This window comes from Dromiciops gliroides, chromosome 2, assembly GCF_019393635.1.
Source record: "Dromiciops gliroides isolate mDroGli1 chromosome 2, mDroGli1.pri, whole genome shotgun sequence".
Classification (NCBI taxonomy): Eukaryota; Metazoa; Chordata; class Mammalia; order Microbiotheria; family Microbiotheriidae; genus Dromiciops; species Dromiciops gliroides.
In genome coordinates this window covers 111,361,811-111,650,168 of record NC_057862.1, presented here as the reverse complement: position 1 = coordinate 111,650,168, position 288,358 = coordinate 111,361,811, and the positions used below count along the sequence as shown (strand labels likewise).

At 39.2% G+C, this 288,358-nt stretch overlaps 1 protein-coding gene across 1 annotated transcript; it reads left to right on the top strand.

The window, feature by feature from the left end:
* The first annotated feature begins 70,118 nt into the window (after positions 1-70,118).
* BTRC (beta-transducin repeat containing E3 ubiquitin protein ligase) lies at positions 70,119-265,305 on the top strand. Its single transcript, XM_043983934.1, is given in 15 exon segments — positions 70,119-70,291; positions 141,149-141,256; positions 183,501-183,578; positions 193,144-193,233; positions 233,782-234,013; positions 243,168-243,354; positions 248,544-248,640; positions 249,237-249,371; positions 249,879-249,997; positions 251,300-251,549; positions 252,137-252,255; positions 255,539-255,649; positions 257,085-257,163; positions 260,608-260,800; positions 264,969-265,305. Coding segments are annotated over 14 exon segments (1,815 nt in total). The 5' UTR covers positions 70,119-70,243; the 3' UTR covers positions 260,770-260,800; positions 264,969-265,305.
* Positions 265,306-288,358: the final 23,053 nt, after the last annotated feature.

Genomic DNA, 288,358 nt, shown 5'->3' with positions numbered 1-288,358 from the left:
TTCCGCCTCCTCCCACATCGTCGCCAACCCTCCTATTGTCTAGTTCAGGGCTTCTTGAACTTTTCCCATGCATGACCCTTTTTTACCCAAGAAATTTTTATGCAACCCCGGGTATCTAGCTATATAAAAAAAGGTATACATAACCTTTTATTGTTGCCAAATTTTTCACAGTCCTCACACTCATGACCCACCATTTAAGAAGCCAAGGTCTAGTTCACAATTGAAATTCTTCCCTGTAAGGGAAAGGTCTCTTTACTCAGCTCTAAATCCCTTCTCCCCTGTTATCTCTCATTCTTTGCATCTCTCATCCTCAGTCCCATTCCACATTGTCCTTGTACCTCTTTGCAATCCCACCCTACCTGGTTCATTCCTTCACTATATTCCCTCCCCAAACCTATTCCCCTATTGACCTCTCCTCAATATTTCTATGGCAAATACCTCCCCAGTATTACCTTCTCCACTGGCCTTCCATTATCATTCTCACTCAGCCCTAATCTTTCTACTCACCCTTTCCCTATACTATTCTTTCTCTCTAGCTCCAGCTTCTCACTGATAGCACACAATCAAATCTCTGAGTTTGAAGGGACTAATTCTGCCTTCGAAAATGCTTATCTAGCCTTCCCTTGAAGAGTCTTGTGAGGAGGACCCATTGCCTCCAAAAGGAAGCTCATCCCAAGTCTAGATGGCTCTAATTATAAGTAAGTTTCCACATTTTTCAAGCCAATATCTACCTTTGAAACTTTCCTACACTGCACCCATTTGAACTCCTGGGACCAAACTCAAGAAGTCCAATCCTTCTGTAAAGTACCTTTTTTTTAAATCTCAAGTTTTATTTAACATGAGGGTAGAATGAGGAAACTCTGGGGAAACAGGAAGTAGGTTACTATATATCAATCTTTTTTTTTTACAAAACACCTGTCAAAGGCATTGCTGGCTCAGACTCAAGGCCGCTGGCTAACTTCCAACCTTCCATTTTGCCTGTCTTCATAAGGGTAGCGGCAGCGACCATGTACATACATGCTGCTGCCCTGGTGATATAGTTGTGCATTTGGGATCCGAGGGTCAGGCCTGCAGCACAGCCACCAAAGAAGTAGTTCAAGGGGTCATCTGATTTTTCTCAAAGTTGAGCACTGACACAGGAACTAATCCCAAATATGGCACCTACCGCAGCCATGGAGAATGTAAATTTCCCAGCCCTTAACATTCCCTCAGCAACCGATTCAGGTGGAAAAAACACAAGGTAGTAGGCCACCAAGCCAACAGCAGTACCCATCTTGGTGGTGACATAGGTCTTGCGGAGGCATTCAGTGCCATTGGGGACATCCCAGTATTCCTTCACCAGTATAGACCCCATGATCACCCTTTGTCCTGCCCCAAAGGCAGCCACTCCAAGTCCTGGGAGAGCCACACACATGCACTGACATCGGGCATGGGGAAGGAAGGGGTAAAGTACCTTTTAAAATTTTTTTTTAATTTTCGATTAATTAATTAATTAATTATTTTTTGGTGAGGCAATTGGGGTTAAGTGACTTGCCCAGGGTCACACAGCTAGTACGTGTCAAGGGTCTGAGGTCGGATCTGAACTCAGGTCCTCCTGAATCCAGGGCCGGTGCTCTATTCACTGCGCCACCTAGCTGCCCCTAAAGTACCTTTAAAAAAAAAACTTGAAGGGCTATAAAAATATCCATTATCATCATCTTCTTCATCTTCATCCTCATTCCTTGAAGAAGGCTATCATATTCCCCTCCCCCCCAGAGAGGCTAAACACCCCAGTTCTTTCAAATCCATCCTCTTATGTCATGGTTTCCAGGCCTCTCCTCTGAGCTCTCCAGTCTGGGAAACCTTTCCCTACAATTCCCTTTTATTTCTCTCACTCAGTCCTCTCCCCTCTAACCCCACTGATCTTTGCTAGTTAGCCAAGGACAAAGATTAGGGGGGAAACCTTTAGGGACAACTTTTCCCTTCTTGCTCAGCTGCCTAGCAAAGGAGAAAGAAAGCCCCTCTGTGCATCCGTGCCCAAAGGGGAAGATGGGGGGCCAGGGCAAGGCTGGCACTCCACACCTCTGGTACCCTCTTACTGCCTCTTCCTTTACTAACACATGGAATCCAGAAACTGAAGTAATGCTCCAAACCAGGTCAGATCAGCTTTGGTCCCGGCTGTGATTAGTTCTGCAGTTTGACCCTTGATGGGTGGTTGGGGAGACTGTAGTCAGGGGACGGTGTGAGGGTGGGGGGTGGGGGGAGGAGGGGAAAGAGGAGCTGAATTGTTCATGATCCCCAGAGCACCTGGTGTCGGGCTAAATTTTTGTTGTGGCCTCAGGTGCCTTGGACTGAATGAGAGGTTAAACTCTGGGTAAGGTGACACTGGAGGAGGGATGTGAAGGGATCATAGAGGGTTCATTTACTTGAGTCCCCTCCATTAACCCAGTCCGGTGGGGCCCAAAAGGCAAAATAAATACTCAGGGCCCTGACTCCTCGAGAAAGTCACAAACCACTTTTTGAGGAGGAGAAGCGGAGTGAAGGTGGGAGTGTTTCGTGGCACTCCTCGAGTTCGTTTGATGTCTGTGCAGAGCCCTGGGGTGGAGGGTAGATCTGAAGGGCAGGTAGAAAGAGGAGAAAAGATACAAGCTCCCAGTAGTGCCTAGGATGAATGGAGGAAAAGACAGGTCTCTGCCCTTGGGGAGTTTATGGTCACTCTAGTATGAGTGTGAGAACATCAAATAAAAACTTTCTGAATTATTTGTCCATTTACTTTTTATTTGTTTGTTTGTTTGTTTATGTGGGACAATGAGGATTAAGTGACTTGCCCAGGGTCACACAGCTAGTGAGTGTCAAGTGTCTGAGGCCGGATTTGAACTCGGGTCCTCCTGAATCCAGGGTTGGTGCTCTATCCACTGCACCACCTAGCTGCCCCAATAGGGATAGAACACCAACCCTGGATTCAGGAGGACCCGAGTTCAAATCCGGCCTCAGACACTTGACACTCACTAGCTGTGTGACCCTGGGCAAGTCACTTAATCCCAATTGCCTCACCACCCCCCAAAAAAAGTAAGTTTATAAAGGAATATAGAAGAAAGCATAGTGACAGATAGCTCCAAGAAGCAGAGAAAGATTTCCACAGTCTTAGGAGTAGCGGATGTGGGGTGTGGTTCCTGGAAAGGATGGAAGACTGGGAGATCCCATTTACCTACACCTAGATTCTTGAGAGAAGGGTCATCCTGGCAGGCACTGAAGAATGCTTTCTTGGATCCTTTTAGGGATCAGATAAGTGCAACCAACCTCACTCCAATAATAAAGGTGGGCCTGGGAGCAATGCAAGTCTGCCCCCATGGAGAAGTAGAAAAACTGGGAAGGTAATAAGTGGGCAGGCTAGGAGTAGATCTTTGGGGAGAGCCTAGGGTGGGGTTCCAACTGGGGAAGGAAGGCTACAGGCTTTTCTATGTCCTTTCAGTGAGATGGGAGGGAGTACAGAAACACTACAATGGCCCCCAGTGACCAGTCCCTCCATCCCTCAGCCCAAAATGCTGTCTCTGAATGGCTGTCACAGTATATCATATGCAAGGAGCACACAAGGGTAATCCAAAGGTGTGAGCCAACAAAAATGAAGGCAGTGACCTAGTTTTGCCTGAACATTATACTTCCAGCCTTGGCATAGTGCTATGTACACAATATGCATTTGATAAATGTGTATTGTTGAATGAAGGGCTGGACTGCCCATGATCACACTTCTAGCTTTCCACAGTAATCAGGATCAGGGGCAAAGCTCTGCAGAGATCACACACAATGGTCACCAATGGATCAGTTTGCTCTAACTTACGTTCCCTGACCTTGTGTTTAACCAACCAGGCCTACACTAACCTTTTCTAACAATCCCCCAGCCCTCCTAGTCAGGTGCACTGTGGGGGTAACCAAACCTCCAATTTTGAACCTAGAATCAGAAAGGAATAGGGACAGAACAGAAGCCAGTGCTCACATCTAGGGATGGGGCATGAGTCATCCCAGGAAAAGGCTCTGAGGTGATATTCCATCTATCCACCTAGTCACTCCATGGCTGAGATTTAGTACCTCATAATAATTCTTAACATGGGAGCCATAGATTCTTCATTCTTCTTCTCCTGGATTGGAAGGCATGATGAGGTAAAGTATTTATGAAGGGGGTGGGGTGGGGTTGTGTGTCTTGTAAGCCCAGTCCAAGGGGATATCTCAAAGTCTTGGGTGTTTGTCTTGCTTTAAATAACCAAAATGGCTAGAAATGAGTCGAGAAGTTGGGAGGCCAGAAAGGGCAGCCTGAGATGTCCTGATCTGAGATATGAGTGTGGATGCAAATGGGGATGGAGGGATGAGAATGGGTTTGGAGGGATAGGAAGGGGATGAGGAGGATATGAGCATGGGAATGAGGGTAGGGATGACTTTCTCTGGAATTTGTAAAGATTGAGGGAATTTTAGAGATCTGGATTAAGAAATTAAATTGAGATTGAATAAATAAGAACTTTAATAATAATGGCTAGCCTTTATATGAGGTAGGTGGTGCAGTAGATAGAGCAATGGACTTGGAATCAGGAAGATTCATCTTCATCTTCCTGAGTTCAAATCTGGCCTCAGACACTTACTAGCTGTGCGACCCTGGGCAAGTCACTTAACCCTGTTTCTTCAGTTTCCTTATCTATAAAATGAGCTGGAAAAGGAAATGGCAAACGACTCCAGTATCTTTGACAAGACAATCTCAAATGGGGTTTTCTCAACAATAACAAAAGCATTTATATAGTCCTTTAAGGGGAGGGGCAGCTAGGTGGCACAGTGGATAAAGCACTGGCCCTGGATTCAGGAGGACCTGAGTTCAAATTTGACCTCAGACACTTGACACTTACTAGCTGTGTGTGACCCTGGGCAAGTCACTTAACCCTCATTGCCCTACCCAAAATAAATAAATAGATATAGAGCCCTTTAAGGTTTTAAAAGCATTTTTCATTTATCATCTAATTTAATCCTCACAACAACCTTGTAAGGTAGATAGTATTATTATCCCCATTTTATAGATAAGAAAACAGAGGCTGAGAGCTATTAATTGACTTATCCAGGATCACATAGCTAGTAAGTGTTTGAGGCAGTTTTAAGAACCTAATGTTTATCCTCTGTTCCACTGCCTCCTAGTGGGAGGGGGGAAGGGCTGACCACAGGAACTTCTTTTGGATAGTGGTTCTGGAATGTGCATGGAAAAAAGAATTAGTTCAAGGGACATAACACCTCAGATTTCTGTAACGCTTAAACACTTTCCTCACAACATTTTGACAGATTAGATTGTGAGAATAGGGATTATTTTTTGCCTTTCTTTGTATCCCCAGTACTTAACACAGGGCCTGCTATACAGTAGGTGTCTAATAAATGTTTGTTGCCTTGCCTTGCTAAGTAGGTAGTTCACATATCATCATTTCCTTTTTACAGATAAGGGAAATCTGGGCTTGCAAAAGTTAAATGACTTGCCTGTAGCCACAGGGCTCATGGTACAACCCAGTTAATATCTAACTCAGTCTAGCATGTTTTCGCCTAGATCACTGACTTTTCAGGTAGATTGAGTTTGGGTGATTTCAAGGACAATATTTTTTACTTAGAACTGAAGTAGGTGGAACTGGGACTCGGGCAAAAGGAGTCCCAGAAGAGCTTAAAGGGAAGGAGAGTAGGTAAGGGAAGGAGTGGGTAATGGTGATGAGAAGGAAAGAAGGAATGGGAGGAACGGAAGTGATTGTCTCCCTACCCCCTTTATCCTTTTTAACCCTAGGAGGTGGTCCATTTAATCTCTATTCAGAGGTTCAACCCTGTCCCAGATTCTAAGACCAAACTTGACTCTTGGCAGATGGGATATAATGAGAATTTCTCTGCCACAACATTGAATCAGTCTCATGACTGTTTTCATTCAGTCCTTGGTGACACCAAACCTCCCAAGGAGTTAGGTTCCTGCCCCAGCGTCCCAGACACTTATATGGGAGAAGGAGACTGGGGTCTCTAATCTCATGCTCTGGAGTCTAGGTCATGACCCCTCCTCCACTTCAGTTTCCCTGCCTAATCTTTACACTGTTCCCCATCCCAAACCCCTAGGTTGCATATTCCAACTTGGCATTCCTTTTTTCTCTTCCTATTTCCAAATCCTTTCTCTACATGATTGGGATATTCCCATAAAGACATTTTCCTCTTATCTCCTCCGCCTCTATTTCTTTCCTCCCTTCCTCCAGCTCCCCATTTAAAAAAATCTATTTTCCCCTCTGTGTGTATCTCTCTCTCTCTCTCTCTCTCTCTCTCTCTCTCTCTCTCTCTTCTTCCCTCTCCTCCCCATCCCCCAATCCAATCCTCGGGGAAGTAGTGTATATGAGTATTTGATCCAAATTTTTCCCTTTATTGCATTTTTTTTCCAAGACGCAGATCACAGCCTCTGCCTAGTGGAACCACAAATCACAAATCTTGTCCCTTTTGGGATGAGAATGGGAGGAATTGAAGGAACCCAGACAAGACCACATACTTACATACTCTGAGATATACTGAAACATGGGGAGAGGGAAGAGATCCCATCTGGAGGGGGTGAGAGCACACCTTGGGGAGAGAGAGTCAATCTGTGCGCAGAAAGAGGACTTCTGGGGGCACAAGGAGGAACATTTTGGGGACGGGGGTCAGAAGGCTGAAGGAATGAAATGACGATGGCCCAGGAATAGCAGAGCCGGGGTGGGGAAGAACTGTAACCGCCCGGGGTGTGTAAACGTTGAAATATGGCCCCCTTCCAGCCCACGATGGGGTGGGCTCCTGCCTGCCCTCATGCACATTCATAACATTCAAATTTATGCCGTAATCTCCTCTCCGCCGCTCCATATGGATGAGCCTTTGATGGGTGTTTCAGTTTATGGGACGCACCCAGCCCGCCGCCAGCCCGCCCGCCCATCGCCCCCAACCACCGCAAAGACGGCTCCACATAATTGACATCGGCAGATTCTTTCATTATACAAGATTTAGCATCTGCTCCGGATCGCTCGCTCCCCGCTCCCTCCCTCCCTGGCTCGCTCCCTCGCTCCTCGCTATAGATGACTTTTCCCTGCGCTTCCTATTATCAATTCAAATTAGTCCCATTCCCCAGCCAGCCGGGTGACAGTGAGGGAGCGGCAGGCCCGTAATGGCCTCCTCAATTATTCAGGTCCAGTTAGGCCAGGCCAGGCTGGGAGAGCTGGGGTGAGGGCGTGGGGGGCAGTCCTGGAATTCCCCACCCCCTCCACCTTTGGCCTGGGTCTGTTGTAGGGCATAATGTGGGGGTAATTGGTTAGGGCATCCCAGGGCTATGGGAAAAAGGTAGGAATGGGCTAGTGAAAATAGAGGAGAATATCGTTGCTGACCTAGAGTCCCAGGCCTTTCTTCCCCCCTTGTCCTGGGCCCATTCACCTGGGTGTCCCAGTAGTTACTGACCCATTGGGAGCACAACTCTCCATCCCTCTCCTCCCAGAGAAATTCAGAGTTTTCTGGTCACTTCCTCCACCACCACAGTCCCTGTGGCCTGGCAGAAATAGACATCCCTCAACCTATGGTTTGGCTTCTGAGAGTTCCAGACATACATCAAGACAGTGAATGACAGAGAGAGAAGTGAGGGAGACAGACAAGACAAACAGAGTCAATGAGAGAGAAGCTGAGGAAGATGGAGAGAGATGTTGCAGTGATTTAGGAAAGAACCTAAGGACCTCATATACCCTTATCTGGGACTAATAATACTGGAAATAGGGGATTGGGGGTTAGAATTTCATTTAGATCAGGGCCACCCACCTGTGCACTCTTGTGATCTGCTTGACTTTGAGTATTAACAACTAGCCTTCAGCAGCTGTCCGGGGACCTCTCCACTCTTCAGACTATTGATGGGTTGGTGGCCTGAGCTTACTGGAAGTTAGCAACATCCACTAAATAATTCTTCATCCTTCCTTCATCTCCCCCTCCCATGCTTCCCAGCTATTTCAAACTATATAACACACACACACACACACACACACACACACACACACACACACAAACACCCACTTACCTCTCTCTCTCTCTCTCTCACACACACCTCCTACTTTGCCTGCCTTACTCCCTTGCCCTTGAAAAGGGCCTCAGAAAAACCAAACTGCAGACATAAGGTTTGCCATCACAAGAGGCAGTGTGAGACAGAGCAAAGAAAGGTAGACTTGAAGCCAGAATATATAGGTCCAGGGCCTGACTCTTGCATTTTACAGCTAAGTTATTATGTTATTCCTGTGGGGGTCCAGTGGGTGAGATCCCAAAGAGCTCCTCTTGCCACTCCTGCTCAGGTGGAGGCCTCATGGCAGAGGGGAGAGGACAATGAATCTTGAGTGATTATCTCATTATTCAAGTCGATCTTCTATTGCTTACTACCTATGAGATGTTACCCACCCCTCCCCCCCTTTTGAGCCTTGGTTTCTTCATATGTAAAATGGGAGAGAGGTCGATGAAATGATCTCAAAGGTCTCTTCCAGTTCTAAATCCTATGGTGCTTGGATCCTGGGAGGTTGTGCCCAGAGAGCCTCAGACAGAAGGAGGACATCTGACCAGAGCCCATGTTTCATTTTCTCCAGGCTCTCTTTCTTCTGGCCTCAGGGGATGGGGAGGGCAGAACAGTGGAACAGCCAAGAAGGGCAGCACATGGAAGGAGTAGCCCGGAATGAGTCTCACCTTTCCAGAGATTGTTTCTTGAGGGAGGGGGATAAAAATATTTGTACTCTGGAGAGGAGATCAAACACCTGTGTTCTGGTATAGCCGAGTGCCCCTCCCCCTCCACTCCTCTTGGAACCTCACACTTTGTACAGCTGGCCCGGCATCCAATCTCTCTCCCTCTGTCCCACATTCCTACCCTCAACCTGGCTCCCCACCCCCAAATTCCTGTTTGGTCACCCTATGTCCCCCAACCCCACCCTTCACCAGACCACTCCCCCTAGACTCTCATAAAGCCCCCCTTCCTATACTCAGAGGCGCCGGCCCCAGACTTTGCCTTGCCCAGATCAGTTACCCAGGCGGTAATCCCTAGCATTCAGGGGGAGGAGGCGGGCAGGGATCAGAGCTGGCATAGGGGCCAACATGTTCCCGCCCAGCGGTGATGGATTACCAGGCGCCTCTCCCACGCTTGGTTTCTCTAGAATCAAAGGATTCCTGCATCTGATCAGATTTACCCAAAGTCACAGACGTGTGGGGCTTTCCTTCCCAAGGCAACAGCTGGAAACAGCCCTAAATATGATTAATTAACACTGTAAAATCTCGGACACAATTAAGATTTATGTCTGGGAGAGTGGGGGTTGGGGATGGATTATAGTTAATGTGACTGGGGCCCAGAAGTGTGAGCAGGGTCCCAGGGCAGATTCTGACCATCAGGGGTTATGGGGCAGTAATCACAGTGTGCCTTTATCTCAAGACCATAACTCCCACATCTAGCCTGGAGGTTATCCCATTCATTATTCTACCCCTGAGGCCAGATGTCTTATTGCCCTACCCCGTAGATAGGTGGTTTTCTGTGTTTACCCCCAATCTTTTAAGAGACTTAGGCTTGGCTCTTCACCCCATAGCACCACAGGTGTCCTAGGACTCACTGAAAATATTGAGACTCCTTAAGATTTTCAATTAAAAATTCCAGATGTCTCTGAATTTATGAATTCTCTTGAATCCTTCAAGCCAATTCTGGATCATACCTAAATCAAAGGTCTGAAATGTATGGAAAAATCAGAGACAATCTAGGATTTATAGTGGATGAATTTACAAGGGATGATTCCCACCCTTGGGACATCTCTTCTTGCTCCTCAAAGATGGTTCCTCTCTTCTGTAGCTCTTTCTCATTAGCAGGGAAGCCAGCCTGTCCTTGGGCCTCTTGGATCCCAAGATCATTGGCCCCGTGCCTTCCCCAGGTACTAATTCCTAATGGCTGAGGGGTGGGGTGGGGGAAAGTGGAGAGAAAAGGCAAACAATTTCAGGAAGCCCTTTTGTAAATATGTCCAAAGGTCTTCAACTATTCATGATGCTGGAGCAGAGCAAGATAGATAATACAAAAAAAGCAGATAATGCAGATGTAGAGGATTAAATGCATTCTTCTAGAAAGAAAAGGGAGTACCAGCCCTAGGATTGCCTCTCCAGCAACCCTAAGAGCAAGAGTTGGGGGTGGGAAAAGAGAGAGTCCCTAGACACTACTATTTGCTTGGACAGAAGATAATTCCAGAATCCAGTCTCCTATTAAAAAAAAAAAAGTGATAGCTCTTGGGGTTTGCTTGATGTGTCAACCATTCTTTGACCTTCCACTATTCTGGTCTCCCCATCCCCTGAAGCCAGAAGAAAGGGAGCCCTGAGAAAGTGAAACTTGGGTTCTGGTCAGATGTTCTCTTCCCCTTTCAGGCTTTCTGAGCACAGCCTCCCAGGACCCCAGGGGCACTATGAGTGTACCAATGCATTCTTCGCTCCAGTGAGAGCCCTAGTATAAAACTTAAAACACAAACAAGAAAAACCGAGTTTCCTCCCAAAAGAAAAAACACTCAAAGTTGCCTGGGAGAGGTGGGAAGATCCTGGATGAACCCTCTAGATGCAGCTCTTGGCCTAAAATCCTAAATTCTGGACAAAGTTCAATGTTCGTGGTAGTCCGTCAAAGGACCTTTCTCTGCATCCTTTTACCTCCACCTAGGATTCCTCAAAGGATTACAGAATAGAATTTGTGTCTAGGTCTCCACACTGATGTAGGTAAAAGGGATTCTAATTCCTTCAAGGTAGCAATGCCTATTGGCTACAACGCAGCCTTTATTTTGTCCCACAGAAATTGCAGATGATACATAGAGGATTCACTATAACCCATAATCTAGACAACTCTCCTCCTTCATTGAATCCCAAATACCCCTTAAAAAGTCCTCTAGATTCTCAGTGCTATTCTGTGGTTTGAACTCCCCTCATGTAGTGACCAATTCCCTTGCTGTTGTTCTGGCCCTAGGGGCTACTCAATCAACTAACAAGCAGTTATTAAGTAATTCTTAAATATAAGGCACTGTGAAAATTACTAGTGATATGAAGCTAGGTATAGTCCTGCCGTTGAGGAGCTTACATTCAAGTGCAATTCTTTTCTCCCACAAGAATTTAGGGTTCCTCAGGAATATCCCTTTCTCTTGTCTAGAAGGCTAGGTCTCAGAACTCTTGCACTTGGAATCACTAGAGAGGCAAACCTATGTCTAGTGCTGCTTAAGAAATCATGGGGGGGGGGGCAGGCAGCTAGGTGGCGAAGTGGATAAAGCACCAGCCCTGGATTTGGGAGGACCTGAGTTCAAATCCGACTTCAGACACTTGACACTTACTAGCTGTGTGACCCTGGGCAAGTCACTTAACCCCCATTGCCCCGCCCCCCCAAAAAAAAGAAGATGAAGAAGAAGAAAAAAGAAAGTTCAAAAGAAAAGAAAAGAAAAGAAATCATCCTCTTCCCCCATCCACCCTACTTTCTCTCTCTAGAAGACTGAATTCTAGGATCTTCTGTCCAAAAGACTGGTGCTGCCCGGAAACTATCACTTCTCTTCTTAGGAAGCTGGGTCCAAGAACTCTCCAATCCAAAGTTGTTCGAGGGACAGCCCTGAGGCTGGTATTGCCAAGGATCCCTCCCCCCAAAACTTGGCATCATCCAGAACGTCTCCTACTCCTGGAGGCTGGAGTCTTGACACCACCTCTTCATGTCTGGATTCAACAACTCAGAGGCCAGGAATTCTCCTCTTCAGACACATGGTTGATAACATGATATGCCATGTGTCTCTGCTATAAGGGGGGAAGAGCTAACTCTGTACATATGTAGGTTTCCCACCATCCCACCCTAGCCCAATCCCAACTCAGCTTTACTCTTAGCTCCTCCGATGAATGGACTGCTCTTCAAAATGGGGAGAAAGAGCCAAAATGGGCCCAAAAGGCTCAGAATTGCAACTGGTCCGTTTTATAGGCTCAGTACAAAGAGGTGTCTCAGATCCACAGTGGCCCAAGCCAAACATTTACTCCAGTTGTAGGCTCAGCACCCTGTAAGCTCAACGAGGTGATGGAGAAACTCCTTGGTTCCTACACACTCACATCCACCCGCACCTACACCTAAACATATACAGGCTTCACCTTTTGGAAAACAGGGCTTTCCCCCACACACACCTTTTACACTGAATCTTTGTATCTTATACTCCGTGTAGGTATCAGATGGGGGTAGGATGAGGCGGTGTAGGACTGATATTACAGAGTTCACTTGCCCCACATATAAGCTATGGTACAGAGGGATGGGGGCAAAGGATGAAGCAACCCCACAGAGCAGAATCTGAGAGTCAGTGATCCAAACCCTGGACTTTCAACCTAATGGGCCAGCCCTCTGAGGAGGGGCCTTATGGACTGGGGATATCTGAGTGGTCTTGAGGGGATAAGGTTCTCCAGATGATTCTATCTGTATCAAGGAAAATATGTGAAGGGCATAAATTGCAACATATGGAAATTCAGTAAAGTTCAGAGAAGCTACAGCATCTTTATATGCCTTGTGATTTTGAAAAACCAAAGTCCCTTCTCTCCTTACCTACCTTGTCTTCTATGAAGGCAGGAGCATAGGCAAGATGACCTCTCAAGGACCTTTCCCAGGATTTGATGCTTCTGGGAACAATCACCATGAACAAGCTAGGATTCCTATTGATAATCGATTGATTAAATGACTACTTTGTGCCAGGCACTGAGAAATAGCAAAGAGAAAATGGGCCCTTGTGGCTTGACCATCCTCCAGCCCTGTTTCACTGGAGGGGAGAGTCCTGGCCTCCCAGGAGATGCCAATGTGGTTATCTGTTCTCATTTTTACTATATGCCTTTTCCTCTCTCTGCCCCTCCTGATCCATCACATACCTATATACAACATAGCAAGGAGCCAGGAGAGAGACTGTGTAAAGAGGCAGAAAGTGGGAAGATTGGTGCATTAAGATGGATTGAGAATAGGTATCAGCAGGTGACAGAAGCTGCAGGTGCTGGTTAAAATAGGAGAAACAGATTTGAAGATTTTAGGAAGAAACACAAAGAAAATAAAGACACTCTCTTAGTTTCATCACAACCTGTGCATAAGTACAAATGCATGCATATATGTGTGTATGCTTAAAAATGTTTTGGATGGATCATGAGGTCTCCATGTGTTCAGTGTCTTTATATGTGTTGGTATGTCACCACATGTGTTAGCATGCCGTCTTCTATTATCATGCCTCGGAGTATGTCTGCATGACCCTACTAAGTGTGTTGATATATCCTTAATATTTTTTGATATCTCTGTTCAGGCCTTGTGCTTAGCTCCTTGAGTGACCCGGACTATGAGTGTCACAAGGAAAGAATAGAACATGAAAGGGAAATCCTAGAGTATTAAGGAATGACAATATTTGCATTAGATGTGCATGAATTAAGCCCTAGGGCAGGATTGTAGAGTGGTAGAGCCTTCTGGGATGAATCTATTCACAGGTAAAAGTGAGAGGCACAGTAGCCACAAGATCCTGGGGTCAAGAAATGGGTCACAGGCTACTCTTCTTGAGAAACATCAGGGACCTCTTTGGGAGCATCCCTCATCCAAGGAGGGAGACAAGTTCCTTTTCTCTTCCTCCTCTCAGTCTTCCTTCTCCATTTCTAAACATGAGGCCCCAGAGTGTCTTCCCTCCCCTCACCCTAAGGAACTCACATGGACAACAAGATGCAGACCCCCATTTTATTTTTGGATTGGGACCTGGATGAAAAATCCAAGGTGTGGGGAATAATGGCCCTTTCCCCAAACCACCTCCTGGGATCTAGCTTCTGTGAGCCTGGGAAGTGATAAACCCTGGGAGCCACATGCCCATGTTCCTGAGTCCTTCCCAGGTGGGGCCCCTCTACCTCATTCTCCTCCATCAGCATCCGTATGTGGTGGGGAGGTTATTGGCTCAGGGATGCTCAACCCCTGCCCAAGCCAGCTGTCGAGGCTGCCCTTGATCCTTCTGTTTTTACCCCTCATCTGGCATCTGCACAGGCTCCTTCTCCTGGGCCTGGGCCTTGTCTTGAGGTCTGCTGGTGTTCTCACCCTCCCCTTTCACTCTTCTTCCCTTCTTTTTTCTTGCTCTATCTCTGGTTTGGTCTCAGGCTCAGCCTCCTGCTCTCTCTGTCTGCTGTGCCTTCCTCTGACCTGTCTCCTGATCTTCCGTCTCCTGACCTGTCTGCCTCTGCCTCCAGCTCCAGCTTCTGCTCCATCTCCTGCTTGGTCCCTAGCTCCAGCTCTGGCTCCCTGCTCTGCTTGCTCCAGGGTTCTCCCTACTGAAGAATTATGTAGCATGAAGCAGCCGCCACCATCTTGAACTGGCAGTGAACTTTGCTTTCTACATATAAATACAGATAGCAATCACACCCCAATCAGCGCAGAGGCTTCGGGGCATCATCTCAGCAACTCTAACTTTCCCATTACGATAATGTGATTTTCACTCAGTCTATAATATCACCAGCCATGAATAAAGCAACTGGCTCCTTCTCTGTCTCTTTCCCTCCCTCTTTCTCTTCCTCCCTCCCTTTTTTCATTCCTCCCTCCTTCCCTCCCTCCTCCTCCTATGCTGTCTTTCTCCTTATCTCTCTCTCTCTCTCTCACTCCCTCCTTTTCTCTATTTCTTTCCCTTTCTCTTGGAGTCAGACTCCATCTCTCCAATCTCTCCATCTCTCTGTCTCTCCATCTCTGCCTCTGTCTCTCCCTCTGGGGCTCACACTCCCTGAATACTAATGAAAGGGGCTTTGCTGCCCCCCACAGCTCCACTCCTCAGCTCGGCTCTGCTATCATCTGCCTTTGCCTGAAGGTGAGGGAATCCAAGGGGGTGGGGGGAGGCTGGGAGTTCTCTACTCTTCCCTTTCCCTCTCTCTTTTCCCCTCTGCCTCAGCAGGTTGAGTGGGATAAGTCATGCAGGTAGGGCTCTGAAAGTATGTCTCTGAAAGATGAGGTTGTCACCAAGGGCCAGGCCTGAATTTCTCTCTTCCCCTGGTGGAGTGTGTGTGTGTGTGTGTGTGTGTGTGTGTGTGTGGGTGGTTTTTTGGTGGAGGAGGGGGAGGAAATGGGAATCTCTATTGTGGGATCATGGAGTGAGGAAGAAAGGTGGCAAGGGGAGCAAGGCCTTGGAGAGCCTCATCCCATGGACCTTCCAGGCTAGACTATCATTACAACTTCAAGTCTAGACTCCTCAATCACTCAGTCATCAAATCCTTATTAAGTGGCTGGCCCTGTTCATCACATACTTTGGAGAACATAGAGGAAGAAGAGGAATATAGACAATCTCTGCTCTCAGGGATCTCACAATAGGGCTGAGGAGACTACTCTGCCCCCCCCCCTTCCAAAGCACCCTCATCCTCAATTTTCCTTTTGCTCCCTTGAACACCACCCCACAGTGCTGACCTTGGAAAGCATATACAGGAGAAGGAGGCTGGGGTCTCTAACCTCATGCTCTGCAAAATAGTGAGAGGCCACCTGAAGAGTTGAAATGGGGGAGGGGTGTGTGTGTGTGTGTGTGTGTGTGTGTGTGTGTGTGTGTACATGGCTGTGTGTTTTTAAAAACATAATAAATAGGGCATATCTCTTACTCTTAGGGTAAATTTTTCTCTTCTGGGTAAGGGAAAGTGGTTATGTGATTTTTTTAGTCTCTTATAGGTTTTAGTATTGGAAAGGACTTTAGAAATTATTTAGCCCAAACCCATCATTTTACAGATAAGAAAACTGAAACCCCAAGAGGTTATAGGATTGGCCCCAGGTCATACAGGTAGTAAACTGAGAGAGGTCCCTTAATTGGGTAAATAATTCAATTAACTCACTGCTACCTGGGGATGTGTGGGTGGAAACCAAATCTTAACCAGGCTTGTCGTGGAACCTCCAAATTGTCCAAAGACTTTGGTGTAGATTATAAAATCGACCAAGAGATTGTCCACAGCTGTCCAGGTAGGAGTGGAGGTCCAATCCAGTGTGGAGGGAATTTGGGGGGGCTGAAATTAAGGGGAGGTTTGTATGGTGAGGATGATCACTGAGAAAAAAAATTATAAGCCTACCATGTGGTTCAGGGGTCAAATCCTATGGGTAGATTCAATAGAATCCCTAAAGCCCGGGAAGTTAGGCACATCACTTGGGGCTGATCCTCCTTACTTACCTCCACCTCCATAATAATATTTCTATGATTTACTCTTTTCCTTATAAATAAATGCTAGGAAAAGCAAACTAGGTCCTTTAGTAAGTGGCACAGGTTGGAGAAGTTCAGAGAGACTGAATATTGCAGTCAGATTCCTACAGATTCATACACAAGATGAGAACATGGATGAATCCAGAGGTGTTGTTGGTTCAGAGGTTAAATGAGCAGGAGATTCAGACTACTAAGCCTGAGATTCAGATATGTATAGGTTTTAGAGCTTGTTGAGAAGAACCTAGAACAGCTTTTTTCCTTGGGATAAATGCAATTCTAGCAACATTTATTATTTTTTGTAATTGCACATAACTTTATTTTTTTTTAATTTTTTTTTTTTTGCAGTGCAATGAGGGTTAAATGACTTGCCCAGGGTCACACAGCTAGTAAGTGTCAAGTGTCTGAGTCTGAATTTGAACTCTGGTCCTCCTGAATCCAGGGCCAGTGCTTTATTTACTGCGCCACCTTGCTGTCCTGTCCACCAACATTTATTAAAGAACTGTGCTGGACACTGGATGTTCTGCAAAGATGAAGAATGACCCAGTTCCCACCTGCATGGAGCATATATTTTACCAGGTAGCATATGACATGTATGCAGATATGTAACGATTGGAATAACGCCACCTGCTGGAGACTTACTGTAGAAGAGTTCCACCCATGAAGTGAAGGTCTTTGAGGGCAAGACCAGGAGTCTTTTCTTGGGCGTCAGGAAGTGACGCAGGCTAGTGGGAGGAGGAAGGAAGAGACTGGCGCTCGGTCTCACTCTCTTTCCTTTGGACTCTGGTGGAGAGTGGAGCTAGAAATGTGCTCTCCCTTTAATAGATAGGAATCTATGCCTTTCTCTCTCTTTACCAAATTCTTATTCTCCTTTATTCTCCTTAATAAATGCTTAAAAGTCTAACTCTTGCTAAAGCTTATAATTTATTGGCGACCACTCATTAAATAGTTTAGACAGTTTAGCTAGAATTTTAGCCCTTAACAGATACAAATATAATACAAGGTAGAGAGTGAGGCCCTTCTGTTTATTCATCTGTACAGTGGGGGGAATCACTGAAGCTCTTCCTTGAATACTACCCCCTTCTCTCCCCTCACAAAAATGAAGATGAGCATTCAATAAAAGCTCAAATGACCTGACCTGTAACCAGCACTGTCATCATACACAGGAATATGCTTAAATAGAATCCAGTAAGGCTTACTTGCATACTGTGACAGAATGAGTTGTTAGTCAATAAACAGTTATTAAGTACCTACTATGTGCCAGGCCCTATGCTAAGTGCTGAAGATACAAAGAAAGACACAAGACAGTCTTTGCTCTCAATCCCCAATTGCCTCACACAAAAAAAAAAAGCATCAAGAAAGGCTTCCTGTGGAAGGTGGGATTTTGGCTGGGACTTAAAGGAAGCCAGGGAAGTCCAAGGGGTGCAATGGTCGGGAGTAAGGAAGAGGAGGAGGAGGAGGAGGAAGTAGACATAGCTGCAGATGTATAGGAACAGTTTTCTTCTGGGATTAAATATAAGAAAAACCTCCCATCTTATTTAAGTGCTAAGTAAGTCCAAACTTTATCTTTTTTTTTTTTAAGTGAGGCAATTGGGGTTAAGTGACTTGCCCAGGGTCACACAGCTAGTAAGTGTTAAGTGTCTGAGGCCAGATTTGAACTCAGGTACTCCTGACTCCAGGGCCGGTGCTCTATCCACTGCGCCACCTAGCTGCCCCTAAGTCCAAACTTTAAAAAAAATATTTTATTTTTCCCAATTACCTGTAAAACAATTTTAACCTTTTTTTGGGCACAAATTTCAAGTTCCATATTCTCTCCCATCCTTCCTCCCCTCCCCATCACTGAAAAGGCATGCAATTTGATAAAGTTGTACATGTGCAGTCATGCAAAATATATTTCCACAGTGGTCATGTTGGGAAAGAAAACACAGACAAAAAAGACCAAGAAAAATAAGGAAAGTAAAATAACAGTATATTTTGATCTGCATTCAGATTTGATCAGTTCTTTCTCTGGAGGTGGATTGCATTTTTCATCATAAGTCCTTTGGAATTGTCTTGGATCATCGTAGTTTCTGAGAATAGTTAAGTCATTCACAGATGATCATTGCACAATATTACTGTTACTGTGTACAATTATCTCCTGGTTCTACTCAATTCACTTTGCATCAGTTCATGTAAGCCTTTTCAGTTTTTTCTGAAAGCATCCTGCTCATCATTTTTTATAGCATAACAGTATTCCATCACAATCATATTCCACAACTTGTTCAGCTGTTCCTCAATTGATGAGCATCCCCTCAATTTCCAACTATTTGCCCACCACAAAAAGAACTGCTAGAAATATTTTTGTACATATAGATCCTTTCCCTTTTTTAGGAAAAATATCTTTGAGATACAGACCTCATAATGGTATTGCTGGGTCAAAGGGTAAACACAGTTTTATAGCCTTTTGTAGCCTAAACTTTTCTACAGGGCCCTTTATGCCATGGTAACTTGGGGAGGATTGACATCTAAAATGGGAGACAAAGGAGGCAGCAGGCAGAGGCATCTCTCTGGCTCTGATACTTGTTTGGCTTCCCTTTCCTAGAGGCAACACTGAATAGAGTATGGGACTTGAGTTCAAATCTGCCCTCAGACACTAGCTGAGTGACCTTTGGCAAGTCACTTAACTTCACTTTGCCCCAGTTTCCTCACCAAATAAGGGTAATTAGAGCACCCACCTCTCATGATTGTTGTGAGGATCGAGTGAGAAAATTTTTGTAAAGCATTTAGCTTCACGCCTGGCATGTAGTGGGTGCCATATAAATAAATGATTTATGCCCTTTTCCAAGTAGTCTAGTGCCCAGAACAAGCAAAATCTCTGTTCCTTGGTTTTTGGAGCCAGCTATCCATCTGGAGAGTTTTCTTATTACATATAAGAAGCTGGGTTAGATCAGGATTTGGAGTCAGAAGAACTGGGTAGCTCTGTTACTACTTTTGTGACCTTGGACAAGTTACTTCACCTTTATTTGGGCCTCAATTTCCTCATTTTGAAAACGAAAGGGTTATTTTAGACTTCTAAAGCCCTTTCCTGCCTTAAATATATGAATCTATGATCTTGAGATACTTGATGTGCCTGTATGTCAGCAAGAGCCATTTTTATCAGCCCAATCCTTGCCCTTAAGGGCATTTTTGGGTCAGTTTCTTGGACCACTCAGCTCCTATGCCCCTAAGCCTGTCTCTACATAGGAATTAAGGTGGGGTTTGTAGATGCTGCTGTTTGGGGCAGCATTTCTTTCTGGTGCATTTTCTTTCTTTCTTTCTTTTTTTTTTGTGGGGCAATGGGGGTTAAGTGACTTGCCCAGGGTCATGCAGCTAGTAAGTGTCAAGTGTCTGAGGCTGGTTTTGAACTCAGGTACTCCTGAATCCAGGGCCGGTGCTTTATCCATTGCACCACCTAGCTGCCCACTCTGGTGCATTTTCAAAATCTACTGCTGAGCCTCATCAGGACCTTGGACTGACAGGCATAGCAGATGAAGGTCTATCTTTAAATGAAATATGCAGAGGACCCCAGGCATCCTAGCCAGTAGTTATTGCTGTGTTCTGTGTCAGCTTCTTGGTCAGGTTACCATTGGCAAGGAGCTTTGTCCTCCTGGCTGGATGTTTTTAAACTTGGTGGAATGAGGCCCATCTATGCATTTGATCCTCTATTGCCTAGAGTGGGGCATCTTGAATTTTTTCCACTGGCAACCCCTTTTCACCTGAGAAATTTTAACATGATCCCAGATATATAAGTATATAAAACAGGTATACAAATCAAAAATGTACTGTCAAATTTTTCTAGACACCCACATTCAGTTATGTGACCCCATAAGGGGTCAAGACCCACGGTTTAAGAAGCTTTGGCCTAATGTAAGGAGAATTAGGAAATTAACCCTTTGCTTTTCACAATTCTGCCATTGTGGGTCAGTGAGTGAGCTTGGTTCTTTGATGTTTGAGTTGATATTTGTCACATACACCAAAGGAAGTAAAATAATTTATTTCTGCAATAGGTAGTCAACTTATTATTGTCATTGTTATTATTTTTAAAATGATAACTTATCTTTATGTAACATTTTATGTCTATTATCCCCTTGTTAGTTTGCTTTACCTCCTGAAATCACCTTATACATACTTGCCTGTGCATCTGTTGTACCCCTTTCTCCCATCAGAATAATGTAAACTCCTTGAGGGCAGGAACTGCCACGCTTTTTTTTTTTCTTGTATCCCCAATGTTTTACAACACAGCAGGTGCTAATGAATCTTTGTTGAATCACATTGAATTTGATCTTTCAGATGGCCTTAAGAGATAGCAAGGGAAATCGGAAGGAAGAAATTCCCAAAGTCTTATAAGGAGTGTTGACTGGTTGAATTCCCTAGACAGTGTTGAGTTGATGTGAAGGAGCTGGAGCCTCGGTCCCATGGACTGTTGTTACCAGACATTCCAATCTTAGACTAAAGAGTAGTTAGAATCAGAAGCAGAAATCTGCTCTTTGTAAATGTCTCTCTTTGCTTTAGGCAGGGGGTTTTAACTTTTTTTGTGTGTCAGGAGCCCCTTTAACAGTCTGGGAAACCTATGGACCTCTTCTTAGAAATATGTTTTCAATAGCATAAAATATATGAGCTTGCAAAAGAAACAAATCACATTAAAATACAATGATCAAAATTAAAAAAAAAAAACCAAGTTCACAGACCCCTGGTTTAGAGTTTGTTTTTGTTCTCTTAGTTTCACAATAAAAATTCTGTTTGAAAAGTCAAGTTAATATGCATTTGTTAAACACCAATGCAAATTTATTAAACATCTATTAAATTGAGGGGCAGCTAGGTGGCACAGTGGATAAAGCACCAGTCCTAGATTCTGGAGGACCTGAGTTCAAATGCAGCCTCAGACACTTGATACTCACTAGCTGTGTCACCCTGAGCAAGTCACTTAACCCTCATTGCCTCGCCCCTCCCCCCAAAATTTATTAAATCTAGCTTTTATGCGCCAGGCACTGGGCTAAGCAATAAGTATACCAAAAAAGGCAAAAAACAGGCCCAACTGAATGAAAGGGAAAAGCAGTTCTTTGGTGCTATGATAGTAGCAATAGAACTGGGGCAGGGAACCTATTCCATCTCACAACTCTGGGCATTTTCACTGACTGTTCCTCATGCCTGGAGCTCTCACCCCTCTTATCTCTACCTCCTAGTTTCCCTGACTTCCTCTAGGTCCCAGCTAAAGTGTTAAGTGTCTGAGGCTGGATTTGAACCCAGGTACTCCTGACTCCAGGGCCGGTGCTCTATCCACTGTGCCACCTAGCTGCCCCCCCTATGATGCTCTCTTGACCAAGAGTATTAACTGACAAGAAGTCTCCTCTTGGTCCCAGAGTAGTATGATGGCTTTGTTTCCATCATGACCCAGGGTTTTTTCTCCCTATCCTCCCTTCACAATCAACCCTATTGATCTATTGGTCCAATTGCAGCCAATAAAGAAGCTGTCTGGTGACTTATGGTTTTCTTTCCATATTTTCCTATTTCAATGAATCCATGATCTCCTTCCATCAGGACACGTTGTAACTCATCCATGGCCTTTCATCCTATTCAATTCTTGTCCACGGAGAAGTCCTCCAGAGAACTCACCCATCTCAATGGATGTTTTCCTCTCTTTCTTTCGTGGGCACCAGTGCAAAACTCAGGCTGTCCATCCATCATCCCTGACTCTCATTACCCAACTATCCCTCCTCCTTTTCTACACATACATGAAAGGAAGAACAAGCATTTGTTAAGTGCCTACTCTGTGCCAGACAATAGTCTAAGCTCTTTATGAATATAATTTCATTTACTTCTCACAACAACCCTGTGAGATAAGTGCTGTTATCATTCCCTTTTCATAGTCGAGGAAAATGAAGCAGAGGTTAAATGACTAGTAAGTGTCTGAGACCAGATATTAACTCATGTCTTCTTGACTCCAGGCCCAGCACTCTATCCACTGAGCTACCTAGCTGTCATTGTCCTTGACAATGTCTTTTATATTTCCTGAATACAAGTTATCATGGGTAAGATGATGCAACCTGCTTACACTCACCACACATCTTTTCATTGCCCTTTGGGTCACCTGCAATTTTGAGACCAGTCTTTTGAGACTGTGGTATTCTGTGATTCAGAACCATAGAGCATCGCTGGTAAACTATTATTGCTTTAAGAAAAAAAAGATGGGTTTTTGTGGCAGGGAGCAATCTGGAATCATTGGATACATTCTGTCATTTCCCAAATGTGATCCAGCCTCCTCTTCAATTTTGGGCTTAGGTCATTGTCCTGTCTGAGATACATATACTGGTGGATTAACTTAAGCAGCCTTCTATCCACTGGCATACCATAATCTGGGTAATATGGCCTATCATTAATTTAGTTCTAAATTTCAGATTTCCCTCCACACTAATTTTAATGATGGGGTCTTTTAATAATGTACAAAGTATTGACAAAATACTTACCTAAAAGGAGGCACCTGCTTCCATCTCCTCACCATCCTTGGGTCCCTGTCTTGTGCTGATTCTGGGAAATGAAACTGAACCCATATTGAACAAATTCATGTTAAATATAAGAATGCATGAGTAAATGGCAACCCAGGAAATTGGTTCTACGCAGATCTTTAAGCAAGTGGGGGTCTGTGCTGCTTTACGGAGCTAGACAAAGGACAGCTAGGTGGTACAGTGGATAGAATGTGGACCTGGAGTCAGGAGTTTGTGAGTTCAAATATAGCCCCATATTACTTATTAGCTATGTGACCCTGGGCAAGTGACTTAACTCTGTTTGCCTCAGTTTCCTCATCTGTAAAATGAACTGGAGAAGGAAATGGCAAGCCACTCCAATATCTTTGCCAAGAACATTCCAAGTTTCCATGTCCAGAGTCACATAGCTAGTAATTATCTGAAGTTGGACTTGAATTCACAAAGATGAGTCTTTTTGACTTCAGTCCCAGTACTCTATCCATTGCACCACCTTAGTAGTAGACACTTAATAAATGCTAGTTAACTGACTTAGTGACTAAATAGAGCAGTCTTTTCACTCCACTATGAAAGAGAGAGGTTCTCAGAAGGCACTATGGAAAGGGAAGACAGAAGAAGGTAAAGACCTGGGAAAAAATAAAGCTAAATTTTCTCTGGGGGGCAGCAGTGGCTGGTGCAGGGAAAATATCGAGCCGCCTTGGCATGATCCAATCTGGAACCCTGTCATGAATCCCCAGGCTGGGGAGGTGAGAGAGAGGTGAGTGCAGGTCAACTCCCTCACATTCCATAGGAAGGCCCTCCAGGAGAGAGGCATGATGGTCACAACAGGACCCTGGGGTTGGGTGGGTGGTAACAGGGCCAGGTGATAGAGTTGGCTGGTCAGGCCCTGAGAACTGGGAGGGTACCTGGAGTTAGAGAAGCCTGCCCCTCTGGGATGAGAAATCAGGCCCCTAAAATACCAGCATCTGGAGCAGAGTCCTGGTTGCCCCATGCTTGTTTTTTGTTTGTTTGTTTGTTTTTTAGTGAGGCAATTGGGGTTAAATGACTTGCCCAGGGTCACACAGCTAGTAAGTGTTAAGTGTCTGAGGCTGGATTTGAACTCAGGTACTCCTGACTCCAGGGCCTGTGCTCTATCTAATTTGTTCTTTTTCTAACTTTTTAAGTTGCATGCCCAATTCATTAATCTCCTCTTTCTCTTTTTTATTCATGTAAGCATTTAGAGCTATAAATTTTTCTCCTTTAATTTTCAGGATCTCTAATTTAGTGTCTAATTGGGGATTTCTAATTTGTTCTTTTTCTAACTTTTTAAGTCCCTGTGCTCTATCCACTGCGCCACCTAGCTGCCCCCCCCCATGCTCGTTTTAACATTGTCCTCCTGGTTCTTTAGTTAAGTCTCGTAGGTGAATGAGACCCTCCACCCACTGAAATTAAGCCCCTCTTGCTTCACTGGCTCCATCTCCACATGCTTGGTCTGGTCCTATCCTTCTCCAGTCTCACTGGGATCCGTGACATGGCCTGTGTGTTCAAGCATGTCCTGTGCTTAACACAGGGCCTGGCACGTAGTAGTGGGCACTTAATAAATGCTGACTTACTGACTAAATGCAGCAGTGAGATCAACCAGGTTAGTCAAACTCTAAGTTTTTAGCACCACCTGACACTATAGCTTCTCCATCAGATCTGCAGTCTGCCTGGGCTCCCCAGATGAGGCAGGAAGACTCAATCTTTGCCTTGGAGAAGGGCTTTCAGTCTAGTTAAAAGACAATCTACAAACAGATATGATGCATATTGGTGTACTTCCAGGCAAAGGGGATGTGTGGTGGAAACTGCCTTGGCCCGAGGGGCAGAAGACCTGGATTCTAGTCCTGCTTCTACCCCTAATGTCCTTGGGTAAGTCATTTGCCTTTTGGGGAACTCATTTTCTCCTCTGTAATACAAGGGGTTTGGACTGGACCAGGAATCCTTAAGATTTTTTGTGTTGTAGGTCAGGGCGAAGGTTATGGACTCCTTCTTGGGATAATGTTTTTAAGTGCGTAAGATAAAATATATGGAATTATAAAGAATGTCAATTAAATTAAAATACAAATATATGTATACATGTGTATATATGTGTGTATGTATATATGTAAATATATATAAATATATATGTATATGTGTGTGTGTATAAAAGGTCATGGTGTCTAAGCTAAGAACCCCTGGTGGATGGGCTCTAATCTTCTAGCTCTGACAGTCTATGATTAGCATCAGGATTGGGGAGGGTTAATTACAGGAAATCTTCCTGAGAGAAAAGAATCTGGAGCCAGCTTTTGACAGAAGCGGGAGGGAAGCATGGAGCGCTCATATACAGGCAAATCACACACACACACACACAAGACACACATGCACACACAACCCAGGAAGCTCCTGTTTTTAGAAAGCAATACTGCGGCTTTCTAGGCAGGGGACTTTATCTTTCTTTAGCCTTCAGAATATGCCATTAAAAGATGAGGAGATGATCAGTTGTGTGTGTGTGTGTGTGTGTGTGTGTGTGTGTTTTTAAATGATTGCTAAAGTGCAGCATCATTTGAGTTGGCCTGTCAGACTATCAGAAACGTCATCTATAACCTTCACTGTTTGCAGTTTAATCTCCCCTGCCTCCCTACGGGCACTGCTCTGACATTTTAAACCCCGTAAATGACAGCACTGCTTTAAGCCATTTTGAAAAAAGCCAAGCATTTGGAAATACACACACACACACACACACACACACACACACACAGATATGTCCCCAAACCCTCCCTATTCCCATAGGTCCCCTAACCTAATAAAGGCACACATGTGCCCAGGAGCAGAAACACTAGGGAAGATTGGGGGCCATGCATGCACACACACACACACACACACACACACAGAGCTGCAGGCAGGCGGTTATGCAGAACACGTCATACTATGATCATAGCTCAGAGGCCACTGAGCCTACTCCCTCATTTTACAGATCAGGAAATGGAAGTCCAGTAATGTGAAGTGACTTGCCCAAGGTCACAAAGGTAGCAGGCATCAGAGGTGGGATTTGAACCAAGGTCTTCTGAATTCAGAACCAGTGTATCATGCCTGTACTGCAGTGTCTCCCATGCATGCATACATGTGTATACATACATGGGCCCCAAAGTCAGGAAAAATATAGCAGATGCAGCTCCTTTCCTCTTATCTATTTTCCTGGCATTCCCGTAGGACCAAGCCCAGTGCATCTGAGAGCCCAGGGAGGGCTTCTGACTCTCCTATATTTGTGAATTGAAGGGAAAGTGGTCCCAGATTTCAGACACTTTGGAAGGTTGCTGCATCATTCATTCATTCATTCGTCAATCAGTCGGTCAGTCAAACAAGCATTTATTAAGAATATACTATGTACCAGTCCTTGTACTATGAGCTGATGATACAAAGAATGGCAAAAATAGTCCCTGCCCTCAAGGAGCTCACTTTCTAATGGAAGTCATCATGTAAATAACCAGGAACATGCAAGATAAATATAGAGAAGATGGAAGGTGATCTCAGAGGCAAAGCAGTAACAGCTGGAGGGTCAGAGAAAGGACTCCAGGAGAAGGTGGGATTGAAAGCTGAGTCTTTAAGGAAGCCAGGGAAACTCAGAGGCATAGGTGAGGAAGGAGAGCATTGTAGGCATGAGGACAAGTCCCAAGGCATAGAGATGGAAGATGGAGGAGTGTTGAATGTGAGGAACAACAAATAAGGTGAGTGTATCTGGATCAGAGAGTATGAGAAGGGGAGTAAAATAGAAAGACTGGAAAGATAGAAAGGGGACAATGTTGGGAAGAGCTTTAAATGAAAAATGAGACTATATTTGATCCTGGTGGTAATGGGAGGCCACTGGAGTTTGTTGAATAAGGGAGTGACATGGTCAGTCCACTATTTTAGGAAAATCATTGTGACAGCTTAGTGGAGAATGGGTTGGGGTGGGGAGACAGTTAAGGCAGGGAGAAGAATTAGAAGGTTATTATGGGGGCAGCTAGGTGGCTCAGTGGATAAAGCACTGGCCCTGGATTGTCAGGAGGACCTGAGTTTAAATCCAGCCTCAGACCCTTGACACTTATTAGCTGTGTGACCCTGGGAAAGTCACTTAATCCTCATTGTTCTGCAAAAAAAGAAGAAGAAGAAGGTTATTATACTAGTAAAATCAAAGAGTGATAGCTGTATAAGTGGAGATAAGGGACATAGACCAGAGATAATTTTTTTTGTTTGTTTTTTGTTTTTTTCTCTTTGCAACAAACATTTATTTTATTTTTTCTAGTTACATGTAAGGGTAGTTTTCAACATTCATTTTCATAAGATTTAGAATTCCAAATTTTTCTCCCTCCCCCCCTTTCTTCCCCCCTCCACAAGACAGCAACCGGGTTATATATATACAATCCATAAGTGCTCTTTTTATCAGTTCTTTCTATGGGGGTGGATAGTATGCTTCATCATCAGTCCCTTGGGATTGTCTTGGGTCATTGTATTACTGAGAGTAGTTAAATCATTCACAATTGCTCATTGAACAATACTGCTGTCACTATGCACAATGTCCTCCCAGTTCTGCTCACTTCACTATACATCAGTTCATGAGTCTTTCCAGGTTTTTCTGGGATCATCCTGTTTGTTATTTCCTATAGCACAATACCATTCTACTACAATCATATACCATAGCTTCTTCAGTCATTCCTCTATTGATGAACATTCCCTTGATTCTCAATTCTTAGCCACCACAAAGAGTTGCTATAAATATTTTTTCGTATAATTTCCCCCCTTTTTTCTTTTCCATGATTACTATTGTTAACTGTTTCCCTTCCATCCTATTCTCTTACCCATGATATTTATTCTATTATCCATCTTCTTTCATCCTATCCTGACCGGAGATATTTGAAAGATATAAATGAGAAGATTTTTACAATTGACAGGCGTGAGTCATGGTGAGGAATCAAAGATGTAGAATTGTGAATCTATGTGACAGGGTGACAGGGAGGCTGAATGTGCCCTCAGTAGAAACAAGGAAGCTAGAAAGAGGGGAGAGTGTAGGGGGAAAGATGAGGTCTCTTTTGGACATTTTGAGTTCAAGATGCTTACAGGAAATCCAATTCAAGCTATACAAAAAGCAAGTGATAATTCAGGACTATGGCTCAGTGGAGATTAAAGCTGGATAAATATATCTCATGTGCATAGAGGTGATAATTGAACCCATGGGAACTGATGAGATGACCAAGTGAGATGATAAGGAAGAGAAGAAGGCCCAAGATATATACTCACCTTGGGGATACCCAACATTAGTGGGCATGACATCAATGAAGATCTAGCAAAAGAGTCTGAGGAGCAATCAGATAAATAGGAGAGAACCAAGAGGGAGCAGTGTCATGAAAATCCAGAGAGTAAAGAATAACCAAGAATTGATGATCAGCAGTGTCAAATGGTCAAGAGGATCCAAGAAGGATGAGGGTTGAGAAAAGGCCATTAGACTTGACAATTAAGAGATCACTGGCAACTTTGGAGAAGGCCATTTCAGTTGAATGATGATGTCAATAATCATATTTCAAAGGGTTTAGAAGAAAGTTAGAGAAGAGGAGACACCGAGTACAGGAGACTTTCTTAAGGAGTTTAACTGCACAAGCAAGTCAGTACATCACCCATGATGTCATTGGTCCATTTCAAGAATGAAGGATGAATAACAACAACAGATGAGAAGAGGGGTAAAGATTTGGGACAATTGCTAATGGGGATGGTCAGATCGAATGAGGTTGTTTTGTTGTTTAAAGGATGTCTGTTGGCAGTAGGGAAGGAGCTGAAGCCTGGACTGACCCTAACTCCAAAGTCAAGGACATCTATTAACAAATCTAGCTACGGGGGGCAACTAGGTGGCACAGTGGATAAAGCACTGGCCCTAGATTCAGAAGGACCTGAGTTCAAATCTGGCCTCAGACACTTGACACTTACTAGCTGTATGACCCTGGGCAAGTCACTTAACCCTTATTGCTTTGCAATAATAATAATAATAATAAACCTAGCTATGGGACTTCTCTCAGGGGAAAGAATATTGAAGGGATCCTAAGGCACCAGTTAGTGAAGGCCAGTCTATAAACATATATTAAGAAGTACTGTGTGTTGAATATGAGGGGATGGGGAGAGTACAGAAGGAGGAAGAAACTTGACTGGGTACTCTCGGAGATGATTCCCACCCCACCTACACCCCCAGTTTGAGGTAGAAGTCAGAGAACCTTCAGTGATACATTTTGAACTGAGGTTGGAAGGAGAGGAAGAAAATACTCCTGAACATTTGTATGTTCTGGGCAAATCATTTAACTTGTTTGCACATTAGACTATGCCACAGCTTTGCAACAAGCTACTTTCACCTACTCTAGGGTCAGGAACATCTACAGCAGAGTGAGCTTTAAATGCATATATGTGTGTGTGTGTGTGTGTGTGTGTATACAAATCAACAAACATTTATTAAGTGCTTACTATGTGCCAGGCACTGTGTTAAGTACTGTGATGGTAGTAGTAGTTAGGGTAATTTCCAGCATATTCTTTTATTCAGTCTTGGTTGGGAAGCCAGGAGCTGGGACATTTTCCTGGGCTGGTAAGTTTTCTCCTTACTTGCAAAGTCAGTTTAAATGGCAGTGGGACTCTTGATCATCCTTGCTATAACTAATAGTTGGCACCATTCATGATCAGTAAAAGGGCTTAGAGATTCTTAAGCAGCACCCATTCCAGTCACCTGAAGTCACCATCCCAGGTTATGAAACTTGTGCCTACATAGCCACCAAGTAGTATGAGAAAATGACCACAAAGGCTCTGATATCAGTCAGGAAAGGGATGAGGAATAACAACCCTCATCTCTCTATTTCTTAGCTCCATGGACCTGGTCTTGGAAGAAAGGAAGACAAATTAGAGAAAAGGGCATCCCTGAGCAGCATGAATTTCTGGGGCTGTGGGGAAGGGGGAGAGATGTTTCACACTATAGATAGAGCCCTATAGGACCCAACATGCTCTGTTGCTTTGCCCAGGGACATGAGAATGTGCACCCAGAAGGGATACACGAATCTGGTTCTTGGCTCTATGTACCATGCAGTGTGGGAAAGGAGATTCTAGGTGAAGCAAATGGCCATGTTCCTTTCTCTGTGGGTCTTTACTTTTTTTCTCTGTGGGTCTTTAAACAAGATTTAAAGGGGAAAGATGTCAGAGTAGAGGAGTGGGAGACCAGGGATGACCTTATTACTTGTATTAAAGTCTAACTGGAATCCTCTCTGCTCCATACATCAGGGATGGAAACCTTTACAGAAGGAAAATACATTATTTACAAGGGAGAGTTTGGGGAGGTGGAGAGGAAAGTCAGAACAGTGACAGAACAACAGGTATGTCTTTTGAGATCCTGATGGTGTTAACCTAAAGAATTGGTTCCATTGGCCCTTTCACCTCCATCTCTAGCATCTAGCAGGGTACCTTACCGTATGGCATCATAGACAAAGGTATGTTAGAGCCAATATGAACATTTATACCTTGGAAATGGGTAAATGTTACATAACAGGGCTTGATTTATTATTTTTTGATTGTTTAGACTTATGAAAGTGATGGAGAAAATGTTGATTAAGCAGATTAAGCTTAAAAGTATGTGTCCAGGGGCAACTAGATGGCGCAGTGGATAGAGCACCGGCCCTGGAGTTAGGAGGACCTGAGTTCAAATCTGACCTCAGACACTTAACACTTACTAGCTGTGTGACCCTAGGCAAGTCACTTAACCCCAATTGCCTCACCCAAAAAACAAACAAACAAAACAAAAAAAACCCAACAAAAAAGTATGTGTTCAGCAGATATTTCTTAATTTTCAGAAAGCTGGATGTTAAATATTTACTAACATATCTCTCATCATACTTCTAGAGACCATCTAGTCCAATCACTTCATTTTACCAGATGAGTATCAGGAAGGTTTAGTGACTTGTCTAAAGTCACCTAGGCAGTATCAGAGGTAGAATTCCTCTGTCTTCTGAGCCAGCAATCTTTCTACCATACCAAGTAGATGAGTGTTTGTTGAGTTGAATTGAACCCCAGGACACTGGGCTAAGGAGGGAACATCTAAGGCTTGAGTCTCTGGGTGTCAGTCCAATGCCCTGTTCCTGTCTCTCAGAAGAAAGCTTTACTAATCAGAAAATACATGCACAGGTTACAGGCACAACTCACACAATCTCGGAACTGAAAAGGACTACCTACCATCTAATCCAGCTCATGACCTGAACAAGACCCCTCTACGACATACCAAGCAAGAGTTTGTTTCCGAAGTTTCTGAAAAATGTTAGTGCAGGAGACACCACAAATCCAGAGGCTGCCCATTTTACTTTCTTTCCATCAAGCCTAAATCTACCTCTTTGCAAAACGGTCCCCTGCCCTTGGGAAGTGAGGGGTTGAGGTGGGGCAGGGCATACTGGAAGGCTTTGGAGAACCCGCTGTTATCTCAGTGTGAGCATTTACTCCTTGGAAATAAACAAACAGGAACAATCAGGACTCAGTTTAATGTTTTATAGGCTTAAGAAAGTGATAGAGAAAATGCTAAAAATGTAGATTAAACTAAAAAGTGTATCTAGGCAGGCCTTTTCCAATTAAAAAAAAACAAAAACCGAAAAACCTCGGAGCCTATCATGGGGGTTTTTTGGGTTTGTTTGTTTGTTTGTTTGAATTTAATTTAATTTTAGGTGAGGCAATTGGGGTTAAGTGACTTGTCCAGGGTCACATAACTAGTGAGTGTTAAGTGTCTGAGGCCGCATTTGAACTCAGGTCCTCCTGAATTCAGGGTCAGTGCTCTATCCACTGTGCCACCTAGCTGCCCCAAGCCTATTGTTAAATGTCCAGCATACTCCTGGTCTGGGAAACAGTGAACAACAGATTTCTGTTTGCTAAATGTGTCCCAACATAATATTTACCTCATCACAGTAGCCAAACGGCTGACACATTTGTATCATCTCATTTGAGCCTCACTACATTTCACCTATGAAGTAGGCAGGGTAGGTATTATTTCTGTTTTACCGATGGGAAAAGTGAGGCTCAGACGTTATTTCTCCAAGGTCACATAGCTGAAGAGTGCTAGAGTTGGGCAAGGCTTACTTCAAGACAAGTTTTTCATTTGTTTTCCTGTTTGCTGAGCACAGAGAAGGTGGTGAGTGGAAATCTTTTGGCCATTTTAGATCCGGGACATTGAAATCCAGTGACTTTTCCTTCTCAGGCTGCCTTTCACAACCTTTGTTAGTGATGGAGGGATAGTAGTGGGGAGGACAAGCACAATAAGAATAAACTAAGAAATACCCTATTTGAAGCTGGGGAAGGACTCTGATCAGCTTCCTCCCACTGGTGGTGTGTTGGGGTTTTTTCTCTGAAAAAAAATATACACACTCCACACTTTTAAGTGCTTTCTGCATTATTAAGCATTTTTCTCCATCACTTTCTTAAGCCTAGAAAATTGACAAAACAATAAATCAAGCCCGATTTGTAGCACTTGCCAGCTTCTGAGGTATGAATGTTCACATTGTAAATTTAATAATCGGCTCTCATTGAGATAAGAGCAAGCTCCTGCACACCCATGTCTCTAATCCACAGTGCTACCCTAAGAACAGTGGAGGGAGTCACAGCTACATTTCATGGGCTATCTTCCCAACATTGCCTGGGCTTCTCTAGGTGGCTTTGGGTCCCTCCCTCCTTCCCCTGGAAAGCAGAGAAAGTGACTGTAATCCTCCTCAGTATAGAGGGCAAGAGGGAGTGATCCAGGCCTGGAAAGGAACCATTAATGACAGATGTGTCGGATTGTCCAAAAGACAAGGGGCTTCTCAGGGATTACTATGTCTGCTCAGCTTGTCCCCCCAGCCACCTAGGAATGGAATCTATGTATATCTCTTCCATGGCTCCAAGGAGGGGGCAGAGATGTCAGGAGGCCTCCAAGGTCAGCAGGAGCCCTACAGCAGCCAGCCCACCCCCAGCCATCCTCAGGGGCCTCCAGCTGCCTGAGGAAAGCCTTGTGTTTGAGGAAGGATTAATTGAGGGTGAGGAAAGGAAAGCTAAAGTGTCTATTGGGAAGTGGGTTAGGGCAAGAGCTGAATGAAGAAGAGCCTAGCTTCTCTCCTAGTAAAAGAGGCCCAGGCAAGCACTAGACCTTTGAGGAAAGGGGGGTGGGGTGGGGCAGGAGACCAGCATACACCAGTCCAGGTACCTGGGCTGGCCTCAATCTCCACATTCACCTCACTCCACAGCTTATGTCAAGTTGGGACCCATGGTTTTCTCTTTCACTTGGCCTTGACAGGAGAACCAGAAGGAGTAGGGGGTGGGGGGTGGGGGAGAGGTGAGAATGACACTTGCCAGATTCTCTCTATAACACCAGTCACAGAACTGTGGTAGGTAGCCCAGAGCTGAAGGATACCAGAAACTGACATGAACAAAAGAAGGCAGATCTCTTGTCTAGGACCAGAAATTGAGTTTTGATAGGCCCTTTAATCAGCTTCTCTGTTACCATGTCCTGGCACATAGTAAGTACTTAATAAATGTATAGTGATTGACTGTCATTGCATGAATAGTGGATAGAGGGAGGGACTTAGAGCCAGGAAGTCTTGGATTCAAATTCCACCTTGGACACTTAACTGGCTATATGACCCTTAGCAAGTCACTTAATTTCTCTTGGATTATCAGTTCCTCCTCTGTCAAAGGAAGGGGTTGGAATAGATGGCTTCTATCTACCCTTCCTTCCAATTCATTTTTTTTTTTTAGTGAGGCAAGTGGGGTTAAGTGACTTGCCCAGGGTCACACAGCTAGTAAGTGTTAAGTGTCTGAGGCTGGATTTGAACTCAGGTACTCCTGACTCCAGGGCCGGTGCTCTATCCACTGCACCATCTAGCTGCCCCTCCTTCCAATTCTTAATCTGTGATCCTGTGAATCCACAGAAGAAAATGAAGTTATGTGCCTGCGTTGGGTGTGTGTTTTGGGGGTAGGGGTACCTTATCCTGTCTGTGCTTTCTGAATTGAGGCTGATGGGAAGCAGGGGAAAGAAAGGGAGTTAACTGTCTGAGCACCTAGTCACTTTGCGGAGGCACTCGGCCTCTGGGGGCTAGACCCAGCTGGCTCCAGGAGGGTTGGCTCACCCACCTCCCACCTACTCTTTTTCATAACCTTGTGACCTGCACTGCCAGGACCCCTTTCGTCTTGCTTCAAGCCAAAGCCAGGAGGGGAGAGTTGGAGACCGAGTGGTGGGGGCAAAGGGGGGGGCGGTAGGAGGAGGGGAGGGGAAGGAAAAGCAGCAAAGTCAATTGCAGTGTCTGCAAGGTGCGAGGCAATCATCGGAGCGGCTGGTGAGCTGGGGTCACTCAGTAGTGTTCACATCAGGGTGAAATCCTTTCAGCTCTTCTCCAAACCCCTAGTGAAAGACAATCAGGCTCGCTGTCACCGAGCTAATTCTGTCTATATAAAAGCAGTAATGAAATTCACGGCAGGATTACCCTCTCCATCCAATGGGCCATCGCTGTGCTGACATATCTCTCTTATTGCCCGAATGTAACACACCATCTAATTTACGTCGTGTAGCGAGCAGGAATGAAATGTTCATAAAGAATTGCTGCATCTCGTCACCTTAACTGCGGCCCGGGGCTCTGAGGCATCTGTCAGGGAGAGGAGTACGAGGAGGGGAGGGGGTGCGGGGGTGCAGAGCTGAGGCCGGGGGCGTGGCGTTCCGTCGGGTGGTTGTTTCTTAATAGAGCAGGATGGCGGAGGCAGAGGGGGGAAGGGGAGCGGACGGGGCAGGAGAGGGAGAGGAGAGGATGGGGGGGGGGGAGGGAGGGATTGAGCCGGGACGAGATTGGATGGGGGCGGGGCGGGGCGGGGCGGGGGGAGAAGGAGGCTCAGAGGGCAAATCAATACCGGACAAGGTGAGTCCCTAGGGGATCTTGGTATAAGGGTGAATGTACAAGAGAGTCTGTGGGGCAATGGGGGTTTGGTCAAAGGATTGAACTACTCGTCAGTCTCTTGACAAATATTGCAAGGTTCTTTGTTGGTTTCCTCTTCACCCATTCTACCCCTGGGGGAAAAAACCCCAAGCTTTAATAGGTTTATGCTACCCTCTCTGCTCCTTCTAACTGAACTATTTATACAAGGGAACTGGGAACCAAGAGAGGGGCGCTACGTCGCTCATGGGGGAATGGTGTAAGGAAGGACTACTCTCACTACCTGAGCTTACCAGTCTGGTGGTCAGTTTTTATTCGTTGCTGGAAGGGAGGAACGAAGAAACGAAATGCTATGTCCAACGGTAGACCCCTCCCCGTTTGCTGAACCCACTCAGAATGCTCCAAAGGGAAGTGTCTGATTCTTCCAGGGCCATGGATCCTGAAATTCCCCCCAATAAAACTCAACCACCTTGGGAATTTGACTTTAATCTCAGGAAACTTCTGTTTTCTGCTGAATACTAATCTTTCCTAGGCTCTGGTCTACATTTGGGGAAGTCAGTCATTAGACATCAAGTGCCTACTAGTCACTAGGCTAAGCACTGGGGCTACAAATATGAAAAAGAAAGACATCCTTGGCCTCAAGGAGCTTACAATCAAATAGGAGAAGCCAAGAGCAAAAGGAAGATAAAAAGTATTGGGGGAAGGGGGGGAGGGAACACAAGTGTAAGGCATAATAAAATAATCTTAGGATGAACCTGGACCTAGAAGAGAATTCATAAAACCCCCATACCCCCCTCTCAAGGTTCTGGTAATTTTTAGCCCAGAATAGTTTTTGGAGGAGCTACCTAGTCTGCTAAGATGAATGTAGGGGCATAGCTATTATTGGTTATTGGCCTAAAGAGGACCAAGTCCTTGACTTATTCTGGTAAGGGCCTTTAAGGTACAATAAACTTTCCCCAAGCCCCTTCAAGTTTCAAGGTATCTCAGAGATACCTCTGAGTTGTTTTATGATAAGAGGTGGAGAGGGTGAGTAGGGAAGAATATACATATATGGAGAAAAGCTACCATGTGTCTTCACTGTATAAGCTGTGCCATGTTCCTGTGTTCCTTGTGCCCTTTCCTCATAGTTATGCATAGATATGTGTGTATGTGTATATACTTGGGTACAAACTTTTGCACATATATTTGCATATGTTCACTTCCAATTTGCAATTTTAGTACATGGATGTGTCACATGTACATGCTTTTATGTGTCTGTATTCGTTTGTTTCTAGCCCTCCACCAGCACATATGTTAGTATATATGTGTATCTCTATAGATGGAGTTCTTAACCTTTTTTTTTTTTTTTTTTAGTGAGGCAGTTGGGATTAAGTGACTTGCCAAGGGTCACACAGCTAGTAAGTGTTAAGTGTCTGAGTCTGGATTTGAACTCAGGAACTCCTGACTCCAGGTCCGGTGCTCTATCCACTGCGCCACCTAGCTGCCCTGTTCTTAACCTTTTTTATGTCATGGACCCCCTTGGCAGTCTGGTAAAATCTGTAGATCCCTTCTCAGAATTATGCTTTTAAATGTATCAAACAAAATGCATAGGGTTACAAAAGAATCCAATTCAATTGAAATACAATTATCCTGGGGGCAGCTAGGTGGCGCAGTGGATAGAGCACCGGCCCTGGAGTCAGGAGTACCTGAGTTCAAATCCAGACTCAGACACTTAACATTTACTAGCTGTGTGACCCTGGGCAAGTCACTTAACCCCAATTGCCTCACTAAAAAAAAAAAAGAAAGAAAGAAATACAATTATCCAAACATTTTTATAGAACAAATTCAGAGACTCCAGGCTTAAAACATTGTAAATAGGTATAAGTATATGTGTTTGGGTCCATTTGTGTGTGCCCATGGAGATACACATGAATGGGTCTATTATTACCACCTTTTTCTCTTGCTTTGTATTTCTCTTCTTCCCTTTCTCTTCTTTGCCCACCACCCCCAAGACCCAAGAAGGAAGGTTCCATCCTCTAAAGTTGGCTATCTACTAGTGCTTTCTCTATCTTGACCACTTTTTTCCAAAAAGTCTATGGCCTAAAGCCAAATGGTTCTTTTTTCCTTATTAAACACTCAATATATCCCCTCTCTAGCTCCCCTTCACTCACCAACAGACTTTCACTGGGCTAGAAAGACAAATTCCACCCCCCTCTTTCCTGATTGGTAGCTGGATAAGCAGAGTTTGGGGGTCCCATCAGGATCCCAGGAGGGCACCAGGCTATCCAATGATAGGTGACTTGGGGTGAATGTGTTCATCATGAAGTCATTGTGCCATTCCCACTCTCTCCAGGTAGAAGGAACATCATGCCTATCATAGCCACGGAGGACTTGCCACTATTTTGAACATCTCTTGGGAAGAGGCTACCAAAGTCCCTTTCTTCCACTCTCTCAGGTGTTTCTCTTTAAACCCACTATGAGTGCAGTAGACGATGTCTCTCCAGCCATCTCTGAGGGAATCTAGAGACTGTCAATGTTTCTCCCATGTATTTAGTCCCTGCACTCAATCAGCCTTCTCTTCTCCTGACCCCTAAATCCTAACTCCTTCAACATGATTCCAGATGGCTAACCCTCCAAGGTGCTAATAATTTCTGTGGCTCTGCCAGGAGCTGACATTCTAAACCTGACTCCACTGGGGTAGATGCCGTGGGTAAAGTGAGATGTCATCCAAGCTGTACACTGAACATGCTGTGTATCTGTACCTGCACATGCACGTGAACAGGAGAACAAGAGAGGAAAAAGCCACAACTTCATGAAATTCAGGTCCTCTGGAATCAGTCTTAGCTCGAGGCCCAGGCTTTTATGATGCCATGTACCTATGGGACTGGGATTAGTGCTTTCTTCGAGTTTAGTTTTATGTTTTGTTGTTTCTGAATGTGACCTGGAGAGGATCATGTGGAAAATGGCAAAGTTCCTTCCAGTGGAGTGAGGCAAATATGAATCAGGCTTGTGTGCGGAGTTGCCTCACTTTCCCCACCAAAGTCAAAATGCTTCTAGATGGTTCTTTTATCTATTACTACAAACCTGACAAAGCAGACCCTCAAGTAGGCAGGTGAGGTTAGAGTCCTCGGGGACAGTAGATTCCATAGTGCTCATTTGAATTCCAATGTTAACTACCTATTATGTGACCTTGGATGGAGAACTTCTCTGTGCCTCTATTCCTTCATTTGCTAAATGGGGATAATAACTTTTGCTGTGTCCCAGGGGTATTCATCTGTACATACTGACAGACTTACTTGGAAAACATGTTACAGAAGCAAATCCAAATTGTGGCTGTTCCCATTCTGCTTATGAATTAGAACACAGCGCTAAAATAGGCTAGTTAAATTCCTGGGTGGGGCAGTAAATTCTGTTCTGGTCCCTGGCTCTGATCTGTACCTGTAGTCCTTGCCAACTAGTTTGCAGATCTGGGCTATTGGCAATTTCCATTTAAAGGGCTGTTTGAGAGTATGAGTGTGGATCAGCACAACTGGAAAGAACACTAGATTTGGAGTCAGAAGAACTTGGTTCAGAAATTCCCCTTTGCTACTGATGACCAGTATGATCTCAGGTAAATCATTTAGCCTCATTAGGACTCCATTTCCCTAGTTATAAAAGGAAGAAGTTGGATTAGATGACCTTGAAGGTCCCTTCTAGATGTTGTGTTTTAGGATTCTTATATATGTGTGTGTATATGTATATATGTATATATACACACATTTATACATATATACATATACATACATGTGTATACATACACACATATATTAGAATCTCAAGATGTAATATACGTATATAGATGATATGTGTATGTATATATACATACTATATATATATATATATATATATATTGTGTGTGTGTGTGTGTATACCACAGGGTACCTGTCCCTTTGGTATTGCCATTGTAATTATTATTAGCTGGATCCTTCTGGCTTCTTCAGAAAAGTTTGATTTATACATACATTTGCCCTGTGGTTTAAAACTACATTAGCTTATGACACCATAAAATATCTAATTTGTTTGGTCTGTGTGATGAGGAAGTAGTATCTGGCATTTAGACTGGACTGAGATATCCTCGAAAATAGGAATCAGGTGAATGAATGTTCAGGCAGCTAGGTGGCACAGTAGATAGAGCTGTAAGCCTGAAGTCAGGAAGATAAGACTTGAGTTCAAATTCAGAATCAGCTACTTACCAGCTGCGTGACTGGGCAAATCAATTAGCCTCTTTCTGCCTCAATTTACTCATCTGTGAAATGGGGATAACAATATCCCCTACCTCCCAGGGTTGCGGGGATTGAATGAGGCAATATTTTCGAAATTTAATGCACTAGTTATTAATTTATTTAAAGAAAAAGACACAGACTCCTATAAAATATAAATCATTTCTACAACTCACCAGGTATTTTAAAGCCAAGGTTTCTATCTGGTGGTCATTTTATTAGGATCAGATCAGGGACATTCTCTGGTAGATCAGGTTACATTCTCTGGTAATTTGCAGAGATGTGTAATTATTCTGTAGTTAGTAATTGTTCACTAAGTAAACCCTTGGTGTAGTTACCATGTAAGTCAACGGTATTTACAGGATATTTTTTCTGCCTGTAACTCAAAGCCTTACCGAAACAAATTGGAATTGCCTTCTGGAGGCCGTTGTTATAAATTACAGACCCAACATCTGTCCACATCTGCAATGTCTAGACAGCCTGTCTCAGATACAAGCAAGAGGGAGAGAGACACACACACAGAGAAGGAGAGAGAGAGAGAGAGAGAAGTGAAGAGTAGCAGAGGGAATCTAAGATTGACAGATTTTTCTCTATAGGTGTTTACACAAATAGATCCCACATTGACCTCTGAAAGTCGTTCAAACCTTCCACAAGCCAAAGTCAAGTCCTGATGAGCTCAGCCCCGGTATGATCGCCTTCTGGACGAGCGTGGGAGTGCAGGTGCTCCACTGTGGGTATCGTCTAGGTTCTGAGGGGTCCTCACAGGCCTCTAGTGAGTCCTGGGGAACCGCCTTCCCAGAAGATATCCCCTTCTTGCTCAGCCCTATAGAAACGCGAGTGTGGTGATAGATTGTGGCCAGGTTCAAGGAGAGTTTGACACACAGCAAAAGCAGCTCTCATCCTCTCTCGGGCTCTCTCCCAGTCACCCCCTCTAGCTAACCTTCCTCCACCTTGCTCAGCTTTTCTGGGGAAGGCACTCTGATGTCTCCCCTTCCCGTAGTCCCTCTCCTGTACCCAGGATAAGGAGCCCTGCCCGTCAGCTGAGTGATTGTATTTTTTTACAGTTCCTAGCACAAACCTTCTCATTTATATGTAAAGCAGCCATTAGTCATAGCTCCGTTCCCACACACTGCCTGATGTACAATCACATTTTGCAGCGGATGAATCTTTCCACACAGCTGCTCTGCTATGAATAATCCGTCCTCGTGCCCATAAATCAGAAAAAAATCATGCACCTCGTTCGCCTGATCCTTACACAAAGTCATATATTTTACATGAGGACGAGCTAAATATTCATGAGTCTTTAAAAGGCTTTTTTTTTCTTTCCGAGGCACTTGTTGGGGTTGTTTTCTGCTCTTGGGGAGATTGGGAGGTTGTATTTGGGAAAGTGAGGGATTTTTTTTTCTATGTGGGGAAAAAAAGAGAAAAAGCTCCAGACCATTTGTTTCATGGATAGTCCATAAATGGTTTGTCCATTAAAAAATGATTTTTAAAGTGAAAAAAGGAGGATTAAAAATACCAGGACTTTAAAAATAAGACAAATATTCAATTGTTTGGGCTGGCTTACGTACAGTTTGTGGACTAGATAACCTCACAAGGTCATTTAATGATGCTTTCTTAGCCCAGTGATTTGTAGAAGGACTGAGTCTGAATACCTCCTTCTCCCCCTTTCTTGTGGGCCATATGTGCATTAGGTCACTGAGAGCCTAAGCGTGGAAGTACCCAGGGAAGGCGTAGCCCGATACTCAGAGTGCAGGCACTAAAAGCAGGGCTCCTAGTCAGGAGGGAGGCATAGAAATGAGTGGAGGGAGAAGGTAAGATGGCTTGAGTGAAGGAAAGGAGAGAACCAAAAGTAGGATGGGTAGAGACAAGACTTGACATTGATGCTGTCACAGTGGCTTCTAAGTACTCTAGTACAGAGCTTCTTGTTTGGTTTTTGTTTGTTTGTTTATTTTTGCGGGGCAATGGGGGTTAAGTGACTTGCCCAGGGTCACACAGCTAGTAAGTGTCAAGTGTCTGAGGCCAGATTTGAACTCAGTTTCTAGTACAGAGCTTCTTAAACTTTTCCCACTTGAGACCCCTTTTTGCCTGAGAAATTTTTATGTGACCCCTGGTATACAGGTATATAAAATAGGTATATATAACCTTTTACTGTTGCCAATTTTTTTCTCAACTCCCACATTCAGTTACTGAACCTCATATGGGGTCTGGACCCACAGTTTAAGAAGCTAGATGACTTACTCCCATCACCCTCTGTCCCTTCTGGTTCCTCCCCCCCCATCCACCCATCTTCAGCTCCTTTCAGGCCCATTTTCTCCCAACTAATTGCCCTCCCCAAATCCAAAGCACTCTCCAACACTATGAGAAGCAGAATGGTATGGTGGGAAATACCTTGGAATCATAGAATTTAGTCCATCCTTCATGAGGAGATTAGCTTAGACCTTCAGGAGGTAACTTGAGTTTCAGAGAAGTTAAAAGACTTGCCCAAAGTAAAAAAGATTGTAAATTAACACACCCAGGACTCAAGACTGCACACAGGTCATTCATATCCAGCTTTGCTCAGCCCTGGAAGTGCAACATAGCCTGGTGTGAAATCAAAAGTGTCTGGTTCTTTTTATGATAATAAAGATGTCTTGGATTCAGGAAACTTTGCTTGAATGAACTCAAAACACTTTTTTTTTTTTTAGTGAGGCAATTGGGGTTAAGTGACTTGCCCAGGGCCACACAGCTAGTAAGTGTTAAGTGTCTGAGGCTGGATTTGAACTCAGGTCCCCCTGAATCCAGGGCTGGTGCTCTATCCACTGCACCACCTAGCTGCCCCAAAACACTTCATTTTCATAACTGTCCACTAATGAGATGGGGAAAGACGACTTTTATTTTCTCCATTCAACAAATAGAGAAACTGAGGGAAAATCATGATAAATTACTTCCCTGATGTCAGATCAATTCAACAAGCACCTATTAAAAACCTATCACCTGCAAGGTACTATGCTAGCACTGGAAACAGACCAAAAAATAAAGAAACAATTTGTCCTTATAAAGTTCATGTTCACCTGGAAAGTTTGCCAAATGATTTTGATGGGGGACCATGGGGAAGGAGGTCAGAGGATTATAGATTTAGAGCTGAAAGGAACCTTAGAGGTTACCTAGACCAATCCTCTCATTTTATAAATGAGAAAACAGACTTAGAAGGTTAAAGTGACTTGCCCTATGCCCACACTGATAGATTACCTCAGCTGAAATTTAATACACTGTGAGGCAAGTATTATCATTCCATTTTATGGATGATGAATTTTGGCTGCGTAATTAGGTGACTTTCCTTTGGGCACATAGATATTAGGTGTCATAGCAGGATTTGAACCCAAAACTTGACGCTCTCTTTGCTGCTCTGAAAAACATTGCCCCTTTGGGATCTGGGTGGTAGCTATAATTCACCCTCAGCTACTAATTCTGATTTTGTGTGCTAAACTCTTACTACCAGACCTCTGAGCATGGCCTGGGGCTCAGGACCCAGTTTTCTTTTCCTGCCTCTCACTAGAGATACTGGAGTGGCCTCTTCCTTCCCCCTCTCCTGTTCCCCCTATTCCTTTTTTGTTAACATTCAGACAGAATTAATCAAAGAACTGCCAGATAGGAGGGAAAAGTCCAAACACTTCCAGATGGCAGATCCGCAAATTTAATTTAAAATCATTCTTTATTATCCAAAATATTAAAATTAAAGCAATAATGCCCAAAGGAATGCACAGATTAAAACCCCCAATGTTTCACAGCCTCTTCCTCAGGGGGTCCCCGAAACACTGAGTGAGAAAGCTTTGAAAGAGAAGGCAAGAGTGCACAAGGAAAGCAGCAGCTGTAGATCATGGAGCCAAACGCTCAGTGACTGACCCAATCAGCTTCATTTAAAGCCAAACACCAACTGTTTCATTTGCAATTAATGATTGCCCCAGCAAATTAAAGTGCATAAAGTCGTCACACAGAATCATCATATTAGAAGACACACAGCAGTCACAGGTATCTCTTCCCTGGCATCCATATAATGTGATTACCTGGTTGATTCAGGCCCAAAGATTTAATTCTGCAAAACATCTTGTACCAAATTTTTATATTCATAAAAATGCAAAGAACCCCTTCCCTTCCCACACACACACACACACACACACACACACACACACACACACACACACACGTCTCTCTTCTCTCTCTTTATTGCCGCCAGGCGGCAGGCTCATCTGACACAGATACCGTGTTTGGAGACAAAGTGCATCTGTCAGCATATGAGTCACAGTCTTGTGCAATCCCCGGTTCTGCTCCTCAGGTAGCCTTCCTTCCTGGGGTGGTTATTACTCTTTCTGCATCTTTGGTACAATTAGCCAGGATCTTCCTTTGCCTAGAATTCCTGAAGTAGAGAAGGGAGCTTCATCCATTGCAGGGTGTTCTCCCCTGAGGTAGGATGGCTATCTTGCCTACTTTTCAGTCCAAAAAGAAGTAACAAACAATTCAAAGTGCTGTTACTGCTATTATTGTTTTAACTGGTCGATCATAGGGTCATAGATTTAAAGTTGAAATGGACATTAGAGGCCATCTAGTCCAACCCCCTTGCTTTACATATGAGGAAACTGAGGTACAGAAAGGTTAAATGACATCCAAAGTCATAGCAGTAGTAAGTGACAGAGCTGGGATTTGAACTGAAATCGGCAGGTTCCAAATCCAGCCCTTTCCCCACTATACCTCACTGCCTGAGTCATCAACTCAGTGATCAGCACCTTGATCAACCAGATGGCTGAATTTATCATTTCAAGTTTGGGGAATCTTTAAAAATGTTAAGTAAATTGGGTGATGTTAATTAAATTATTTAAATAATGGTGAGCAAATTATTTTAAAATATTTTTTATCTTTTATTTTTTACATCACCTACATTTCTCAATATATCTCTCTCTTCTTCCCCTCCAAGGGAGCTGCTCCTCATAACAAAAAATAAAAGAAGGGGGAGGAATCAAACAAAACTAATCAAGAGGTCGAAAAAGTATGACATTATATGTAATATTCCACACCCATAATCCCATACCTTGAAAAGAAGGTAGGTTTGGTGCCTTCTCACATTACTTCTTTTTTTAAAAAATTAATTAATTAATTGATTTTTTCCATTACATGTAAAGATAGTTCTCAACTTTTGTCTATACAAGCTTTCCAATTTCAGATCTTTCTCCCTCCCTCCCTCCCCTCCCTTTCCCCTCCCCTCCCCCTCCCCTAGACAGCAGGTAATCTGATATAGGTTATATATATATATATAAACATTAATCCTATTTCTGCATTAGTCATGTTATAAGAGAAAAATCAGAGCAATGATGAAAATCCTCAAAATAGAAAAAACAACAGCACCAAAAACAAAAGAAATAGTATGGTTCATTCAGCATCTATACTCCACAGTTCTTTTTTTTTTTTTTTTTTTGGATTTGGAGATCCTCTTCTATCATGAGTTCCCTGGAACTCTTCTGTACCATTGTACCATTGGTGAGAAGAATCTAGTCCATCACAGTAGATCAACACTCAATGCTGATGATACTGTGTACAATGTTCTTCTGGTTCTGCTCATCTCATTCATCATCAGCCCATGAAAGACCCTCCAGGTTTCTCTGAACTCCTCCTGCTCATCGTTTCTTACAGCACAATAGTATTCCATTGTATTCATATACCACAACTTGTCCAGCCATTCCCCAATTGATGGGCATCCCCTCAACTTCTAATTCCTTGCCACCACATAAAAAGCAGCTATAAATATTTTTGTACATGTGGGTCCCTTTCCCCTTTCCATGATTTCTTTGGGAAAAAGACCCAAAAGTGGTATTGCTGGGTCAAAGGGTATGGACAGCTTTATTGCCCTTTGGGCATAATTCCAAATTGCTCTCCAGAATGGTTGGATCAGTTCACAGCTCCACCAACAATGCATTAGTGTTCCAATTTTCCCACAGCTTCTCCAACATTTATTATTTTCCTTTTTTGTCATTTTAGCCAATCTGATAGGTGTCAGGTGGTACCTCAGAGTTGTTTTAATTTGCATCTCTCTAATCAATAGTGATTTAGAGCATTTTTTCATATGGGAATAGATAGCTTTGGTTTCTTCATCAGAAAATTGCCTGCTCATATCCTTTCTCAATTGGGGAATGACTTGGATTCTTATAAATTTGATTTAGTTCCCTATATATTTTAGAGATGAGGCCTTTATCAGAAGTACTGGCCACAAAAATTGTTTCCCAGCTTTCTGCCTCCCTTCTAATTTTGGATGCATTGCTTCTGTTTGTACAAAAAATTTTTAATTTAATGTAATCAAAATCATCCATTTTGCATTTTATAATTTCCTCTATCTCTTGTTTGGTCATAAACTGTTTTCCTTTCCAAAGATCTGATAGGTAGATTATACCTTTCTCTCCTAATTTACCTACTCACATTACTTCTTTGGGGTCTAGTTTGGTCATTATAATTCCACAACACTGAGTTTTAGGTTTGTTGGTTTTTTTTAATTGACATTGTTGCATTTTGTTTCCTTGTGTCTGCTTAGTTCACTTTGCATCAGTTCATATGTCTTCCCATGTGAAGCCTAAATTTCTGACTCAAATGAGCTTTCAACATGAAACTAAATCTCAAGACATTTTTAAAAATCACAATCCAGTCCTTGATAATGCAATAACAATATATTTACTTATTTGCTTATTTATTTTGCTTTTTCTGGGTCCTAAATTTTAATGTCTTACTCAGAGCTTAAATCCCTACCATCAACAGCATCATTACTTGTGCAGTGCTGAGCACCTCTAAAAGACTAGTTGCTGAGTTCATTAATGGTGTCAGCCTGAAGCCACTCTGACTTTTCTATTGGCATTTATTTCAGACCCTTACCTTTCCATTCAGTCCCTTCTGATTTCAGGAAGAGGAGGTGATTGGGTGCTGCTGCATATGCCCTGATTTGGAGCCTTCAGGCTCCCAACCTCCCTCCCCTTTTTTTTTTTTTCCAGGGCTCTGCTCAATCAAAATAGGCCTGGCTAATAAAAATCACATTGGCCACCAGATTAACCAGCCTTAAGGGCTTTGCAGCGATGTGTTACACTTTTCAATTTTCCTACAATTAAGCTAATATTGACAAATAAACCATCGGATGCAGAGCCTTGAAGCCCTGCTTGGGGCTGGGAAAAGCTTTCTCCCTGCCTGTCTGTAGAGTCCAGTCTTCAGCCTAGTGTGCAGTAACACCTTCTGGGGCCAGGGCTATTTGAGCTGTAGGGAGGATTTAAGTGTCCTAGGGAGGGGAATTGGCATCTCAGAAAAAAGTATGGAGACCCTTATCTTCTGTCAGCTCTACAGAATTGAAGTATCATAGAAAAATGTTAGGACCAGAAGCAGAAGCAGTTTGGGAGACCTAGTCCAATTCCCTCATCTTACAAATGAAGAAACTGAGACAGAGAGAGAGAGAGAGAGAGAGAGAGAGAGAGAGAGAGAGAGAGAGAGAGAGAGAGAGAGAGAGAGAGAGAGAGAGAATGAGATTGAATGAGAAAGATTTGGCAAAGACACATATCATGTTAGTAGCAAAGTTAGGAATTTCCGGCTTTCATTTATTGAGTAAATGCAAGAAAAGGCCCAAGGCAATAAGGACTACCTTTTCATTTTGGACAAGCATATCGACTCAGTGAGACCCTGTGATTCCGTGAAATTAGCCCTGGCTTGAAAGAAACCAGAGTGGAAGCGAGTCTAAAAATTGCAGTGGAAATCCTCCCTCAGAACTGGTCCTATGTTAGAGGTGACTTGCAGGTACCCAGGATCAGACACAGGGCTGCCAGTGCACAGGGCGTGTAAGCCTAGTAGAATTGTTTTACAAGCAGATTAAAATGTTAACAGCCTCATAGATGCTTTTAGCTCTGACTGCCCAGCAGAGGCCTACTTAGGTAGAAGCAATTGAGGAAAGGGTCAGACAGAGGGGGAGAGTTAAAAAGGGAGAAGCCCTACAGGACAATAGCAGCATAAAAACTGCTTACCTATATTAAGATTCAAATTTAGTGCCAAGGTTAAAAATCAGGAATTACAGCCTTAGTGTCTTATGTTTTAATCCTGAAACATTATTGTTATTATTTCTTCTCTCCTCTTTCCTCCTCCTCCTCCTCCTCCTCCTCTTCTTCTTCCTCCTTCTTCTTTTGGAAGAATGCTATACAACCAAGATTCATGTTCCACCTTTTCAAATTCCTAGCAACTCAATTGTTCACTCTGGGTCTTTGTTTCTTCATCTACAATGGAGAATTTAGACTAGATGACCTCAAAACTGGCTTCCAGTTTTAACTACCAGGTGGTGATGATATTGATTTTAAAAAAGTGCAGGGGGGCTGGGGAAGGTGGAATCTGGGTCCTGGAGAGTCCCACATTAACCTTGAATGTTTGTGTATATCCAATTTGTTGGAAGTGTTGAAAATGTTCTATGCTCTCTATGGTCTCAGAAAGTCAGTGACCTTCTTTCCCTCAGCTCTGTCCCTCTTTAGAGGGTAGCACCCAATCATAAGGAGTATGTGGATTTGTGAATTTACCCAATCAGAAATCATTTCTTCCCTGTTCACTGGCAAACCTTGCTTTCTTCCACAACTTTCAGGGAGACTTGGTAACATGACCTCAACATAATGGAATTGGTTATTTACAGAAGCAAACCAAAAACAATTGGATAATACATATGTTATTTTTACTCAGCATGGAACTGATAAGCAAATAAGAATGACTAGAGATTGAATCTACATTTTATTGGCATAATACTCAAGTGAGTAAACTCCCTCTGCCAATATGGGTCAGTGCCTTCTCTGCAACTTAGAGTATATTACAAAATTGACTGAGCAATGAGAGGTTGCCTAGTAACACAGTCAGAAGTGAGTCTTGAATCCAGGTCTTCCTGACTTTGAGGGCCTCTCTCTATCCACTACATCATGCTGACTCTCAAGCAAATGAACAGTATATTATAATAATAAAACAATGCATAATAAATATCTACCAAGTAGCTATAAACCCAATGATTTCCTAGAGTCTTGGGGACCCCCAGACAGCACAAAAACTGCTTCAAACCCAGGAAGTCTGGGAAATGCACAGTTGGGTTTGTTTATGTAGCATCTGGGGACACTCCCCAACTCAGTGTGTGGGTCTCCCAGAGAATGCTATAGGGTGCAGCTCATCCGGGCCATCCATCATGGAAGCCATAGTATTGAAAGGCTATATGGGAGACAAATTAACTTTTTTTTTTCTCTCTTGTTGCCAGGCTATTCTTAGATAGCTTGTTTTGTTGATATGTTTGGTTTATTAAGATAAGTAAACAACTATGTAAGAATTAGGTACTGATATCCGTTTTATTGCTCTGTCCATTAAGAATGGGGGAAGTGATATAAACAGCAGGGATGTTGAATATTTAGAGCACTGGTATGTAGCAATGTACCTGGAGCCAAATAGAGGACTGCTTGTTAAAGGAATTCCTCGTGATTTAAGCAAGAAGGATATTGAGAGTGTTCTGTGTAATGCTGTAGATATGTTGGGGAGATATGAAACACTCATTTAATGCTATGAAGAAATGGACAAAACCTATTACCTAAATAAATATATCTGGAAATATAGTATCTTCAGAAAATATTTGGAAACTCAACACTGGGCCTTTTACTGAGGATAAGAGAATTCTACTTAGAGTCAAAACTCTTTTCTTTAAAAAATGAATTTTTATTGCTATCTTTTCTTTTACATTGCCTAAATTTCCCCTATAGCTATTTCCTGTACCTTCCATAGAGACATCCTTTATGATAGAATTTGGTTTTTTTGTTTGTTTGTCTGGTTTTTTTTTAAGTGAGGCAATTGGGTTTAAGTGACTTGCCCAGGGTCACACAGCTAGTAAGTGTTAAGTGTCTGAGGCTGGATTTGAACTCAGGTACTCCTGACTCCAGGGCCAGTGCTCTATCCACTGCACCACCTAGCTGCCCCTATGATAGAATTTGGGGGGTGGGGCAGGGCAATGAGAGTTAAGTGACTTGCCCAGGGTCACACAGCTATTAAGTGTCAAGTGTCTGAGGCCAGATTTGAACTCAGATCCTCCTGAATCCAGGGCCCGTATGATAGAATTTTAAAAAGAGAAATAAGAGGAATGAAAACTGCTCAATGCACTGAAAAAAAAGTCTGAAAGCATATGCAATGTTACACACCCATGGTGCCCTACTCCCACCTCTGCAAAGGAGTGTGGAGGCATTTTCTCATATCTCCTCTTTAAAGCCAAGCTTGTTCTTTCTTATTTTACAACATTCATTTTCAATTGTTGTGTTCTTTTCATTTATACTGTCAAAACTCTCTTAATAAGAGAGGGATTATCCATAGGCAGATTTTCAATACCAACCCTGGAGAAAGATATTTGTGGAATAGTTAAAGATACTGAGAATTCTCTATACTTCCAAATTCATGGTGTGATTTAAATATCCCTCACCATAGGACAGTTTGGAATCTTCTTAGGAAGGTGCCCATGTCTCCCTGGGGAAGAGACAGGGGGAGTCTGGATCAGTCATGTGACTAGATTACTACAGCACAAGGCATAATAATATGAGTTTTTTTTTTTTTTAAAGTGGGGCAAACTCCTGCACTTAATGGAACAGTTTTTAGAATTATAGGACTCTTAGGGGCAGCTAGGTGGCGCAATGGATAAAGCACTGGCCCTGGATTCGGGAGGACCTGAGTTCAAATCCAGCCTCAGACACTTGATACTTACTAGCTGTGTGACCTTGGGCAAGTCACTTAACCCTCATTGCCCCGAACCAAAAAAATAAATAAATAAAAAAGGAAAGAATTACAGGCCTCTGAGCTCCTGGAAAGACTAGGTCAGGGTACCTTTCCCCCTCACCAGGATGCAAGCCACAGGCACATGACTACTTATCTCCCTAATGCTGGTTCTTTCCCGATCTTAGGCAAGAGTATTCTGACAGAGAGCAGTCTCATGAAGAGATGCTACCAGCAACCAGAGAAGTTAACAGAGCAGTAGGGTCTAACACCACTGGAAGTGGCTATGGCTGGAGAGCAGACAATAACTTAAGGATGGCAGCAGCTTCCCTTGATGATGAAGAGAAGATGTGGACTGATCAGAGGCATGAACCATCAGGACCTAGCTGGCTCATCCACCACGTAGGGAGCTACACATAAAGGGAACTTGGTGAACACTCCAGGAAGGGAGAAAAGAACTCGGAGGCTAAGGAGTTCAGAGGTTTGGTTGTTGTTGTTCAGTCAATACAATTGTGTCTGACTCTTCATGACCCCATTTGGAGTTTTCATGGCAAAGACACTGGAGTGTTTTGCAATTTCTTTCTCCAGTTCATTTTACAGATGTGAAAACTGAGGCAAACAAGGTTAAGTGGCTTGCTCAGGGTCACACAGCTAGTAAGTGTCTGAGGTAGAATATAAACTCAAGAAGATGAATCTTCCCAACTTCAACCCCAATGCAGAGGGACCCCTTTGCCAAATGTGTTCTCTACACTTGGGTTTCACTAGCCTTGTATTTTAAATTTGAGCCCACTCTCTCCAGGGATTTTGTATGTATACCTCCAGCTTTGGGGGGAAATGTCTTGTCCCAACTGTCCTTGCCATCCTTTTTCAATAATTTTTTTTTTCTATAAGCTAATGGAGTTCAACTGGATTGTTTTTAATGGGAAGCACACTGGTATAAGATCAGGAGCAACAGTATAAAAATCTCCAGATCCTCAGAACACTAAGAATAGGAGCAGTTGCTTTCTGAGGAGCCCAATGTAACATCATGAGTACCCATTTGGTGGAGTGGCCCCAAAGAAGGTGCTACATAGAGAAAAGATAAGAGGGCTCAGGAAAGGGCCTTGGGATACATTTATAGCTAGTTGATATGACACAGGCGAGTATATAGCAAAATTGATTAAGGAGTGAAGATGGTGGAGAAAAATAGAAGAGCTAAGAGAGAGCTATGTCATGAAAGCCCAGAGAGATGAGAATGGCCAGGAATGTGCTCAGGAGTGTCAAATCCAATGGAGAAATCAAAGAGGGTAAGGAATTAGAAAAGGCCATTAGATTTTGTGATTAAGAAATCATTAGTAAAAAAAATCATTAATAACTTTGGAGAGAAAAGTTTCAGTTAAAAATGAGGTAGGGGGGCAGCTAGGTGGCGCAGTGGATAGAGTGCCGGCCCTGGAGTCGGGAGTACCTGAGTTCAAATCCAGACTCAGACATTTAACACTTACTAGCTGTGTGACCCTGGGCAAGTCACTTAACCCCAATTGCCTCACAAAAAAACAAAACAAACAAAAAAATGAGGTAGGAAATTGCAGAGGATTAGAGAGATGAGGGGAAGTGGAGACATTGAGCTCATTCACCTTTTTTCCTTTTCTCTTTTTTCTATATCATTTTTTAAAATTTTCTTTAAAATTTTTTCCAATTACATGTAAAGATATTTTTTGAGTTCTGAATTTTTTCTCCCACCCTTCCTTCCCTCCCCCATCCTGAGGCCAGCAAGAATCTGATATAGGTTATACATTACAATAATGTTAAACATATTTCCACATTAGTCAAGTTGTAAGAGAAGGATCAGAACAAAAAGAAAAAAAATGCGAGAAAGAATAAACAAGAACAATAACAAAAAAGCAACAACAAAAGTGAAAATAGTATGCTTCAATCTGCATTCAGATTCCACAGTTCTTTTTCTGAATGTGGAGGGCATTTTCCACTATAAGTCTTTTGGCATTGTCTTGGATCCTTGTATTGCTGAGAAGAGTTAAGTCTATCACAGTTGATTATCCTACAGTGTTGTTGATGCTGTCATACACCTTTTTTCCAAGAAGTTTAGTTGAAAAGGGGAAGAGAGATATAGGATAATACTTAGCAGGGATACAAGGATCTAGTTAAGGTTTTATAAGGATGAGTGAGACTTGGGCATTTATAGTAACCAGAGAAAGACAAATGACAGTCAGAAACAGAGAGGGAAAGAAAAGGAATGAGAGTGGGAGCAATCTTCTGGAGAATATGGGAAGGGATGAAATTAAGAGTATATGTCTCTAACAGGGTTGGCTTTGGCAAACAAAAAGGTTACCTTTTTATCAGAGAGTAGAGTAAGTAGGAGATAGGGCATAATGTCAGGGAGATTTAAGATAAGAAGGGGGAAAAACAGCTTATGGTGAATGGAAAAGTTTTGGGGGGTTTTTCAGTGAAGTATGAAGTGAGATCTTCAGCTGAAAGAATGGGGAGAAGGGGTGCTGTAGGGGGATTTTCAAGAGTAAAGAAGGTTTTGAACAATCTTTGTGGTTAGTGGAATAAACAATCAAGTAAGAAAGTAGGATTGTCGTGCTACAATGAGAACTTGGTTGAGGTTAAATGACTTAAATTTATAGAGGACCAAGTCAGTTCAGTTTGTTTTTGTTTTTGTTTTTGTTTTTTGGTGAGGCAATTGGGGTTAAGTGACTTGCCCAGGGTCACACAGCTAGTAAGTGTTAAGTGTCTGAGGCCAGATTTGAACTCAGGTACTCCTGACTCCAGGGCCGGTGCTCTATCCACTGTGCCACCTAGCTGCCCCTCCACCTAGCTGCCCCTGTCAGTGCAGTTTTATAATTTCCTCTAGCTTTTTCAACAGTACATAATTAAGAACAAAGGGGGAAGATAGTGAGAATAATCCAGAGTTGGGCTTTGGCAAGGTAGAACTGGAAATAGGCAGAGTGAGCAAGGGATTTGAGGGTAAAAGATAGTATAGAACTGAATGGGTTAGCCAGTCAAGATGGAGAAAGGAGAGTGTGCCCAGAAGACCTGGGAAATTATTGAGGAGTGGAGGGATTTGAGGTAATTGTAAGGACAAAAAATAGACATAGGAATTTAATAAAGGATAAGGAGAGATGAAAGGATAAAAAATTATGATCAGATGATCAGATAAGAAATGTTGGGGTTCTTGCACATGGAAGCAGAACACTTGAGGATGATGACAAGGTCAAGAAAATGATTATCTTTTTGTGTAGCTGAGGTGGAGTTAAGGAGTAGGTCATGAGAATTGAGTAGATTGAAGAATTGGGGAGTTAGGGTATTTGAGGGAATATCAACATGTATATTTAAATCCCTAGTATGAATTTGAGAGTTTGGGTTGTAGAGGGTGACTGTGAACCAGGCACAAAGGAGAGAAAATGTCCTGGGGATTGGTAGATAACCACCACTGAGATCTGAGTTGAGTTGGATATCTCAGACTCCAAAGGAGAGGTTGCTGAGTGATTTTGGTAAAGGAAGTATCTGGAAATGACAACGGGAAGCAAGAAGTATTTTGACTCCTCCAATTGGACAACTGAGGTGGGGGGGGGGGGAAGTGTTCAAGAAGGTACAATCAGTATTAGAAATGATGGCCAGAGAAGTGCTAATCTAGTGGAGCCAAGTGAGTACTAGAAGATAGAAGGAATAAGAGAGGAAGAGGTCTAAAATGAAAGGACATATGTTAATTATAGTAAGGGCATTACAGAGGTCATTGCAGAAGGGATAGATGATTTGCAGTGGGAGGTTGGTAGAGTATGGTTGAGGAAGATGGAAAATAGGGCATATAACAAAAGAAGTTGAGAAGTAAAAAGCTGAGGATTGAAATTTTACCTTGAGGATTTCACCTCATTGGAGAGGGGAAAAAAAGGATGAGAATTGAAAAAAGATTTGACAACTGTGAGATCACTGGTAATAAGACAATATGATAAAATATGAGAGATTAAACTTTTCTGACACATATTAACAAAATATAGAAAGAAAACCAATTACTTGAGCATAGTTTTAAAAACCTAGAAAATGAGCAAATTAGTAATTGCCAAATGAATACTGAAATTCTAAAAATCAAGGGAGAGATAAAAAGAATTGAAAATAAAAATAAAATAGAAATGATAAATAGATTTTTTTTATAAAAACCAATAAAGTAGATAAACCATTAGCTAAAAGATAAAAGAGATAGGGAAATGAAGAGAGACATAAAGTGAGAGAGGAAACCAAATTATTGATATAAAAAACAAAAAGGGGAAATTCATGATGAATGTAGAATAAAGAAAATTAACAGAAACTATTATATTCAGTTAAAACTTGAATGAACTGGATGAATTTATTTACAAAAATGTCTTTTACCCAGATTAACAGAACAGGATAGAGAGAATTTAAACAAGGAAATCTCAGAAAGGGAAACTGAACAAGTCATAAATATGAATTTCCAAAGGGGGAAAAACTGGTACAAATGTATTGAAATGTTTTATCAAATATCTGAAGAACAAATAATGCCTATGCCACATAACCTGTTCAGAAAAACAACAGGCACCATACCAAACTCTTTCTATGAGGCAGATATTAACCTGATATACCATCCAAATAGAGTAAAGAAGAAAAAAACCACAGAAAACTAGAGGCCAAGAGCACTAATAAATATTGATGTAAAAATATGAAGTGAAATATTAGCAAAGATGTGGCAGCAATTTATTTTTAAAATGATTCTCTATTACCAGATTCCATTTATACTACAAATGCAAGAATGGTGCAACATTAGGAAAATTATAAACATAATAAATCATATTAATAAAAATAATGTTATGTGATTATATAAGTAGCTACAGAAAAAACCTTTGACAAAATACAGCACTCATGTTAAAATGATCAAAAATAAAAATAAATAAAATTTATGGAAATGAAGACTTTTCTTTAATATGAACAAAAGTACCTTTCTCTTTGAAAAACTAGTTTTTATTGATTTTTTTTTCCATTTCCTACATCAACATAGTATCCCATGTATCCCTCTTCCTTGTCTTTCCAGAGAGTTATCCCATATGATAAATAGCATTTTTTTTAGAAAGGAAAAAAAGTTCAGCACAACTGATTGATACTTTTAAAAAGTCTAAGACCATATATAATATATAATACCTGTGGACCTTCTACCTCCAAGAACAGGTAGGTTGAGAATATCTTCTCTTATCTCTTCATTTGATCTATTTGATTTTTATAGTTTTGTTATATTTGCTTTGTGCATGTCATTCTTTCCATTTACATTGTTGTAGTTATTGGGTATATTGCCTTTTTTTTTTTTTTGGCGGGGTAATGAGCATTAAGTGACTTGCCCAGGGTCACACAGCTAGTTAAGTGTCAAGTGTCTGAGTCTGGACTTGAACTCAGGTCCTCCTGAATCCAGGGCCAGTGCTTTATCCACTGTGCCACCTAGCTGTCTCTAGTATATTGCTCTCTTGACTCTGCTAACATCACTCTGCATCAGTTGAAATAGATCTTTCATAGTTCTTTATATTTATCTCCTACACAATTTCTTATGGCACAGTAATATTCCCATAACACAATTTGTTTAGCTATTCCCTAGTCAACAGATAACTACTTTGATTCCAATTCTTAACTATCACAAAAATTGCTACTATAAATATTTTGGAATATATGGGGACTGTTTCCTTATCAGTGACTTCCTTGGGAAATAAGACTAGTAAAAGATTTTCTGGTTCGAAGGGTTTTAGAATCTTAATTTTTAGTATCTTAATTTCCATAATTTTAAATTACTTTCCAAAATAGTTGCAGCATTTCATAACTCCACCCACTATGTACTAGTGTGCCTATCTTTCCCTAATCCCTCCAAGATTGACTGTTGATGTTTGTCATTTTTGCCAATTTGTAAGGTGTGAGATGAAACCTCAAGGTTGTCTTCATTAGCATTTCTCTTATTATTAGTGACATGGATCATTTTTTCATATGGCTTTAAATTCTTTGCAATTGTTTTGAAAATTGTTCACATACTTTGACTATTTATCTATTGGGAAATGGCTATTAATCTTATGTATTCCTAGTAAGTGTTTATACGCCTTGGATGCCAAACCCTCCTCAGAGAAATTTCATGCAAAGATTTTTCCCCATTTGGCCACTTTCCTTCTTATCCCAGATGTTATCTGTACAAAAGCTTTTCAGTTTCAAGTAATCAAAGTTACCTACTGTCTTTTGTAATTGCCTCTATCTTTTGTTTGGTTAAGATTATATCTTCTACCTGTAGCTGTGAGAGGTATATGATTTATTTCCCTTCTAAATTTTAAATTGTTGTTGTTCATCCTTCATTTTTTTTTTCTTGGTAAGGCAATTGGGGTTAAGTGACTTGCCCAGGGTCACACAGGTAGTAAGTGTCAAGGGTCTGAAGCCAGATTTGAACTCAGGTACTCCTGAATCCAAGGCCGGTGCTCTATCCACTTTGCCACCTAGCTGCCCCCATTCATCCTTCTTTTGAAGAGGACCAATGACATCATGGGATGCCTTGATTTTCATGTGAATTGGATTTATGTGAGGCCAAATTGCTCAAAGTCATGTAAAAAATATTTTAACTAATTTGGGCCCTAATCTGTGGACTTTTGGCTGGCTATCTGACTGCTTTTAGCTGGTAAAGCTGTAGCTGGCTATTAGCTGCCTAAGCCAATCTGCAAGGGCCATTTGAAAATTCCCCCACTGCTTAGACCACAAGAAACAGCCTCTTTCAATTAAAGCCAAAAGGGTTTATTTATGAGAATAAATGTAAGAGATAAGGGTAAAGAAATGCAAAGCATAGGACCTGAAACCTTGGCCAAAACGGACTCACTCTCTCTTTTAACTTTCTCTCCTGCTGCCATGGCAGCCACGCCTCACTCTGATGGGTTCGCCTTCAGTCCTCTGCAACTTTCTCAGCGTCCCCCTGTGTCTCCTTTCTCCATAGCATCTCCCTCTTCTAACTTCTTTTCTGTAGCGACCCCCACTTCACCGGAGCAACTCCTCCTTCTAACTCAAAACCACCTTCTTTTTTTGTACCCTTTTCATGGCATCTCTTCTCCCCTGGCTATATATCCCTTCTCTGTCCTCTTGAAACTGGAGCTGACTACACTTACACACACCAAGCTAATTCACTGGTGCAGCCAGGGCTGGCAGATCCCCATGTCTCAAGCTCTGGGAGGTGGGGGCTGGGCAAAGGAAGCTCCAGCATCCCTCAGGCCTCCTGTGTGCTTCCCTGCTGCCTGGGGGCCTCCGCATGGGCCTCACCTCTCAACACCCTGCTTAGCCCAGCTCAGAGGCCCCTGCAGCTGAAATGGAGGGGCCTCTGTTCAGGGAGCCTGAAGCTAATTTTAACGCTTACAGTCATCCGCTTCACTCTCTCTTCCAGGGTCATCAAAGTCCAGTGGCAAGACAAGAATCAAGACACTTAATATTAAGGTCACACATCCTTTTAGATTATGTTAAGGGATGTGTTGTAAGATGTTGGTCTAAACCTAGTTTCTGCCAAATTGCCTTCTAGTTTCCCAAGAAGTTTTTTTATTTTTTTATCAAATAGAGAGTTTTTCTTTAGGTAATTTATGTTCTACTTTATTAAGGACTGGGTTATTGAGTTCTGTTGTTTCTGAATCTCCTTCATCTATTCTGTTCCATTAAGCCATTTCTCTATTTAACCAGTATTAGTGATTTGGATGGTTTTGATGACAAGTGCTCTGTAATATCATTTGAGTTCTGAAAGTGCTATTTCCTCTTCATCCTTACTTCTTTTCATCATTTCCCTTGATATTCTAAATCTGTTATTTTTCCAATGAATATTATTATTATTTTATCAAGTTCTGTAATGTATCCCCTTGATAATTTGATTGGTATAGCATTAAAAGTTTATATTGATTTTGGTAGTATTATCATTTTTATCATATTTGAATAGCCCAGGCAGGAGCATTGAATATTTCTCCAGCTATTTAAATTGTCCTTTATTTCTTTAAGGAGCACTTTGTAATTGAATCCATACAAGTCTTTTGTGTGCTTTGAGAGGTTGATCCCCAGATATTTTATGCATTTTGTAGTTATTTGGAATGGGATTTCCCTTTCTATTATTGTCTCTTGTGTTTGTTATTATTACAGACATACCTCATTTTACTGTACTTCATTTTATTGTGCTTCACAGATATTATGGTTTGTTTGTTTTTTTTAGAAATTGAAGGGTTGTGGCAACCAATCCTGTATCAAGGAAGTCTATTGGCATAATTTTTCCAATAGCAGGTGCTCACATTATGTCTCTGTGTCTCATTTTGGCAATTCTCACAATATCTCATGCTTTTTCATTATCATTATATCTGTTACAGTAACCTGTGATCAGTGATCTTTGATGGTACTATTGTCATTGTTTTGGGGCACCATGAGCCATGCCCATATAAGACAGCAAACTTAATGGATAAATGTTATGTGTATTCTGTCTATTACACTGACTGATCTTTCTCCCATCTCTCTCCCTTTCCTTGGGCTCACCTATTCCTGGAGACACAAGAATATTAAAAATAGGTAAATTAATAACTCTACAATGGTCTCTATGTATTTAAGTGAAAGTAAAAGTCAATCCATGCAGCAAACTTCATTGTTGTCTCATTTTAAGAAATAGCCACAGTCTGAGGGGCAGCTAGATGGCGCAGTGGATAAAGCACTGGCCTTGGATTCAGGAGGACCTGAGTTCAAATCCAGCCTCAGACACTTGACACTTAACTAGCTGTGTGACTCTGGGCAAGTCACTTAACCCTCATTGCCCTGCAAAAACAAAACAAAACAAAAACTAAACTAAGAAAAAGAAATAGCCACAGTCCCCTCAACCTTCAGCAGCCCCGAACATAATCGGACAACAGTCATCAACATCAAGGCAAGATCCTCAACCAGCAGAAATATTACTATTTGCTGAAGGCTCAGATGATGTTTAGCATTTTTATGAATAAAGTATTTTTAAGTAAGGAATATACATTTCTGAAAGTCACAATACTATGGAATACTATTGTGCTGTAAGAAATGATGAGCAGGCAGATTTTAGAGAAATCTGGAAGGACTTACATGAACTGATGCTGAGTGAGATGAGTAGAACCAGGAGAACATTGTACACTGTATCAACAACATTGGGTGTTGATCAACTATGATAGACTTGACTCTTCTCAGAAATACAGTGGTCCAAGATAGTTCCAAAGGACTCATGATGGAAAATGCTCTTCAAATCCAGAAAAAGAGAACTGTGGAATCTCAATGCAGATTGAACCATACTATTTCTATTTTTTTTTCTGTTTTGAGGTTTTTCCTTTTTGCTCTGATTCTTCTTTCATAGCGTGACTAATGCAGAAATATGTTTAATTTGAAATTAGAAATCTTATAAAAACAAATGTTGAAAACTATATATGTAACTAGAAAATAATAAAATACTTTTATGATAAAAAAGAAAGTCACAATTCTATTGCACATTGATACTAGTCACAATACTATTGCACATATAAACATAATTTTTATATTCACTGGGAAACCAAAAAACTTATGACTCACTTTATTGTGATGTTCACTTTAATGTGTTGGTCTGGAGCCAAACCCACAATATCCCTGAGGTATGCCTGTATATAGAAATTCTATTGATTTGGGGGGGGGCAATTGGGGTTAAGTGACTTGCCCAGGGTCACACAGCTAGTATGTGTGAAGTGTCTGATGCTGGATTTGAACTCAAGTCCTCCTGAATCCAGGGCCGATGCTCTATCCACTGCACCACCTAGCTGCCCCTGTTATTGATTTTTTAGAATTTATTTTGTAGTCTGCAATTTTGCTGAAGCTTTGTTTCAGTATCTTTGCTGACTCCCTAGGGTTTTCCAAGTAAACCATCATTTTGTGAGCAAACAGGAATAGTTTTTATCTCCTCTTTACCTAGTTTTATTCTATTAATTCTTCATCTTGTCTTATTGCTATTGCTAGAATTTTCAAAACTATATCAAATATTAGTGGGAACAGTAGACTTCCTTGCTTCCCTCCCACAATGGTCCAAGCATATCATCATTCCTTGCATTTCATTTTAGATGCTTTTTTATATTAAAAAAGTCCCTCTATGCCTATCTTTTATAGGGCTTTTAGCATAAAAGAGTTGTACTTTGTCAAAGACTTTTTTGCATTTCTTGAGATGATCATGTGGTTTTGGATGTTTTGGTTTTTAAATATGATTACGTTGACTGTTATCCTCATGTTGAACCATCCTTGCATCACTGTTATAACCCATTTAATCATAATGAATAATTTCTTGGATAAATCACTGTAATTTGTTTGACAGGACTTTATTTATAATTTTTGAGTCAATTCATTAATGATATTAGCCTATAATTTTCTTTCTGTGTTTTATCTTTCCTGATTTAGGTATTAGAGCTATATTTATTTAATAAAAGGATTCTCAATGTTTGAGAATAATATGTGAAGTATGGGTACTAACTATTCTTTGAATTTTAATAGAATTTCCCTCTGAATCTATCACTATCAGGAGTTCACCCCCTACCCCTGACCCCCACACCTTTGGTAGTTCCTTTATAGATATATCTATTTCTTTTTTCTGAAATCAGGTTATTTAAGATCTCTAGATGGTCTTCTGGTGTATTTTATATTTTATGGAGTTATGCCTCTATTTCTATTGTGTTTTTAGATTTATTAGCATATACTAAATGTGTATAATATGCTCTGATTTTTCTTTTTATTTCTTCTCCTTTTGCTATGATTTCACCTTGATCATTGGCTATTTTTATTTGATCTTCTGACCTCTTCCTTTTAATTAGGTTAGCTAAAAATGTATCAGTTTTATTAGTCTTTTCAAAGAACCAGCTTTTAGTTTTATCATTTCTATGGGATTTTTTCCAATTTATCTATTTGCCCCTCTAATTTTTAATATCTTCTCTTTTATGTTTAATTTGGTTTTTGTTTATGATTGACTTTCTAATTTTTAAAAATGCATATTCAGTTTATTAGTCCTCTCTTTTTCTATCTTTTTAATGTATGATTGTAAGGATATTACTCTCTCACCCTCACCAAAAGACTGCTTCAATTGCATCCCAGAAGTTTTGGGATATTCTATCATTTTTTATATAATTATTAACTTTATCTTATTTTTTTACATACTCATTATTTAAGATTTCATTGTTAAGTCTCTATTTGGGTCTGCATCTTTTGTTTGTGGTCCCTGAACCAATTTCTGTTTTTATTTATTTATTTGTTTGTTTGTTTGTTTATTTATTTATATTTTTTGTGGGGCAGTGAGGGTTAAGTGACTTGCCCAGGGTCACACAGCTAGTAAGTGTCAAGTGGCTGAAGCCAGATTTGAACTCAGGTCCTCCTGAATCCAGGGCTGGTGCTTTATCCACTGTGCCACCTACCTACCCCTAAATTTCTGTTTTTATTGTTGTATAGTCTATAAAGTATGTACTAACTATTTCTGCCTTTTTACATTTTTTGCAATATCTCTCTTTTCTAGTACATGGTTAATTTTTTTAAAAGTTCCATGTGGTACAGAGAAATATGTATATTCTTTTATGTCCAATTTAGAAGATGCCATAAATATCTTTCTCCAGAAATTTGTTCAACTCTTATTTTCACTTTTGTTTATATGTCTGTTAGACTCACCCAAATCTGATAGAGGGATATTGAAGCATCCTGTCACAAAATCATCTTTCTAAAACCAAGAGCTAGCATCATTTATTTATTTGTTTGTTTATTTATTAGTGAGGCAATTGGGGTTAAGTGAGTTGCCCAGGGTCACAGAGCTAGTAAGTGTCAAGTGTCCGAGGCCAGATTTGAACTTAGGTCCTCCTGACTCCAGAGCCAGTGCTCTATCCACTGTGCCACCTAGCTGCTCCACTAGCATTATTTATAATGGACAAACACTGAAAGTTTTTCCAATTAAATCAGGATAAAGCAAGGATGCCCATTGTCTTTATTTTTATTCAATACAATGCTAAAAATGCAACTATAATCATACAATAAAAAGAAATTAAAGGCATAAGCATAAACAAAAAGGAGATAGAATTAAATCTATTTATTTGGAGAATTCTTCTGAATTAATATAATATTGAGACACTGGATAGCTTAAAAAAAGTAGCAGCATACAAAAGAAATCCACAAAATTATATATAGTGCTAACAAAACCCAGGAAAAAGAAATGTGAATAGAATTCACATCTAAGATAATTAAAAATGTATCAAATGTCTGGTATTTCACTTGTTAAGACACACATAGAAGTTATATATAACTATAAAACATTTTTTCCCAGTAATAAAAACCTAATTAGGTATAAAACAGTTGGCTATTCAATTTCCCCCCAGACTTACAATATCATCATTCTAGGGAGAGTTGCAGATTTGCAACTATTCTACACCTTATCTTGGAGAGTTTCTTGCCTGGCATGTGAGAAGTTAAATGACTTGCCAAAGATCACGTGACCAGTATGTGTTAGAGGCTGAACCTGATCCCAGGTCTTCCTGACTCCAACTCTAGCTCTCAGTTCACTATATTATGTTGCCATGACTCCATAGATTTAGTGTTATAGCTATCAAATTACCAAAGGGATATTTTCTATAATTAGTAATAATAAACAAATAACAAAAATTATTTAGAAGAATAAAAGGAAAAGAACACCAAGGGATATAATGGGTGAAAAATGTAAATAGATGGGAAGAGAAGTTTAACACTACCATATCTCAAAACTAGATTATGAGGGGCAGCTAGATGGTGCAGTGGATAGAGCACCAGCCCTGGAGTCAGGAGTACCTGAGTTCAAATCCAGCCTCAGACACTTGATACTTAACTAGCTGTGTGACCCTGGGCAAGTCACTTAACCCCAATTGCCTCACTAAAAAACTAAACAAAAAACAAAACAAAAAAGCCCCCTAGATTATGAATCAATAATTATCAAAACTCTCTGAGGCGCCAAATAAAAAATAGAAAAGTAGATAGCTAAAATAATGTAAATAAGTAAGACCTGGAACAAAATATGCAAAACAGCCTAGTTTTTTTTCAATAAACTCAGGAATATAACCTACAGGAGAAGAGACTCAATTTCACAAGAACTACTGGGAAAGCTGAAAACAAATTTAGGAAAAGAATAAGTTTAGAACAGTACCTTACTCTATAAACCTTATTCCATAATAAATTCCAAATGGATAAAATTATATCAAATAAAAAGTCATTTCACATAAATAGTAAATAAGTTATATGTTTTGCAATTATATATGGGAGAAAATTTATACCCAGAACCCAAAACAGACAGAATTATATCAGTCAATGAAAAAGCATTTAAGTGTTTACTGTGTGTGTGGTTGACATTGTACTAAGAGTTGGGGGTGTAAAGAAAGGCAGTACCTGCTCTCAAGGAGCTTATATTTTAATGAAGAAGAGAACATGTCAATATCTAGGTCAATACATTGTAGGGGGAGTGAAGGAGAGAGAGAGAGAGAGAGAGAGAGAGAGAGAGAGAGAGAGAGAGAGAGAGAGAATGAGAATAAAGGTAATTTGAAAAGATAAATCACCAGGATCTAGGGGGACCAAGATAAGTTTCCTGTAGAAGGCCATACTTGGGAGGGGAAAAAAGTGATATTTGAAGGGATCCAGGAATCCTCCAAGGGAAAAGTTAGGAGAGTATTCCAAGCATGGGAGACATTCAGTGCCAAGGCATGGAGGCAGGAAATAAAAGCGTAAGAAAGGGAAAGAAGGGCACTTTGATTGGACCATAATATGTATGGAGAGGAAAATGTTTAGAAGACTAGAAAAACAGGATGGGGCCAGAATGTGAAGTTTTAAATGTCAGAAGACTTTACATTTTAGTAGTAACCTTAGAAGTAATAGGAAGCCACTGGAGTTTATCAAGTAGGCAGGTGACATAATTAGACCTACATTTTAGAAAAATAACTTTGACAGCTATGTGGAGGATGAATTGGAATGAGAGACTTGAGGCAATTAGAAAGGTATTGCAATGTTGCAATAGTTCAATCAAGAAATAATGAAGGTTTGAACTTGCGTCATGGCTATGTGACTGAAGAAAAGGGGATTCATATGAAAGATGCAGAGAAAGGAATGACAAGATGTGGTAAGTGATTGTTTACATGGGATCAGTAAGAGAGAAGATATCAGTCACTAAAGTGGGAAAATGAGTGACTAGGAGAATGGTAGTACCCCCTGGATAATAATAGGAAAATCTGGAAAAGGGGAGGGTTTGGAGGTAAAAGTAATGAGTTCTGTTTTGGACATGCTTAATTTCAAATACCTATGGAGTATCCAATTTGTGTTTAGTAGGCAGTTGATGATGTAAAGTCTAGAAAAAAAGATGAGGGAAAAGTACACAAATTTCATAATCAAGTGACCACCAAGTAAAAAGTATAGAGAGAAAAGAGAAAAGGGCCCAGCAAAGAATCTTGGGGAAAACCTTCAGTTAATGTGTATGACATGAACGAAAATTCAACAAAGGACACTGAGGAATATGAGGTATATAGGAGAAGGACCAAGAGAGAGCAGAGTCATAAAACCTCATAGAAATGAGACTATCCAGGGTGGAGAAAGTGATCAACAGTGTCATGTGCTGCAGAGAAATCTAGAAGAAGGATAAGTAAGTATTCTCTGGATAATATTTTTTTTTTGGCGGGGCAATGGGGGTTAAGTGACTTGCCCAGGGTCACACAGCTACTAAGTGTCAAGTGTCTGAGGCCAGATTTGAACTCAGATTCTCCTGAATCCAGGGCCAGTGCTTTATCCACTGTGCCACCTAGCCACCCCTCAGGATAACTAAGTATTGATAAAAAGACCTCTTAATGTGGAAAAAAATGTAACTGGGACCTGGTCAATAAAGGGTCCACTCCTGGGAGCATTCATTAGGGGCTCTGCCTGATGCTGAAGGTGCCTATAGGTGCAAGTGTATGTGTGTGTGTGTGTGTGTGTGTGTGTGTGTGTGTGTGTGTGTGTGTATGTCCACAGTGTTCCCACTTTTGGAAGTACATAATGATGTGGAATGAAAGGGCCTAGCTCATGTTCTCTCCACTTCAGAACATACACAGGTTTTCTGAAATTGCTTCCTGTCCACTTACTGAGTGGTGATGGAAAGCCTTTTTATTGGCTGCTGAGCTGGAAGTAAGTGCACACATGGTAAAACTAACTGGCCAAATTACTTTCTCTTTCCTGGTGATGATTAAGGCAAAGGCTGCTCTAAGCTCCTGGGTTAGGAGACAGAGAGTAGCTTACTTACTCTGTCTACCCTGGCTAGTGTGAAGTCATGACCACATGGCCCAGTTGTTTTGCTGTTCCTCTACTCTTAGGTGAGTGAGTGTCGGAGATGGAATGGACTAGGCTATGCCCTTGTAGTTTACAAAAGTAAGAAGAGTCATTAGATCCCCAGCGGCCAAACTTCAGTAGGAGCTAGCCCTGAGGAGCAACTTGGTTGACCCAGATCATTAGTGAATCTTACTCATCTCTGTAAGCACAAAAGCAATTCACTCATTAGTTCAGCACTTAGCACAGTGCCTGGCACAGGTAGATGTTTAATAAATGTTTATTCATTGATTGGTTGATCATGTGTGTATGTGGGGGGAGGCTTGTAGAAATAAGTGTGGAAGCTATGATTCTATTGAAATTATTGGTAACTTTGGAGAGAACAGTTTCTTCTTTTCCTTTTATTTTAATAAACATTTTTATTTAAAGTTTTGGGTCCCAGACTCTATCTCTCCCTCTTTCCCTCTACCCTACCCTCTCTGAGATGGTAAGAAATTAGAAATAGGTTATACATATTCAATTATGTAAAACACGACCACATTAATCATTTTGTATAAGAACACCTGAACAAAAGAAAAAAATGAAAGAAAGTAAAAAAATAGCATGCTTCAGTCTGTGTTCAATCAATATCAGTTCTTTCTCTGGAGGTGGACAGTATGCTTCATCATTAGTCCTTTGGGATTGTCTTGGATCATTGTATTGCTGAGAATAATTAAGTCATTCACAGTTCTTCATATTGCTGTCATTGTGCACAATCTTTTCTTGCTTCTGTTTACTTCACTCTACATTAGTTCATACAAGTCTTTCCAGGCCTTTCTGAAATCATCCTGTTTGTCATTTCTTATAGCACAATAATATTCCATTATAATCATATACCAGAGCTTGTTTATCCATTTCCCAATGGATGGGCGTTCCTTTGATTTCCCATTCTTAGCCACCACAAAAAGAGCTGTTGTATATATTTTTTGTACAAGTAGGTCTTTTGAGAGAACAGTTTCAATAGAATAATGAAGTAGAAAAGCTAGTTTGCAAAAGGGTTAGAAGAGAGGAGAGTAAGTGGAGTTACTGAATATAGTCAATTTTATTGAGGAGTTTGTCTAAGAAGAAGAGGAGCTATATAGATGTATAGGATTATATAATCTAGTGAGGTTTTTTAAGGATGGGTAAGACTTGGTTGTGTTTGTAGGCAGTAGAGAAGGAATCAGTAGATAGGGAGATATTGAAAATTAGGGAGTGTGGATGATGGTGGGACATTTTGTTGAAGAGAATAGGAGAGGATGGGATCAAGGATATGTATAGAGAAGGTTTGGGTTTGGCAAGAAGTGCCAGCTAATCATCAAGGATTGGGTAAAAGAGATAGTGTGAGATGATATCAGAGATGATATCAGAGATATGGAAGATAGGGAAGGTCTTGTCGAATGGCCTCAATTTTTTCAGTGAAGTATGAGACGAAGAACTCTGCTGAGAAGGTATAAGAAGGGCATAGTTTGGGAAGAATCGTGGGATTGCCTTGCTGCAGTGAGGGCCCATTTGAGATTAACTGGAATAAATTTATAGTGGACCCAGTCGGCTTTTACATAAAAGAAAATTGATGTAGCCAATCTCAGAGAAAAAAAGATATAGATTTGAACAAGTTTTTGTACTTAATATCACTGATAAAAAGTACATCCAAAATCTATAGGGAATTGACACAAATATGTGAAAAGAGTCAAATGATGTATTTATTTATTTATTTATGCAGGGCAATGAGGGTTAAGTGACTTGCCCAGGGTCACACAGCTAGTAAGTGTCAAGTGTCTGAGGCCACATTTGAACTCAGGTCCTCCTAACTCCAGGGCTGGTGCTTTATCTACTGTGCCCCTTCAAATGAATAATTTTCATAAAAATAGGCTAGCAATAATCACCTAAAATGCTTAAAATCACCAAATAATTAATTGGATAAATACAAATTAAAAGAACTATGAAACATCACCTCATCTCTAAACTAGAAAAGTTGTTAAAGATCTAAAAATTCATTGTAAAAGGATATGTAAGAAAACAGACATGCTAATTTACTACTGGTGCAGTTGTAAGCTGGTTTTACTATTCTGGAAACAATTTGGAATTAGACATAGAAGGTTAAAATTGTTCAAACTCTGGCCCTGAGATTTCACTGCTCAGACTGTCCCAAAGAGGCTACTGACAACAAGACACATACTAAAATGTTCATAGAAGCATTATTTATGATAACAAATAGCTGGAAACAAAATAAAATACCAACAATTGGGGAATGAATAAACAAATTATGTTCTATAAGTGTAATGGATATTACTGAGCTGTAAGGAATGGCAAAGCACCAGCCTAAAACATATCACCACTTTTCTGTATTTATATTTCAACTTCTTTGGGACAGAAGTAGTAAAAGGGAAGAAGGATGGCATATTTTGTTCAATCTAAATTGTGTCAATTATTTTAAAAACTCCAAAACAAGATTTGAAAGTTAGATGCTCTGTAGTGTAGAATCAATACAGCCTTCAGGTGTTTCTCAAAAATTCTTTTTACTTTTAAATAAATGGATAAAGCAAAAGTTCAGGGGCCCAGAAGTAAACTGTATAGAATAGATTTGAGTTATTGTTTATCTGTATTTTTATGTAAGCTGTAAATGCTACCAAAACTTTTCCATTATCAAGTACAATAATGCATCACTTCTCTGGAACTCTGGCTTAGACCATACACAATATATCTTTGAACCTGTAAATAAAAAAAAACAAGCTTTTGAGCAGGAAATAGCAACCACAAAGGACTTCCAACTCAGTTTGCAGGAGAAGCAGAATGAAATTCACCACCTCAGGCTAAAATCTTGTCAGTTTCTTATTTGCTTTCTAGTCAGCCAGCTTGACTTAGCCCTGGTCCCCTAGTGAAGAGGAAGCCCCATCTAGTACCATCTACCATATCTCTCTCTATTCCAGGGCATACTGTTGTTTGACATCTCTCTGGAAGAAAATATACTTTGGGGGCTGCTAAACAAGCAATGTCTTTTCCACCAGCCCTGCACAGTACAAATAACTCATTGGTTTTGCTCTTCAAGTAGTTTGCTACTCGGGAATTAAATGGGCGATACTTTTTTTTTTGTCTCTAAGAGTACCGTGTTTTAGGAAATGCCCTAAGCACTGATCCCTAAACTAAAACTTATGGGCTCACATTCTTTGACTAGATGGCTAGATTTTGAGATTACATAGTCAGCCTGGAGAATTCTCATCCACTCCCTTCCACCTTCACTTGCCCCACAGGGATCTGGGGTTGATGATCATTGTCTATGAATTGCACTTCTGGTCTGAGTAAGCACACAAGTTTGCCATGTGCTTCTACAGGAAATCTATCAGGAAACTGGTTGCTAGCACCCTAGGTTGAGAATGTCACTTTTTAGGATTTCTTCTTTCCAGCTGCCTGCAAGAATATTCAACTTGTCTCTTTCCCAAGATAGCCATTTCTAGTTCCCGGGTACAGAGAATAGTTTTCCTTCCCTCTAGAACCATGCCTGCTCTTCTGTGCACTAACCTATCTTCTGGATGGGAGAATGCAAAAAGGATGCCTGAAAGAGTGAGCTGTTGGGTCTATCAGCTCTTTTTTTATTATTGCTGTTGTTGTTATTTGTCCTTCATTTCCAAAGAGGACCAAAGACATCATGAGAGGATGTCATGATTTATGCTTGAATTGGATTTAAATGAGCAGAGTTGATAGACAACAGAGAGCAGGGACTCCTTCTACAAGAATCATTCTTCTTGAATTCCAGGTAGCCAATCATCTTGGCAGAAGCTTCAGGTACTGGGTACAGTTCTGTGTCCTTTAAGTAAGGTACTAGTGGGTATGCCCATACTCTTCATGGAAAGGTTCTACTAAGATTCCTATAAAGGCTTGTCAGCTGGGTGGAACTGACCTCTAACCTGTGGATGGCTGGACCAGAACAGAGCAGACTAGAGACAGGAGAGTCAGGAATCAAACAGAAGTTCAATTTCGAAGTGAGGGAAATTGCTTGCAAGCAAAGAGGGAAATTAGACATATGTTGCCCCTATTTTCCCCCTTACCTCCCCCCTCCCCCCAAGGGGGGAACCCAGTAGACAAATCTCAATACTTATACCAACGGTGATGCAGTGAGCTATAGCTCTGACAATGAAGGGGTAACAGCAACAATGAGACAAGTTTGATTCATAGCAGGGCTTCATGACCAGAACTTGAGTACAGCAGGTGCTTGTCCAGGCTCACAGAACACCTGGTGCTGGTCAAAGCAATATAATAATTATATGAAACAATTCTGGGATTTTGCTGTGGCTGAAATAATTTCATTCAAAATTCCATAATTTTAAATATCAGTATATGTATAAATATATATATCTATATAAATTTTGGGTTTGGGTTTCCTTATGCTTAACCTTTTAAGCAGGGTTATTTTGTCTTAGGGTAGAACTGAATTCCAAAATGAAGCCTTCCCAGAATTTAAAATCACATTCAACACCAAAAATCAAAATCAAAACAAAACAAAACAGAAACCCAAACCCTGGAATTCTGACTTACTGTAGCCCCACCAATTTCCACCACATAAAGACATTTCCCAAGAAGCAGTTTGGCTTTTGGCTGTATTTTGGCTGGTCATGGGAAAGGTATGGTTTCCCAGAACTAGAAAGCTAGTTTCAGTGGCAAGATCTGGCCTTATTTGGGGAATAGAGGCCTGAATTTCTCCAAGGAGTGAGGAAGTCTTTAGGGTGGTAAACCTAGTGATGTCAAAGCACCCAGCTGCCTGCTCACAAGCTTAGTCTCCACAGGACAGACATGAGTTTTGGGAGGGGTATCCAGCTCCCTGAACCTGAGATCACAGGACTATATTAAAATCTGTTTCTGTGTCTGCTACTAGGTAAAAGTGACCTGTTCGCCATCTTGTGATCTCGTCCCAAGTCAGACTCCCCAAGCTTCTCCCAGTAACCAAGGTGACACATGTACTTCCGCTAGCCAGAGACTACAAAACTACATTTCCCATGAGCCCCCTTTCCAACACGAAGTAGGCGGGCCTCCTTGGACCCGTTTTCGTAGGGAAACAGCAGAGTTGGCCTAGCGCAGGGATTGGCGGGTGTCCCAGTTCCCCTCGTTGCCCCGCCCTCTACCGCGATCAAGCTGAGAACTACCTATCCCGTGAGCCCTCGGGCCCGCGCCTGCGCGCGGCTGAGCCGGTTCTCCCTTGCCCCCCTGCCGGTGCCTGGAGAGGTAGGGAGAGGGCGGGGGGAAGGAAGAGGAGGCGGGATCCGGGAGCTGCGCTGGCTGCGGCCTGGCACGAAGGGGGCGGCCCTGGCGGAGCTGAGACCCAGCGGCCCCCGGTGACTATGGACCCGGCCGAGGCGGTGCTGCAGGAGAAGGCGCTCAAGTTTATGGTGAGGAGAAGGCGCGGGCCGGGGAACAGCGGCGTTGGCGGCGGCGGTGGGACTAGCAACCGCGTCGTTCTCGACTGCGGCTTGGGCCTGGGCCGCTCGCCTGGCGAGGGGGGCAACGAGTCCGGGGTCCGGGGGCGGCGGCGGCGGGGGCGGCGATGGCCGGACGGGTCTGGACAGGCCGGGAGCTGGGGGTCTGGGCCCGGGGGGTCGGGAGTAGCAGCTCCGCCATCTTGTGGAGGAGAGTCCCAGTGACAGCGGGGTCCCGACGGAGGGGGGCTGCCAGCGGCGCGCGGGGCGACGGAGGGGAAGGGGAGAGCGGGCCAGTTCCTGGGGAAATGGAAGGTCGCGGAGGCGGAGGCGGGGGCGGGCAGGGGCCGTTGTCGGTCCCGCCGCGCCGGCGGCTCTCGGCCGCTGCGGGGGAGAACAGGTATTTAGGGACCGAATGCGGGGCGGAGCGGGAAGGGCCGGACGCCAACGGCCGCGGGGCTGTGGAGAGAAAGCCGGGCTCCCCGGGCTGGGGCGGGGGGCCGCTAGAGACTAGGGCCCTGGGGCTGGGGAGGCCTGAGCCAGGGAAAGAGGAGACTAGGGGACTAGCTGCTCTCCTTCTTTGGAACGGACTGGGGGCGGGGGTTAATATTGTAACGGAACAAGTTGATGATCTCTCAGTATTGAGACGGTATTGACCAGAACAAGGTCAGGGGCGGGGGAAGGAGGAGAGTTTAGAGGCTACTAAGGTTAGGGACAAATGTCTGTTTTGTGGGAGGAAGGCAGGGAAGGTTAGAATAATCTCAGGAAAGACTGGGTCGTGGAGTCTCCCTAAGTGTTGCAGAGTGAATTAGTGAGATGGGAGTGCGGGAATGGAGAGGGTGGGAGATGCTGAAGAAAAAGGAATAGGAGGTGGAATGGGAAAAGTGATATTAGATCTCTTTACCCATTAGAGAGTATGGGATATGGGTTTCTTCTTTGTTACATATTTCTTTAACTTTGTGTCATGTTATACTTGTGCTTTGCTCGTGTTTGGTCAATTTTGAGTTAAATTTAGCATTTGAGGCTTTTAATCTGTTCACCCCTTGGCTATCCCATGTACAAAACTTCAGATGCTGACATCAGACTTTGTAGTTATTGCTGGCAAGTGATAATGAAAAATAATACTCATAGACTTTATCTGAGTTAACCAGTTGGTCTTTAGGAAATCAATACTATTTACATAAGTTTCTAATTTCCCCAGAGTTGAGTTTGGAATAATGTCATTCCCTAACCTCATTCTTTGAATGAATGGTTGCTGTTGTTACCTGGAATACAGTAACGACTACAAACTAAAATAAACACTAACTTAGTTAATTTTAGGCCAAAACAATCTAACTGTTTTGTTTCCAAGAATGCACTCTAAGTCCTTTGTAACATTTGATGAAAGTTCATTTGACGGGAATTAATGCTTTTACTTATCAGGATTAAAAATGTATTAAGAACATAGAAATAAATTGTTTAAAGTGTGTCTTTGAATTAATACCCAAAGTTTAAATTCTATAGCAGGTATAAAAGTCTTTTATTTAGGAGACAGCATAAAGAACATAGTATTTACAGTTAGAGGATGTGGAAGTCCTGGCTCTTTTAATTACTACCTATTTGACCTTGGGCAATCTCGGCCTCAGTTTTCCCTTTTTACAGAGAAAGGGTTAGACTAAATGAACTCTTAGTCCTCTTTCTATTCTAAATCTATGAGCCTATCCTATGATCCATTTTATTTTTACTTTACAAGGCAGGAATTATTCATATACACATATGGCCAGCTTCTAGTTTTTAAAGTTGGTAGTGACTTAGTCTATTTTCTCCTTAGAGGATAGAATCTTTCTATCAACTTAAGGCATTTTTACCAGATTTATGGAATAATATAATTTACAGATCACAAAAGCATATTATGAGATCATTTACTTCAGCCAGCAGTGCAAGAACATTCTCTACTGCTTGGTCTCAGTTGTACACCAAGGAGTTAGTCATGTGTGAGTTGTGCCACCTGTGTTAAGGTAAACTTATAAATCTGAATTAGAGCTGACCATATTTACTTTGTACCTGTTAGAATCCCTTATAATATTAAAATCAAGTCACTTTCTTTAGGGATAATGAACCCTATGGATAAGTTTTCCACTTCTGATACTTTTCTTTTGGGACTGCCAGCCATAGCTTTTGTCTGAAAGGAAGCCCAAGTGTCACCAAGAGAGATGATAGAGACATATTTTAAATGCTAGCAGAGGACTGAGAGCTAGACACTGAGTGATCCAGTTGAGGTCTATAGCAGTCTTTTACATGAATCTGGGTAAGTCAACTTCTCTTTACCTCATTTTCATATTTATGAGGGCTTTGTTTACTTTGGTTAACTTTTGAGCATTCTTAATGACTTTTGTGTTTACAAAATCTTGAAAAATAGTAGTATACTAGATATGAACTTAATCACCAATGTTCTGCATACTAGAATTAGAGGGAGCTTTCCATAGAAGAGTCAAAAGACTGGACTTCAAGTTCTTTCTCTGTTATCTGCTGTGGAACTTTGGGCAGGAAGTCACTCTTTGAGCCTCAGTGTCTTTATGTGTAAAGTAGAAAGCATTAGACTAAATTTCTAAGACTCTAGGTGTTAGATTCCAAGGTGTCTCCAGCTATGAAATGGTAGAGTTTCTATGGTGTTACTTTAATTTTGAGTGATACACAGTGCTTACTTAGCACAAAGTAGGTGCCTAATAAATACTTGTTGATAAAAGACAGTTTCACACTCTCTTAGCAAAGAAATGTGTTACTCCAAAGAACTAAAATACAAATAGATTCAAGAAATGTTTAGATAAATGTATGGGTGATAGATCAATAATGTGTTATTTAGAATGTATTAATAAATGTTTGGAGGACATCTGTAACTTTGTGAAGTTAAGGCCCCAAACAAGAACCACACTATTCCACAAAACATCTCTGATGGCACCATCAAAATATTGGTTTGGGTATAATTTAGGCATAATTTAAATTCTGTAAGTGTCTTATTTTTCCTTGTTATCTACTGCGTGGTGCTTATGTCAATCCACAAGACTGTTTGAAGAATGTTTATAGACATTGATAACAAAAATAGCTAGCATTTATATAGCACTTTTTGCCAAGGGTTTTACAAATATCTTAATCATCACAACAATCTGGGAGGGAGAGGCTATTATTATTCCCATTTTACAGATAGAGATACAGAAGTTGACTGTGGTTAAGTGCCTTGTCTAGGACTTCAAGGATCTAGTTAGGATCTGAAGTTGGATTTGAATTTGAGTCTTCCTGCCTCCAGGTTCAGCATTCTATCCACTGGTCTACCTAGCAGCCTTGAATACCCTTCACTGGGTAATCAGCACATAAAAGGAACCTTCTTTTAACTAAAGTTTATTTACAATATCTAGATTTGTTTTCTCCTTCCCCATTCCTTTCCCAAAATTAGCAATTATTTCAGACCATAGTTGCACAGATTTTGTAGTTTCCAAATATTAATGGTTAAAGTTTTGCCCCCAAAGGTAAAAACAAAATTGGTAATTTTACACAAATGTTAAACTATGACATATTTTAGAGAAGATTAATTACAATAACACTTTATCTGTACTCCTGATTTTGAATTGGTTGTAATTTGTCTGAGATCTAGGCTGAAGTTTAACTTTGCTTCCTTTGTGAAAGGTTTGTCTGAGATGAATAGTATAAAGAAGTTTATAGTACACATTTTTAACCTACTTAAGGAAACTTTGTTTTAAAGCACATTAGAAGTACTAGTTTATAACAAACTAATAATGGTTTTATTAGGAATCATTATGTTATTAATTGTAGCCCACAATTTGTTGGGGGGGAAGATCACTTCAAGAAATATACAACAGAGGGGCAGCTAGGTGGCACAGTAGATAAAGCACTGGCCCTGGATTCAGGAGGACCTGAGTTCAAATATGGCCTCAGACACCTGACACTTACTAGCTGTGTGGTCCTGGGCAAGTCACTTAACCCTCTTTGCCCCACCAAAACAAACAAACAAACAAACAATAAACATTTTGGGAGCAGCTAGGTGGTGCAGTGGATAAAGCACTTGCCCTGGATTCGGGAGGACCTGAGTTCAAATCCTGCCTCAGATACTTAGTAGCTGTGTGACCCTGGGCAAGTCACTTAACCCTCATTGCCCTAATAAAAAAAAAAAAAAGAAATATACAACAGGGGGCAGGTAGGTGGCACAGTGGATAGATCACCAGTCCTGGAGTCAGGAGGACCTGAGTTACAATTTGGCCTCGGGCACTTAACTCTTACTAGCTGTGTGACCCTAGGCAAGTCACTTAACCCCAATAGCCCCACCAAAAACAAAACAAACAAAAAAGAAATATACAACAGGGCTGGAAAAGCTATAGAGAAGGACAGTTGACAGAGGAGTGTTCAATCTTTGACTTAGAGCTGGAAGGGATGTTGCAGTTCAGAGAATCTAGCTTTGTGGCCTCCCACCGGCTTTATTTTACAAATGAGGAAATTGAGTAGACCTTAGTGTTTAAGGGACTTGGGTTATACAGTTAGTATGTATACCTGAGGTAGGATTTGAAAATGATCAAAGAAGAAGAGGCAGTGTTTGATGTTAGGTCTGGAAAGGCCTGGTTTTTTGTTTGTTTTTTTAAAGTTAGGCCTGGAAAGACATAGGCTAAGAAAAGGTAAGATTGACTTTTAAAAAATTGGTCAGATTATGAATAGAGTGAATGTAAAGAAATTCCCTAAATCCCCAAACATTGAACTAGAAATACTGCTTGGAAGTTGAATGATTTCATTTTTGGACAAGAAGAACATGACTTTATATGTTGTATATAATTAGGACGCTTATCACTCTAAGAGGCAATAAAGACTGAAAATATAAAGAAATTCAAGAAAAATTTAGATACATTTGGGCTTAACTAAACTCTGGTGGCTTATTAAGGAATTTATAAATATTTGTTAACTTTGTAGGTTGAGGCCCTGAAAAGCAATCATACTTTCCTGTATAATATCTTTAGTTCCATTATCAAAGAGAATACTAAGACTGGTGGATTTCTGCTGTGATGTCAATTCTTTGAGGATAGGGGACCATTTTATAGGCACCTTTGTATTCTTATTGAACAGTAATTTGCACATACTGGGTTTAAATTACTTAAGAAAAAGCAATGATGGTTACATTTTGTGACAGTAGTAGTCCTTCGAATGTGCTTTTACTGACACCAACCTGACTCAGAAGCCTGACCATAAGTAGATGAAACTAGATTGAGCTCATTTCCCCAATTTAAGTTATTTTTCTGTTAAGTGCTGGATTCCATTCCATACACACAGCATTTCATTTCTTTCTTTTGTTATAGTTTTAATTCTGTGTTTTTTAAGAATAAATATTAGTCCAAGAAGACATGTAAAAGTTGTAGCTTTTTTTTTTAAAGTGAGGCAATTGGGGTTAAGTGACTTGTCCAGGGTCACGCAGCTAGTAAGTGTTAAGTGTCTGAGGTCGGATTTGAACTCAGGTACTCCTGAATCCAAGGTTGGTGCCCTATCCACTGCGCCACCTAGCTGCCCCGAAAGTTGTAGCTTTTAAAGAGCACACTTCAATGACTATTGGAGATACTACAGCTGCTATTGGTGTGGGTAATTAAATCCTTTCAGGGATTAGTCACATCCACAGTGAAACAGGATCAGTTGCCTGAGATTGTTTTTCATTTTCTGCAGTGCTTTCCTTTACAGTGTCAAGAACTCAAACTGTTGTTTTGAACAGCCTAATTAATCCTCAGAAAATAAGTCACGACCTTCTAAGGGACTTGACAGCTGGAAGGATTGTTATTGATTCCTCTACCATACTCTAGGTTTTGTACTGCCATGATCAGTTTTTTTTCTTCATGGAAGTGGTTAGCTTTTTGTTTCTAGAACTTTTTCTGATCTTCCAACTTCAGGACTGGCAAAAGGCAATTTTTACATATGAAACTTGCTTTTTCAATCAAAGTTGTGCCAAAATCGAAGGTAAGCCTATAACATGTGGACACCTTCTTAGACTAAAATACCACCCCTCCCCCCATACCAAATATTTTGGGTATTATTTACTTCCAGTAGTCTGGAACCCATGTCCCTGTTGAAGGAAGGATGAATTCAGTTATGCTGAAAAGCAGAAATAGTCTAGAAATTCCCAAAGGGAGTTCCATATAGCATCATGACCTTGCACTATACTACATGTAATGAAATGTTAAGAAATTTAACCAATAAGTGGAGATAAATGTGCTTCAGTGACTAGAGAATTCACCTCTTTTAAACTCTGAAAACCTATATCTATAATCAAGGCTAGATTTGGAAAAATGGATTTCATCAGAAGTACACTTAATATCCAATTTGGTAAGTGTGGTTTTATGATGAAGAATGAAAGAATATATCAAAATCTTGTGAACCTTCTAATATCTCTTCAATTCCCTACTCCCCAAATTGGGGAGGGGGGCTTGTGAAGCAAAGCAAAGCAAATATGCATGGTCCAGCAAATGCTAATTCACTGTTCTACTCTTCTACATGGTCTTTCTCATTCCCTCAGAAATTGTCTTCTCTCTTAATCTACCTTGTATTTAAATACTTTGTTTTAATTTTATTTATACTTATTCTGTATAAACTTGTATATGACCTTGTTTTCTTCCCTTGTAGGATGTAAGCTTTTTGTAGCACAGTACCTGGCATACGTAGTAGGTGCTTAATTAATATTTGCCGATTGATCATCAAAAATCATGAAGATTGTCATCCTTGCTGATTGCCTTCTTTATTTATTTGCTTGATTTATGTTCACTGCTTACTGTCTCTCTTAAATAAACTTGACAAATATCATTGAGAAATTGAATCACACTTTTACTACTTTTTATAGTTATTTTCATTTAATATCCAGATTTTTTTAATTACTACATGGAAAAACATATAGCAGAAACAATCAATATAGTCTTTCATAAACACATATCCTCCAAAATGTTTTTAAAAAGACTTCTGCATTACTTTTAAATGTTTAGTTATGTCCAGAAATGTGGGAAGTAGAAGAAAAGATTATTTTCCTTGTTAAAAAAGCCATAAGATCACTAAGGGTTTTATTCATATGAATTCAATCTTCCTATAACAAAGAGAAGTTGTCATTTTCACAAATCTTTTTTGTAAAACAAAAGGATTTCCAAATTCCAGTTATTTGCAAAGTATATGATACCTAGCCCTTCAGTGTTGTTTACCAAAATTTCCACTTTTGTAGATGAAGACCTGAAAAGTATAGGTATGAGTTAAGGTTTGACAACTTGGTCTTCACTCTAACTTTTGAAGTGGTCATAATTACTGTCATGACCATCAAGAATAACAGCTCTCAGGACTTCTTGCCATCCATACCTTCTTTTTTTGGGGGGGCGGGGCAGGGCAGTGAGGGTTAAATGACTCTCCCAGGGTCACACAGCTAGTAAATGTCAAGTTTCTGAGTCTGGATTTGAACTCAGGTCCTCCTGAATCCAGGGCCAGTGCTGTAACCACTGAGACATGTAGCTGTCTTCCCTCCCCAATCCGTACCTTCTTAGCCAGTCAGGGAAGAAATATTTTTTTCCTTAGATAGCTGTATAAATTTTTCCAATATTTGAAGAACCCAGGACACAGTGCACATTTTTAAAGATACCACTGTTATCCACTCAAAAAACAAAATGGAAAAGTTGACTATAGCAACTGTTTGGGCCTTTTAAATTTGTCTTCCATTGCTGGTGTGAACCTCATTAGAATTTTTTTTTTTTAGCGGACATCGCCTTAGGTGCTTTCAGAATCAGACAGTACAGCAATATCTAGAAGGCCGAGACCTTATTTTACTGATCTTTGTATCTTCCCTAGAGCCAAGTAATGTAGAGTGCTTTGTACATTGTGGGTTCTTCAGTTCAATTCCATAAATATCTTAAGTGTCCACTGTTTGCAAGGCACTGTGCTTGCTCTTGATGAGTTTACATTCTCCATGCACACAAATAGGTGAAAAGGTCATTTTAGTGTGTGTATATGTATATGCATATATGAGGAGGTCTCTCTATGTTGTGTATATATGTGTAGACCCGCAGTATATACTAAAAAGTAATTTGAGGAGGGAAGAAAGCACTAACAATGGAGGGTAGAGGATGGGTAAGAGGTTCATGGAGTGGTACCTGAACTGAGCCTTGAAGAAATGAACTCTGAAAGACAGAGACAAGAGAAGTGCATTGTAGGCATAGCCTACACTTGTGAGAATGCCCACAGGTAAACACAGCATGAGTAGGGGAGCCACATAGGATGGTAACATCATCGAGTGAGAGCTGGCAGAGTCATTGGTCCACCCCACTCCCTTCAGGCTTAGAGAGGCTCAGTGACTTGTCCAAGGCAGTGTCTAAACTGGAATTTTAACCCAAGTCCTCTATCTTCAAATCTAAGATTATTTTGACAGCTCTGTAGAGGATGAATAGGTGAGAAAAGATATTAAATATGGGGAGACTGGTTGGCTATTGATCTAGTCCAAGAGGTTATAAGGGCATATGAATGAAAAAAGGCAAGATGTTGAGGTAGAATGGACAGAAATTAGCAATAGGGTGGATGAGACAGAGGGCAGGGTTGGGGATGGTACCAGCATTATTAACCTGGCTGACTAGGAGGAGGAGGATACCTTCAACAGGAATAGGGAAGGTTAGGGGTAAAGCAAGGATTTAAGGGAATATGAGTTCCATTATGGACATTTTTGAGATGCCAGTGAGACATTGAGGTGGAAGTGTTCAAAAGGCAGCTCAGTATGTTGCACAATCATTTATGTAGAAATAATTGAGCAAATGAGATCACCAAAGGATATCATCAGCACAAAGCCTATGGGGGAATAAGCTTACTTAGAGAACCTAGAGGATCTAGCAAGGGTACTGGAGTAGGCAGGGTCATACAGCTAGAAGGGCATTGAATTGAATCTGTTTTATATCAGATACTCATGCTTTTTCAGCATCTTAAAGCTATTCTATGATGATATATGATTGGTGAGATTAGAGTAGATGGTATATGGATAGAGTAATTGCTTGTAATTTTGGGAATGAAGACCAGGTATAAGGTAGGTTTTATCCTATTAAAACCTCTATTCAGTTATGATTAAAAGTGTTAAAAAGGGTGAAAATACTGGTTTTCAGTTGTCTGTGAAACTTTCATCTCAGTGCATTGTGTGTGTCATTAGAAGTTCTAGAAACAGGCATCCAGGGATTGCAGTGTATGGATGAATAGGTTGTTGAAGCATCCCAGAATGTCTGGGTGCTTGAGCACACACAGCCACACCCACACCAGATATGACCTTGAATTACGCTGCATAGTTGGCAGGTAACCTCTCTCGTGGGGATTCTTAATCTTTTTTTTGTGTGTCAAGGACCCCTTTGGCAGTCTTGTGAAGTTTATATTTTTAAATACATTAAATAAAATTCATAGGGTTATGTTATTTTTTGAATAGTTAAACTATATTTTAAAGAAAGCACAAGTTCAAATACCCCATTAGCACCTCACACAAGTCCTATTGATCATCAGTTGGCCCAGTAGCACATCACTGACAGAAGAAACTCGGAATGTAGTCACTTTATCAACAGTGAAGCCTTTGGGGGGTAGATGGGCGGTGGAATATGAAAACTATGTTTTTCCTTTGACTACTTCACAAATAGGAAAAGTTAAAAAGCTCAAAGTACTATCAGCATTCCTTGGATTAGATATCAGTTGGATGGCAGAAAAATGACCAGAGCGTGCTGATTGATGGTCCAGGAAGGTAGGTGAACAAGGCTGTCCTTTTTGAGTAGAGACTTTGTTGTAGGAGGTGAAAAAGGATTTCATCCTATATCAATTTTAGGCAGATTTCAAGTCCACATTGGAATAGCAGATAGCAGCAGGATAGTGACCGCAGAGGTATGGCAAGCCCTATTTCAACATACTTTTAGAACTAGTCATAATTTTCTAAAATAGAGCCCAAAACACTTGGCACAAAGAAATGAGACAAATACCCAAGTTCTTTGCAAATTATGAGGTACACTCGTAATTATTGTGAAGTTATAATATGACAGAAGGATTGGTGTAGTCTCCTGAAGTTCTTTTATAGCCAGTACTGAACTTTTGCTTTTACTGCTCTGCATAATCCCATTTGGTTATAAACTCCCCTCCCAAATTGTAAATTCCATGATAACAGGGATCTAATTGTAATTCTTTGGGGAAATGGGCAGCCCCTTATTGAGTTCCTACTATGTACATAACAATATTCTAGGAATTGGGGGAGGTGGCATGGAGGATGCAGAAAGAATTACAATTAGATCCATTTAGGATACTGTTGTAGCAGTTCTGTGAGAGAGATTTTGAAGGCTCTTTGAACAAGTCTATGCTAGTGACCTGATAATTTTGTTTGTGGCTTTCTTTTGAAGTGTTCTGAGAGCTTATCAGCAAAATATGAAGTAGACCATGTGGCAGTGAAAGATGGAAAAGAGTGACTTAACAACATTTATATGGTCCTGGTGACCTTGATTTTGTTTGATATTGAGCCTTGAGACTTTAGATAAAAGAAGCAAGAGAGTAGGAAGATGGGGAATAGGTTATATATTACTTTTAAAAAATGTGTTTTCAAAGGGGTACAACACCACCCTCATCAAGAGTAATTAATTGTCTAATTACTACAGTATTTTGATCTTAGCTTTAAGATCATTGAAGTGATTTTGAGTCTTGTTACAGAAAAGCTTATCTAGAGAAAAAGACAGAGTTCACATTTCTTCAGAAAGCTTTATTAACCCTACCAAAGACATCCTAAATTGTAAGGAGACAAATTTATCATTGATTTAAGGTTTAACATGCTAACTATTATAAACATTAGTTTTAGGCCAAATATATGAAAGAGATTTGTTTTTTATGTTCTAAATATACCCTCTGGCCCCTTTTATGTTTTGTTTTTTGCTGGGCAATGAGGGTTAAGTGACTTGCCCAGGGTCACACAGCTAGTAAGTGTCAAGTGTCTGAGGCCAGATTTGAACTCAGATCCTCCTGAATCCAGGGCTGGTGCTTTATCTATTTCGACACCTAGCTGCTCCCCACCCCCTGCCCCTTTTAAAATCAATGTATATAGTATATTCATGCTCATCTTATAAAATAATTTTTATTTTAGATGACTATGGAGGTTTATAGTTGTATGTTTGTGTTCATGACATATTTGTTGACTGACACTCCAATATTTTAAGGATCTATACCTTCATCAGTATGGGTATTCTTTGGGTACCTCTTAGAGATTTAGTTGATTGTATTAGAAAAAGCTGTCATTTCTGAAAAAACTCCTGTCCCATAGCCAGCATGGTGATAGTCCTCTCCAAACTTAGCTAGGCTGGTCCTTAAGATAATTATTGTCAACCCACAGACCTATACTGGAAACTTTTCCAGCTTATTAAGACCTAGACAGCTCTTGCTCTGCTAGGTTCCAGTTCCAGTTCCAGCGCCATTCTTTTGAATAAGTCCTTAAAGGAAGTAGAACTTGGGAAGAGAAGTATTGGTCATAGCTGTGATTTATTTGATGTTGAGACATTGGTCAAGAATATTGCCCTAAACTAAAATAGCATGGGTAATGTTCTTTATGAATTAGGAAAGCTAGAGTTCTAATCATCATCATTTTTCACTTATAACTGTATATGACTATGGGCAAAACAATGTCTCTGGGCCTCAGTTTTCTCATCTGTAAAATGAGGGAGTTAGACTTGACCTTTAAGGTCCCCTCGAGTTCTAAACTTATGATCCTGTATTAATCCCGTGGGAAAATATGAATTGTTTTATGATAATACAATTTAAAATAGTTTCTAGGAATAGGTGTGGGGTAGTGGGGGTAAAAACTACCTATAGGTGGTTTCCCCAGTGTTGGAATAAATTATTGGCTGCTGACTCTAATTACGTTCCAGTTACTTTCATTTGATTCCTAGTAGTAATTGCATTATGAAATGAGACTAAGTTTCCTCAAACCCTAGCCCATTAATTTAGTCTGATTCACTCCAGTATCGTTTGGAAAAGATAATTTTTAGTCAGAAAAAAAATTATGTATTACTAGAAAGCATTTAAACAAATTACAGATAATTAGGTATAATAACAACAATAAATACTCTCATTCTTTTTTTTGACCATTCTCTAGCCATTAAGTTTATGATCATTTCCACGATACCCTTTTTTTGCATGTTGGCAGATAGAAAAGGGGTTTTTCTTTTTCTTTTCTTTCTTTCTTTCTTTTTTTTTTTAGTAAAAAAAGTTCTCTTCCTTATTGGCATATGTTTCTTTACAAAACCAGATCTGGAGGGGTTGTGGAATCAGCACCACTGGCTGTGCTAGGAGCCCAGGGCTAGATCAGATATCAGACCAGACCAGGCCTCAGTCCCCAGAGAGGGGAGTGCTTCCTGCACAGTCTCTATATGTAGCAGGGGTCCAGGAGACCCTACTCCTTGGCAATGGTGAAAGGCTTCTCCACTTCAATTGTGCCACAGTCAGCTATTGTCACATCCTTCAGGGGCTTGTCTTGCCCATCTGTCTTGGTGTTTTCCACCTTTTTTACCACATCCATTCCTTCTAGAACTTTGCCAAACACCACATGTTTGCCATCCAGCCATGGCATCTTGACAGTGGTAATGAAGAACTGTGAGCCATTGGTATCCTTGCCAGCATTGGCCATGCTCACCCAGCCTGGCCCATAGTGCTTCAGCTTAAAGTTCTCATCAGGGAGTGGGGCAGCTAGGTGGCACAGTGGATGGAGCGCCGGCCCTGGATTCAGGAGTGCCTGAATTTGGATCCGGCCTCAGACACTTGACACTTACTGGCTGTGTGACCAAGACAAAGGCAGCCACAATTTAATTCTTTAGTTTTTTAGTTTTTAAAACAATTTTTTTTAATTAATAAAGTATTTTATTTTTTTCCTGTTACATGTAAAGATAGTTCTCAACTTTTGTTTATACAAGCTTTCTAATTTCAGATTTTTCTCCTTCCCTTCCCCCCTCCCCTAGAAAGCAGGTAATCTGACATAGGATATATATAAAAGAAGTAGAAAAAGAAGACAGTTTGGTAAAACTGGCCAACTCATCAGCTTCCACTGATAGTTAATGCGCTATTCCATACCCGTAGTCTACCACTTCTCCCAGGGAAAGGGAGGTAATTAAACCAATCAAATGACTTAGAAAAAACTGACTGTGGGGCAGCTAGGTGGTAAAGTGAATAGAGCACCAGCCCTGGAGTCAGGGGGACCTGGGTTCAAATCCAGCCTCAGACACTCGATACTTACTAGTTGTGTGACCCTGGGCAAGTCACTTAACCCTCATTGCCCTTTAAAAGAAAAGAAAAGAAAAAACTGACTGTGTCTTTAAGGGCTCCTCATACCTACCCATATTCATACATTAGAGTTTGAAAATCAAAGTGGTTAACTAGAATTTTGTTAATGATTAGAGAATGGAAACTCTTTTCCTTGGGATTCCACTCTTGATTATAAGCTGTCATCTAAATCTGATGCTTACTTATGATGTCTAACATTCCCATGCACACATGCTATTGGATATTAAAAAACTAGGGGAGGGACAGCTAGGTGGCAAAGTAGATAAAGCACTGGCCCTGGATTCAGGAGGACCTGAGATCAAATCCGGCCTCAGACACTTGACACTTACTAGCTGTGTGACCCTGGGCAAGTCACTTAACCCTCATTGCCCTGCCCCCCCAAAAAACTAGGGGAGTTTTATGTTATAGCTGTCCTTGGCCAGCTTTTAAAATCTTTTATCACATTCCGAAGTTCCTAAGTGTTTTAAAATAAAACCTTGTGAATTAAAAACAATGTACATAGTTACCACCAAACATTAATCACTTATTAAAAAATTGTGCAGATTGTCCATTTCCTCATTTGGACCCTCATTTCTTAAAATGTGTTTTGAAAATGTAGCTACCCATTACCATGTTGGTTGGTTTTGCTTAACTGTTTTTCTTTGTTGAAAAGGAGGTTTCTTTTGGGGAGGGAGTGGTATGGATAGAAAAGGGGTATATTGGTAAATGTTTGTGAAAAGAATAAAAAGCACCAACAAAACTTTTTTAAATGTAGCTACAGTATGTGACTACATGTTGTATGATCAACTGAGACTTTGATTAAATGTCTTATAAATTATACTATATAAGCTTGCATAGGATAGTAGATATTTTTTTTTCCAAAGAAGCTGCTTCAAATGGTTCTGTTAAGCGTACGAATGTTTCTGATGATTATCTTTTTAATTAAAATGAGAAATCTTTGTTTAAAGTGGCATTCGTTTTTTACGGCCTGTTACAGTCTCCGTAACAATCATTTCTTAAGTCTGAACGTTTTATTTCCAGGAATCCATTTATATAAAACTATGTTTAGACTTAATTAAGGAACGATTCTTACAAAGCTTGTAAATAGCCAGGAAAAAAGGGACCGAAAATAAAACTGACATTCACACTTAACAAAATGATTGTTACAAGGTATGTAATATGCTATAAAAATACAATAAAGCCCTTTTTATAAGAGTTCATATTTTTTGATCCTCGTTTTCAAAGGTATTTAAGAAAAATATCAAAGCTCTACAAAGTGACATCTGTTTTGCTGAATGGACTAGTGATAAGTTCAGTTGTCTTTAATTGACAACACAAAGAGCTATACCTGTTGTGTTCGTCTGGATTGTGTTTAAAGTATTTTACATTCAGTTTATGTTGAATTTAGTCTTTATGCTGTTGTATCATGAGGAAAAAACTATACTAGGAATCAGAAGAACTGGGTTTTAATTCTGACTCTTCCAAGAACACCAGCCATGTGACCTTTGGCAATAGTACTTGTCTTTAAAAGCTTTAATTTCCTCTATTACAGACTACAGATAATAAGACATGTTGATTCTGTGACAAATTATAATTCAATACAATGAACATTTATTATGGGTTATTTAACATATAAAATTTATTAGAGAAACAATAAGCATTTATTATTACATGAAAAATACTGGGAAAATACGGAGTAAAAATAGTCTCCTTGAGGAATTTCATTTTACTGGAACGCTACAACATATCCATAGATAAGTAAATATAAAGTAATTTGGGGGGGCATTTACTAACACTAACAAAGCAAGGAGATGGCTTGGGAAAGGCCACAATAGAAGTTAGGATATTAAAGGGAGCTGGGGATTCCAAAAAGCTGAAGGAAAAAATATGTTCCTGATGTGGGGGGATAGATGCTCTGTGCCAGAATGGTGGAGTTGGGTGATGGAGCCATAGGATTTAGAACTGGAAAGAACCTTAAAGATCATCTAGTCTAATCCCCTCATTTTGCAGATGAGGAAATTGAGATCCGGAGAGGAGAAATAATTTGGCTAAGGTCATACAGGTAGTAAACAGGAGAGCCAAGTACCCTGATTCCAAATCCGTTGTTCTCTATAACATTATGCCTATCCATTTCCCTGTTAAGTGTTCCATTGGTATGTAACTTGTACATCTCATATTTCAAGTATTTTATCTCGTTCACAAATCAGGAAAATACTATATCATTTGTCCTGATATTTGTTTCAAGAATCATGGTAACTACACATGGGCCAACTTCAGGAGGGGTGGGGAAGAAATAAGAAGGAAATAGATCCCCTTTGACTCTCATATTTTTGTTTCCAGCCTTGCCTCATCTCAGTCATTCTACTGTAGTGTGAATAAACAATTTTAGTGGGCGATGATGGGCCATGGAGGCTGACTGTTGTTAAGGGCTAAAATTCTAGTTAAACTGTCTAAAATATCTAATGAGTGGTCGCCAATAAATTATAAGCTTTAGCAAGAGTTAGACTTTTAAGCATTTATTAAGGAGAATAAGAATTTGGTAAAGAGAGAGAAAAAGGCCTAGATTCCTATCTATTAAAGGGAGAGCACATTTCTAGCTCCGCTCTCCACCAGCGTCCTCAGGAAAAAGCCCGAGACTGAGCGCCAGTCTCTTCCTTCCTCCTCCCACTAGTTCGCGTCACTTCCTGACTCCTGGTCTTGCCCTCAAAGACCTTCCCTTCATGGGCAGAACTCTTCTACAGTAAGTATCCAGCAGGTGGCATTATTCCAATCGTTACAGTCCCCCCTGTTGTTCCTCAAGAAACAAAATGTTTCCTTGACGGAACAGTAAAAAGAATATAATAACTATTGCTAACTAATAATATGTGAACAACAATATAGAAAAGGAAGAGAGGAAAGTTTTGTCCAGAGGGGCGATTTTTTTGTCTTCATGAACCGACGCTTTGACATTAGTCTTGCAAAGGGAGGGCCTCTGCAGAGAATACATGTTACAGATGGTGTATATTATAACAGAAAGAGAAAAAAAAAACAAAAACAACAAATCAAAACTGTTCATTTAAAGTCTCTGAAAGTCTTTTCTCAGATGTCCTCTAGGTGTAGTCGTGGAATGGAAGTCTTTTCAGGGGTTGATGTGTGGATGCTGGTAATCAGCCAGGAAAATTTCCTACAAAATTGAGCTTAATACAACTTTAAAATAGCTTTGTCAATAATCAAATCAAACAATGAAAGTTCTCAAAAACATGTCTAAGGGAATTCAGAATCTTAGTTGTTACACATGAAACATATAATAAAACAAAAATTGAAACATTCTTTAAAATTATAATATTACTATAGTCCCCCCTTATGGAGGGTAATTGAGAAGACAATTGCTGTGATATTAATTTTTTTAAATAATTTTTATCTTTGTTTCATCATTTTTTGCATCATCTGCCTAATTATCCTCATGCCATTATGAGAAATTTAAAAATCTAATATAATTGGTAACAGGTGTCAAGGCCAAATTCAACACTGTATTTATCATGACACCTGAGATAATTATGGGGGTTACCATAAAAAAACAGAGAAATGATGGGATATGAGCATTCCCACACTTGAGCAATATGTACTGCCCATGCAGTATGTCAGGCTTAAAATAGGTGGATGGAATATATGTCCATGCCACTGAACATATTGGAGGAAACTGAGTCAGACTTAATCAGATGCATGGGATTGAGATGTCCATGGCATCAGGCATATAGGAGGGAGCATAGAAGCCAGGTGTAGAAGTGAGATGGGTGGGATCAATACTTCCAGCCATCCGTACAATATTGTGGGGAAAAATAAAATAAAATATTAAACCAAGAGAATCCAACCTCAACATTTGTCAAAAGCCGTTCCCTTGGCCATACCTTGACTTCATGCATGTCTCCCCTCATGTGACAGTTCAGTGTCTGCTCTTGCGTGTATTCCTCTTGTGATTGGATGGCATCTTGGCCAACTGGCATCTGATAACTCAGAATAAAGGCAATTAATGTCTTAAATGATAAGTTCCCATAATCCAAGTCTCATATGGATTTAAAAATTGAGGATAATAAATGATTGCAAAAAATGTGAATACATCTTGACTCAGAATATAATATATAATTATGCAACAATTTCAAATAATACCTTTTTTTTTACTTAGTATACAATTACTTTTGTGAAAAATCAGAACATATTTAAATACAAGTTAAAGCACAACAGAATCTCAAAGAAAACTTTTTTTTTTAAAAAGAAAACTTTTACAAATGTTCCCCTCTTTTTTTTTTTTTTTGGAATATGCTTATCAAAAATAATACTTATAGAATCAATTTACACTTGCCATGGCAACCAATTTGCCAGGGAAATGCTTTAAAGAGTTTGATCAAATAATCAGTTGAGAAAAAATAACAAAAACAAACAACTCAGAATATGGGAGCACAATACTCCTAGAATTAACATTGTATAATAAAATCAAAACCATCTTGCAATGTTTCAAAATTAGATAGACAAATGAATAGAAGAAAATACACATGGAACAATAAAAGACAGTGAAATTCAAACTAAGGAAATCTAAATGAATATGAACTTAATATCAATAAGAGTATTATAAAATATAAACTTGATCACATGACTATAAAAAGCTTTTACAAATATTCTCTTTGTTTTAGAAACTAGGTATAAGACACAATCTCAAAAGCATGAAAATCTCTATGAAAATAAACCCATACCATTAATTTCAAAATGTATATGTAATAGCATAGAAATCCTATGTAATCTCTGAACTGATACTATTAATAATCTGAGTGAATTTAGAACACTTTTGATTCCGATATCTAAAATCCCCAATACTCATATCAATACCTTGCTGCTTACTTCTACATTTCTGTAAAATATATACCCTTCCATGGCAAAAGAAGCGGAGTCTTGAACTATGGTGATTGTCATTCTTATTCAGCTTAAGTTTTTCTTCTTTAACCCCTCTATATTGTCTGTCAGTCTTTTCACCATACAAATGCTTTATAAGATTACTAATTAAAGACAAAAGCAGGTTAGCAAAATTATGAACAAAACGGGCATATGTGGAATTTAAAGGGCTTTCTAAGCTTCTCTCAGAAGCACATCCAGGCTGGGGAAGGGCTGAGCCTGAAGCTGCAAATGTAGTTAGAGAAAGTTGAGCATGCGCATCAGATCTCTGGACTTCCCAGGCAGGGGAAGCTATGGACTTGGCCATGGGAGGAGTAGAGGGTGGGGTCTGGAGAGGAGGGGAGGGACCAGAGCAATTTGAATCAGACTGGATTTTGAACTCAGGCCTGGATTCCTCTTCCCCCACTTTGCCTCCAGGTGCTAGGGGATTAAAAGCTTCTAGAGGGTGGGTCATTGCCTCCAGGCATGCAAAATTAGAACAACAATTAGTGTTAGAAGTGGGAAAAGCTGCAGGAATCTCTTCAGGTTTCTCTGAAAAAGCATGTTTGGGAGAGGGGGAGATATTTCTTTGTGGGAGTACATTGCTGGCTCTTCTAACAAAAATAAAAAGAAAAATAGAAAATCCACAAAAACAAAGCATTAACATGATCTTATCTCCCATTCGTCTGGTTAAACAGACTAAAATCAAAAATAGGGTAATTAGGGAGTTTAAAAGGTCCATTGGAAAAAATTTAAAGGAAAACACAGCCAGCAGTTAAAGGGAGAGGGAGGGGAAATTTCTTACCCAACCAGAAGATCAGAAGAAGACTGAGGGTTAGCTTTCCTCTTCGTGGTCAGCCATCTGTTAAGGGCTAAAATTCTAGTTAAACTGTCTAAAATATCTAATGAGTGGTCGCCAATAAATTATAAGCTTTAGCAAGAGTTAGACTTTTAAGCATTTATTAAGGAGAATAAGAATTTGGTAAAGAGAGAGAAAAAGGCCTAGATTCCTATCTATTAAAGGGAGAGCACATTTCTAGCTCCGCTCTCCACCAGCGTCCTCAGGAAAAAGCCCGAGACTGAGCGCCAGTCTCTTCCTTCCTCCTCCCACTAGTCCGTGTCACTTCCTGACTCCTGGTCTTGCCCTCAAAGACCTTCCCTTCATGGGCAGAACTCTTCTACAGTAAGTATCCAGCAGGTGGCATTATTCCAATCGTTACACTGTGCAGCTTCCACATACCTACCCCAGCAAAATTGTGAAATTTACATCATACTGAATAATGATCAAGAAATCCAGTGAGAAACTACTGTGACTATTTCTGCCCCAGAACTGTGCAAAAAGTCAGACAGAAGCCCATGGGTAATAGAAAAGATGACTCAACAAAACCAGCATCATTGTAAGCAAACAAACCTGTATCTTTAAAGCACAGAGACCATCCAGAAAACTTGTAGTCAACAAGGCAATATCTGGAGGTAGAAAGAATGGAGGACTCCCTGAAGAAAACCCTAGAGTTGTTAGTCCCAGGGTTGCTGGAAACCCACAAGGGAGATCTTGGAAGCCCTGGGAAGTGTCAGAGCTCAAATGATGACAACTTTGACTCAGATGTCCTTCATACTCTTTCCTGAGATGCTACCGAGGGCTCTAAAGACCCAGGGCTCTGAGCCTCAAAGATCCAGGGGTATCTAAGCCGGGGAAGTAGAGGTCAACACAGGAGCCCAAGTGCCCCAGGTGAGACCAAGTAGGGCCAACCACTCACCCAAAAGCAAAGAAGGGGGCAGAGCCTAACTAGCACAAAAAGCCTCAATTCAGAAACTAAAGCTAGAGAGATGATTAAACCAAAGAAAATACCAACAGGTATAAAAAATTATTGTAGCTCTAGAGATGCTCAAAAATCCAGTCTAGGAGTAAATAACTCTTTAATTACCATAAGCAGAGACTCAAAGGGAGAAATGGGTTTTCCACAACAACTACATGGATGGAAAGCAAGAGATGTTTTTTTTTTAAAAAAAGAAATGAAAAGCTCTTGAAGAAAGAATTTGAAGGAGAATAAATAGCTTAGAAGAAAAGATGACCTTACTCAAATAATAGACTACCTGAAAATTAGAATAGATAGAAATCATTGACTTCACAAAACAGTAAGAAATGTTAGAATAAAATCAGAAGATTGAAAAAAAAAAGCAAGAAAATTTAAGATCTGATATTTTTTAAAAAACTGAATTGGAGGGGCGGCCAGGTGGCACAGTAGATAAAGCACAGGCCCTGGATTCAGGAGTACCTGAGTTCAAATCTGGCCTCAGACACTTGACACTTACTAGCTGTGTGACCCTGGGCAAGTCACTTAACCCCCATTGCCCCGCAAAAAAAACAAAAACAAAAAACAAAAAAAAACCCAAACAACTGAATTGGAAAACAGATCAAGGAAAGATGAAAATTGTGATAAAAAAGTCTTTGAATGCTATAATTCGAGAGAGACAGAGACAGAGAGAGATATGGCTGGACATTGTATTTCAAAAAACCGTAAATAAGAACTTCTCATCTATTAGAACCAAAGGGCAAAGTGAAGATAAAATCCATGAATTACTCCTTGAAAGACACTCCAAAAGAAAAAGTCCTGGGAATGTCAGTCAAAATACAGAGCTCCAAAGTTAAATTTTTAAAAATACTGTAAGTGGGGCAGCTAGGTGGCGCAGTGGATAGAGCACCAGCCCTGGAGTCAGGAGTACCTGAGTTCAAATCTGGCCTCAGACACTTAACACTTACTAGCTGTGTGACCCTGGGCAAGTCACTTAACCCCAATTGCTTCACTAAAAAAACAAACAAAAAAAACCCCCAAAGCAATAAAAATACTGTAAGTATTCAAGGAAGGGGAGAAGTTCAAATACCAAGGAGCAACAGTTGGAATCATACAAGAATTGACAGCTTCTACAGTAAAGGAAAGGAGAGTTTGTAATGCTGTATTGGACAAGACAAGTCTTAAAACCAAAAAAAATTTACCCTGCAAACAACTCTGAGATATCATCTCATACCTATCAGAGTGACAAATATAACAAAAATGGAAAATATTGGATGTTGGAGGAGATACGGGAAAGCTGGGATGCTAATCCACTGTGGGTAGAGTTGTGAAAAGATCCAACCCTTCTGGAGAGCAATTTGGAATTATGTCCAAAGGGATATAGAACTGTGCATACCCTTTGATCCAGCAATATCACTGCTAGGTTTATATCCCAAAGACATCCCCCAAAAGAGAAAAAAGACCTATTTGTACAAAAATATTTATAACTGCTCTTTTTTGGTGGCTAAGAATTGGAAATAAAAAGAATGCCAATCAATTGGGGAATGACTAAACAAGCTGTGGTATATGATGTTGATGGAATATTACTGTGCTATAAGAAATGACAAGCAAGATGATTTCAGAAAGACCTGGTAAGACTTGTGTGAACTGATGTATAGTGAAGTGAGCAGAACCAAGAGAACAATGTGCACAGAGACAGTAATATTGTTTGATGAAGAACTGTGAACGACTTGACTATTTCCAACAATACAATGATCCAAGACAATCCCAAAGGACTGTTGATAAAACATACTATCCACCTCCAAAGAAAGAACTGATATTGATGGAACACAAACTGAAGCATGCTATTTTTCACTTTCTTTCATTTTTTTCTTTTATTCAAGTTTTCTTATACAAAATGACTACTATGGTAATGTTTTACATAATCACACATGTATAACCCATATCTGATTGCTTACTGCCCTGGAGTGGGGGGGGGGGAGGTGAGGGAGGGAAGGAGGGATGAAAAAATGGAACCCAAAACTATAAATAAAAATGTTTATTACTGGGGCAGCTAGGTGGTTCAGTGGATAAAGCACCGGCCCTGGATTCAGGAGAACCTGAGTTCAAATTCGGCCTCAGACACTTGACACTTACTGGCTGTGTGACCCTGGGCAAGTCACTTAACCCCCATTGCCCCACAAAAAAAAATGTAAATAACTTCAAAAATGTTTATTACTTTTAAAAAACCTTTAATCTTACTAGCAGTGTGACCCTGGGAAAGTCACTTAATCCTCATTGCCCTGAAAAAACAAAACAAACAAACAAACCTTTAATTTCTTTAAGGGGTGCCAAAGGAGTTAAGTAAGAAAAATAGAGGATTTCGGGGTGGATTGGTTCTATTTAGCAGATTTGAAGAGAAGAAAAGGAAGTAGATATACTCATATAGAAAGGAGGAAGAACAAGATGGAAACTACTATTTCTCATAATTGGGTATATGAGAAGAATATTCCAAAATGGAGGAGGATATGAGGGGAGGGAACATCAGATAATCTTCACTTTTATTTGAGCTGGGCAAAGGAAGGTTGAAAGCTCATGTTTGCATGTGTGCCACATACAAAGAGACTGGTATAGAAATAATCAAACTCAGAGAATCAGAAGGATGTAGGGAGACGTGCAATTAGCAGGGTGGGTAATACCAAGGAGGGAATAGTCAAAAGCAAAATAAATTTCCTGATATTCTGGAGCAGATATTAAAAGTGTAGAAAAAAGTCAAGAAGCAGAAACTAAAAGAGATACCCATCAATTGGGGTAATGCTAAACAAACTGTAATAAGGTTATCCCTTCCACATTGTTGGGGTTAGGGGCATGGCTCCTCTTCATGATCTGGAAAATCCACATAAAATGTTTTGGCCCTCCCTTCATACCATAGAAGTCTGAATTATCATGGGATTAAAAGATAAAATATGTTGATATTATATAATACTATACATATATTTTATTCATTCCCAAGTTTCTAAACTTTTTCTGTCTCATCTGCTGGCCTTCACGTGTCATCTGTGGCTTCCACAAAACTCCCCCCAAATTCCCCATTTAATTTCTTATGTCAACTTGTGATATATGGAAACCAAGATGGGGAAAGTCATAATGTAGAAGGGATAACTGTAGACGAATGTAATGAAACATTATTCTCTATTTATAATCATAAAAGCATTTTATTATTTTCTAGTTACTTGTAAAAATAGTTTTCAACATTTGTTTTCATAAGATTTTTAGTTCCAAATTTCTCCCCACCCTTCCCCAAGACATAAAGCAATCTGATATAGGCTATATATGTACAACCACATTAAACACATTTCTGCATTAGTCATGTTGTGAAAGAAGAATCAGAACAAAAAGGGAAAACCTCAAAAAAGAGGAAAAAAAAACCCAAAGGTAGAAACAGTATGGTTCATTCTGCATTCAAAATCCACAGTTCTTTTTGGATGTGGAGAACATTTCTCATCATGAGTTCTTTGGAATTGTCTTGGGTCATTGCACTGTTGAAAAGAGCCAAGTCTATCACAGTTGGTCATCACACAGTGTTGCTGTCACTGTGTACAATGTTCTCCTGGTTCTCACTTCACTCAGCATCAGTCCACTTAAGTCTTTCCAGTGAAACATTATTCTCTGAGAAACTACGAAAGAGACAAATTCACAGAGTTCTGGGTAGTATGAATTGATTTGAATGAAATAAGCAAAACCAGGAGAATAATTTATAAAACAACAAAACCATTGTAAAAACAAAAAAGCAATTTTGAAAGACTTAAGAATTCTGATCAAATTAATGACCAACAACCACTTCTCCAGAAGTTCTATAATAAATAAAGTATGTTACTTATTTCCTGGCAGATAAGAGATGGATTCAAGGTACAGAAGATGACATACATTTTTGGACATGACCATGATATGAATTTATTTTGCTTTATTATACTTATTTGGTTGTGTTGTGGTTGAGTTTTTTTGTTTGTTTTACAAGGATTGTTCTCTGCTTTAGTGGGAGAAATTGGGACTTTAACAATAGTGGTGCCACTCTTGGTGGAGCTGTAAACTGACAACCATTTTAGAGTGTAATTTGGAACTCTTTTTATCCAGCAATACCACTAATAGGTCTGTATCCCAAAGAGATTTAAGGAGGAGGAAATAAAGAAAAAGATCTGTTTGTATGAAAATAATTAGAATAGCTCCTTTTGTGGTGGCAAAGAATTGGAAATTGAGGGGACATCCATCAATTGGGGAATGGTTGAACAAGTTGTGGTATATATTGTAATGGAGTACTGCTGTGCTGTAAGAAACAATGAGCAGAATGATTTCAGAAAAACCTGGAAAGACTTACATGAACTGATATAATGTGAAGTGAGCAGAACCAAGAGAACATTGTACACAGTAAAAACAATATTGTACAATGAACAACTGTGAATGATTTAGCTAGTCTCAGCAATGCAGTGATCCAAGACAATCATAAAAGGCTTATGATGAAAAATGCTATCCATAGCCAGAAGAAAAACTGATTGAATCTGAATGCAGACCAAAGCATACTCTTTTTTACTTTCTTTTTTTGTTTGTTTAAGTTTTCTTCCACAAAATGACTAATATGGAAATATGTTTCACATGATTGCACTTGCATAAACTTTTATCAGATTGCTTACTGTCTCAGGAAGGGGAGGGAGCAAGGGAGAGAATTTGGAGTTTAAAAAAAACTGTTACTATTGTTTTTACATGTAATGGGGGGGAGGAATAAAATATTTTTTAAAAATCAAAAGTGATGCCAAAAAAGGGTCATTAAACCTTTTTTTAAAAATGCACACAGAGGGGGCAGCTAGGTGGTGCAGTGGATAAAGCACTGGCCCTGAATTCAGGAGGACCTGAGTTCAAATCCAGCCTCAGACACTTGACACATACTAGCTGTGTGACCCTCAGCAAGTCACTTAACCCTCATTGCCCTGCCAAAAAAAAAATGCACACAGAGGGGCAGCTAGGTGGCACAGTGGATAGAGCACTGGCTCTGGAGTCCGGAGGACCTGAGTTCAAATCTGGCCTCAGACACTTAACACTTACTAGCTGTGTGACCCTGGGCAAGTCACTTAACCCCAGTTGCCTCACCAAAAACAAAAAAATGCACACAGAGTCTTTGTGGCAGCTAAGAATTGGGAATCAAGGGAATGCCCATCAATTGAGGAATGACTGAAGAAACTGTGGTATATTATTGTAATGGAATGGTATTATGCTATAGGAAATGACAAGCAGGATGATCCCAGAAAAACCTGGAAAGACTCATATGAACTGATGTATAGTGAAGTGAGCAGAACTGGGAGGACACTGTGCATAGTGACAGCAGTATTGTTCAATGAGCAATTGTGAATGACTTAACTACTCTCAGCAATACAATGATCCAAGACAATCCCAAGAGATTAATGATGAAGCATATTATCCACTCCCATAGAAAGAACTGATAAAAAGAACACTTGTGGATTGTACATATATAACCTGGTTGCTGTCTTGTGGAGGGGGGAGGAAAGGAAGGGAGGGAGAAAAATTTGGAATTCTAAATCTTATGAAAATGAATGTTGAAAACTACTACTGGAAAAAATTAATGTTGCAAAAAAAAAATGCACACAGCGGCAGCTAGGTGGCACAGTGGATAAAGCACTGGCCCTGGATTCAGGAAGACCTGAGTTCAAATCCAGCTTCTGACACAACACTCACTAGCTGTGTGACCCTGGGCAAGTCACTTAACCCTCATTGCTCCACCCAAAAAAATGTACAGAAGAGAACAGAAGGAAATTCAAAGGAACAGACAAGCAGAACAGTTTTGAAAGAAATGTACAATTTATTACATACTTAAAAAACCCAAGCAGTATGAAATGGAGATTCTTTTTGTGTTCTACATACATAGAAATCCCCCCTCCCCCAACCAGTTTGAGCTAGCATTTATGGGACATTGGAATTCCATAGAACAGAGGTTGGAAAATTCTGACTTAAATAGTTTAGAATCTATACTCTAACTTTTCATCTGGAGCTGAGCCACTTTGGGTGAGTACAGATTTAACTTACCCTCCATCTAGCTGGCCCTAGGGACCAGACTATGTCCTTACAGGCCATCTGCTTTGCTGCCCCATTTTTCTCCCCACTGGACTAGCACCCTATGTACTGGACATCCTGACCTATCTGACCTGGGGGTGAGCCAACTCTAGTGCATACAAACCTGCCTAGCTATATGATAATCCATATTGAGTGGCCCCAAAGCAGACTGTATTTTATATCCCCATCCATAAAAATCATCTTGCTTTTGGAAAGGGCATCAGTACATTCTCCTCTGAATAAACTCACCATCCCTGTGACTACAGACCAAAATTCCCTGCCCAGACCTTCATTCCCCTATGTGTTATCTTCCTTTACTGGAATATAAATGCCTCGAGGCCAGATCCTGTCTCACTTCTTTTATTTGTATCCCCAATGCTTAGCAGAATGCTTTTTCATTCATATGTCTATTGTTTGATATTTTGAAGTAAGCCTTGTGGTTCTGTCCATGATTGGTCTGTGGGTTAACTGGCTTTGCTTTATGTTTGAATTAGTGTTTGAGGTGAGGTAGAGTTGGATTTGAAAAAGAGGGGAAAGCACTTACTCAAGGTCATACAAGTAGTGTGTGACACATTATCATAGGACCATAGAGTTAGAAGGGACCTCAGATGGCATCTGGTTCATTCTCCTACCTTCATAGGTAAGAAAGTTGGGGTCCAGGGAAAGTAAATGACTTGCCCACAAGTCACACAGATAGTTAATGGTTAGTTAAATAGTTAATGGCATTTGAATTCAGATCTTTTGATTCCAAATCCAATCTTTTTTTTCATGGCACCAGTGTGTTTAACATTGACTTCATTATTATGGCCCTCGGCTTTTTTTTTTTTTTTTTGGTGGGGCAATGAGGTTTAAGTGACTTGCCCAGGGTCACATAGCTAGTAAGTGTCAAGTGTCTGAGGCTGGATTTGAACTCAGGTCCTCCTGAATCCAAAGCCAGTGCTCTATCCACTGCACCACCTAGCTGCCCCCTGGCCCTCAGCTTTTAGGATGGACCTGGGCTCACTTTGCCTAGCATCTTCCTAGGATTTCCCCTGAGTGCTTCTGTGCCTCTATGCAATACCTAGAAAGGCACAGAAACAGCCCTAGTCCAATGCAGTAGGAGATTGAGTATCAGCAGTCAGGTCCATTTCCCCAGGGTAAGACTTTACATGCAAATTTTGTGCTCTTGGTAAAGGTCTGGCTACACTATAGAAGAGTAATTAGATATTTTCTGCCTGACCCTACAGAGTAGGACGAGCAGCAGTGGTTCTGGGGAGGGAAAATAGGGAGATACAAAGGGGCACGTTCTGGCTAGGTGTCCCCCAAAACATCCCAGTTATCAGAGCTGTCCAAAAGTGGAATGGGCTATATTAAGGTAGTGAGTTGCCTGTCACTGTAGATCTTTGCATGGATGCTAGATTACCTGCCAGTGAGTGGTGGACTTCTGTTTATGTATAGGTTGGATTGCACGACCACTGAGTCTAGCTTTTCTAGTTCTGAGAGTTTCTGAAACCATCCTACTTCCCTTTGATTTTCCTCTAATTTTAGATGATAACTGAGTCCTGTTTTTGTCCATAGTAGATAAATAGAATTAGCTTCCCATGCTTCAGTTCGAATACTACCTTTCGCAATAGGCCTTCTCCTGGTCACTTCCTACCCTCATCCCCCAAGTGTCTTCTCTCTGAGATTACATCCCATTGATGCTATATACATATCATATGTACATATATATTTACATGTTGTTTCTCCTTCATTAGGATGTGAGTTCCTCATGAGGCAGGGACTGTTTGTGCTTTTTTTTGTATCCTTAGCACTTAACACAGCGCCGACCTTATTATGGTAAACCCTTAAATGATTGAAGACTAATTGATCTTAAATTCTTTATAAGTGTTATGAATACTTTGAATGCTACATGAATAATCATTGTGGAACGTTTAAGGTTTTGCAAACATTTTAATGTACGTTATCTCATCTAATCTTCACTACAGCCCTATGAGTTGGACTACAGGTATTGCATTCCCTGTTTTACAGATAAGGAAGCTGAGGTATACAGAGGTGTGATGATTTGGCTACTCAGGCTGTAAATCTTGGAAGATCAGACTTGAACCCAAGTTGCTTTTGACTCCCAAGCCCAGCACATTTTTCATTCTCAAGTGTAGGTATTAACAGTTATCATTAGAGTTTTATCTTTGTTTTGTTTTTTTCCTTAATTTAACTACTTAAAATCTGATTCTTTATTTACATGACCTAAGGCATGTGTCTCATATTTTTATCATTAATAGAAAATATATTTAAAATACTGTTTAAAGAATTGGGTTTAATTCTATAAGATAAACTGTGGTAATAAAGAGTCCCAGCCCGTAACAGATGGGCCCCTCCTCTCTAATGGAAAGCATGGAGATTAGAAATCAGCGAACTCCTCCTAAACCCTCTATTTAAGGAGGGGCCCAGAGCAGATACCACATCATCTTCCACCTGTCTGCTCACCTCGACTTTTCTAGAAATTCATCTTTCTGAAAGATTAAGTCAGCTTTGAAATTCATTCCTCTTCAGTACACCCTTGGGCCCTTCCCTCCCTGGCTATAGGACTTCATCATGCCCCAGCACTGGGTCCCTGATCTCTCCTTCCTGCCCCCTCCCTTTTCATCTTTTTTATGTGTTGTCTTCCCCTGTTAGATTGTAAGCTTCTTAAGAGCAGAAACTACCGTTTGCCTATCTTTGTATTTCCAGCACTTAGCACAGTTCATGGCACTTGTAAAGGAGTTGCTTAATGACTGTTTATTGACTGACCAACAAATGCTTATTAAATTAAATTGAATAACAAATTAGTTACCAAATATTTACACTTTTATCTATTTTATATATGACTTTAATATTTGCTTCTCATACCAAAATCACAGCCTTGCGCACTTTGTAGGTTTTGTCTGTCTTATTTTGCCAACCAAGCTAATATTTTCTTTTTATATCTTGTTTTTATTGATGTCCTTTATTTTAAAATCAACTTCATTTCTGAATATCTCTCCCCAGTATCCTACCCAATGAGCCATCTCTTGTAAAAATTTAAAAAGACAAAAAAAAATTAAGCAAAACAAACCAACACACTAACCATATCTGACATATGATATTCCACACCCTTAGTCCCCTACCTCTTTAAAAAAGGGAGAGAGATGAATTTTCATGACTCTTCTTGGCCAAACTTGGTCCTTAGTCAATTAGACAGCAGGCATTTATTAAGCACCACTGATATGGGGCCCTGAAGAAACAAAAGAAAGTCAAACAATGTCCCTGGTTTCAAGGAGCTCACAGTTTATGGGAGAGAAAACAAACTATGCACGAAGTAAGTATATACTTTGTAATATATAAATTGGAGGTAATCTCAGAGGGAAGACACTAAGATTAAGGACTGGGAAAGGTAAGACTTTAACTGAGACTTGAAGGAATCCAGGGAAGTCAGAAGGGAGAGAGTTCCAGGCATTAGGATTGTAGGTGGATTGTCATGTTTGAGAACGGAGAAGCCAGTGTCTGTATCACCAGATATATGGAGGAGAGTAAGACACAAAAACACCAGAAAGGTTGGAAGAGACCAGGCTATGAAAGTCTCTAAAAGCCAAACAGAATTTTATATTTGATCCTGTAAGCAATAAGGAGCCACTGAAGCTTATTGAACAGGGTGTAACATTTGTCAGATGTATAATTAAGGAAGCTAAGTTTGTCAGCTGAATGGAAGAGAGCCTGGAGAGACTTGTGGCAGGGAGACCAACCAGTGGGCTTTTGCAGTGGTCCAGGCTTGAATGATAAGGACCTGTACTGGGGTGGTTGTCAGAAGAGAGAAGGGGGCATATATGAGAGAGGTTAGAAATGACAGGACTTGGCAACTGATTGGCTGTGGGGAATAAGAGAGAGACAGAGAGGGGATGAGGATGGGCATCTTGATGGTTAGACTGGATTATCAGGAAGATTGGTGGTACCTTCAGCTCTGAGAGGGATCTTAGAAAGAAGGAAGTGTTTGGGGTGAAGATGAAAAGTTCAGTTTTGCACATGCTGAATTTAAGATGTCTATAAGATATCCAGTTTGAGAGGTCCAAAAGGCAGTTGGAGAGGTGACGAATGTTCAGCTTCTGGGGTTTTTTTTTGGTTTTATCTATAACATTATTGTAATCACTATATATATTCTTTTTCCTGATTCTACTTACGTCAGTCTGTATTAGTTCATATTAATCTCCCCATGCTTCTTGGAATTTTTCACATTTATCATTTCTTATATCATAATAATTGTTCATTACATTCATATATCATAGTGTATTTAGTCATTTTCCAAGCATTTGGCATTTCCTTTGTTTCAAGTTCTTTGCTAATACAGAAAGTGCTGCTTTGACTATTTTGGTGCATATATTTTCTTTTCTGTCTTTGATATCGTTGGGGTATTTGCCTAGCAATGGGATCCCTAGGACAAAGGATATAGACATTTTTTAGACTGTAAGTGTAGGCACTTCTTTTTAAGGAACTTTATCCCAGCTCTGACTTTTGTATAGTAATTAATAAATACTAGAGGGGCAGTATTGTATAGTGTGGAAAGAATAGTTTATTTGGTATCTGTGTTTAAGTTCCAGCTTTGCATTTACTAACAGTTTTGTGAGATACTGTTTTATAAAATCTAAAAACATTATTTAAGTGTTGGATGCCATTATGATGGTGATTATTTGAATTGAATTGGGTTAGTTTGTTTAATTTTTGGATTTGCCAGGCCTTCTCTATCTTTCGTATCATTTCAGTGTTCTTTTGCTACCTCCAGATAGCTAGAGTGTACACAAAATTATAGAGAGGAAAGATGAAATTCATATTAGTTATTTTTCATAACATTTAATAAATACTATTGTGAAAGAAAGTAATTGAGACAGTTGACTAATCTTTAGAGGTCACTACTATATTTTCCTTTCTCTGGTATCTTGGTCCTTGATTACTATGGATAATTAAGAATTGACTGTATGGAGGTAAAAAATCATAAAGATAGTCAATTTTGAAAAATCCCATTTATACATTTGGCTCTTGAATTTGCTCTACTTAGCTAAATGTACATAAAGAAATATAATATAGATCTCAATTTAGTGGTCAGTATGGATTTAAGTACTTAAGTAACAACTCCCTTCAAATACCACATTTTCAGCAACTTGGCTCCATTAAGCATGTGCAATTAAGAAAGCAAATGGCAAATTTGCTAATACATCAATGAAATATTTTCATTCTTAGACTTAGAAAGCAAAATTTGACTGTTCTTTGGCCTCTCCCTCCCCTATTAGAAATACTATAAACACTAGAGAGAATAGGATGACCTTAATATTTGCTTCCCAGACTAAATCACAGCCTTGAAGCAGTTATTTCCCACTGAATAAAAAGTTTAATTTCACGCCCTGATTAGTGCTAGTACGTGCAGGTGGATATTTATTTTATGCAGCTTAACTGATCTGCTTTTGCAAATTACTTGCCAGTCAGCAGGGCTATAATTTCTTATGAGTAGTTGGTGGTAAATTATAGTTCTCATTAGTAAAGTATAAAAAAAAATGTGTGAGGAGGTGGGGGTTGAAATTAGCCATCAAGCTTTGACCAGACCAGAATTTTTCTTAACAACATTCATAAGAAATGTACAATTTTATTGTAAATCACCACCACAAAACAGTACATGAAACAGTTTAAAAAAGAAGAAAAGATTATTTTCAGGTGATTTGAAAATCCACTCAGAATAAAATGTTTAAAGATCAGATGGTTGAAATGTTCAGAAAAGGTTTTTCTAGTAGTAGTGAAACTGGAGATATTACGGTAAATATAAACTAGGAATAGGACTAAAGCATAAATAGGTCTAGGATATAATTTAGAAATGAAACTGAAGATTTTGATAATAGAGGATTGAGTTAATAATACTTCTTGAACTAGAGGTAATGAAGTTGTTTTTCTTGAAACAATCTACATACATTGAAAATAAGTCTATGAAATGGAACAGCTACTGGAAATAAAAAGCTAACCTCATAGAAGATAAGTAGGCCATTTATCCTACTTTTCTTTCCCTCACCAGTAGTTGAGGGAAGTGTACTCTAATAGAAGTGTAGCAAACACACTCTGGTCTTACCCTGAGGCCTCTTCATCTTTCCCACAGGGTGAAGGGGGAACTTCGGAAGAATAAAGAGGGTGGGAAGATTGGAAAGGGTCTCTTCTCCTGCCATTAGCTTGAGCCCCCACCAGTTGTGTTCCTTCCACCATTGGGTGCCAATGATTAGTATTCTAATTTTTTTAACCACTTAGCATCAATTAGCTTTGGGGGAGGGGAGGGGGAAGGGCAATGAGAGTTAAGTGACTTGCCCAGGGTCACACAGTTAGTGTTAAGTGTCTGAGGCTGGACTTGAACTCAGGTCCTCCTGAATCCAGGGCCAGTGCTTTATCTATTGTACCACCTAGCATCAATTAGCTTTTACAGAGGAATATTGAATTCAAAGATAGTAACAACAAAAGTATATATATTTCTTGGCATTTCCCAGGCATATTCTTCCTTATGATGCCACATTATCTAGGGAGATTGGGCTTATTCTTAGTGTCTACATAACACTGGTCCCACCAAATTTATGTTGTAACATGTTGTAGCATGACTGCCCGAAAAATATCTTAGCTCTCTAGGCCTCTGAGTCTGGAAAGTCACACCTTGCCCCTCAGGGCATCAGTGCTGGGCTGGCTACATAACCCAGCATGAACTGCTGGAGGATTGCTTTCCTGACCCTTTGAATTCACCAGGTTGGAGCCTCCAAATTAATCTCCTTTACCTAAAAAAGAGAAGAACAAACGGCAATGCAAAAAGAGTGAGGCCCATTTCATGTTGCTACAGGTTGGTCTTAGCAGGGAGAAGGCCCAAGGCCTCTTATAACATTCTCTCTTTCCAGACAACCTCAACAAATGAGTCAAACCAAGAGCTAACAGTTGTACAGAATGAGGCTAAGGTCCTTAAGGCCTTTCTGAATTTAACCCCAGGTTTTGGTTTCTTAATTGTAGCCAAAGAGGCTGTCCGTCACATGGTTATCAAACCAGAACCATTTATAGAATGTCTACCCATGCTATAAAGTCTTTCCAATGCACTTCCATTGCATGTCATCACAATTCTCCCTGAAGCTGGTTTTCCATCTTCACCCATATAGGGAGATGCCATCTGAAGTGCTCTGTGCATTTTCCAAGCCCAATTACAGACATGAAGGGGTAGTGATTAGAGGGCTGGCCTTAGAGTCAGGAAGGCCTGAAATCAAGTCCTATCTGTGCCACTGTCTTTGTAACCTTGCAAGTCAGTGAATGGCTCTTAGAACCACTAACTCTGTACTATTTTGAGATTCAGCTCAAGTGCAACCTCCTATGAGAAAGTTTTTCTCATAGTAAATGCCCCCGGGGCAGCTAGGTGGCAGTGGATAGAGCACTGGCCCTGGAGTCAGGAGGACCTGAGTTAAAATCTGGCCTCAGACACTTAACACTTACTAGCTGTGTGACCCTGGGCAAGTCACTTAACCCCAATTGCCCTGCAAACAAACAAACAAACATACATAGTAAATGCCCCCTTCTGTGTTACTGTATTTATGTTTATATTTGTTTGTGCATGTATACATAGCTCTTATTCCCTTAATGTTGTTTTTCCCCAGTATAAGGAACAGTGGTAGAGTTGTTTTGATCATACTTCTACACCTGGAGGCAGTTAAGGATAGAGGGTATACTCACTTGACAAGTAAGGATGCTGGTGAGACTGTGAAGGAGATAGCTTAGAAGGAGGGAGTGCTCATGGGGTTCAGAATAAGTGAGCTATTCACTTGTCAGTCATTCATGGCATGATTTTTATAATTTACAAAAGGGGGCATATCTTTTGGCAATAGGGAATTATAGGCTCATTGTACTCTGTTCTTGTCAGATCTCTTCTGAAGTACTATGTTCAGTTCTGGGCACCATGGTTGATGGACAGTGATACACTGGAGAATGTCCTGAGGAGGACAGTCAGGATGGTGAAGGGCCTAGAGTCCATGGCATATGGAATTGTTGTTGTTGTTGTTTGTTTGTTTGTTTGAAGGGCGATGAGGGTTAAATGACTTGCCCAAGGTCATACAGTTAGTAAGTGTCAAGTGTCTGAGACCAGATTTGAACTCAGGTCCTCTTGAATCCAGGATGGTGCTTTATCCACTGTACCACCTCACTGTCCCTGAAAATGGGACTATTATCCTGGAGAAAAGATAAGACTCAGAAGGAACAGTTTAGCTCTAGGCATGACTTTAGCAGGACTAAAGGGCCAAAGTTCTGGAGGTCACAGAATCTCAGAATTTAAGAATTGGAAAGGACCTCAGCAGCAGTTCTGTAAGAACTACCAAATAGTTGAAGACCTCCAAGGAGGAGAACCTGACTCCTTTTCATGTCTGGACAACTTGAACTATTAGGAAGTTTTTCCTGATAACAAGCTTAAATTGGCCTCTTTGAAGCTTCTACCCATTGCTCCTGGTTCTGCCCTGTGGGGCCAAACCAAACAAATTTATCACTCTTCCACATGACAATCCTTTAAATTCTTGAAGACAGCTATTAATGTGTCCTCTGAGTCTTTTCTTTTCTCCAGGATAAATGGTCCCATTTTCTTTACCTAATACTCATGTCATGGATTCTAGGCCCCTTATCATCCTGATTATTTTTTCTCAGGACAGTCTCCAGCTTATCACTGTCCTCCAAATATGGTGTCTATAACTGAATATAGTACTTCAGATGAGCTCTGATGTCCTATAATTTTCTATTGCTAAAAGCTGTGTCTCCTCTTTTAAGTTATAAAGCTATAATTGCTGTCTATCCATAGTCCCCATCTTATACTTGTAAAGTTGATTTTTTTTGTACCCAAGTTCAAGACTTTACATTATTCCTACTCAATTTCACTTTATTAGAATCTGTGACTGTCATCTATTATGTTCACTATACTTCCCAATTCTGGATCATCTCCAGTTTTTGTTGTTGTTTTCAGGGCAATGAGAGCTAAGTGATTTGCCCAGGGTCACACAGCAAGTAAGTGTCAGGTGTCTAAGGCCAAATTTGAACTCAAGTCTTCTTGGATCCAGAGCCAGTGCTTTATCCACTGTGTCACCTAGCTGCCCCTAGCTGCAATTTTTGGTTTTTGTTTTAAATAAATGTCCCACATTGGGTTTTTTGTTTTGTTTTGTTTTTTTAGTGAGGCAATTGGGGTTAAGTGACTTGCCCAGGGTCACACAACTAGTAAGGGTCAAGTTTCTGATCCGTATTTGAACTCAGGTCCTCCTGAATGCAAAGCTGGTGTTTTATCCGCTGCCCACCTATGCTTTTTTCCAGGTCATTGATGAAAATGCCAAATAGCACAAGGCTAGCACAGATCCCTAGAGTACTCCACTGGCAATTTCTTGCCACTTGGACAATGAAACATTACTAATTTTTTTTTTTGTCCAACCATCCAACCAGTTCTGAATACAGCTGCTTGTATTAACATCTAGTCCACCTGGTGGTATAGTGGATAGAGTACTGACTGGGCTTGGAGTCAGGACGACCTGAGTTCATATCTAGCCTCAGATACTTAATAGCTGTGTGACCCTAGTCAAGTCATTTAACCTCTCTCTGTCTCAGTTTCCTGAACTATAAAATAACAGCACTCACTTCCCAGGGTAGTTGTAAGGATCAAATGAGATAATATTTGTTAAGCGCCTAGCATAGTGCCTCACATTTGCCAGCACCAGTAGGTACTTAATACTTTTTTCTTTTTTCTATATCTCTCCATTTTCTTCACAAGAATAGTAGAAGATGCTTTGCCAAAGCCTAGGTAAACTGCTGGGCATAGTGGCACAAACATGTAATCTCCAGGAAAGGTAAGGCTCTTAAGCCTGGTAGTTCTAAGCTATAATGAGCTAAGCCAGTGGGGTGTCTGCACTGTCTGGCACCAGGATGGTAAACCCCTGGAGGGGAGGAAGTACCAGGCTACCTGAGGAGAGGCAAACAGGCCCGGTCAGAAATGGAGCAGGTCAAAGTTCCCAGGCCAATCAGTAATGGTAACTGGACTAGAAGTAGTACTTCCAGCCTGGATGAGAGGAGGAGGCTCAGCCTTTTTTTTTTTAAATCTAGACCCATAGTTTTCCCTGTATGCTCTAGTTTAGTAGTCCTGTCCACTTCTTCCCCCCCCCCCCCAAAAAAAAAGGGGGGAATGAGGTTATTCCGGCATGACTTGTTCAGTGAAGTCCTACTGGCTCTTAGTAATCATTGCTTTACTTTTTAGATGTTTACTATCTTTTTCCTTAATAATTGTTTTAGAATTTTCCCTGGAATCATAGTTCAACCTACTGGCCTATAGATTGTGGATTTTATTCTCTTTGCCTTCTTTTTGGGGAGGGGGGGAGGAGTCAGATTTGCCCTTCTCCAATCTTTTAGTATCTCTCCGATTTGCCATGCTTTTTTGGATACCACTGACAGTGACTGAACAGTCATGTACCTTAGTTCTTTCAGGACTTGAATTCATCAAGGGCAGCTAGGTACTCTCTTCTTACCATGAACATCTATTCCCTGTTAGTCATTTTTGAAAGATGAAAGGGTTAAAAGAGTTCAAATCTCCAAGGCATGTTTCTGGTGAGGTTGTCTAAAAGATGTCAGTGTAAGTGAAGAAAGAACACTGACTTAAGAATCATGGCTTTGGAGTCAGAGGGAGAAGCTCCTTTCAGATCCTTCCTCTGATACTACATGTAGGACCTTGGGCAATCATTTTTTTTTTGAGGATTAGAATTTTTATTTATTTTAGTTTTCAATGTTTGTTTAGATAAAATTTCCAATTTCCAATTTTTCTCCCTCTTCCCTCCCCTAGACAGCAGGTCATCTGATATAGATTTTATATATAGATATATATAAAACAACATTAAACATATTTCTGCATTAGTCATGTTATAAGAGAAGAATCAGTAAAAAGGAAAAACCTCAAAAAAGAAAAACAGCAGCACCAAAACCAAAAGAAATACTATGGTCCAATCAGCATCCATATTCCACAGTTCCTTTTTTTTCCTAGATTTGGAGAGCCTTTTCCATCATGAGTCCTTTGGAACTTTCTTGTACCATTGGATTGGTGAGAAGAATCTTGTCTATCACAGTTGATCATGTGGGGACCAATTTTTAATTGGGGAGTGTTAGTTAAGCGACTCGATGCAATATTGGGGCAAGGAAGGAGACTGGCAGCCTCCCTCAAAACAGAACAGGATTTATTTTAACAAGAGCGAACTTAAAAACACACACACACACACATACACACACAAACAGGATCAGTAGGATCAAGGGAAAGGGAAATTATACAACCTGAAAAAATACCACCGCCCAGGAATCAGCTAAGAATACGCAGCAGAACTCCTGTCACCTTCCAGCCTCCAGCTATAATGCCCAATTCTCCTCCCCCAATCCCAGAAAAACCCCACACAGCCCCAGCTAATGGGATGGCTGTTCTGACAGTCACATGACTGCCCTCACTAGGCTTCCAATCATTATAATTTTGCCAGGCCCATGTAGGCATTGGTAAGTGGTAATGACGTGAGGTGCCAGTGCCATGGCAACGGCTACAACCAGTGGATGGAGCACTGTGCAGTTTGTGGAGCCCCAGGCCAGTGCATGCTGAGGCATAAAAACCTCAAATAACAATTAATTCTTTACAATCAACACATGATGTTGATGATACTGTGTACAATGTTCTTCTGGTTCTGCTCATCTCACTCATCATCAGTTCATGCAAGTCCTTCCAGGTTTCCCTGAACTCCTGCTCATCGTTTCTTACAGCACAATAGAATTCCATTACATTCATATACCACAATTGTTCAGCCATTCCCCAATTGATGGGCATCCCCTCAATTTCCTATTCCTTGCCACCACAAAAAGAGCAGCTATAAATATTTTTGTACATGTGGGTCCTTTTCCCTTTTTTATGATCTCTTTGGGAAAAAGATCCAAAAGTAGTAGTCCTGGGTCAAAGGGTATATATACGCACAGCTTTATAGCCATTTGGGCATAATTCCAAATTGCTCTTCAGAATGGTTTGATCATTTCACAGCTCCACCAATAATGCATTAGTGTTCCAATTTTTCCACAGCTTCTCCAACATTTATTATTTTCCTTTTTTGTCATATTAGCCAATCCGATAGGTGTCAGGTCGTACCTCAGAGTTGTTTTAATTTGCATCTCTCTAATCAATAGTGATTTAGAGCATTTTTTCATATGGCAATAGATAGCTTTGATTTCTTCACCAGAAAACTTCCTGTTCATATCCTTTGACCATTTCTCAATTGGGGAATGGGCAATCACTTTTAACATCTTTGGGCCCCCAGTTTTCTCAACTATAAAATGAGGAGGTTAGACTAGTTGGCCTCTGGCCTTCTTTCTAGTTTTGGATTGATAATCTTCAAAAAAAGAGTAGTGGATTTTAGGGGAAAGATAATTGTGATTTGTGATGCAGATTGCAACCCATCCCATACCTGCTCATCCTGTGACTCCATCCCATCCAAAAAAGAGTTTTTGTATGGGGCTACTTTTATTCACTGGCCAGCTAAACACAGATACTTTCCCCAACCCCTACCACAGCCATAAGGGTAATCTTGATGACAGGGTTTGGGTACGATTAGAATGGGGGGGGGGGGTTTACCAGTCCATCTATTACTGATTTGGGTGCTTGGGTAAGGCTTAGGCTATAACTGTCCTGAGGATCCTACACTAGGTGGAAAAGGAATTTGCATAGCCATTAGAGGCCATAGGTGGAAGGGGTGATAATGGATGAAAGAGGTGGTGCAATTGACTAGTGTTTGGATCTGGTGGGCAATCTAGTATCAGCCAGATTGATTGACCATGCACCTTTTGGGGTAATGCATTCCATGGCTCCCCAGGGAATCAGAGCCTCTTAATTTTGTAGATTACTGCTCTAAGATACTATACAATAGAGTTTCCCACACTGATGAAATCACAGGTCAGTAACAAAAATTAAAATAACACAAAGTAACAAATTACTATGTGTTAAATGTAGACCAGTAGCAATGAATTGTAGTGGAAAGAGCACTGGACTTGGATTCAGAAGAGGCATATGAATGAATTCTGCCTTGCACATTACCTTGATGTGAAACCATGAGCAAATCACTTGATTCCTCTCAGCCTGTTTTCTCACGTCTAAAATGGCTAGAATGATGCCTATACTACTTACATATAGAGATGATATGGGGCACTAGAGAGAGTCTGAAAGACCTGAGTTCAAATTTTGTTTCTGACACATACTGTTTGTGACCTCAGAGGCAGCTCTCTAAGTTCTGAGTTGGTTAAAAAACAAACAAACAAATTCCTCACTGGGAACTTCCTTTACTGAGGAAGTCAGAGATCTGGTCAAAAAATGTAAAAAGCATCCACCCATCTTTTTTCAGGATTGTTGAGAAGTAACCTAAAGTTAGGTATAAAGTATTCTGCAAACCCCAAAAAAGATCTATCCAGATGTTGTGCACAGGTGTTGTTATATGTTAAAATAGAATAGAAAGTCTTGGTCATTTAAAATTTAACATCCCCTAGGGTGACTATATTTTTAAAGGATATATTTGCAAGACCTGTGAATCTTCATAAATCATTATTTTGAGAAGCCAACAAAATGCTGAATGTGCCTGTTTGATAGTGTCAGGAAAAAATGGTGCAGAGATGACTTGGCTGGTGGTTATCAAAGTCCTACTGGAACATCTTGTTCTTAATTATCTCATTCCCCTTATTCACTCAGGCACGCAGCCATAATCTATCCCTGTCTAGAATGATGGAATTTTACTTGTCAGAAGTGTAAGGATGGATATATTTAACTGCTCTAGCTGCTACCACCCTTTGGGTGTTTCTGGGAACCTTTCTGCTTTGATCAGTTGTATTCAAAGAACAGCGTGATAAAGCCAGTGGCCAGTAAGGGCAACCTAAATCAGTCGATGTGTTGTACATTTGGGATAGTTTGACTTCTGTTTCATATCAATTAAAGATAGGATTCAATCATTCATATTTTGTAATTCTGGGAGACCTGGGCTGTTTGTCTTCCCTTCATCTCTGCCTTTTCTTTCCTCAAGATTTTGGTCTGGACATGCAGTTCAGTCTCATAGTCATAGTCGAGAACAGTGGGCCTGGATTATTTGGGGGCAGTAAATCATCTTGGCTGCTCCAGTCTACTTCTTTGCAGTAGGATCCTAGAAAAACAAAATCAGCCTTCACCAGAAGTAATGTAAAAACTAGCCCACTTTTTGTTGATAATAGCTTTTATATAGTGCTTTATAGTTTACAAAGCATTTTACACATATTCCAAGTTAGATGGAATAGACGGCATTACATGGATCTGCATTTTACAGAAGGAGGAACTAGATGCTTATAGTGAGGTGATTGGTGCAAGGCCACCCATCTAGAACGTGGTAGAGACACTTGATGAAATTATCAGTTAAGAATTTTACATTGAAGATTATCTCAATCCTCATTCTCCTCAACCTCCCAAAAGTGTTTAACACAGTTGATCACCCTTTCCTCCTTCTTGTTCTCCTTCTGCCTATCTGACTGACTGTTCCTTCTACTTCTTTTGTGGGGGGGAGGGGGGAGGACAGGGCAATGAGGGTTAAGTGACTTGCCCAAGGTCACACAGCTAGTGTCAAGTGTTTGAAGCTAGATTTGAACTCTGGTCCTCCTGAATCCAGGGCCAGTGCTTTATCCACTGCGCCACCTAGCTGCCCCTCTTCCGCTTCTTTTTGCTGGATCCTCATCCAGATCACATCCTCTAAATATAGGCATTCCACAAGGGTCTGCCTATCCTGTCTTCTCTTCTCCCTCCATACTATTTCACTTGATAATCTCATCAGTTACCATGAATTTAGTTACTATCTTTATGCTGATGATTCTCAAGTCCTAGCCTTCCCTAACCTCTCTGCTGGCCTCTAGTCTCACATCTCCAACTTCCTTTCAGACATCTTGAACTGGATGTCTAGTAGACATCTTTTTTTGGGGGGCGGGGGGTGAGGCAATTGGGGTTAAGTGACTTGCCCAAGGTCACACAGCTAGTAAATGTTAAGTGTCTGAGGCCGGATTTGAACTCAGGTCCTCCTGAATCCAGGGCCGATGCTTTATCCACTGCGCCACCTAGCCGCCCCCCTCACTATCTTTTACCACCCATATTCAATCTGTTGCCAAGGCTTTTCAGTTTCACCTTTGCAACATTTCTTGAATGTGCCCTATCTTTACTGTGACACTGCCACTACCCTGGTACAGGCCCTTATCACCTCATGCCTGGTCTATTGTAATAGCTGCTTATGGGTCTGCCTGCCTCAGGTCTTTTCACCACTCCAGTCCATGCTCCATGCAGCCACTAGTGAATTTTCCTAAAACGCAGGTCTGACCATGTCACCCTCCCTCTGTCCCCAAGTAAACTTCAGTGACTCTTTATTGCCTCTAGGATCAAATACAAAATTCCCTGACGTTCAGAGCCCTTCATAGCCTAGCCCTCTACCCTCTACCCCTACCTATCCAGTCTTCTTACCCCTTACTTCTCAACTCGTACTCTTTGATCCAGTGACACTGGCTTCCTGACTGTTCCATGAACAAAATACTTTATCATTCTGCTCGGGACATTTTCTCTGGATGACCCCCATGCCTGGAATGCTCTCCTTCCTCTTCTCCACCTATCAGCTTCCTTTAAATCCCAACTAAAATCCCATCTTCTGTAGCCTTTCCCAACATCTCTCAGTTCTAGTACCTTCCCTCATTTAATTATTTCCTATTCATCCTATTTACAATTTCTTTGTACATATTTGCTTGTCTCCCCCATTAGGTTGTGGATTCCTTGAGGGTAAAGACTGTCTTTGACCTCTTTTGTATCCTCTGTGTCCAGCACACAGTAGGTGCTAAATAATTATTTATCGACTGACTGTATATCATGATTTAGAATTATTGAAAGTCATAACTGGAAGGAATTAGTTAATCTGTCCACCTAACTTTATAGATCACTAAACTGAGATTCAGAGATACCAAATGATTTGCTTAAAGTCTTATAGCTCCTTAGAGGGAAAGCCAGATCACGAAAAATGTTATCTACCATATTGCTTCATTCCTCAAAGGGTCCATGATTTCATGGATGTTGGGTGTTCCCTCTACTAATGTAGATTATAGTCACACCATACCTTTAGTAGACAGTGTTCTTGAATAGCTGTAGCTAAAAAAGATTCTCACTTGGTGATGAGGTCTGTAGCATATTGCCTCAAAATTAATTCTTGACAGAAACCAAAATATAGATTTCATTATAAAGAGCATCCTATAGTAGGGCAACTCTGGGACCTATCTGGAAGACTCCTGAAGACCACCAGATAGTTGGAAGATCACACTTTGAGCATCTTTGGTTCGGGTAAAGCTTTGCTTTATATATCACAATCGAAATTGGACAATAAAGGAATTGAAAAACATTCAACTATTTTTTCATACCCTCTTTTCACTTTTCCTTCTCTGCAACCTTAACACAATTCAAGTAGTTATAGCAGTAAGAACAATTGCATTTCAAAATTCTATTAATAGCCTTTGGTCATAATTTAATGTGTTTTCTTAGTTTTTTTAATGGAAAAATGCAAATTGAAATGACTAATAAAAACATTGATCTCTACATGATGTTTTTGGGTTATAGTTTTGAAAGTTGAATAGTAGTTTTAGTAAGAGTATTGCCCTAAAAATATTCCCAAACCTACATTTTATTAGTTAACATTTCTTATTGTGTCTAATTTGATTTTTTAAACAACTTATACAGTAAAAAGGTTGGTATTTATCCTATATTACAACCATAGTTGCAACTGTACCTCAAATATTGTGAGCATTGGGAGCTTGTATTAGGTTTGGAAAAAAATGAAAACTATGTTCTATAATTTGAAGTGCTTTAAAAATTAGATTTGGGTTGGAAAAAAAGATAACAGAGTTCTTAAAAATAAATATGCTTAAGTGAGAGAAGTGACTACTTTCTTTAGACTTGATTACTTTGAGACAAATTGATAATTGATTCTTTCTTTGGTACTAAACATTACATTAGTTCTCTTCCCACTTGCAGAGGACCCACCGGTAGAGGACAAAGACATTCCTGCCTGCCTGCAGAGTACAGAGACATTCCTTCTTGCTCCTGTTGCCTGTCTTATACTCTGAGAGGACACCATCTTGAGGCCCTATCCCTAGTAATACTAATAATTGTCCTGTACTTGTTTGACAGTGATTAACAAACTCCCACCAGGTCATACCCTGTCTATTCCACTGAGCCAGAATTCTTAGCGGTTGTTCATTATACAAACTTCATTTTCTATCCCCCTCTACTTGTTCTCCTAATACTGCCCTGAAAAGCTGCCCACTTCTTCTGGTGTGCTCTGTGGTATACATATTCATACACCAGAGAAGATAGCAAACTTACTTTCCTCGTAAATCTTTTCCTTTTCCACTTATTTCATCTTCTGGCTCTTACTGAGACCTGGCTCCCTCCTGATGGGCATAACCTCCCTGGTCACTCATTCCAGCGTTGGTTGCACCTTCTTTCATTTCTGCTAACTTACCAGATGAGATAGGGATGTGGGAATACTCCTTGCTCCCCATTACTACTTCTAGGCTCTCCCTCTATCTTCTTTACTCAGTGACCTCTCCTCCTTTGAGGTTCACTCAGTCCATATTTACTAACTCATAAAAATTTTGGTTGCTGTTCTTTACCAAGCTCCAGAACATTGCTCTTCTTGCTTCAATTATTTCAGTGCCTAGCTCACAATCTTTTTCTCCTCATACTCAGGGATTTCAGCATATATATTGATACTTTCTCAAATATCCTTATCTCACAATTCTTCAATTTACTCATTTCCCATGACCTATTCCTTCATCTCACTTCAGCTACACAGGGAAATTGATCATACTCTTGATCTTACCATCACTCACAAATGGTCCACTTCTATGTTTATGAACAATGAAATTCTTTTATCTGATGACCATCTGTTATCATTCCATTTCTCCATCCACCTTGCAATCCCAGATCCTATTTTTTGTCCTCACCATGATCTCCAGTCACTCGACCCTTAGTTCTTCCTCTGGCCAACAGTCTTCTACTGGTTATATTCTCTTCCCTTTCCCCATCTTGATCCCTTAGTGAACCGTCTCAACTCTACATTGTCCTCTTAACTTGAATCTTATTTCTCTTTATATAACTGATCTCATCCCATCAATCTTTAGCCCTTCAGCTCAGTGGATAGAGCACTGGCCCTGGAATCAGGAGGACCTGAGTTAAAACTGGCTTCAGATACTTGACATTTACTAGCTGTTTGACCCTGGGTAAGTCACTTAACCCCAATTGCCTCAAATATCCAGGGCCATCTCCAATTGTCCTGATCTATATCTTGCCACTGGACCCAGATGTCTCTGGAGGAGGAGAGAGAGGGAGACTGGTGACTTTGCACAGCCATCCCTCACTGAAATCCAATTCAGTGCAAGTCATGACATCACCCTGATGCCATGTTCCTCTTCAAGAATGAAGGACAAACCACATCTGCCACCATCAGATGCTATTGAATGAAGCTAGATGAAATCATAAAATTGTGTTGTCTGGATCTACTACAGATTTATGTTACCTGATCTCAACTAGGTCCTCATTGCAGCAAGGCAATCCTTTTATACCAATTGACTCACTTTCCTATTCATCCCCAAGGCTTTTCCAAACCTTTTAATTTCTCCTCAAACATCCTGTGGCTCCCTTCTCATCCCTCCCCACTCCCTCAAACTGAGAACCTTGCCTCATGTTTTACCAAAAAAGTTGAGATCATTCATGGAGAACTTCCTCTTTTCCCTTCCTCCTCAACTTATATCTCACAGTTGCCTTCTGCCACTGTCTCCCTAAATCTATTCCATCTTCTTTAATAGATTTTCCCTCTGTCATCACTAATATCTCATTTATCTTCCATCTCTCCCTAACTACTGGCTGCTTCCCTACCTTCAAATATGCACATCTTTCTCCCATCTTTAAAAAAACCATCACTTGACCTATACGTCCCTGCTAGCTGTTGTTTCATAATTCTCTCTTTCCTGGCTAATTACTTGAGAAGACCATCTGCAATAGTTGTCTTCACTTCCTCTCTTTTCACTTTCTTTTTGTTTGTTTGTTTGTTTTGTTTTGTTTGTTTTTGCAGGCAGTGGGGGTTGTGACTTGCCCAGGGTCACACAGCTAGTAAGTGTCAAGTGTCTGAGGCCGGACTTGAACTCAGGCACTCCTGAATCCAGGGCCGGTGCTTTAACCACTGCGCCATCTAGCTGCCCTCTTTTCACTTTCTTAATTTTCTACAGTCTGGCTTCCAACCTCATCACCCAACTGAAACCACTCCAAAGCTACTAATGATCTTTAAAATGCCAAATCTAATAGTCTTTTCTTAGTCCTCATGCTTCTTGACCTTTCTGTAGACCGTGACACTATCTCTCATCCTCTTTTCCTATTTACTCTCTCTTCTCTAGGTTTTTGGGGCACCACCCTCTCCTGGTTCTACTGATCTGATCTCTCCTCAGTTTTTCTGGATTTTCATCTAGGTCATTCACACTTACTCTGGGTGTTTTATAGGGTTCTTCTCTGGGCTTGCTTATCTTTTTCCTCTATAGTATTTCACTTGGTGATCTAATCAGCTTCCATGGATTCAATTATCATCTCTATGCTACTGATGATTCTCCAATTTATCTAACCCTAACCTCCCTGCTGACCTCCAGTCTCACGTCTCCAGCTGATTTTTTTTTTTTTTTAGTGAGGCAATTGGGGTTAAGTGACTTGCCCAGGGTCACACAGCTAGTAAGTGTTAAGTGTCTGAGGCCAGATTTGAACTCAGGTACTCCTGACTCCAGGGCCCATGTTCTATCTACTGTGCCACCTAGCTGTCCGGTCCAGCTGACCTTTTTTTGTTTGTTTGTTTGTTTTGTTTTTGTTTTTGGTGAGGCAATTGGGGGTTAAGTGACTTGCCCAGGATCACACAGCTAGTGAGTGTGTAAAGTGTCTGAGGCTGGATTTGAACTCAGGTCCTCCTGACCAGGGCCAATGCTCTATCCACTGTACCACCTAGCTGCCCCCCCCCCAGCTGACTTTTAAACATATTGAATTGGATGTTTTGGAGACATGTTAAACTCAACATGTCTAAAACTGAACTCATTATCTTTCCCCCCACCCAAAACCCTCTCTTCTTTCTAAATTCCCTATAATTGTCAAGAATACTATCATCAATCAAAGCTATTATAGTCATATGAAAAAGTGATGTAGATCACAATTGATCAGAGAAATGCAAATTAACTCTGAAGTATCATTTCTCACCTATCAGAGTGGCAACTATAACAAAAAAGGAAAATATTGGATGTTGGAGGGGATATGGGAAAACTGGGATGCTAATCTACTGTTAGTGGAGTTATGAATGAATCCAGCCATTCTGGAGAGCAGTTTGGAATTATGCCCCAAGGGATATAAAATTGTACATACCATTTGATCCAGCAATACCACTGCTATATTTATATCCCAAAGACACCCCCAAAAAGGGGAAAAGACCTATTTGTACAAAAATATTTATAGCAGTTCTTTTTTTGTGGTGGCTAAGAATTGGAAATCAAAGGAATGCCCATCAATTGGAAAATGGCCAAACAAGCTGTGGTATAGGGTCATGATGGAATATTATTGTGCTATAAGAAATGACAAGTAGGATGATTTCAGAAAGGCCTGGGAAGACTTATATGAACTGATGTTTAGTGAAGTGAGCAGAACCAGGAGAACATTGTGCACCATGAGTGACAACAATATTGTTAGATGAAGAACTGTGAAATGACAACTATTCTCAACACAACGATCCAAGACAATCCTATTTTTCACTTTCATTTTTTCTTTTATTCACGTTTTCTTATACAAAATGACTAATATGGTAATGTTTTACATAATTTCATATGCATTACCTATATCTGATCGCTTACCACCTTAGGGAGGGAAGGAGGGATAGAATTTGGAACTCAGAACTTTAAATAAAAATGTTTATTATTATTTTTAAAAAGAATATATTATACTAATTTTATGTACCATAAAAACAATATTATTGGCACACTTAAATTTTTCTTTTCATAACTTTAAAAATTTTTATTTTTTAAAATTCTGAACTTAAACACTAAAAAAGAGAATTTCCATATTCATAGCAAAACACAAAAAGAGTATACTCTATGAAACCATGAATCTCCATTTCATAAAGTTTGCTTTAAACAAGGCATATTAAAAAAAAGAATACCATCATCCTTCCAGTCACACAAGCTTGCAACAAGTCTCAGCTGAAGTCTACATGAGGGCAGCTAGGTGGTGCAGTGGATAAAGCACCGGCCCTGGATTCAGGAAGACCTGAGTTAAAATCCAGCCTCAGACACTTGACACTAGCTGTGTGACCCTGGGCAAGTCACTTAACCCCCGTTGCCCTGCCCAAAAAAACCCATTCCTTTAAAGTTTACAGGAAGACTTTGCTGTTCCCCTTTAATTTTAGTACCTTCTCTCTGCTGAATATCTCCCAATTTATACTGTATATAGTATCTTTGTACATAGTTGTTTGCTTGTTGTTTCCTCCATTAGACTATGAGCTCCTTGAAAGCAGGTACTGTCATCTTTGTATCACCAGGTGCCTGGAACATAGTAGATACTAAATAAATGTTTATTGACTATGTCAAATTTATTCACAAAAAGAGTAGAAAGTAATATATTACAATATATTTTCAGCCTTCAATTTCCTAGGGTAAGACATTGTCATTTTGAATCAATCTAAACAAGAAATGCCAAGTGAAAATTGTACTACTCTATTGCAATTTCAGCATTGCGTTCATGTCTTAGTATATTTTCACAGTGTTCATCCTATCTTTGATTAGGTGTGAATCAGTGTTGGATCAAAGGTTTGCACTTGAAAATGCTATAGACTAATGGCATGCTTCTTTAATCTATGCTTTAGAAAATCATATCTGTCCAGAAAGTAAAAAAAATGATAATGATTTTGTGGTAGAATAAACTCCTTTGCTTATTTTTGATTTTTAAGATTTCATATGCATTTTGAAAAATGGAAATCTAAGAGGAAAAAATGAATTATCCATACATAGGTTAGCATGCATTTAACTTTCTGTTGCACAGTATACCATCATTTTGAATTTGTTTCAGTATCTAGGGTTTCATTTGTTCCACAGGCTTAACAGGGATGTTAATTATACTTTTTATTTAATATTGACATGTGTTCAGTTGGAAATGGAGTAAGACATCTATGTCATCTCAACTTGGATAAAGATATTTTTTCTTTAAGTATCTGGGGTAGAGCTTAGTAGAGATAAAACTATTTCTTTTTCCTCAGACTCCAAACCTATTTTGGTCAATTTCCATTATTTTGGGACTCAGACTTTCTTTATGAGAAGTTTGTCTTTCAGTTGAAAAAAAAAACTAGGGAAGTTCAAAGGGTATCTAGTAATTATTTCAAAGCCAGGTTTTTGGGTTTTTTACATTGTATTGTAACATTTCCTAAAAATGTACACAGTGGGCTTCCGTGTTTACATTAATGTTGAACCTTTTTTTCGAATATCAGATTTCTTAGGTCTCTAATATACAGAGTTCATACATGCAAAAACGGGGAATAAAGTCTTTCATTAATTTAACACACTTAAAATAACTATCAGCTCTTGGTGCATGTAATTTAATTCTCTTCTTCCAGGATTCTCATTCTGTCTGAAGAAGGCAAGCATTTGGGTAATTATCAGCTGAGTCCTTAACAAAGTCCAGAAAATTGCAGACTAGACCTGCAAAAGGATGGGCTCTTGTACTATTAAAGCCCAAGTAGACAGGTAGACTTAATGTCAGGGATCAGGCTAGCCAGAGCCCATTTCTCTCTTGTCTCATTTTCCTCATCCTTTCTCCCCGTTGGTTAGAATCATATACCAAAGATTGATGACAGACCTGCTGTCCCTTGCTCTGAGTATCAAACACTGGTGAGGCTGTTTCTTTTTCCAACTTCTGTTGTCTCAAGTTTCCCTCACTGATCTTGACTTATAATTGCTTATATTTCTGAGTTGTAGAGAGACTCCCAAGAAAAACGTGCTGCTCCAGTGGCTTTATAATTTCCTAGCATTTGCAACATCTCTTATTCATAGTCTCAGGAAATGCATAGTCTCAGGGGTTTTTTTGAAATTTAGAAAAGTGGCAGATTTCATTTTACTTTTTTGATTCTTGTAGAATTTTTAAAAATGTTTAGTGCTGAGGAAGTTCCATAGTTTATGCTTTGATTGAAATTAACATCATATGTATCATTAATGCATAGACTAATGATGTCTAAAAATATCCTAAGTTAAAAATAATTTTCACATCCCTTTAGGATATACATTGTAATTTTAGAGGTATCACCATTTTGACACCTCTGTCCTTAACCATTAGTTGATCAGAGCATTGACCTACTATAGTTTAAACTATTGAATCAAAAAAGCCCTTTGTAGATACAATAGAATAAGTATAGGGTATATCAGTATATCAGTATAGTACAGTTTTAAGCTGTACAAAGACTTTTGGAATACCCTGTATAAAACAAAGCTATTTCCATATTCCAGCACGAGCTGTAACAGAAATTGGTTTGGGGTGACCCTAGTTGGTTTCCTCAGGTTCCATGAAACATTCTTTCTAGGTACCTACTTTATGGAGTCACTATGATATTCTGCTTTTCTTCTCTCCCCCCTCCCCCCTTCTTCACCAAAAACAGAGGTATAGTGTCCAGGCATGGTCCTCTGATATAGTTTGGTAGAGGGATGATGAAGGGATGATGAAGGGGAAAGGGAGGGAGTGAAAGTGGTAGAAAATAACCTGGCAATCCAGTGGAGTATTTTTTAATAGAATTTGACCTGTCTTAGAGTTTAAATACCATGAATTCTGAGGATTCCTAATCAGTTACTTTAGATTATTGTAGTAAAGTATCTGGTTTAGAGAGGAACACATCTTTGATTATTTACTTATGAAGTACACTTAATGGACATTTACCAACAATTCATAATCAGTATGCATATTGCAGTGTATTGTTTTGGGGACTAGGCACAAAATAGGTCCAGTATTAATGGTAGATCTTACTGGTTTTGGTAGGTGTTATCAGCTTTTCAGTTTTAGCATAATGAAAGTCCCTGCCAAAGGGCCCTTTCCCAAAAGGGCTTTATTTCTATTAGACATTGCATGATATTTTTTTCAAAATCCTAATAAAATTTTATTATTTGCCTTCTTTATGGGGGAATCCAGTGTCCTTGAGAACACAGACCTAAAATAAAGTTGTTACATATTGTAGAAGGCCAGAATGATTGTGTTGTTATGGCAACTAAAATGGGAAAAATGAAAGCAGCACAGAATAGCTGCATCCTGTTGTCATAGCAACCATAGTTGTGAAAATGATTAAAGCTAGTCCTGAAAGGATATATTACACTTTTAGACCATTGGAAGTAAATAGAGTAAGACAAGACAAGGGATTAGTTTTAGAGGAAAGTTAGACCACTCAGGTACCACATAAGTTTCAGCAGAAAATTATGCATTTATTACCTCTCAGACCATGATAATGTAAAAAAAGCTAAAAGTTATCACCGTATATAAACTTGTGGTAAATATTTTTTTCTCCTAAAGCAAATTTAGAAATAAAGGTTTAAAAACAAACTCTCTGCCAATGAAAATTCTTTTTTAAAAAACCAGTAATATATATTCTTTTTCCACTGCACCTCCCAGAGCACGTGTATGTGGATACATGCAACACTTCATTTTCATTCCTTTCCTGTCCCCCTCCCTGGCATCATTTTATTCAAGTGCTGAACTGCAACATCAAAATCTAATATCATGGCATTTGTAATGCACCATTATGATTACATAGGAACATATTGGTACAATGATAAATGATATATACTCTTTAGGTTAAAAGGAATTCATTTTAACTGAATATCTTACAATTTCATTGTAAAGTTTCTTAATTCTTATTTTACATTCCATTATTTTCTCCCTACCTTTTCTTGCCCATCAAACCAAAATATTTATCCCTGAGGAGTGGAGACATGTTAGAAATAAACCTGATGAAAGCCTTGCTCTTTGTTCAGCATCTGGCTGCCTTGAACAGGTTTTCATGGTAATGAAATTCCTTACTGTATTAAGAGTATTGATCTGCTTCTTGGTTGGTACTGTTAGAGAAAAGTATCCCAGTAACAATGTATTAATGTGGTTTAAAAGCCATTTATATTACAGATGAGGTGGCAGAAGATGGAGTTCTGCAAGACTGGACACATACTATAAATAGCCATAAAACTGACAATTTTAGCTAAAAATTGTGGAGCCTAAATTTGCATACTTTCAGCTTCCTTAAACTGCAGGTAATAGTTGAACAGTATCTGAGCATGAGTCGCCCACACTAATGCCATTACCCTTTGCCCCATAATAGCAGGTTTTTGTATTTAATGTGCTTGTGTTGTATATAGTACACATAAATAGAGGGAGATACAACTGACAGGAAACATTGACTTTAAAATTTAATTTTAGCATAAAATCTTCTTTGAAGAAGATTTTCATTCAAGATCCAAATATTTTGTTATTTGGAAAAGGAGATAGGTACATACATTTTGTTAAGACACAGAAGTTATTCTGTACGTGTACCCAGATCTTTTAAGAGGCAGCAATTGTTTTGATATTGACCAACAATGTTTTTTCTTTTATATTCAGAAAAATAGCCACTTTTATTTTTAAAGGATGGGAGCTAAAGGGTGGGGGTAGGGGCGGCTGCTAAAGTCAATTTGAGAAAAAAGCAATTTAGAAATAGAACAGTATAGATGTGTGTTTTTGCTCTCCTCTCTTATTTATTAACTAATGCCAGTAGTAGTAAGGTGACTTGCATCAAGAAACAGTCAGACAAATTAAACTGTTAGACAACCGAAATACCTAACAAACATTTCAAGGATTCCATTTATGAACTAACATTTATTGAGAAAATGAAAAAGTTAGAGCTAATTCTCAAGTCCTTATGTTTCTAGGTATTTTAGTGCACAAAGGATATAATATATAGACTAGAATCTCCCTGCCTCCTACTTTGCATAGGAACAGAATTGTTAAACCAGAGTCATAAACCTGTACAAATGTTTTACATTGAGAATTAGGATGTGCTGATTTCTAAATTAGTGCCTAAAAATAGGTTAATGTGCTTGAAGTAGTAATAGGCTACAACTTATCACATGGAAAACTGGATTAAATAATTAACTACTTTAAGAAAATATAAAGAAAAAATCTCACTCTTTATTTCATTACTTGTCACATTTTGTTTTTTTCAGAAACATTCATTTTGGATGTTGTAGTGAATATATAATTTCAATACTAGTATCCTGAGAGAAAGATAAGAATTTTTCATCTATCCTCAGCAATAACCACATCATCTCACAAAATGTCTTCACAACATTTCAAGCTAGCAAATTGACAATAAATTACTCTCAAGTTAAATTTCACAAAGTAGGAGAAGCTAACATTCATTTCCGTTGGTTACTGGTTGGTCTTTTGGAAAAGAAATTTATTTCTTATTTTTTAGCTGACATTCATTTGACATTTTGCAAATATGCACGCACACACACCTGAATCAAGTCTCTTCCCCTTATTACTCTACTATATCAAGGAAAACTACAGTATGGATAGTGTTTATTTATATAGACTTTTACTTTTTTATTGAGCAAAATAATAAATGTATGTTGAATGTTAAACAAGTCATTTAATTGCTACAAAAGTAATATTGCATTCCACAGAATGTTAGGGTCATTGTAGTGTCTGAAATTATCTGATATTAAGGGTTCTTTTAATGAGAAGGATTTTTTGATAGAGTTGTTTTCCTTAATATTTCTCATGATGCCTTGTTGAATGAGATTGCCATGTTCTCCCATTCTACTTCATCTGCAAGGAGTAGTATGCATCCAAAACCTAATAGTTAAGTCTGTTTCTTTATCCTTAAAGGAATTTACCACGTGGGCTCTTTCTGCCTGGGAAATGAGTGCATCTGGGAAGTAAATGTTAAGAGTTCTGATCCCTCACATGGCAAACAAGCCTAATTTTTTTACTATGTAGATTATTGACATAAAATTGGACTTCATGTTTTATAGCATCTGCTATAAACATTCAAATCCTATATGGAGAAAAAAATACATTGTGTAATCCTTTTGTAAAATGGAAACTTATTTTTTGCTTCTTGCTTCCCTGTTGGTTCTCATGTATTATAATATTGTATTGAATTTGACAAAATTCCAGTGCAACTAAGAATTTGAAAGGTCGTCTCAGAGGATGTTGAGGAGAAATAGTAGACAAAACTTACCCTGGCATCATTACCTTTATACTCTTGTTAACTAGCAAAAAAGCTTTTTTAAATGGGGGGAGGGTGTATTGTGGATAAATTTCCATTATGTTTTGAATTTGTGTTAGAATTAAGCATTTGGAAATCAGGGATGTAGAAATTGACTTAACTTTTAAGAAAGGTTAGCATTTTTTGGAAGTGTTTAGAAACTGGTAAATGAAAAAAATTTTCTCATACTGCAGTGGATTGCAAAAATACCTTCACTAAGTTTTAAACTATTGTGTTTATGTTGATGTTTCTGATTTTGTAAACTAAGGTTGATTTTGAAGTTATTTTTCTTTAGCATCATACAATAAATAGTACCTAGGTTTAGTGTTATTATAACAAATTATCAGCTAACAGTGAATATCATTTTTAAAATTTGACTTTTGTTTTAGCTCATTAAAAAGCTAAAGACGGGGGCAGCTAGGTGGCACAGTGGATTAAGCACCGGCCCTGGATTCAGGAGTACCTGAGTTCAAATCTGGCCTCAGACACTTGACACTTACTAGCTGTGTGACCCTGGGCAAGTCACTTAACCCCCATTGCCCCGGAAAAAATTAAAAAAATAAAAAATAAAAAAGCTAAAGACAAATACTTTAAAACTAGTAACTGACAGCATATCTTTCAGTTTTAGTACAACCAAATAAAAGAAACAATCAGAATCTAAGCATTCGCAAATATGAAGGAAATAGTAACCTCATATCATTATCAAATTGTATCACAAAGATAATTATCCTTTATAGTGTATTTATCTTTTGTCAGTGACTTCTGAAATCTTTTGTTTTCAGGACTGAAGTTTAATACCAAAAAACACATTGATGGAAAATTATAGAAAGATCTGTGTATTAATTTGCTTTGGGTCATTTTAGTCTCTTTGGTAAATTTATAATTAGAAAGGCCTTTCAAGACTCTGTTCTGGTCTCACAGGTACACAACTACTCCATATCTGGTAAATCAAGATTCAGATGTAAGCATAGGGTTTTTTTTTTAAAGCATATTATTTACACAATTCACTGGAATGGCTCCTTTGGAAGTTGGGTGGCTCTCTTATGTAATTATGTACTTAGTTACTTTTGCTATACCAAGCAGTAGAAATTCAAGGAAGAATAATTTACTGCTTACGCATAGTTATTAGAATTTTAAAGCACTTGTTTGTTCAAAATTCCAGTTTATTCAGAATATTGTTTGAGTAACTACATATTTAATAAACAATAATGAATAAAATTTATTTTTATTGGTGGCCAAGTTAGAATTTTAACAATTCTAAATAAGCATTGGTGACTACTCGGTATTAAAAGGTTTCCTTTCTTTGTTTTGTGGGAATATTGCAGTTTATGGAGGAGGGGGGAAGCCACAATTTTAAAAACCATTTTGAACAATCATATTTTTTACTTATAGCATCCCTAGATGACTTATTTGAAGAGTATTATTTATGATACATAAATTCTAGTGTGTATATTTTTAAATTTTATGTTGCAGCCCTAGCTTCAATACATATACTAAAATTAATTTTGTATATTTAGTGATCATATACTTTGTCCTAATCAAGGCTGGTTAAATAAAGGTGTTTTGGGTTTTTTTAAATCTATTCTTCTTCTCCTCCTAACTCCCCTCAACCCAAATTGCCTTGTCCCAAGGCCAAGTTGGAGTCTGAGATGACTGCCTCCTGGCCCAGGGCAGATTCTGAATGCTAAGGGCAAGGAGAGTGGATAAAACAGATGGTGTTTAGCCTTTGACCTTCTCTGCCTTTAAGGGACTGAGAATAATAAGAAATGTCTACTAGAGTAGATTTCAGAGCTCTTGGAGGGAAAATTAAGGAGATGAGAAAAAGTACCATGGATGATATGCCAGAAGTATAAAGAAATTAAAGCCTTCTAAAAAACTAATTCACCATTCTCCCTTATTTCACTTACTTTATATGGCATGTCTCTTGAATGGCTGGGCAGTAGTATATTTTTTCTGTTTCTTACAGTATTTAAGCCATATTTTTCTTTGCTCAAACTGACCCAATTATTGCAGCTATTTTACCATAAACTACCATGCAGTTTTCTTTGTCCTTTAAATGACAATCTCCTTTATTTTTTCCTTAACCTAAACTCATTGAATTTATTGTGTAAATAACCTCAAAGACCTTTTCTGTGATTTTGCTCACAAATCAGGGTTATTTGCAGTAATTTATTTGGACATACCCTTATCTTGGTTTCCATAACAACTGCTCATAAAACTATTTGTTTGCATTAAGGAGTCTAGTTTTTGGCCTAGTTAAGGAATAAGTAAGTAGCATTTGTTCTCCAGTTTTATGTCCTAAAAGCCAGCTCTAGGGATTTACAAAGCAAGAATTCTACAGCCAAATAATTCCTCTAAGACTGACCTTTCAAGGCTCAAATTAGGTCTGTGAGCAAGAGTTATTTGCCTTCATTCAGATGCTTTGCTACTTATTTTATCTTTAGGTCTTTTCTAAGGTTCTTAGGATTAAAAATCTAGAGTTGGGGGGCAGCTAGGTGGCGCAGTAGATAGAGCACCAGCCCTGGAGTCAGGAGGACCTGAGTTCAAATCTGACCTCAGACACTTAACACTTACTAGCTGTGTGACCCTGGGCAAGTCACTTAACCTCAATTGCCTTGCCAAAAAAAAAAAGAAAAAGAAATCTAGAGTTAGAAAAGACCTTAGAGGTCATTTAGCCCAGCCTTTTAATTTTATAAATGAAGGTTGATGTTAAAATTTTGTTTTTACATATATTTTGGAAAATAAATTTCTCTGGAAAAAAAACAAACCAACAAATGAAGGGACCTGTGGCCCAGAGATGTCAGGCAAATATTAGTGGCAGAGGAAGAATTTAACTTAGGTCCTTGGGCTCCCATGTTCAGCACCTTTTCCTTGTACCATGCTGTCTTTTTCCTTAAGATCTTACCTTCAATAGGTACTGTACAATCAAAGATTCTGCATGATGAGCACTTAATTCAATTCAGCCTACATTTATTAAGTGCCTTGATTGGTTCAGTATACAAAAACTAGATGTTGGGTAAGTAAAGTTGAAAAATTACATAGTTGCTGCCCTCAAGAAGCTTAGTGTAATATAGCCAAGATGGCAGAGTAGCAAGAAGCAGTGCAGCTGAGCTCCCATCCACAGCTCCTCCAAACTGATCTAGGAAATGTATCAAACCACATTTTGCTGGGGAAATCCAGAAAAAGACACAGTGAGTCCTTCCTCCATTCCAGATTGGCATAGGGAGGCCGAGAGGTCTGTTGACATTGGGGACTGGGTTGGGGCAAGAGCAGAGAATTTGAAAAATATTTCAGAAGGAAAAGGATATAGGCTTACAGTCAAGAATAACATACCTAGAAAAACTGGGGAGAAAGTGGATCTTTAATGAAAAAGAGGATTTCCAAACATTTTTTCTGATAAAAGTATTTTTTTTCCAGTTACATATAAAAATAGTTCTCAACATTTGTTTATACAAGCTTTCCAGTTTCAGATTTTTCTCCCTCCCTCCTCCCTCCCCTAGACAGGTAATCTGATATAGGTGTGTGTGTATATATATATATATATATATATATATATATATATATATATATATATATATATATAACATTAAACATATTTCTGCATTAGTCATGTTATAAGAGAAGAATCAGAGCGATGAGGAAAAACCTCAAAATAGAAAAACAACAGCACCAAAAGCAAAAGAAATAGTATGGTTCAATCAGCATCTCTACTCCACAGTTCTTTTTTTAATTTCTAGATTTAGAGATCCCCTTCCATCATGGGTCCCCTGGAACTCTTCTGTACCATTGCATTGGTGAGAAGAATCTAGTACATCACAGTAGATCAACACACAATTTTGATGATACTGTGTATAATGTTCTTCTGGTTCTTCTCATCTCACTTATCATCAGTTCATGCAAGTCCTTCCAGGTTTCTCTGAACTCCTCTTGCTCATTATTTCTTACAGCACAATAAAATTTCATTACATTCATATACCACAACTTGTTCAGCCATTCCCCAACTGATGGGCAACCCCTCAATTTCCAATTCCTTGCCACCACAAAAAGAGCAGCTATAAATATTTTTGTACATGTGGGTCCCCTTCCCTTTTTTATGATCTCTTTGGGGAAAAGACCCAAAAGTGGTATTACTGGGTCAAAGGGTATGCACAGCTTTATACCCCTTTGGGCATAATTCCAGATTACTCTCCAGAATGGCTGGATCAGTTCAGAGCTCCACCAACAATGCATTAGTGTTCCAATTTTTCCACAGCTTCTCCAACATTTATTATTTTCCTTTTTTGTCATATAGCCAATCTGATAGGTATTAGGTGGTACTTCAGAGTTGTTTTAATTTGCATTTAATTTGCATTTCTCTAATCAATAGTGATTTAGAGCATTTTTTTATATGGGAATAGATAGCTTTGATTTCTTCATCAGAAAACTGCCTGTTCATATCCTTTGACCATTTCTCAATCGGGGAATGACTTGGATTCTTATAAATTTCATTTAGTTCCCTATATATTTTAGAAATGAGACCTTTATCAGAAGTACTGGCCATAAAAATTGTTTCCCAGCTTTTTGCATCCCTTCTAATTTTGGATGCATTGCTTCTGTTTGTACAAAAACTTTTAAATTTAATGTAATCAAAATCATCCATTTTGCATTTCATAATATTCTCTATCTCTTGTTTGGTCATAAACTGTTCTCCTTTCCAAAGAGCTGAAAGGTAGACCATTCCTTCCTCTCCTAATTTACCTACGGTATCACCTCTTATGTCTAAATCATGTATCCATTTTGACCTTATTTTAGTATAAAATGTAAGATGTTGGTCTACGCCTAATTTCTGCCATACTATCTTCCAGTTTTCCCAGCAGTTTTTGTCAAATACTGAATTCCTATCCCAGAAGCTGGAGTCTTTGGGTTTATCATTGCATTACTAATGTCATTTGCTACTGTGTCTCCTGTGCCTAGTCTATTCCATTGATCCTCCACTCTATTTCTTAGCCAGTACCAGATAGTTTTGATGACTGCCGCTTTATAGTAAAGCTCCAGATTTGGTAAAGCTAACCCACCTTCCTGTGCATTTTTTTTTCATTATTTCCCTTGATATTCTTGACTTTTTGTTTTTCCAGATGAATTTTGTTATTATTTTTTCTAGCTCTATAAAATAATTTTTAGGTAGTCTGATTGGTATGGTGCTGAATAGGTAAATTAATTTAGGTAGAATTGTCATTTTTACTATATTAGTTCTGCCTATCCATGAGCAATTGATATCTCAAACATTCTTGATAAAAGAATAGAGCTCAGTAGAAACTTTGAAGTTCAAGGACAGGCATGAAAAGTACAAAAAAAGGTAAACCTGGATGAACAGTGATGATTAACTAAACAAGGATAAACTGCTTATATTCTAATATAGGGAGATGATATGTGTGATGATCCCTTTGAATACTCATTATCATGGATCATAAAGGGAATCCATTTAGACAAGCCCTGGGAGTAGTTCTGTTATGTCTTGACGATATCCCCCTCCTCTCCCAAGTGTGTAAAATCTTAAAAAAAAATTTTTTTCAAACTTGCCTTTATAGGTTTTCTAAAAATATTTTTTTATTTTTAACATTAATATTTAAACAATTCTTGAGTCCCATATTCTTTCCCTCAAATCCCTTCTCCAACCATTGAGAGGACAAGCAAGATAATATCAATTATACATGTGAAATCGTGTAAAAATATTTTTACATTAGCCATATTACACAAAAAAAGCAAGAAAAATAAACTGAAAAAAATTATGCTTCAATTTGCACTCAGAATTCATTAGTTCTCTCTCTGGAGGTGGATAAGACTTTTTCATCATGCGTCTTTTGGAGTTTGTCTTGATCATAGTAGCTTAGACTTTCACAGTTGATCATAGTGGCAATATTGCTGTTACTTTGTATGATGATACCCTGGTTCTGCTCACTCCACTGTGCATCAATTCAGTAGTTCTTCCCAGGTTTTTCTGAAACCATCCCCCTTATCGTTTCTCAACTAAATGTAAAAACAACGTTACAAAAGAAGCTTACTATCTACTATGGAAAATATAATATGTCTCCAAATTAGTTTTATACAAAGTCAGGTATGATGGGAGCAAAAGAACCAGACAACGGATTGTAAAAACATTTAAGCTTTAGTCTTATTTGACTTCTAGTTTCATAGTACCAGCTATCTATTGGGCATTTTCTTTTTTTAATTTTTTAATTTTTTATAGTATTTATTTTTTTCCAATCAGATGTAAAGACAATTTTAAACATTCATTTTTTAAAAATGAGTGCTAAATTTTCTCCCTTCCTCCACTTCCTCCCCACCCAAGACAGTAACAATTTGATATAGGTTATAAATGTGTAATCATGTAAAACATATTTCCATATTAGTCATGTTGTAAAAGAAGAAATAGAACAAAAGGAAAAGACACAAAAAAAAAGTGAAAATAATATGCTTTGATCTACATTCACACTCTATCAGTTCTCTGGATGTGAATAGCATTTTTCATCATGAGTCCTTTGGAATTTTCTTGAATTGTTGTATTGCTGAGAAAAGCTAAGTCATTCATAGTTGATCATTGAACAACATTGCTGTTACTGTGTAAAATGTTCTTCTGGTTCTACTTACTTCACTTAGTATCAGTTCACATAAGTCCAGATTTTTCTGAAATCCGCCTGCTCATCATTTTTTATAGCACAATAGTATTCCAGTGCATTCATATACCCCAACTTGTTCATTTGAGCATTCCTCAATTGATTTCTCAATTTCCAGTTCTTTGCTACTACAAAAAGAGCTGGCATAATATTTTTGTACATGTAGATCCTTTTCCTTTTTTTATGATCTCTTTGGGATATAGAGCTAGTAGTGGTATTGTTGGACCAAAGAGTATACACAGTTTGATTGCCCTTTGGGCATAGTTCCAAATTAACTCTCCAGAATAGTTGGATCAGTTCACAGCTCCACCAAAAATGCATTAGTGTCCCAATTTTCCCACATCCTCTCCAACATTTCTCTTTTTTTCCTGTTTATTAGACATTTTCAAATGAGACTTTTCCTAGGCATATCAAAAGCAATTTGTCCAAAACAGAACAACTTATTCCTTCCTCCTCATATCCATTCCCTTCTGAATTTCCCTGTTTCTATCAAGAATACCACCTTCCTAGTATCAGTTATCATCTCTGAGGTGGGACTGCTTACATTTTCTCATCCCACATAGCCATTCAGTTGCTAGTTCGTGCTCAATTTACTTCTACAGCATCTCACACCCATCCCCTTTTCTTCACTCAAAAGGCTACCACCATAGTTTAGTTCCTTATCATTTGTCACTTGCACTCTTGTAATAACTTTGTAATAACCTCCTAATTGCTCTCCTTGTCTCAGTTCTCTCCTTTATCTACCCAGCTGCCCAAGTGATCTTCTTAAAGCATAGGTCTGACCATGTTACCTCCCTATTTGATAATCTCCAGTGACCTCCTATTGCCTCTAGGAAAAAAATATATGAAATCCTGGCATTTAAAGCCCTTCACAGTCTAGTTCCAAACTAACTTTCTTGCCTTATTATATGCCCCTTCATTTTATGGTATTTTCACAGCTCTATTCCATCTCCTATCTCCATGTCTTTATACACTTTCTACCATGCTTGGAATATTCTCTGAGCTTATCTCCTTTACCTTATAGAAGAAATGAAGCAAAAGACTTCAGACTCTTTACCTTTAATCCACTACTAGTTTAATTTTATCATGTCACTTCTCAGCTCAAAAAATTTCAGTGACTGTTTCCTACTGTTTTGAGTCTCAACCCTTCTCTGACTTTCAAGGTTATCCGTAGCATGTATTTATTATTGTAGCCAATTTCTTCACTGTCTAAATAGTTATCTTTGCTGTTTCTGTTACTTCAGCCATTACTGATATGTCGCTTCAAAATTCCTGTACTACCAATAATTTAACTCTTAACTATATATTACCTTGCATTATTTGTTTTTGTTTCACGTGTATTATTCTTGCCCCTTCCCCCAAATAAATGGTAAGGTCTTTGAATGCAAGAATCAAATCCTGACATTCTAGTTCATAGTGGGTATATAGTAGGTAATAAACAAATATTTGTTGATTGAATTGTTTCTAGATAAAAATAGCTTGCTATTAGTAATCTTTCCAAAACCTCATAAGTTATCATTATCATACATATTATCAAATGTTAATAATCCTGGGATTCCAGGGAGCTTATTTTCTGAGATGACAAACCTTACATTTATATGATGCCTTACATCTTTCAAGACATTTGAAAATGTGTCTTATTTTATCCTCATAACAACCTGGTGAGGTGTCATCCGTGAAAAAAGTGAGAATCTGTAAGAGAGAATCATTGAATTTGTATAGGTGGACTCTAGATACATTCTGTGGTTTGTTAAGTAGTTCTCCTGGCCTAAATTTTACAGGTGATAATAGTGAAAATATTCTAGCCCATGGCTTCAGGATACATAAACTCTAAATGCATCGATTTTTAAAAAATTGTTGATTATGTAGCTTCTATTACTTCTAGATGTTGATCAGCAGGAGGCTGCTGAGGTTTTTTTATTCAGCTTTCCCATAGTGAAGACTAAATAAAATCAACTCTTGACCCTCAGGACTCTAAGAAGAGTGAAGAGGATTTGTGACATCTACTTCAGTCAAGATGGGAGGGAATGGTTGAGATGTGATCTCTTTGTAAATTAATTTTTGCAGTTGAACCTGATGGGCACTAACTAGCATTCCCATTAAAGCACCTGAGGCTATCTTTTCTCTGATTACCAAAGGTGAGAGAATATATGTTCTTGAATTTTTAAAACACAGTGCCAAATTTCAGAACCTCTTAGGAGACAACTTTTGTTGAAAAATTTCATAATAGAAGTCTTGGTTTGGTTTTGAAAAGCAAAGTTGGTTGAAATTAAGATGGTGGCAAAATGTCTTGACTTGTGAAGTAGGAATCCATTTAGTAATTCATATTTGAATTTTAAAATGCTAGATTCTTTACTATAGTATTTTCATTTTATCTTCATTTCATTTATATTCTACTTCAGAGAAAAACTTAGTAAATATACTAATTTTGGTTTTCGTTTTGGTAGCTTTTGGTACTGCATGTGTAAGGTACTTGGATTGTAGGTATAAACATAAGTATTCCTTCAGGTGGTACAAATCACAACCAGTCCATGACTTCTCACCATCTGCAAGTCCTATCCATTGTCCTTCCATAATTTTCCATAGTTGTACAATATAGTGGGAACCTTCCTCTGAGTCTCTTGATGTTTTTTGGTTATCAGTGGTAGCACCTTTGCTTTCATTACATTATTTACCTAGCTTCATTTCCAGTCATCCATTTATTTGATAAGAAATGCCTGTCTTGCAAAATTTTTCATTGCCAATATGCTATAGCCTGCTGACATCCTGTAAATGCAGTTCCTCATTGCATCTCACCTTTGAGTGATATATACATCTATAATTCTTTAGAGACTCTAGTATCCATGCTTCACAGAAATTTAGCACTACTAGAAGAATATTATTATTAAAAAGACAGGTCCTTAGATAAAGCACCAGCCCAGGATTCAGGAGGACCTGAGTTAAAATCCTGCCTCAGACACTTGACACTTACTAGCTGTGTGACTCTGGGCAAGTCACTTAATCCTCATCCTCCCAACCCCCCACCTGTGGCCTCCCCCCTTCAAAAAAAACCAACCTAGGTTTTTATTTCAGAAAGAAGCATAGGTCCTTAAGAGCATATAAAGTTTGTCAAATATAAGCTGCCTAGGTCTCCTCCTTTTCAGTTTTGGATTCCAATTCATTGCCTATCTTTAGTGTCTGCCCAAGAGACAAATATTGATAAATCAGTTCTATGGAATGCCCATGAATAGCATGTATGCATTCTTCATTGACTTGTGTTTTTTTCCCCTTGTTTGAATACTTAAACTGAATGATTTGAGTGACCATGGATCTCATTTAGGAAACTTTACAGTGTTTCAGGACTTAGTGAAGTCAGTACAATGTTATCCAAAAACAGAAACATTTGGATAACTTTGTATATGGTATGACTCTTGCTAAGTCACTTAACCTCTGTGCTTCAGTTTCTTCATCTGTAAAATAATGGGGTTTGGACTCAATGGTCTGTAAGGTCCTTTCTAGCTCTAAACCTGTGATCCGAGGGAAATTCTTTTTTCACTTGAACTTTGCACTGTATATTCTTCATGACAATGACAAACATTCTCAATGAGCATAAATCTCTATGTTTTTTATCTCACTTGATATTAATTATAAGGCTATTTTTGTTACATCTTTTAAAGAATCTTGTATTATTTAACAATCCTGAGTGCATTTAAAATTAGTATGGGAGATACTCGGTTGGAAATATCTTTAAGTGGGTATTATGTTCTATTGAATTAAGTGCTTTTAAAAAAAATTATCAATGAACTATAACTATAGAGATCTTGTATTCCCTCATCTTTTCAATCAGTTGTGTGACTGTAAAAATAGTCTGCTATATATGAATTCTGTAGAATTTAATTTGCAAAAGTCTGCTTGTATGCCTCCAAAACCTTCATCATGGATACCCTTAATACAAATGTAGATTGTTCTTGTAAAGATTTTGTAGAATCGAGAAAGTAGGTACATAGTTTAGAAATTATTGATGTCTTTTCTGTCTCCTTTTATGGTAGCAAAATATTTTGCTTTTCCCAAGCCTTTGGTGTCCACCCCTCTGATATCTTGAGAAACTATACCATAGCACCTCCACAGTATCTCAAAGTATCCATTTCTTCCTTTAAACTAATCAAAACACTACCTTCCCTCCTTCGAGCCGTCATCACCTCTTAACAGAACAGTTGTGATAGTTTAATGGGTCCACCTGTTTCCAAGTTCTCCTCTTTCCAGTCCAGTAATAATAATGCTAATAGCTAGTATTTGTATGCTATCTGTCAAGTAGTTGCTATTAGAAGAGAAAACTGAGACTGCCAGAGGTCAGTGACTTGTCCAGGGCAGGTGACTTCCTAACTCCCTGTCTAACACTCTATATAATATTCCACCTAACTCTCTCTAAATCAGAGGTGTCAAACTGTTGAAGTCCCTCAATATTCTGTAGTGTGGCCCAGCCAGATTAAAATATAATTGGAAAATATTTAACAAAATAAATAAAAATAGAATAAAACCCAGATAATGTTTATTTGTGGTTTTCTAAGTCGGTATTCTTCCTGCAGGAATCTATTTCTATTTCAATTTGACACCACTGCTCTAAATCCCATCTACCCCACAACTACCAAAAGTCTTTGTAAAGAACAGGACTGTGGCATTCTTGTATTCAAGAATCTTCTGTATTGCCTCTACGATAGAACATAAATTCCTTCCCTTGGTATTTAAAGCTATTAACATTAGGCTCCAGCCTACTTTTCCAAGTGTTTTCCCCATTCCTCCTTTTTATATATTTTCATGTTCCTGTCGTACTGCCCTACATTTTGGTCCTTGAACTCACTGTCCCACTTCCTGTTTCCATGCCTTTGTATAGGCTGTTCTCCATATCTGGAGTGCTTCCCTCTTTCTTCTCCAATCCATCTTTAACATACCTACCAAAGTAATTTTCCTTAAGCTCACATCTGACCATGCCCATTCCCCTGTCCAACAAACTTTGCTGCCTCTAGGATAAAATAGAAACTCCTCTGTTTCACAGCTTGACCTCGGCCTATCTTCTCAGCTTCATTATATATCCCTCCTCTTTCTGTACTTGATAGTGCAGTCAAACTGGTCTTCTCTCTGTGTGCCTTCCACGTGGTACTCCATCTTCCATCTCTGGGCTTTTGTACTCCCTACCTGCTTTGATTTCTTAGAACTAGTTTCCTTCAAGGCTCAATTCAAGCTCTACCTTCTACATTACTCTATTCCCTCACTCCCCTCAAATTATCTTGTATCAATTTTGTATAGACCTATAAATGTACATATTATCTCGCCTTGCAAGATTGTACAGTCTTTGAGAAGAACCATTGTTTTTATTTTTGTCTTTGTATTTCTGGAGCCTAACAGAGAACTAGGCACTTAATAAATGCTTGTTTATTAACTAACATAAAAATCCATATTTATAAAACAAACAGATAAATAAATTAGTGTTTATTTGTATCACAGAAGAATCTCACTTTAAAAACTTATTCACTAAAAGATTCTTTTAAAAATATACTTCCTAGTACATTTAAGATTCTCTTTTGTTATTATTTTTATTCATATCTTTTTATAAGGATAGGAGCTGTTATAGAGCTGTTATTTCGTTGGTATAGGGAATTCCTGGGTAAGAAAACTTTTTTTTAAATTAACAATTTAACATTCTTTTTTTAATTTTTGAATTCCAAATTCTCTCCTTCCCTCCTCCTTCCCATTGAGAAGGCAAGCAATTTTATATAGGTTTTATATATATATATATATATATATATATATATATATATATATATATATATATATATGTAGTCATGCAAAACATTTACATGTTAGTCATGTTGTCGAAGAAAATAGACCAAAAACCCCCAAGAAAAATAAAATAAAGAAAAACATGCTCCAATCTGCATTCAGACTCTATCATTCCTTTCTCTGGAGGTGGATAGCAGTTTTCATCCTAAGTCTTTCAGAATTGTCTTGGATCATTGCATTGCCTAGAAGAGCTAAGTCATTCACAGTCGATCATCATACAATATTGCTGTTACTGTATACAGTGTTCTCCTAGTTTTGCTCATTTCACTTTGCATCAGTTGATGTAAGTCTTAACAGGTTTAAGACAATTTCTTCTACTACTATTGTGCAATTGATAACAGTTTTAGATAGTTGAATAAGGGCACAGAGAAATAAAGTGACTTGTTCAAGGTCACGTAGACAGTATATGTCAGAGGCAAACTTTATCCCAAGTCATCTGGCTTCAAAGCTGTCTCTTTATCCACAGTCTTTTTTATATCAACTTAATTTATGAAAATATCCCTCATTCTAACCTCAACAGTTATCCTTTGTAACAAAGAATAGAGAGAAAAAAACATTTCACAAAACCAACCAAGCATCCAACACATTAACTCTGTAATAGTATGTGTATTATTCTAAATCTATAGTCCTCCTTTGCCTCTCTCCCTACCTCTGTTTCCTCTGCAAAGGACAGGACAGTCTACAAAAATTAACTTACAAAAATTTAATTTTAATATATTTTAATACCTTTAAAGCAACTACCTATAGATCTAGTAAGTATATAAATGTTGAAGGGGTACTTCAGGATAAAAAAGTGACTAAATTTGGTAGAATTAAGAAAGGTTTTTTTGTAAAGAGATATAATAAATTTAGATTGGCAGAGAAAGAAGATGAAAATTATTTTAAGCTTCAAGCATGGGGAATTGTGTGCACAAGAGTACATAGGCCTCAAAAAACAAGTCATGCGGGGCAGCTAGGTGGCGCAATGGATAAAGCACGGGCCCTGAATTCAGGAGTACCTGAGTTCAAATCTGACCTCAGACACTTGACACTAGCTGTGTGACCCTGGGCAAGTCACTTAACCCCCCATAGCCCCGCAAAAACAAACAAACCAAAAAAAAAAAAAAAACAAGTAATGCACACCAGTAAATGATAAGTCAATTAGCTTACTGGAGTAGAGGGTCCGAGTATGAGATGTATAAAAAAATGTGATCGAATTTAGAGGTTGGTGGGGGTGGCCAAAGATTTGGGATTTCATAGAATAGATAATACCGAGTCACTGTAAATTACCTTGGGAGCAGGGGCTAATTTTCTTTTCTTTTCTTTTCTTTTCTTTTCTTTTTTTTTTTTTTTTGGTGAGGCAATTGGGGTTAAGTGACTTGCCCAGGGTCACACAGCTAGTAAGTGTCAAGCACCTGAGGCCAGATTTGAACTCAGGTCCTCCTGAATCCAGGGCCGGTGTTCTATCCACTACGCCACCTAGCTGCCCCTAATTTTCTTTTTTAATAGATTTTGTTGATTTTTTAAATATCACCTACATTACCTCTGTGTCCCTTCCCCCCCCCCCCCCCGCCCCAACATGCTGTCCTTTATAACAGGCTTTTTTAAAAAAGAAAGAAGAAAAAACTTCAGCAAAAACCAATCAACACATCAAAAAATCTGCTGTTGAATCATCATAAATTCTTATACAGGAGAGTGACATAACGAAAAGGTACTTGAGGAAGATTATTCTAGCCAAATGAGATTTCCAAACACTCAAGAGTTCAGTCTAACAATCCATGTGGGAAAAACCAAAAGGATGAACTATTGTTCTGACTTTGGTTTGCACTTGGGTGGACAGCCCCTGACCTCTCATCCATCAGTGCATATATGTTGGACAGACACTGCATGTGGACAGTGGTCTGCACCCAGAATTTAATTAAAAGGAAGAAAGTGGGCTGAATTACATTTGGTAAATTTGACTATCTTCATTTACTCCAGACTTCTCTCTGAAACAAAAATGTAACAGTTAACCCCACTGTTGCAAGTGCTTTGATCTCCAAAGAATTAAAGTTGTGGCTTACCTACAGGGCAGTGAAAAAACTATGGTGGATGTCAGTAGGCTGTAGCACAGGATTTTAATATAGAAGTGAAAGAAACTGTAAGGGCCATCTATTTCAACCTCCTCATTTTACATTTGCGGAAATGAGCAGCCAAAGGGTCACAGGTAGAAAATAGAAGAGCCAATATTCAAACTCAAATCCTCCAGCAATCTTTCTGATATACCAAGCTGCCTTTAACCCAGAAGTTACATGCAAAATGTGGCATACAAGATGTCAGAGAAATGTAAGACCGGAAAAAGAGACTGTAGTGTGCCCTTTTGGATAGACAGCTGGCATCAGAATAAGGAAGAACTGAGCTTAAGTCTGCATCAAACACATACTAGCCGTTTGACTTTTTTTCTTAACTTCTCAGTGCCCCTAGGAAACTCTCCAAGACAAGCAAACTACAGGGAAGATGCTTATGTATGTGTACTGATAAAGAAAGACCACATCAGCCATCTTAGTACAATGATGACCCCTTCCTCATGCTATCTCCAGTCCATTACTGCAAAAGCATAAGGGCTAACACATGGATAGTCCATATGCTGCACTGGTACCCTTAGAATGATAAACAAAAATATGGAAAGGTTTTTAACCTTTTTTGTGTCATGAATCTCTTTGGCAGTCTGATGATGCCTATGAAATCAAATAATATAAACATAGAGGAAACTTATTATATTGAAATTTATCAAATTTTTAAGTTCACAGACTTTAGTTTAAAAATACCTAACCTCAAGGGGCAGCTAGGTGGCGTAGTGGATAAAGCGCTGGCCCTGGATTCAGGAGGACCTGCGTTCAAATCCGCTCTCAGACACTTGACACTCACTAGCTGTGTGACCCTGGGCAAGTCACTTAACCCCCATTGCCTCCCCCCCGCAAAAACAACAACAACAACAACAACAAAAAAAAAACCCAACCCTGACCTAGAAGAAGGCTTCTATAACCTGTTAAGTGTATATCCTCTGTGGAGTATTCATGGGAGGACATGGATTAGAGTTATAAAGAGGATGAGAAGGTATGAATGGGTTCACTGTTGGAAGGAGTATCCACATGTAGGAAATTATAGATCCTGTGATGGAATTCTGGCTATTACGTATAGGGTAGATTGAGTGAGGAAGGATTAGAGGCAAGGGAATCAACTAATAGTTCAGGGATTAAGATGGCTATTGTCTGATAGATATTTTGTTATTCCTTAAAGTGTGGGGTCTAAACATTACTTTCCAGGAATTGATGCAGCATATTGTAATGGAAATATTGCAAAGCAGTATACCTGAATTTTAATCCATATTTCATTACTTACTAACTTTGTGACCTTGGGAAAAGTCATTTAAGTTCTCCTTACCTCAGTTGTTTCATCCACAAAATGAAGATAGTACCACCTTGCCAGTTTTGAGATTTATTATTCTGTAATTGTGAAGAGAAATCTACAGAATTCTCATCAGTTCTTAAGTGTCTCTTTTCTTCCTACATATAAGTCTATTTTAGATGGTGTGGGTCATATATATTAAATTTCATTTTCTAATTTTAATAATATTAGTTTAATATAATAGTAAATATAGTAATAATAGTCTAATGTAAACCTACAGTTTACAAAGCTTTTGTTTAAAATTAAAAATGCTAAGCTCATCATCCTTTTAAATTTTTGAAAATTCCAAATATCATTTAGCATTATTTATAACTGTTTTTTTTTAAGAATTCTTTCATGTTTCATACACTTGATGACCAGGTGTTTAGCTTTTATTCTAATCAAACATAATTAAATAATAGCAAGGCATTAAGGTTGTCTTCTGAACAAAGATATTCTCTTTTTAAATATACGTTGTGGTAAACTGTAGAAATAAATGAAGCATGTTAGATATCACAGTAAAGGATTTAATATTTATAAACCTCTAAGGCAATAATAACATTAGCATAGTGAAAAGTTTTCCAAGTTTTCCAAGTTTTCCTGGACCATTTGATACTGAGAATACTCTGATATGTCTACTATTATTTTACCCTTTTTTAAGTTAGGTTTTAAATACTAGGAATAGCTCTGTGGGGGCTTTTTGTTGTTGTTGTTTTTCCTTCTGTTTTAGTTGTTTTGGCCCCTTTTGTGTTTTTGATCCATCTGGAAAGATGAAGAGGCAGCTGCTATGGTAACGATGCATTTTGGTTAATGAATAGCAGAGTAACTAAACACATAAAACACATGCAAACTGTCACGGAGTTAGTTACTGTCACTGCCCCCAAGGTTGTTGTTATACTTTCTTGCCTTTTTAAAAATTCTCCCTGCCCTCTAAAAAGCCTAACTTTACTGAAGTGTTTTGTTTTCTGGCTTTCCTAATGTTAAAATGCTGCCATGGACCATTTCCCTTTTCTGCTTACTTTGTAGAATTGTTCACCCCATGGTACATTAGAGGTGGCTGGCTATACATAGAGAAAGAGGGTTGATTAATTGGACAAAGACATAATTTTCCTTTGAGTAAATACATAGACAGTGATACAAAAAAATTGATTAAATATTTGATTTTTTTGATTAGGCCATCTTTTGTTATCATCTCTCCCTCTCCATCATCCTTCCCTCCCTCTCTGCTTCAGTTTCTTCCTCCCTTGATCCCTTCTTCCTCCCTTCCTTCTTTCTTTCCTTCCTTTGCTATTAATGACCTTTCTGACTTTCTCTTGGGGGGTGGACCGATTAGTAGTATGTGTTTCTTGAAGATGTTTCTGTCCTGAAGGCCAGCTGTAACTGTATTGACACAATTCAGCAATGCCTTTAAAGTTCCTGTAATCTGTGCCATCCTGTCTCATACTGTCCCATCTCATAGTTGTCCTCTCTCTGCAGTGCTCTATGCCCAGGTCTCTGTGGCTGGGCTGCTCCAGCCTGGCGGACAGCATGCCTTCGCTGCGATGCCTGTATAACCCAGGGACTGGCGCACTCACAGCTTTCCAGGTACTTTCTCTGTCTCTGTGGGGGGAAATGGGGGGGATGTACAGGGGTGTGAGTGTGCCTCTCTCTTCTTTCACACTCTTTACTGACCTTCATTTTATTCTTCTTCATATCTTAGGTATTTTTTCATGTCATTTGATATGCTTCTTTAATGATTTTTTCATGTAGATCCAGATTTATGCAGTCTAAAACATTTTCATTCCATTGATTGAATATGATTGATTTGCCAAAATTGACATTGACTTGGCTATTGGTTCTCAGATCTATTATATGTAAAATATTGAACTTTAAGAAGTAGCTTCAGCAAATAACTTCAATGTATAATGTTTTCTCTGGACCTACATTAAGCCAATTTACATAAGTCATCAATTAATTACATGCAATTGACTAAATAGCCAATGTGTTTTTCTTATGACCATTGGGGGTATATTGAGCCTTCTGGTTACTAGTACTATGCTTTCCTGTTTAAGACCACCTGTTACTTTAGTTACTGGTTGCAAGGCCTAGAAGTCCATGAATATGATATTAAACTTAAAATAATCTAGGTGGACTAATAGTGGTCTTAATGGATCTTAAAGAGAAAATTCCTTTTAGTTTTCCTCAGAATTAGGCCAATGCCAGGTTGCTGTGAGAGAAAGTTGAAGAGTGAGAGTAGAGAAAGAGATAGATAGTTTAGTTTTAATTTGATAGCTAACATTTAAAGTGTGTGTGTGCACGTGTGTGTATGTGTGTAGGGGCATTTGAATGACATTCTTGGCAAATAAAACTGTAATCTGTACACTCTGATTTTGGAGAAGGATTTTTAATCATCATTTGGTTGTAATATATAATACAGTAATTGTTAACATCTTGCCCATCTATGGCATGATTGATCTTAAAGAACTTTCAATATAAGATAGTGATATAACATATCTAAATTCCAAATAAAGTGAGGGAATCAATATTCTGAATGATAGATTTTGCTTGGTTATGTTGCCTAAGTACTAATAATAGTTGCTCCTTAATGGTGTTATTTTACTAATGAAAATTTTGCAAGGTTCTGTTTGTTTTTATAATTTAATGTTGAAATAAATCTCTTTTGCTAATACTAGCATTTTTTATTGTTGTTGTAGTTCTGGGCTTGTGATTTCACTGAGGTAGGGAGCTCCTGGTGTGGAAACCCTCAAATATCAGTGTAGCAATTACTCTGCAGGTGATTATCTTAAAGAAGTTGCCTGCAGCACTGAGAATTGAGTACCAAATACTGTCAGAGGCAGAGTTTCCTATGGCCATGGCCAGTCTTCTATTAACTGTGCTAAGCATTCTTTCAGTATTAAACTTAGCTAGTTTTATAAATGATAGCAAGAATTTAAACTTTAACTCTATATAGACTGATAATCATGAGGTGTTCTTTACTTAAAATGTTTTGAGCACAGAATAATATGCCTTTATTTGTATAGCACATTACAGATGTCAAAGTATTTTAACATGCATGATTTTATTTTCATCGTAATTGAATAGGTATTGTTATTCTTGTTTTATAAATGTAGAAACTGAGCCACAGAGAGGTTAAATGACTTGCCCAAGGACACATAACTAGTTGATGACTGAGCTGGGCTCAGAACTCTACTCTAAACAAATTACCTTTGGTATGGAACACCATGAATATTTAACTTACATGGCAACCTAGACAATACTTTTTAGTTTTCCTGATAAATTGACCTGTGTGCATCACATGTGGCCTATACTTGGTGGGTTGTTTTTTTTAATTAATGTATGCTTACCTATTCTTTTCCTTTCAGATAGCTCCCATTTTAGGAAATGTGGCCTATAGTTGGACCTATATGGTCCTTTTATATCCCCATAGTGTCTGGCTTAATGCTACACACATGGGGCAGTTAGGTAGTGCAGTAGATAAAGCACCAGCTCTGGATTCAGGAGGACCTGAGTTCAAATCCAGTATCAGACACTTGACACTTACTAACTGTGTGACCCTGGGCAAGTCATTTAACCTTCATTGCCCTGCCAAAAAAAAGGGGGGGGGCAAGGAAAGAAGGAAGGAAGGAAGGTAGGTCTAGAGCCTTTGCTGGCAAGTTTGAAGAATGAACCATCTCTCCTCCACATTCAAGGAAGACTTCATAAGAAGTCTTTTTGAAGGGAACAGGGTACTTATTCCTTGAGTTATATAGCAAGAGACAGAATCCCTTAAGCAAAATGGGACTTGGGATGACTTTTCTTGTTTCTGATCTGATAAAATTGCAGCCTGTGTATAGTGTCTTATACATAGTGAGTATTTAATAAAAAGTATTAATTTGATTCATCTCCTGTGTGTGTGTGTGTGTGTGTGTGTGTGTGTGTGTGTGTGTGTGTGTGTGTGAGAAGCAATTGGGGTTAAGTGACTTGCCCAGAGTCATACAGCTAGTAAGTGTTAAGTGTCTAAGGTTGAATTTGAACTCAGGTCCTCCTGAATCGAGGGCCAGTGCTCTATCCATTGTGCCACCTAGCTGCCTCTGATTCATCTCCTTTCAATAAATGCTATTTACTTTCATGTTGGATGATATTTTTTCATAAAATTTTAGAGAACTCTTCATATCACCGATGTCGTCTTCTTTTGGCAATGATGAATTATAATTGGGAGAAATGGAAAAATATGTCTGAAATAATAATTTGTACTTTAAAATATATAATATAGACATTCAAGGCTAGTGTTTAAAAGTTTCATAGTAGAAATTTTTGGGGAGACCATTTAATCATTGTCAGATTGTCTGGGTGTGTGTGTGTGTGTGTGTGTGTCCAGAAACCCAGACAGGAATGACAAAATCAGTATGTTAAGTTGGGTTAATTGTGAACTAATGACATTTTAGTGAAAATTCTGAAAAATAACCTGAAGATTATATGGTTGGGTCCAATTTAGGCATGCTTTCATTTTCTCTTTTATGAAAAAATATGATGTCCGTGGCTTAGTTATTGTTTCAAATTGTATTTCGTCTCCCCAGCAAATGATGGCAATTTTATCATATAGAGTATTAGATAGGAGTTAAGCATTAGAAAGTAAGCAGCTGGAAGTAGTGGAACAGCTGAGGAATTAAAAAGAAAAAATCTTTTTTCCGTGGAAGATGAAATTCCTAGGAATTTGATTGTAACACTAAAGATATAAATAGATAGAATATTTTAGGTAGCATGAAGTAGCAGTAAACTTGAGTAGAATCTTGGACTATGGGAAACATTTGCTGCCTTTGAATTAGCTTCAGTCATAGGACAGAATTGTGAGGGGAGGGATGAATTTAGGAGAGGCAGCCTATTTTAAAATGCTGGCAGCTAGACACAGTATTGCTAAGCATGAAGTGAAATGTTAAAATAGCAGTGGCGTGAAAATTCAGCATTATTATATTTGAGATCAAGAAACAAGAACATAAAAATACCAAAAATCAATTTTGGAATTTTTCTTCTTTGGGAATAGATTAGTGACAGGTTATTAAAGTAAGATTCAAATTCTCTTACACTATTATAGTGAAAATTATTTTGACAAAAAGATTTCCCTCAAGCATAGGTTAATAATAAATAATGCAACAGACTTTCAAGGCAACAACAACAACTACAACAACAACAACTCCAGTCCCATGAAATTTGTTGCAATTTGACCTGTATTTGTAGTCCAAAGACCCTGTGGCCAAATATTGACTTAGAAAACCACATATTAACGTTATCTACATCCTCCTGTATTTTTATCTTGTTGAATATTTCTCAATTATGGGGTTTTGTTTTGTTTTGTTTTTTGGTGTGAGGCAATTGGGGTTAAGTGACTTGCCCAGGGTCACACAGCTAGTGTCAAGTGTCTGAGGTCACATTTGAACTCAGGTCCTCCTGACTCCAAGGCTAGTGCTCTATCCACTGTACCACTTAGCTGCCCCTTCCCATTTGCTTTTTTTGGTTGTTTGTTTGGTTTTGTTTTTTTTGGTTGTTTGTTTTTAGAGGCAATTGGGGTTAAGTGACTTGCCCAGGGTCACACAGCTAGCAAGTGTTAAGTGTCTGAGGTCAGATTTGAACTCAGGTACTCCTGACTCCAGGGCCGGTGCTCTATCCACTGCGTCGCCCAGCTGCCCTTACCCATTTGCTTTTTAATAAATTAAGCAACCAAATTATATCAGCTTTAGTTAAAAAACAACAACAGTTGATTCCTTCATTCCTTAATACTTATATGTATTTGCTGCATAATATTGTATCCTGCAACTGAAAATTATTCTGATTGTTATCTGATATTGAGTCTAAAAGAACATCTTATTCTTGATTTGTGATCTTGGATTTCATGATTTCTTTGAGGTTAGATCCCCAGGAGTGTTGTGAGAGTTGGGAGGGGCAGAGGCTGGGTAACTGAAGACATGGAAAGAGCCCTCTTCCTTTGGCATTAGAAGACCCAGGATACAGTCCTGTCTGCCTCCAGCCTTGGAGCTCTGTGACACTGGACAAGTCAAGCAACCTCTCTGAGCTTTAGCTTCCTATTCAGCAAAGTGGAGGTGATCATGTCTGCCCTTGCTATTTTGCAAGAATGTTGGGAGGATAAAATGAGAATAACGTATTATATGTTTTATAACTATAAAACTTCATTATGTCAAGGATAATTTTGCCAGTACTTTCTCTACTGAAGCAGATCAAAATTTCTCTGAGCCATAGCAGATGCTCATTATGAACTCATGTGGCCAAAAAATTCATCACCTATTGGCCACAAGTGGTGATGTCTGGTCTCTTTGACCTTAGCTGGGTTAGTCCCTTGCACTGCAGATTTACAGTCTGTAACTGGACTCATACTTGCTGTCAGTCAGTCAATAAACATTTATTAAGTGACTACCATGTGTCAAGCACTGTGCTGAATGCTGAGGATACAAAGAAAGGCAAAAAACAGTTTCTCCTCTCAAGGAGTTCACAAACTAATGGGGGAAAACAACAGATAAGAAGAAACTAGAAAGTGTTGTAGGGAGAGAAAGAGCGGAAGGGTACCTAGCATAGGGGCATGATGAGGTCCTGCAGCCAGGTGAGGAGAAATGATCAAATAGCTGCCTTATATTCCTTCCTTAATGGAGGGTCTGAGAGGAGCTCTCCTGTCTCAACCCTCTACCCTTTACAATCTAAGGGAGGGAAGAGCCCCAGAGGCAGGAGGTACTGAGGAGGTGTGAATTTCAAAGTTGGTGTGATGAGTTTTTGGAGACAGTGATATGGTCCAGGAGAGCAGACAGGTAGGAAATGATAAAAGTGATTGCCTTGGGCTCCCCTCTTAAGTAGAGGATCTGAGAGAAGCTTTCCCATGTTCACCCTCACTACTTCCAATCAGGGAGATGGGAGAGGGGCTGTCTTCAGGACTCAACAGAATTTACATTTGACTCATAGAGCCTTTAAGAATGGATGATCCAAGGGGGCAGCTAGGTGGCACAGTGGATAAAGCACCGGCCCTGGATTCAGGAGTACCTGAGTTCAAATCCAGCCTCAGACACTTGACTTACTAGCTGTGTGACCTGGGCAAGTCACTTAACCCCAATTTCCTCACTAAAAAAAAAAAGAATGGATGATCCTTTCACCTGGACTATTGCAGTAGCCTTCTGGTAGCTTTCCCTAAGAATAATAATAATGATAATAACTAATATTTACATAGGACCTACTATGTACCAAACACTGTGCTAAGCACTTTACAAATATTATCTTATTTGATCCTCACAAAAAACCCTGGGAAGCAGGTGCTATTATTAATCCCCAGTTGAGGAAACTGAGGCAGACTGGGGTTTAAATAGCCTGCCCAGGGTCATACAGCAGCTATATGTGTCTGAGGTGGATTTGAACTCTGGTCTTCTAATTCTAGGCCCAGTGCTTTATCTACTTTGCCCCATATCTGTCTCTCTCTACTCCAATCCTTCCTCCACTCAGCTGCCCAAGTGAGTTTCCTAGAGCATAGGTCTGACCATGTCACCTCTCAGTAAAATCCGCTGGTTCTCTATGACCTTCAGGGCCAACTATAACATCCTGTGAGGCTTTTAAAGCCCTTCACAACCTGACATCTTCCTCCCTTTCTAGTTTTCTTATACTTGACTCCCTTCCACACACTCTCCTGCCTTACTGTAATGTATGAGGTGTTCAGGAGGACTAGCATCTCTAGGGTGAGGGCTCGCTGAGCCCTTTGGGGGCTGTTCATCCATCTTTGGTTTCTACCTGATTGACCCAACTCTCACATGTGGCTCCACGAAGTTGTAGCATGGACAGTGGCTACACCCTGGTAAACCGAGAGGCCCCAAGCCTGTCAATGAGTTAGGGGGTGTCTATCCCAAGCATGTGAAGACCCCTGGCAGAATGGGCACATGAGAACAAGATTAGAACTGGTCAGGCAGGGAAGACACCATGGTCATCCACTGTATCCTGAGCCAGTGCCAGTCATCTTGGCTTTTGTCCTGCCACTGGACTTCGATGACTCTGGAAGAAAGTGAGACTGATGACTTTGTGTAACTCCACCTCATTTAAATCCAATTTGTACACAAGTCAAGACATCTCTCCGTAATGCCATTAGTCCCCTTCAAAAATGAAGAACAGGGCAGCTAGATGGCAAAATGGATAAAGCACCGGCCCTGGATTCAGGAGGACCTGAGTTCAAATTCAGCCTCAGACACTTGACACTTACTAGCCCTGTGACCCTGGGCAAGTCACTTCACCCTCATTGCCCCACCCCACCCCCCAAAAAAGGACAAACAACAACAAGCATCTTACTGCACTGCCTTCTTTCTTGTTAATCTCTGAGGATGCTCCATATTCTGAGTCACCTGCCTTTTCACTGTCCCTATATCTGGAATGTTCTCCCTACTCACTTCTACCTCCTGGTTTCCTTAGCTTCCTTCTATACTCAGCTCCATTTTGCTTTCTGCAAGAGGCCTTTTTCAGAACCCTCAACCCTACTAGAACCTTTCTTCTGAAATTACTTCCCATTTATACTGTCGCATGTCTTGTATGTACATTGATATGTTGTGTTGATATGATTGACTTTACAGAACTGTTTTGAGAATTAAATGAGGTAATATATGTTTAAGCAGCATGTACATTTAAAAACCCATGAATATCAACTATGTATAGTTTTATAGTTAAAAATATGACATTATGAGATGTCTATAGTGTTTTGCCCTGAGATGCCACAGAGGTCAGTACAGGAACCCAAATGATTCAGGTTGAGAATGAGCAGAGGTGACTTCCCCCTCCCCCACCTAAAAGCAAAGTAGGGTGAAGATTCCAGCTCTGGAACAGTCCCAATTAAGGAACTAACACTAGAGAGAGAAGTAAAAACAGAAACAAAACAAAACAAAAAAACAACAAAGAACCATAGGCCCATTGATGCCCCCAAAAGAAAGGGAGATAACTCCATAACAACTCAAAGGAAAAAATGGATTTTCCACAAGAACTACATTAGTACCCAGAAAAAATTAAGGAAGAGATACAAAATAAAATGTAAAATTCTGGAGAAAAGGATTGGAAGGAGAATAAATATCCTAGAAGAGAAAGTGATAAACCTTACCGAAGTACTGGACCCCCTGAAAACTAGAATAGGCCAAACAGAAATCAGTGACTCTATGAAACAGCAAAAGGTAAAGTGTTTTGTGTAAGGAACATCAGTAAAGCTAGTTTGGCTTTGCTATAGAACATGTGAAAAAGAGTTACATCATTAGTGTGGAAAGGTAATTTGAGACCAGGTTTTGAAGGTTTAAATTGCCAAACAGAAAAATTTGTATTTTATTTTGGAAACAATAGGAGGCTATCAGAATTTACTTAGTAGGGAGATAAGAATGACATAGTTAGACCTACCTTTAAGGAAAATCACTTTGATAGCTGTGTGGAGGATGGATTGGAAAGGAGAAAGGTTTGTGGCCCACCAACTAGAAAGCTATTTCTATTTCTTACCTATTTCAGGTAAGAGATACTGAGGGCTTGTTTAAAGGTAGTAGCTGTGGGAATGGAGAGAAGGGTGATAAGGACACATACTATAAAGTAGAAAGAAACAGTAATACATAGTGATAGACTATAAGTTCCTTTGAGAGTAGGGATCTTTTCATTTTTAAAAAATTTTTATCCCCAAGCACCTGGCACATAGTAGGTACTTTTTGTTGTTCAGTTGTTTTTCGGTCATGTACAATTTTTCTTGACCCCAATGCGGATTGTCTTGGCAAAGATACTAGAGTGGTTTGCCATTTCCTTCCCCAGCTCATTTTACAGATGAGGAAACATACAAACAGGGTTAAGTGACTTGCACAGGATCACACAGCTAAGTAACTGCCTGAAGCCAGATTTGAACTCAGGAAGATGAGTTTTCCTGACACTCCAAGCTTCCCAATCTACTTAATAAATGCTTATTGGTTGGTTAATGATTGAATGTTGAGGGTGAAATATTGTTGTTTGTCCTTCATTCTTTTTTCTTTCTTTTTTTTTTTTTTTTTTTTGGTGAGGCAGTTGGGGTTAAGTGACTTGCCCAGGGTTACACAGCTAGTAAGTATAAAGTGTCTGAGGTCATATTTGAACTCAGGTCCTCCTGAATCCAGGGCCAGTGTTCCATCTACTGCGCCACCTAGCTGCCCCTGTCCTTCATTCTTTTTTTTTTTTTTTTTAGTGAGGCAATTGGGGTTAAGTGACTTGCCCAGGGTCACACAGCTAATAAGTGTTAAGTGTCTGAGGCCAGATTTGAACTCAGGTACTCCTAACTCCAGGGCCGGTGCTCTATCCACTGCGCCACCTAGCTGCCACCCCGTCCTTCATTCTTGAAGAAGACCATGACATCAAGGTGATGTCACCACTTGCACTGAATTGGATTTAAGTGAGGGAGGGCTGTGCAAGGTCACCAACCTCACTCTCTCCTCCAGAGCCATCTGAGTGGCAAGATAGATATCAGGACCACTGGAGAGGGCCCCTGATGTTTAAGGCAATTGAGGTTAAGTGACTTGCCCAGGATCACACAGCTAATGTCTGAGATGAGGTCCTCCTGACTCCAAGGCCAGTGTTTTATTCACTGTACCACTTAGCTGCCCAAGGGTGAGAGAAAGAGGGGTCAAAGATGACTTCAAAATTTTGTTTCTAGGTGTCCGAAGAAATAGAAAATGATGGAAAAAGTAAAGTCAGGCAGCAAAATAGGTTTTAGGGAGAATATGATGAGTTTATTTTGGACATGTTAAATTTGAATTGTCAAAATGGCATTCCCTTTTGCCTCCTCCGATTATCATCATCATCATCATCATTTTTGCACAGGATATTTTTATAATAATAAACATTTTAATGTAAAGTTTTGAGTTCCAAATTCTATCCTTCCTTCCCTCCCTCCCTTACCCCCTCCCTGAGGTGGTAAACAATTAGATTATAGGTTATACATGTGCAATTATGTAAGACATTATCATATTGGTCATTTATATAAGAAAATTTGAATAAAAGAAAAAATGAAAATAGCCTGCTTCAGTCTGTGTTCCATTAATATCAGTTCTTGCTTTGGAGGTGGATCATATGCTTCATCATTAGTCTTTTGGGATTGTCTTGGATCATTGTATTGATGAGAATAGTAGTCATTTACAGTTCTCTATGGAACAGTATTGGTGTCACTGTGCACGATGATCTCCTGGTTCTGCTCACTTCACTGTACATCAGTTCATATAAGGCTTTCCAGGCCTTTCTGACATCATCCTATTTCTTATGGCACAATAATATCCCATCACAATCATATACCACAGTTTGTTTAGCCATTCCCCAGTTGGTGGGTATTCCTTTGATTTCCAATTTTTAGCCATCCCAAAAAAAAGCTGCTATAAATATTTTTGTACAAATAAGTCTTTTTTTTTCCTCTTTTTTTTGGGGGGGGGATGTCTTTATATCAAAGCTATCCATGATATTGCTAGATCAAACAGTATGCACGGTTTTATAGCTCTTTTAGCATAGTTCCAAATTGCTCTACAGAATGGTTGGATCTGTTCACAATTTCACCAATAGTGGATTAGCATCCCAGTTTTCCCATACCTCCTCCAACATCCAATATTTTCCCTTTTTGTTATATTTGCCACTCTTATAGGTGTGAGGTAATACCTCAGAGTTGGTTTAATTTGCATTTTTTGATCAGAAGTGATTTAGAGCATTTTTTTTCATATGGCATTAGATAGCTTTGATTTCTTCATCTGAAAACTCTTCATATCCTTTGACCATTTCCTCAATTGGGGAATGACTTTCATTTTTATAAATTTGCCTCAGTTCTCTTTATATTTGAAAAATGAAGGCTTAACAGAGATACTTGTTTCAAAAATTCTTTCCTAATTTTCTGCATTCCTTATAATTGTGGTTACATTAGTTTTCTTTGTGCAAAAGCTTTTAAAATTTATATACTCAAAATTACCCTAAAGGATAATTTAAGGCTGACCATCTTTCTCCCCTGCTCTGTAACCTCCATTGGCTCCCTATTGCCTCTAGAGTCAAATACTAACAGGTTTTTGTCATTTACAGCCATTTACAATTTGGCTTTCCAATCTTATCATATATGATATTGCCCCCCTTCATGCACTCTACATCCCAGTCAAACTTGACTTCTTTCTGTTCCTTCCACATGATATTTCATTTCCTGTTTCCAGCTCCTTTTACAGGATGCAGAATCCCCATGTCTACAATACACTCAGTCCTTCATCTCCCCCTCTTAGAATCTTTAATTTCCTTCACATCTCAGGTAAAGCATCACCTTATATAGTGCCTTCCCGCCCTCCACCCCTATCACTTTGCATTTATTTTGCTTTAAATAAATTTTCTTCAGTGAACAAAAACCTAATTTTGTATTTTTTGGTACAAATCTTGCATCTACTTATGGGTATTCCCTATATCAATGGAATCATAGCCCCAGACCTTATCTTTGGGTATATGTCTCTCTTAAGAGAATGTAACTTCTTTTTTTTTTTTAATTTTTTAAAAAAATTTTTTAGTGAGGCAATTGGGGTTAAGTGACTTGCCCAGGGTCACACAGCTAGTAAGTATTAAGTGTTTGAGGCTGGATTTGAACCCAGGTACTCCTGACTCCAGGGCCGGTGCTCTATCCATTGCGCCACCTAGCTGCCCCTGAGAATGTAACTTCTATGACGTTAGAAACTTTTTCATTTTTTGTATTCCTAGTACAAAGCTTAACACTTAGTAAGGAATTTAATAAATGCTTGTTGGTTGATTAATAGAATACCATTTGGAGATTACTAGGAGACAGTTAAATGGAAGTTTAGAATGAAGGTTGGGATGGGGCAACCTTCTGAATCTGAATTCTTAATCCGAATTAAGTTCAGATCTCATATTTCATAAAATTGACAAAAAGAAATATCTTATGTCCTTAGATAAGTTTTAGTTAAGAATTTCAGACCTTTGCCTCTTTGGGTTTAACTATTGACTAGAAAATATAAAAGTGTCAGGGAAAGACTGTCCCATCTTATGGGTTTTTTTATCATGTACTTCAAAAACAATATTTGTATTGACAACCAGTTTTTCAGTAAAAGGAAAGTACTAAAGTTGTGCTAAAATATTGTTCATTGTTATTACACTGCACATGATCCACAGTCACTGAATAGTTGTCTATTTAAATAATACAAAATTCCAGTTCAACATATATTTATTTATTGAGTACCTGTTGTGTGTAATACTGTGCTTGATTTTGAGGATACAGAGATGAAACAATTCAGGCTCTACCTTCAAGGAACTTAAGTCTCTAGGAGGTATAGGACAAGGATATAGATAACTATAATAGGAATTATAAGTAAATATGAAAGGTCAAAGTTGGTATGGGACAGTTAGGGAAGGAGAGACCACTTGAACCTGCTAAGATCAGGAAAGGCTTCATGGTAGACAGTGGAGATGGTACCAGCATTGTTCATGAAGGAAGGAAAGGATTTTTACAAGCAGAATTGTGGGAGAAGTATCTATTTTTCTTTTTTGTGAGGCAGTTGGGGTTAAGTGACTTGCCCAAGGTCACACAGCTAGTAAGTGTTAAGTGTCTGAGGCCAGATTTGAACTCAGGTACTCCTGACTCCAGGGCCAGTGCCCTATCCACTGCGCCATCTAGCTGCCCCAGAAGTATCTATTTTTTAGTCATTCATTGGTGGATCATTTGTTTTTGACTTTAAAAAAATACCAGACATTTCATTGGTGGCATGATGGGTTCCTATGAGGAGAATTGATTAAAATGGGTACAGGAATCTAACAGCTTGCAAATAACAACACTTGACCAAAATCTGTTTTGTATTCCCTACTCTGATTCTGTTCCAGTAGTTCAGGAAATGTGCCTGTGGACTATTTACAGTAAGATTATAAACTGAATCATAATTTCAGTCAATAGAAGCCAGAGCATGTGGCTCCCGCACCCCAGCTGGTAGTAAGCTCTCCCCAGGTTTATGAATGTAGTTAGATGGCCCCCAACTGTTTACAAGACAGCAGAGGTGAGCTCTTTGATTGACAAGTCAGAAATGCATTAGATCATTCTCTCTGCCAGTCTCTGGTTCACGCTGTTAAAAATGTCAGCCTCCAAGTTTGAATGGCAGCCCGAGGGCCTTCAAAGCTTTTTGTTTTCTGAGATGGAAACACAAATTGGATGTGTGCCTGAGCGCTTCATCCTGGGCTGTAATTTCATCTTTTAGCTAAGAACCACAAGGTACATGAGCAAAGCACCCTGTAAACAATAATACTGGGGAAAAAAAATAAACAAGGTCGTGTTTCTGGTACGTTGATCTGCTGGTGTCCTGACCTCTATCACGTTGAACATCTCCACTCTGATTGCTGTTCCCTTTGGCATTACAATGAGAGGAAGAGAGACTGACATAGGAGGAAGAGATTTAAAGTTGCAGCGTCGTTGCACATTCCTTGTATTGGCTATGAAATATTGAAGTGCCAGAATGTGACACTTGGTTTTTTAAGCAACCTTCTTGTTTGAGGTGTTTGCAGCTCATTCCTTTCTCCTCCATTTGTCTGCTTTCATTGATGGGGTTGGAAGCAGTTGCCTTAAATGCATGAAAAGGGTCAGTGTTAAACAGAAGTGTTGGTGATGGAACCAAATCAGTTTGGCAGTGAGGGGAGCATATATGCAGTCATTGTGAGCAAGATGAACAGGAAAGCGGGATGGGGCAGTACCCAAGTTCATAGAAGAGACTACCCTGTGGTAAGGAAGAATCCACACAAGAGAGATGGAGCCTAGGTGTAATGCCTTAATTTTATGTGTCAGCATGATAGGTTTTAGTAAACAGTTGAATGTTATAAGACAGTGTTGAAAATAAAACAAAAATAAATTTTGAGACAGGATTCTTTTCTCCAGTCTTACCATGACCTTGACATTTGGCTAATTATATGGAGTTTTCTATCTATCAAGCTTTAGCATTAAAAATAGTTTTGTTTTTAAGGGCATTTTAACTTTTATTAAATAAGTTAAGGACTAGGCACCTGGGAGAGTCAATTTGGTTTAGTGTCCTAATCCATTTTATTGATATGCATAAAATAAATTTAAGGTAGAAATGTTTAAGAAAAATTTTTTTTTTACTGAAAAGTATTAAAGGAAAATATTTTCTAGTATTTTAAAGGTAGAATATTATTTGTAGATGATAAGTTTATCTAAAATATCTTTTTCTGTCTTAATAGTTGACCCTGGCTTAAATGGCGTTTATTTGTTGTTGTTGACCAGATCAGGGATTTCACTGGGGTAATGCACTCCCAATTAGAAACTCCCTCTACCACTGCAAATATTAGTTTTAGAGAGTTGTTGAGCACACTGAGAGGTTGTGATTTTTCCAGAAATGCACTCACTGCCAATATGTGTAAGAGACAGGACTCAACTAAGGTGTTCTCCACACCAAGTCCAGTTCTGACCACTGTGTCTCTCATTCTTTATTTTAAGTTCAAACTTTTTCATAGTGGATACCTTGTATATGACTTCTTGTTGTTGTTGTTAAATGTTAGCTTCTCCCCCCCCCCCCTTTTGGGGCAATGAGGGTCAAGTGACTTGCCCAGGGTCACACAGCTAATAAGTGGCAAGTGTCTGAGGTCCGATTTGAACTCAGGTCCTACTGAATCCAGGGCCAGTGCTTTATCCACTACGCCACCTAGCTGCCCCCAGTGCTTCTTATTTTGAGTATGTGGTCAAATGAATTGGAAAACATAATCATCCTAGGTGTTACACTCTTGGGACTATTTAGGAATATTTAGTTCCTGTGGAGTTGTCTGAGAAACATAAAGCTTAAGTAAGTTGGCCAGGGTCATATATCTAGTAAGTGTCAGCAGAGGCATTTAAACCCAAGTTTTCCTAACTCCAAGTTCAGCATTATCCATACCATAATCATTTTTCATAATATCGGCCATATGTGTATACATATCTCTTGAAGTCTACAAAGTGCTTCTTGTTTGGTCCTCACAATAATCCCATATGGCAGGGAGTAGAAGTAGAACTATTTTATGCATGAGGAAACCAGGATTCAGAAAGACTTAAGTGATTTTCTACTGGTCAGAAGGTCATGCTGTAATCAAACTTAGAGCTGGAAGAGACTTCGGAGGTCATCTGGGCTAAGCTCCTCAGTTTAAAGACGAGGAGACCATGTCCCAGAGTGGTTAAATCGTTATTTTCCCTATGTTATATTGGTAGGATTCGAACCCAGGCCCTTCCTGGACTCAGTAGAGTTTTACCTTGACACCAGGTCTTTTAACTCCATGTCTAATGCTTTCCACTACAAGAGGAAGAAGAGGGAGTCTCGACAAAGGTGGGTGCTCCTGACTTGTGCAGAGTGATGTATTCATAGGCATGATTATACTTTCAAAGAGATAGGCTGTAGGAGATAGCATTAAGCTATATTTAAAGAAACAGACAAACAGGGACAGTGAAGTTGATTTTATGTGCATTTTCTAGTTTTTTACTTCATTGGTTATCATTCCCCTTCTGGCACTCTGTAATCTAGCCAAATCACCTTTTTCCTCTGTTCCCCTCTCGTACCACTCCACTTCCTGTCTCTGTACCTTTCCACTGGCCACCTCCCCAATGCCTACAATGTACTTCCTCTTTACCCCTGCCTCATAGAATCCCTCTCTTGCTTAAAGATGCAGCTCAGGCAATGTCTTCTGCTTGAAGCCTTTCTTATCCTCCTCCCCCAACTGCTAGTGCTCTCCACCCCAAACTACTTTGTACATATACACATATTCATACATATCTGTTAACTTCACACACACACACACACACACACATATACATATACATATACATATACATATACATATACATATACATATACATATACATATACATATACATATACATATACACTCATTACAACTAGGGATTGTTTTAATTCTTTGTATCCTCAGCACCCAGCACAGTCCCTGGCACACAGTAGGCAGGCATTTAATAAATATTTATTGAAAAATGTTCAGAAATCCTTTTTCCAGAAATTGAATTCCAGTTGACTGATTATTCTTTCTAACGAAAAAGACACACACACACAGACACACACACCCCTCTAGTTTGGTAGAATAGTTTGAGGACAAACACCTAAGAAGTTTAAAAAAACAACAACAGTGAGGTTTATATTTTTGTGGAAACTCTTCAATCACTCAAAGAAATAGTACAAAGCCATGTGTGTTGCTACATGCCTATAATCCCCGCCCTGGGGGAAGCTTTATGCTGGTGGATCACTTGACCTTGGGAGTTCTGAGCTGTATTAGGTCTAAATAAAGCCAATTAGGTGTTCACATTAAGTCTAGCACCAATATAGTGAATCCCCTGGATAGTAGGGACACCAGACTGCCTAAGGAGGAACAAAAACCAGCCCAGGTTGGAAAAATGGCCTGATCAGTAATAATGAGATCCAGTTGATGCTGCTGCACCACCAGACTGGGTGACAGAGAGAGACTCAGGCAAGCAAGCAATCAAGAAAGAATTCAAAATATGACCACCAAAATTATTTTCCTAAAGCTTAGGTCCAACCATGTCCACCCAACACCCACCACACCCCCAAACCCCCAATCCAGGGGCTCCCTTTCACCTCCAGGATCAAATACAAAATGCTATGTTTGGCTTTCAAAGCCCTTTATAACCTAGCCCCCTCCTACTTTTCCAGTCTTACACCTTAACCCCTGGACACTTATTCTTTGATTCAGTGGTTTCCTGACTGTTCAATGAACAAAGACATTCTGTCTCTCATTTGTAGGCATTTTCTTATCTGTTCCCCTGTCCCAGAAGGTTCTCCCTCCTCAGCTCCACCTACTAACTTGTCTGCCTTTTTTCAAGTATCAACTAAAATCCCATCTTTTACAGGAAACCTTCCCAACCCTCTTTTAATTCTGTTATCCTGTATGTATTTTGCATTGTATATATTTGTTTGCATGTTCACTCATTAGATTGTAAGTTCCTTGAGGTCAGGGACTGTCTTTTGTCTCTTTTTGAATCCCTAGTGATTAGCACAATGACTGGCACATAGTAAACAGTTAAAAATATTTATTCATTGATTGATTGATTGTAGGTCATCCTCATTTCCTGTGTAGGAATCTCTTTTACAGTGTCCCTAACAAATGGTCACATAGCCTTTGTTTAAACACATCAGGTAATTGGAAGCTCCTGCTTAGGCAGGCATCCTATTTAATTATTAGTCATTTCTCATAGCTAGCTGAAAAGTAACTCCTATCGTTTCCATTCACTGGTCTAAATTGTGCCCTGTACAGAAAAAAAAAATTGACAAACACTTATTAAGTTGCTAGTGTGTGCCAGGCACTGTGCTGGGCATCAGCGACATAAAGACAACAAAAGCAAGAAACAATCCCCACACTAACTAAGTCCACTAAAAGCAAGTGTCCTCCTCCCTCCTCCATATAACAGCACTGCAGAGCCAGGATTTGAAGACAGCTGCCATGTAGCCCTAATGTTGTCTCTGGCAGCTAAGTTTCTCCAGTTCCCCTGCTCCTATGATATGGTTTCAAGACCTTCATCATTTTAGTCGCCCTCATCTGGAGTTATCCCAGTTTGTCACTGCCCCTTTTGAACTGTGATGCCTAGAACTGAACATAATTGTAGCTGTCATCTGACCAGCTCAGAGAGTAACAGTGAGATGGTCACTTCTGTAGTCTAATCACTATACTTCTATTAATGCAACCTTAGATTGAATTAATTTTTTTAGTTGCTTACATCACACTATTGACTCATTAAGCCTTTAGGACAAATCATAGTAGCTCACACTTATATAGAGTTTTAAGGTTTAAAAAGTGCTTATCTCACAACTCTTTGTAAAATGTACACTTTTTTAAAAATCGCATTCTATTGTTTACTAAAGGATCTATATATTGTATATATCTACCTAGTCAGCCTGACTTAATTTCACCCATCTCATTCTTTTCAGAAACTAGAAAGGTGTAAGCATTTTGACATGGCATATGTAGTAGCATATCAAAGTAGTACAGGTACTTTTAGCTCCAGTTTCTGAAGATTGTGAACATCTGCTTAGAGGTATAGAAGAGCTCCTCAATGCACTAATTGAATTACTCTTTTCTGGAGCCACAGACTGCACTAATTGAATTAGAATCAGCTGTGTGTGGAGGGGAGCAAAGAAGGGACAAGGGGGGAAAGGAAGGGGGAGATGAGGGGAGAGAGAGGAAGGAAGGAAGGAAGGAAGGAAAGAAAGAGGAGAGGAAAAACATGCACACATGCCTGTGCATATGAGGACACCCGACGACCATGATGAGGGTATGGAATAAGAAGAGCTCAAGCCTTAGGGGAGGAGAAGATTGTGGGAGACATGAGTGATGGTGTGTACTGTGCTGCTATCTAATGGCAGTATATGGAACTGCATGGTCTCCAGGGAAGGTGCAATTCAGTAATTCAGTCTTCTGTATGACTGACCTAAGGCTAACTTCATCCACTTTGGTTCAGAGGGCCCCAGAATGTATTTTTGTAATTCTAACGTTCAGAAGAAAAATCATGAATAATTTCCGTTAAAAATTAAGGTGTGTTTTATTATGTATTAAAAATTTATTGTAGAAGAGGAATTAATGTTTTTTACTTTTTCTTGATGTACTTCTAGCCCTTAGTTTCATTTTCATTGTTTAAAAAAAGCAAGCAAGCTGTTTGTAGGGCTAGTTCTTAATTATTTTTCTGGTTTTGTATATTTATACAGCCATAACTGACTATGTAGAAGTGAAGGAAAGATACAAAGCTTGATTTTTAAATATTAAGTAGAAAATATTTGTTTGGTTTGTTTCTCAACACAGGAAACAGCAATTAATTTAAAGACATTTCTACACATATTTCAAGAACTTAAAACTTGAGTTTTTATGGGTTCAGGTACCAAAAATCTGATTGATCTACCTAAGAGTACAGAATTAAATTTTATCAGAAACTTGGGGAAATTTGAAGCACTCCAAAGTCTAGTAAATCTTTCTCATTCTGTACTTTAAATGGAATGTTAGCTACAATTCACATATGATATATCATGAATATATAATTCTTAGAAATTTTAAAAAGCAAACTGTAGCAATACTCACTTTTTAATCAGTTTAACTCTTTAAGCACCTTAATTTGGAAAAAGACCTTTATAACTGAAAGACTAATGAATCGCAGCAACAGTGGCATTAGCAAAATCCCTTTTTTGGTCTGCTTTTCACATTATTTAAATTTTTTGCTTAAAATGTTCTAAATCAAAACTACAAATATTATAGAAAGTTCAATATTTTTCATGTAATTGTCACTATTAATTATGTATATCATCTTAAACACTGTTATTTTGAAACATTCCCTACTTTTTTTTCTTTTTCTTTTTTTTTTGGTGAGGCAATTGGGGTTAAGTGACTTGCCCAGGGTCACACAGCTAGTAAGTGTTAAGTGTCTGAGGCCAATTTTGAACTCAGGTCCTCCTGAATCTAGGACCAGTGCTCCTTCCACTTCGCCACCTAGCTGCCCCCATTCCCTGCTTTTTAATGTGATGTTGGACTCTTGAAGACTATTGCCCAGGTATGTTTTCTAGAAAGACATGAAAACGTATGACAGATTTCCTATTTTTGAGAGCTTTAAGGGATTTCCTTAATTTCATTTGGTGCATTTTGACATCATACCAGGTGCAAAAGCTTCACTGAGTAACGCACCTAGGTACAACATTGTCTCTATATTTTGAAAGGCTATGATTGGTGGTCTTTAGTTGTAAATATTCTTTTCATTTAGTAAGATAAAGGTATTTCTTTATCAATAAGGTAATTAATTAACATAGACCAGTGACAAACTCATGGTCATATCATTTATGTCTCATCATATATCCCAAGCCAGCCCATCACAGTAAAGACATTTCCCCCACCATAAGCGAGCAATGACGTTTTGTTTCATGATTACAATTTTGGTAGTTAATTAAATAGTATGGTATAGTGGAAGAAACTCCAGATGAGGAGTCAAGAGAAATCTAATCCCACATACCACTTCTTTCTTATCTGTATAAATTAGAGAATTAGCTTTGATGTTCTCTAAAGTCTCTTGTAGCCCTAAAAGTCAGTAACAAACTAGAAGACAAAGCTAGCATCACTTATACTGCCTCCTTCCGGTAGTTCATGGCTTTTTAATCTTTGTTGTCTCAGCAATTGATTGTGCCCACTTGTGGTTTAGTAGTTAGCTCAGGGCTTCTTTACAAGACTATAAATGGGAAAGAATCCATTGCATAGAAGGTATGAAGTGCTTCTTTAAACAATCTATTTCTAGAACCTAAATTGTCCTGGGACCAGCTCCTGATATAAAAATTCATAGAAACCTGTTTTTCACAGAGTGTGGTAACTCCTTGCCATAGTGCTGCAGTGTTAAAATTCACATTGGCCAGGTTGTTCTGTAAATTAAACACTGACAGCTACCCTCAGGGGAACAGCCAATGTATTTATGATGATGTGCTGATTACACAAAATACACTGCAAGCAGAAAACAGCTGCAGAGAACAAACCTCTTAAAAAGAATACAATTACAAATAGCACCCTCAGTATTTCTAGTGGTGAGAGTAAAATACAGCATGCTAATGCAGGTTTCTTAGTCTGCCTGAAAAAGGAAAATCTGAAAGAGATAAGTTAAATTATGGTTGAATGCTCATGTGGTCCAACATAGTGGGGAACAAATTTGGTTTATGAAGACATAGCTATGAGTGCACAAATTTAACTCTGATTTTTCTCTTGAATTTTATTAGCTCTTTTCTTATATGTGGTAGGGCATGGCCTTAAGGTGTGAAGGTTGTGGATTTTTGTAGAAAATGATGCAGGACATTTGAGGGGGCGTGTGTCTAAGTTGTGTTTATAGTCCTACTGTTAGTAAAAATCTCCAGGAGATATTCAGTGGTATTCTAAGGTTCCTGTATTAGTCTTCTATTTAAGAAATTAGGTTCAGGTTTTCAGTGAAATAAATCTTTGAAGACTTGCCCCTAGAATTAAAGGAAAATAGACTATCATTCCAACTCTGGCATGCTTTCTGATTTCTCCAAAAAATTATTTTTTTTTCCTGGAGCATAGTCTTCAGGATACCAAAATAGATATTGGTTAACCTGGTACCAAATAATTTTTGGAGAAGTAAGATCCCAAGGATTCTCCTTCTTCATGTACTCTTGTTTTTATACAGCTGGGTAAGAATATTGGTGTACAGTTTGTCTCCCTTGCTTGAGAGCAGTTCTGCCACATTTTAAGTCCAGAACCTGTAAAATGTATTTTAAATCTGAGTATACTTGCCGCTGTTTAAATTACTAGAAAATATGTTTGTCTTCCAATACATAAATTTACTCATAGACAACATGAGGTATATCATAGGGACATAGTGATTGGAAACAGTTCACTTCACCCGTCTGAAACCAAGAATCTCTATATGGATCACTGGTATGTAATAATTGACTATTATTGGTCAGTCTGTCTGCTTTTAAATCAGTTTGGAGCCTCCTGGAGTTGTTTTCTTGCTTTGCTGATATAAATCCCATGTGGCAAAGGAGTTGTGTATAATCACTTTGCTTTAATCAATAGAATAATTGATAAACCAGATAAGATTTAAACTGATTATGGTCCCAACAGAAATCCCCAGAGGCCTTGGACTCTCTTAATTTTGACATGTGTGTTGTGTACCCTGAGGATGAAGTGCAGTTTGAATTATCTGTTTTTATTTGCTTAATGAAGGGGAGGGTGTTAAAGTCAAATGTTTAATTAACCCAGCAATGGGCTGCGTTGTCACTTACACACAGCTGATTGAGATATCTCATGGAGAATACTGAACAGGAATGCTAATGTGGCACTGAGACGGAAGATTGCTTTTTCAATCCATTTGCTGGGTCACTGCTTTGAATGTCTTATTGGATGAAAGGCATTCAGCCTGGAGAAAAAATTCAGCATTTAAGTACATTTTGTTCTTTCCCTCCCTTCCTGGCCCCTCCCCACCCAGAAGTTAACTAAAACAGATATGTTCTAGGTTTAATAAGCCATTGATATCCTAGTAAGAGATCAGGGATGGTGTATCTCTATAGCCAGCAGCCTGAAGCTGTATCATTTCCTGTGGAAACCGGAAAATCCTACTAGCCCCAAGGTACTCTGATTGTGAGCTCTTTGTCCCCTTTACCCCTTCTCTCTTGGCATTATTGTGGGGTTGTCTTTGGTTACTTGATCTCCTGCCTTTTTTGTAATGCTTGCTAGATGTGCAGCTGCCTCTAGGGCCACAGCCAGACCTTTCTTCCCTTAAAAGGCAAATTTTCCTCAATCATGTTATTGCCATTTCCTGTGGCTGGCTTCTGTTAGGTAGCATTTCTGACCAAGTGTTGCAGTGACACATAAAATACACAGATGAAAAGACTTAAAACATGAGGGTTTTACTTTTTTTGCTCCTACTATCATGCAAATAGCTGATTCCTTGTACATTTTTATTTGTTTAGAGTTAGCTTTTCTTTTGTATCATCTAATATTAAAATATAGTTTTTGTATCTGCCTGTCTCCTACAAACAGATCATAGAAATAATCTTTAATCCCTCCTACAAAATTAATAAACAGATCAGAGAAATTATATCTTATAATATCTCCTACAAAATGAACCAGATCAGAGAACATGATACCCCTCCTCCTATGAAACAGATCAGAGACATACAGAAAAACATAATATCAATTTAATATTTTGTCCCAAGAAGAAATATAACACACAACATGATCATGTGGAGACTTTCCTCCTAAGAGAGAAGCTCGGGGGACTCCCCATTTCTGAGGGTATATGTGGTTTTTGTCCACTGATTACAGGGCGTTGTCAGTTTCAATAGTATGATACAGAAATCAACCCAGAAGCAAAAAACAGTTTAACAATTTCAGTTATAACAAGTATGGAGGGAATACAGAAGCATCATGATAAGATTACAGGATTCCAAAACAAGGGTTTGGCAAGGATGAGGGCGCCCAGGTGTTACCATAAGATAGTGACTTACTATCCTGAGGGAAAAGAAGTCACTTGGTAGGGTCTTCTAACTATCTGGGTTCAGGTTTGGAGTTCACTTGAAGGACATTTTGCTCCTATTAACCCAGGGCTTCATAAATAATACTTTTGGATAATAAGGTACCTCCATCAAATCCAGGTGATCTATATATTCATTTAACAGTATGGATTAAAGTAATAAGCCAAGATAAATCCTGTTAATAGCCCACGGTGTCACAAACTATCCAGGCAAGTTTTGATTTCTTAACTTAGTCTTCACTGGCCACTTCTACTAGTGCTTCACAATTCTCCCATCCTTTAGTGGTATACTGAGTGGAAACTTGAAAATAAAAGCTTCTTGTAACTTTCTGCTCTTAAAATTCTTATACCTCTTTCTCTTCCAATCTAGAAAAAAAAATCTAATCTAGGAATTTACTTGTTTCCCCCACCCCTTTTCTTATATTCTTTTGCATTCCAAAGAACATGGTAGGAAGAGGACACATGATTGATTTTTATGTGTCTACTTGGAAGTGTGGTCTGGGACATGTCTGCCGTTTGGGGGAGGGGGGGCATTTACAAAGTAATAGAAGCAAGCAGCCAGTGTGGAGGCTCAGGTTGGGCTTATAGGTCAGGTCATATCAAAGGAGTAGCTTATCTTGAGGGATGCAAGTAATAGACCATATATAGAGGAGCCGTTTCAGGAATCATGTAGGTCATTTAATTATCCATTGTGATTGAGTGTCTAATGCTCTTTTGGCAATTACATGACCTCTGTTATTCTGGAAACCTTTCCAGGCCCTTGTGGGTCAAATGACCCTCCAGTCAGCGCTCTCAGACTTCATTCTGCTCAGGAGGAACATGGATGTTGGGAACCACTGGCATTTAGAAATGGCTATACTTTCCTTACCAACCACTGCTCGGAATAGACTGTCCTTTGTGCAGCAAGCAGTGATAGGCAACTGTTTTTGAAGTCAACTATTCCCTTGTTGTTTGCAAGATCAAGAGGTACATTGACTTAGACCAGAGAGAATTGAGGCAACACTAACCTCAAAACCAAAACTGGCTAGTCCAGTTTTCATAGGTCCTCTGCTGCAAGCACAAGTACGATAGCATTGAAATTAATGTTGTTTGATATCTGTCAAATCAATCAGCCATTACCAAACTCGGAAGTTAGTGAAGCAGTCCTTTTTCATGCTATAACATAACAATAACACTTGACAATGGCTAATAGAAATAACAGGACAAATGGCATTATAGATAAAAGTTCATTTTACATTTAGCTCATATTAAAATTACCTACCAAAAGTATTAAGCATATACTTAAGCATGATGTTAAATGCAATTAAAATTATTATTTAACAAAGCAGTAAATAAAAACTACCTTTAAAAAGTTGAAATTCAAGCCAAAGACAGGGGAGTTCTTGAATGTTTGGGCTCCTTTTTATATACTTTTTAATTAATCAAATGTGTTTTCTAAGAAATCAGCCTACAATTCTAGTCTTAGTTTCTGTGGAACTTTCATTTTTAAGTGGCATGTGTAGTAGGGTTCAGATACCTGCTGAAAATGACAAGGATATTTTGTTATTTGTAATTGCTGTAGTCATTTAAGGGCTTTTTGTTTTAAAAGACTTTTTAAGAAAGATTAGGTGTCTTATGATTCTGCTTAACCTAACAGGAATTGTGATCCTGTATAGAATAATGATAATATGTAATTAAATTAATTTCCTTGCATTTGGACAGTAGAAGACAATATGTACCTATAGAAAAATGCTATTCAGTGGCAAAAACCTTGACACATGCAACCATACTATAGCATACTCTTTTTTCTTTTTTTGGTGAGGCAGTTGGGATTAAGTGACTTGCCTAGTGTCACACAGCTAGTAAGTGTTAAGTGTCTGAGGTCGGATTTGAATTCAGGTCCTCCTGAATCCAGGGCCGGTGCTCTATCCACTTCGCCACCTAGCTGCCCCTATAGCATACTCTTAAGAGACAATGAATAAAGTGATAGACTGAGTTATAAAGACTTGAGTTCAAATCTAGCCTCACAGACTCTGGGCAAATCTCTTAATTTCTTGGAGCTTCAGTTTCCTCATCAGTAAAATAGAGATAATAGAACCTACCTTAGAAGGTTGTTAATGAAACTCAAAAGAGGTAGTGTATATAAGATATTTAATTACTGTATAAATGTGAATTGAAAAGCATTCATTTAAGATCTCGAGTTTATTATTGCAATTATATCTCTCCATCCATCCATATTTTTACTTCTAAGCAAAACTAATTTACATCAGCATAAAAAGGAACAATCCCCAGTACCTAGGCAGAGAGGATGATTTTTAAAAAATCTTTTTCATGGTGCAAATAACCTATAAATAGATTTTTTCATTAAGAGTTTGGAAATTCATACTGAAAGTAGCTGACCTCCCAAACAATCTTTTAAAAATCACTGATGGTGAAGTATGGTGGAAGTTCAAATTAATCTATCAATAGAAAATAATAATAATGTGTGAAAAAATAGTAGAAGTGGGTTAGTATTTAACTTCTGCCCTGCTGGCTATTGCAACTCTTAAATGGGGAATCCTTACATTTTAAAATCTTAGTCAGGGATTTCATTTTGTGTTTGGTGGCTTATGAGCACCCAAAGAATTAAGTGTGGTTTCCCTCAGTGAACTATACACAGTGTTTCCCTGTTTTCTAAGGGGGTTGTTTTTGTATTTCTGTACCGAACATTTTAACAATTGCAAGGTTTATAATATAGTAAAAATAAACATAGTGCCGATTAAAAGCCTAGAATGCTGCTCCCCCAAAAGCACGGTAATGGACCTATGTAGCATTGGGGGAGTCCATTTTAAACTGCTATAAAGCTTCCAGCCACTCCTTTTTTAGTAATCAGACTATAACAAGTAAAAAGAGGGCAGCCAAGAATAGAACAAAGTCAAGTGTTTGATTCCAAATGGATACACCACTGTTCCTATCAGAGATACCTTGAGACTTGTGTTAGACTGTGTTTTCCATTCTTAGGGACCAAAAACAAAACACTCTTGGATGGAAATCATTGAGAAAAAAGGGTAGTTGGAACTTGAGAGACCAGAAAAATCACTGTTACTGTGATGAGTGGAAAAAGCAAGTCAGGACAAGAGCAAGTACACAGAATAAAAGACAAATTGAAGAGGGAGATGGAACAAGGCACAATAGCACAGCAGAACCATACATCTACATTCAAATCTTAGGCCAGTTAGATTTTTAAAAGTTCACTTAAGTAGTTGGTGTGATTTACTCATCGTTCCAAAATTTGAGCGAACCTGGAGGAATACAATTTGCTAACCCTTCGAGGAATCTTAGGATTGTTTCAGCCACTGCTGAAAGGTAACTGTAAACAGCAAATCAGGGAAAATAGCCAAGGTAGTGAATTGGTTGATCATTAAGCAGAAAAGATATTCAGAAACAGGACTGACAGCATAAATAATGATGCTGCAGAGATAAAAAGGATTTCAACTTACATCCTAAGGGTTCTATAGTTTTCTACCCTGTTATGAGAAATCAAGCAGTTCTACATAATGCAGATGTCTTTGAGTTACAAAAATAACCAGATGTCCTTATTAGCAGAAGCAAATGTTTGCCTCTTCATCCACATAAACCTACATTTAAAGGATTTCTGGATGAAATGTTTGTGTAAATATGGCAACAACAAAAATTAGGAAACAAGGGGAATCTGCTAGAGAAAAACAAATCATAACGTTAGACTCATGTATATGTATATGTGTGTGTGTGTGTGTATACACACATATAAAATCAAAATTACATGAATTTAAAAGTGAGGGGGTATTCAGATTAATTGCTTTCTTGTTCACAAGTTAGGTGACCTTGGTCACCTTCATTCTATTTTCTAAGAGTTTTCACTCTCACTTTCACTCCAGATCTTTAGTGAAATTGTATTTGCTTTACACTATTGACGTTAGCTACATATTTTAAATAGTACAAAATAAATGCTAACTTTTAAAAAGTTATGCTAGTATCCTGTCTCATTATGATTGTTTTTCTTTCTTTCTTTTTAAATGTGCTTTTAAAATGCCTCCCTTGCAAGCCTGTTGAGGTGTTTACAACATTAAGCCATATTGTTATGGATAGCCTTAATTGGGTGACTACTTTGGAATGTCAGGCAGGATAAAATGTAAAACACCTACTTGATAAGGAAAGTTATATGTGTTGTGGTTTTTTAAGCAAAAGAAAAAACAATCTTACAAGTTTTAGTGAACTTATTACATATGATGTGGAGCCTATTAAATTCACTGCAGTTTGGGCTGTATATGTACCTTCATAATCATTGCTAAATTGATGCTCAAATCTTTAAGTCACGAAGTTGAATTTATTCAGATAGCTGTGTAATATCTATTCCATTCATAACAACCATGAATGGCTTTAGTTTTCCTTCACATCCTTATAGCATAGTTAGAATGTTTACTCATCCCTATGCCTTCTTGGTGAAATATTAAAATATTGTATTGAAAAGTTTTTTGATGTGAAACTTAAAAAAGAAAGGAACCTCAGTTCTGCCTGTTACTCCTCATTGCCTCATGGGCTCCCCTCTTCTGTCCTCCCTAGCAAAGCACCTCAGAGCTTTAGGAGAGCTTGTTTATCTTGAAAGAACCGGGGGCAGGCTTTTAGGAACTGAGCTACATGTTCCAGTGTAATAGGCACCAACACTGTTTGACTTGAGAAACGTTTGATCTCTTACATTAACAGCCCATGTCATTGTAATAGGGGCTACAGTTGTGGCTGCTCACAGTTTATTATTTTAGCTTTGAAATAACTGTTAGTACTGTACCAAAATCTCTGGCCGTAAAATTGTATATTGGCCATCCCCCAGGATCCGTAAGTAAACAAGGAGATTGTGTGGCCAGCAGTTATAACCAAGGGAGCATATTCTGTTAGCTTTGTTTTTAAATAAACTAAGAATCCTTTTCTATCTAAAAATCACTTAAGTTTCATCTCTTATTTGTTTCTATGCATTTGTTGATCTAGCAATATTAAAGGTTTCTGTTTTGTTATTGCTGTGTGTGCCCAACTCTGATAATAAACCATGAGCCCTTAAAAAAATTCCTTAGTATTAAGAAAGGACTTAGTTTTCTTTTAAAATTGAATTATTTACATTTTAACTATTTTAAAAGCCCAAACCTGTGCTCCTTTTCCTAAATGAAGTAGTCTGAAGAGTTTGAGCTGTATTCTTTAGTCTTAAATATTAATCTGCTTTTATGAAAAACAATTCCAGTGTTAACCTTTTCTGCACCAGGAGCCTGCCTAGCAATTGAGGAACCTTGTGGAGAATATTTAACAACTGAATATAATATTTGTAAAATCATATCATTAAATTTCTCTCATCTCTAATGATATAGTGGTAGGACAACCCTGTAAGTTGCATTTTTCCCCCCAAAATCTTGAAGGACCAAGGATTCTTCTACTTCCTTCTTCTTTATTGTGGTACATTTACAGCACTAACAGGCCACCTAGCATTTGCTTCACATTTATACTAAAATACACGCATATATCAGCCAGCACAGGCATAATTGGTTGATAGACAGCCATCTATCTATCTGGGGAATTCTTCTAAATACTGAATGTGTCATGTGCTATGACATGACGTATTTGTAATATCAATGAACACAGAAAACACTTTCTGCGTTAGGCTATAGGTGTTAAAGAAGTAGTATGTTTTAAGGATGTATACTGTGCAAATTCTGGCTTGTGAGGTAATGACAAGTGTTTGCCTGCATAGACAATATATTTTTCCCCCTGAGGTCCCCACACACCTAGTTTCCCTCAAGCTCATCATCTCTGTCAGGTTAATCAATAGGCACCGTATGGCAGAGGGTCAGTAATCAGTGTCATCGTGCCTTTAAATCGTGTTGAAAATTTGCTTAAAGCCTGGGCCAATTAACATCGAGATGATGAATGGATGGGTAGATGGGAAGAGCCTGCCGCTCTGGGGCTTTGTGAGAAGGAGATGCTCAGCTGTTGAGCAGCAGACACCAGCGAATAAAATCAGCCATTCATGTGAGCTCAGTCCACCCACTCTTAATGATAATGTCAATCTAGCAAAATATATACACATTGGAGTTGTCACGAGTTCATAAATCAAAGGAGTTTGTCAAAGGCATTCAGATTAACGAGGCAGCAGCAATAACAAGTCAAATTTGCATAGAGAATTGCTCGAATCTCGGTAAATTATGATCCTGTTTTTCATTTGATTATTTGCTAATGTCTCAAGAGGGAGAATGATTATATTAGCATGCAAAATCTACTCCAGAAGTAGAAATCTGAGGTATAGAAGACCACCACACTATGACAATTAATCAGTTTCTGCATACTAGCATAAATGCACAAGGCCCAGAAATGAACTTCTTTTTTTTATTATTATTTCTCCTTGCTACTGATCCAAATGGTTCAGCTTGACAGAGACTTTATATTGCTTTAACAGTGTTCTGAATTGTGCCTGCAGGCAAGACATAGTTATGCAGCTATAACCAACCTATCCATCTGCCAACCAGATTGGAATTCTCCTATCCAAGGCTTCCATTAACCCCCACTGACAGCTCCAAACAGGATTAAGAATTTGGAAGCATAAAAAATAGTTGTTCTTTGCATATATGCACAGTCCCTTTGCATTTTGAGAAGGGCTACATCTGTACTGTTTTATAATTAGCATTGGACAGCATAGCAGGGGGAAAAACCTACTAGGCAGAATTTTTTGTTTTCTCTGTGGGGAGTAAGGCAGTACTGATGGAAACCCTGTCCGTTTGGTCATCGAAAAGTGCTTTCTCATATCTGGTTCCTTGCTTTGTACTTGGATCGGATATATAACTAAAACTTATTGCCATTCCATTAAAACGTTAATTTGAGACTTATTAAAGATTAAAAGCATAGATAGGCTTTGATGTGATTGTGGCTTAATAGAGTATGCAGAATGATAAACATATTAGCCAAACATTGTATATGAAAACATATGAAAAAATGATACCATATGAAGACACTTTGATATCTCCTTAAAACCGAACCCAAATAGGTTTATTCCTTTGCCTTTTAAAAAATAGGATTAATTGTGTAACTGTTAAAATGTAAATGCATTATTTTGAAAAAATTTAAAGTATCTAGCACAATGTTTTGCATGCCAATGTTGATTGAATATGTTGCGTTTCTTTGAGGATTATGAATATATGTCTGTGTGTTTTCACCTTTTTAACCTTGAAGTGAATTCTCTTCATTTTGCAGATTGGAGAACAAGCATTAAAGATTATAATTGACTCAAAATTACAAAGTGATAGGGGGCAAAGCATCATCTGTCAATTTCCCAGTCCAATAGACTATCTATATTGAGAATTATATCCTATATCATTTTTCTTGAATGTAATGCCATTAAGATGAAAAATTATGGTTTACAAAGTACTTAGAACTCCTTCAGTGAAAAATATAATAGAAATAACAAACATTACTAACATATGATAATGATCTTATTTAATTTTATTTGTAACAATTGCCTAGGCATCAAAATACATACTCTGAGTTATATTCTTTTACCTTGATCAAGATGTTTACTTATGAGGTATTGTAAGTTAAAGAGGAGGATTTGGCTTTTCATCTTAATTCAATTCAAGAAGCATTTATTAAGTACCTACTTTGAACAAGGCACTGTGCTAGGACCTGGAAATATAAAGACAAATTAAAAACAATCCCTTCCCTCCAGGAACTAAACAAATTAACAACAAATGAGTAAAAGATAATTTGAGGAGGAAGAGAGGGCTAACAACTAGGGGATCAGGAAAGGCTTCCTGTAGGAGGTGGCATTTAAGCCCTGCCTTGAAGGAAGAAAGGGATTTTAAGAAACTGAGGTGAAATAGAGTGTTTCAAGTATGGGGAATGCTCTTCAAAGTCATAAAGGCAAAAAGATGATGTGCTAAAATCATGGAACCGGGGGCAGAGCTATGTGGTACAGTAGATGAAGTACCAGCCCTGGATGCAGGAGGACCTGAGTTCAAATCCAGCTGCAGACACTTGACACTTACTAGCTGTGTGACCCTGGACAAGTCACTTAACCCTCATTGCCCCACCCCACCCCCCAAAATTAAATTAAAACCATGCAACAAGTAATCCTGTTTCTCTAGAAGGGAGAGCACTTGAAGGGGAACAATGGGAAGCTAATCCAGAAAAGTAAACTGAAGTCAGACAGTTGTCAGGCAAATTGACAAGCATTTATGAAGTGCCCGCTATTTGCCAGGCACTGTTAAGCAATGAGTATACAAAGACAAAAACGGTCCCCACCCTCAAAAAACTGTACAAACAAGATAGAGAGAGAAAGGGGATAAGGAGGAGGGGGAGGGGGAGGGGGGGCAAACACAGGAAAGCCTTCTTGTAAAAGGTGAGATTTTAACTGAGACTTGAAGGAAGCCAGGGAGTCCAGGAGGCAGAGATGAGGAGGGAGAATATTCCAGGAATAGAAAAGAGCTAGTGAGAGTGCCCTGAGTAAGGAGATAGAGAAGACTGTGGAAGGAACAGCAAAGGGGCCATTGTCACCAGATCTTAAAGTATGTGGAGATTGTGAAGAACTTTGTTGTTGTTGTTTGTCCTTCGTTCTTGAAGAAGACCATGACATCAGGGTCATGACTTGCAGTGAATTGGATTTAAGTGACAGAGGGCTGTGCAAGGTCACCAACCTCACTCTCTCCTCCAGAGCCGTCTGGGTCCAGTAGTAAGATCTATACATAAACACACACACACTCTCTCTCTCTCTCTCTCTCTCTCTCTCTCTCTCTCTCTCTCTCTATATATATATATATATATATATATATATATATATATATATATATATATATAGTGACACTAGTGTCATAGCTAGTATCTAAGGTGAAATTTGAACTCAGGTCCTCTTGACTCTAGGGCTAGTACTCTATCTAGCTACCGTGTGAAGAGCTTTAAATGCTAAGCTAAGGAGTTTGTATTTTATCCTAGCGTCAATAGGGAGCCTCCAAAATTCTTGAGTAACATAGTTAGACCTGGTCGGGGATTTTTTTGACAACTGTACAGAGGACAGTCTGGAAAAGGGAGAGATTGAAAGCTAGGAATCCTGTTAGAAAACTAACAGTAATCTAGACAAGAGGTGATGAGAACCTGAGTTAGGGTAGATGACCATATGAGTGGAGACAAAGAGAATGAATGTTAGAAATGCTGGGATAGACTTGACAGGACTTAGCACCTGATTGGATATGAGGGGGAGGATCCAGTGACAATGGTTTCCTGGGTGTCCACTTAGGAAGTATGACATATTTTTGCTCCAAACATTTTCTCTGGCTGTTCTCAATTCCTAGAATGCTCTTCCTCCTCCATTTTACCTGCTGACCTCCCTTGCTTCCTTTAAGTCCCAACTAAAATCCCTTCTCTTACTGGAAATCTTTCCCAACCCCTCTTAATTCTAGTGTCTTGTATTAATTATTTCATTTTTTTCTCTGTCTATAGCTTGCTTTGTATATATTTTTATGCTTGTTGTCTCCCCCATTCGACTGTAAGCTCCTTGAGGGCAGGGACTGTCTTTCCCTCTTTGTTTTCCCAGTGCTTAGCATAGTGCTTGACACATAGTAGTTGCTTAATAAATGTTTACTGAGTGAGGGAAGAGTTGAGGATCACTATAAGGTTACTATTCTGGTGACTGAAAGAAGTACCTTCAACAGAAATGAATTTTGAAGGAGGGATAGTTTAGGAAGAATGATAATAAATAAGAATTTATTGTGTACTCACTCTGTTCCAGACACTTGTTAAAGCTGTGAGATACAAAGAAAGGCAGAAACAAACACAGTCCCTGCCCTCCAGAATCCTCCGTTCTAATGAGGGAGACAAAATGTAAATAACTTCACACATATAGGCTCTATACAGTGTAAACAGAAAGTAGTATCAGAGGAAGGGTACTCATTACAATGTGGGAACACCAGTAAGATGTCATGTGGTTGAAATAGATGGCTTCTTCTAAGACTTTGGCTGTGTGAGAGAGGAAAGGTATAGATGATAACTAAGGGGGAAATTAGAATTAAGTAAGATAAGATTTTTTTGTTTGTTTTAGGCTGTGGGAGTCTTGGGCATGTTTGTAGGTGGCAGGGAAAGAACCAGTTGGTAAGGAGAGATTGAAGATAAGAGAAAGAATGACAATAATTGGAGGGACAAGTGCCCTCAGAAACTGGAAGGGAAGATGGAGGAGTCCAGAGGGCTAGCCTGTGAGAAAAGAAGGACCATTTCTTATTTTTTTTTTTAAGTGAGGCAATTGGAGTTAAGTGACTTGCCCAGGGTCACACAGCTAGTAAGTGTTAAGTGTCTGAGGCCGAATTTGAACTCAGGTACTCCTGACTCCAGGGCCAGTGCTCTATCCACTGTGCCACCTAGCTGCCCGGGACCATTTCTTATTCAGGAATCTAGAGCAAAGGAGAAGAGAATGAAGGATGATGTAGAGGAACTTTGAAGTAGAGCATAGACGATATTTTCCCACTTATGTACATGGTGGTGTAAAGGCTTGAGGGAAAAAAAAAGATTTGGAGTGGCTGCTGTGTGTGCAATGAAGAATCAAGGTAGGATAAAAGAATCTCTTCATACAAGTGGGTCGGTTTAATTTACCTTCTGTCATATAGTCCCCTTAGAATGGTCCATGGAAAAACAAGAGAGAAGATGGAGCCACGATGGCAAAGTAGTAGGGAGTAGTGCAGTAAACTCTCTTCCAAGAAATTACTCCAAACTCTAGATAATGCATCAGACCAAAATCCTGATGGGGAAGTCCAGAAAAAGTCACAGTGAGTCGTTTGTCCAGCACAGCATAGTGAGATAGACAGGTCTGGAGGGAACTGGTTTGGGCCAAAAACATACTGCACATGGAGCACTCCATTGCCTAAGGAGAGTATATATATCAGCCCAAGAGTAGGTCCCAGATCCATACTAGGGAACTAATAAGGAGAAAAGTACCAACTGACAGCTCTGTCAGCCACTCCTCATTCCTAGGTTATAGATCCAGGACAGATTGGAAAGGAAACCTGCAACAGTGGTGGCTTTCCAGGTAAGGAGATTCTAGGCAGTATGCTGAGAATAGACATTTAGAAACTAACAGCAGCAGTTTGTCTCAGACCCAGGGCACAAAGCAGTTTCAGAGGAATAGCCAGGGCAAGAACACTAGACCAAAGAGGAGTGTGTGGTTCTGCCACTGAACCAATAGAGCTTTCTAGCTGACTGAAAAGGGCTGAATCCAGTAGCAGTCTACTCTTGTTCAGCCCCAAACCTAGGTCAGGAACTTGCAGAGTTAATCTAGAGAGACCAAAGGGGAAGCACAGATTTTATTCTGCATCAGGCCACTCTGGGAGCACTGAAAGCTTGCAGGTCCCTAGCCTGTCTGAGATCCTAGAATAATACAATATGCAGTACCCTAAGAAAGAAGCAATAAAACCAGTCCAGACCACATATTAGAAGTGTCACAAATTTACATGAACTGATGGTGAGTGAAATGAGCAGAACCAGGAAAACATTGTACACAGTAACAGCAACATTGTGTGATCATCAACTGGGATAGACTTAGCTCTTCTCAGAAGCGCAGTGATCCAAGACAGTTCCAAAGGACTCATGATGGAAAACGTTCTCCATGTCCAGAAAAAAAAGAACTGTGGATTCTGTTTGTTTGTTTTTATTTTTTTTGCGGGACAGTGAGGGTTAAGTGACTTGCCCAGGGTCACACAGCTAGTAAGTGTCAAGTGTCTGAGGCCAGATTTGAATTCAAGTCATCCTGAATCCAGGGCGAGTGCTTTATCCACTTTGCCACCTAGCTGTCCCCAGAACCGTGGGTTCTGAATGCCAATTGAACCATGCTGTTTCTACTTTTGTTTTTGTTTTTTTTGTTTTTTAAGGTTTTTTCCCTTTTGTTCTGATTCTTCTTTCACAACATGACTAATGCAGAAATATGTATAATGTGATTGTACATATATAAACTATATCAGATTGCTTTCTGTCTTGGGGGGGAAGGAAGGGAGGGAGAAAAATTTGAAACTAAAAATCTTATAAAAACAAATGTTGAAAACTATCTTTACATGTAACTGGAAATAATAAAATACTTTTATGACTTAAAATAAATTAAAAACAAAACAAAAATGTGTCACAAAGCCCAGCCCTAACATTAAGTCCAAAGTCAAGAAGTAGTTGGAAGAATGAGCAAACAAAAAAACATTTCACCATAAACAGCAATTATGGTGGCAGAGACAGTAAAGATATAAACACAGAAGAAGAGAATGAGTGTAAAACATCTACAAGTAAAGCTTTAGAGGAAGACATAGATTGGGCACAAACTCAGCTAGAATTCCTGGAAGATAGAAAGCAAAAAATTTTTTTATAAATGGAATGAGTATAATTAGGGAGGAAATCAGAAAAGAAATGAGAACCATGGAAGAAAGAATTGGAAAGGGATTTAACAACTTGTCACAAGAGGTACAAAACCCTGCTCAAGCAACAAACTCACTGAAAATTAGGATGCACCAATTAAAACCAATGAGGAAACAAGAAATAGTCAAACAAAATCAAAAGGCTAAAAAAATCAAAGAAAATGTGAGGTGCCTCATAGTAAAAAAAACAACTGACCTAGAAAACAGATTGAGGGAAAAGAGCCTAAACATCATATCTCAAGAAAAACTTAAAAGAAAATTGCCAAGATTTCGTAGAATCAAAGGGCAAAGTAGAAATAGAAAGAATCCACCAGTCCCATCCTGAAAGAATCCTTAAAACGAAAACTCCCAGGAAAATCATAGTCTAAACCCTGAAATTCCAGGTCAAAGAAAAGCAGGCAGAAAGTAAGAATTCAAGCACCAGGGACCCACAGTTAGCATCAAACATGACATAGCAGACACCACTTTAAAGGAGTGGAGAACTTGGAATACGGTTTTCCAGAAGACAAAGAAATATATTGAATCACAGCCAAGAATAACACCCAGAAAAACTGAATATATGCCAAAGGGGGAAAATACAGACTTTTAGCAAAATAGAGAACTTCCAAGCATTCCTGATGAAAAGTTCAGAACAGCATAGAAACTGTGAAATTCAAGTATGAGAGCAAAAAGAAAGGTAAAAAAGGTAAACATGAGTGAAAAATGATAAAGGAGTAGACAAAAATAAACTGCTTGCATTCAAATATAAGGAAATAATACATGTGTCCTCAACATTATCAGCAGGGGTCAAAGAGGGAATACTATTAAACAAGGTTTGGAAGTACTTCTCTTATGTCTTTATGACCTCAAGAATCTTTCCTAAAAGATGGTGAAATTGTCTTCAGGACAGAGGACTAAGGTTTAAGCTATTGGTACAACTTCCTAGATCCCTAAGTACAAGAGTATTTAGAGACTTGTTTTGTTTGTCACAATTCTGACCAGTCACCCACCTTCTCACCTCTTTCACCCCAACCACTTAGCCCTCCTGACTTCATTGATTCAGCCATCCTGCTCAATGAATCCTCTGGTTCAGGACTTCTTTTTTTCTTTTTTTCTTTTTTCCGGGACAATGGGGGTTAAGTGACTTGCCCAGGGTCACACAGCTAGTAAGTGTCAAGTGTCTGAGGCCGAATTTGAACTCAGGTCCTCCTGAATCCAGGGCTGGTGCTTTATCCACTGCACCACCTAGCTGCCCCCTGGTTCAGGGCTTCTAAAACTTTTTTGACTCATGACCCCTTTTGGCCAGAGAAATTTTTACTCAACCCCAGGTATGTAGGTATATAAAATAGGTATACATAACCTTTTACTGTTGCCAAATTTTTCACAACCCCACATTCAGCGAGCCATATTGAAAATGCACAGAACTGGGGCAGCTAGGTGGCGCAGTGGATAGAGCACCAGCCCTGGAGTCAGAAGGACCTGAGTTCAAATCCGGCCTCAGACACTTAACACTTATTGGCTGTGTGACCCTGGTCAAGTCACTTAACCCCCAATTGCCTCACTAAAAAAAAAAAAGAAAAGAAAAGAAAATGCACAGAACAGAGTAAAGGCCAAAAGGAAACACAGACAAGCTGGGCAGCTTTGGTTGAATTTATTATATATATTTAAAAGGAAAAGCAAGGTTTATATAATACAGATTTGCAATTTCACATATAGATCCTTTTTTCAGTTCTACTTTGTATATGAAAATGATCATTTTGATAGTGATTAAGGTTAAGTTTCTTTTCCTTTTTTTAAAAAGAAATACCCTATCAAAAATATAAGGTGTAAAGTTTAACAAGACTTGGACTATTTCTCTGGAAAGACCAATGAAATTAACTTTTGTTGTATTTCTCTTGGATTGGTATCTAACACAGATTCATATTGGGCCTGCCTTATATGAAGGTAGGGGTTGGACAACAACAGTTCTATTAAATGCAAAATTGTGTGGTATAGTCTATAAGGGCCATCACACTTTAGAGGAGAAGATTTGTGAGAACTAGAGTTCTAGATAAGGAAATGTTTCATGGAAAAGATGGAACATGGCTTGTACCTTGAAAGATTGTAGGATTTTGATTGACATAATATAAAGACAGGAGAGCATTCCAGCTAAAGGGAACGCCTGAAGAGACAATTAGGAAGGAACATAGTTTGTAGGGCACCCATTGAAGAGACTGAACAAACAGTGTTGTTGAGTGCCTGACTAAATCAGAGTTTGTAAATTGAGTAGTGGTGGAAAATAAAGTTGAGGGGCAGCTAGGTGGTGAAGTGGATAAAGCACTGGCCCTGGATTCAGGAGTACCTGAGTTCAAATTTGGCCTCAGACACTTGACACTTACTAGCTATGTGACCCTGGGCAAGTCACTTAACCCCCATTGCCCCGCCAAAAAAAAAAAAAGTTGCATAGAAACTGGCAAAAGATTATGGATGGCCTTTAAAATCAGGCAGAGTAGTTTATATTTTATATAGTAGGAAACAGAACCATTGAAGGTTTTTGAGCAAATGATTATCAGAATGATAATAGTATTTAAGGAAGATTAATCTGGCACTAATTGTCGGGGAAGGTAGGGCAAGGCCTCAGGTTAGGGAGACTAGCTAGTAGGCTTTCACATAATCCAGGCAGAAGGGGTTTGAACAAGGGTAGTGGTAATAGTAGGATTACAGATATAGGGAAGGATGGGTAGATATGAGAGATTTTGAAGAAAAAATTGATAGACCCTGATGACTGACCAGATTTCATGGGTGAAGAAGAAGAATGAGTCCAGAATTATCTCAGGGTTTCAAGGCTGAGTGACTGGGGAAATGGTTGGCAGCACTGATGAATGACAGGGAAATTGGGAGAGAAAGGACATTTTGATTTTTGGACATGTTGATTTTGAAATGATTTTGATTTGTCTCCTGAACTCTTAGTCCAACTCTTCTTTAATTCAGCATTTCTCCTTCCTTGCCTTCTGTCATTCATTGAACAAACATTAGCACCAAGTTCTTGCTACACAGGAAACATTCAAAATGCAGTCTTAAGATCTGATGTTGTGTTGTATTCCTACAAATGGCATGTGTTTCCCTTTGAATTCCCAAACTTCACCAGCAATGCTAATATTATTATAGCCCTGAACACAATTAAAAGTCTGAAGTTGACTCCAAAGTTGTAATTAAAATGTTTGGTTCTGCCTCTTTGTTAGATTTATTAATACTATTGAACTAGAAAGTAGTGGATTAACAAAAGGGCATTATTTTATGAAGGGTATAGTTATATCAGTTTTTCCTCCAGAAAGTTTTTAACTATCATGAGTCCTAAAATGTTACCTCGATATCTCAATATAGTTTGGAGGTGACCCTGGTTTCTGATATCAGAATACAAGCTCTGGGAAATCCAGCCTAGCTGGAAAGGCTTTGAGGATGGACCTGGAGATGGCTTTCTATGTCTCTTCTGAGAAAAGGCTAGCTAAGGTCTGAGCGGCTAATTACTGTTGGCTGTAGAATTTTTCAGCCACAGGTAGTACTCTTTTTTAATTTGGGGGTGGGGTGGGGCAGTGAGGGTTAAGTGACTTGCCCAGGGTCACACAACTAGTAAGTGTCAAGTGTCTGAAGCCGGATTTGAACTCAGGTCCTCCTGAATCCAGGTCCAGGGCTTTACCCACTGTGCCACCTAGCTGCCCTAGTAATCTTTTTTTAAAAAGTATCTTTTATTGATGCCTTTATCTTTACTTCACACACAGCAGTTCTTGATACACCATCTCTTAAATTGTTGAAGAGTTGTGTGTGATCTGCATCAGTGGAGAAGAGTATTCACACTAGTGAAAGAAGATATTTAAATGACTGAAGTAAGCTATCATTTTAGAATCCCCACAGAACTCCTCTAGCATAGTTTACTATAGAGGTTTTTACTCTATTTTAAGTCCTAAAATTTTAAAATGTTATTATTTTATTGAAATCTTTCTAAAATTCACTATGTGTTTACTTGCCTTCCTGAATAGAGTACAATTTAGTCTTTTCTTGACTCAGTCATCATTTTGAAAATCAATTACTGTGGAGTGCCATAGATGCAAATGAAAGACAAATCCTTTGTTTTTCCTCACATCTTCTATAAATTAACTGAAAGGTACTAGTTGGCATACTTCCAGAAGGATGCTTGGAAACACTGAAGGGGGGGTGTGGCTTTTTAGACGTAGCTCAGCTGACTTTTTGTAGGTAGTTGATGCCTTCAATTACAGGTGGCTATTTGGTGCATGCAAATGCGTGAGGGATGGTTTCTGTATTTCAGGGTTGGTGATATTAAGATATAGGTGACTATAAGTGTCCCACATACAGTAAGAGATGTCCCATCCCTTCAAAGGCTACAGTACTTCTGTGCAAGTTGTTGTTTGCTTTCTGTCTTTTATCTCTTCATCACTGGCTTATTTCTCCTCTGCTATCACAATGTCTACTGCTTACCTCCACCATTGCAATTAATAATTGCCACCATTGCTGATTTTCCTCTTTCTTATTTTTTTTACTGTTTTTGTTTCTTGTTTCTTCAGTGTCCTTTCTCTCCCCATCTCCCCCCATTTCTTGGCTTTTTGTGTAAAAAGTCTGGCCTTCTTTTGGTAATGAGGCATTAGCAAACTCATTTGAGGACTCCTTTCCTTCTTTGCAGTGAACTGACTGGCTTTCACTCATAAGGTGTAATTTTTTACTTTTCAGCTTTTATGTCTGTGTTGCTTTGTTGCTGACTATTTCTTTGCCACCAGGAAATGGGGAGGGATGGGAGTGGGGAGAGTCCAGAGCCATTCCAGAAGGCTGTGTCCCAGTTTCATTGAAGTAAGATAAAATAGTATAATTATTTGGGTGAAATGCCATAAAATGAGCTGTCAACTTTCCTATCAGTTTTGGCATCTTGGCTTAGAAATAACCAAGTTTGGCCCACTATAAAGTGCAGGAATAAAATCTTAGCATGCTAAATAGCATTGCAAATCATTGTTTTTCATGTTATTTTTACATATTGTTGGGTGACCCAGAGGAATAGTGTTTGATAATAAATAATTTACTCTAACATAATTTTCTTTGACTCCTTTTTATTGTTACTCTTTATACAGAAATTACTTGTATGTTCTTTGCATTGTTGTTAGGGAAGATTAGTAGAACTATTCCTTCGATTTTCCTGTTCTCTTGTTACCCTTTTATACCTCAGATAACCTTCCAGTTTTCTTGACAGGAACTACTTCCCATCCACCCAAATCAAACAAGGAGGAAGAAAATTGTATATATGTATATATAATATCTCCTTGTTTCTTTTTGATTCAGAATGCTTCTTTCATCTTGAACACATAGCTTTTTAACAATGCTTCTCTAAAACAAAACAACTTGCCATTTCAGTTTATCATAACATAATTTTAACTGGTATTCAATACACCAAAACTTTATTAATTTGTAATTACAAGAGACTTTATATTTAGCTAACCAGGTTTGAATTATCTGATCAAAAATGATAGTAGAACAGCTTGTAGGTTTGGAAATAATCGTTTGTAAATTAGATGCTACATAGCATATTAGCAAAAAAATTTATTTTATAAGTTAGTTTACTCAAACTTCTTTAAAATTGAACTGCATATTCTTTTCTAAAAATAAGTTCACAAATTATATAGATCTGAACTACACTTTTCTTTTTCTATATACTCCTGTAATTTGTAGGCAGGGTTTTTTTTTTTTCATCTAGCACTCTATAAATAATAAACTTAATCTTTATTTACCCTTTGAAAAGTCGTCACTAGGGGGCAGCTAGGTGGTGCAGTGGATAAAGCACCAGCCCTGGATTCAGGAGGACCTGAGTTCAAATCCAGCCTTAGACCTGTGACCCTGGGCAAGTCACTTTACCGCCATTGCCCTGCAAAAAAAAAAAAATCTGGCCTCAGATACTTATTTGACACTTTACTAGCTGTGTGACCCTGGGCAAGTCACTTAACCCTCATTGCCCTGCCCCCCCCCCCCAAAAAAAGGAGGGGTTTTTTTGGGGGGGGGGACTTACTTAGCCTTAATTACTTTAGTACTCTTGTTATTTATGCACTTTTGCTTTAGAGGAAATTTTATTTAGTTATGTTTTCTTCCTAAGCATATGGAAATCCCTTTATTATCCCTTTTATTTGGTAATGACAGAGGCCAATAGTTTTTAGAAATTAATCCTACTCATATATGAACCAATTAATTAATTAGTTGTTGAATTAATTCTGAATTAATATTGGCTTTCTGAAATAAGCCCTCTAGGAAAGATAGGGAAAAGATCTAAGAAAATAAACCCAGTTTCGAGGGCCCAGAAGAGACATCAGTATAATTTGGGTAAGGTTTGAAAATTGCTCCTTTGGTGAGTTACTGTCCTTTGGAGGCATTGAACTTTTCTTGTAGTGCATCGGTCTTGACACCAGAGACTTGACTTTTCACAAACTAAATACCTCTATGCCATGGAATTTTCTTCTACTGAAAATATGTATTGAGAGTATTAAAAATTGCCCCCTCATAAAAATAATTTTCAAAAGTCCCCTCACCAACCTCCACTGGCAGTTTCCTATTTTGCCTCTTCTTAATCCCTGCTCCGCTCTAAGACCCAGACTTAGAAAACTATATGAAACCAACTATTAAAATCTCCAGTGCCTTTTTTGCCATATTTATCATTTGGTATAATTGAAAACCAATCATTTGAAAAGGGATATACAGAAAAAATTGATTTTAAATGGCCATCAAATAGGCCTAGATTTGTACCTATTTGTACCTAGTACCTGCTGCTTTAGAGCAAAGCTCTTAGACTGTGGGTCACAACCCCTTATGGGGTCATGTAACTGAATGTGGGAGTCACGAAAAATTTGGCAGCAAATGTTTGATTTGTATACCTATTTTATACACTTGTATACTCAGGGCCACAAGTGAAAAAGTTTAAGAAAATCTGCTTTAGAGGGAGATAAACCTGGCCTATAATATGCAGTAGTCATTATACAGTGCCTAAAACATTTATGAAGCATCCGACACCCCCCCCCACTCCCGCCAAAAAGCCACAACATGTACTTGTGGGGTTTTTTTGTTTGTTTTGTTTTTTGGTGAGGCAATTGGGGTTAAGTGACTTGCCCAGGGTCACACAGCTAGTGTTAAATGTCTGAGGTCAGATTCGAACTCAGGTATTCCTGAATTGTGCTTGTGTTTTTAATACTATGTGTGTATGGCCCTGCATTTATTGGGTTGTGCATGTGTGTACATATATTTATGCATATGTACACATAAGTATGCATATATACATACAAATAATTAAGCACATAGATATATAATGTTTTAGCTTACAGAATGAGAGTTGATGTTATTCAGTTTCTTCCCACAGAATAATGTTGGAGACAATGAGAACTGAATTAAGGCTTACTTTCTTTCACAGAATTCCTCAGAGAGAGAAGACTGTAATAATGACGAGCCCCCTAGGAAGATAATACCAGAGAAGAATTCACTTAGACAGGTATGAAATTCAGTCTAACTTTAAACACACACACACACACACACACACACACACAGCAAAACAAAACCCAATCCTCAACTTTTCATTATCTGCTCTGGAGTTTGAGTACTTAGAACTTAGACCAGCTATAAATAGCTCTCAATTTTTCACTTTTTTAAAAAAATCACTTCACAATATCTGTGGTGAACAAGTACATGACAGTCAATTTCTTCGATATAATGAAGGTAAGATTCTTTTTGCAGGAAAAAGAACTCGATTTTTTCTTGGGCATAGTCAATATTTGGCTTACTTATAAAAGAAAGTCATTTATAGAATTTGCTTATCAAACCTGGCAGACCTAAAGTAGAAACGAATTTCTTTTTAGTTATGGGTGGTGCTTTTTCTTCACTCCATATCAATTTTCTCAGAGAGACAGAATTAATTGTGTATGTGTGTTCTCCATATTGTTCTCCATATCTTCTAGTTTGCTTCAAAGATATACACATTTTACCTGTAAAAGTTTAGTTTTGTGGAGTCCTTTTTAGAGAAATAAGAAATTCTGAAAACAACAAAGGAAGTCAGCATGATTATAAGTGTCCCAAGGGTGGAAAGAAACGCCTTTTTCTCTGTTACTGTTCTGTACCATCTTTCTTTGTTACTAAATGAATACAAAAATGGATTGCTTCCAGAAGCCATAGTTTCTGTGATCTTAACTTAGATTCCTACCAACCTGGGGGGTAAACCTCGTTTTCATTATAGCACTTCCATTGAAGATGATTTTCAAGGGTGACAACAGTGACCAAAGGGCATCAATAGCTAACTCTCTTGTATCTCCCTCTCTTTTGATCTGTCTCTGTCTCTGTCTCTCTGTCTCTGTCTCTGTCTCTTTCTTTGAAAAATGGGATGGAGAAGAGAAAAGGCACCATTTGTAACTTAAAAGATGTCAGTTTCATTTGGGGTCTGCCAGATTTGATAAACAAATTATATAATCCTCAGCAGCAGCAATTTCAATTTTTATGGTGTCATGGCACTGTTCTAGGCTCGAGTTTACCTATCAGTATGTCTACATATAGATACAAACATACACATATACACACAATGTTAATTTCAGGAATATAGAAAGTCATTCTGTCTTTATTTTTTATCTACTGTGTATTTAATTTTTTTTTCACTAAGTACTGAGTTACACTTTGTAAACAAGTTGCCTTGATGGAGTTAGTTAATTTTAGTAGGTTTTGGAGAGAGTTGTTTGCTTTTTAAATTAAACATTAGTAATAGCAAGATAGTTAGACTGTAACTTGGTCACTTGAAGGTGAAAATCTATTTAACCTATACATCTGAATAGAAGTACTTTATTGAGTTGGATAAAATTAGAGGTGGGAACACTATAACTATTATAGAGAAACAACTGTCAGTTAACAATGACATGAGAAAAAAAAGTTTTGGCAACTTTATTTAAGCTAACAAACGAATTTTCACTCTGCAAAGTTATAAATTAATTTTAATAGGCTGGTCCAGATGGTCCATTTGGAAAATGGATAGGCTGATCTGTTGAAAATTAAACTAAATTTATCTCTCTCAGACTTCAAACTGAAGCAAAAGAGAAAATCGTGCCCATTAAGTCCAGCACATACAGATGGACCAGCAGGTCACACATGGGACTAATCTGATTCATTTAAAAAATAAATGCATGAGTTATTGAATTATTTTACAGTTGCAAGTTGTGTTGTACACAGTATTTGAAAGGGATTGAATTTTTTTCAGTACTTTTTTTAGCAGCTTTTCCCTCATCCCCCCATTTAATTCAACAACTTCCTTGCCCACCCTCTCTCCAAATGACTTTTCTAATACCTATCACTCAGTGTCAAGATCCAAGCACTAGAGATTAATTAGGTCATGACGCTTTTCCCTCCTCCCTTCTTTGTCAAGGGTTTTTATCTCTATTCTCTTTATGAAGAGCATGAACTCAGTGTTCTCCGAAAGAGAAATGGCCTTTAGAAACAGGAAAGTAAGAGATCCTCCTGGGGCTCTCAGCCTTTTAGCTCCTGGGTGTTTTAACAGCTCCATGAATGTAGATTTGTAAATTTATTGCAGTGCCATCTGGTTTTTTGCTCCAACCAGATTACTGTTGGCTTGTAGCTGTCTATTGTGGTGGTCACTCCCTAGGAGCTTGGCCTCCCAATCTTAGGGATGAGTGATGAATAGCAAGGGTCAACATAAGCAGGTCACAGGGCAGCTGTCCAGGACTGCCCTGAACTTGATTACCCCACTGTTGTGGTTTTTGTTTTGTTTTTAAAGATAAGGCACAGTGCAGGTTGTTTAAACTCCCCCTTCCCTCTGTTGAATGGAGTAATAATGAAGTGCCATTTGCTGTTATTGGTTTGTTCAGCAGACAAGCTCTGTTGGGGAAAGATGTGTCAAAGGTGCTTCTTGGGGTATACTATGTAAGCAGGATTTGAATCATGTAAGCTGTACTTCAGGCCAGCCCCCTAACTTGCTATTGTTGATCTAGAGCATTCTTAGAGGATTTCAAGAACCTCTTCTTCCATATTTTTAGAAAGTTTTCTCTCTCCCTTTTTCTGTATATGAGCATACTTACATTGTGACCAACTTAGTACCATTTTAAACTAAGAGTATTAAAAGATTATTTGAAATCTTTTAAGATCCTTGAAAAATGGCCATTATCACTATGATAGTATTAGCTTAAAAGATATTTGAATACTGAAGGTAGTAGCCCAGAGACACTCCTGCCCTCTTTATCCAGAGAAGTCATTTTGTCTGTCTGCTTTCTCCTATTTCATTTCAAACAGCAGGGAGTAAGGGAAACAGGAAAGAAGCAACATAGCCTTTTAGTGGAAAGTTAATGTCCTTTCACTTTTATAAACTTCGCCTTTCCTTTTGATTCTAAAAATATGGATTACAATTTGACTCACATATGAAGTGGCCAAAGTTTTCTTTTTGCTTTTCCCTTTTAAGGTGCGAAGTCAAGAAAATGTATCTACTACTTTCTTAGTTTTCTTTCCTGTCCACAAACAGAGAAAAGGCCTGGGGAGGATATATTAAAGTACAAATTATGTTATGAAAATATGGCCTTATGATATACTAGTTCTTCTGTTGCTTCTGTAGTAGTGCTAATAAGATCTGTCAGCCTAGCCTTTCTCTGTAATTGAGTAAATTGTGACCGTTGTCTAATCCTTCCTCCACCCCCTGCCCTTTGTGTATGTGTCCACTTACCATCCTGAGAACGTGGGCAGTGATAAATAAAGCATTCATCAGAGTTCTCTAAACTCTTTGAAAGCAGCATGATGCCAGCCCTCTAGTTATATTTCTTTAAGTGTTTACGTTTTTCTGTATTCTTTCTCTTGTGTGGCTGGAACCCTGGGGATGCAAAGCCATGAGAGAGGCCAAGATGCTAACAAAGTAGCTGTCCCCCTTGTTAGCTAGTTCCTTTATTCTTTAAAAACAAGATAAAAACCATCTGGCTCAGGGCATTACATTTTCCTCCCCCATGCACCTCTATAGATGGAGAGTTCACCTGCAGTGAGGGTTTACATTGATTAGGGAGGGAGCAGTAATTCAAGCCTCCATCCTCTTCAAGGATACTTTGCAGTCTTTAAAGGTGCTGACCCACTGAGTTAAACTGTCAAGGGAGGATAAAAAAGTAGCTTCATCCCAGGAGGTAACAGCTGCCAGGTTTTCAACACCTTGCACGCTGCTGGAAAAATGTCACAATTGTCAGCAGAAAGAAAAATGGCTTGGTTGTCATCTTCTGTTAATGACAGGACCCTATAAAAGGAAGGATTTAAACCTTTTAGAAACAGCATGTAGTTGTTTGCCCTGCTCTCCTCCTCTACCCGCACTGAAATTTTTAAATCCTGGGTTGTTCCAAGTAATCAATGCCTTGGAATGACTCCATAGAAGCAGCAACAAGCAAGTTACATGAGTTTAAATAGCCCAGTGTAAGCATGGCAGTGCAGTAGGCATAGCTCCTTTACACAGTTGGATGAGTAAGAGGAAAAAGTAGCACATCACCAGCACACAAAATGACATTATAGTGTGTATTAACAAAACAACAACAAAAAAAGTCAAATTCATAAGCCAGTGAACTGAGAGAAAACATACTGTATTTCTGCTCTTTGGAGGACAATTTGTTTTCAAGCAGCATCCAGATGGGTAAATACCACGACATTTCTTTTTTGCTAGAGATCCAGTTCTTCCTTTAAAAAAAAATCTAGTAGCATTTACTTCATTTAATAGCTGTAGTGTTTGGATATGATAGCATTCCCTTCTTTCTGATTTGATTGATGAAAAAACTCCAAGAATTTAATGAAGTCTTTGATATCAGGCAGGAAGATTTTTTTTCCTATTTGTTTTAGGTTAGTCATTTTAATTGTGTTGAGTAATTAGAAGGTACACACAGCCAAGGGAGCTTTGTTATGATAATTGCTCAAGAAAAACCCATTCCCTATCCTATCTACCATTGCTTTGTATTAAAGCACTTTCTCCCTCTAGTGGTAATATTAAGGACTTTGGCTTGGCACTAAGCAAGGTGTAATTGCAATATGACAAACTATGCTTAAGGGACTCTCCTGTAAATACTTTAGTTTGGATTTTGGCATTATTTCATTATATATTTTTTTCTTTAAAAACTTGCAGGTTTTTTTTTTCCTAGAGTGCATTGGGCTCCAGATAGGGGAAAAAATGCCTGAAACGTTTATTAAAAAAAACCACAATGCATTCTGGGTAATGTTTTGCAGCTTGACTTAATTTTAGTCATCTATTTTAATTACCTATTTATAAAAATGCTTTTGTATTTGTAGACATTATTTAATACTTTGGCAGAAGCACCTCATTTGAAATAAATAAATAAATTGCATTTATTTTAAATAGTCCATATAAAAGACCTTAAAGGTAATTAATGCAGGTCTCCTAAGTGAGACAAAAGTGATCTTCCCAAGTCTGATGAAGTGATTTGTTTATATAACTTCCCGCTTCTGCTGTATTCTTTAGAGCCTAATAACTTTAAAAACAACAACAACAAAAAACATGGCTGGCAATTTGTGCCTAGCTACAAAAACTCTTCAAAAAGAAGCAATTTAATAACCAGCTTTCTTAAAATTACTTGGAGGAAGGAAGACTGTATAGGGGGTTGGTATTTTTGTTTTATTTTTATTTCAGTGTAATCATTCTTTGATAAATTGTGTAATCACAGACTTAGTGGGGAAAAATATTATTGAACTCCTGGGTTGCAATGACCATAAAAAGTATATTTTCATACAGAAGCTTGAGCTATTGTGTATAAATTATAAAGGAAATAGCATTTATGCTTGTCAAAATCCATATGGACCTAATTCTGTTTGGTATTCAACACTTAATCTGGACACAGCATTTTTTTTAAAGACTGTTGTGCCTAGCTGCACAAGTCCTAAAAGAACCTACCCTAAGAGCAATACAGAGTGAGATCAAGTAGAGCTCTGCATTTACTGAACCAGATTTGGTAGCATCTGTATGGCATTTTTAAAGACCAGTTCCTGCTTGCCTAAGATGTAGCTTTGTGCACTTGCTTTTTCTACATCACATTCTTGCTCCTGATATAATTGGGTGCCATCATATATCTGTAAGGTTCCCCCACCCCTATCTCTCACCTATTTTCATTATACTGTATCTTGTTTTGCTATAGGGTTGCTGAACAGACTTCTAAAGCAGCTCTTTGCAAGGTTAAAAGAATGCAGCCTAGTAACAAGTTTGTGTCATTTTAAATATATACCTCCTAGTAAATAAGGAGAAGTCTGGCAATCAATCCCTTTTAGTGTGTTATATGTTTCACCTGACAACTAAACCTTCTATTGATTAGCCATTACTTTGTTAGATAATCCTATGTCATTGAATCCATTGTAAAAAATTAAACTCTTTAAAATGTTTTACCCTAGCAGCAGTGGGAAAATTGAAAACTTGTTCAGAATTACAGCCTGCTTTCACAGAGAAGGTAGTTTTCAGCAAGCAGGCATCTCACCGCTTTATGCTTGTATGCTTTATATGCAATATAAAACCTTATTAAAGCACTCCAACGCAGAATTCTCTGCCTCTGGTTTAGAGATGAAGCCACCTTTTCAAACATTGCTATAGTGCAGAAACCTATCTTGCCTGAGGCTATTTTGAGTATTGACTGATTTGCTTTCCACCTTAGAAGTGTTGTTGCAATAGTAAGACATGTATTTACCCCCTTTTCTCTACCAAGATCAAAGGGCTACCACAAGTTTTAAGTCATTGATTCTTATGACTTTCTTATGAACAGACAGAAGCAGTACACCCCATTTTTACAGAAGGTACAAGTAGGGATAAAATAGTTAAGTAATTTGCCTCTAGCTTCACTTTGGTAAAGCCCTCACATGCAAAACAAAGGAATCCTGATTCTGTCCAGTATTCAAACTATACTCTTTCCTTTCCAAAAGGACCGATTTTGAAGGAAAACAAAATAGCCTCTAACAACTTTCTGCTTGCTAAGACTTAAATTTCAATTTCAGTTCTTTACAAAGTGTTAATGACCTCTCAGATGCCTTAAAACAATCCAGGGATCTTTGCGGCTTGTATTTTTTATGATGCAGTAAATGTTTGTTGTGTGAACAGTTGCAAAAGAAATATTGAACCCTGAGCACAAAACATAAGTGTTCAAATGAACTCTGTTAGAACTTTAAAAATATTTATTATGCAATAACTACATTTTAACCTTAAAATTATATGCTTAATAAAACAATTGGATTGATAACTTAGGTGAGTAAATTCAGAAAATATTAACTTGGCTAAATCGAAAATAAACTTGATCGTGATGGCATAGTAAAAGTAGATACACGCCTTCTTTCTTCCTTAGAGCTTTCCTTATCTAATTCCTGAGAGAGTGAATTAATGTAAAAGAAAAAGTCTACTCAGCCTTAATGTGAGGTATAAGAGGTCTTATCTGAGTTTCTTTTTCATTTCTGTCTAGCATTATTTTAAACACAAAAATAATTATACCACCCACATCAGCTTCAGATACAGTAGAATTGTTCTGGCATCAGACAGAGTTGTAATAATGTGCAAACTTGCCACATAGTATTAATGTTTCATCTTCATCTTAATTTGCCATACTGCAGTTCTGATGTATATCCTGAACATCAATACCAGTCGTGCTTACCTGCTGATTTTAATATACTGACATGTTTGTTAGGGACTAAAATTAACCTATCAAATTATTTTCTTTGTCCCATCTTAATTTGGACCTTATCCTTTTCTGATTAGAGGTTTAACATATATCATATCATCACTTGGAAGATTTCATGACCTGTTTATCTTTTTGTTATGAGTAATATTAAAGTTTGTTAGACATTTTCTCTCTTATTTCCCTAAACTGTAATCTTATTTCTCCCTCATTTTAGACCTTGGCTTTTAAAAGGGAGATGGCATACTGATAACAGCTGGCATTTATATAGCACTTTAAGGCTCGCAAAGCACTTTATACACAGTATCTCATTTGATCCACTCATCAACCCTGAAAAGTAGGCATTATTGGTATTATCAACCCTGTTTCACAGATGAAGAAACTAAGATACAGAGGGGCTATTATAACTCCATTGTGATCATGAAGTCAGTGGTAGGAGAGGGATCCATCCCCAGGTCTCTCCCGACCCTGTCTGATGCTCTTCTACCATACCACACTGCCGTAGAAATCCACAGATTGTTCATCTGTCCAGGGTAGGAGTTGCTTTGTATTTAATATAAACCCCAATAAAAGATTATGTATTAGAATTTTTAAAACTTAGTGATTCAAGATTAATGGAAGAATTTAAAAGATGGTTCTTTGTTTTGTGGAGAAGCTTGGGGTTATTAAAAACACTGTATAATTTCCCAGAGGCAATTCAACCTACTCTCTTCCTGTTGAATTCAGTTTCCTGTTCATTGTCCATCTAGGACAGCTACTGTCTGATAAACTTCATGAGCTCTTCATCCAAGTTTCTGTCTTAGTCTGGACAATATGCATTCTTCATCCTCTTGATTTCTCCTGTTTGGCTAGTTAGACTGACCTCTTGAGTGGTTCTGGACCTTGCTTACTTAGGAACACCATTACAGTGTTCTGGAGCATCTACAAAGAGGAGTATTTGGAAGACCTCACTATCTATAAGGAATCCTTCTTCCAATAGATGTTGTGCTGAACAGTCTCCACGATGGCAGCAGACACATTTGGCAAGAATATGTCCCTCGAATTTTATGCCTTGGTTGATAACAGTAATTAACAAAGTTGTTTGTTACATCTTTCCAGGAATCCTATATGATTTTGACATAAGTATAAGGGATACCTTGTGGTAGAAAAACTTCTATAGAATTGTTTTGCTCTAAGAATCAGCTCTTTAGTCATCAAATTCTAATGCTGAACGTCATGGACAATCAGTCTCTCTGAAAAATTAAAGTTTTGGGTCATCCAAAGGGCAACAGAAGAACCCATGATGGGCTACAACAATGCTATCAAACTCAGAGAGAAAGGGATCCTTGTGGGCTGCACATTGATTTAGAAAACCATAAACTAAAAAACAAAAACAAAACAAAACAAAATTGGGGCAGCTAGGTGGCGCAGTGGATAGAGCACCGGCCCTGGATTCAGGAGGACCTGAGTTCAAATCCAGCCTCAGACACTTGACACTTACTAGCTGTGTGACCCTGGGCAAGTCACTTAGCCCCCATTGCCCCACAAAACAAAAAACAAAAACCCCCCAGAAAACCATAAACTAGCATTATCAATGTTATATTTTTGTTAAATGGTTTCCCAGTTACATTTTAATGTGGTGGAATTTTGAGGTTGAATTTAACTCCTCTCGGCTGCAAAACTATGTCTAGGGGTCAAAGATATAGAATTAGAAGGGACCTCAGAGTTCAGCTAGAAAACCTCCTTGTTTTACATGTGGGGAGACTAAGGCTCAGAGGGGCTAATTGTCTTACCCAAGGTTAGGTCCTCTAATTCCAGAGCTGGTACCTTTTCTACTGAACCATGCTGCTTATTTACCAGGGAAGATTTTGAGGGAGAAGCAACTCAAAATATGTCATCAAAGAGATGTATGAACAAAAAAAAGAAATGGACTGGTCTTAGGGATAATCGATGAACAACTCATATTCTCCATTTGTATCCATGCATTGTCACCTTTAAAGGAAATTCTTCAGTATGTTGGGTGGACCATGTTGGAGGATCTTGGGATCATAGATCTGGAGCTGGAAGAGATTGCAGGATTTCATCACGGAACAGAGTTGCCCAGGATGAAAATGCATAGATGGGTTGAGATATATTATTGGATAAATTGCCCATGGCATTGAGACTGCAACTCTATCAAAGCAGGACTTGTAGAAGTTTCCTCTGAAACTTAAAAAAAAAAAAGTCCTCAACAGATACCCCATTAATTCTTGATTCTGACTAATAATTGTGATTTACAGGTACAAGTAATGGTATGTGGGACATAAAGTAAAGGCAGAATCCATAGAATTATTTCCCTTGTACCAAAATGTGAAGATTCATAAGATGAGTTGTGGTTCTCTATTGAAACGTTTTTAAAAACTCTTTTTGCAGACCTACAATAGCTGTGCCAGACTCTGCTTAAACCAAGAAACCGTATGTCTAGCAAGTACTGCTATGAAGACTGAAAATTGCGTGGCCAAAGTAAGTATTATTGAAAATCAATGGTATGCCAATTGCTATCCATGAGAGTTATTTTCGTCCAGTGTGGCTGTAAACAAAAGTTACTTTAGGATTGCCTATTTTAGAAATGATACAAGTGAACATCATTTCTCTGTCATGTTGTTATGTGATGAGTTGCAGCAAATTCAGTACAAGAAATTGGGTTTTCCAGTGCTTCAATTGCAATGGAATCTGTTGCAAGAGTTTCATGTCAAGATTTGTTTCAGATGAATTTTTATTTGTTGTATGGCTAGTAGTTTTCAATCATCAGAAAATGAAGGTGTGGCTAAGGTGGGTAGAATACCATATACTGTCATTTTACAAATTAAAGTTTTAATACATGAATAAGTAAAGAGTATTTTTATAGAGAGAATGAAACCTTAGATAGTGAGGTAATGATTCTAATTTCTTCTATCACTATTTGTTGAGCACCTGCTGAAAGAACATTGTATTTGATGCTTTTGGTCTTTGTAGACAAGCGTGTTTAACCATGCATATAAGCTACTTCTTTCTGCTGTGTAAATTAGAATACTTATGTCATACATGGTAGTTTTTCTAAATTCTACATGAATCTATTTGCAACTGAAACTAGCTATTCCTATCCTTTCAATCCATTTACTCTAACTTTCTTATTGCAGTTTCTTCCTATCTGCCACAATTGTACTTTAAAACTCATTGCTCTAAAGTATGTATGTATGAGCTATCCATAGAACAGACATTGAGGTGATCCTTAAATTCAAACTATAGAGAGCTGAAGTTTTACATACACAGGTTTACATTGTGGTCCATGATCTGTTTAGGAGCTTCCTCGAACCAGTTGTTTGACCTGAATTTGGTTATGTTGGATCTTCCAAAGTTAAGTAAATTCAAGTATCATCTCTTTTAGAAATTGAAACAATATTTTAGTGTTTTTGTTTGTTTAGCTGACTTTTTAATATGGAGTATCTGTAAAATTATTGCCTTTATAGCCATTTAGGGATCTGTTGCTGTTACAACACTTGTAACTTTAACTACTTTATTGTATTTTATCTCCAGGCCCTCAGCTGTATTACTATTATTATTAGAAATAGGACTAATGTCACAAAGTCATAATCTTATGCTCCAAAATTCAAAGGCAGAAATATTTTGTTTTTACTGGTACTATTTCTTTTTACTGGTACAACAGAAGTCTGTAGGCAGAATTACCAAATGAAGATCCAATATTTATATTCAAAGTAGCAATTTAAAAACTGCTTAAGGAAAATGTCAGAAAACTCTCTTAAAGGTTCACCAGTTAGATCTCTCAGATATCAAGATGTCTGAATGATTTCTTTTCAAATGTAGAACATGCATGACTTTTATAAATTATAAATAGTTTTATTTCCAATCAGTTATTTAGAACTAAAAAATTGTATTCTATAGCACCCTAGCCCCTACTCCCTGGTCAGTTTGCTTGTATACTGTTATGTTTGAAGAAGGTTTTGTTTTTAATTTCTGGATTATGTTGCACTTAGGGTCTCATCACAAGTGGTGGGTGACTTCTGGCTAAACAAGGTAAAATCTTAGCATGAGCACAGATCCAAGGACAGGGTGACAATTTTAATGAGTTTTATTGAGAGCCGGCCAAGTGAGCATCTGTTCCTTTTGTTTACTCCATACTTTGTAAGCCAGGATCTCCAAGCTAGCTAGTTATGTTGGTGTGTGTCTGTATAGTGTGTTTTTTTTCCCACCCTCTCCTTCAGTGGTGCATGGTTAGAAATATTTTGGCATCTGGTACAATGGCATAATTTCTGTTAGGCTCTTGGGTGTGGAAATAAGTTTTCTCATCGATGCTCAGCATTCTGACTCACTCCCAGATGGTGACCTTCTCATCCCTCTCTTGCCCATTTTGGTCTTATCCTGCCATAAATCTCATTTGGTACCTCCGTTAAATGCCCAAGCTTAAGTGTAGTTCTTAAGTGTTGATTAGATATAATTCAGTAGGGTCATCCTACTCTGGATCCCACAGACATCATCTGGTTATATCTCTTAACCTTTTCCTGTTGGTGCTTATCTAACTTACTTGTATCTCTTCTTGGCCCTGAACATCTATTCTGGTTCATTGTTCCCTGTTTAAACCAATGACCGAGTGTCCTTTGGCAAGCAAATGGATGTCATTAGAACCAACTTCTTTACAAAGAGTTCTAAGGGTACAGGAATATTGAAAAAACTTCCTCATTTTATTTACAGGATATGTCATGCTCCTTTGGAAGAATTAATATATAAAATAGATGTAACTGAAGAAATCAATGTTATCAATCCTTACATTAGCAATAGCATAATCTTTTGAAAAAAAAGATGGTTTTCTCCCCCATTGTAGGGCACAGACATTTTCTAATCTACAGCTGTTTTGTCATATGATCTGCTGCCATTGATATTTCTGCATTGTTAACTTGGTTTAGATATTAATATTGATTCAGATTGTGCTCCAATGTGCCTTAAATATGTTTCTTAAGCCATTTTGCTTTACCATCTTTATTCTCTTCCATCAGTTCCCCATACTTCTAGTATCTTGGTGTTAGCCATTTTTATCACAAAAACTAGTTCAGGGCAGCTCAGCTTAGTGATGTGAACAACATTGTTGCTTTAAACATGGCTCAAGCCCTTGGTGAATACGTCAACCTTCCTTTTTTGTGTAATATACATGGAAGCTACAAATTTGTTTCAGTGCAGAATCTGTCATTAATGCCTTTAGCAACAGGACTACATTCTGAAGTTACAGAATGTTGTACCTAAGGTTACTTTACTGACAACATCTTACCCTTCTGACCAACTTTTGGGAAGAGTCTTCATATCTAGTTAGAATATGAAGAAACTAAAGCAGAGGATTATAAATGTCACTTCAAACTAACAATATCTTTGACATTAAAGATGGTGAAGGTAACCTAAGATTTAAAACCCAGAAAAGAGATAGACTTATTAATAAAGTATCATTTTGCTCCCAATTGGAATTGGAGACAATGAAATTCTTTTCTTTGCTACAAAACCTTTCGCTCTTACTACCTATAGCATTATAGTTCATGAAGACAGTGGTTATTTTGGTACATGAGATGAGTACTACAATGATTGTGGCTTTAATTAGGTAGCCATTATTGACTGTCACCTTAGTCTTTAAAATCCATAATTGCAGCATGGGTAATGTGTCAACCTTCGAGATTTTTAAATGAAAAATGAAAACTACACATTTCTTTGTTAAAATTGTCATTTAAGCAGTTTCAGCAAAATATTACTGAAAATTTTAGTTTCTGGGTTTGCCTTACCCTACCTAAACATATATACACAAAACAGATTGAATTTAGTTGTCACATGTCTTGCCTGGATTTCTGGCCTCAGTACAGAATTCTCTGCCTCTTTATGAGTTTGAGATAAACCTTCAGCAATGGTTTGTACGGTGTTTTTTTCCTTACTCTGATAATCTGTTTGCAACTGACTGAGACAGAAAAATGTGATGTTCCTTTCCACTCACTCCAGATTTTGATAGAAGACTTGTTTTATTTATTTCCAAAATTATATCCGCAGGAAACAAGCTGTTTAAATTCAGATTATGCTGAAGCAAAATGGTCCTGGTATGAGAAGCAACGTGCTGTTTTACGAGCACAGAGTCCCTTTTCTCATAACTGATTGATAGTAAATATTTTCCTGAAGAATTATTGCCAACCATGAACAGTGCAACTGTTTCACTTTTTTTCGTGCTACTTGCTGTACCAGCCATTGTCGGTAATTAAGATCTACAATTCACAATGCAGACGTTTGCACTTCCTCTGGGTCTGAGCTATTTATAAGGCATTTCAGCTGTTCAGAGTTTCTTTTGAGTTTTAAACTACATGTTAACAGGCTTCTTTAATCTGCTTTTCCACAAGTAGTATGTCAGGTGGTCCTTTCCACACACAGACACTAACAGGTTTAAATGTTAGCTTTGTTGTTAATGTAATAGGATTTAATCATATCATATTGAATGCCCTTTCCCTAAAAACTCTGAAGTTTAATGACTCTTAGCTATCACTTTTCAGTATTCTAAAAAGCTTGAATGAAACTTTAGAAAAGCCATTGTTAATGCCTTTCAAACTGCATAAAGTTAATGAACATTATTAGCTTCTTTTGCTTATGAGAAAACTGTGGTAGAGAGGTTGTGACTTTGACACTGAATTGATAATTCAACCAGGACTCTTCTCTAGTAAGCAGGAGTTTATATGCACCTCTAAGTAAGAGTAGATGTACGTATTTGTACATGCATGTACACGTGTCCACCTATACCTACCAATATTATAACTATATTGGTACCATATAGCATATTAGATGACAGGGATCATATCTTTGCTATACTTTGTATTATCTCCAGCAGCTAACAGAGTTCTGTGCAAAAGGTTGATATTTAATGTGTTTACTCAATTGAACGAATGGATGCATGGTATCTCTAGGAATAATAGCATAGGAACAAAAATTTTTAATGCATACTTATATGTGTCATTGAGGAAATCCAGCCATAGACTGTATTGTTTGGGGAAATGCTGAAAATAGCAAAATCAGGTAGAGGTCTGTATCAAGCCAAGTAGTATACCAAACCCTAGAGGCTATAGGAATTGTGCCCTCGAATCAGAGTAACTATACAAACAGAATCTCTCAGCTACCAGCACTCATTGTTAAACATAAAACAAAAAAGAAACAAGAAGCTGAAAGCTGTCAGTGAAAGATGTTAAAAACTTTGCCTAGAGCAGCGATCAGTCTGGCCGCCTCAGTGCCCCAAGTCCAGCTGTATTGATTCTTCTTGTTGGCATACTGGCCAGCATCATTGCTGATCCTCCAGCAGAGCAATTCTGCAGAGAAAAGGAGAACTCTGATTTCAGTGCTGATTGCTTGGGAATGTGGACAGAGGCATTCAAGAGCAGTTTTATTTGAAAAAATCTACAACTTTCTGTAGTTCTTTGAAATGAACTCTTTGTGAACCTGTGTTGTAGCATTAGCACTTTGGTGACTGAAGAACTACTGGCATATCTGATTGAAGTACCTGATGATGCTAAAACCAGTCCAGATTTAAATCTAGCCAACAAGCTAATAAGATCAAGCCTGTATGTGGATTGATCCGGATTAGCATATGAGGGGTCTCAGTATCTTCCTCAAAGAAAAGTAGAAGTAGAGAGAAGGGGATGAAGCAGGAAAGTTCTTCATCAAGAATTTACTGCAGCATTGCTCATTGATGCATGTTGGATCACCCGCACGGAGAGATCACATGGCTCTTCCAAAAGTCAAACGATCAATTCGCCTCGTTTTGGCTCTGTACTTAATGCACAAACAGTGCGATCTGCGGGGCTGTAATTGCATTGTTAGGGCCAAGGAACAAGCCTGTGCCTTTTCAGCAGACAGCTGGCAGGGAGAGAGGCATGTTGTTAGGAAAGAGAGAGGCAAGGCAAATAAAATTACTGCTAACGCTCAGAGATCGGCAGGAGTCCTACTTGCCTAATCTTACCGGTGGGAGCAAGCGGCTGTTGTAATCCAATTATAGCAGCATAAGCAATTTGTTAGACACTCCGCATAATGTAACAATTTCCCAATAAACTCTGACTTGTAATAACGTCGGCAAGAGCCCGCATAAATCTACCCGAATGGTGGGGGCTGGAGCGTTCGGCTGGGGGCTTGTAATTGGCGCCATCAGCACGTTTTGCGGAGTGCAGTATGGTGCAGTCTTTTAGTGCAGGAATTTTAAGGAGAAAAGCATGGCACACATTTCTCAGAAAAAGAAAAGTGGCCATTAAAAGGGGAACAGCCAAGAAGGGCGCCCTTGCCCTTTATGTAGAAAACAAATGAGAGGAAGCCACACTTCCTCCTGATGCCAACTTAGAAGACGGGGAAATCCTTTAAATACCTTTAAAAAAAAGAGAGAGAGAGAGAGAGAGAGAGACCTTTTCTCTTCATTTTATCCTCATTGCCCCTCTTCTTACCCACTCACCCACCCACCCCCCAATGGAAAAAATGCTGTTTTGGCAACATTAGTTCATTTTAGTAAACATCTTGACAAGTCTAGTAATATATCTGTAGAAATTTGGACTTAAATCTATTTTTTCATCATGGGTGTTAGCTTTTACATCACAACATGAAAATATATTTTCTTTATTATGCCTCAATGTTTGGGGGGGGGATTTTATAAAAAATACTTATCAAAATCCCAAGCCTGTCAACTCAGTTTTGCTTTCTGTTTTAAATAATCAATTGCTAAGAGCATTGAAGTGCAGTCTATAGTTTAGTCAGTCTACTTTTCACTGTTGCATATCTCCTGCAAATGAGTAGTAACAAAGGTTGTAATCAGCCTTGTTGAAAATACAATGGAAAAAATAAGACTTTGCTAGTACCCAAGTTATCACCACAGAAACAGTTTTTATTCCTGAGCCATATTGTACTATTTGGAGAAAGTGTGGCGTTTAAAGCAAATTCAGTCTAGCAATTATTTGTGTTCCTACTGTGTGCAAGGCACAAAATAAAATTATTTTCATTCATTAATTTGCCTAATCACAGAATAGGGTTTATTTATGTGAGATCTAAGAGGTGCAAAAAACAGGCAAGATTTTCAGCTACTGAGTGCACATTACATGTTATATGTTTTCTGGTGCCTAACCCTGTCCTCTACTGCTGTTAATTTGTGTCAAAAGCCAAGCTTCTAAGATAAGAGCCAGATACTTCAAATATCCTGTTGTTGCTGTATTATTACAATAAATATTTACTTTCAACATAACCATTTTTTTTCAGTTGGAGCAAATGCCTTGTTTGACTCAAGCTACATCAATAAACTGCAGTGCCCCTAATAAAGCCACTCAGTGTCTGGGTTTAACTAATGGCTGATTTTCATGGCTTTGACAGTGAGCTGTGTGCGTTATTTTCTCCTGATATTGTAAAAATAATGAGAGCAAATTAGAACAATCAGTTTACACAGATAGCTCCTGATTGGAGGCGATGGGCAATATGGCAGCAGGTAATCCATCTTCGGGCTCCTGTCACATTAACTTCAACAGTGTGAAAAGATCAGGTGGGGTAAGCGAGGATCCTGCCCAATCGGAACACTGAAATTAATGAGAAGAGCATTGTTCTGTGATCAACCTTTTAATTAGCAAGACTGGAGACAGAGGGAGTGATGAAGACAGCAGCACAGCTGCACAATACCAGACACATTTTCTGAAAAGGAAAGGGGGGGGGGGATCCATAGGTTTTAATTGATCTTTTCCATGCCCCTTATATACAGGCAGTGTGTCTTCATTCTAAATCTGCTTACAGACTTTCAAAAAATGCTGCTTACTCTCCAATTTTATATCCCATGCATGGTCACTGCTAATCAGCTCCTTCCATGGGAGTTTCATTTAGGAATGTTTTGAATACCATCAAACACCTTTTTGGTTTGTACTTTGGCTTTACTGTTTTGCTCCTTTAGAAATCAGATGAAAGGCATTAAATTAAGTTCTGACAGAGCTGCTAGTTTTTGTTCGGATGTTGTTATTGTTGTTGTTGTTGTTTCCTTTCCAACAGCCATAGATGCTGTTCTCATTTAGGTAATATCTAAGTGCTTCAGCTTTGTATATGTGTACTCCTGTTTCAAGTTGTTCTAATAGAAAAGGAATTTAGTTACCAAGCTATAACATATTTTCGTTGGGCTCCTTTTATTTTTATTTGGAAGTTGTTTTTTTCCCTCTACCTACTAAATTTCCAGTACCAAATGACAAGTTGTTTGATATTTTTATCATTTGATACAAAATGAAAATGGCAATATCAAATCATATATGTATTTATAGGAAGATTTTTTAATTACACTACAGTGTTTTTTAAAGGTCAGCTCAACCCACTTATAGCTCATCTAATGGTCCTTCTAATATTGAAAATTATTACTTAAAACAGCAATATAATTTAGGAACCCAATTCTTTTAACACAAAATTAGTGGCCAAAATGTCCAGATCCCAGATGACCACTGTGAACAGCATACACATTGGCAGGCTTTTAATGCAGAAGCCTGTCAGGCTGTGATCTTAATGCACTTTTACATATTGAACTAAATGCTTCAAGTCACACTTAATGCAAGGTATTATTAATTGTGTTACATAAGTTAACAAAATGTAGACATGAAAAGGAGACCAAATGGTAGGATTTCTTTCTTTTGTGTATCTAAAAATCATCTGCAGAAGGCAAGTAAATGATAAGAATGGTAGTATGTAAAGAGTAATACCCTAATGAAGCCTATCTCTACTGAGGACAAAATGGGGTAATTATGAACTTAAAGGGCAATATGAACTATTCAGGTTAGTTATAGGACTTTCCTTATAGTAGTTGCTATCAAGGGAAGTTATGGGATCATGTCCAGTCTTGTATCTCCTAAGATAGTAAATTACAGAGACTAGATCCAGGATGATATTTCTTGTCCATGGCAAGGCTCAATAGAACAGAAGTACTTCACTGCCCCCTAGCCAGACAACCCATTCCTAGTTAATATTGTTCCTGGAATGATGTCAGAGATGAAACCCAAATTTCTGTGGGCCACAGTGAGCTCTTGGAAATACTTCCTTAGCCTGTTCCAGTGTTTTAGGGTTCATATCATAATGAGAAGTAATACTCTCTTATGATATTATTATTACTATTATCTAATACTGCCTTTTTGTTCTTAAGGCATAACTGTATGTAGCACCAAAAAAAAGTTAAAAATTTGCTTGATGTTTTGCTTACTGCTTCTTTTACATGCCTAAATTTGTATTACAGATTTAATTCTCTATAATTCATATGCTGCTTTTTCAGCTTTTAATGGATATTTATAGAAGTAAGCATCTTTAACTCATTGCCTATCAGTTTCAAAAGCTCAATGCATATGAGCTCTGTGGCAATAAATATATTCCAAGTCTGGGGGTCTAAATAGATCCCTACAAAGTTGTTGAAACCTGAACCCTCCTTTTGAACTTTTCAGTATTAGTAAACAAGCAAAGTTTTATTCTTGGTGACAGTGACTTGATCTCATAGGGTACATTAGATTTAGACTTGAATAACTGTTCTTTTCTATACTAGGTTTCCACAAGAATGAAATAGTGCTCTTTTTCTTCCTTCAGTGATGCCAGTGTTCCACTTGATTCATTTATCCTACCTATGTTCCTACTGTTACGGACTTTTTTTCCCAGTGAGACTTACTTCCCAATAGCAGTGTTAAAAAGGTGTGTCTTTGTGAGGGGCACCTTTTAAAGTTTATAATAGTTAGGCTAGGCCATTTCTATAAGCATATCCAATTGACTGTGTAACTCCGTAACTCCTTTTTACTCCCTAACAGCTACAGTTACAAAGTCACCTTAAGAGCCCTTCCTCCTAGAGTTCATCCCTTAGATTTAGCCTTAGAAGAACTTTCACCCATAAATTGATGGCTGAACTCACCATAAATACCTTAGAGTGCAGCAAATGGAACCATTCATCCCATGGAGGTGATTCCACATTCTTCTATTCTAAGTTTTCTTTTTCCCTCCTCATTGATTTTTGGTGTTGAGGCATATTAACCTTTGAAAGAATACAAATAATTGGATGATTGTCCATTTAATTATTCACTCACCTTCGGACTGAAACTTATAATCTTTTCCCCCCATTTTTACCAACCCCCAGGAAAAAAAGGATTGGAGACTCTGTGTTTTCCTCAAACTTAGTACTTAGCCCCACACTAAAAAAGACCTATATTTCTCACCATGTTTTCCACAGCTTTGCCATATAACACAAACAATTTTTTTCTCCTTCTTTGAATATTGTACCATATTTTCAGCATGAAACTTTTGAGTTACCTATCCAATAATTCCATTATTTGGCTTTAATATTTGCATAAAATTCCATATAATAATTGCCCATCTTGTAAACCTGGCCTTCAGTTCTCTAAGGTTGGACTTTGACTATTCTCTTTACCTCATTGTTCTGCATATAAAATATCTGGGATGTTAGAAGATAAGTTGTGCAGGGTCATAACCATTGTGGATTCCTTCAGAGTGATTAGCATAAGAGAATTGTTTGGGATTACAGTCCCTGTCCCACTGCCTTTGGCAAAGCCAGCATTCTGGAGGAGCCCTTCCCCCACTTGTTTACTCAAGCATAGTCATTTATTTTTAAAGATACATTTCTTAAGACTCCTTAGACCTTGATCATTTACATCAGACACAAACATTTTTTAAGGGAAAGAATTCTTGCAGCTGGATGGTTGAGTGATGGAGTAGAAATTATGACATTAGAAATATAGTACCTCAAGGCCCCTCCCTATTCCACATAGGGAATCTGGGTAGAGGAATACGTGATACAACATAGGTCCATCAAATCATTTTCATAAAACAAATGCTCACAGATGTTATTCTGATGTTCATTTTAAGTACATTGAATAATCTGTATTGAAAAGAAGAAAAGACTGTTAGATGAACAAATTTCATGCCTAGCTACATAGAAGCTTGTTATGTGCATTTGTTCATGTGAAAAACTAAGACCATATTAAGCTGGAATTTTTTAAAAATAGCTCATGTAATGAATCTAAATTTTTTTTCTCTTTTATATTAAGCTTTATAATTCAATCATTGGTTTCTTCTCTCCCTATTCATCAGTAACACCTAAAAGAATGAGAAATTTAAACTGAAAATATTTCCACTGGGGGCAAGGGGCAGGTGAAAGAGGAGACAAAAGAGAAAGGAAGAAAGCCAGGTTTAGAAAGAAATGGTTCCTACAGTGTTAACTATGGAGTCTGTAGCGTGACTCTAATGGAATATCATGGCAGGGGGTATAATACTGTAAATAAGATGAATATGCCACTTGTGGATTAATGGGCAACCTAAAGAGTGGCTTTATTTACATCTGTGTGGGGTTTATTTGCAGTTTATGGGAGTTTTTTCCCCCTCTTTTTTTTTAAAGGTTATTTATTTGGATTAAAGTATTCATAATCCTAGTGGGTTAAGCAATGAGGTAATCTTTTAAAAAAATTAATCTCTTCAGGTTCTGTTTTCTGTTAGTTTTTGTAGGATTTAGTGGCTGTATTTTTGTGTTTTGTTTTTTCATAGGTTGAAAAGGGAGTTTTGTTCTCTGGGTAACTTTTTTCCTGTGTTCTTTAGAGGATAGGGATTTCTGAGATAATTTGTTAGGTTAGGAGCCCTTGAAACAGTAATATATTGTATTTTATAGAAAAATGGAAAAAGAGAAAGAAAAGGTAGACATTGTATAATGTCTGAATTATATACAGTAGGTTACATTTGAAAGGATACAGTTTTATAAAACTGGAGGAAAATTTATACTTTTCAAAGACATGGTTGGAATAATACATATTTAATTGTATCCAACCTGAGTGTAATACCCAATGTTAGAATATGTGTGAATAAATGATTACTTGGCTGAGGTTTTGTATAATCAATTTCTTTAATAAATTTTAAAGATTTTTGTTGTTTGCTTTTGAAATTCTAAATTAGAAATAGATTTCACTTTCTCTATTGCTGTTATCTTCCTAAGCACATTACATTTAAAAGTCAAGAGATTCAGTGTATGCTTCCTAAATATCCTACATGGAAAAAAAAAACCCAAATTCACCAGAAATTTTTTCACTAAGAATTATTGAATAATATTCTGAAATTAAAAGTAAAATAGAGAAAATATGTCACCCTACCAACTTTTCTCAACACAGGTATCTCACTAAAATACAGTGTTTTTAAAAGTTGGTTTAAATGGAAAATGAATTTGCATAAGATTAATTCTCCCTACATTTAAATTAAAAGTACATATCTGTGTGTTGAGTCTATAACAACTAGATTTAATATGCAGCAGCCTTTTATGTTGAACCTGACAGGCCTCTGCAGACTACAGAGAATATAGTAGATATAGTAATCAGGAAATTAATTCCTACTCAATGTTATAACTTGTTAAACATTTAGCCAAGTTTAGAAAATATTTGAGTACATGTAGCTACTTAAATCTCAACACTAATTTTTTGTTTGTTTTTCTTCTCTTGTACTTGTGGTATATTTCCTTTTAGCATTCACTTAAGAGATAATAAAAATTAAAAATACCTTAATTAGCAACCACAAAAAAGTAAAACTGTTAATTGAACCTTGTAATTTCTAAGAGGAACTGTCTGTTATGCTCTCCTTTTAAGGCTTTGATTGTATGTAATAAAACTGTTGCTTAATTAATGCCAGTGTTCTGAAGCCTTTGGATTTCACAAAATTGAATGAAGTGAAAGAGCCAAGAGACAAAATCAAATCACTTTTCTATCAATGTTAATTTAGGTTTGACATTCTTGTTCTAGATCATGAATTACAGCTTCAAACATGTATCAGATGGATTTCAAGAGAAGCATAACAGTCAGTCCTGTCTTAAGAAACATGATTGGGCATCTTAGTAGGTTAATGAATCACAGTTTTCAAACAGTTCCTTATCTCCCTTGTGCTTCTCATGTAAAGAGTATGATGGTGTTATAATACCCCAAGAGGAAAATACAAAACCAAAAATTGTATTATTTTGCCCATTGGCATTGATTCCTGCAGTGGGAAATCAGAACTGAGGTTAGGGTTAGGAAATTCAGTCTTTTGGAATTGTTTTTTGACAAAGACTTAGTGTATGTATCTAAAGCTTAAGACAAAAGGAACTCAATCTGTTAGGTACCTAAGTACTGCAGGGGGAAATGTACAAAAATATGCCCTAGTAACACCATGTTTGGTTTGTGATAGAGACAGTATCTGCATGGTGAGCTCCATAACTAGGGTATTGTATTTTTTTTATATTTTACCTCAGTGCCAGAAATGTTGCTAATTTTTGGAATATAGGCTATTGAAGAGTTTAATAAAGAGATCTCACAAGATATAACTCTCTACAGGGTGTACCTCTATTTTTCCCCTTTTGATTCCAGGAATTTATTAGCTGCTTTCATATTTGTATTGATTTTAAGAAGGCTGTTGGAATGCAGTGCTCTTGAGAAGGAGCAGATTTGAAATTCAGCAATGAAAAATAAAGTACTTTTCAATTTGGAGCTGCAGTGCCAGAATGATTGTGCTGTAACCTTTAAACTAATTGCAGTCTTAGAGGCTTCTCAAGTGGTGGTCATGATCTTTCTGGATTGGGTGGGATTACTGCATCATTTTTTAATGATAGATTTTCTTGAATTTATAGTTAGTGAAATGTAAGTGTGTAGAGTGGAGACATGTTCAGTGACACTATCAATCTCATTGGTTCAAGGTCCCTGTGGAAGAGAAGGCCCACAAGCATATGAGAAGAATACAGCTTTCAATTTGAATAGTCTTCTATTGTCCAGGGGGGTATATAATGCCTATAAATACTTCCAGCAGAATGGATAGAACTAGGTTAAGTGTTTACAAACAGACCTTTCCATTCTCCCCCACTGAAGAGCAAGGTTCTCCTAACACTGACCTACTTTACTCCTGTACAGTGCTATAGGTGCAGTGATTTCTGTGGCCATGAAGAGAAGAATAAATGAGGAAGACTGGTAGTAGCTTTTAGTAGGAAGCATTTGGCAGCATGTTCCTTTGTTGGTAGGGCATAATGTTGTAACAAATCATGAATAAATATTTCGAATTCTGTAATATTGTAACAGTTATAACCATTTCTAAGTTCCTTTTTTAAGTAGATATTTCTCTCCTGGCTTTGCATATTGTGAACTTTACAAAACTGGCTTAGGCAGCCCTATTAATTATTCATATCATAGCAACAATTAAAGCAAATTAAAAATAAAAATCTCCATATTGCTGTTAACTGTGGGCAACACCAAACTGTGTCAGCTCTATAAGGGCCTGTGGTGTTTCTTTACTTAAGGGTGCTAGAGGGAGCTCTAGGCCTCTTCAAAGGAATAGCATAAGGGACCACTTGCCCAGTGTTTGTATCTGGCCACAGAGCCACAACTGGAAGAAAAAAAAAAAGAGGTTGAAGCTCTGCCACAGTAGAAACAGATTTCATTTGTTAGAAATCCCTATTTCTGATATTTTAGGAAACAGAGTCTAAGGCCATCTACTGGCAACCAAACAGCTCTGTTCTCTCCATTTATACTCCCACATTGAGTATAATCATGTTCTATCTAGCACAGTGCCTAGGCACAGGTAGGTGCTTATTAAGTTCATAGGTGTAGGTCAAAACTCTTATCCTTTGACCTAACTCCTTCATTGACTCCCCCCGCCACACACACACACACACACACACACACACCTTGGTTTCCCTTTCAAGATTATAGCCATTCTTTCAAATCAATTTCAATTCAATTCAACTAATAATTTAGTTCCTACCTTGTACAAGATGCTGTGCAATGTGCTGGTGATCTAAAGACAAAAGTGAAACAATCCCTGTTTTCAAGATTACATTAGAAGGAGATTACAAGGAAGAATGCAGCATATGCACAAATACGTAACTGGAAATGTAATATTCAAAACAATACAAAGTTGTTTCAAGAAGAAGCTTCTTTTTAAAAAAAATAGGGAGGCTCAGAAAAGGCCTCTTGGAGGAATTGGTCCCTTAGCAGTATTGAGGGAAAGAGGTAGGAGTCAAGATTGAGTGCATTTCATGAATGGGGATCACTTGTAAAAAGATAAAGAATGAAAAGCTAGCAGGCCAATTAGACTAGAATGGAGAATGGTGGAAAGGAAGTAATATGAAATCACACTACAAACAGAAGGGAAGGAAGGACACAAAAGCAAAATTGTGAAGGGCCTTAAATGCCAGGATGAGGATTTTATCCTAAAGGTCTTAGGAAGCCATTAAAACTTTTTGACTAGGGGGATGACATTGTCAGAAGTGTGTCTGACTATCAATTTGATCATTGTGTGAAGGTTGAATGGAGAGAGAGAAGACTAAAAGTCTAGCAGCTAATTAAAAGCCTGTTGGAGTAGTCCAGGAGAGAATGAGATAAGGGCCTGAACTGGGCTAGAGACTGAGAAAAAGGAGGGACAAATGTGAGGGATGTCGCAGTAATAGGGCTTGGAAACAGATTGTGATGTGAGGGAAGGGAGAAGTCAAGGATAACACCAAGACTGGAAACATTCAACCCTTTAATTTCTACTCTCACAGCCACCAAGATGGTTCAGTCCTCATCACCTGGATTATTGCAGCAGCTCCATAAAGGAGCTCTCTGCCTCAAATCTCTTGCTCTTCCAGTCTGTCTTCCACATCGCTGCCAAACTGATTTTCTTTAAATATGGAAATGGCCACCTTAGTCCTCTGTTTAATAAACTCTGGTGGCTCTCTGTTGTCTCTAGATTAAAATATAAACCTCTCTATTTAGCTTTTAAAACCCTACACAACTTAGCCCCAACCTATTTTTCCAGTTTCATTGGGTAAAATACTCCTTCACCTGTACTCTGCAGTCCAGCTAAACTAACTTTCCCTCTTCTTCTCCCACAGCAGGATCTCCCATCTCCATGCCTCTGCACTTTCCTTTCCCTATCCCTGGAAAGCATTTCTTTATTTGGCCTCATAGAATCTTTTTTTTTTATTTCAATACACAGCTTGAACACCACTTTGAACATGAAACTTTTCATGATTTCCCCCACCCTCAGCCTACTATAGTACTCTCCCTCCCTAACTACCTTGTAATTATTTGTATTTATTCTGTATCTAGTTACATATGTACTTGTTGCTTCCTCGTTAGAATCTAAACTTCTTGGGAGTATGGCTTGTGTTGTTAACATTCTTTGTATCTTATGTCTAGCACAATACCTGGAATATAAGAAATTATTTATAAGTGAATGTTGATTGATTGTAAGGATAGTGGTATTTTCAACAGAAATGGAGAATATAATATGGGTAGTCAGAGGAAGAAATTATTTTCAACTAGGGGTACTAGGAAACATCATGGAGAAATTTTACCTTGAAGGATCCAGTCTTAATGCAAGACGCATTATTAAATTCCCCTACTATGTAGAAGGCACCATACTAGGTGCTGGAAATATAAAGACCAAAAAAAAAATTTTTTTAACTGTTTTCTGCCCTCAAGGAGCTTGTCTTCTACTGGGAGTATGCAACGTGTTAGCAGATCAACATATACATGAAAATGTGAGATGGAAGGAGAGAGCAATTAAGAGCATCAGGAAGAGTTTCCTGGAGTAGGTGGTGAATGAGCTGAGTCTTATAGTAAGCCAGTTATTCTGAGGGTTCTAGGTGAGAATGGAGTGCATTATAGGGGTATAGTTCAAGACCGTGCAGAGGTATGGAGGTAGGTAGTGGGGTAATACTAAGTTCAGAAAACAGAAGAGTCAGCAGATTCTTTTAATGAGCCAGGTTCATTCGTTTCATCTTAACAATAGCTTTCCAGCCACTATAATAATCCCTGTCAATTCCTTCATAGTCAAGAAGGGATACAATGAAATCAGCAACCTCTAAATAGAAGGCTACCCGAACTGATTTCTTTCTGTTGCCACTGCTTTAGGAGACTAGTGAGGGATGTTTTAACCAAAACTTTGCTCCTAGAGATTGATGATGTTCTCTCTTCTTCAGTGGCATACTTCTTCATAAATGCCCCTGAAGTATCTCATATCTGAATGATATATTGTAATAAAACATAGAAATCAGCCCTTGTGAAGTATACAGCCTTCTTACAACAGGACCAGTGAATCCTAAGGTACCAATTATATACAGATTCGATGAATTGCAATTACAGTCTCACATTATTCGATTAATCCGACCCAGGTTTACAGTATTGATGAGTCTTTTCCAAGTGTTCTGCACCCAGCAACTGGCTTCTCTTCTAGTCTGAGCCCTTGGGGTCACTAGCCTTTCTTACTAGTGGTAAGTAGTACTTGACTATTATCCTTAGGCCTGGGCTGAACACTCTCATCCTTCTCGCTTTTGTGTCTGCCTTTTTTGGAACTCTCCTTGTCTTTCTCTCTTTTTCTCTCAATTCTTTCCTATCTCAGTCTCAAGTCCATCCACTTGACTTCAGGTTAAAAATGCTATTCTCAGAGCCACCTGAAATCTGACTCAGCTGATGTCACACAAAAATTTCCTGACTAATCTTTCTCTGTTCTAGGTCCAGAACCAGCTCAGCTCCCTTGAGCTAAGCCTGCAGCCTTGATCAGCAGGTCATGGGTCCCTTTTTTCTTTCTGAAACTACAGTTCCTCTACAAGTACCCGGTTTTCTTCACAATTCTGGATGGTGCCAGTCTACCTGGATAGCATGGTGTGCATGTCGTCCAAAAATAGTAGCATATTTTTTAATCTTTTCTGTTTGCGTGGCTCCCGTTTTGTGGGTTTGACATCCAATTTTAATGTGTAAGTAGACTTTAAACATAGGAAAAGATGGATTTGTACTCAGAGACTGGTACAGTAACCGGGTTCTGTGGACAAACCTGCTTTGCCCTAAACTAATGTGCTGATGGCTTCTGGGCACTTAGAAAAGACTCTCTCCCCTACTTCCTAGATTATACCCACACTCTATTTGCATTAGCATTAAAAAATATCTAGTACGTCTTGGGGCAGCTAGGTGGCACAGTAGATGGAGCACCAGCCCTGGATTCAGGAGGACCTGAGTCTCAGACACTTCACACTTATTAGCTGTGTGACCCTAAGCAAGTCACTTAATCCTCATTGCCTGCCCCCAAAAAAATATCTAGTAGGTCTCAAGAAGAAAGAGAGAGAGAGAGAGAGAGAGAGAGAGAGAGAGTGTGTGTGTGTGTGTGTGTGTATTGTAAATGTTACATATATATATATATAAATAATGTATGTAAAAATCACAGGACAAGAAAACATGTAAGGCATCTCATTTTTAAAGACCACCAAGTTCTGTTGTTTGATGTTAAACTCTGAAGAACTTTTAGTTTAAATCCTTTAAGCCAAAATGTAAGCTCCATTCTGTGAATAATAAATAACTGGCATATGTTTTTACAAAGTGCTTCACTTTCCTTATCCTGTCTGTTTTATCTATGTATTTGTCTTATCAAATCGATTTCATATACTCCTACAGCTAACAAAGCACTGGGTTCATGAGGACCCTGGACATCCTTTGAGGTCTCCAAGATCCACAGTCAAGTATGGCAGACAGAAGTAGCCTTAAGGTCCATAGCCATGGCCTGGGACCAAATGATGGGGGCATCCCAGTAGCTACATTGTACCTATAAGCTACTCATGGAGATACTGCTTTGACTGGATCCCTTGTGTAGAAATTACAAAAAAGTAATGGAAAATGAAGTCCTAAAGAGAGGGCAACTTTCATTTTGAATGTTGAATTTCTAGAATGTCTTTTATCTAAAGAGCTAAAAGGATAGGACAGAGACCATTCAAATATGCAAACAGGGAACACTGTGGTGAAGAAGGAATTGGTAATGAGAAAAGATAAGAGTAGAAAAAAGAGGCACAACATCCATAGAGAGATTAAATATATTGGCCCATACCCTTCTTGGGGCTCTAAATCTGATTGTCACTGCAAAATGTAGGAATGGGGGAGAGGGAGCAAGAAGGAAGCATTAGAAGCATTTTGGTATATAAACAGACACTGTCTAGTGTTGTAAACTGAGTTTCCTTTGGGATTTTGTTTTTGTTCACACCTGAGATTTTATTGGTGTAGGAAATCTGTAGTGAGAAATCCTACTCTACCAATGCAGATCAGCAACTATTCTACAGCATAATTGTTTGAATCATAAAATTGTGGAACTTTAGAAATAGAAGGGACTTTAGAAATAATCTGAGCCAACCCTCTCATTTTATATAAAAAGAGGTTCATTGACCTACCCAACATCACCACAAACCACTTAATGATAGCAGGAATGAAAGGAGATTTATTTATTTGTTTGTTTGTTTGTTTGTTTGTTTTTAATTTTTGCAGGGCAATGAGGGTTAAGTGACTTGCCCAGGGTCACACAGCTAGTAAGTGTCAAGTCTGAGACCAGATTTGAACTAAGGTGCTCCTGAATCCAGGGCCAGAGCTTTAACCACCTAGCTGCCCCCAGGATATTTATTTATTAAGAAACATTAAATAGCTACTCTACTTCAGATACTGTGCTAGGTGCTTTACAAATAAGATCTCATTTGATTTTCATAACAAACTTTTGAGGTAGATGCTATTATTATCCTCATTTTTTACAGTTGAAGAAGCTGACATAGTCAAAGGTTAAGTGACTTGCCCAGTGTCACACAGCTAATAAAGCGTCTGAAGTTAGAAACAAGCAGGGCCCCTGAACTCCAGTTCTGTGGTCTTCTTTTTTGTCTTTCTCTTAACAAGAAAGAACCTGTTGCAGGCTGTTTTGTTCTAGAAAAAGAAACTTCATCAGTTTATATTCATCACCAGAAAACAAAACTATTGTGCATTGTACCGCCAGAAAAGTATTTGTAGAGCTGTTTTTAGTTGAAAGTGCTACAGCTACTATAACCCTAAGCAAGAGCCACACACTTATGAAGTAGAAAGTAGTAAAGAAGATACCTTCACAAAAGTCATTTCAGGCTTTGAGAAATGTCAGTATCTGTAGGGACAGACATTGTACACTTCTCTAAGCAACAGCAGAAACATTAAAGTAATTCTCAGTTTTCACATCTTTCTCTGACTCCCTACTTTCCCTTCTCTTCATCTTCCCATTATCATTAGTGGGATTTTGTCCTATTATGAAAAGAAATTTAAATGAATCCTGCATTTCTTAGAATTCAGCGTCTTTTCTCAGAAAGGCCCAGATCTGCAGTCTTTGGTCTCATGAAATCCCATAAAAATGATGCCCATGTGGGGAAAATGTAAATAACCTTCAGGCAAAATTACAAGGTAGCAGAGTTTTTCTGCCAATTTTTGAAAGAGGGGTGCTGATGACAGCTGGAATTCATCTGATTTCTGCCTTTGCTCCTTCTTTGCTGATTCCTAAAATGAGAACAGAAATTCGGAAGGAAGCAAAATGCTCTCCATAGCCTACAGGAAGTTTGCTTTCCCAGTAAAAACCAAGTAAGGTTTATGTAGAAAACTAGAGCAGTGCCCTACAGATCACCAGTCTGTCATCTTTCTTTTTTCTTTCTTCCCTGCCTCCCAGTTAGTTTGGATGTTACAGGAATGAGTTTTGAGAACAGCTTTGAAAAATTGTCTGAAAATATTGAGGTACAAATGTTCCTGCTACATATTGATACCTACTGAAGGGATCACATTCTGAGTATCCTCCCTTTTTGTTCCTCTTTAATTATATGTAAAGAAATGTCTAACCCATTACCCTCTATTGTGTCTTTTGAGGAATACCTTTTTTTTTTTTTTTTGTGCAATAAAATTGATCTCATTGGAGTGGGCTCATGGAGGGAATAGCTTTCATACGCAATTGGGAGGAGCAATCTATTTAACCCTGCAGGAAAATAGGGGAAGAAGACAAGGAAGGAAGGGTAAAAAAAGGGAGTGCAGAACGAGGGAGAGGATAGTCAGAAGTAAGGCACCTCTGAGGAGGAATAGGTAAAAAGAAGATAGAGTAAATGTCATGGGAAGGGAGTGGGACAGAGGGAAATAGTTATGATGATTGATTATAATGGCAAAATGTATGGTACCTACTTTGCTGGGCTTTTGTGAAGAAGATTCTCTGTCAAGCTTAAGGTACTGTATAGAGGTGGTGATGAATAGGATGCTATCGGAAAAACCTGGAGAGACCTACATGAGCTGAAGCAGAGTGAAATGTACTGTATACAAAATAACAGCAATAGTGGGGGATGGTCTGCTGGGAAGCATGTGGTTGTTTTCAGCAAGGCAGTGATCCAGTGTAACCCTGAGGGACTTATGAAGATTGCAGCCCATCTGCAGAGAAAGAACTGATAGTATCTGAAAACAGATGGAAACACATTTTAAATTTTTTTTTCATTTCCTCTTTGACAATTCCTTAATCTGAAGTTCTAGTTTTTTGGACTGTTTTCTCTCACAACTAGCTAATATGGGAATTTTTCCATGACTATTCATGTATAACTTATTTTGAATTGATTGAGTTGTGGGGGGTGAGGGGTGGGAATGGAGGGGGGAAGAGAAGTTGGAATACAGTTTTTTTAAAAATGATGTTAAAATTTTGTTTTTATATATTTTGGAAAATAAAATTCTATTCAGAATAAAAAGAAATTAATGCAACTCTGTTACATCAAGATGTTCAGGCAAATTGATTAAAGATATGGCAAGTACAAGCAAAATACAGACCTGCTTTGTGCCCAGAGTGAGTATAGTGATGACTAAGTAAGGATTGAGACTAACATTGCATTTCCCCCTCTAAGTACTTTTCTTCCTATAATCCCATAAGAAAGTGTTTCTCCATCACTTTGACCCTTCAGATTGAAAATCAATTCAACAGATCCTAATGTGAAGAAAGCAAATTAGGAGGATGAGAGCCTTAACTAGAATGTGCTTTTAGAAGGTCCTACTTACATATCTCAGTAGACGTGAGAAATTGTTGTGTTCTCTTTTCAATGGTACAGATTGCAAACTATCCATACCTTTTCATTCCAGACTCTTGTCTAGCCCTCCAGAGGGAATCCATCCATCAGGCTAAGGACCTCCTTCTAGATCTCTAGACATTGAGTGGATACTCATAAAACATGTTGACTGTCCTTTGGGTATCCCTCATTGTGTCCACATGACCAATGCACCTCTTTTTCTAGTCCATTGCTCTCTAGTGGTAACCTTTGGGCCATATCTCGTAACTCCTAGTTGCCAAAATGTTTTAACCTATTACCTAACCACGCACATCTTTGTTGCCTTTTTGGTAGTCCACAACCTCAGTTCTAAGCATATCCGCAGCCATAACACATCACTGAAAGAATATTCTTTTCTTTTTCTTTTCTTTTCTTTTCTTTTCTTTTTTTTTTTTTTTTTGGTGAGACAATTGGGGTTAAGTGACTTGCCCAGGGTCACACAGCTAGTAAGTATCAAGTGTCTAAGGCCGGATTTGAACTCAGGTCCTTCTGAATCCAGGAACAGTGCTCTATCCACTGTGCCACCTAGCTGCCCCAAAAGAATATTGATATTATTAATAAGATGAGCCTTTATTTCAAAGACAGGCTTAGAGACATTAAGTGTACTGCTCAATTACCCAACAGCAATACAAGCCATTCTCTTCCTCCTCTTGACTTCTGGGCCCTTATCATTGTCCATTTACAGTGTCTGACCAAAATATATTTTGAGATGGATCAGCTCTAGGGTAGGGTTAACCCATACAATTATTTCTCCTAGTCCATTCAGTAGACATTCTTCATCTACTTGGTTTTACATGCATGTATGGTTAGACCAAAGTCTCTTGAGTGATTATGGATCACATGTAGAATGCTCTACAGTGTTTCAGGACTTAATTTTGTCAAGGTATGTCTCATTTAAAAGGAACAGGATCTGTAAAAAGATATGAGAGAAGGAAGAATAGGGATGAGATAAATAATATATATTAAACAAATACACTCATGTGAGGAAATCTAGGAACCAGGTGAATTAGGGTTGGGATGGGGGTGGGGAGAGGAGGGACACATAGTAGAGGCCATTTGGATAAAGCCCAGAGGTAGAAATACAAATGATATATATGATCATTAAACTAAACTACAGATCATTAAACTATACCAAGACTATCTTGAAAGAAAAAGGAATTAGATAAGTTTGGGAAACATCATAAGTATGCCACAAAGGCATAATATAGTAGTAATGAAGGACTTCAGTTATACATCTTAAAAAGAGTTCTCTCTCATTTTCTCTCTCTCTCTCCCTTCTTCCCTCCTTACACACACATACACACACACAAGATAATAAATTATTGGCTTGCCTTAATAATTTCATCCTTCTCAAGGCAGTCAAACTAACAAAATTCATATCAATTCTGGAAATAATGGGAACCTTGGGGAGAAGTAGCTTCAGTTTAAGATTTGTGAAAAGAAGAGGAAAACAGGGCATAGTCTGACTTGTACCCTAAATTTAAGGGCATATTTCAAAGGGCTCAGAACAAGAATAGGTAAAATTTCATAGACTGAAATTCTATAGGGGAAGTCAGCCCAGGAAGGAACAATCAATAAGTACCTACCAGAAGTTAAAATTATAAAAATGTAACATTCACTGCCCTCAAGAAGCTCATGTTCTCAAAGGTTGAAATAAGGCAGGAACTCACCTGAACTCTCAACAACTTCGGAAGTCAGCTGGAAAGGTCTATCTTACTTGGGTAAAAGGAGAGTGCAGGGGGCAGCTAGGTGGCACAGTGGATAGAACACCAGCCCTGGATTCAGGAGGACCTGAGTTCAAATCCGGCCTCAGACACTTAACACTTACTAGCTGTGTGACCTTGGGCAAGTCACTCAACCCCAATTGCCTCACCAAAAAACAAACAAACAAAAAATCAAATGAGAGAGAAGAAAAATTGGGAAAAGAAATGAGAGTGATGCAAGAGAATCATGAAAAAAGAGTCAATAGCATGTTAAATGAAGCACAAAAGAATGAAAAAAGATGTATAGAAATTCACTAAAAATAAAAAACAACTCACTAAAAAAGTAGAATTGGCCAAATAGAAAAGGAGGTACAAAAATCCCCTGAAGAAAACAACTTCTTAAAAAGTATTGGTCAGGGGCAGCTAGGTGGTGCAGTGGATAGAGCACCAGCCCTGGAGTCAGGAGTGCCTGAGTTCAAATCCAGCCTGAGACACTTAACACTTACTAGCTGTGTGACTCTGGGCAAGTCACTTAACCCCAATTGCCTCACTTTAAAAAAAAAAAAGTATTGGTCAAATGGAAAAGTAGGTACAAAAGCTAAATGAAGAAAATAATTCTTTAAAAATTAGAATTGGAGGGGCAGCTAGATGGCGCAGTGGTTAAAGCACCGGCCCTGAATTCAGGAGTACCTGAGTTCAAATCTGGCCTCAGACACTTGACACTTACTAGCTGTATGACCCTGGGCAAGTCACTTAACCCCCATTGCCCTGCAAAAAAAAAAAAAATAGAATTGGACAAGCAAAAGCTGACTCCATGAAACATCAAGAATCGAAATCAAAATAATGGAAAAAAATTGAAGAAAATATGAAATAGCTCATTGGAAAAAACAACTCACCTGGAAAAAAGATCCAGGAGAGATAATTTAAGAATTATTGGATGACCTCAAAGGATATGAGATCTTGGGATATGATAATCCAGAAGGCAAAAGATCTAGGAATAAAACCAAGAATCACCTACCCAGTGAAACTGAGCATGATTCTTCAGAGGTAAGAACTGATATTCAGTGAAATAGAGAACTTTCAAGCATTCCTGATGAAAAGACCAAAACTGAACAGAAAATTTGATTTTCAAATACAAGACTTAAGAAAAGTATAAAAAGGTAAATAGAAATGAAAAAACATAAGGGATTTGATAAGATTAAACTGTTTACATCCTTATACGGGAAAATGATACTTTTAACTTTTAAGAACTGTATCACTATTAGGACAGAAGGAATATACAAAATAGAAGGTGTGAGTGAGTTGACTTTGATGGGATGATTCCCCACCCCAAAAAAAGAATTTTACATTCTTTCAGTGAGACAGCCTGAACATAAATAAGTATATGTAAAATGTATACAAGATATATAAAAGGTAATTTTTTTGAGGGAGAGGGCACTGTCAGCTTGAGGGAGGACAGAAAAAGAGTCATGTAGAAGATAATGTTTAAAGAGAGTTTTGAAGAAAATAAGGAATTTTAGCAGGTGGAATTGAGGTAAAGAATTCTAGGCATAAGGTACAAAGGCACAGGTGGGAGATATGGAGTGTCATGTGTCAGAGCAAGAAGGGCAGCTAGGTAGCACAGTGGATAAAGCATCAGCTCTGGATTCAGGAGGACCTGAGTTCAAATCCAGCCTCAGACACTTGACACTTACTAGCAGTGTGACCCTGGGCAAGTCACTTAACCCTCATTGCCCTGCCCCCCAAAAAATAGCAAGAAAGCCAATTTAGCTATTTGGAGTGTGGGAATGGGAATATTTAATGTATATAGTTGGAAAGGTAAGTTAGATCCAAATTATTAAGGACTTTACAAGCCAAACAGGGAAGTTTATATTTGATCCTAGAGGCTATTGGAGTAGATAGGTGATCTGATCAGAGCTGGACTTTTCAGAAGTCATTTTGGCAGCTGTGTGTAGGATAGATTGGAGAAGGGAGAGACTGGAAGCAGGAAGCGCAATTAGGAAGCTATTGCAATAGTCAAGGTGAGAGATAACTAGAACTAGGACTCAGTCTGTGGCTGTGTGAGTGGAGAGAAGAGTATGCAGGAGATATAATGGAGATAGAAGTTCTTGAACAACATTCTGAAGTCACAAGAGCAAACAGTTCTGATGAGAAGTAAAAACTATGGGGCAGCTAGGTGGCGCAGTGGATAGAGCACTGGTCCTGGAGTCAAGAGGACCTGAGTTCAAATCTGGCCTCAGACACTTAACACTTACTAGCTGTGTGACCCTGGGCAAGTCACTTAACCCCAATTGCCTCACTTAAAAAAAAAAAAGAAGAAGAAGAAGAAGTAAAAGTAGTTGTCTAAAGAAAACAGGGTAAGTACCAGGGAACTACTCATCAACCAACCTCTCGATAGATAGATAGATAGATAGATAGATAGATAGATAGATAGATAGATAGATAGATAGATAGATCGATCGATCGATCGATCGATCGATCGATAGATATATTTTTTAAAGACACATAGAGAAGTTGGAAACAAGGGCAGAGTTGTTCACAAAGGCATGATGTGATCCTGGAAATATTTCGAGAGCACTAAAGTTCAGAATCACCAGAGGTTGGCAAAGCAAACTAAAGAAAACAAAAGGTATTTTTTAATTTGGGAGAAAGAGAATCAGAAAGGGGACAGGACACTGTTTGTGGGGAGGCAAAGGGATGACAGTAGATACCAGAGAGAAGGAAGAACTGTTCAATTCTTGTTCTGCTTCTGTTTCCTCCTCCAAGCCACAAAAGTGGCTAATTGGGAGTTCATACTCATATGAATAGGGAATTATTTAGAAGATATGTGGCATCTGGCTTAACTCCTGGACTTCATCATTGTTTCCCCTAACTCATCTTCCTGAAACTCATCCCTCCTCAGTACTTCCTGGCTCTGGGACCTCTCCCTGTGATTGGAGAGGGTAGAAAGTGGACATCAGAGAGCTCCACTCAGATCCTCCATTAAAGGAAGAAGTCCAGTGCAGCCACCCCATAATTTCCCACTTGGTTGCAGATCTTCATTATGCCAGGTACCCTTCCTCTCCCCATCCCTGAAGCCCTTGTTTTTCAGCTGCTTCTTGTGTGTTGTCTTCTCCCATTATATTGTGAGCTCTTCTAGGGCAGGGGTTCTCTTTTTCCCTTTCTTTGAATCTCCAGCGCTTAGCTCAGTGCCTGGTACATAGTAGGTATTTAATATATGCTTTTGGAGTTACTGATTGATTGCCCATCCCTGGATGAGTTGAAGTCACGAGGCTCAGGTAAATGCATACCAGGGTGCCACAAGAACTGAGAGGTATGCTTGCCAAACCACTATTATTTCTCTTTGAAACATCATGGAGAATGTGAGAGGTACCACAGGCCTGAAAAGGGGCAAATGGCACAGTTTTCAAATGGCAAGAGAATAAAGTCTACAATAAACTATAGGCCATTGAGCTTGACTTCAATTTATAGCAAAATAGTCCTAAAAGATGGTTTACATCTAGAAAAGAAAACAAGGATCACAATATCCATCCTGGATTTATCAAGAAGAGATCATGATAAACTAATTGAATTTCTTTTCTTTTCTTTTCTTTTTTTTTTTTTTTTGGATACTATTACTAGATTGCTAGACCAGTGAGAGCTGGAGGTAACAGTTTTTTCTCCATTTTGGCAAATCATTTGACCATCTCTAATGCTACTATTGTGGAAAATATGAAAAGATATGGGCTAGGTAATGGTAAGGAAAATAAAAAATTTATTAAATGTCCAGACCCAAAGAGTAATAATCATTAATGATTAACCATTATTTTGGAAGAAGATCACCAATGGAATATGCCAGGGATCTATGCTTGCCCCTGTGCTGTTTAACAGTTTTACTGTTGACTAGAGAGTATGCTGTATGACCCTAGGCAAGTCACTTTACCCTCTTTGCCTCAGTTTTCTCATCTGTAAAATGAGCTGGAAAAGGAAATGGCAGACCACTCCAGTATCTTTGCCAAGAAAACCCCAAAAGGGGTCACAAAGACTAAACAACAAAAAGACAGTATGCTTATCAGATCTGCTAATGAGACAAAACTGGAAGGGCTAGCTAACACATTGGAACTATTAAGATTCTTTTTGGGGGGGGGGGTGTGAGGCAATTGGGGTTAAGTGACTTGTCCAGGGTCACACAGCTAGTAATTGTTAAGTGTCTGAGGCCGGATTTGAGTGTCCAGGGCCGGTGCTCTATCCACTGCGCCACCTAGCTGCCCCTGAGATTCTTTTTAATAGGGATAAATGTAAAGTCAAACTTGGGTTCAAAAAGCTGACTTCATGAACACAAAATGAGGGACCTACATTTAGTCACCATTTTGCCTGGAAAAGATCTGGAGGTTTCAGTGGACCACAAGCTAAATATGCATCAACTGTACCAAGAAAGCTTATTCTTAGTCCGCATTAAGAGAGGTATCAGTGGATAAAGCACAGGCCCTGGATTCAGGAGTTCAAATCCGGCCTCAGACACTTAACACTTACTAGCTGTGTGACCCTGGGCAAGTCACTTAACTCCAATTGCCTCACTAAAAAAAAAAGAGAGAGAGAGAGAGAGGTATCATGTCCAGGACTAATGGGCCTGCTGTACTCTGTGCTGGTCAGACCACATATAAAAGAATGGACACTGATAAACTATGGAGCGTCTGGAAGACAGTGATGAGGATGGTAAAATTCCTTGAAATGGTACATGTAGATCATTTGAACAAGCTGGGGATGTTTATCTTAGAGAGGAGAGAACTCGAGGCATACTCTGATAGCTCTCTTCAGTTATTTCAAAGACCATCATGTAGAAGAGCATATGTGTTCTGCTTAGCCTCCAAGGGCAGAACAGTAGGAGCTTGGGGCAGAAATTGAAGAGAGGCAGACCTAAATTTGATATGAAGGAAATTCTTACTATTTGAGGGAAGTAGTGGGCTCCTTCTCACAAAATCTGGGATACCATTTGTGGGTAAAATTGTAGAGTGGATTATGGTGAAGGAGTGAGTACCTTAATGCCTTCACAATGCTCAAACTAGATTGCTTCTGAAATCACTTGCTACTACTCTAAGATTCTATGATAAGTTCTGACATAGCTTTCAGGATTACATTTAACATTGTCTTCAGCATGGTGTTAAGCGAGCATTGTAGTTTTTGTATTTATGGGGAGCTCTTTTAGCTTATCAGTAAAAGTTTTAGTCATTGGGCATCTGTACTGTATTCCAGTCATTAACTTGGTGAAGAGGAAAACACCATGCTTATTCCAGAAAATCTGTAAAGTCAGGAGCATCGAGTACATTGGGGGTTTTAGTCCCAGCCATACTAACTTATGTGAGTTTGAGCAAGTTATTTTGATCTCTACTTCTAAAAAACATGCTGTATCCAAACCAAGTTTTTCCTGGATAAATTAAGAAAACAATTACCCAAGAATTCCAGAGAGAAATGACTTCAGTCCCTTGATGTTCCAAGGGTTATTAAAGTTTTACCTGCAGATAACCAAGACTTCAGAAGTCACAAGTCATTTACTTCATTCAGTGCAGCTTAGAGAGTCCTGTGCTGCCTGCCTCAAAGGATTATTTCCTGCCGCATTTAACATGCATTAACAAGCATTTGGAAAGAGCTGACTTTCTTGTAGAAAGCTGAGTTGGCTTCTTGAAACACCAATCCAAATCTTCTGTTCCCTAATCCTGGTCTTAGGTGCACTTTCCAAAGCTCTCTTCAATGAGCAAGTTCCACCTAGGTGTTAAACTCCCTTAATGGGTCGTTTTGTTGTCATCGTTGTTGTTTTTAATGAGAATCGGCCGTGGAAGGAGGAGGAAGAGCTTTCTTTTCCACTACATATAAATCTTATTTTCATTTTTCATATGTATTATCAGATTCTGCTGAATAAAAATAGTCCAACAAAGGTTTTATATTTTCCTCTGGCAACCAAAGGTTCCTTCACTATTATTTATAGGAAAAGTAAACTTCATAAAGCTAAGCAAAGGGAGGATATAGTGGGGGAGACAAAACTCTTAGTTTAAACTTTCTCCCATCACAGAAATTTTATTTTGGTGATATTAACATCATTTAACATCCAGATGAGCAACCTCTATCAGAGAAAGTTATACGGAAAGAGCAACCAGATTCTGGACAATTAAACTTTATTAGCCTGCCTGAAACATTAAGTAGTGGTTTAAGAAAATAGTTTTTCATCTCCTCTCCCTTTTGATGTTTATTGTTTAGCAGTGTGGGAGAGGAACTGTTTGTCCAACAAGCATTACTGCTGTTCCACTTAAATAAGATGATCTTAGTAACATTTAGTCCCTTATGTACTCATGTTTTCTGTCCTCTTACCCTGTAGGGACCCAGACTTGTCATAGACTATAGGTATAGTCACATTAGCTTGTAATTCTGACTCTCCAAAACCAGCTTCTGGCTCTTTTTCTTAGGTTTTCTATGAGAAACATTCATAATTTTGCTTGCTATAATGAGTTTGAAGACATTGGAGGAGGAAACTAGGCAGGAAAAAAGTTCATCATTTTTATATTCTTTCCTTTTGTCAGTCACCTTGGGTCATACCCAATCAAACTGAATTTAGACCAATTGTGCCTAAGATGTGACATTCATTTGACAATTAGAAGATGGACTCCTCATTGACATCCGTCAATGTGTTGATTTGACTACAGAGGCAACTGTAGCCACAGTGATTCATGATTCACAAGTGAAAGGGGCTAATCATGAAGATTGCTATATACTTGCTGGCCAAGAAAGCAAAACCCTCACTCACATCACTGGAGCTTCCACTGGGCAGGGAACTATATTCCAGTGTTAGTCCTGGATCCAGTTTGCTCTCTCTCTCTCTCTTTTTTTTTTTTGAATAGCTTTTTCCTTTTATTTTTCAATAAGTAATTTTAGATTGCTTTGTCATGACTGTCCCCCCATTTTTTTTTTTTTGCTCAGGGAAACATGAGCAAAATTTTTTAAATAACCTGAAACACAAATTCCACACTCCATAGCTATGTAGTCCAACAAAAGAAATCCCTACATTCACACACACACACGTCTTAATGCATTTTAAGTTCATCACTTTTCATTGAGGAGGTGAGTAATATGTTTCAGTTTCATTTCCATTCTTTTGGCCTTGTGATTTATCATTGAATTGAGCGGTCCTAAAGTCTTTCAAACTGTTTCTCTAATGTTGTTATCATTGTATAAATTGTTCTCCTGGTTCTGCTCACATTGCTCTGTATCAGTTCATAAAGATCTTCATAATTTATGACATAATATTCCATTTCATATATCACAGTTTGTTTAGCCATTCCACAATAAAACCACCCCCTAGTTTTCAGTTTTTATCTACCATGAAAAGAGTTGCTATTAATATTTTCATACATATACATCCTTTCTCTGATTTTGGGGGGAACCATTTAGACCTATAGTGGTATAGTGGTGTAGTTGATTGAAACAAAGTACACAGTTTGGCAATACTCTGGGCATATTTCCAAATTGCTTTCCAGAACGGCTGAACCAATTTATAGCTTTACCAACAGTGCACTAGTAATCCATGTTTTCTAACAGTCAGTTCTTCAGCATTTGTTGTTTTCTTCTTTTGTCATTTTTGCCAGTGTGATAGGTATGGGGGTGGGATTTGAGGGTTAAGGTTATTTTCATTTTTATTTCTTGAATTCTTAGTAATTTAGGGCATATTTTCATAAGATTGTTAATAGCTTGAATTTTTCCTTTGAAAATTTCCCATTCATATATTTCTTTTTTTTTAATGATTAAACTTTAGAAATATATTTCTAAACACGGTGAGCTGATTCCTATATATAGTGTCTGTGCAGAGTAACCCACCATCACATGGCACTGATTTTTCTCCATAATTGGGGGGAGGAGGGCATATATTTCTTTTTTAAGTATTAATCTTTGGGGAATGACTCTTACAAATTTTGGAAATGAGACCTTTATCAGAGAAACTTGTTGTGAAGGTTTTCCCCCTCAGTTACTTGTTTCCCTTCTAATTTTACATTGAATTTTTGCAAAAATCTTTTTAATTTTATATAATCAGAATTATCCATTTTATCTTGATCTAGCTCTGTCAGTTGTTTACTCATGAACTCTACCCTTTGATATGAAAGGTAATGTCTAACCTTGCTCCTCTATTTATGATGTCATGCATCTCTGTTTGGAGCTTGTCTTGGTGTATAGTGTGAAGTATTGGTCTAAACCTAATTTCTGCCAGACTGCTGTCCAGCTTTCCCAGCATCTTTTTAATCAAAGAGTGAGTCCTTAATGTGGAAATATGTTTTACATGATTGTACATGTATACCTATTGTTACAGGTTATACATTGTTTGCTGTCTTGGGGAGGGGGGAAAGAGGCAGGGGAAGGAAGGAGGGAGAAAAATATGGAACTCCAAATCTTTCCAAAGATGAATGTTGAAAATTGTCTTTACATGTAATTGGGGAGGGGCAGCTAGGTGGCACAGTGGATAGAGCACCAGCCCTGGAGTCAGGAGTACCTGAGTTCAAATCCAGCCTCAGACACTTAACACTTACTAGCTGTGTGACCCTGGGCAAGTCACTTAACCCCAATTGCCTCACTTTAAAAAAATTTTTTAAACCATGTAATTGGGGGAAAAATACTATTAAATCAGTTGGGGAAAAAAAGGATATTAATGGCATGTGTATCATGTTGAAAGTTATAGTGACTCAGTAACCTTTGATAAGCCCTGCTTATCAAACAGTGTTGGGAGTGGCTCTGGTGGGAAAGGAGACCCCAAGTCTGCAATTTTTATATCACCTGCTTTTTGTCTTATACCCCTACCTACAAACTGTCACATTCTTGCTACCTTGAAGAGAAAGTATGATGCAATGGCCCAACCTCTTTTGCTGAGGTAGACTTTTCTGAATTGTCTTAAAGTTACCTATAAAAGCTGTCCCCACTTTGAAGCCATTGCTGATTTCCAACGATCATTCCATCATTGTGTTTCTACCTTGACATACTTATAATAAAAGTCTTTTAATTTTCAAAAATAAAAAAATAAAAAGAGTAAGTCCTTGCCCCAGTAAGTGGGATCTTTGGATTTATTGAAGACTATGCTACTGTTAATCTGTTTGCTTCTATATGTTGTATACCTAATCAGTTCCATTGATCAACCTCTCCCTTTTTTATGCCAGTATCAAATCATTTTCATTTTTATGGCTTCATAGTATAGTTTGAGATCTGGTACTTACTCCCTAAGACACAGTTTTATTAGTGTCTGTGAAATAATTGGCCCTTTCCTCCCTGAAGATAAAGAGAAACAAAACAAATTGACAAATTAAGCCCTTAGGTAAGTAAATATAAGTGTAGAATGCAAAGGAAAGCCCAGTTTTACCATTCTCTGACCTATAAGTTAATAAAATAGTGGCCTGCTAAGGTCTATAATATAGTTCTTAGACACCAATATTATCCTTAAGTCATTTCAATCTACACAATATAGTAAGATAGGCCCTGGGATCCCTACCATACTTCTGCCCTTTGCAAACATCCGGGTTACCTTTTTCTAGTCTAGTAGCCTTAGAGACAACTCTTAGATTTAATATTTATGTTCCTTTTACATCATTAGGGTAAGCAAGCCTGAAAATTTAGAGACTTAACAGCAAGGTTGTTTTAGAGCTATTATATTCTATAAATAGCCATAGGGGGTCTTTGTTAAACAAAGCACTCTTTACTATTTTTCATTTCTACTGAGGTTGAACATACTAGTTTATGGTGACTATTATATCTGCTGTCCTTGTTAGCCATTCACCATGCAAAGCATAAAACTTAGTTTCCTAGTTAGAATAGTATATAGACAGATACCAGGCCAGGGATACCAATTCTACCTCAATTAAATTTTAAACTCCTGAATCCACATACAACATTTAACAAAAAGACTGCTGTTACAACCCTCTCAAATGGTAATTTTGGATAGGAAAAGTGAAACAGAATTTCAGACTAAGTATTCTTGGCTGCATGATACTTTTCAGAATAGAGAAGGGCATTGAAAGGGTTAAATAGGGTAGTCAGAGAATGATTTTCTAGCCCTGGGGGTTTTTGAGATGCCAGAGATCGAGGAATACTGCAGTTAATTGAATTCTTCAGACATGGGCTCATGGTCTTTGGAAATTTTCAGTGCTGCAAAATTCTCTCCTGCATTGGCCTCAATGATAGCTCTTTAGGCTTTAAAGTTCAGGATCTTTTTTTAAAGAAGTTTATCACTTAATTTTATTGCCTCCTAGAATATTTTTTATGCCAAACCAAAGCATTTAAGGGTCACACCTATCATGGTTAGTAATTTATGTTACTCTCTCTCTTTTTGCTCTCCTACTCCTCCATGTAGATTCACTGAGGCTTCCATGTTTTTTTCTTCTTGTGAGCAAAGTTTGAACAGTACGCAGAAAGTTAACTGGCCAGGGAGTCTTTTAAATATAAGTAACACGCACCCAGTAATAAGCTGTCGGTTGTTTTTTTGCTGCCTGCAAAGAAACATAAACACAGCGCTCTTTCTTGGCAGGTTTGTACTGTCAGAGTTTCTCCAATATATTTATCTTACAATTTGCCAGGGGGTGAAGTTATTAAGTTTTAGCAGCAGCCATCGATCAAGTTCACAAGTTAACACGATAAAGGCTCTGTGCCGCTCCGATCGGGGAAATGATGATCCTCACTCGGTAATTACTAAATGAGAAAGTTAAATCTTACTTGAGAGCTGGGAGAGATGAAAGAGAGGTGTTTGTCAGTTCTCTCAGTGGGAAATTAGAAGCAGTTTTCTGCAATTCCCTAAGCTGCTGCTCTGTCATATTTACATAAGCACTGGGAAAACGTCTTGTAATTAGTGCTGTCATGGAGGATTTTTTTTTTTGCTGAAGGATGTTGAATAATTCATTAGATTATCAAGAAAGGCTTGTGTCCTGAAATGATTAGCACAGTGAAATTTAACCATTAACGATAACAAGTTTAGAGCTTGCTGCAGTGCAGAGGCACCCGGGGTATGTCTGTGCCTATTTCAATCATTTTCTTATAATTAAACATTATGTCCTTTTTTTTTCTCCCTTCACTAGGACCCATCCAAAAATCCTTTAAGGTAGCACTGTCTAGATCAGTGAGTTACCAGCCTTGGAGGTGTGAGTAGTTAGTAGCTATAATAATGCAGCAGTAAATTAAACCACTGTGGGTTTCTTAGTTTAGAACAAAAGAACCTATCACCCTGGAAGCTATAAGTTGCATGAGAGAGCCCACTAGGAAACAACTGCCTTTCCTTTGAAACTTAAAAATTTTAGATGCCTGTCCTATCCCTTTGGCTATCACAAAACCTAGTAAAGAATCCAAATGATGGCATTATTTTAATTTTTTTTTTAGTCTTAAAAGTTTTTCCTTATAATGAGTCAACAGGAAAAAGACATTTGGAAGACTTTTCCAGCATTTACCATCTTTAATAACTCCATCTATGTTAGGCAGTATATGTTAGTTTCCCTGATTTTTTTGTTTTGTTTTGTTTTTTAAAAGTAGGAAGAAGTCAAACTTTATCTCCTGGGGTGACTACTGAAAATTAGTCAAGATGTTATTTAATGTGAACATTCCTTCTTCTGACGCCTCCCTGTCTTCTACACCTTACTAATCAGATTTGACATGCTTATGAGTTCACCTAATACATAATCATCTGTTGTATGAGCTGTGAAAATATTAATGGAGAGGGCAGTTAGTGGCGCAGTGGATCTCATATCACCGGCCCTGGAGTCAGGAGTACCTGAGTTCAAATCCGGCCTCAGACACTTAACACTTACTAGCTATGTGGCCCTGGGCAAGTCACTTAACCCCAATTGCCTCACTTAAAAAAAAAATTAATGGAGTGACCTACAGATGAAAACTGACGTACACTTCTATGGAAACCTATACCACTCTCTTCAACATATCTTTTTTCTAACAACTGCTATTTTTTTCCACTTGGGAGGGAAAAAGAACAATTAACCTACTCCTTAGATTCTCACTAAATACTAAAAGTAGTGAATATTAAAGGACATAAACTCACTTTTAGATAATGTCCTTCTTGCATATCCAGTCTAATAGTCTTTTGCCTTAACTTTCCAGTCTTTCTTTATAGATCTTGTGAGGGGGATGGCTTAAGAGCTTTATATCCACTAAATGTCAATATCTTTTCAAGATAAACTGGTGGTCTAGTCAATACCTCCTCTGTTTTATATTTGTGAATTTGATTTTTCAGTCCAAAGTGTAAGATTTTACATTTACCTTTATTAAGTTGCATCTTAGCAGATTCAGCTCAATGTTGTAGACTATTCTATCTTTTTTTATCCTGACTTTGTCATCTAGTGCAGTAGTTGTCTCTCCTGGCTTTGTGTCATCTGCAATTTTGATAAGCGTGTCATGCATACTTTATGAAGCTGGCTCTTTCTCAGTTCTCACTTTTCTTCTAGCCTTGCACTGAAAGAACCAGGAGAGTTGTTATTACTGAACCACTATCGTTAATTTGGTTGGTTGGCTTTTTTAGTCCATACATCTGGACCTTTGTTTTTCCATAGATGAAGGGAGCTCCTATTGAGGAAACTCCTCTATCAATGGAGATCAACATCTGTTCTGAAACTTTGAGAGAGTTGCCCTGGGGAACTGAGAGGTTAGGTAATCTGACCAAACTCAAACCACAATATATCAGAAAGAAGACTTGAACCTCAGTCTTCCAAGATCAGCTTTCTGTCTACTCTGCTGTGTTGCCCCAATTACTGATTTTTGAAAGATCATAGAGATCAAGAGCTATAGCAGAGAACTGGAGAAGAGCAAATGTTCCAAGTTTCAAAAGATAAAGACTGGAGCCTACAAACCTTTGGCCATTGAAATTGACTTAAAATGCTGGTAGAATTCTAGAAAGTATCATTGTTAGTGAAACACCTGGAAGAAGAAGTGTTATTCAAACTACTTTATCAACAATTCATGAAAGACACCTAATTTTGGCGGGGGTGGGCAGTTGGGGTTAATCGACTTACCAGGGTCACACAGCTAGTGTCAAGAGTCCGAGGCCAGATTTGAACTCAGGTCCTGCTGAATCCAGGGCTGGTGCTTTTATCCCTGCTCCATCTAGCTGCCCCGACACCTAATATCTTTTAAAGCATTACTAGAAGTCTATAGTTGACCACTCCAAGGAGACTGTGTTTGGCCCTATACTGTTTAAAATTTTTACCATTAATGACTTAGAAAAAGGAAGAGGTCCATCAGTCAATCCGCAAGCCTTTGTTAAGCTCCTAGGATGTCCTTATCAAAATTGTAGATGAGCCAAAGCCAGGAGAAACAGCTAATATTTTGGACAACAGGTCCAAAAAGTTCTGAACAGATCACACTATTGAGCTAACTCCAATAAGATGACATTTAATAGGGGCAGATGTAAAATCTTAAACTTGAATTCAGAATATCGACTTCATAAATACCAAGTGAGGAATCATGACTATACAACAAGTCCATCGTTAAAAGGTCTTTGTGATTGTGGTAGATTAGAAGCCCAGTATCAAGAGTTAGATTGATAGGGCCAGCAAAGAAAAGCTAACTTGTTCTTAGTCTACATTAAAAAATATGATGAAAAAAAAATATGATGCCCAACACCATGTAGATGGATGGTCCTGCTTTACTCTGTGCTGCTCAAAGCACATTCTTGGGTACTGTATTTACCTCTGGGCACCACATTTTTGGACGGACATTGATAAGCTGGATTGTGTCAGTAGAGAGCAACTAGGATAATAAAGGTTTTCAGGATCACGCTATATGAAGATGGTTGAAGGAACTGAAAACATTTTACCCGTAAGAAGAAAAGAACTTAGGGAAGGACACAGAGTTATAGGTTCACAGATCTAAAACTTTAAGGGACCTTAAAAGTCATCTAGTCCACTCTCCCCTCCCCAGCAAATTTTGCTGATGAGGAGACTGAAATCCAGAATATGATAGGGTTGTTATATGACAGAAAGATTAGAATGGTTTAGCTGGGCCTCAATGGACTGCAAACTGAGATTAAATTTAATGGGAAAATCCCTAGTAATCAGAGGGTGTCAAAAGTATGTTGGAGAAGTAATGGGTTCCCCCTTATTTTAGATGTTCAGGCAAAAACCTGAATGACCAGGAGAAGATCTTGTTCAGCTGTTGATGGCACAGATGTCATCTGATGCCCTTTAATACCAGAACTGTAATTCTGTGCTAGGAAAGTACTTTATAAACTATAAAATGCTGACATACGAATGTGAAATAGTATTCATTCAAGATTTAACAAATATTGAGTGAGTTCTGTTCTGTGAAAGGTGCCATTACGTATTTTTATTACTAAACCTTGCAAACAAGCTTCTGAATTAAATTATGAGCTTGGACACAAGATCATGCCTTAATTATTTTCTTTCCCTTTCACTCCTTCTGAGCTTTGCCTGTGTATAATAGTTAGTCAATATGTGTTTAAATGATTGAATGACATTTAGTCAGCTTTGACTGCCCCACCATGAGTCTATTATTTCCTATCTGTTTGACCTTGAGCAAATCACTTAACCTTGTAGGGCCTCAGTTTCCATGTCTGTCAGACAGAGGCATGGGACTTGATAAACACTAAAATCCCTTCTTGTTCCAAATTGTATGTTACTGTAAATCCACAAAATCAGCACACTTCTTTAAAAGTGGTGGAAGAGGGGCAGCTACGTGGCGCAGTGGATAGAGCACCGGCCCTGGATTCAGGAGGACCTGAGTTCAAATCCGGCCTCAGACACTTAACGCTTACTAGCTGTGTGACCCTCGGCAAGTCACTTAACCCCAATTGCCTCACTAAAAAAAAGAAAGAAAGAAAAGTGGTGGAAGAGTACTATAGTCATAGTCCAGACCAGTTTCTCCTCATGGTAACAGGGCTACAGCCAGAAGAAACTCTACGATCATTTTGAATGTGATAGATTTAGTAGTATGTTAACCCTTTGGCCATAACCTTTGAATACTGCATTATCTAGAGCAGGAGTCAGAAAACTATGACCAGGCGGCCAATTGCAGGCTATTTTTGTAGGCTAAAAATGTTTTTTACATTTTCAAATAAAGTTTCATTGTATTTTAAAATGTAAAAAACATTCTTCGTTTACTGACTACACAAAAACAGGCTGCTGGTGGGATATGGACCTCTGGCATTTGCCAACCCCTGATCTGGAGGAAAGCTATATAAATATTTAAACTTCCAGTTTGTTTACTCCATCTGACTGCTGTGTTTGTGTTTTCCTTCTAAGGCTACATATTGATTTTAGAAAGAGGAAGAGAGGAGATACGTAGTGGAAGGGAGGAAGGGTTGACAGCCAGAGCAGATAGTTACTGTTACCATTAAGCTAAGGCAGTTTGTCACCTTTCCTGGGGACTTCCACGCAGTGGTTGAGTCATCAGGCATTTTCTGGGAAAAGCCAAATCAATTCTACCACCTCTGGTAACCATTATCCTCTCTCACACGCAGTCTAATATACAGCCTGTTGGTTTCTTAATAACTGAACTTTTTTCATTTTGCCCTGGTGGGTTTTCAAAAGTCCTCAAATTGAAAGTTGGGGATTCTATTTTTTAACTGTAGACCATAGCTTTTTTGCTCATTTATTTTATGCATTCAAGAAAAACTGTAGGAAAAGTATAGGTCTTTTACTACCAGAAACTATATAAGTGCAACTTCTAGTTGAAAATGAAATGAGCTGATCCATTCTTGTTAGATAAAAATAAAAAACATGGCATATCAATGAGTAATGAGTCAGTATTCAAAACAATATAACCTGTCTGCTTGCTTACTAGCCTGCTTGATCATGCCTAAGACTGATTATTTGCGGTGATCAGTAGGTTCTAGGGTCTAGGGTATGCACATCATGTCATCTCAGGACATATATCCAATCCTGAGGATGGGATATAATAAGATTCTGTGATAGGTAGGTGAGGGAATAGTTAGGAAATTAATAACTTCTCCTTCAGTGAATTCACTTTCAGAAACTAATTGTTCATTGTTTTAAGTGTCATTCTTTAGCTTTGTTCATCACAGGTGAATGTATAGCCTGAACTTCAGGTTCATTTGTTAATAATACCCTGGAGATGGGTGCTTATTATATCCATTTACAGATGGAAACTGGGGCAAATAGAGGTTAAGTGATTTGCTCAGGGTCACACAATTAATAAGTGTTTGAAGTTAGTTTTGACACTCAGGTCTTTTCTTTGTCTTTTATAATATGTTACTATTCATTGTTTTGTGGTTATTGCTCTTTTCATTTACATTGTTGAAGCCATGGGTATGTTGTTTTCTTGGCTCTACTTACTTCTCTGTGGCCAGGTGAAGCTGTACGTTAACTGGTATCCTCCTATAAACCCTAAATTAAGGTTGCCTTCATGAAGCATTATGCCAAAGAGCTACCAAATTAACTTTGAAGTCAAGCTTTCTTCAGAGATAATTGATACTATCAGATAATTTCCACATACTAATTCTAATAAAAATGTTTTAATACTGTATGTGATGTTTATGGAAGGATCTTCCACAACTTGAAGTACTCTATTTCATAACCTATGAGAACCTAGGGTCACCTCGATTTGCCGGCAAGCATTGTGTTGAAGTTGGGAAGGCGTTCACATAACCAATCTAGAAGCAGAATGGATCTGTCATCAGAGGAGCAGCTCAGAGAGACTCATCACCAGAAGGCCTCTAGATGATCATTCTATTTTAGCCACAGCAAACATAAAACTGTCTACTAAAGTTCAAAGGGTTGCAGTTTAATCAGTAGAAATGGTATAGCTTTTAAAGTATAGAAATTGGCGTTTTCATAAAAGTAATAATGAGGCTTTTTTTGTTTTGATAACTTAGAGGATAAGATTTGAGTTTTTGATTATAAAGTTACTAGGGATTTCAGCACAGCTTGGTGCATATACGTTGGTCCTATCTTTACCCAATGGTTTTCTGATTTACCACTAAGAAAATGAGTATTGTGTTTTCAGCTTAATTCAGCAAGCATGGGGGCAGTTAGTGGCACAGTGGATAAAGCCTGAGTTCACCATCCTCAGACACTTGGCACTTACTAGCTGTGTGGACCCTGGGCAAGTCACTTAACCTTCATTGCCCTGTGCGGGGCCCCCCCCCCACCAAAAAAATCAGCAACATGTTTAAATGCCTACTGTGTGCAAGAAGCCTCTCCTGTGTCCTAAAGACACAAAGCTGTTTTTCTTCTATGGTTGTGTTTAACATGGTTTCTCTTGTCTAGCTATACATTTAGCATTACAGGCAGTTTCCTATTTAGGTAGGTCTTTCTCACGTCCTTCCAGACAATAACACTGTGTGCAGTGTCTGATCACTAACAGAGTGATGTGATAAGATGGATGCTTCGGCATTTGCCTTGTACACACCTTCCAAAATGTTGTAAATTTTCCTGAGTTTTACTTGCTACATTCTGTATTTCTTGTTATTCCCTTCTTTAGACAAAACTTGCCAATGGCACCTCCAGCATGATTGTGCCCAAGCAAAGGAAACTCTCTGCAAGTTATGAGAAGGAGAAGGAGCTGTGTGTCAAATATTTTGAACAGTGGTCAGAGTCTGACCAGGTGGAATTTGTGGAGCATCTTATATCCCAGATGTGTCACTACCAGCATGGACACATAAACTCATACCTCAAGCCCATGCTACAGAGAGATTTCATAACTGCCTTGCCAGGTATGTTAGCTGGTTTTTGCAAACCATAAATTTTTCTATGGGATTGACTCTAATTAAAGAAAAGTTTTGATAACATCTGGTACCATTCTAATGGCAGTGGTTCCAATCTGAACAAAATCTCTTTTTAATATGTTAACCTTGTTTTTTAAATTGTCCCTTTTATTTGAGCTCCCTCCAAGTAAAAGTATAATAAAGGAATATTTTTTAAATAATGTTTCCTTCATCCTCTTCGACCTCTTTGTACCCTCATGATTTACCACAGTATACCCCAATAGAACCCTATCTTAGGAGATGTCTTGTCTGGCATCTCTATAAGCAATCTTGGTTTCAATTTGTATTTGTTGTATATTAATAATTTATTTTTTATAAGTTTGATCAGCAACCAGTATAAATTCTAGGATTGAATAGGAAACATTTTTAATTGAGAATCTTAGAAGGGTACCTCAGGAGCCTTGTTATGAAGTTAAATATGTAAACTCTAGGTTTTACAACCTCAGTGTGCTTAGTAACCAAATAGCTCTTGAAAAACTATATAAATATGTAGGCTATGAGAGACTTAGAAATCTTTTTTTTCCTTTTGTGCCTAAGTACTTAATGGTAGTAATCTAACACAACAGACAGGCATATTACTTTGGGAAATTCTGCCTCTTAGGTAAATATGAGGATTGTACTACATTAAAATCAATTCTTTTTTGTTGTTGTTTCTTTTCCTTTGTTTTCTTTGGGTTTTTTTTGGTTTTGGTTTTGGTTTTTTTGCAGGGCAATGAGGGTTAAGTGACTTGCCCAGGGTCACATAGCTAGTAAGTGTCAAATGTCTAAGGACAGATTTGAACATTTGACACTTACTAGTTGTGTGACTCTGGGCAAGTCCACTTAACCCTCATTGCCTTGCAAAAAAAAATCTGTTCTTAAGGAGTAATTAATATTCAAGACTTACTAAATTTCAATTATAGAATATAGAATTAATTACCCTGAAGAATCTATCTCATATGAAAATGTTTTCAACCCCAAAAGTTAAATTCCATCAATTATATTTTAATCATATCTTGAAAATAAGCATTTTAGTCCTGAATTTAGAAATGTATCTTCTTTGAAATAGAAAGTAGATTCTTACTGACTTTGAGAATTGGTAGTATTAAACACATTGAGTGGTGATTGATCTTGACCATGTTATGCGTGCTTGTATTATCATCCAGAGGGGAAAGAATACACAAAATGAGCTTAGTGTTCTCTTTCTTTTATTTAGTTTGTGCCTGAGGGAATTGGGAAAAGAGGAGGCTCTTCTGAAACTGTGAGTCGGTAGAAAGCTTCTGAGGTGACCTGTAAAGAGAAATAACTTGGAATGTCTCTGTCTCGCTTGTGCCATAAGAACAGCAGCCAAGAGAAAGTTTGTTAGTGCAGCCATCCTCTTTTATAGGCAACTGTTCTTCAGAGGCCTCAATACAGATTAGGATTGAATGGGTGGTGAAGAATTTTAATTGCAATGACTTTATCCAGTTAAAAAAAAGAAGCACATTTCCACACAGAATATTTTTACAGTTGTCCTATCGTACAGTCACTGAGATGCTGCCAAAATTATTGGCCAGTTAACAACAGACATATATTAAATGCCTATTATTGGCTGGTTACTAAGGATACAAATGAAAAAATGCTAGTCTCTGCCCTCAAGGAGCTTATGTTCTAGTAAAGGGTAACAACAATAATAATGATAACTAATGGAGCTTAGGAGAGGCTTATGAAGGATGTGGCATTTGTGCAGAGCTTTGAAGGGGGTTGGGATGCCAAAAGTCAGAGGAAGGGAGGGAGAGCCTTCCAAGCAGGAGGAGCAGCTGGTACAAAGAGGGGGAACAGCAGGGAGAGAGAGCACATGTGGCAAAGTGATGGGAAGTCAGAGCAGGACGTAAGGGGCTTCAGGCCACTGAAGCTTCTTGAAAAGAGGAGTTAACATGACCAGACCTGTGCTGTTGATAATATCAGTTAACAGCTGTAGGAAGAAAGGATTAGAGAGGAGAGAGAGCAGAGGCAAGGGAACTGGTTAGGAGGCAATTGTAATAGTCCAAGTAAGATGTAAACTGGGGTAGGGGACAAGTGAGTAGAGAGAACAGGATGGATGCGAGATATATTGTGGAGGTCAAATACCTAAGGCGTGGCAACTGATTGAACATGGGGGAGATTTCCAGGTCCCATCACCCATAAGATGAGGAGCTAGATTGGAGACACTTTCTCCAGTCCTCACAACATCTCAAACCTCTCCAAAATAGGAATTATGTGGAGATAAAGCAAGTTCAACTGTGTCCATAATGTGAGCAAGAGATTTCAAGCACACATCCCATAGGCCACATGCAACCTACAGCATTAAAATGTAATTAGGAAATATTTAACAAAATAAATAAAAATACTGTTTTAAAAAATACAGTAAAACCTATGTTAATATGTAATGGCCCTTGTTTCTATTTGAGTTTGATTCTGCCTGTTGAAGGCATCAAGAACCTCAAGAAGTTAACAACCCAATGAACTAAGAGTAGAGAAGGCTAATCCTTAATGACTTCAATTACTGCTTCTTTCCCACTGGCCATCATGCACTAGCACGGCTTCATAAACCAACTCATGGGCTTATAACAGAATTCCTCTCTGCCTTCCACCCTCCCGACCTTCTCACCTTAGGGAACCAAAAATCACAAACTGGTTGTGTGGCTTGAACTGCAGCATGGCAGCATACTATGCTTCACTGTTGTTCAGCCAGACAAGAGGAAACTGGGCAGCATGTATAAGTCTCCATGGAGCCTGGGGGGAAAAAGGAGTGGGGAGGCTAACATCCACCTATAGCCATTTCTTTCTTCTGCTGCCCCACAAGACATGAGACCATGGTTTGCAAAATTTGAATTCCCCAGTATGGGAGGCACATCTAAGAATATAGCAAGGTCTAACTCCTAGGGAAATGGCATCAAAGGAGGGACGGAGTAAGAAAGTGAGCACTAAGAGAAAGATTGACAGAGATCTCAGAAAAATAGCTTTCTTAAAGATCTTGAGCACCAGCAGTAAACCAATAGGGAAAATTGTAAAACAAGGAAGGAAATATGACCTCCAGATCATCTAAACAAATTCAGAAATCCTATAATATTTCAAAACAAAGGAAAATGAACCAATACCTAGTGAGGCAGTGAACCCTGTGGATTCCCAAGAGAGCATAGAACTATAGCAGGAAGTTCCCAAATAGTTTAAGAGAGAAATATGAATTATGAAAAGAGAATTTATAATATGTACAGTAGTAGTAATTGGCAGAATAGAAAAACTTGAATCCACAGTGGCAAACGTCACCAAAGAAACAAAAAATTCCAAATTCCCTTAAGTGAAGAACAATCTGGAGGAGAGAAGCAAAAGGCAATGGTATTAAAAGAAAACATCTCTATGAAAGCAAAAGATCTCTATCAAACCAAAACATACTGATCTTGAGGACCGCGTGCAAAGAGACAAAGGCGCATAGGTCTCTCAGAACAAAATGTTGGGCAGCTAAGTGGTGTAGTGGCTAGAGTACAGGGCCTAGAGTCATGAATACTTGTTTTCCTGAGTTCAAATCCAGCCTCAGAGACTTAGTAGCTGTGTGACCCCGGCAAGTCACTTAACCCTGTTTGCCTCAGTTTCTTCATCTATAAAATGAGCTGGAGAAGGAAATACTCCAACCACTCCAGTGTATTTGCTAAGAGAACCCCAGATAGGGTCATGAAGAGTCAGATATGACAGAAAACAACTGAACAACAAAAAGAAAAAAGCTCTAATTGAAAGAAATTACAGATTCTCTCCAGGGGGAAAATGCTATCCTACAAAATCCAAGACACATAGTGGTTAAATTGAATAATTCCAGTGACAAACAACAGATTCTGCAAGCAACCAAGAAGGACCTTCAAATATAAAGGAAAGGAAATCTAAATAACCCACCAGAAACCAGAAGAGGGTATAATGGAATAAAATGGAATAATGTGTTCCAGAGAGCAAAGAAGCTCAAGATGCAGCCCAAGCCAGTCAGTCAGTAAGCATTTATTAAACGTCTACTTTGGGACAGACACTGCTAAATGCTAGAGGCACAAAGAAAGGCAAAAGATGGTCCCTGCCCTCAAGGAGTTCACAATCTAATGGGGAACACAACAAGCAAACAAATAGGAACAAACAAGCTATATAGAAGATAGGTAGGAAATAAAAGGCATTAAATTTTTTCTCATCTAAGGTTTTATTTTCATTTTAATAGTATTTTTCCAATTACATGTAAATACAATTTTCAACATTTATTTTTTGAAAGATTTTGTGTTTCAAATTTTTCTCCCTCCCCCTTCCCAAGATGGCAAACAATCTGATGTCAGTTATACATGTGCAGTCATGTAAAAAATATTTCCACATTAGTCATATTATGAAAGAATAGAACAAAAGGAAAACAAAAACAAAAAAAGTAAAAATAGTATTCTTTGATCTGCATTCAGCCTCCATCAGTTCTTTCTCCAGATGTGAATAGAATTTTCCATCATGAGTCTTTTGGAATTTTGGGTCATTGTATTGCAGAGAAGAGCTAAGTCAATCATAGTTGATCATGGCACAATATTCTGATTCTGCTCACTTCACTCAGCATCAGTTCATATAAATCTTTCTGAAATCTGCCTGCTCATCATTTCTTATACCACAATAGTATTCCATTATATTCATATACCATAACTTGTTTGACCATTCCCCAATTGATGGGTACCTCCTCAATTTCCAATTCTTTGCCACCACTAAAAGAGCCACTATAAGTATTTTTGAACGTACAGGTCCTTTCCCTTAAAAAAAAAAATCTCTTTAGGATACAAACATAGTACTAGTATTGCTTGGTCAAAGGTTTGATTGCCATTTGGGCATAGTTCTAAATTGCTCTCGAAAATGGTTGGATCAGGGAGCAGCTAGGTGGTACAGTGGATAAAGCACCAGCCCTGGATTCAGGAAGATCTAAGTTCAAATCCAGCCTCAGGCACTTGACACTTACTTGCTGTGTGACCTTGGGCAAGTCACTTAACCCTCATTGCCCTGGAAAAAAAAAAAAAAAACAGAGTGGTTAGATCAGTTCACAATTCCACCAGTGATGCAGTTTTCCCACATCTCCAACATTTATCATTTTCCTTTTCTGTCATATTAGCCAATTTGACAGGTTTGAGATAGTACTTCAGAGTTGTTTTAATTTGTTTTTCTCTAGTCAATAGTGATTTAAAGCAAACCTTAAACTAAATGTGGGGTCATGAAAAATTTGACAACAGTAAAAGGTCATGTATACCAATTTTATATACCTATATACCCAGGGTCATGTAAAAATTTCTTGGACATCTTTTACGTCTTTTTGTAGTGGCTAAGAATTGGAAATCGAAGGAATGCCCATCAATTGGGGAATGGCTAAACAAGCTGTGGAATATTATTGTGATACAGTATTATTGTGCTACAAGAAATGACAAACAGATTTCAGAAAGGATTTGAAAGACTTATATGAACTGATGTATAGTGAAGTGAGCAGAACTAGGAGAATGTTGTGCACAGTGGCAACGATATTATTTGATGAAGAACTGTGAATGATTTAATGATTCTCAGCAATACAAGGATCCAAAACAATCCCAAAGGACTAATGATGAAGCCTACTATCCACCTTTAAATAAAGAACTGATATAGATTGAACACAGACCAAAGCATGCTATTTTCTCTCTTTCATTTTTTTCTTTTATTCAAGTTTTCTTATACAAAATGACTAATATGGTATTGTTTTACATAATTGCACATGTATAACCTATATGTGATTGCTTACCACCTCATGGAGAGGGAGGGAAGGAGGGGTAGAATTTGGAACTCAAAGCTTTGAATAAAAATGTTGATTATTATTTTTTAAAAAGCAAATGAAACAAAGAAACTTTTTTTGAAGAATATCATATGAAAAAAAATTTTGGGTGAAAAGGGGTCACGTGGAAAAAGTTTAAGGAGCCCTGATTTAGAGCATTTTTTCATATGACTATAGATAGCTTTGATTTGAAAGGCATTAAAATTAAGAGACGTTGGGGAAAGGTTTCCTGGAGAAGATGGGATTTTAGTTGGGTTAGGAAGGAAGGAAACCGGGAGGCATAGATGAGTGGGGAGAGCATTGCAGGCATGGAGGACAGCAAGAGCAATGCCCAGAGCTGAGGGATGGAGTACCTTGTTTCATGAAACAGCCAGGAGGCCAGTGTCATTGGATCAAAGGGGGGGAGGGGCAGGGATAAGAAACCTAGAAAGAGGAGACTAACTTATAAAGGGCTTCGAATGCCAAACAAGATTTTGTGTTTGATCCTGGAGGGGAGAGGAGGCCACTGGAATTTATTGAATATGAGGGTGAGGTGAAACCTGATCCTAATTATCAATGAAAAACATATAGATGTTCAGTAAAAGAAACATTTGAAGCATTTCTATAAAGAAAACCACACCTGAGCAAACTATTTGCTTTTCAACAGACAACAAATGACAGAAATACAAGACAGGTACACAAATAGTGCAACCTATAAAGGCACAATCTACAAAATAAATTACCCCAGGAAAAAAAAGGAAGAAAAAAATTTTGAAAGAGAAGGACAACTTTAGGTTTAACAACAACAACTAAATAATATCAGAGAAGACCATTAAGCGATTTCTTTCTAAAAGTATACAAGGAGACATGGGTGGAAGTAGAAATCAAATAGAAGTGATGGTAGAGAATGTCCCAACACCAACCTATTGGTGAATCAGTGTTTTTTTGTGTAACTAAACTGCAGAATGGAAAGATGCATAAAAGGAGAGAGGGGAGGAAGAATGTAGAGGGGAATGTGTGTTGGACCCTAGCCAAGTCAAAGGTTAGCACTAAAAGTAGTTTCTCAAGAAGAAGGCCTAGAAGAAATTGGGTGAGGAGGCAAAGAGAAGGGCTGAAACAAGAGGAAAGAAAGGAGGAAATAGAGTTTCAGTGAAAGTGAAGAATGCTCCTATGGTAGGAGAATGTTCCATAATGGGAAATGGTTATCTTACAGTGGGGTACAAGCTATAATATTAAATGGAGGATGAAATGGTCAGAAAATTAACTTGACAGCCTGAGTGGAGGATGGGCTACAGTGGGTGAGAAACTTGAGGCGGGGCAACCAGCTAAAAGACCATTGCAGTAGTTTAAGTGTGAGGTGAGAAGGGCCATGCACAAGTGCTGTCATGAAGGAAAAATCAGTAGAACTCTAAACCAGATTAGCTATGAAGAGTGAAGAATCAAGGATGACACCTAGATTGTGAGCCTGGGTGACTGGGAGGATGGCGGTGCCTTCAACAGCAATAGGGAAACGTGGAAGTGAAGAGGTTTGGAAGGAAAGATGCTGAGTTCAGTTTTGGTCAGTGTTGAGTTTAAGATGTCTATGAGACATCCAGTGTGAGATGTTCAGTAGGCAATTGGAGATGTGAATTGGGAGGTTTAGTAGGGGAGAGGTTATGGCTGGATAAGTAGGTCTAAGAAACCTCAGCATAGAAATAATCATTGAAGCTACAGTAGCTAAGAAGATCATCAAGTGAAATGATATGGAGGTAGAGAAGAAGAGGACCCAGGCCAGAACCCTGGGGAGCACCCACAATTAGCAAGCATGACTTCAATGAAGACACAACAACAGGGGCTGAAAAGGAGCAGATCAGACTCCTTGAAGGTTTTCTACTGTAGGAGAAAGTAGTGTCACAGAAGCCTAGAATAAAGTATCAAGGAGAAGATGATGATTGCAGAGAGGATCAAGAAGCATGAGGATTGAGAAAAGTTCATTAGATTTGGTAATTAAAAGATCCTTAGTAACTTGAGAGAGAACAGTTTGGGTTGAATGATGAAGTTGGAAGCCCAATTGTAGAAAGTGAAGATGGGTGTGAAAGGAAAGAAAAGGAAAGCATCTGTTATCGATGACCTTCTCAAGGATTTTAGCCAGAGGACAGAGAGATTTGGGACAATAGCTAACAGGGAGGACTGAATCAAGTGAAGGGGTTTGGGGCTTGTTTGTAACAACCAGTAAGCAGGGAGAGAGTGAACATAAGTAAAAGAGTGGCAGTGATAGAAGAAGCAATCTACAGGAGAAAGTGAGATGGAATGGGATCACTTGTGCATGTTGAGGGGGTCACTTTTGATGGTTACCTCTTCACATGTCACAGAGATGAAGAGAAGATGGAGGCACAAAAGCATCTTAGTGATGGTATAAGATGAAGAAAAAGGGAGCTTTCAGGTAATAGTCTCAATTTTTTTCCATGAAATAAGAATCAAGATTCTGAAGGTGAAAAGGTGAAGGGAAGGGGAGTCATGGCAGGTTTAAGGAGGGAGTGTCACAGAAATTCAGGGTGGAAAATATTCAGGGGTGGGGTGTGATCCATTGTCCTTGCATTTTTAGTCATTTACTTCTTTTGTCTTATAGTGATATTATTAAAACATAAATATTTTTCTGCACATAAACTTTTTCCCCTCTTCCTTCCCTTCACTGAACTTTATCTCCAAAGATGGAAGGGTTGTATCTTGTCAAGTGTGCCCCTGACTTGCACTTATGCTGCTTAAAGAGGGCATCCCTAACTTGGATCTGTATTTTCTCTATTTCTCCCCACCTCTTACCACTTCCTTGTTGTCCCAAATACCACAATACAAAGCATACTAGCCCTTTTCTCCACATATGCAACCCCTATCTCTAGCATATTTTAAATATAAATGTTTTACAAAAGAGCTTTTGAACTGCTGTAGAAAAGAAATGAGAAATGACCCTAATATAAAGATTTTGGGGATCTGTATCACAGAGTTTGAGATGCCATCCATAGAACTTCCCCATCCCCTAGTGCTGAAATCCATGTAGATAGATGTGTTTTGTTTTCTGGATTCCTTTTTATTTTTAATGTCTTGGGGGTTTGCTGGTTGTTAACTCTAATTCCCTTTTCTAAAGAAAGATAGGAAATATTCTTTATTTCTGTAACCTTATAGAAAAAAATATTAACACTCATTTTATCCAACTCTGTGTTTCAGAGAAAAACTGGACCACACTAGGGACAATGATGTGTCTTTACAGTAGACCAAATGCTGTTTTGTCTTTAAAGCACCTTTTGAAGAGAGGAAAAAACATTTCATATTCCCATTGTTGTTGTGGTTTTTTTACAGCTCGAGGCTTAGATCACATTGCTGAGAACATTTTATCATACCTGGATGCCAAATCACTGTGTGCCGCTGAACTTGTGTGCAAAGAGTGGTACCGAGTGACATCAGATGGAATGTTATGGAAGAAACTCATTGAGAGAATGGTCAGGACAGACTCTCTATGGAGAGGCCTGGCAGAACGGAGAGGATGGTGAGCTTTTTCAACTTTCCTGCTACTACAGAGCTTCAGGTACTGGGCATCTATAGCCATTGGAAGCCAGGTGGTGCCTCTTAATACATGGCCCAGTGGCCCAGCTTGCTTGTAGCAAAAATAGGAAGGGAAATATTTTCTCCCATTCAATTCAATGATTTTCCTTTGGGCAAGTGCTTTTTAAATTATGTAAAGTAGAGCTAATGAAATCTTGCAAATAAGAACAGAGTCTGCTTGCCCTTTTAACTGATATTCTGTAGTCTCAACATACATTAATACCCGAGGTCATCTAATCTAACCTTCTCATTCTACAGATAAGAAAACTGAGTCCTAATGAGGAGATTAAGTGACTCTACCAAGGTTACATAGGTAATAAGTAAAAGAGGCTGGATTTGAAGGCAAATCCTCTGGCTCTGGTTTTCTCTGGATATTTCATAGTTTAATCCCAAAAATATCATTTTGGGGGGATTATCTGGCTAATAGGCTCATAGACTTCATTCAAACAAAGGGTGTTTCACCAAAACTTCAGGCTGCTCCATTAACAGAAGAGTAGCTTTTTCTTAAAACTTCCTTGCTTTGGGAAAATCATCCATATATAATTTTCTGTCCAAGGGTATCTCTAGGATATGGACGTCAAGAAAGCCAGATATATATATTTTTCATAAACAAGATAAAGATGGCACTGCATGCATTTTAGCAGGTATAAAAAATGGTGTAAACATTTGTGTTCTCACATGTCTCCAAATTAACATCATCAGCTGTTTATCTTGTATCATAAAAAGATGAAAAATTATTGACTATGAGGAATACTTTTAAAAATAAAGACTCATCCAAGAATATTTCTGAAATATGTGGTTCCTTTTGTAATTGGAACTCAGTATTTAAACACATTAAAGAGGCTAGCATTTCAAAGGATTCTTTCATTCTCTTTGTCAGGAAAATTTCTAATAAAACCAGTTACCAAGGGCAAATTTCTCAGCATTTTTTAAAAACAAAAATTGCATTAACCAAAGGTATGCTAATTTCTATTGAGATTTTCTATTTCCTACACAATATGACTCTTACAAGCTTTTGTTCTCTCTTTTTTTTCAAACTTTTGTTTTCATAAGTAACTATACCTTTGAAATGAAGATTTGAATACTATGTAAGACAACACAAATAAAAACAGTTACATAATACTTGTTGTCATCAGTACCACCAAAATCAGTCTGTCAAATAGGGAATTCCATTCAGTAGTTCTTTATTAAGTTACCTGCTATTTGCCAGGTACTTAACTGAGCTGAACCCTGAGATTGCCAAGCCAAAAATCCCTGCCTTCAGCTCTTTTAGCATAGCGTATCTGGTTGCTACGGGGCAGCTGGATGTTGAAGTAGATATAGCACTAGGCCTGGAGTAAAAAAGACCATAGTTCAAATGTGACCTCGGACACTTAGCTGTGCAACCATGAGCAAGTCATTTAACCTCTGCCTAAAACTGGAGAAGGAAGTGGCAAACCTTTCAGTACCTTTGCCAGGAAAACCCCATGGACAGGTGGTGGGTCACAAAGAGTCATACACGACTGAAGAACAACAAAAGTCGGTTGCTCCAGTAGAATTTCAGTGTACTGATACTGCCAATACTAAAAATTCCACAACTGGACGTTCATTCCCATTCTTTTAGGTTAATTCCACTGGAAGCAGTAACACTTTAAAACTTATTTTAAGTTATCAACATTTCAATGTGAATGCATAAGTTTTTATAAAGAACAGAAAAAAGCTTAAAGAAAATAGGTCACTATGGGAAGTTGAAAATACCAAAAGCAGACTTCACATAATTAATAATTGTACTCAAGTCTGGTCCTACATAAAACCATTTTAATTACAGTTGCAGCCAAACAAGCTCACAGGAAAATGTGTTTCTTGCATTTTCCAAGATGTGAAATCCAAGTCAACCAAGATTCGATACCAGATATATGGCTGCTGCTCCTACAGACTTTCCAACTACAGAAAATTAAACTTATTCCTGCTGTCTTTGTCTTTCAGGGTTCTGATTTCATTCCCTCTGCTCCCCCTGCATCTGCAACATCCCGCCTAACTTGATGTAATCCCATGAAATTAAAACCATTTTGATTATCATATCAAGACTCTGTATATTACTGTTAACATAAAATCACTTTATCAATGCTGCTTCCATTTCTTCATATTCCCTTTCTTCCTCTCATGATGGATGTTTACCTCTTTCCTTTCACTTTTCCTTCCTTGTGCTTTATTGAAGCTTCCTTGAACAACTGCAATAGCTTCCCCATATCTTCCATTAGTCACTCCCTTCATCCTTTGAAATATGTCCCAAAAAACTCACCATTTCATTGAAGTCTTTCAGTGATCTACCTTTGCCTGCACTCTATCTTTGAAGATTTCTTCAAATCCCTCCATTCTAAAAGTAAATACAAACTACCAATGAAACTTTAGGCTCTAAGATTTAGCTTCTTCTCAGCAGTTGTATTTTATATCCAAATGGATTTGTTGATCTTCTTTAGATTGTACCCCTGTCCCCCCAAGGCAGGAACTCTGTCATTTTTCTGTCTTGTACAGTGCTGAGTACACTGTCTGTGCTCAATAATGATAAGTCTTAAAGTATAATAAAAGACCACTTGGGAAAAGCCCCATTTTCTTAATCAGCAGGCCACATTTTATGATAACACTTTGCTCTTAATATTTAACATTTATCAAGCACCCACACTCTCATAGGTACTAGCGTTTCACATAGAAGTGGTCCCTATTGTCAAAGAACTTAACTTCCTAAAAGGAGTTGGCATGTGAAACAGAGAAAGCAGCAAAGAAGCATGCACACCTAGGTTTTTTTGACATCCAGGTGCCCTTTTCTCTAGCACTTTTGTTTGGCAGCTGTTCAGATGCTAGATGCGGAGTAAATTTTTTAGGAAGAAATGAGGATAATGAGTTATATTCGTATGTTCCAGGATCATTGTAGAGCAATCAAGCATCATCTAGCATGAAACCTTACACATGGTATGGATTAATTGTTTGCTCAGTGAATAAATGATGCCCTCCTATTGTATTAAGCCAACTGCCTCGAGAAATGCAGTAGAAAAAAATGACAGCGCTAACTTTGAACATTTTGCAACAATATATTCCCTATGCCCTGTCTAGGTTGGTTCTTTTCTCAACTATGACTTGAAGTATTAGGACCCAAGCTATAGATGTAAATAGATGCAGGTGAACAAATGGCCTCTTTCTTTGACATACCTTGAATTTAGTCAGGGCACGTACAGGTTCCCCTGAGGTGCCTGTGTGCTAGGTACTAGGAAGTGAAAAGGAAGACGGGCTTGTTTGGACGTTGGCATTTACCAGTATTGTAAGCTCTTGTTTCAGAGTACCATGATTAATTTCTATTATAGGGCAACAATTCATTCACCTTCAACACACTGATAAAATAACTTTTTTCAAGGTGGCACATTTTCGGCCAATTTGCCTTTGAACATATTCTTTTTATGCCTTTCTTTTGTGAACATGTGCCCTCTCTTCCCCCATTTCTTTTTCCAAATAAAAGCATTTTGGCCTCTTCCTTGCTAGCTTAGAATATTCTGTATCAGCATAGACAATAGAGCTAGCTATCTTCCTAATAGGAAATTTTCTCAACTAATTTTCAAGGTGTATAATAAGGAGAGGGCAGGGGAGAAATACTCCTGGAGACATCGAACAATTAATTATATTGTAATGGAGCTGTAGAGGGAGGAGTGGATGACTGGCCCAGAGAAAACAGCATTTCTCTAGTGCCAGGATTACACTCAGAGGCATTTCTGCCTGTCTTCACTTTGCAAGGCACTGTGCCAGTCATAACAGCAGTTAGTACGCCCATAGTGGGGTTTACTAGCTTCCACACCGTGTTTGGTGGGTCCTTAACTTCAGGATGAGGAATTAAATTTTTTACACAGCAGGAAGTGATTGCCATTTACTGAATTTTTTTGTAGCAAAGATCTAGCTTGGGATATGAGTATTGCAGAGATGTGCTGTCATAAGGAAGGAGATGCTAACAAATGTTGCTTACTAGGAATCAAGCAAAGGCAGGAAAACGTGTACGTGTGTGTGTGTGTGTGTGCGTGCGTGCGCGCACATGCATGTGTGCATACACCTAGCTGGAAATACACCTGTGAAGGCTGATTTCTGCTTTAAGGCTTGAGAGCATATAGCTTGTAAGCATTTCTTTTTATCTTGCCTCTTGCCTGCTTCTAGATACTCCAGTGACCCCCTTTTGTTTTCTATTAGAGTAAACTGAGTTTCCACTTTTAAAGTATATCCACATTGTCCAATAATGTGTGGATAACTGATCAACCAAGGAAGCTAAGCCCACACAGGTAAAGGCCTAAAAAAGGTATCCTCTAGATACCCACTACAAGGCTCAATTGATCTTGATATCAGCTTTACCTAGTGTAGGAAGGACTGTTGGCCATGCATTCTTATTTTCAGCCATATCCACGTGGTGTACTCACCCATGATAGCACCATTTTCAGAAGTGAAAGACAATGGAATATTCATTCATCAGAAGAGGAAGTAGAGTAGCATGTGAACACTACCAGTACTGACTTTATCTCTTCACATTGTGCAAGTTACTCTGTAGTCTTACCTTAGAAATCCTTATAGCTGGCCATCTATGAAAGTAATAACTAGCTTATACTACAACTATAACTCAAGATTCCTACTATCCATGGCCCCAGAAGCCAAGAAGTCAGCAAAGTACATTTTATGTGTGTGTTGTTCTTGGCTGGAAAAACCCTGTTTTATTAGAAAACAAATAGCTACTAATTGGTCTCTGTAAATAATGCAAAACACAAAGAGTCAATGCTGCCTCAGAGTTATGTCTTCTTGGCTTAAAACTTCTGGAATCAAGATTAAATTCAAGGGGCGGCTAGGTGGCACAGTGGATAGAGCACCGGCCCTGGATTCAGGAGTACCTGAGTTCAAATCCGGCCTCAGACACTTGACACTTACTAGCTGTGTGACCCTGGGCAAGTCACTTAACCCCCATTGCCCTGCAAAAAAATAAAATAAATTAAAAAAAAGATTAAATTCATACCTTACTAGGTGGTTTTGAGGATCAAGTTAAATATATGTATAAAAATATTTTGAAAAAGTACAAAACACTATATAAATAAAAGGTGAAATTATCATTAATAAATGTTTCTTGTCTTTTAGGGGACAGTATTTATTCAAAAACAAACCTCCTGATGGGGTTGCCCCTCCAAACTCCTTTTACAGAGCACTTTATCCTAAAATTATACAGGACATTGAGGTAAGAATCTGTGTGAATTCTGTGTGAGTTTGTAAAATTTTAATGAAAACTGTTGGTTTGCTATAGTAACGATCTTATGGCATATACATACTTGAGCCAAGGGATATGAAATTCATTAATTTTAGTTAAAAGGTAATTTCTTAAAAAGTGATTAAGATTCTTGCAGTCTAGAAAATCATGAGCCATACCTTTAATCTTTCCATCACTACCTATTAAAAACAACCTTCTGAAGGTGCTTGAAGTTTTTATCTCATATAATGGTGAGATTTGGTAGGTGCCCCTGAAAGATAATTGAAAGTTAAATTCAGACAGTACTAACAAAAACTCATCAGTTGAGATAGTCAATCCATATATTCAGATAGAATGCTGAGCATATGAGGCTGATTAATATGCGAACTCTTTTGGCAGGGTCAATTTCTAAAGTCCTAGAAAAATGAAACTAGCAGATGGAGAAGTGCTGTTAAGTCGATAAGCATGAAGTGTGCATCATCTGCCTTTCCTTGTCTTGACTCTTTTGCTTCTGTGACATCAAGAGAGAAAAGTCAAGTGATTTTGATTGGCCTAATTGCTGCCACTTTGTCACCCATCCCTCACAGACAATAGAATCTAACTGGCGTTGTGGAAGACACAGTTTACAGAGAATCCATTGCCGGAGTGAAACTAGCAAAGGAGTTTACTGTTTACAATATGATGACAGAAGATAGTAATGGCCTTCGAGACACACTATCAAGGTGAGGCTTCATCTATGCTCACTTAGGGAGCTGAGATAAAAGGGCAGCCATCACTCAAAGTAATTCAAAACATTAGAATGGAAACTTTACCCTGAAAGGCAGAGGTGAATTTTTAGAGCTTCTGAGGTATACATTTCACCCCAGACCTAAAGTGTTTTTTCTTATAAGTGTATGCATTTACTAGAATCAGATTCAGGTTGATGTGTTCTGCTTCTACCCAAGATGGGCTGTTCCTTACAGTGTGATTGGTCCTGCAGTAATTGCATACTACCTTTGTTCTTCACTGAAACCAGATAAAAATCTGTTTTATAATTGAAACCACAGATACTAAAAGTTTTTTTTAAACTCTCGCTTTACATTAGAGAAAAAAGTAACACTGCACACATCCCACATCAGTTTTAGTCTAACTGCAACGCAGCACTGCCATGATAAAACCAGTCGACATTGCTGCATTAGCCCACTGGCACAGTGATCACAAGAGTCTGAATCCTTGTTTGCCTTTCCTAGATCTGGGATAAGAACACATTGGAATGCAAGCGAATCCTCACAGGACACACAGGATCAGTCTTGTGCCTCCAGTATGACGAGAGGGTGATCATAACCGGGTCTTCTGACTCCACCGTCAGGTATAAGGGACCAAGGACAACTCGCTGGGGCTCTGGAACCTTTCCCTTCCATTCTTCTTTTGTTTTCTCGCTGTCATTGAGATTTAGTAATTTTGTGTCTATCCTGAGGAGCATGTTTCTAATACATCTAAGGAACAATATAAAATCATGATATAAAATTCTAGAACTAGAAGGCTCACTCCCAAAACAAATCATATAATTTTGCATTTTTGTGCATTTAAAAATATACATTCTAAGTTATATAGTTACTATTTATACCAGAAAATTATAACCTTCCCATTCTGGCCAAGTGGTATTTAACTTGTCATCTTTATGGCAAACTTGTACATTCCCCTAAAAAAAAGTACCCCCCAGGAATTACATGTCCATATGATGAAGTGTTGGTTTCAGGTGGTGACAACCATAGTATGGCGGTAGAACACTGCAGTTTAAATTTGTTTAGGTGAGTGATACTCTCTTCTTGCTAGCCCCTCCCCTGCCATCCCTGCAGTTTTTAATTGCAAGCTTCACTAAGGGAGGGGGCACTCAATTTCCAGAGGCGTTAGTGATTTGATGACATAGCCATTATGCTGCTGGAGTCCAGTGTAGTTTGAGTTCTGGGTACCGACAGCACTGCAGGAAACCTCTGTAAGGAATTTGGCCTTAAGCTAAAGGACTTAGCAAACATAATGCATCAAAAGTAACTTCTTTTTTTAAATGGGGAAAAGAAAAACCAGCCATCCACATTGTTAGACACTCTTGAGTTAAGTGTTTACTATAGCAAGTTATCCTCTGTGGAGACAAGCTACTCCTATTTCTGGTCTGTTGGCTTAAAGGCGTAAACTGCCTTAATCCTCATTGTCATCAACAGCCAACACTCATGGAGTGTCCAAAGGAAAAGATACTTTTGAGGATTATATTGTTCAAAGAAGGGGAAGAAATCTGTTATGGGAGTGGCAAAGGGGAGAGAAGTGGACTAACAGCTATTCTGTAAACTCAGATAGCATTTCAAACAGTTCGATTCATGGAGGGCAGTTCTTTATCATCAGCACACACACAGGTGCTGACACAAGTACACACAGGCACTAACCGGAATACACATGTGTGTGTGTGTGTGTGCGTGTGCATACACACACACACACCCCTAGCTCCTATTGTCCATCAGAGCCCGTTTTCTGAAGTCAATCTCAAAGCTTTCAATGAAGGTTACAGTAGCTCACCACAACATCTTGTGAACCTTTATGTATATTGTTGAATGAATTGTAGCATGAAATTTTCTTCCCGCCTCGTTCACCTACCCAATTCCTTTTTTTTTCTTTGCAGAGTATGGGATGTAAATACAGGTGAAATGTTGAACACACTGATTCACCACTGTGAAGCAGTTCTTCATTTGCGTTTCAATAATGGGATGATGGTGACGTGCTCCAAAGACCGATCCATCGCTGTATGGGACATGGCCTCCCCCACTGACATCACCTTGCGGAGGGTGCTAGTGGGACATCGAGCTGCTGTCAACGTTGTGGACTTTGATGACAAGTACATCGTCTCCGCCTCAGGAGACAGGACTATCAAGGTGAGAAAGTTGAAGTCCCGTCAGCCTGGAGACCATTCACCTGAAAACTTTAGCAAAGGCAAGTTCATGTTTAAATGTCACTTCAGGATGATTTTCCAGCTAATGTAGGGACTGAGCCAGGCTGAAATGAATAATGAGTTTGAGAGGCTTCATTCCCATGATATTGCTGAAGGTGGGAAGGACAGGTATGTTTTAAGTTCAAGAAAACATCTGTGGGGGCAGCTAGGTGGCGCAGTGGATGGAGCACCGGCCCTGGAGTCAGGAGTACCTGAGTCAAATCCAGCCTCAGACACTAACACTACTAGCTGTGTGACCTCTGGGCAAGTCACTTAACCCCCATTGCCTCACCAAAAAAAAAAAAGAGAAAAACATCTGTAATATTGAATTGGCCTCAGTCCATATTTATTGGGAACTTCTCAGACCTAAAAATCAGATGCAGATGAGTTCTAGATCATTCATACTACCCATTATATAAAAAGATGACTTTTGATTAACGGTCCTAGAGATGCAGGACTTGGGCTATCACACCTGGAGCTTGCCAGTAAAAAAGCCCCAATGAACTACCAAATACTATTTTTTTGTCTCAGGTATGGAACACGAGTACTTGTGAATTTGTTAGGACCTTAAATGGCCACAAGCGAGGCATTGCCTGTCTGCAGTACAGAGATAGGCTAGTAGTGAGCGGCTCATCTGACAATACTATCAGGTGAGTAAAAGCTAACCCTTTCAGAAAAATTACAGCCCATCCCATTCACTTATCCCTATGGTTTCTTGGATCCACAGGTTGCCCAAGTTTCAGTGATGGCATCATGTTTTCATATTATTCTCTTTCAGACAGACAATTTTCAAATAAAGTGAATCTCTCAATTGTAAAAATATTTTCTTTAGTTCCTTGCAGGACATAGACTACTCTTGAGAAGAATCAGAGAAGTAATTTTTTTTGTTGATGAGCTAACTAAATGTTAAACCTATGTAAAGAATATATATATAGGGCAGCTAGGTGGCGCAGTGGATAAAGCACTGGCCTTGGATTCAGGAGAACCTGAGTTCAAATGTGTCCTCAGACACTTAACACTTACTAGCTGTGTGACCCTGGGCAAGTCACTTAACCCCAATTGCCTCACAAAACAAAAAAAAAAAGAATATACATATAGCTAGCATAAAAAAAAAAGATAGTAGACTTCAGATAACTAGATAGAAGTTGGGGGTCCTTTAAGAATGAGATTTTCGGGGCAGCTAGGTGGCGCAGTGGATAGAGTACTGGGCCTGGATTCAGGAGTACCCTGAGTTCAAATCCGGCTCAGGACACTTAACACTTCTAGCTGTGGTGACCCTGGGCAAGTTCACTTAACCCCAATTGCCTCACTAAAAATAGTAATAATAGTAAAATAAAATAAAATGATATTTTCTTTCTCTAAAATTACCTCTGCCCAAAGCCAAACGTGGTAGCCTATGTATACCTGTGATCCTTGCTACTGGAGGAGGGCTAAGGATGGAGGATCTCTTGAGCTCAGAAGTTCTGGGCTGCACTAGGTTAGCCATTGAATAGCTGTAGTGAGTCAGGCCCTGGAAGTGAAGGGAACAATAGGTTGTCCTCAAGGAGAATCAAACCGCCTGGCTGGAAACACAGCCAGTCAAAGCTCCATGCCGAACAGCAGTGGGAATGGGCTTATAAGCGGCTGCTGTACTCCAGCTTGGGCAAGTTTAGGACCTTAAATGGCCAAAAGAAAAGTGCAAACCAAGAAGCAAAGTCCCTTCTCTCTAACACGCTTCAAAAAGATTTCTTTTCCCCCCTGAAGAATTCATATAGAGCAGGGCTTCTTAAACTGTTTCCACTAACAACCCCTTTTCACTCAAGAAATTTTTATACAACCCTGGGCATATAGGTATATAAAATATAAAATACATAACCTTTTTTCAACCTTAGTAGTATTTTATTTTTCCAGTTAATGTAAAGATAGTTTTCAACGTTCATTTTTATATAAGATTTTGAGTTACCAATTTTTCTCCCTTCCTCCCTTCCTTCTCTGCTCCACAAGACAGCAACCAATCTGATATAGGTTATATAAATACATAACCTTTTACTGCTGCCAAATTTTTCACAGCCAACACATTCAGTTACATGACCAGGTCATGACCCAGAATTTAAGAAGCTAGGATATAGAGAATGTCATCCAAACACCACATACTTAACTGGCAGTTTCATTTTTCCCTCTGTTACTGAACATGTGTTGGCAATTATAAAGAATTTGAGGGGGCAGCTAAGTGGCAGAGTGGATAAAGCACCGGTCCTGGATTCAGGAGGACCTGAGTTCAAATGTGGCCTCAGACACTTGACACATACTAGCTGTGTGACCTTAGGCAAGTCACTTAACACTCATTGCCCCGCAAAAAAATAAATAAATAAAAAGAATTTGAAGAGTGAAATATTGACTTGATAAAGATGTTGACATAAATATAACTGAGATTTTGAGAGATTATTCCATTCCTTTCACTTCCTGGGGGAAGATGTGAGATAAGAATGTGTCTTGTTCAAAACCAAATGTAGTCATCCTATCTAACAGAATTGTCTCACTTTTCATATAATTTGATAGATCAAACTTAAAGCATGCAGTAATCTAATTTTAGTACATATATAAACACATGTATGTACATATATATGTGTATGTATACATGCATGTGTGTATTTAAGAAGTTCCTTTCTAATTATATGTAAAGGCTTTCTTCCTTACACTACACTGTAAAGGAGTAAAAAGTTTGCCTCTATAATTAAACTGAGTTGTGTGGACGTATGTTAGAGATACTTTGCAAGGGAGAGAAATGGTTGATCTACATTCTTATTGTTGTTTTCAGAGGGCACTACCTGCTAGACTGATTCATTCACTTTCCAGGCAACCTTATACACATTTTGCCTGTTTATGCATAAGAGAACCTAACTGTAAGATTATATACTATAAAGTGACTGAAAATACATACTACATTTGAGCGACCTACCTTATCAGACCAAAAGGAAATATATTTTATTAACAGCATTAAAAAGGATTTGCATTCATTGTTTTTATTAGGAGTCAGGACTGTAGGCTTTGGTTTGAGGGAGGGGAGGGGAATGTTGTTTTTTAAGGGCAAGAAAATATCTGTAATATTGGACTAGCTTTAAATTTAGGGGGGAAAGTTGCTTTTGGAGCTACTGAATACCAAAGTATACATGTATACAAAGTATACTATCTATCTATATAGATATAGGTATAGATATAGATATATATTCATATACATGCACATGTAGGAGGGGATTAATTTCACCATTAAATAAAGGAAACTCAAACTCTGCAGTATTTTTGATACTGGATGATGACTGTGGAGAAAGTATTCTTGTTTCCTAATCATGAAAACATGCATTTGTTTTTCTAAAATGGTCTTAAATATATAAAAGCCAGAGTATTCTAAGTTATCACTGTGGTGTATTTTTAAAGCAGTAAAACTCACCTGTGTAATTTCATTGCTTTTAAATATTAATTCCTTTGTAAAAATGAATGCCTATAAGAAGTCATATAATTAGATCTGAGATAACAGGTGGGCACACATGAAATTACTGATTTCATTTGTGATTTTTTTAAGTTTCTGAGTGATTTGTGTTTCCCATTTATCCTTTTTTTTTCTCCATACCTGCGTTTTTTATGTTGCATTGAATAAAGTTTCTAATGTGCTCCTACTTTTTTAAAAAAAGATTGAACTAGCTTCATAGTAGTCTGCATCTTAATGGGACTTCTCAAGTCATCCTAACCAGCTGTAAATAAGTTCTAAAACTATTCTGAAATAAAGAATTGTGCTAGCTATGATTATTAGAAAGATGATTTCCCTGTCACTCAGTACTATCTCTGCCCTAATGCTTGGTTTTAAGCATATTTATATTTCTATGGCAGGTGAGTTTTATGATTGTAATCCATGTTCTCTGAAAGACATTTGGGGTTCTTAATTTCCTCTCTTTTCAGGTTGTGGGACATAGAGTGCGGAGCATGTTTACGAGTTCTGGAGGGTCACGAGGAGCTAGTGCGCTGTATTCGATTTGATAACAAGAGGATAGTCAGTGGGGCCTATGATGGGTGAGTTTCCAACAGGATGCAGAGAATCTGCCTCCCTCTATCCCCTGTCTTCACGTGTTGAAGAAAGAGGCACTTTCTTTGATAGCAATGGCTGGCTGCTTCCACTGTCGACTATCTCTTTGTCATAACAATTATTCCCAGGCTTTGTGGGACCCTATGTCCAAAGCTTGTTCTTCTCCCAGTTATTTGAGTTTCTTAGTATGACTATGTATGTAATTCATAATGCAAATGAAAGCCTTAACAGCAAACGTAGAAAAAGCCATTCTAAGAATAGAGATTAATGAAAAGGGCAGTGCCCTGGCAAGCCTGAAACACAGAAGGGGTAAGCAGTTGTGAAATCTGGTTGATGCCCCTTTTCATTTAGCCTTCTTCAGGTGGCTTCCAAAAGTACTACTCTGTTTTCATCCATTTTTAACTTATTTGTCCAAATATTTTAGTAGTAACTATTTCACTAATACCCAGATTCTTCAATCTGATTTCTATAAGTTAGGGTACCCACTCTTGTTACACAGATAGATTGCTAGTCAAAAGCACTCAGTAAATATTTGATCGATTAGACTTATAAAGGCACTCTTGTTCCTTCTATTTAAATTGTCTGACTCAAAAGACTAAAACTTAGTCTTAAAGACATTTTTGAAAATATCAATAGAATAGTTATCATTTCCTTAGATCTTCAGTTGCTTACACTGATAATATCCATCCATTTGCTAATGTAGTATTTGCTTATCCCTCCATGTCAGTCATCACCATTACCCCCGTGGGAAATTGTTCATTAGTTTTGGGATGGTAAATTCCAGATGTTAGAGTCTAAGGCTCTTTTCTTCTGTTGCACTACCTCCTATTACCAACCACCATTCTTTAGATTTTGCCCAATACTTGCTTTGTGAATTCATTAGAGATTCCCTTTACGTGAAGAAGTATCTTTCGACTGATTAATGAATTTGTTAGACTTTTATAATTAAATCAGAATAAGATATTATACAAATGTAAACTCCAGGACTTTTAAGTTATCGCCTACTCTCCAGCATATATAATTAGTGCTGTTTTATAAATCAGCCAGCAAAGAGAGAAACCAAAAGTAGAAATTCCTAGGTTCTAATTAAGCTCTTGATGTCAAATATCTCCTTTTTACCCTCTCCAGGTTTGGTCTAAGCTTTCCATCTGTCCATGTCCTGTTTAGTAAAACTCACCTGTTCCTTATTTTTATGTTAACCACATACTTTTTCCCCTGTTAAGCTCTACCCAAGAGTGAATACAAAAGTCATGTCTTGAGAACAGAAAGATTTATGTGTATTCCCACAAGCTAAGTTTATCATATAAGCTCCATTCACTGTAAATGTTTGTTTATGTGAATTTCTGCTGTTCCTCTTCCCCATACCTTAAATTTTGCTTTTAACAAAAGATTTTTGTGGTGGTTCCTTTTTTTGATCAATAGGAAAATTAAAGTATGGGATCTTGTGGCTGCTCTGGACCCCCGTGCTCCTGCAGGAACTCTCTGTCTTCGGACCCTTGTGGTAAGAGCCTCATTTGGGGTCAAGAATTAGGAAACAAGTTAGAAATGGAGATGTTCATCTGCTACTGTGGAACCTTAGGTTGGATTTGATAGCTAGAACCTCACAAAACCTAGGACCAAATGAGAAGGCAGCATACACATGACAATAAAATATTTTTATGTAGTGCCTTTCATCCCAGAGTGCATGGAGTAGAATGTGGCAGCTGTTTAACAGCTGCAGAGCAACTAACACAAACAGTTTAATACAGGAAGTGAATAAGAATTCGTATCCACTAGAAACTGCAGGGGGTACTTAGGGAAAGAGAATATAATTACCCAAGTTGGAATATGTCCAGTATGTAAGGATGAGCACACCTGCTCCAACACAAAGTGCCGTGGGAATTGAAGTGACCTCCCTCCTCAGGCCCCTTCCCACACACACCCTGGTCACCCCTCCTTGGTTACACATCTTGTTCGTGAGATGATGGCTCTGGCAATATGACTTCTTCCTAATTTCTTTGAGGTTTGCCAGCCCTTTCCTTCAAGTTTATAGCATTGCATTTGGGAAGTGTGAAAGGCACTGTCTAAGAAGGGAGAGCATCACCTTCCAAAATCACTAGCTTTACATTCTGTTGTTTGGCAGGCGCTTGGAAAACATTAATGGTCTTAGGCTGAAAGCTTCTCCTCTTAAGCTAAGAGAACTGAGCGGGAAGTGAAGACTCTCTCATACTTTTGAGAACTTGGAAAAGCAAGAACCCAGAATGTGGCATTCTGAGTTCCTGATGGAGTACTGTGTCTGCCTTTTTGGGGTGCTGAGTCATTCTCTCCATATCAGCAATGTATCATCTGCATGCACAAGTGTGTATTTTTCACTCAAGCTATGTAAACTTATGTGCCCTCAGTAATAAATCCAGTTTTCAGGAAATGCTGGTTTATGTCCTACCTCAGACACTTGCTAGATATGTGACCCTGGGCAAGTCACTTGTCCTCTCTGTGTCCTGGTTTCTTCAGTGGTTCCCCGAGGCCCCTTCCAAACTCTAAAATCTATGCTCCTATGATTCTGTTATCTACATATTTTTTGTCATCATTCAACAAAAACTTCCCTCCAAATTATTCCTGTGTTTTTAACCTTTATAAATGAAATTTATTGGGGCAGCTAGGTGGCGCAGTGGATAGAGCACCAGCCCTGGATTCAGGAGAACCTGAGTTCAAATCCGGCCTCAGACACTTAACACTTGCTAGCTGTGTGACCCTGGGCAAGTCACTTAACCCTAATTGCCTCACCAAATAAAATAAAATAAAAAAATAAATGAAATTTATTTGTAATCTAATTTTAATAGTATTTTATTTTGGTTTTTTCATATTACATGTAAAGATAATCCTTCATCTCAATTGGGCTTAAACATGTAATATCCAGCGGTATCTTATTTAAAAAAAATAAAACAGGAGCCCTACCACATTTTAAAAGGTAGTCAAATGGCTTTTTAAATCATTGCTCCCTGATAATGCCCTCTTATTCTAAGATTGTGTGTAGAGACTTCAAGGTTTACATTGGTCTAGTGGGGCTCTTTGTTTCTCCATACATACTATTCATGCAGCTGGGACTCCTAGGAAAGCATAGTAATCGATTTGCTGTAAGAGACATACACTTTTGGGGCAGCTAGCTGGCGCAGTGGATAGAGCACCGGCCCTGGAGTCAAGAGTACCTGAGTTCAAATCCTGCCTCAGACACTTAACACTTACTAGCTGTGTGACCCTGGGCAAGTCACTTAACCCCAATTGTCTCACCCCCAAAAAAAAAAATGTTTAAAAAAAAAAAAGAAGTTCAAGGCTCATCCTTCCCTTTTGGAGCCCAAGACAGCAGCTTGTCCTTTTTCTTGGCCATAGACATTATCTGTTGCATTTCAACTTGACTGAGCTCTCTAAGCATGAGAAATTATGGATTAGCAGTAATATGTATGAAGTTCAAATAGTTCTCTTTTCCCCACTCACACAAAGAGGGGGGAGGGAAGAGAGAAACACTCTGGGGATTTACTGTTTTAATCTGTTTCAAGAAATGCCCTGTGACAGTAGCTTCCCTGGCTAGTTAAAATGCAGGCATTAAAGAAATCCTGTCATTGGTGACTTTTTGAAGGGACTGAACAAAACTGACCTTCTGATGAACTTTATTGTCATTTTAAGAACAACAACATTAGTGTCCAGTGAAAAGGCAGAAGGAGAAGGAAACTGGGCACACACAAAAAAAACTTGCTTTTTAAATATACCAGGCCTAGTGGCTGTGATGGAGTGGGACAGAGCATGGTTTTCAGAATTGTCAATAGCTCTAGCTAAAGGGCAACCTTCAATCCATTTACCCCTCCTTCTTTGTTTCACATAGCCTCCAGAATCAAACCCAGCTCATGCTGAAGATAGGAAACCTCCTACTGTTTGTGTTCAATTTTCAAACAGTAGGAGCAAGTCCACAGATAACAAATGCTCTCTGCAGGCCAGTTCCCTTTTATGTTTTCCCCTCCCCGGACAGAAAAGTCACTCCACAAGCTTATAGCAACTTCTGAAGCTAAAATAGAATAGTATAGTTTACCATTGGTTGTCTTTTTTTTTTTTTTGCCTCTCCTTTTTAATACTGGAAATTTAGACTATTACCCCCCACCAAGAACAACAAGGGGAAAATGCTCTTGATACTTAGTTTCACCAGAAGGCAGTGAACATGTACTATGGGAGAGAGGAAGCAAGGTTCACAATGCTATAGAGAACCTATATGAAGGAAGGAAGGAAGGAAGGAAGGAAGGAAGGAAGGAAAAAAAGGAGGGAAGGAAGGAAAGGCATTAGGAGGGTATATACAATATGTAATCTAAATTTTATATTTCCCATAATAACAAAAATCTAGTGGAAAATGGATGAGAAAATAATATAATGCTTTTATTGTTGGAACTCTAGAATATCATTCTAATCTAAGTTTATTGTTGCCAAATCTTCAGACTGTTTTCACCTGACTTGAATCCCAATTAAACTCATTTTTGTGCCTGTCCTTAGAACTGCTAATGAAGAATCATTCCTGGCAGCTGACTTTGGACATGCTATAGCATTTTCATACTGCTTTTGTATCCCATCCATCTGGGCCAGTTCAAACATTTTTCTGTTTCTTGGTCATTCTCCATTGCCACTTGACCAAAAGGGATCAGGGAGGGGGCAGCTAGGTGGTGCAGTGGATAGAGCACCGGCCTTGGATTCAGGAGGACCTGAGTTCAAATTTGACCTCAGACACTTAACGTTTACTAGCTGTGTGACCCTAAGCAAGTCACTTAACCCCAATCGCCTCACCAAAAAAATAAAAATTTTTAAAAAGGGAATCAGGGAGCATCCTGTTGAACAAATAGAGAAGCCTACTGCCTGGATCCCTGAAGAAATTCGGATGGTAGGCTATAACACAGTGTAGACCTTTTTTTTTTTTTTTCTGCCTGTGTAGGAGCATTCAGGAAGAGTTTTCCGACTCCAGTTTGATGAATTCCAGATCGTCAGTAGTTCACATGATGACACAATCCTCATCTGGGACTTTCTAAATGACCCAGCTGCCCCAGCCGAACCACCTCGATCCCCTTCTCGCACATACACCTACGTCTCCAGATAAATAATCATACATTGACCTCATACTTGCACAGGTAGGAAAAATAGTTGTGTATATAGTTCTGCATGTGAGTGTTAAAAGGTGGGGAAGCACAGGCAAAACACAACTTTTTCCTGAATAACAGAAAGATTTGGGGCTGCGTTATCCAGTATTACCTTTAGTTAATGTAGTTTTTGTCCCTGATGATTCTGGAAGAAGTATTCTTTTCCCTGAAATAAGTCTGAATTGTTTTGTATCCTGGATAGGATTTGGGATACATTCTGCCATCTTTAAACCACGGATAACTCCCCTTTTACCACGTTTAAAATGGAAGCCCCACTTTGGTATGGAGTAAATAAGCTTGTAATGATTTCCAGTTGACTGGAGTGAGAAGTATATGACTGTGGTGACATCTAAACACTGTTTTGAGGAACAGTGAAAAAATGTAGAAGAAAATGGTAAAGGTAATCGGATAAGGATCCTTTCACTTGTATGCCACTAATTTTGATCTGACCAGTAGCCATATTAGAAGAACTACCTAAACTGACCAAATGATTTGGAATGTGCTGGTCTCAGAATAAATAGAACTGGGTAATATCTGGATCAGATTCCACTACTAATGAACTATGTGACCTTGAGAATAATTTTAACCTCTATGGACTTCAAGATACAAACCTATAGGGGGTAGCTAGGTGGCACAGTGGATAAAGCACCAGCCCTGGATTCAAGAGGACCTGAGTTCAAATCTGGCCTCAGACACTTGACACTTACTAGCTGTGTAACCTTGGGTACATTGAACCCTCATTGCTCCACAAAAAAAACCAACCTATATCTCAATGGCTCTAAAAAGAATAAAATTTTGATTTTTTACATACCTTGTAAAACTAAAAGACCCAAGGTATTAGCTTTGGCTCTTTTTTTGTATTGTGTGGTTTAAATCTGGTCATGACATATTATGACAACAGAAACACTTTTAACCAAGTACATATAACATGTTGTAGAAATATAATTCCCTTGAAATTATGACATGTACAGTCTAGCCATGTTTATTTGGTTCTCATTATCTAAGATGCCAGTTTATCAATACCATTTGATTACAAAAGCTAGGTTGGAAGGCTCCTTATTCTCTCCCCTAATCCACCTTCAAATTAGGGCCAGGCCTTATTCCCTTGAAATTGTCTGTTTGGGGAGAGTTAAGGAAGATCCCGCATCAGTCCTTTCCAGCCTTTCTCTTAGGCATGCAGAGGTCATAAGATATTCAGGTTCTCAAGATTACTGTAGATCCAGATCTTTTCTGATTGTGATGAGTTTAATCAAATATTTGAGACTGTCGTGTATCTAGAAGTGCTGCATTCTAAGTAAATGATAAAATGCCATATAACTCATGTAGGGACCAGTTTTTAATTGGGGAGTGTTAGCTAAGCAGTTCACTGCAATATTGGGGCAAGGAAGGAGACCCGCAGCCTCCCTCAAAACAGAGCAGGATTTATTTAACAAGAACGAACTTAAAAAAACGCAAACAGGATCAGTAGGATTATGGGAAAGGAAATAAAATGGGGAAAGGGAAATTATACAACCTGAATAACACCACCGCCCAGGAATCAGCTGAGAACACACAGCAGCGTCCTGTCACCTTCCAGTTCCAAGCTAGAATGACAAAAACCCTCCCTTCTTCCCAGCAGACCCCACGCTGACCACACACAGTCCCCAGCCAATTGGCTGGCCGCTCTGACAATCACATGACTGCCCTCACTGGGCTTCCAATCATTATAATTTTGCCAGGCATCAGCGAGTGGTGATGACGTGAAGTGCCAGCACCATGGCAATGGCTACAACCAGTGGGTGGAGCACTGTGCCACCTGCAGAGCCCTAGGCCAATGCTAGTGCCGAGGTCCCTTCTAAATTCCAGCCAAAAGATGGGGTCACAAAAACCTCAAATAACAATTAATTCTTTACACTCAGCAAAGCCTTCAGTTATCCAAAAGTATCTTCAACCTTCTTAATTCCCATAACCTAATACTCTACCTCATCTACAGGCAGGGAAAGTCACATCCACAATTGTTTTGCTTCTTCCATCAAAAACTCCAAGATTCTTTTATCATATCATAATGTATCATTTCATCATCTTTTTATTCCCCTCCTTCCTAAACTTATTCTCCATCCTTATCAAGACCTCTGACTTCTCCACATCTAAGTATTCTCCCAGGCCATCACCTCTCAACCTTACTTCTCTTGCTTCATAAACTCAGTCTTAGAATTCAGAGGTGTCAAAGCAGCCAAAAAGAGTGCAGGAACCAGATTAGAATATCATTGAGAATTGTTTAGCAAAATAAATAAAAGACAGATAAGGTAGATTTTTGGTTTTCTAAGTATGCAGCCTGCATGGATTCCTTTCTATTTGAGTTTGCCACCACTGTAGTTAACCACTTCAATCCTATACTATCCTCTGCTTCTTAATCCCTTGCCTTCCTGTCCTATCATTACTGATACCTTGCCAAACCCCAGTCCTGGATTTATGAGATCATCAAGGTTTGTAACTCATGCCAAGTTGTTAATTACCCTTCCAATTTCTTCCATAACTCTCATTTCTTTTCTAATTTTTTCTTTTAATGCTTTCATTTCATTTATAAAAAAATACTTATGGGCGGCAGCTAGGTGGTATAGTAGATAAAGCACTGGCCCTGGATTCAGGAGGACCTGAGTTCAAATCTGACCTTAGACACTAGCTGTGTGACCCTGGGCAAGTCACTTAACCTTCATTGCCCCACAAGAAAAAAGAAAAAGAAAATAAGTGATCACAACAACATGACTAATATGGAAATATATTTTGCATGATTGCATAGATATAACCTATGTCAAACAACTTTCCTTCTCAGTGAGGGGTAGGAGAGGGAAGGAGAAAAATTGGAACTCAGGATTTTTAAATAAATATTAAAATTTGTTTTTACATGTAGTTGAGGAAAAATAAAGTCTCAAATATATTTCAAAAAAATTTAAAAAGAAAGAAAATAAGTGATAGAGTGGGCATACGGGGCAGGAGAGGTAGTCTCTTGAAGAAGATGAGATGGAATATGAGTGCTTAAACAGTACAAAATGACTAATACGGTAATGTTTTACATAATAGTACATATATAACCTATATCTGATTGCTTACCACCTTAGGGAGGGGGGAGGGAAGGAGGGATAAAAATTGGAACCCCAAACTATAAATAAAAATGTTTATTACTTTTTTAAAAAGTGCTTAAACAGGTAGAGGTTTTAGTCTTGTTAAGGATTAAAGCCACTTCATCATGTGAGATGGGATGAAGGATGAGAGAGTGGCAGAAGGCATTTGAGTGATAGGAGATAAGGAAGAGAGGAGGGGGAATCACACTGGGTTTGAGGAGAAATGATATGGTTGGGAAGAGCCCCCTGTGGAGAGTGGGATAGTGAGTTGATAAGGGAGTTTTAATAGGATTGTCTAGCAGCATCGAAGACCCAGTTGAAGTTGTATGAGAAAAATTTTAGTGGACCCAGTCAGAAGAGTTGCATGATTTTTTTCTACCTTTGTTCTGCAGCACATGTATAGGAGCAAAGGTGGCAAGTGGTGGGAGTGATCTAAGGCTAAGACTTGGCAGGGCTAATTGGAACTGACTTGCTGGCAGTCCCCTTTTCCTGTTGCCCTTAGACTCCTAGCTGACCTCTTGTGCAGTTCTGAAACAGGAGTGGTCAGTTACTATGGTTTCTTACTGGATTTGTTTTCCATTATTTAGTCTGATGCAAATTTCAGAGTTTTACTGAAGTATGTGGGAGTTGATCCATCTGCCTCCCATTCATGCAGACATCTTGGCTGGAAGTCCTTGTATCAAATTTTGTGTTACCTAGCACAGTACCTTATCATATGTGGTAAGTCCTAAATAAATTTTGACTAAATGAAAGGTCCATTGACCAAGATTAGCTCTTATTGTTACTAAGTACTTCACACTAGAATAGATATGGTTCTGGGTCTCACTAGAGACCCAGATACTGTTCAAAAAACAACAGTATTACCAAGTGCCAGGCCTTTGTATCTCCTTAAAAAATAGTCTTTCTTACCTGTGGCTACAGCTGCTCAATTGGGGTGTGAGATTAGGAAAGCTCTTGGCATCTCTACCCCCAAGTGGAAGCCAAATTAATGTTCATTGACTCTTGTATTTCATGAAGATAATGGAAAACAGAACTAACTCTTTCCTTTCCTTTTACAGGATTCATTAAAGTTGCAGTATTTAATGTATCTGCCAATGTCAGGACAAGCAACAACAAAAACAACAACTATCCAGTTACCCAGGACTAGCTGAGAAGTGGGGCTTTCAGACTCATGTAAGACAGAGTTGGCCTGCAGTCGACCCCAGGACGGTCTGCTCAGCACAGCTGACTGCTAAAGTGCTGCTATCAGAAGATGTCTTTATCTTTGGTGAATGATTGGAACTTTTAAACCCCACCCCTTCCCTATTCCTTCTCCCTTTTCCCACTGCACCTGTTTTCCCCCTCTTTGGTTGCAGGCACAGATGACCTATAAATATATTTAGTGTTTTGCCAGAATCTCTGTTGCTTTGCTGTTGAGCAGAAGAACCGGTGCCCCTAAGAGAGCCCCTTCTGAGGGACAGGAGGATGCTGCTTTGAGCTGGACAGCTCAGCACCCTCTGCAGACTTTTGAGCTTTGGGAGCATCCAGCACCTGACTGAGAACCACCATTAATGAAGAAGAGGCAAACATTTCCCAATGCCTTCTGGGGCTGTCCTGAGTGAAAGGATGTGTGTCTGTGTGTGTGGCATTTTTGTGGTTTATTACCACTGGCGTATCTGGTCCATCGATCCAGGATCTCTGTTTCCTCCTTTCTCTCCTCCCTCTTCCCAGTTCTCTAACCACTTAAAGAGAAGATATATGAATGTCCTCAGCATGCTTGAGGTAGATCAACTAGAAGATACCACACTTGAAAGGGTTAAAAAATTGTTCAGATAGTGTCCAGGCCAAGGTTTTGCTTCAGGTTATCCCAGTAGGTGAGTCTTTAGTGGATACTGAGCTTATAAAAGTGGTACATAGGAACTAGCACTTCCCCCACCCAAAAAAACAGGAATATGCCAGCCCCCATCTTTGTCTGCTTTTTTTTTTTTTCTGGACACAGCAGTCTCCCTGATTCCATGTAGAGCATTAGAAGGAGGAACTGATTACATTTCCTCTCATTAACAATTAGATGTGTAATAAAAGCAATTGTACTTCATCTTAAATCCCTCAGACTACAAAAAAGGTTTAGAGTGACCAGGGCCAATCCCTTGGGTACATTCAGCATAACAGCTTACTTCTGCCCATATCAGGAAGCTGAGCATTCAAGTGGTAACATCTTTCCTGCAATTGTGAACCAAATAGTTGAAGAAATAGTCAAGAGTGAAAAGATGATCAAGATTGCTTTGGGGCTAGTAAATACCATCTCCCCCCAAATAAAATCCAATCACTTTAACTTTGTATTGCAGAATCTGCCTACACTCTTTTCTAAACCTTGTACTTATACATAGGCTTGAGCTGCCATGGGAAAAAAATCAGGCTGAAATTTGGGAAACAAATTTCAACTAATTGAGAAGATTTGGGGATTATAATAATCATGTTTCCCTCTTTTCCTTTCCTTTCCCTCCTCATCCCTAACCCACATGATTTCTCAGGCAATTAGTTGGTACTATAAATGATTGACCCTCATTGGTGTCCAGATTAAATAGCTGCCATGTTAGAAAGCTGTCTTGTTGGATCCCACACATGAATGTATCTCATGTGACCCTCCAGAGTGTTGGCAAGGACACTGGAGATCGCAGAAGTTTACATGTTCCCACACCCTGTAACTTGGAATAGGTGAACTTGCATGACCATAAAACTGGGTTCAGAACAAGCAGGACAGCCAAAGAAAATCCATCATCTCCATTTTTAATTACAGCTGGTTGAACAAAACAAAATGACTTCAGGAAACTCTGATAGCCTAAAAGCCAGGTAGAATTGGGAGGCTATTCCAGGGCTCTTGGAACCAGGCTTCAGTCAAAGAGGAGGGCATCTAGGCATGTCACTCTGGAGGTGTGTCCAAAATGTAGGCTGAATAGACTCTGGTGGTTCAGTATCATTAAAAGAATTGAATACACATACATACACCTTTCCCTTCCTCAGTATATGAGCACTTAACATTTGTATTTCTAGGTCATATGAAGAAAAATAATTTTCTAGCACAGTGACTCACACCACCCACCACCTCCCCCACACAAATGCTACAATGGTTGATTTCCTAGTCAGTCGTTATTAGGATCCCTTGTTGGGGTGTCTGCTAATGACTTTTCACCTAATTGGTCTTTACTCTTGAATTAAGGACTTTGCTGCAGGTGAAAGAGAAGTACCAGTACCAGCTCCCAAAATACATACACTTCAAACACTAAAATAAAGGAACATGTATGTGTAGCTATTGCAAAGGTATAGTACAACAGCCATAACTCTACTAAGCCTTCTGCTCTGTGCTGCTCTTTAATACAGGGAGATAATGGGTCATAATTGGTACCGGAGACTTAGCTCTAACCCACAGGTCCTTTGGAAGGTGTGCTGTTTTCAAGATTTATTTCAAAGCCTATTTGGTATACACCATAAAGAAGCTTCTAGCTTTTAATGAAATGAGCATGGATTCAAGCACTTCAGAGAGCTGTTAGCTCAGAGGACATTCCATGAACCTTCCCTCTCTGCTGATGATGGAAAAGGAATGAAGTTAAGTGGCCTGAAAAACTTGAATCTCACATTTCGGAGCTTTGGGGGTCATTTACCAGAACATTGTGGAAGAAATAATCAGGTAGTAGAAGTTCATTTCCAGAGAAGGTAAACCCACTTACCATCTCTGCATGATTTCAACAGGAATTGATTTTCACTAATCCCCAACTGGGCTAGAATAACATAGGGTCTGACCTTTTTAAAAATAGAAAGAGAAAAAAAGAACAAAGAAAGTCTCTTAACCTGTTAAAAGGAATGATGGGAAACTAGCTGAAATAGAATGAAATACCTCCATTGCAAATGTCTTCTCGTCAATATGTAGGTCTCTGGTATTTAACACTTTCTAAAATTCCAAATTTTAGACAAATTCCTTCTTTGGAAAATGGGGTGAGACTCACTGAAAGGGAAGTGTGTATGCATGTAGGTATGTGTGCACACTCATTCTCTTAATACAACCTGAACTGCCTGGACAAAGGTATATAATATGCCTTGCTGCAAACATGCATATTTTCAATGCTAGAAGAACTTTTTACTTTCAAGTATGCAGTTTTAAAATGGATGTGAAGGAATTGTGAAAAGGAAACCTCAGTATGCAGTTGTCCCATGGCAAAGTTCCTTTAGATAAATCCTAACATTCTGAATGACTCTAAATCTGAAATGGTGGCATGTATTAATTAATGTCTGTGGTTGTCATAAATGTTGAAATCTTTAACCTCCTACAGAAGAGAGGCTGGGGCTACTCCATATTGGTGGTCTGCTTGTGTAAAAACAAATTTCATCTTTTGATTTGGTACAATCAGAAGCTGAAGATGAAAGAAATACATTTCTCCCACTTTTCATTGGTGTGAACACCTATAATTGGCAGTTACCTGATTTGACATGTCTCTTAAGGGAGGAAGAGATTTTTCAGGAGGGGAATTTGGAAAGAGTATAAATGATTTTTTCCTGGGATAGGATTGGACATATTAGAGATTAATCCTTACTTAACTTGATTTCATATGAAAAATACCCCTTTACCTCAAGTGAGAGTGATCTACACCCAAGTCCATGAGGCTTTGGGGGCCTAATCTACAGATCTGAATCTATGGCAGCCAAGTTGCTTACAGATGGAAAGGGGAATTCCTGGATTTGATTTCTCACATCTTCACTGTTACACACTACACGCTAGTCTTTATTTCCTGATCAAATTTAGTTTTACTCCATAACTTTTCTCCCCATATATTTGACTTCCTTATGCACCAGAATTATGTAAACAGGCTTACCAGGACCTGAATTATCAGAAAATGAGTTTCTACTTTCCTCCTCCCTCTCCCTAGTCAAACATGAGATTTGTTGTCTTCCCTTTTTTACAAAGGATGCCATTGTTACAGAGATAACAAGTCTGTCTCATCGTTGCAGGCTTCACTCAGCATATCTGAATCCATCCTCCCTTCCTCTCCTCCTAGAGCCAGTTTCACTATAATTCATACCATAAGATGTGAGAATCTTAGGGAGCATGAGCTGTGTTGCATTCCTTCATACCTTTGCTTATTACTCATAACCAGAATTGTGGGTGCTAAGGAGAAGTAGTAAATCCATGAGTGTGGCTATCTGATTTCCAAGTAAAGTTCTGGAACCTCACTGTTGAAAGGTTAGCTCATGTGACCTGAGACTTCCCAGAAAAAAGACAACTGAAAATTGTTTTCTGAGCAATGCAGTGGCAACTCAGCTACTTTGAGTAATAGGATTTTTCTCTCTGACTATGAATGTCATTGTAATATTTGGCTCCACTCCCCACCCTTGCACTTGGCAGCTCTTGGCACAAAAGAAACCTATAGTTTGCTAGGGTGTGGACTTGTGCAGTCTCCTCGAATCTCTCTACTCAGAAAACTTCAACCTTCTTTAATGCTTTCCCAGATTGGTGAAAAAGTGAGTCCAACCTAAGCTGTGGTTGAAAGGGGTTGTTCAAACAAACTGGAACTGTGAGGATGGGGTTGGAAGTATAGAGATGGGGGGTTTCCTGGGAGATCTTGGTATGTTCAGCTCTTTGTTCTCTAGACTCAAGTAACAAGTGCTTTGACTTTTGTGATTATGTTATGGTGATGTGTAGTTAATGTACTAATATGTTCAAGAGCTAGGATCATGGTAATAGAGTGTGGTTTTTTAACTGTTCAAAAAAAAGTAACTTAAATTACAAATATAAGATTAAATTGTGAATTTGCCAAGTGTCTTGTCTCTTTACCCAGCCATAGGAAGGAGAGTAAAATTGAAAAGCAGTACAAGTTATTAAATATAAACAATAAAATAATAAGGCATTTCCATATGAAAATAAAACCCTGAAGTGCCAGACAACATTGAGCTAAGCCCTGAGAAAAACTATTGTAGACATTGTGGGCATGGTCCTGGTTAAAAAGCTGCCCAATTTGTACTTTGATAGTCTGTCTGTCTGTCTGTCTCTCTCTCTCTCTCTCTCTCCCTCCCCCTCCCCCCCTCCCCCTCCCTCTCCCCCCCCCACACATACTGTATCATAGTTGGTCAGCTTACCAGTAGACTTGCATTTTGGCTATACTGAACCCTAGTAGAGACTACTTTAGGCAAAACAGTCTGATGAGTTAGGAAGAATAGCAAAACATTGACAAACCTACGGGCAGTCATGATGTGATTCTTAAATCCCTTCCCTAAGTATGAGACATTTCTCCTTCCTTTTTCTCCCCTCCTCCTTTCCTAGAGGAATTAGCCCTCTGGGCTGCCTGGAACTGATGGACAAAGATGGCACCTCTCCTCTGATGCTATAAGAGTGAATCTTATAAAGGAGATTCTCTACCTTCCAGATTCTCTACCCCCTTCCTCATGAGGAGTGTGTGTTTTGTGTTATCTATTCCCCTTTCAGGAACACCGGGCCCCCTCAGTCATGGTAGAAGGTCCTCTATAGCCTTCCCATTAGGAGAGCAGCTCTTTTTCTTCCTCTTACTGGTGGGGGCCACTCTCCCGTAGAAAGGTGTCACTGTACCCCCAGAGGCTTTAACATCAGGGGCCAGGGAGAAGGCAAGTGCCCTTACTAGGGCAAACCTAATGGTGATATTTCATTACTAGCCTGATTCCTGGCCTGATCAAAGTCTGAGCCTTGGAGAGTGAACTCCATTCTTCCAATATCAGTATCAAGCTTCTTTTACTCCAAAAGGACTAGGGTCTCTAAAGCTGCCTTTGCAAAACCCTCACTACTCTCTTCATTGTCTGGTCTGGGACAGCAACCTTCCTCCTTCACAACTGCTGCTGTCATCGGCAGTTGGGGGGGGGGGGCGGGGACCTCCCCTCTTCCTGATTGGCTCTTACCAATTAAGAGCATTTTATTAGGCTGCTAATTAAAGGCACTTCGTTAGCAGCAGGGGATGCTGGGTGGGTGTCTGGATGCTGATGGAGCTGCAACTGAGAGAAATTGGTTTCCTCCCCCCATCAACCCTAGCCTCTCAGGACCCCCCTCAGTCCTGAAGCTTCTCCTTCCACCCGCCAAACCCTTGACTTTCAATTAGCAGCTCTCAGGGGAGCAAGGTCATTAGAATCTGAGCCCACCCCTTTCCCAAGCCCATGTGGACTTGGGAGGATTGGGAAACCTTTTTTCATCTGAGGCTCTAGGGAGGCAAGGAAAAGAGTTAAAACTTTAGACCGTGTGGAGTCAAGGAGGATGTTCCCAGTTAGATCAAGGGCAGGCTCAATGAAGAGTTTTCTTGCTGTGGAGAGGAGCTGTTCATTCCTAAGTCTCTGCTATTGACCCTTCATCTGAAACTAGCAACACCCTCCCTTCCCCACCCCAGAAACCGGGTTCTCCCTGTTGGCTCACCCATAGTTTGGTGAGGGAGCAGAGCAGAGAATCTATGGATCATGGATGGGCAAAAAGAGCATTAGTAACCCCGCTCTCAGGGCCATAACTGGGCTCAACCATTCTGTCAAATCACATTGTTAGCTGTAGTGTCACTTCCAGTGTCACAGCATCTCACACCGAGGTGATAGTGACTGTCCTCGCACTGAATTAACTTCCTTGTCTCTGTACCCTCATTATTGCATCATTTGAAGAAAAAAAAAAAGTGATTTGAATTGTCTCAAAGACATGGGTAAAGACTGAATGGATGTGGAGCATTTTTTGCCCTTAAAGGCCATCCCTTTAAGGATTTGAGATTGCTGCTGGGGGTGTTCCCAAAGAAATCCCCTATGGATCCTACTCCATGAGGGAGGCAGGAATCAGTTGTGATCAAGAGGATTGACACCAGCAATTGAGGGTCACCCTGAGGACAGCCTCAGCCCCCTCCTCCCCCACCCTCTACCACCACCACTTAGCTGCAGAGTTAGCACCAGGGAGCTGGACTGGGAGGACAGATTTATGGCCAAGCCTAGCTCTCTCTGTTTAACCCGCAGCCGACTTGGGCTGCAGACACTAAATTAGATTGTTGACAATTAGAGAGACTAATGGGAGCTTGGCCGTCCCCGGAGCCAGATAGCCCAGCAAGGCCGCCCTTTAATAACCACCGATCATAGGCAGGAAGCCCCACACACTCTCCCTCCAATACACATGCGCATGCACACACACCATCTACCTTCGGGAGCCTCATAATTGGCAAGGCCAGGCCCTCAGCCCCACAACCAGTGTCACTGCCACCACTCCTTTGCTTTGATCCCCCACCCCACCCTGTGACTTCATGGTACAGTGAAAAGAGGGCTGGCTCTAAAGTCAGGACCTTGGTTCTAATCTTGCCTCTTGATACCACCTGTGTAACTTTGGCTAAGTCATCTAAGCCTTCTTGAACCTCAGTTTCCTCGTGCAAAATAAGGCAATGGAACTAGACCATCTCTGAAGTACTTTCTGAATCTAGGCTTATGATCTCATCTCACTTCTCTGTCTTATTTCCTGGTCTCCCCTCTGTCTCTGTGCCTTCTCTCCCCTTCACCCTTTCTATTCTGCTCTTCTGATCCTCTAGCTCTTCCAGCTCCATCTTCCACCCCTACTCTAGCTGGGTTTGGGGGTCCCTGCTCTAGTTTCCCAGGGCCTCTACTATGTTTCTCTTTTCCCTGTCATTTCTCCATCTCTTTTCATCTCCCATCCAACAACTCAGTCATTTACCAAGCATCTACTTGGCAGGCTAGTGTGTTAGGCTTTGGGAGGAAGAGAAGGGCTACAGAGTTGAGTCTAGTAGAGAATATGGCATACGTGATTATAGTAGAGAATATTTAATATGCATAAAAATGGTCCAAGCCAAGGGTTTAGTGAGGTTAGTGATGGGGGGGGGGGCAGTCAAGAACGGCTTTCTGAAGGAAGAGAGATTCAAGTTTGCCTTTAAAGGATGAGTGAGCCAAGACAGGGAGACTGTAAGCTTGGGGAGTGGCCCAATGGGACTGAAGCAGAGAGCATGGATGTATTAATATGCAATTGACTAGAAAGGTGGCCCTGTTGTGTGTGTGTGTGTGTGTGTAAGTCCCTTGTTCTTTGGATGTATATGCACGTTTTCTGTGCAACTCAATCAGGAGTTCTTAACATTCTTTGTGTTGTGATCCCCTTCACAGGACAGTGAAGCCTATTCCCAAAATAGTGTTTCTAAATGCATAAAACAAAATACACATTATTACAAGAGGAAACAATTATACTGAAATACAGCTATCAAAATGTTTTTTTAAAACAAGTTCATGGATTGAAGGTTAAGAATCCCTGAGCCACATTACAAACTTCTTGAGTGCAAGGGTAGTCAGCACTCAATAGATATTTAGCATCTCCCTCCTTCCCCCACCCCCCACCCCGGGGGCTGGCCTAGTCTTCAAAGTCCTTTATGAGTTTGCTTAGAGTGTAAGTCTCTGGGTTTGAGTGACCCTGCCAGTTTCTCACTTCACCTCACCTGACCCCCTAGCCTGGGCCCACCCCAGAAGGCTCTTAGGAGGGTTTTAGTGTCTGTGACTCGAGCTGAGTCTCCCTACGTACTTCAGGCCCCCTGCCTGAGCTTGAGGCTTGGTAACTGGGCAGTTGGAGAAGTAGGGAGGAATGGGTGGGTGGTAATGAGGCTGCTATGAGTGGTGGTGTGGGGGGAGAGGCTCACATTCACTCAGGCAGACTCATAGCTCTGTCAGACTGATTGGTCCTGAGCGGAGGCGCAAACGGCCCCCCGTGGACACACTGAGATTGGTTATAAAATTACAGGCATTTGTTCTGCTGTCAGTGCCCCCCCTTATATATACACACACACACTCCAGGCTCTCCCCCACCTCCAGGGTCCCTCCTTCTCCTCCAGTGCTTTAAACCTAATCCAAAGGCCCCAGGGAACAGTCACTAGGAAATAGGAGAATGGCTAGGGCCACTACACCTGTCCAAGGGCAGTAAGTACTCACAGCTTAGGCAAAGGATAAGGGGAGAGGAGATAAGTCTCACAATGACACTCATAGGAATGGGAAAGTTGGGGAGGGGACAGGTATGGAGTTTGTTCTTCCTGTTTCCTGGGGGTAAACTGAGGCTGGGCAATCACAGGACCTTTACCCCACCCCTATGACTAGATAAGCTGATAGTTATAACCCTGGCATACCAGCCTCCAGATCTCAAAGCTAAGGGTTTCAGAGGGAGTTCTAGGTTCTTCATAACCCTAAATGTATCCTGAAAGTAGGAGGAAATTCTTTGGATCACAGACCCTGCCCTAGGCTATCTGTCTTTTCCTCATTTCCTGTCCTGTTGTGAGGATGGCCATGCCCACCTCGCTCCCTGCCCTGTTCTTGTAGAACACTACCTCTAGTACAGGGCACTTTGGGTCAGTCACTGCAAGAGAAGGCTTCAAATCTTCATGTATAAAATGAAGACGGTCTACTACAGGAAGGTATGGTAAATCAGGAACAACAAAACAAGACAGGTCTCACCCTCATGAAGCTTATAGTCTAAGGGAAGAAAACACATAAAGGGGAGCTTGAAATGGGGGGAAAAATACATGCTCCATGGCATGGAAATTGCCTAGAAATGACAAGGGTCTCTTCCCTGAGGGTTCATCCTTCTGACCAGTCTGACCTTCCTTTGATCTCTGACAGAACTGCTACCTTCACTACTCTCGGGTATCTGGGGGAACAAGATCCTTTACTCTTTGGACCTCAGATTGACCACTACTGACTGGTAGAAACTGGCCTCCCTCCCTGCCCCCCATTCCATTTCCTTTCTCTAGTCTGTAATGAAGGCCTCTCTCCCTAGCTCTCCTATGATGACAACCCTGCGCTTTCAGGCAAGCCATGAAGAGTTAGTGGTATCATAGATTTAGAGCTGATTCAACCACATCATGTGACAGATAAGAAAACTAAGGCCCAGTTTCCTTCTGACTGGGTCTTCTGACTTCACATTTGGAGTGCTTTCCACTGTACCTACCATCTCTTGTTCAGGCTCTCAGCCTGAATGGGGGAAGAAGTTCCCATGTCGTAGGGGTGATCTACAATACCCTTGGTTGGCTCTTTTGAGGAATGATGGTCTCTGGGGGTCAAGAGAGTGATTTATGAAGGGTGATCTCTCCAGGGATTGGTGGGGGGAGAGGTGTTCTTCCCACCCCTACTACTATCTGGGCTAAACTTCCTGTCATTCATCATCCATTCCTAGCCCAGAATTTATTTGCTGTAATTACATCTTTAATTAGAGCTTTAATGGCTCATTGTTCACCAACAATGATGAATCTGTAGTTTCCTCCCCTGTTTCCTCTAACCCCCCCAAAGGGGAGTAAGGGAACCCCTCCCACCCAGAACTCCTTCCCTCCCAGGAGGAAAAAGGCTGATACTGAGCATAAGGTCCAGTGTTTCCCTCTATTCAGGACAGTGTTGCCATGGATGGCATTGTCTCAATACACAAGTTGGTGTCCCCTCAAACTCCCTTGCTTCCCAATTCAACAATCTAAGGTATGACATATTAGAGAAAAAGTATTGGACCAGGAGGCAGGAAACCTGAGTTCAAATCTTTCCTCTCACCCTTACTAGCTAGCTTGAGGGGGTTGTCTTCAATGGCCCCTCAAGTCCGCCCCAGCTCTAAATCTGTGATACCTTAACCTCTACCTCCAGTCCACCTCAGCTTCAGACAAGAATCATCATACCAGGGGCAGCTAGGTGGCACAGTAGATAGAGCACCTGCCCTGAAGTCAGGAGGACCTGAGTTCAAATCTGGCCTCAGACACTTGACACTAGCTGTGTGACCCTGGGCAAGTCACCTAACCCCAATTGCCCTGCCCCCCAAAAAAAGGAATCATCATACCAGCTCCATAATCCCAAAACAGAACCTCTCCTATCTTACTGTAACCTACTCTTCCATGTCTCCTTGCCCCTCCCTAACCCTATTCTTTGTGTTTACCATACCCTTCAATCACTCCACCCTCCTGCTTTCCCAGGCCATCCCATACTCAGGTCTTAATTTGTTCCCTTTGAAATCTGAACACTATAGTCAACCAGTTCTCTGGTTGATCACAGGGAACAAATTAAGTCCCTTAAATGTCTTACTCCCTTACCCTATTGTGGCCTATCCTTTTTTCCAGACCTTAACCTTGGATTACCTCCATGTCTCTGTCCCACATTTCCAAATTCTTTCTCAATCATCTTCGTCCATAGACATCTCGAATTCAGAATGTCCATCATCATGTGCTGTTGAATACTGCTAGAGGAAAGTCACACAACTGTATTGACTGGGATCCAGCCCAATTTTATTCTCTAATCTCAATTGCTGGGATCCTTCAGTCCTTCTGGGAGCTGGTGTCACACTCCCTACAGTATCCAACCTCTCCTCAAACTTCCCACACCACCCCTCAGCAAAGGGACCTCTCTTTCATGTTTTATTAAGAAAATGGAAGCCAGCTTTGTCAGCTCCTGCTCCCAATTCTACAATTCAAATTCCCATCCCATTATTCCTCATTTTTTCCTCCTTTGTTCTGAACTAAGAAGGGATGATCCTTCTATTCGCCAAGGTTTACCCCAATATTTGTACCCTTGATCTCATCCATTCCAGTCTCCTCTAGGAACCTGTCCCTTCTTAACATCCCTCCTGTCTTTTTTTTGTTGTTGTTTTTGTTTTTGTTTTTGTTTTTTTTTAGTGAGGCAATTGGGGTTAAGTGACTTGCCCAGGGTCACACAGCTGGCAAGTGTTAAGAGTCTGAGGCCGGATGATTGAACTCAGGTACTCCTGACTCCAGGGCCGGTGCTCTATCTACTAGCGCCCACCTAGCTGCCCCCCATCACCTCCTGTCTTAGTAGTCTTCAACCTTTTTATCCACTGACTTCTTCCCCAGCACCCTAGCATCCCCTCAAACTATTCTTACATCTCTTCTCCCTTTCACAGCCAAACTTTGAAAAAAAAAGTATATATTCATTACCTCCCCTTCTCGCATCCCATTTACTTCTCTACTCCTTGCAAAATAGATTCCAACCCCACCACTCAATTGAAACTGCTGTCTCCAAAATTACTCCCTAATCTCCTAATTGTGAAATCTAATGGTCTTTTCTCAGTCCTCATCCTTGACCTCTCCTGCAGCTGTTGGTCACACCCTCCTCCTGGATTCTCTCCTCTTGAGTTTTCATGGTGGGGCTTTCTCCAGGTTTTTCTTCCCTGCCTGTCTGACCATTCCTTCTCAATCTTCTTTTCTGGATCATAACCCCAATTCCTCTATGCAAGGTTAAACTCCAGGTCTTTACTAGGCTTTTCTTTCTGCTCCCCTCAGTTCCCATTTATTCACTTCTCATCTACATACAGATGTCTCAAAAATCCACATACCCAACCCTCGTCTTACTCCTGAACTCAGGCCCCACATTTCCATGCTCAGTATCTTCATATGGGTGTTCCCATAGACAACTCAAGTTCAAAATATCCAAAAGATAATTTGTTCTCTACCCCACAAAGTATACCCTTCTCCTTAATTTCCCTATTCCTGTCTGTGGCACCACCATTCCACCATCCAGGTTTGAAACCAAGGAGTCCTTCTCAACTCTCCCTTCTCCACCCCCTATCCAAAGAGCTGCCAAACCTTATCAATTATACACCTTCATCAACTCTCACATCCAACTGTTTCTACTCACACACCTACCACTCTAGTTCAGGTACTCATTCCTGTCACCTAAATTATTGCAGTAGCCTCCCAATTGGTCTCCCTGCCTCTAGTCTCCCCTTTCAAATCCACACAGATTCTAAATTGATGTTCCTAAAGCATAGGCCTATCCATGTCACTCCCCTGATCTACAAACATCAATAGCTCCCTGTTACCTCTGGAATAGTCATTCTTACCATGGGCAGAAAAAGTCCAGCTTCATTTCTCTAACCTTTGGTTTCCTTTGCAGTGCTATGTATTTTATATTATGCACTTAAAAACCCCTTCTGAGAAGGGATCCATGGCTTTCACCAGATTGTCAAAGGGATCTGTGATATGCATCAAGGTTAAGAGCCAGTGTTCTGAGGCAACTAAAAACACCTCTATTTGGTAATTTCCTTTTACAGTCTTGCTCCAACCTATCTTTCAGAATGATTTCCAATTTATCTTCCTCATGTAGTTGACATTTCAGCCAAAATGACCTCCTTGCTGTACGTGACATTCCATCTCCAGTTTCTGTGTCTGTCCCAATGTCTGGAATGCCATCCTACCTCACCTACCCTTCTTGGAATCTTTAGCTATCTTCCAGATCCAACTGAAGTACCACTTCCTGTAGGATGCCATTTGGCATTTCCACCCTAATTATTAATGCTCTCCCTTTGCCCCCAAATCAATAAAGCATTTATTTAGCACCTACTATATGCCAGCAATGTGGTAAGCATTGGAAAAATAAAAGAAAAGCAAAAATTAGTCCCTGCCTTCAAGGAGCTCACCATGTAATGGGGGAGATAGCGTGAAAACAACTATGTAAATACAAGATAGAGGATAAACTGAAGATCATTTCTTAACCAGGGAGGCGGAGCTAAGATGGCAAAGCAGGAAGAATGGCTGGCTTTCCATCTCTCAAGAAAACTCCTCCAAACAGATCTAGTAAATGCACCAAAGCAAATCCTGAAGGGGGGAAATCCAAGAAAAGGTCACAGTGAGTCATTTTCCAACCCAGTCAGCATAGGGGAAAAGACAGATACGTCTACAGAAACTGGTGAGGATTCCATCATCCAGGGATTGAAGGACAACTAAGGCTATAAACCAAGTCAAGACTGAAATTGCAAATCCATACTGGGACATCAGGACCTCATACAGAAATATGTGCTGACAGCTTTGTCCTTCATTAACCAGTTTCTGGGTCACGATTGAGGGCAGAATGAGGGGAGGACCTGTGTGTAGGGGTAGTATTGCAGGTTAAGGAGTGGTTGTAGGTTGTGAACTGTGAACTGAGCAAGGAACAAATTCAGAAGCAGTGTGATTCTGGCCCCAACAGAAGAATGAGGACTCTCATTCCAACTTCTAGCCCAATGTGAAGCCTGCAGAGGAATAACCAGGGCAGGATCCCAAAACAAAGGGATCTACAGGTCTGTCACTATGAACCAACATAGCTTACTAGCTGGCTGTGATAGTGGTTAAGTCCAATATACTGGGAGCAGCAGTCTACTGGAACTCCAAAGGAGGCAAGCCTACCTCGGAGCAACAGTTTTGCTCAAACCCAAATCCCATAATTTGCAGAACCCAGACCAGATGGGCAGCAATTAGACTGCCCTGATCAACCTTTTGGCAACACTGAAAGTTTGCAATTCCCCATCATGAGCTGTCCCTGAGATCATGGCAAAACATGATACTCAATGCCTCGAGAAAGCAACAACAGGGCCAGCCACTCTTTCCAGAAGTACACAATGGGACAGCTAGGTGGCACAGTGGATAAAGCACTGGCCCTGAATTCAGTGCCCTGACAAAAAAAAAACAATCAACAAGTACACAATTCCTGAAAGAATGAGGTTTTTAGAGTGTAATTTTTTTCTTTTTCTTTTTTTTTTTTGCAGGGCACTGAGGGTTAAGTGACTTGCCCAGGGTCACACAGCTAGTACATGTCAAGTGTCTGAGGCTGGATTTGAACTCAGGTCCTCCTGAATCCAGGGCTGGTGCTTTATCCATTGTGCCATCTAGCTGCCCTCAGAATGAGGTTTTAAAAAATAATAATAATCTCACCATAAAAAGCTATTATATACAGAAATGCATAAGACACAACAAACCCAGAAGAAGGAATGACTCCAAAATATCAGCAAGCAAAGCTTCAAATTAAAATATAGCATGGGAGAAAATTCAACTAGAATTCCTCGAAAAGATAAAGAAAGAGTTTCTAAAAGAGTTACAAATGTTTTGGTTTTTTTGTTTTGGTTTGGTTTTTAGTGAGGCAATTGGGGTTAAGTGACTTGCCCAGGGTCACACAGCTAGTAAGTATTAAGTGTCTGAGGCCAAATTTGAACTCAGGTACTCCTGACTCCAGGGCCAGTGCTTTATCCACTGCGCCACCTAGCTGCCCCTACAAATGTTTTTAATGAAATAAGCATGCTAGATGAAAAAATAGAAAAGAAATGAGAGCAATGGAAGAAAGAACTGGAAAGGGAATTAACAGTTTAGCTCAGGAAGAACAAAGCTATGCCCTAGCAACAAACTCTCTGAGAATTAGAATGTACTAAGTATAAGCCAATGATTCCATGAGATAATAAGAAATATTGAAACAAAGTCAAAAACTTTTAAAAAGGAACAGTAGATACAGCATTGGCCCTGGATTCAGGAGTACCTGAGTTCAAATCCGGCCTCAGACACTTACTAGCTGTGTGACCCTGGGCAAGTCACTTAACCCCAATTGCCTCACCAAAAAAAAAAAAAAATGTAAAAAATTTCACAGCAAAAAATCAACCTGCAAAATAGATCTAGAGAAAGTTTAAGAATCCTTGAAATATCTGAAAGCATTACCCCCCCCCAAAAAAATAGCCTAGACATCATATCTCAAGAAATCAGAAAACTGCCTAGATCTCAGAACTAGAAGACGAAATAGAAATAATCTACTGGTTGTCTCCTGAAAGAAATTCCAAAATGAGAACTCCTAGGAATACGAAAGCCAAAATATAGAACTTTCAAGTTAAAAAAAAAATACTGCAAGAATCTAGAAAGAAAGAATTCAAGGACAGAGGAATCCTACTAAGGAACACATGGTTTAACAACCACCACTCTCAAAGAGTGGAGAACTTGGAATACAATATTCCAGAAGGCAAAGGATATATGCTTATGGATAACAATAACTTACCCAACAAAAATGAGGTATAATGTTACAAGTGGGGAAAGTGGATCTTAAATGAAATAGAGAAAAAAAATTCTTAAATTTTAAAGGGGCAGCTAGGTGGCTCAGTGGATAAAGCACTGGCCCTGGATTCAGGAGGACTTGAGTTCAAATCCAGCCTCAGATACCTGACACTAGCTGTGTGACCTTGGGCAAGTCACTTTTAACCCTCATTGCTCCACAAAAATAATAATAATAATAATTTTTTAAAAATGAAATAGAGTATTACTAAGTATTCCTGATAAAAAAAAGACTGGAGCTTTGTAGATACTTTTCCATGTAAACACAGAATGAAAAAATATAAAGAAATAAATATGGATGAACAATCATAAGAGACTAACAAGGATAAACTGCTTACATTCTGATATGGGGAGATGATGCATTTGTATCTCCCTCTGAACCCTATCATCATCAGGATCATAGAGTCTATTAGAGAGCCTGAGATTGATTCTGTTATATCTTAATGATCTTAAAAAGAAGAATGGAAAGAGAGGGGAAGAGGAATACACTGTGGTGGGGGGGGGGGATGGAAAAGGAAAGTTAGGGGAAATTATCTCATATAATCAGATGTGCAAGTAGAAGTTGATAAGAACAAGGAGAAGGTTTTCAAGTGTTCTGGCTCTGGAATTTCACTCTCATCTGAACTGGTCAAAGGAGAGAATACACATACCTACACAGTTGGATACAAAAATATGTTTCGCTCAACATGGAAATCTGAAGAAAACGGGGAGAAGAAATAGAGGAAGTCATATTAATGGAGGAGTTAGTCCCAAGCAAGACAAATTCTAAAAATGTATAAAAATATTTATAGGTTTTCTTTTGAGGTGGCAAAGAATGGGAATCTGAGGGGGGTGTCCATCAACTGGAGAATGGCCCAACAAATGTGGCATATAAACGTAATCCAATACTATTGTGCTTTAAGAAATGATGAAGGGGTGGGGCAGCTAGGTGGCACAGTGGATAGAGCACTGGCCCTGGAGTCAGGAGGATCTGAGTTCAAATCCGGCCTCAGACACTTAACACTTACTAGCTGTGTGACCCTGGGCAAGTCATTTAACCCCAATTGCCCCTCCAAAAAAACAAAAAACAAAAAAGAAATAAAAAGAAATTATATGGGGCAGCTAAACGGTACAGTGGATAGAGCACCGGCCCTGGAGTCAGGAGTACCTGAGTTCAAATCCGGCCTCGGACACTTGACACTTACTAGCTGTGTGACCCTGGGCAAGTCACTTAACCCTAATTGCCTCACTAAAAAAAAAAAGAAAGAAATGATGAAGGGGATGGTTTCTGAGTAACCTGGGAAGATTTTATGAACTGACACAGAGTGAATGAGCAAAATCAAGGAGACCATTTATACAAAAATAATATTGTAAAGACAAAAAACTTTGAAAGAATTAGGGACTATGACAAATGATGAAACATGCTACCTGTCTCCTGATAGGGAGATGAGACTCAGAGTACAAAATGAGACTTTTTTCTGAATATGGCCAAGGTGAAATTTTGTTTTACTTGACTATTTTTTTCTTAATTGGAGGAGGGAAGGAGAGGCAGCAGATTTTTGTTAATTAAAAAGTGAAACTTAATTTTTTTAAAAAGAACACATAATGGCAGACTAATCTTGTATTTCACCCTCCGTTCTTGAAGAGGACCTATGACATGACGAAGGTGATGTCTTGAGCATGAATTGGATTTAAGTGAGACAGAGCTGCCCAAAGTCATCGGAATCATCAATGTCCAGTGGCAAGACAAAAATCAAGATGACTAGCAATGGCCTGAGTCACAGTGGATGACTTGGCCTTTCTAAATTAAGACTTTTCCCAGGCCTCATATCTTTGCCAAGGTACTAAACTGGTAGAACAGGGGAATGCCATCTACACTTTTTACCAATGACTTGGATAAAGACAAAGTTGGCAGATGACACTAAGCTAGGAGGGATAGCTCACAATGGTTAACAGTCAAAATCCAAAAAAGAACTGGTAGAATACTAGGCTAATTCTAACAAAATGGAATTGAATATAGGAATAAATGTCAAATCTTATGCTTAGATTCCCAAAATTACTTCACCAATAAAAATGGAGAAGGCGTGATTAGACATCAATTTGGAAAAGACCTGTAAGGTCTAGTGGATCTCACTCTCAACATAAGTCAACAGAGTGAAATGTCAGACAAAAAAAGCCACTGAGACTCTGACTGCTTTAAGAAAGATATAGCTTGGGCAGCTAGGTGGCGCAGTGGATAGAGCACTGGCCCTGGATTCAGGAGGACCTGAGTTCAAATCCAGAACTCAGACACTTGACACTTACTAGCTGTGTGACCCTGAGCAAGTCACTTAACCCCAATTGCCTCACCAAAAAAAAAAAAAAAACAAAGAAAGATATGGCTTCTGGGGATAAGGAGGCAGTGGCCCTGCATTTTGCCCTCATCAGACCACCTTGGAGTATTGTGTTCAGTTCTAGGCAGCACAGTTTAAAAAGGACACTGATAAGCTAGAGAACATCTGAAAGAGAATAACCATAATGGTGAAAGGCTTTAAGTCAATGAGGACTAATTGAAGGAACTGGAGATGTTTAGCCTGAAGAAGAGAAGACTGGTCGGGGAGAGGGGTGGAAAATGTCAGCTGTCTTCAAATGTTTGAAGAGCTGTTGTGTGGAAGAGAGATTAGACTGTCCTTTGACCAGAGAAAGTGAAAGTGGGAGTAATAGATGAACATGTTCCAAAGACAGATGTGGGTTTGCTGTCAGGAGAAACTGTCTATTGCTTAGCACCATCCCAGAGAAGAGTGAGGTTGCCTCAGGAAGCAAGCAGTAGATTTCACCTCACTGGAAGTCTCATTCAGAGGCAGAATGACCACGGATGGGCTTTGGTGTACTGAGCAGTATGGGTTGCTTTGGGGAGTATGGATTGGATCAAATGGTCGCTGAGGTCTCTCTCAACTCTAAAATTTGCTGATTTGGTTTTTCTGTCACAGGACTGGACTCTGATACCCGGGGAGGTGAAGGAAAGGAAGCAGATGGAACTCGAAGCCGAGGGTGCTATGAGAGTTTGGGGATGCAGACTAGTTAGCATCTGATACTTGGCCCCCCCTTGCCCTGAAGAGGGGGACTTGTCAATCCCTATCATCCACCAGATGTCTCCATATAACACAGTTTGCAACTGGGGCAGGTCTCAGGACCTAACAAACCCCCTCTGGATTTGGAGCAGAAACTGGACACCCCCTCCCCTATTCATCTTTCCTCAATAGCTAGAAAATGATTGGGCAGATGGAACAGACACGTGGTCAAACAGACAAGCTCAGAACGGATCTCTGGCTCCCTGACATGAGAGCAGCCTCAGCTCCAAACTTCTTGGAATCTACCTGAGCCAAGCACTAACAAGGAAACCTCAGCCTTCGCTAAACCTGGGAACCTTTTCATAGTCACATTCTAGTTCTAGCCTTGAAATAGTTTTCAATCCTGTCTTTGCCTTCCAACATGCTAGCCATCTCTCCCAGCTTCATGTAATCTACAAATCTGAGAAGCCTGCCTTCTGTATTATATTCATTATAAGGAAAGCACTTAAAACTTTGGAGCACTATATAAACGGATACTATTATTACTACTGATTAAAAATGTTGAACAGCACAGAACTGAGGACAGATCCCCCAGGTACTTGCTAGAGACACTCTTCCAAATTAATATTAGTCCAATAATTACTATTCTTTGTGTCTGGTCAATCAAGCCATTCTAAATACACCCAATTCCATTTTTGTCTGGCCCACATTTTCTCTATCCCAACCTAAAAGCAGCCATGAGATTTTGTCACTTGGAGACAAAAGGAGGGGGGCAGAACTAGACAATGAAGTCCTCACCCAGAAACATATCGGGTCTGATCAGGAAAATACTGAATCCTTCCTTACTCCTCTTCGCCCAATGTATACTCTTTTTTAGTCTCTGTCCACTTCTAGTATTTGCTCCATATAGGAAGGAAAAGGTGGCAGAGGAACAGGAGATCCAGGTTAATGTAGTGGGAGGGGAGGGAGGCCAACGTGATTTGGAGAGAATTGATGAGTAGAAGACACAAGAAAAGAAACTAAGATTGGGTCCAGTTCTGGGTATGTAACTCAAGAAAACAAAGGCAAAAAGAAAGATACTATAATATCAAGACATTAATGATGGGGGGGAGTGGAATATTGAAAGGCCAAGTAGGTGCCAGTCAACTGGGAAATGACTGAAAAAATTGGTAATTCCATGAATGGAATGGAATGCTATTTTATTACACCATAAGAAATTATAAGCATGAGGAACCCAGAGAAACCTCATGAAACTTGTATGAACTGATGCCAGGCAAAGTAAAAACACAATGACAGACTCAGTTACTATTATAATGTAAATAAGAATGCAAAAAAGCCAAAGAACTGGGACTAAGTGCAATGACCAAAACTCTACTAGCCTGTGAACACCCTGGTGCCTGGGACTGCCTCCCTTGTTTCTGCAATCCCAGTCCTAACTCAGTTCCCTTCACGTAGTAAACAAATAGTGACTGTATTGAATGTCCAGAGAAAATTTACTAATAGTTTCCAGCCTTGGTTCAATTGGGCAGGGTGATTGGAAGAAGAAATATATATATATATATATATAACTGAAGGTGGGGAGAAGAGGTCAGGGGAAATTTCCTGGAGGAGATGGGACATGTCCTTTGAAGGAAGGCCAGGACCTGCACTGATCAGATCAGAATAATCCCAGGAAACATATCTCTTTTTTTTGGTTTTTGCAGGGCAATGAGGGTTAAGTGACTTGCCCAGGGTCACGCAGCTATTAAGTGTCAAGTGTCTGAGGCCAATTTGAACTCAGGTCCTCCTGAATCCAGGACCAGTGCTTTATCCACTGCACCACCTAGCTGCCCCTCCAGGAACCACATCTTAAGGACAAGCTGGAGCTGTTTAGATGAGGGGGATCAGGAGAGCCAGATGAAGACTAGCTTTTCAGAATTAGGGACATTTATCCTGAAGAGGAGAAAAATTGATGTAATATATGGATCCAAAGGGTCTTATAGGACAAACTTTTTTTTGTATCATCTCACCTATGCCCATAGCTCAACATCTCTACAAAGATGACTCATGAAAGTATAAATCCAACCCAAATCTCTTGCCGGAACTCTAGTCCCATACCTCCAATACTGTGTCAGACATCACCACTTGGATATCCTGTTGATATCTCAAACTCAACGTGTCTACAAAAAAAAACCTCACCGTCTTCCCAACTAATCCTGCTCCTCCTCCAAATCTCCCTATTTCTTTCCAGGATGCTACTGTCTTCCCAGTCTCTTGGGTTCATAATCTCCAAGTCAGCTTAGACTCTTTCCTCTTCTTTCACCCTCCTTATCCAATCCATCCCCAAATATTGTGGATTCTACCTCCACATGCCTTCCAAGAGCAGCACAGTGGATAGAGACCTGGTCCTGGAGTAAGGAACAACTGTGTTCAAATCAGTCCTCAAACACTTTCAAGCTGTGTAATCCTGGACAAGGCTGCCTCAGTTTCCTCAGCCGTAAAAATAGGGATAATAATAACACCTACCTCCTAGGGTTGTTGTGAGGATCAATTGAAATATTATTTGTAAAGCACTTAGCACAGTGCCTGGCAAACAGTAGGTACTTAATGCTTATTTCCCTCCTTTCTTCCTTCCTCCATCTTTCATTCTCCACTCACCTTGAGGACAAGGAACTGTTTCATTTGTCTTTGTAGCCATAGTACCTTGCATTGACTGGACATTCCTCCATGCATTCACATAAGATGTGGCATGCACACTTCCACATCAGAATCCTTCAAGACTTAGCTCAGATATTGCCTCCTCCTTGTCTGTCTCTGTCTCTCTCTGTGTCTGTCTCTGTGTCTCAGTATGTGTCTCTTTCTGTCTCTCTGTGTCTGTCTCTCTGTCTGTGTGTGTGTCTCCCCCTAATACAAAGGCCCTACACTTAGGGTCCAGGTCTGTGAGTAGATTTCACCATTCTGTGAACTTCATTGAGGGAAAAGTCATATCTTTATTTTCACTAAACTTTGGTTTCCTTTATCACTCTGTGTCATTTATTTTCTGCCTTTAAAAGCTCATAGCCAAGTTCCTGAAGAAATCCATCCTAGGCTATCAAAAGTTCTACTCCTGCATCTCTAAATATTCTCTATCATGCCACAAAAGCCTCCCCTTACCCCTGCCTTCTTCTGATTGGCTGGTTCCTTCCTGAACCTCCATTTTAGGAAAAATACCAGACCAGTCTTTAATTTTGTTGTTCAGTTGTGTCCGACTCTTCATGACCCCATTTGGGGTTTTCCATGCCCTTCTCATGAGGAAACTGAAGCAGTTATGCAATTTTCCCAGGGTCACACAGCTAGTAAGTGTATGAGACAGGATTTGAACTTAAGAAGATGAGTCTTCTGACACCAGGACAGCTCTGTCCATTGCGCCATCTAGCGGCCCCTAGCTTTTAATTACTCTTCTCTTTATTCCTCTCTGGGATTCACTCCTAACTCTGCACTTTCTCTAGTACCCCTCTATGAGTGCCTTCTCCCTGCTACCCTCCAACCCTTTAGTTCCTTTTATGTGTTATCTTCTCCCATTAGAATGTAAGCCTCCTAGGGGCAGCTAGCTGGCGCAGTGGATAGAGCACTGGCCCTGGATTCAGGAGGACCTGAGTTCAAAGCCGGCCTCAGACACTTAACACTTACTAGCTGTGTGACCCTGGGCAAGTCACTTAACCCCCAATTGCCTCACTAAAAAAAAAAAAAAAAGAACGTAAGCCTCTTAAGGGTAAGAACTATCTTTCCTTCTTCTTGTATTTGTATTTCAGAGTGTCTGGAATGTAATAAATGCTTGTTGATCTGATCAACACAATAATCAAACATGAAATATGCTATCTACCTCCACATAGATAGAAGCATATTTCCTTCCTTCCTTCCTTCCTTCCCTCTCTCTTCTCTACCTCCCTCAGTCCCGCTCTCTCTATTCTGCCATCTCACTCTCTTTCTTTCCTGATGAGGTGGGGATTTGATTTGCACAACAACATATATTTGTAATAGACTAGTTCTCAACACATGGGAGAAGGGAAGAGGGAAAGAAAGATTTGGAACTAAAAAAAAAAAATAAAGTAGAATTTTAACGAAATGCTTGTTGACTGACTGACTCACGTTATTGTCCTTAGGTTTCATCAAACTGCCAAAGGGATCTATGATTTAAAAAAATAAAAATAAAAGTTAAGAACCTCTGACCTAGTAGCCTATAAGCCTTAAGGAAAGACTTTTTCTGATCATATACCCACAGTGCCTTGCACAAGTCTATGGCTTAATGTTTATCAAGTTGAATAGAAGTGAATAGAGGGGGACAGCTAGGTGGCACAATGGGTAAAAGCACTGGCTCTGGATTCAGGAGGACCTGAGTTCAAATCTGGTCTCAGACACTTGACACTTACTAGCTGTGTGACACTAAGCAAGTCACTTAACCCTCATTGTCCCGCCAAAAAAAAAAATTTTTTTTAAATAAGGAATTGACAAAAAGACAAATTTCTGTTCCAGTATAAAGAACTCTATTTCAATACCCCCAAGGAATTCATTGATAAGAAGAAAGGCCCTAAGTATACCAAAACACAACACTTTTTGTAGTAGCAAAGAACTGGAAAAAGAAAA